The 288,358-nt window shown below is 38.9% G+C and overlaps 5 protein-coding genes and 1 long non-coding RNA gene across 9 annotated transcripts; 3 read left to right on the forward strand and 3 right to left on the reverse strand.

Annotated features, from left to right (window-relative positions):
* Nucleotides 1–7,117: 7,117 nt before the first annotated feature.
* Nucleotides 7,118–16,620, reverse strand: syt8 (synaptotagmin VIII). 2 transcript variants are annotated; one of them, XM_056252150.1, is made up of 9 exons: nucleotides 16,538–16,620; nucleotides 15,036–15,162; nucleotides 14,635–14,801; nucleotides 13,551–13,643; nucleotides 11,272–11,439; nucleotides 10,369–10,536; nucleotides 9,729–9,846; nucleotides 7,991–8,124; nucleotides 7,118–7,372 (listed from the first exon to the last, which is right to left on the reverse strand). In XM_056252150.1, exons 2-9 carry the CDS (start codon nucleotides 15,133–15,135, stop codon nucleotides 7,133–7,135), a joined length of 1,188 nt encoding a protein of 395 aa, XP_056108125.1. In that variant the 5' UTR covers nucleotides 15,136–15,162; nucleotides 16,538–16,620; the 3' UTR covers nucleotides 7,118–7,132. The 2 variants fall into 2 exon arrangements, with proteins under 2 accessions (XP_056108125.1, XP_056108123.1); XM_056252148.1 differs by lacking the exon at nucleotides 16,538–16,620 and having other exon boundaries at nucleotides 15,036–15,204.
* A 3,440-nt stretch (nucleotides 16,621–20,060) lies between these two features.
* LOC130086041 (cytosolic 5'-nucleotidase 1B) lies at nucleotides 20,061–22,261 on the forward strand. Its single transcript, XM_056252151.1, has 7 exons — nucleotides 20,061–20,090; nucleotides 20,236–20,275; nucleotides 20,383–20,502; nucleotides 20,584–20,716; nucleotides 21,393–21,515; nucleotides 21,616–21,779; nucleotides 21,909–22,261. The coding sequence occupies exons 2-7, from the start codon at nucleotides 20,261–20,263 to the stop codon at nucleotides 22,179–22,181; spliced, it is 828 nt and encodes a 275-aa protein (XP_056108126.1). The 5' UTR covers nucleotides 20,061–20,090; nucleotides 20,236–20,260; the 3' UTR covers nucleotides 22,182–22,261.
* A 1,020-nt stretch (nucleotides 22,262–23,281) lies between these two features.
* On the reverse strand, nucleotides 23,282–40,371 carry LOC130086038 (ras association domain-containing protein 8). Its single transcript, XM_056252146.1, has 4 exons — nucleotides 40,167–40,371; nucleotides 27,883–28,847; nucleotides 24,717–24,861; nucleotides 23,282–23,565 (listed from the first exon to the last, which is right to left on the reverse strand). The coding sequence occupies exons 1-4, from the start codon at nucleotides 40,267–40,269 to the stop codon at nucleotides 23,444–23,446; spliced, it is 1,335 nt and encodes a 444-aa protein (XP_056108121.1). The 5' UTR covers nucleotides 40,270–40,371; the 3' UTR covers nucleotides 23,282–23,443.
* Nucleotides 40,372–52,549: 12,178 nt separating this feature from the next.
* On the forward strand, nucleotides 52,550–62,136 carry kras (v-Ki-ras2 Kirsten rat sarcoma viral oncogene homolog). Of its 2 annotated transcripts, XM_056252152.1 has the most exons (6): nucleotides 52,550–52,923; nucleotides 55,176–55,293; nucleotides 56,474–56,652; nucleotides 56,761–56,920; nucleotides 60,081–60,205; nucleotides 61,258–61,365. In XM_056252152.1, the coding sequence occupies exons 2-5, from the start codon at nucleotides 55,183–55,185 to the stop codon at nucleotides 60,198–60,200; spliced, it is 570 nt and encodes a 189-aa protein (XP_056108127.1). In that variant the 5' UTR covers nucleotides 52,550–52,923; nucleotides 55,176–55,182; the 3' UTR covers nucleotides 60,201–60,205; nucleotides 61,258–61,365. The 2 variants fall into 2 exon arrangements, with proteins under 2 accessions (XP_056108127.1, XP_056108128.1); XM_056252153.1 differs by lacking the exon at nucleotides 60,081–60,205 and having other exon boundaries at nucleotides 52,552–52,923; nucleotides 61,258–62,136.
* Nucleotides 62,137–83,641: 21,505 nt separating this feature from the next.
* On the reverse strand, nucleotides 83,642–233,794 carry LOC130085980 (uncharacterized). The gene is made up of 6 exons (XM_056252057.1): nucleotides 233,741–233,794; nucleotides 177,302–177,475; nucleotides 115,912–127,077; nucleotides 99,837–100,292; nucleotides 97,891–99,344; nucleotides 83,642–83,777 (listed from the first exon to the last, which is right to left on the reverse strand). The coding sequence occupies exons 3-6, from the start codon at nucleotides 126,895–126,897 to the stop codon at nucleotides 83,642–83,644; spliced, it is 13,032 nt and encodes a 4,343-aa protein (XP_056108032.1). The 5' UTR covers nucleotides 126,898–127,077; nucleotides 177,302–177,475; nucleotides 233,741–233,794.
* Nucleotides 233,795–280,167: 46,373 nt separating this feature from the next.
* Nucleotides 280,168–282,416, forward strand: LOC130085969 (uncharacterized). 2 transcript variants are annotated; one of them, XR_008807189.1, is made up of 5 exons: nucleotides 280,168–280,487; nucleotides 281,181–281,246; nucleotides 281,343–281,400; nucleotides 281,645–281,689; nucleotides 281,792–282,416. It is a non-coding gene; the product is annotated as an uncharacterized LOC130085969 (long non-coding RNA). The 2 variants fall into 2 exon arrangements; XR_008807190.1 differs by having other exon boundaries at nucleotides 281,343–281,396.
* The last annotated feature ends 5,942 nt before the right edge of the window (nucleotides 282,417–288,358 follow it).

Consider the following 288,358-nt stretch of genomic DNA (forward strand, 5'->3'; position numbering starts at 1 on the left):
CGCCCTCTACTACGATACCGATGTCATCAGGACCCTCTGGCGTAGTAGGCTTGATGTTGTAGATTTTAATCCTTTGTACAGCAAGGTCCTGTGACACACTGTCTTTATCAGCGTCCTGAAAAAGCAACAACATTGGGTATTTCAGACTGCACCACCAAAGGAGAAGATTCTAATTCAACAACTCCCAAATTGTTTTCAACCCTTTGGACAAGAAAACCTGTGGCTATCATGGCTGTTGCACATGATTTACTTCAGTTACAGAAAAAAATCAGACATAATATACTTCCATAAGCATATTTTCATGCCAGGTAATTTAAAAAGGATCTAATCAGCTGACCACCACATGAAAACAATTCAATGACACCAGAGATGATGGTCTTAATTTAGTCACAGTTAAATCGGCTAAATTAAATCCATTCATTGCTACAGAAATGAATTTCTTCCCAGCACTTGTCTGTGCACTTTGTGATCTATTGCACACATATTATTCTACATTCACTGACACAGGCTGGTCACCTAGTGACCCTCTGGGAGTACTGTATACTGTAGTCTTTTTCCTGGTGCACATCTATGATGTTAAGTTAACCTTAGCCAGCCAAAGAGCAGCATCTTGGTAGATCTTGGTAGTACAAGCATGCTGCATGCATATTGGCTTGGCTGATGAGATTTACTCCTTATCAAATTTGGTACAGAATGACCAGGCACTTTTTAATACTTGTCGAAGCAATTTGGCTGTCGACACCCAGCCCTAGAGATGAGACAGATCACCTTCTTTATATTTTAACATGTTCGTCAACTTACATCATACTCCTTTAAGAGGTGATCTGTGGATTCCCCAAGATACACCATCAAACACCGAATGACAACATCTCTGGTCATGCTGATGCTAGGGTTGCTTGGAGCCTGAAATGACAAACATAAACATAATTCAAGTTCATGATGTAAAAATCATTTAATGACATAAAACATTCTTAAAGCTGCAACTTTTAACAATAGGTGGCTTACATTACTGCTAAACAAAATGTCTTAGGTGTCAACTAACAGTGCATATGAACTCCCATAAAACCACACAATTTTTACACCTTGGATTTTGTATGGATAAAACAAACAAGACATAACATGTCAATCGGTGAGCTTTATATGTGCTGGTAGGCAATTTTTTTGGACAGAGCCAGACTAGCCGTTCCTCAACGTATTCCTTTAAGCAGTAAGTACACAGAACTGAGTGATAACTGGCGCTAAACGAGTCTAATAGGTCTAATAATTAAATGATGGATCATGACATGTAAGAGATTGGACACCTTTGATTTCAGGTACATATGTTAAATATTAAGTTTTTGTCTGACATCTAATTTTTGCAATAAACCATTTTAAAGAAAATTTGCTTAATTAGTGTCAACGTAATAAAATTCCCTTAAATGGTAACTAGGATGTGAAAAAGTATGTACAAACAATGTGTTATCATAACTTAATTGTATGTCTATGAGACATGTTATCAGTATTTCTATTTTTTCTGCTGTTTAAATTTCAAATTTAAGTTGGAACTACAGGTTTTGGACATAATTGAAAAAAAAAACCTGCAGGTAATCTGCTTTTAACCAGGAAATGTTGATACAAGAAATAGTAATAATCAACATGTGAAATGTGGTATCACAGCTTTTTTTTGTTTTTCATACAAGTCAAAAACATACCTATTGATAAATTTCAGTCAAAGTTTCTTCATGCATCTGAAAAGAAATGATAAATGAGCTTAGATTTAATTTGAAATTGTATTTTACACATACATAAGAGGAAACATAAGGAGTAACTAAACAAACAGTAATTATTAAAGCTTAAGAACACTGAAACATGTAATATGCAAATAAGAATAAAGAGTGAACCTGACAAAGAAAATTCCTAATATACAGTGATAATTTGTCTTTTAAACCTACAAGGGTGTTATATTCTACAAGAAGGTCAATCGCCTAAATTAGTTATTTACTCTGTTTTGTGGAGACACGTTCATGACAGAATGAGTGACTTACACTACACTACACTACACTACAGTACACTACACTACACAACAGTACTGAGCATGAAATGCTAACATAATAGTGTTAAATGATAAATCTGTTGTTGCAAACAGACGGACGATGCCTCTCTCTGGCAGCACAAGTCCACATCATGCTCTAATTTAGTGACCTCAGACGTAGCTCGCCGGTGTAATCTGTCAGCACGTGCTGAAACCGGCTTTAATGCATACTCCGACAGAGAAAAACTTTTTGCCATCTCCCGTTGTGCCTCATTGTATGTTACCGTGAATTGCGACTTGAAACTGCGTGGCTAACATTACTTAACATGGAGCCTCTGTGAATTTGGGATTAGCACACCATCCAGGCGTGCGCAAAACAGACTAACGTTAGCTAGCTTGGGGTGGGGGAGGGGTGGAGATGCAGGCCGATGCCAGGAAAATTGGCAAAAGTAGATTAACATAGCTGGTATCTTAAAGGCCATTATCTATAACGTTATACTTTGAAAAAAAAATTGTGATATTTAAACGACTAGGTTACTTTTTCAGTCATTAATTACCACGCTTTTAGTCGAAACAGCAGGCAGAATCACTGTTACTTTACATTAAGTTAACATATCTTTATTTTTACTTTCAACCAATAAAGTTGGAATGTTGGATAACTTGCAGCAATGCAAAACAATGTTCAACTGCTAACTGTTACAGCAACTCCTTGTAAAATGATTATTAACTTATACAAGTCTTACCTTTGGGAAAATGGCAGCCAGTCTCTGAAATGTTGACGATCCATCATGTGGCTGAAAATAGCTGGACCGGAAGTGTGAGGTGATTAAATCCAAAGACCTCCCAATGAGTAACATTTACCAATTTTCTGCATCGTTGACTTTCCTGATAAAATATAATTAAATTCTACTTAACGATTCACAGCTGATTTTATTCAAACAAAACTGAGTAAAATGTTATTAATAAATAACTAGAATTTGTTGAAGTCAGCTCAGTGTGATTCCAAACTACAAATAGTCTTTTTTATTATGTATATGTTACTAATGTTTGATTATTAAATATTAATTGACGCCATTCCCAGTTTTTACAGTGAAGGCAAAAGTAAATACAGTAATAATTATTACAATTTAAAATAGCTGTTTTCTATTTGAATATATTTTAATTGAATGCTGAAGCTGCATTTTCAGCATCATTACCCCAGTCTTCAGTGTCACATGATCCTTCAGAAATCATGCTGATTTGCTGCTCAAGAAAAATTTCTGATTATTATCAATGTTGAAAACAGTTTTTGCTGCTTCATATTTTTGTGGAAACTTTTTTTAAGATTCTTTGAAAGATAGAAAGTTAAAAAGAACAGTGTTTATTTGAAACCGAAATCCTTTGTAACATTATAAATGTGTTTACTGTCGCTTTTGATCAATTTAAATACATTTTAAATAAATCTATAACTATAGATAATTGTTTACAATAAACCCTTTATTTTAAAATAAATAACAGTTTTTTATATTTATAATATAATACCCAGGGACCAGAATATTATTACTGATTTTTGACCTGGGCCAGTAAAAAAAAACATCTAGCAGCAATTCAGAACAACTTAGCAACTGCACAACAACACATAATGGGCTCACATTTTCTTCAGAATCTTTTTACATTTTTATTCTTGTGACATTGGATTTTTTTTTCAGTTTCATTCAGATAGAGATTTCAAAATACAACAAATTTTGGACATGTGGAAAAAGGTAAAAAAAAATGTTCCCTACCATTTTCCAGTGTACTTGTTGATGAGATAAAACAACGAATTCTGAGTGATGCATTTCAAAATGTACCTGAGTGTTCAAAACGTGACTGTGCAAAAGCAACTAATGAATTCTCCTGCCTTTAGCATTCTGTAAAGTTGCTCAAAGGAAGAAACCTAATTAAAATGCTGTAATTGGCCCACAAGTGTGCTGACAGCCTGATACTCACACCCTTATCTTGTGCTTACTGTATTCACAAGAGAAATCAACATGCGTGCGCGTGTGTGTGTGTGTGTGTGTGTGTGTGTGTGTGTGTGTGTGTGTGTGAACACGGCAAACCTGATACAACTGTCTCGCGTCTGTTTTCTAAACCTCAGCACTGAATACAAGGGTGTAGAATTTACCAGGGACACTAGGGACCCTACCAATATCCAGCGACTACTGAATCGTCTCTAGCATAAGTTTGATCAAACGATAAAAATATATTTATATGTAACCACTGTTGTGGGTCTTTCCATTGACATTACCTGAGAAGTCAAAGTAAATATGTTTAAAAACTCTCTAATGTGCATTTAATGCATGGAAAGAGTAGGAACATAAGGTAAGTGTTCAAAACACACATGCACAGTTCAGTTGAATGATAAAGTTGAACAACTTAATGTTGTTAAACCGAATGAAACAACTTTGAAATAAGAGAGTGCGGTTTGTCTGTTTGTATATCAACAGTAGCCTACACCCCAGTCAGATTTTATTTCAGACTCATCAATGGACATTCATTTTTAAAGTAATCTAGCATTATTAAAGTCACCATGAAATCCTTATTATATATATATATATACAGCTCTGGAAAAAATTAAGAGACCACTGCAAATTTTTCTTAAATGAGTATCTCTGCATGTATGGCGGCCATTCCATTCAAGCGTCTGTTGAATTCCAACACAGGCTGATTTGGTGATCACCTGAACCAAATCTTATTTAATGAGGAAAAGTATAAAAACCACTGGTCATAGGTCATCACTATCCTCTTGCAATAGTACCAGCTGGATGGCAAAAACAGCGCTAGTAGTACTTCAAAAGTAATTGGAATAAAAAAAATAACTATTGACCATTCCAAAAGAGTTGAAAAGGAAAGTATTGAGTGAGGAAAAGAAGGGTTCAATTCAAGAGGACGGTTCGAAACAGGCTCCAAGGGGCAGGGCTGAAGTCGTACAAAGCTAGAAAAAAGCCCTTCATCAATGAGAAGCAAAGAAGAGCCAGGCTGAGGTTTGCAAAAGACCATATAAGGATTGGACTGTAGAGGACTGGGGTAAGATCATCTTCTCTGATGAGTCCAATTTTCAGCTTTGTCCAACACCTGGTCGTCTAATGGTTAGACGGAGACCTGGAGAGGCCTACAAGCCACAGTGTCTCGCACCCACTGTGAAATTTGGTGGAGGATCGGTGATGATCTGGGGGTGCTTCAGCAAGGCTGGAATCGGGCAGATTTGTCTTTGTGAAGGACGCATGAATCGAGCCACATTCAAATAAAACTTGCTTCCTTCTGCTCTGACAATGTTTCCCAACTCTGAGGATTGTTTTTTCCAGCAGGACAATGCTCCATGTCACACAGCCAGGTCAATCAAGGTGTGGATGGAGGACCACCAGATCAAGACCCAAGACCCAATCTCCAGACCTGAACCCCATTGAAAACCTCTGGAATGTGATCAAGAGGAAGATGGATGGTGACAAGCCATCAAACAAAGATGTTGCTTGAATTTTTGCACCAGGCATTAAGTCAGCCAACATCAATGTGAAAGACTGGTGGAGAGCATGTCAAGACGGATGAAAGCTGTGATTGAAAATCAGGGTTATTCCACCAAATATTGATTTCTGAACTCTTCCTAAGTTAAAACATTAGTATTGTGTTTAAAATGAATAATAACTTATTTTCTTTCCATTATTCAAGATCTGACAACTGCATCTTTTTTGTTATTTTGACCAGTTGTCGTTTTCTGCAAATAAATGCTCTAAATGACAATATTTTTATTTGGAATTTGGGAGAAATGTTGTCAATAGTTTATAGAATAAAACAAAAATGTTAATTTTACCCAAACACATACCTTTAATAGTAAAACCAGATAAACTGGTAATTTTGCAGTGGTCTCTTAATTTTTTCCAGAGCTGTATATATAAATTCATTTTTTTTTATGGAATATTGCAGTGTTTAATAAGAAATGATTTATCTGTGCACATAATTATTTTATTCATGTGTCATTATTCAACCTGTCACTCACATGAGATCCACCAATAGCAAACCACAGCCATCCAGCCAATTAATAAATTCCCAGTTGACGAATTCAAGTCCCGCCCTACGTTTTGTTGAGAAGACGTTTCACTCTGATATAAGTCCCAATAGGGAAGAAAAGACTCAACTTCCATTTCATGCTGAATTTCATGACTCTAACCACCTGAAAAAGTGCTCTACATACACCGCTATAACATCACAGAATTGATTCATTGAAGTCAATGTAGACTAAAAACTTTCATTTCAGTCCCTGAATAACGTTTGTCTCTCAGTTATGAATGCATGCTTGTTTAGATATTCCAGCGTAAAGTACAGAAAGCAAAATTGTAATGTTGTTGTGTTGGTTTACATAATCAAAATGATGTTATGAGTTGGCAACAAAATCTACAAATAAAGGCTTTGAGATCATGAAATTAATGAGAACATAAAAATCACCAATGTCAAAATCAAACTTATGCTCTTGACTGTATGTATACTTTTTGTTTTTTTATCCCAAGCTTTAAAACATGAGAAGGGCTTTGCAGGGCTTTGATCTCAATTAGGGTTTTATTTATACAAATACATTTATGTTAAGACTAACTTGAAATACAGCAGCAATATAACTACAAAAAAAAGAGATATAAAATAGATAGCAGGGACACAAATGAATCGGCGAATCATTCTTTAAACCGCTTGATTTACATAAACCATCCATATGAAAGATTGACTAAATGTATTGGACTTCCAAACAACTACATATGTTGGATAAGACAAAATAGGAGACTGTGATTATTTTCTTGGCTCGCTACTGTAACTGTAAAGCTGTGTGGGTAATTATTACATTACTCCACCAAACTACAAAAAAAACCCCAGCTTTTTGTCATTAGCGGCTTGCTATTTTAAAATGTAGCATCACTACTTTTAGTTACTTCCCATGCTATTCTGGTACTTCCAAAAATCTGAAAATGAAGGAAATGAAATGTTCCACCTAAACATAATGAACTGTCATAAATAAATTAATAAGAATGGCAAGACATAAGATTTTTTTCTTATTGGTCCTTATTCTGGCCATAAAAAGCATACAGGTAGAGTCATACATGTCATGTTAGTAGAGGTTTCTCAAAAGTTTTTGTTTGTAAATGGGATCTTTAACGTGTACTTCAAGGCCAGCGTTGTGTCCACCTGTTCAGCAGAGAGTAATGTGTGCCATTGAGCCACAGGTTTGCGTGGGTTGGACAGCATATCCGCCCAGTGGCGCAACTGGTTTCCTGTAGCATCACAGCCCAGATAGATCTTGCCAATCGCATCATTTCTGCTAATTTTGTCATGATCCCACACTGAGATGACCAGCTGGACTTTCTGTATGAGGAATAATGAGTGAAAAAAATTACCTTTCACAAAGTGCCAATAAAATTTTTTAAATTTTAAATGGGGCGAAGTTGATTTACGTGGCTGAAATCACAATATAGGGATGATGTTGTGATATTACAACCTTAGTTGTTGTTTTTTTATTCACAGAAATGAATCAAACAAGAATGAATCAAGCTATAAAAACTGAGGGGGGTTTCACCTCAGTAGAAAACTCGCCATAAATTTGAGGACGAACATCACAATGGTACAAAGCTTCTAAAAGGACATGAAAATGGAAAATATATGAGATGGGGGGAAAATTTTCCATGCTTTTGCGTTCACTTTCAAAACTTTTCAAAAAACTTTACATTTGCTTGCAAGCGTTTTGCCTTACTCTGATAAACAAAGCTTGCAAAGAATACAAGAAGATTTGCGAGCAAACACAAAGTTCCTCTGTGGATCTCAAAAGTTTGCCAGCGAATGCAAACGCATTGAAATAAAATCCCCCCCCCCCATCTCTGTATGTCCCTTTAGGGGTCCCTACAATGAGTCCTGAAGATCTGTACAATGGATCCAGATTTTGAACCCTTGATTAATCTAAGCAAGCAGTCTCTAAGTATTACTCACCTGAATCTGTTCAAACGATACTTCGAAAGTGAAAGATTCATTAAAGTATGGATTCAATGTTCGCTTTTTCACTGATGTTTTCCTCTTCTTCCACTTCTTCTTATCCAGAACCAATTGAACTTTCACATAAGGGTCTACAGAACAAAAAACAGAACTATTAATCCATTTCTATGCTAAACCTACTCTATAGCTGCTTGAAAGCAAGGCTGTAACCATATCTTGAAAAAGGGTTTAAAGGGGATTTACTTATTCACTCTCTTTTGAATGTCTAATATGTCAAAAAAAAAAAAAGTTTATTGTCTCATCACAATCAGTTATGAATGATATAATTTAAATGATTTAATATTTTCAACTCAAAATGGCAAAATTATATTTAAAAAGTTGAGCAGTTTGTATCACCGTAAGTTACTGTGGGTCATACATATTAAATGTTTAGCTACTTATATCTTACCATGCACGCAGTTTTTCACTGTAAAAACTAAAAGCGTTGTGTTGGAATTCACACTCATCTTCAGTGAATATTAAGCCCCGGCTTCTTGATCTGATTGGCCATAATTTTGACATTGACGAGCGCTGTTAGACCGCTGAGGCAGACCAGCCTAAAAATTTACATTTTTGAACTGTCTGCCATCCTAACAACAAACGGAGTGGTGCATAATGGAAAGCAGCATTAAGAAATATCAAAAATATTATGGGGGACAATTTGGCCATTTTCAAATATTTGTAGGGGACCTTTCCCCTTTAATGCCTATGGTGGTTCCGGCCCTGCCTTAAAGAATGCAATGGCTTAAAAACTTGAGTATATGACACTTTTTCAACCCACTCTACGAAAAAATGGCACCTTCATTATCCAGCCCGATCTCACGGCAATTCGTACGAATATTACTAGGTGGCTAATTCGTAATAATTCATACGACCTCACTCTTACAAATTCGTACGATTTTTGCTAATTCGTACATATTTTACGAGTTACCAAATTCGTATGAATTCGTACGAATGACCTACCCCTGACCCCGCCCCTAAACCTACCCATCACGTGGGTTTAGACAAATCGTACGAATTCGTACGAGTGAGGTCGTATGAATTAGTACGAATTAGCCACCTTTTAATCACTTGTAAGAATTCGTACGAATTGGTCGTGAGATAGCGTTGCATTATCTTATAAGTGGTGGTAAAAGAGCGTTCAGCTTAATCAGAAACAAATGAACGTGAATTTGGCAATGTTTGTTACATTGGTTGTTGTACGTATCGCAGCAGTTCAGAAATAAAATGTCCAGTGAGAAGTGCTTAAAGATGTTATATCGCGTTTGAAAATAACTTACCACCTACACTAAACCCAAACCGATAATGTTAACCAAAGCAAATGCATAGATAAAAACACATTTGCTGAAGCAACCATGGCATTTAGTTTGCTTCTACAAGACTCCTTTATTCTGACATGCAAGTGCAATGCTGTACCAGGTAAGCTACCGAACAAGTTAACTAAATCAAAAACCCATACATATAGAGCTGATTATGTGATGCAGACCTGAAAATGTATTCGTTCACAAATCATGCACTATGGTAAAAGTGTTTTTTAGGTCATAACATAGTTTCCTACGAGAAGCCACGCAAAAATGAAGGTAGAGGCATGGTTTTCCAAAGAGTCTATGTTTTATATAGTGTTGAGATGCAATCGGGAGTGATTGCAGACAAGACTTTTGAGGATGTAGGACATTTAAGTATATGAGTGTCTCACCTGAAGAGCCTCCCTGGTCCATCTTCTTCAGGTTCTTGGCTTCCAGTATGATCACAGTGAGTTTACTACTAGTCGGGACATAACGAAGAGAAAAGCAGATCTCTCCCAGATTCTCTTGCTATTATATGGGCACAAGATGAAAGATGCCGTTAGCAGACACGTTATGCATAGAGAATGCTTTTAGCTCTAAACCTATTGACGTGTATGGGGTTAAATCCTAGACTTCATAGACAAATTTCAAATCGTAGATTTCCAGGGTGTCCTGACCCAACCAATCATTTAGTCTGGACAAGGGTTGACGCATAAGCTATCACCATTGTGCCGTTGAGTAGGACACTGAACATAAGGTTGCTCCAGGGAACTTGATGTAATTTTACATGATGTTCTATGGTGACGTGATGGAAACAAAATCCACCTGCTGTAGTCATTGTCAAAAGATTTGGTTCTTTCAATATTCAGTGTAAGCCATACCAAAGCAATAGAAAGAGAAGGGGTAAAACAACTCTCTGGGACCCCCAACTTATTTCCCTTTAGTAGAGGATGACACTTTGCCCTTCATATAAATATAATTGATGTGAACTAGCCACATGAAAAATAACATTGAACTTGACAACATGTGGATTGAAGTACTGAACTGAACCTCGTGTTTGGAAGCTTTGCTCAGATCTCTCCACTCCTCGATCACATGATTCCAGTCCACTGTGGACAGATTCAGTCTGATCTCACCGATGATGTCATGTTTGGAGAATTTGTTAAAGTCATAGACTTGCATCACCAATATCGACTCAATCAGCTCCTTCTGAGGGATCTAAAATAAAAGTGGTGAAAACAACATTTCAGTGTTACTCTAACTAGGCTGTAAATGTAACTCTTTCTCCGCCATTGATTGAAACTTTCTGTGTTTTCAGTGTTATATGGTAGGGGGCGCTAAGACATTTCTTCTGAAAGAGTATAATCTCCTGATCAAAACACAGGTGAAGAAGAAGCAGAAACAAGCGATAGCACATGTAAGCATATTCATATGTAAAATAACGCGATCACCATTTATAAATCAAAACTGCCTATGTTACTGAATGAAATGTCGAAGGAAAAGGAAAAGTTTACGACTGTGAAGCTTTGGGGATGTTGATGGACTTGATCTAATCCATCTATGTTTTGATCATCATTCTGAATCTGATCTGGATGACGTCGTTGATAAAAACCTGTTTTTATCAGCTTTTTGCTCAAAATTGAGCTTTTTTCATGAAACTTACCCACATTCAAATGTTGAGCATGAAGCTAGAATAAACAGGCTTTTTGTTTAAAAGCAGAGGCTCTTTCTTTTGATATATTGCATATTCAGATATTCAAGCAAAAAGTGTCTGGCAACTTTTTTTTTTTTTTTACTGGCGGAGAAAGAGTTAACAACCACATTTTAATGAGCTTGACCAAACATCAGGTCATTGTTCGAGCTGATAACAGAATCCTGATAACAGTTTTCCACCACATGAATATATGACCTTATGATAGTGAACGATTGTACTGTATATGCTTCATGGTTTACCTGATATTTGAAATTTTCATTGAACACGGGGTTAAGGGTTTTCCTGAAGACTTTCGTCTCAAATGTTTTGGACTTGTTGGGAAGGATGTAGATTTTCACATAAGGGTCAGATGTCCCTCCTAAATCCATCGCTTTCAAAGCGGCAGCTTCTTTTATTCCAACGCTCAGCTGATGAGAAATATGGTACATTATATAGGTTTAGGATCTTAAAAACAGTTTTATCTAAATGCTTATTCTTAAAGTCCACATGAATTCAAAACCCTATTTACTTTGTTAGTGCCCGAGTCTTGTGGTGAACAATTCATGCGATAATCCACACACAAAAATAAATGTTTGTCTTTGTAATATTTAGTCAAAATCTGTGGATGTCTTCCTCACTGAAATGGTGTTCCTGTAGCCCCACCCTTTATTTTTCATAATTCAATATTCTGTTTCACTCGGAAATACATCACAATACTGAAGTAAAGTTGGTCGCAACCTCCAGTTCAACCAGACTTTACAGTAAATACAATTAACAGGCCTACTGTCCTATTTTAGGGTCTATTGGAGACGTCAAATTGATGTTTTAGGGGCACCGAAAGATCACCACAGACACAGTACAATCTACATGGGATAATCTCACAGCATAACAAGCAGCTGTACAAAATATGATGCACCAGTGTTTTGCCAGTTTATCTTCTTTTCATAACTGCATCCACTATACGTCAAACTGATTGCACTGTATTCTTTCTTTTGATTATAAACTGAACTCAAATGGCACTGCACTAAGATTTGGGTAATAGAGAAACATAAATCACTTAATTGGGGAAATTGGGAGTTGAAACAATGCTAATGACATGGGTCTGGTGGAGTAGTGAGTTTGATGTGTCAACTAAACTCGAGGTTCTGTGGGGTCGGGTGCGGACTGGATCGACTCCATTCCTAGAGCTTTTCCTTTGGGTTTTTTGGGTGCGGACTGATGGGGCAGTGAACCCGAGGTCAGTCCAAGAGCTTTTAGGGATTTTAGGGAAAAATCGGGTCCATCTGAGACGTCCAATGGAATTCTTAGGCGCGCCGAATAAACACCACAGACACAGTGTCAGAGTAAAACTAGGCTATATGCAAAGTAAGATACACCGGTGTTTTACCAGATGAGAAGTTTATTCTATCATCTTTTTACTACTTTAGTTCATTTTACTTTAATTCATTTTATTTATTTATTTTGTGCTTATTTTCTATGCAAAGCACTTTGAATTGCCATAGTGTGATATTTTTATTCTTTTCAATGTAAAGCACTTTGAATTGCCATAGTGTATGAAATGTTCTATATAAATACTTGCCTTGACTTGCCTTACTGTATATACTGTCTATATATGGTTTTCTTTGCTAAACAAGTTTTAAATTAAGAGTTGGACTGGAAAAGTATCATTAGTTTAATTGATAGAGTGTCTTGAGCAAGCAGAGCAATACAAATTAATAATAATGAGTAATAATGGTGACTTAGAAAAATATAAAACATAGTTTTGAAAATTTGGTTTAATAATTTGGTTTAATACCTTTGGTCACTACATATTCACTTTCATAGATTCAGTGAAGATTTAAGTGTTGTTCGGGTTATTATGACAGAATATCAATGTAAATATCATACTTTCTACTACTGCTTTATAATATTCAAGACATAGCTATTTCTGTTAGTGCATTGTGCATACTTCTGATTATTTCCTAAAACTATTTGCATTTTGGAATGAACAGATGTATGAACTAGCGCTGAATCCGAAATCGCCCCCTATACCCTCAAATATGGCATTATTTGAGGGGACAGCCATTTGTAGTGGTGTCCGAAACCATAGTGGACTTTATTGAGTCCACTCATACAATCCCACATTGCACCGCAATAACGAGGGTAGGCCTACAACCGATGTGCGCTCAACGGCTGTCCCGAATTTGCTCACTCGTTTTCATTCACTCCTTCAAACTGTATTAGTGGACTAATGTAGGAAATAGTGATTGAGGGTTTAGGGGGGCAAAATCGGATTCAGCGGGTGTCCAATCCTGCTCCTGGAGGGCACCTGTCCTGCAGAGTCCAGCTCCAACCCCAATTAAACACACCTGAACCGCAAGGTCTAACTAGACATACTAGAAACTTCAAGACAGGTGTGTTTAGGTACTTGGAGCTAAACTCTGCGGGACAGTGGCCCTCAGGAACAGGTTTGGACACCCCTGAACTAGGTGAATGAAAGTTAATAAGTTCCTGCCAGTTGAGGGCACCACTGTAAAATCAGTGAAAGTGATGCATTTACCTCTGAAATGGATGCATTGAACTCCAGTGAATACTGCAGTTTTCCCCTCTGTTGGTCTGATCCATCCTCCACATCCTCTGTCTCAAGCTGGACCTGTCAGTAAACCAGAATCCCCTCAGTGAATGCCACCCAGAGGAATTATTTATTGCTCAAAGGTTGATTTTCACAAACTTAAAGGAGCTCTCAGATACGTTTCAGTTAACTCTTTCCATTGATGGTATTTTTGCGTAAATATGACACAACTTTATCCCGCCATTGACAGAAATTTCAAGCAATCCATGTTTTGACTGTTATAAAGTAGGGGGCGCTATTACACATCTTTTGAAAGAGTATAAAGAAAGCATGAAGCTATAAAAAAACTTTAAAAGTTTAACGTTTAAAAGCAGAGGCTCTTTTCTTTCTTCTTTTTTTTATATATAGCTATTGCATGTTCAGATATTCATACAACAAAATATTCAATTTGGGGGCCAAGAAAGTTTTCTGAAAATGATCAAAAATGCTGGCGGTTGCTGGCAACTTTTCTTTTTTTTAAACGGTCTGGGAAAGAGTTAAGTATCAGCTTTGACTCTAATTTTCCGCTTAATGGTGAAGTAATCCCTTTGGCATGAATGGGAATGCTAACAGATAGCGTTCCAAGGTATTATGCTGCATTATTATTGACCTTTTGATTAACCTCACATAGCAACAGTGACAGCCAATCGCGCTAGTTTGGAGGCGGGACTATGGTTTTTCAACCAATAGCAGATGATGGGAGTGTTTGAGGAAACCTGTTCAACAACAATTGTATTTTCTCTGCCGTCACGCCACAGAAATTACACACCTCACCTTTTAAAATCTCTCAGGAGAAATAAAAACAGACACAAATGATACATTGATATACTGTAAGATTATAGAGCAATGAAAGTAATGTTAAAAGCATGGAAGTATTTGAGGAGAACTATTTAAGTTCTCTTTGACTTTAAACAACTTTGGTTTGGCTTTGGTTACTTTTGCTCCATTTACTTTTGTCTCCATTTAAACGTATTGCTGACTAAAAGAAAAAAAATGATCCAGCATTTACAAGCATCTACGATCCATCTCTCACCAGTGCTGCGGTTGTAGATCCTGAGATCCCTTTCATACTGATCTTCTGCTCCAGCTTCTTCCTCTTCTTTTTCCCTTTGCAGCAGCATTTTACACAGCAGCATATCATGCAGATAAGAATGAGCAGGAGGATGGCGGCAAATATAGCATAGATGGCCCATCTTGGCACTGTTGTGACAAAAACAACAATTTTCCATCTTTCATCACGGTAGCAAAGCAGCGGTCCAGTATAGCACCATGAAACACATCTGAAGGATGAGGCGAGACCACGGCCAGGAGACTCAGGGCAAGTTAAACTTGTAGCAAGTGAAAATTGAGAACCAAGCAATGTGCGCAAGGCGTGGAATTAGATAGGGGCCCGTGGAGCAGGTGCTGAAAAGAGGATTCATATGATATACTCACAAGGAATCCTGTCCAGTAAAGAGGCCAGGAACCCCGGAGCAGCTGTTGTGGTGTTGGCATGATGTGTTTTAGTTGGTTTTAATGGCGGTCTTGGTGTCATGGTGAAATGAATGAGACCGGTGGATCACTGGAAATGCACATAGAAAAGAAAGTGGGTTGCTGGCAAGAGTTTTTTAAAAAGTTATGGTTTGAGTTAGTAACTTTGTTTTGTGACGCCCCCTACTGGTTAGAATGGTATTGCAACATTTTAGTCATCCTGAAAATAATAGTTGACTCAAAATTAAAGGGATAGTTCACCCAGAAATGGAAGTTCTGTCAGTATATCATTCCAAACCCATAGGAAATATAAAATTGAGCATAATCGGAAATGAAAATAAAAGAATAAAATGGAAAACAAAACAAAAAAACAAAAGAGGCCCTGTCTTTTGAAGCCATACGATAGCTGTCAACATTCTGCTCATATTCTCCTATTGTGTTCCACCAAAAAAAGAAAGGAAACTCTAAAGGTTTGAATAAATATGAGGATGAGTAAATAATGACAGAATTTTTACGTTTGGAGTGTGAACTATTCCTTTAATAAAATAAAATAGAGACGACTTGAAACAAGAGGGAAAATATCCCGTCGAAACACAAATGCTCTGGCGTAAGGTTTTAGTATACTAAGCATACTAGTGTGTGTGTGTACCTACTTAACTATATTTTGGGGACAAATTTGTACCCAGAAGTGACCAAAACCTGACAAAGTCTCCGAAAACCTCACTTTAGGGACGTCCTCATTTGTAAATCTGGTATAAAAATAAAGTAATTAATGTTTTTTTTTTAAATGTAAAAATGCAGAAAGTTTTGTGTGATGGGTACAGGGGTAGGGTTAGTGTAAGTAGAATTGTAATATACAGTTTGTACAGTAAAAACATTACGTCTATGGAATGTCCCCATTTAAATAACTAAGTAAACGTGTGTGTGTGCGTGTGTGTGTGTGTGTGTGTGTGTGTGTGTGTGTGTGTGTGTGTGTGTGTGTGTGTGTGTGTGTGTGTGTGTGTGTGTGTGTGTGTGTGTGTGTGTGTGTGTGTGTGTGTGTGTGTGTGTGTGTGTGTGCATATAGTAACTCATTCAACTCTCAGTTGCTTGACAAAAATAGTTTCGTCACCACCAAAGTTAAACAACCGCCCATTAAAACTGGGTGTACATAAAGTGTACAGATAACATTCTTTTTCAGTGAAACAGTAATAAAAATGAAACAATACTGCATTGAGATTAATACAATCAAAACACTTGCTGTCATATTTCAACATTTTCACAATCAAGACTGCTCCAACACCACAGCAAAGTAATAAAGTACGAGTTTCGAGATTCTTATCATGCCCTCAAAGAAATATGAGTAAATACTGAAGCAACAAAATACACTATATCTAAAAAATGACATAAACAAAACTAATTATATACACTGAGCATAAAGAAACCGTGAACCACAATATAAAAAAGAGCCTTACAGTGACACTCACTGTTGTAGACTGAGTTCAGATCTTGACTCCTCGGTTGTCGTATAAAACGTAAAGATTAATATTCTGAATGGTATGAACACATTCCTAAACTGAATGAGCGGTCCAGCCACGGAGAGGGGAAGGAAGTCACTGCCCACTGAAGCTGGACCGGCTCAGGAAAGAGCCATTACAATGAGCACTTTACTGATCAAAAGAAACAATGAGGTTTTAATCGTGTGGTCAAACGAAAGCCATGTTGTTAATCTCAGTTTAGTCTTCTGCTATTCATTCAATTCAGTATATTCAATATCCAACTTGATTGGGCCTTTTTTCTTTGAAGAGCAGCTGCCTATACTAACTTTTATGACATTTTTAATCTTTTTATGACAGTGATTAAAATATGAACAAGAGAGAGACTCTACAAAATAAGGAGGGGGAAAAGATGAAGAGGGAGAAAGTATAGGGGTAAAGATAGTCAGTACAAAATTAAATTTCACCAAAAGACAAGGGGAAAGAAGTGCAGCTGTAATATATTGTATCATCCATCCACCCGTTTTCCAAATCGCTTGCCCCATGTACAGGGATAAATAATACAGGACAATACCAAAATTGACTATGTCTACAAACTATAATGGAACTATAATTGAAAGTGGCACACAATAGCTACAAAGTGAGGATAAAGAGCATTCATTTACACTTGAAAATAATACAACAAAGTTTGTTTCTAGAAAAAGATTGCGTCATCGTCCACCTTAAGTAAAGCAGATGAATAATTTTGTTGAATATTAAAAGTCCCCAACTAAGCAAGCCAAAAGCCAATGCAAGAGTGGCAAACTCGTTGTAGTTTAAAACAAAGATTTAGTTTCCAAACCACTTGTTCTATGTATTGTCTCAGGGATGCTGGATCCTATCCCGTCTCAGGCCGTATGCAGGGAAACACCCTGGAAGTCCATCAGAACCCTTACAGAAAAACACATGAATTTCACATGTGCAAAAAGACAAGTGGCAACATGTACATGTGCAAAATTTTGCACTTGTGAAATTTAACATAAAAGTACATGTGAAATATGTGAAATATGTGGATCGCATGTGAAACATCTGTTTTGCACATGGGAATTGTGTGCTTTTGGATCATTTTTGTGTAAATGAAACCCATGAGATCACATGTAGAACATGTAAAATTCATGTAGGTTTTCTGTAAGGATTACACACAAATATTCACACAATTTAGTGTCTCCAATTCACAGATAACCTGAGGAAACCCAAACCAACACATAAAGCAGGAGTCAAACTTATCAAACTATATTATATTATATTATATTATATTATATTATATTATATTATATTATATTATATTATATTATATTATATTATATTATATTATATTATTTTAGAGTTCCCTCTTTTTGGTGAGCCTGTATCACATATTCTCTCATTCTACCTTGTCAAAAAAAAGTTTTGTTAAATGTCATCCAGTGTCATCGTGTGTTATAAGAAATACCCCCAACATTTGTTCTTCTTTTGTTCACAGAGTTCATTCTGGCTTACATGACAACTTCTGAACACAGACTCAACATTTAACTAGAACTAGTTAGACCCAGCTGAAACTTATCAAGAAAATATGATGAAATACACAATAATTGAACTTGCCTTTTTTACCCTCGACTCTCAGTTCCAATTCTCCAGTTCTGCGGTATTAAACAATTAAGTCATTGTCTTGTGCTGGAATGCAAAAAAATAGTTGGAAACCGAGGCCAGGCCACTTAGACAGCTCTCCTCGAAGTGTTCCTTCAGTATGGAGAGAAATGTTAGACTGCACCACACCTCAATAATACACAAAACTGTTTCTGCATATGCCCTAACACAACAAGCTGTACACCTAATGTGAAGACTGGTGGAGGAAGTCAAATATACATAAAGACAAATATAACATATTCAAATACAATCTTAAGGAATATCTAAATATCTGTTGTTTAAGTGCTAAACAGCTTCCTTCTTGCTCTTGAAATGCACTGTATGCTAGAAAACATATAGATCTGACTGGAAATTACAACAGAAACCAGTCCTGCCACACTACTGTTTATATATTATGGTAACCTGACACTTTGGAACATGTATTTATCCTTTTAAACTTCATTTATTTGTTTGTTGGAATCTTTGTTCGGTTATGTACAACATTTGATATATGCCTAGCCTATGTGTTTGAACAAAAGAATATATTTCATTTCATGCCAACTTTAATTAACAGTGTTAAATAGTTCAAATGATAAATCCTAGACTTAAGTTGAGGTTTATTTTTCTAAAAATCTTTGTTTATCTGAAGAAAGTCATATGCTTCTTGAATAGCTTAAGGGTGAGAAAAGAATGAGACATTTTTTTATTTTTTTATGGGTGGAGTGTAAATATCGGTCTGCCTCGCACGACTATAGCTTTATCTCCTGGACTGTTTAAAGGGACAGTTCAACCCAAAATGAAAATTCTGTCAGTAGTTACTCACCCTCATGTTTTTCCAACCCCGTAAGACTTTCGTTCATCTTTGGAACACAACTTAAGATATTTTTTATTAAATCTGCAGAGCTGGATCACTCCTCCATATAGGCTTCTATAGGGATCGAAACCTGATGGCCCAGAAAAGCTAAAGACATTGTTCAAATAGTCCAAGTGACTACAGTGGCTCTATCTTTAAGTTTACTTTTTGTGCGCAAAAAAACAAACAAAAATAACGACTTTATTCAACTATTCATTTCCTTCTCTGTGGGCCTTGAGATAGTTCACGTAGTGAAACTGCGCAAAGCTTCTGTGTTGTACACGTTGGCTAACTATTGGCCGACGCTGGTCATGTGTGTGATGCGTGTGACGTACAACCTAGAAGCGTTGCGCAGTTACACTACGTGAAATCTCGAGGCCCACAGAGAAGGAACCCCCCTAGAGAGACAGAGGTGCACTCACCACAGATTTCCCAAAATCCTGTGGGAAAAACCGGTATTGCTATCCCAATGCAGCTTATAGCTTGTTTTAGGATTCATCACTGTGGCGTATAGTTCAACTTAGCAGTTTTTCATCTGTTAACTCTTACTCACTCCTATTCACTTATGGCATTAGTGGTTTTAATATGAGTTGGTAGGCCTATACATAAGGGCGTGCAAAGTTCGGATCATGTAGTGGGCCAGTCTGGGCCAAAATGCCAGGGCCGATTTTTTGTCCCAGTGCAGCCCTGATTGCCAGATAAAAAGTCAAAAATATATTTTATTTAATTTAGTTTATTCCGTGGCGGAAACCCGCTTCCATATAGGCTGCATCATCATAGGTGTGGTTACTACTTACTGAATCAACATCTGACTCACTTGAAAGGCAATACTTCCGAAATGAAGTAAGTTTCTGCTCTTGCCAAATCGGTATCATTACTGGTTGTTTTAATAATGGGTATTTTAATAAAGCAAAAGCTGATCAGACTGATGTTGTGCCGCTCCGCAGCGCGAGGCGGCGGCGGGTGACACATAAACACAGTGAATGTTGACACTCGGCACTAGTTACTGGACAATGCAGCTGTGTGCTGCTGGCGGGAAGCACATAGGTATACTCACATTTCACTTTTTTTAATTACGTCATTTCAAACATTTTTTATAAGTGTCCATGTAATGTTAAGTTACGCGCAGGTTTGTTTTGTTTTTGTTGACGTTACAGTCGTAAGATTTTCACTTCCGCATCTGTTAATGTAGGCGAAGGACGGATGTTTTGAAGGGAATGGAGGATAACAAGGTAAAGTCAGAAGTTGCTAAGTTACACTGTCCGCTAGTGAGAGCTGTAGTAATCACCATAACTTCATATTGTACAGTACACCCATTCATGGCTTAATGTTTCTACAGATTTGCACAGGTCCTCTTATAATTGCGCTGCAATATAACGACCTATTTGACTTGGACAAACTCTCAACGTCCACAAACACAGATGCACTAACCAAAGGCATAGCATTCACGTTTATTAAGGTAGGAATACAGTTATTGGATACTGTACGCCATATTCAGATGAGATTTATCATGATTTTGAAATGTTTGCTGTAAATATAGGCTGTGCAAACAGTGAATGAGAGACTTGTGGACCAGAACAAGACTGAATCTTTGCTATTTGAAGTGATTCTCGTTGCAAAGGAGTGTTCAGAAGAATTCAAATTGAAGATAGTTGAGAGTGTAAAGCATTATGGTAAGTTCACTTTGGCGATTGTGCACTTAAAAATGTGTAATATTTAATATTTCTCAGCCTTGCTATTTGTACGGAGCCCCTAAAGGGACATTGGGAAGAAAAAAATATAAGATGAAAGAAAGAATTATTTGTCGATGCTTTTGCGTTCTCGCAAATGTTGTGCGTTCCCCTGAGAATTGAGAAACTGTTCGCTATCAAAATGTTTGTGAGGGAACGCAAAGTTTTCCTTGCAATCGCAAAGTTTGTCACCTTAGACTAGAGGATCCGTATATTTGTAATCCTGTTACAGATTTTTTTCAATACAGTTTTGACTTTTTAATTAATTGTTATTTTATAGATATTGTCTAATATTTTTGTAACAAGTGAAACATATTTAAAAGAAATAAGAGCCAGAATCACTTTTTCACATTATATCATAATGATATAGCCTACATTTAATGTTTACAATTATCACATTTTCATGCTATTTTTATGTTATGTAATTTATCGAAATATCTCAAATGTCTTATAGCACAAATCCCATGTTTTTATTATTATATCTCAAATGTCTTATAATAATAAAAACATGGGATTTGTGCTTTTAATACTTAAACAAAATATTTTGTGCCATTTTTGTTCAAATATATGCTTATTTCTGCTATATGCTTATATTGCTTTGCTTTTTTCCTATCACCAGGTCTAGAAATAGGCAAATTTTACTTTTGCAAAAAGGAAGAACTCATAAATACTCTTCAATCAAACAAAGTAAATCTGTTCGTCTCTACTGACAGGGACGCTGTCTACAATGCTCTGCATACTGGTAGATCGCCTCGTGATGCATGAACATTTAACACATTATTTTCAAAGTTATTGCGGAAATTTTTAAAAACTTTAAAAACTGCACATTGTGTTGAGTTTAGGAATTCCAGCTGCTTCGCTGTATGATCAGGCTGATCATCACATCCTCGATAAGCTGAAAGTCATTTTCTCAGGTGATGTTATCGGTTTCTCTGAGGATACTCTTGATAGTCTTTCAGATTTTGGATTCAATGAAACCCAAATAGAGACCTTCAAAGCAGCAAAGGTAAATCGTGTAATATTTGTATTTCTACAACTTAGTATTAAAGCAAAGGATATGACATATTATGTTTTTTTTTTGTTTTTGTTTTAATTAATAACCATTAGTCTTATTAACCTAGTTTTATGTTATCAGATCTGCATGAAGGAGTTTGCCGTTCTGATTGGTCAAATGAGGAGGAGGTTCGGGCATGAGAACAGCCCTCTCTGCACCTGTGTCTTAACCGTGAGGGGCTCTCGAAACATCTGTGCCACTGCCCTAAAAACTCTTCGTGAATGGGGTCTGGATGCGGACGAGGCGTTTTGTCTCGCTGGAGCTCCTTGCAGCCCTATTTTGGCTGTAGTCAAACCTCACATACTGTTGGACGGTGGCCTTCACAACATTCCTCCCATTCCTGAGAGCCAGTAGCACTAGGCTGGACACACAAATGTGGCTTACTTTTTTTATTTTAATCGGGTGCCAATTCTGTTCTCTTGCTGTTACACTTGACTTTGCATTTATTACTCAAAAGGATTATGTTGTAAATGAGCATTCATATGAGGTGATTTGGCTTTAATAGTGATTCACATCGCTATATATAGATGTTCAGTGGTTTATATGAACTGTTTACAAAAAATATATATAGTAAATGGTTGACAATTAGCAAACTCCACATACTGTAGGAATCAATTTCAAACAAGTTTAGATACCCCCAAACTCTACTGAAATCAAATGCAGCCATAAGTACAAGACAACATGTAAGCAAAATTTGAGCATTAAACATCATAACAGATTTATATATACATACACACACTGAAAATACCAAAATCTAATTCACAAAGTTAACATGCTTGCACCATCATTAAACTTGATCCTAACATGGCTTCGGTTGAATTTCAGTAAGGCACTACTGTCAGCTAAATAGCTGTGATTTCATTTTTGGCTGAAACAAATTATGTAAAACATATGTAATAATATTAAAGGGATAGTTGACTCAAAATGAAGTCTCAAAACACTGATATATTTTCTTTTTAAATGTCTCCTTTTGTGTTCGACAGAAGACAGAAAGTCATACAAGTTTGGAACGACACACGGGTGAGAATTTCCATTTTGGGGCGAACTATCCCTTTAAGAGTAAAAGTACATTTCAAGCAATAATACTTGTGTATTTGTCAATAGCAGTAACATTTTATGCATATATTGACAATTGGTTAAAGTAAAGCAAGGAGTATGATATTTTATAGTCATGCAGTAACATATTGCAACTAAAATAAGTGATTGTTCTTTGGCTCAACATTGTAAAACACTTACAGATTGATAAACATAAAAATCAACCACAGTATGAAATGTAACAAAAAAACAATAAACGTAAATATCACAGGTTTGAAATCATAGATTAATCTCTTCTACTTAACAGTAAACACAAATTGCGAAAGTTGCACATTCATACAAACGTTTTCAGAGGCTAAAATAATAATACAAAAATATATTTAAGCTTCCAAAGTAATTCATCCTTCATCTGATAGTTTTTGTGTGACAAGGTTACGGGTACCACTTTCAAATAGTAGACACTGCAATGATCAGAATACTTTTGTTTGTATTTGAAATGGTATACAGTTCTTTGTGGTCAAGTATTGAAAAACTACTAAAAATAATTCAGCCGAGAACGTATATGGAGAGGTTTTTGGTGCTCAAACGTAGATGCCTTCAGGATTCAAACCTGAGGAGATTGGACTATGTAGTCCACGGATGCTGCCAACCACAGGGTAAGATGAACCCGGGCGTTTCAGCGAGCCAGTTAATGCAGCGAAGTCTGGGAAATGAAAGAAAACAATTAAATTACATATTATTAAAGAACTTTGTCTAATATCTCATTTCACTAACAGGGATCTTAAGAATATTAAGTATAATCAAGGTCAAATGGGAAATTTGGAAAATGGACTCTAACTGAAAAAACATATTTGCATACATGTTGCTTGTTATGAATATCATACTACTATTTCTGCAGTATATATATACAATGCATAGTATGCCCCTTTTCTGAGTACATGGAATATGCAAATACAACAGGGGACACTGAGTGAAATACAGTACCCCACAATGCAATGCACTTGATGCATTTCCAGTGTGACAAATGACTCATTATTTGATCAGATAGCAAAAAGTAGTGTGCAGGCCAATATTCCATTCCTATGTAGCCAAACCAATGGTGTCCAGTCCTGTTCCTGGAGATCTACCTATCTGCAGAGTTCAGATCCAACTATATTTATCAAGTGCTCCTGGAAGTTTGCTGGTTCAGTAGTGTTCGATCAGGGCAGAAAGGTAACTCTACAGGAACAGGATTGGCCACCAAAACTGGCCATGACTGCAGGATTAACACTTACAATACCAACTCCAACCACAAGGGGTCACTTTGGATTAGTAATATAAACAAAACAAAAAGGAATTACTTTGAACTTGGTGACATCTACAAACAGAAAGCTTGCAACTGTAATGTTTTTTTTTACCCCCGTCCAGGATTGACGTCATTAAAGTTAAAAAGAAATAACAGATTTTTTGTACTAGACAGAGTAAATGGCAGAGGTAGGACTGTTGAGTCAATCATTGCAACTATAATCTGTCACGACACAACTCTCAGCAGTGCTTTTGAATCGCCCTCAGCCTTATACGGTTTACAGGGGGGGAAAAAACATTTAGCTGTCCTACCCACAAAACCCTTCTTTTTGCTTTTTTGCTTTTTAAAAAGCAGATACTACAAGGGCCTGCAGTTTTGGCACTGCACTAAATTGAAACCAGATGTGGTCTTGCTATTAATGACACTTGTAAAACGCACTCATTACTCATTATGGTTGAGGTCATTCATGCTGAAAGCTAACAGTATCCATTCTGTATGGAGCAATTCTGAACCACAGGCTATTTGGTTCTGATATGGGGATTTGGATATGTTGTCAGTAAAACAGATACCTTTATCATCTCTTGTGTTGCTAGAGTCCTCATCGCCAGGCTCCACGGGCAGAACCGTGACTTTGGTGCCTGTTTGTTGAATAAACTGCTGTAGGTTTACCTGCCTCAACTCTTTAGTCAGCTGCTCCAGCTCATAGTGACTCTCCTGGTGGAAAGAGGGAGGAGAGGGTACTAATGAAATGTTTGTGTAGGGTTGCAACTGGCATTCAGCCTGCAGCAATGCAATAACAACTGGCTAGTAACAATTCTCCAATGTACTTCCACAAAATTAGCTCAAGAATCCAAACACATGCGTCATTTTTGTATTTACAGCAATCCCAGTTTTAGACAGAACCCTGCTGATAAGAGCAGCTAAGACCAGCATGAATTTCTATGCTAGTTAGTGCCAGATTGGTGATAGTCTAGTTCACCATTTATTGAATCCGGTCAACCGGCATGAATATTTAGCTGGTTTAAGTACTTGAGAAGCCTGATGGGGACGCTAATAAGTCAAGGTTTGGCTGGTTAGCCTGGTCCAGTTAGTCCCTGCTGGTAGATGCAGATTTTTTTTTTGGATGGCTCTTAAAAGTGTTAAGTAGAAATGCTCTCTGCTGCCTTTGACATCACAGCTCAGGCTAGTCGCTAATGAAAGACTTTGCACGTTCTTGTGGAGCCTTCCGATAATGCTATTAAACACCATTGTCAACACGTTTAAAGGGTTATTTCACCCAAAATTGAAAATTCTGTCATCATTTACTCGCCCTCATGTCATTCCAAACCCGTAAGGATTTCGTTTATCGTCGGAACACAAATGAAGATATTCTTCATATTATATATGATTTTAAGAGATTTCTGTCCCTCCACTGACAGCTACGCAACTACCACTTTGACTCTTTAAAAAGTTCATAAAGAGATCGTAGAAATCATATATATGAGTTGAGCGATTTAGTCAAACTTTAATGCAGAGATACAATAGCTTATAAGATGAACAGATTAATTTTAGGCTTTTATTTACATATAACAGCGAACATAAACAGAAGCTCAACTGAACGTGCTGCGTAACGAGAATGAACCTCATTGGTTCTTACAAAAGCTCAAACGTGCTGCGTAACACGAGAATGAACCTCATTGGTTCTTACAAAAGCTCAAACGTGCTGCGTAACACGAGAATGAACCTCATTGGTTCTTACAAAAGCTCAAACGCACTGCGTAACACGAGAATGAACCTCATTGGTTCTTGCTGAAGCTCAAACTCACTGCGTAACACGAGAATGAACCTCATTGGGTCTCGCAGAAGCTCAAACTCACTGCGTAACACGAGAATGAACCTCATTGGTTCTTGCTGAAGCTCAAACTCACTGCGTAACACGAGAATGAACCTCATTGGTTCTTGCTGAAGCTCAAACTCACTGCGTAACACGAGAATGAACCTCATTGGTTCTTGCTGAAGCTCAAACGTGCTGCCTAACACGAGAATGAACCTCATTGGTTCTTGCTGAAGCTCAAACTCACTGCGTAACATGAGAATGAACCTCATTGGTTCTCGCTGAAGCTCAAACGTGCTGCGTAACACGAGAATGAACCTCATTGGTTCTTGCTGAAGCTCAAACTCACTGCGTAACACGAGAATGAACCTCATTGGGTCTCGCAGAAGCTCAAACTCACTGCGTAACACGAGAATGAACCTCACTGGTTCTCGCTGAAGCTCAAACTCACTGCGTAACACGAGAATGAACCTCATTGGGTCTCGCAGAAGCTCAAACTCACTGCGTAACACGAGAATGAACCTCATTGGTTCTCGCTGAAGCTCAAACTCACTGCGTAACACGAGAATGAACCTCATTGGTTCTCGCAGAAGCTCAAACTCACTACGTAACACGAGAATGAACCTCATTGGTTCTCGCAGAAGCTCAAACTCACTACGTAACACGAGAATGAACCTCATTGGTTCTTGCTGAAGCTCAAACTCACTACGTAACACGAGAATGAACCTCATTGGTTCTTGCTGAAGCTCAAACTCACTGCGTAACACGAGAATGAACCTCATTGGTTCTCGCAGAAGCTCAAACTCACTGCGTAACACGAGAATGAACATCATTGGTTCTCGCAGAAGCTCAAACTCACTGCGTAACACGAGAATGAACCTCATTGGTTCTCACAGCTTCCGTTTACTACAACTGATGTGCGAGTTGTTGAATGTTTATATGGGATAAAAAACCTAAATTCAATCTATTCATTATATAAGGCGATCGTTTCTCTTCAGAAAATTTGGACTAAGCAGCTCAATTCATATGAATTAGTTTTACTTACAAACTCTTTATGAACTTTTCGACCAATCAAAGTGGTAGTTGCATAGCTGTCAATGGAGGGAAAGAAATATCTCAGATTTCATAAAAAATATCTTCATTTGTGTTCCGAAGATGAACAAAAGTCTTACGGGTTTGAACAACATGAGGGCGAGTAAATTATGACAGAATTTTCGTTTTTCACTGAACTAACCCTTTAAGGCTACAATACATCACCTGACTTTTAAAAACAAGATTTTAAAATACAAGACATCATACACTTGCCGACTTTGTAAATGGTTACAGAGAAAAACTACACTAATAACACTAATAACTAACTCTCTAATACACTACACGAGATGAGATCACGCACTACCAGACTTTCGGGTCATTCCGAACACAACACACTCACACAGAAACATGCACTTCATTGCTAGGAGACGCATGATAAATGAAAAAAATGTGTTCTAAAATTGGCTCAAAACATGTTTGATATCCTCTGATTGGATGGATTCATAGTATGGAGCTAAAAAATCTGCAAAATCTGACATTCGGCAGCTAGTGTCGACTCGAAATTGAGGTAAAACTCTGGGCAAAAGTTGTGTAGTGTATTCCAGCTTTTGTGCCCATGAGCAAAGATGGCTGAATTAAAATTGCGTTCTTCTGGGGGATCCTGCCCCAGCTGAACAACTGCCACTAAGCTGAACGGAAATCGAAAATAGTTTAATCCGGGTATTGTAGACTTCATTGCAGCCAGAATGCAACGCACACTAATGAAAATCAATGCTTGTCTTTATAGCTGAAATCAGAACTACAAGACCATTGGTTAACATTGCGCTCTTCAAATTTATATTTAAAATTTCAAATGGATTACTCAATTTTTTGAGTTAACCCTTACGTACCTGCATTCTCTTGCACGACTCGGCCAGTGAGCGGTCCACAGCTCTTGAGCTGTTTTCAAGCTGGGCCGTGTGTTGAGCCTGAGCCTTGAGTTCTGCTTTCAGTCTCTGAAGTCTAGCCTTCACTTCCCCTTCACTGGCCTGCTGGGTCTCTCTGGTCTCCTTACGCTGCCTTTGAGCCTCTATCCCTGCCTGTACACCCTGCAGAGACACCAGCCGCTGATCCAGATCCCCCTCACAACTGCGCAGCCGACTGCTCAACTCCTGGATTCGTTCCTGCAGCTGCCTCTCGCTCTCCCGCTCAATCTGGAGCTCAGTTGCCCAGAACTCCTCTTCCTCGATCTCTACCTTGTTCCTTCGCACCTGCTTTTCCAACCTTGAAACCTCCTCTGTTATCTTCAAATACAGTTCATCATCCTGTAGTCCAACTCTTTTCTCAGTCAACATCCGAAGCTCTCCCTCGTATGCATCCATCCTGCTGTCTAGAACGGAAAGAGTCTCCCTTTGCAGCCTCACCAGTTGGGTAAGATCCTCCATCCGGTTGCCTGATAAGCGAGGGGACATTGACGGCGAATTGTGGGCACTTCTCACTAAAACCTCTCGTTGTTTGGCACTACTGTCGCCGAGCCTGCCTCCACTCAGGATGTCCCTCAGACTGCGGGGCACGCCGGTGAAGGTCAGAGATTTGCGCCGTGGCTCGCGGCGACGGAGGGAACGGTCACCTGGAGCTCGGAGCTTGGCCATCAGTGGAAGGCTCTGCCGATGCAAGCCTCGCTCTGGGCCCCGAGGAGTCAGACCTTCAGTTGGGGGGTACTCGTTGAGAGAGGGGCCTGTGCGGTGTAGGATAAACTGCACGTCACCGGCATACTGCCCCCAAGTGTTCAGAGAGGCCACCGGACTCTCGTGAGGAACAAGATGCCGCTCGGTGTCCCTCCATTTTTCAATCAGTGTGTAGCGTCCTGTCCGACCTATAAAAAAAGAATAAAGTTTGCATTGCTGAATAAGATTAAGATTGGAACCATAGATATGAAAGTTGCACTCAGTATTTGTTGCGCTGACTAATTTTATTATCTAGTGGTGTCAGTGTTGTTATTGTACAAAACAGTAACGTACTGTATAGCTGAAAAGTCGGAAAATTCCTCTTTATTTTAATCTATCTGCTGTCAGACATAATGAGACTTTGTTGCCATAATGCGTTGCTACAGATTTGCATCTTGCTTCAGGCTTGACTAATTAATCTGCTCACTGTAAAACTAAAATAGGCAACAAGGAGTTTATGTCAGTAGTTGCATATACAAAACTGTGACCACAGTCTGTTTACAAAAGCGATCGAGAACCGTGCAACCATATATGGCTCTCTCAGGGTTTGCTAGTGTGTCGATTCAATAAAAAATCCACATTTTACATATTATTTACAAATATTACATAATTCATTGATGCCCATTTGTCATGTATAATACACCAACCAATCGTGATGGGGAAAAACGATACTCGGTTACTAACGTAACCTCGGTTCTCTCTAGAGAGGGAACGAGTATTGCGTAAGTTTAGCTTACGCTACGGGAAAGATTCATCTTCTCGAGATATTGAAGCCAAAAAATTATCCTTAATTTTGTATTCATTGTCAACGCAGTGCAGCAGCTAGCAGCCCTAGAGCAGGCCATCTCGCGTGCTTATTGGCTGCCCTGCATGCATCTGCTGCAGCCTACCAGTGAGCCCCGCGTGACGTCACACCCAATGAAGGGCGCTCGCGCCTTCATAGCGTCATAGCCCGCCAGAATGGGCGTGGCTTAGCGTATATAAGAAGGGGCTCGTAGGCTGAATTCCCTGGTTTTTCGACAACTGAAGCGAAGTCGCTCGTGGCGCGAGCACGGCCGGTTACGCAATACTCGTTCCCTCTCTAGAGAGAACCGAGGTTACGTTAGTAACCGAGTATCGTTCTCTTACGAGAGGTTCTCTCGTATTGCGTAAGTTTAGCTTACGCTACGGGAACACTTTGTCAACGCCGTGCGCGCCAAGCATCCACCATGAGGCCCCGAACTTTCAGGGAACCCCTATGAGGTGGAGAATAAGGTGGCCAGCTACGCGGGCCATCACTTGTACATAAGCACACATAGGGAATACAGAGCAGCGCGCCGGTCTGTATAGGCACATGGCTCATACCCCACTTAGTGCAGCTCAACCAGGAGAGCTGGGTCATGTGAGAGTGATCTGAGCAGGAGGTCTGGGCAGAATACACCTCTCCTCTAAACCGACAACAGTTTAGCCTGCAAGGCAGGAACTTCCAGGTTATAAAACCTGACAAAGGTAGACGGGGAGCTCCAGCCCGCCGCCACACATATGTCATGGATAGAAATTCCACTGGACCATGCCCACGAAGAGGCCACGCCTCTCGTGGAATGAGCCCTGATGCCCAGAGGGCATTGCAGACCTTTTGACGCGTAAGCGGCTGCTATAGCGTCCACTATCCATCTGGACAGGCTCTGTTTCGAGGAGGCGAGACCTTTGGTGCGCCCACCGAACGAAACAAACAGCTGTTCCGAACGCCTGAATGAGGCGGAGCGCGTAATGTAAAACCTCAGCGCTCTGACAGGGCAGAGGAGGTTCACATCACTTTCGCTGTCAGATGCTGGGAGCGCTGACAACGAGATGACTTGCGCTCTGAACGGAGTGCCCATCACTTTCGGAACATAACCATGTCTAGGTCTGAGGATGACTTTAGAGTCATTCGGCCCGAACTCAAGACACGACGCGCTGACAGACAGCGCATGTAGGTCCCCCACACGCTTTACTGACGACAGTGCAGTCAGAAAGACGGTTTTTAGTGATAGATATTTCAACTCCACAGAATCCAGTGGTTCGAAGGGAAAAGCTTTCAGGGCCTCCAGGACCAGTGAAAGATCCCACATGGGAACCGACGGGGGGCGCGGCGGGTTCATCCTCCTAGCTCCTCTTAGGAAGCGGATGACCAACTCATGTCTTCCCAATGACTGGCCGTGCGTCGATTCTGCGAACGCTGCCACGGCCGCCACATACACTTTGAGCGTGGATGGGGACCTCCCCTTATCCAACAGCTCTTGTAGGAAGGAGAGCAGCTGCGCCACCCCGCATGTCCGCGGGTCCAGACCTCTGTCGGTGCACCATTCCGAGAACACCGACCATTTAGACGCGTAGAGCCTTCTTGTAGAAGGGGCTCTAGACTGCGTGATCGTGTTCATTACTCCTTCTGGCAGGGCAACGAGTACCCGTTGATCAACCATGCTTGCAGAGACCAGCGCTCTGGATGGGGATGCCAGATCGTGCCGCGAGCCTGAGAGAGGAGATCTGCCCTCACCGGAATCGGCCACGGAGCTGTATGTGACAGCCGTGCCAGCTCCGGGAACCAAATCTGATTCTCCCAACGCGGGGCTATGAGGAGCACCGAGTGGCGCGTTTCCCTGATTCTCTTGATTACCTGTGGTAACAGAGAGACCGGGGGAAAAGCATATAGCCGGAGGCTGGGCCAAACCTGGGCCAGCGCGTCCTCGTCCTTCGAGAAGAACGTTGGGCATTGAGCGTTGTCTTTTGACGCAAATAGGTCGACTTCCGCCCTGCCGAACAGGCGCCACAGTTTCTGGACCGTTTGGGGGTGCAGGGACCATTCCCCTGGGGGAACGTTGTCCCTGGACAGTTTGTCTGGGCCGTCGTTCAAATGGCCCGGCACATGCGCCGCCCTCAGCGAGCGCAGGTCCAACTGGGACCAAATAAGGAGGCGCTCCGTCAGATTGCAGAGATTTCTGGATCTGACACCGCCCTGACGGTTTACATAGGATACCACAGACATGTTGTCCGAGCGGACGAGAACATGTTGGTCCTGTATGAACGGGAGGAAGCACTTCAGCGCATTCTCGACCGCTATCATTTCCAGACAGTTTATGTGAAAACACCTCTCTTGGTCTGAGCACTGGCCGAAGACCGGTCTGCCCTCGAACAGCGCGCCCCAACCCCAGTTGGACGCATCTGTCGAAATTACTTTCCGATAAGAGACGGTTCCCATCGTCACTCCCAGCTGGTACCAGTCGGCCACTAACCAGGGCTGCAGAGCCGCTATGCAGGTCTGAGTCACTCTGATTTTCTGACCGCCAGAAACCCAAGCTCGGCGGGACGCGCGAGCATTCAGCCAGCGTTGGAGCGGGCGCATGCGCAGTAGGCCCAGCTGAAGCACCGCTGCAGCTGACGCCATACAGCCCAACATCCTCTGAAAAGTTTTCAAAGGGAGAAAGCTGTCCCTTTGGAAAGACGCGGCTAGGTGGCGAACACGGAGCGTGCGCTGTGCCGATAGACGAGCCGACATAGTCACCGAGTCCAGTTCCATTCCTAAAAAGGAAATTGACTGGCTGGGTAGTAATGAGCTCTTGGTCCAGTTGACCGTGAGACCCAAGCTTTCCAGGTGACTGAGAAGCACTGTTCTGTGAGACAGCAGCTCCGTCTCTGACTGTGCCAAAATCAGCCAATCGTCCAGATAGTTCATTATCCGCAGCCCCTGACTTCTCAGGGGGGCGAGCGCCGCGTCCATGCACTTCGTAAATGTACGGGGTGCCAGAGACAGGCCGAACGGCAGGACGGTGTATTGATACCTGACCGTCGAAGGCGAATCTCAAAAATCGCCTGTGACGGGGTATTATCTGAATCTGGAAATAGGCATCCTTCAGATCTAGAGAAATAAACCAGTCCCTCGGGCGAACGTGCGCGAGGATTTTCCTGGTCGTAAGCATTTTGAACGGTCTTTTCACAAGCACCCTGTTCAAATGTCTCAGATCTAGGATCGGTCTGAAGGTTCCGTCCTTCTTGGGTACGAGAAAATAACGGCTGTAAAAGCCTGACTCGCTCAGAGAAGGCGGCACCTTTTCTATAGCCCCTTTGCACAGCAGCTTTGCTATTTCTGCGTGAAGTAGGTGTGCTACTTCCGTATTCACTATCGTCGCGGTCCGTGCTCGAAAGCGCGGGGGACGGCGAATGAATTGAAGTGTATAGCCCTGCTTTATTGTGCTCAGCACCCATTCCGAAATCCCCGGGATAGATTCCCACGCAACTATGTGAGCCGCTAGGGGGCGAATGGCCTCCAGGTTCAGATCGCCGCCATTCGCGGGCTTGTGAAACTGAACCGGAGCTGAGAGCGCGGCGCGCGCGCTCTCTGTTCTGGGCAACGGCTGCTCGCTGAAAACCGAAACCGGCTGCTTTGTGTGAGATGTCCCAATCATAAGGGATGGGGAACCTTTTTTCCTCACTTTTTGACACGCGAGTGGCGCTTTGGGCGGAAAAGCGTTCTGTAAGCGTGAGCGCGTTTGCGCGGGCACGAGACTTACACATGTATTTGACGCCCCGATCAAAATGGATGGGGAGCGTTTTATTATCGCCCTGCGTTTCATGATAACACTTAAACGCGCGGGCGGCGCCCGGGGGGAGGTTTGTGTTAGCAAGCGTGAACGCTCTCTGGCGGGCACGGGACTTACATTCATAACCTGCTGTCTTGACCGTGTAACAGAGCGGGCAGATAGTGGGCACAACACTGTGGACACATTTCTTACATTCAACACTCGATCGGCTTTTCTGCGCTTTATGAGAGTGTGCTCTGTGGGTGACACGATATTTGATGTGCTTGTGTGTAGGGGTGAACACTGGGAGGTGGGCACTTTCACTACACTTAGAACACTGACGGCGTGAGCCGGACCAGACATAATACTCTTTTTGAGATTTCTCTGGGTCGCCGTGAAAACGGCGTTTGTGTGCAGGCGAGAGGGTGGACAAACCGGCTCGTTGGCTGCTAAATGAACCACTGCAGTAGCCTGACTGAAGGGGACTGACAGGGAAATAAGCTTCGACGGCGGTCCGGCCGCGGCGGGACACGCGCGTCTTTTCTCTCTCTTTGTTAGGAGGATTTCGCGTGCTCAGACTTCAGCGTGATCTTCTGCCGAGGCCCCCTGGGGGGCGGCGGTCTGTGACGGCTGTCTGAGCGCGACCTAGGGCGGCCGCCCTGACGTCGCTGCGAAGGCTGGGGTTGTGCTGGACGCTGGGTGTTAGCTCGTACAGGAGGCTGGCTTTGTTTCTCGCGAGAGCGGCCTGTAGCGGAGCTCGAGCGTCGCGGCAGGAAGAGATTCATGGCCTGCGTGGTCTTCTGCACTTCAGAGAAACGGTCAACGATCCCGTTAACCGCTGGGCCGAAGAGACCAGTGGGGGAGAGCGGCGCGTTCAGGAAGGTGGCTCGCTCAGTTTCCCTCATATCCGCGAGCGTCAACCAGAGATGCCTCTCTGTTACAGTCAACGCGGCCATGGCTCGTCCGATAGCCTGAGCTGCGGTTTTGGTGGCGCGGAGAGAGAGATCCGTCGCGCTTCTCAGATCTGTAACCGCAGCTGGATCCCGGCCCTTCTCATCCCATTCACGGAGGAGGTCGGCTTGCAGGATCTGTAACACAGCCATGGAGTGGAGAGCAGACGCGGCCTGGCCGGAGGCGGCATATGCGCGGCCGACCAAGGCGGACGTGGCTCTGCAGGCTTTAGACGGGAGGGCTGACCGAGACCGCCATCTCGCGGAGGGCGGGCAAAGGTGCGCTGCGACCGTCTCTTCCACAGGGGGAATAGCCGTGTATCCCTTCTCGGCGGCGCCGTCCACTTGGGAGAGCGACGCGGAGGCCTTGGACTGAAGTCTCGAGGAGAATGGTGCATTCCAGGACTTCGTTAGCTCCGTATGAAGTTCCGGCAGGAAAGGAGCGGGCCTGCTCGTTGTAGCTGCACGGCGGCGGCTTTGAAGGAAACAGCCGTCGAGCCTGTTCGGCGCGGGTTCCTTCGGCAGCGACCACTCGAGCCCGAGGCGGTCGACGGCCTGCGTCAGCAGGCGCATAAGCTCCGCGTCAGCTCCAACGCGGGAACGGCTGGATTCCTGGATCGACGAGGAGCCGGAGTGAAGCGACCATTCCTCGCTGTCCGATGCCAGGATGGAGCAGCAGTCTCTCGTGGCATGTTCCTCGGCCTCCTCCTCAGACGCGACGGCAGTGAGGCTCGTGAGCGGCAGCTGCGCGTCGGGGAGGGGAGGCGGGGAGGGCGAAAGCGAGGCTCGAGGGAGATCCTCCGGCGAGCGCGTCGCTGTGGCCACGGGCTCCGGCTGCCTCAGGGAACGGCGCTTCTTCCTGCGCGGTCCCCCGGAGGGCGGAGCGGCTGCATCCGGGTTAAAGACTTCGAGTCGAGCCCGTAGGGTCGACAGCGGAAGCGCTTCGCAGAACTCTGCATGTTCCAGGCCCAGGCAGAGAGCGCAGATCACGTGGCGGTCTCCAACACTGAGCGGGGCTCTGCACGAGCCGCAGGAAGTGCGAGGCATCTTTAAAAAGACGCTCGCGCTCTTTTAGAAATAGCTCTTTTAGAATGCAATGTAAAAAGGATACGTCGCCGGATAGCGTAGCTCGCACGGATGGCTGAAGGTGGCGAAGACGGCCGGCTTCCTCAGCGCTGTCCTAAGCTGGCTGTTTGCTGTTCGACGGCGGCGGTGGCTTCTCTCAGATCCAGCGATGCGGAGAGCTCGCTGAAGAGTCGAAAAATCAGGGAATTCAGCCTACGAGCCCCTTCTTATATACGCTAAGCCACGCCCATTCTGGCGGGCTATGACGCTATGAAGGCGCGAGCGCCCTTCATTGGGTGTGACGTCACACGGGGCTCACTGGTAGGCTGCAGCAGATGCATGCAGGGCAGCCAATAAGCACGCGAGATGGCCTGCTCTAGGTCTGCTAGCTGCTGCACTGCGTTGACAATGAATACAAAATTAAGGATAATTTTTTGGCTTCAATATCTCGAGAAGATGAATCTTTCCCGTAGCGTAAGCTAAACTTACGCAATACGAGAGAACCTCTCGTAAGAGAACAAGCTAAAGTTTCATTGGACAATACGAAGGGGAGTAATTTCTTGGTCTTATTCATAAATGAGTTAAAAACTGCATAGACACTGTCTTTTTTCAGGTTAAAAAAAAAAAAAACGATTGAGCCCTTTTTTCCGACGTTTTGCATTGGATGGTGGCGGGGCCAACTTCCCGCAGTGATTGACAGGGTGGGTTGGGTTCAAGGGGGTAATCCACCAGCCGGAAACTGAAGTCTCCCCGGGGGCCGCCATTGGCTAACAAGCCTTCACCTACTGTTAGCATCCCATTGACTCCCATTCATTTTTGCGTCACTTTGACAGCGAAAAACTTTACATCTGAGGTCGTTTAAAGACTCCATTTGTCCATTGTTTATTTCTAAAGAAACACGACAATGTATAAAAGGCTCCATTACCTTGTATCTTACGTTATGGCCCCGTAGAAGCCGTTTTTGTAAAAATAGGCTAACGATTGCGTCATAACACGCGACTCTCTGTCGCACAGTAGAGAAATTACCGTATAGACAGAAGTAGACGCTCGCGGGCAATCGGAGGGACGTGGAGGCATAAAGTCAAGGGAGAAGCCCATAGAGAGTCATAAAGTTGCTCCTGCTGCTAGCTCATGGACAGCTAATACTCACGCTCTCCGGCTCTGCAAGATTCGGAAGGGAATGATTCAGATTCCTCTTGGCACAGCTACTAGAAGACGTGCAAGTTGCTCACGTCAGATCTACGTCGTCAAGCTCAGTTTGAGCCTGCGCAGTTCGCTTGGCAATCAGGAAGTGAGTGCTTCTATTTGACTTCACTTTTCTCCGTTGAAGTCTATGGAGTCGCTGCGTCCATTTCTTTTACTGTCTATGGTTGGGTTGGGTGGGGGCGGGGCCAACTTCACGCAGTGATTGACAGGGTGGGAGGGGGCGGGGCCAACTTCACGCAGTGATTGACAGGGTGGGAGGGGGTGGGGCCAACTTCACACAGTGATTGACAAGGTGGGAGGGGGCGGGGCCAACTTCACGCAGTGATTGACTTCTTTTCAATTGTAAAATGGATGATGATTACTCAATCAACCTGGAAGCCAGATGGTTTCAGCATCACTGAGGATTGATGGCATCTGTGTCAGCAATATAGTCTTCCATTCCACTGTTGGGGAGTTGTTTTTTTTGGTAGTAAAAGCTTTTTAAAGGGGACATATCATGAAAATCTGACTTTTTCCGTGTTTAAGTGCTATAATCGGGTCCCCGGTGCATCTACCAACCCAGAAAATGTGACAAGTGACAACCCAGTAACTTTGTTTTGGTAAGCTTTTCTCTGCAAGCATGTAAAAAAAAATAAGCCGATCAGATTTTGCTCCCCTTCTGACGTAGGAAGGGGATCTTATTATAATATTACCGCCCCTTGGTCTGCACGTTGGCACCACCATGGTTTTGGCACGCCACAGCAGTGTAACCAGTTCTAACGCAATGGCAATAGTTCAAGCAAAGGATGCAAACTGTTCTGTCGTCGCCTGCACAGACGAGCACTGTCTTATAAAGACCTCAGGGTACTATGTCACCTTGTGTAAAAGTTAAACATGACGGGACATGCAAGTCGATGAGATGAATCAATGTAACTCCACAACTACATAAATATATCCACTAACCATTTAGAAACGTCAAGGAGCGGTCTAAAAGTTGCAACTTTTAGACAAGAAAGGAACTATTTGCATTTGTGCAGCAATCTGTCTCTGTTTACAATTAAATGACGTCACTTAAAAATCGGATATAAATTGACTACAAAGCACTTCGCAAAACCTTGCAGAACTGGACGTCGCATTTATTTTAACTAGTGTTCATTTACTCTTATTTATGTGCTGAATATTGATTTACTATTTGATGAAACTATCCTAGTTGGTTAAATTCAAGTCCAAGTGCCATCTACAGGCCTATTATGTGAAATGTAGGCCATTAGGTCAATAACTATGGAAGCATATGGGTAGCAATTTTCAATTTGGCAAATGTAAATTATATTTGAAATTTAAATTAATTTTTCATTTTCATTTTGAACCAACGTTGCACAACTGTAATGGAAAATGTAAATTTAAATACAGAAATGCATAGCCATTTTACAAATTTCATTGTCATTTTGCATATTACATTTCAAATTGAACATTGCTACCCATATGCTTCCATAATGAACGCACAAAATGGTGACGCGGAATATAATTATAGTGATAGATTCCCCTATTTACATTTGAGCCCCTGAACTCTCTGCACGTCTCTGCTCGTCTCTGCTCCACTACCATATCATTTGCTACTTGGCAAAACAACCAAATAATTATTCTTAACATGGTTAGAGCACTTTATCTGAAGATATACTGTGTTTGAAATAGTGAGCAATGCATTTTTGTACCATTTAACCTCTGTTAAATCATAGGCATTATTCCCAAAACTGTGAAAGAGGATCGAGGTGTTCTTAAGAGCTTTTTTCTTCCAGTAGAACGAGTCAGATTTTCCATGTCAGCGGGCACTTTGGTTGCGCCAGCGCATTTCACACTAATACAAGGGGCCCTTAGATTACACCAGTCTGAGTGCAGCTGAAAATAGAATCAAACGGTGACGTCGACAAGACAGGTTTAAATCAGAAACAAATTGCTTTGGGTCCCACTGGTGATGTAATTAACTGAAATCAGCATTTGTGCCTCTCCTTAAACTCCTTCGAATATGCCTGATGTCTTTAGACAAGCTGTTCAACTAGTCTCAAGCCAATACAAACTCTCCTATACTTAATCTTCTTTTCAATTATAAAATGGATGATGATTACTCAATCAACCTGGATGCCAGATGGTTTCAGCATCACTGAGGATTGATGGCATCTGTGTCAGCAATATAGTCTTCCACTCCACTGTTGGGGAGTCGTTTTTTGGTAGTAAAAGCTCTTTTCCAGTAAAGACCTATTTTTTCAACAGATATCAGTAGCATGTTAGAATTCTTTATCACTCTTTTAATGTCATATTGTGCTACTCCTTGTGTGTTGGGAAGCCTTATTCATTTTGGTGAATCAGTTTTTTCAGATAATTCATTTCATTGAACTATTCGTTTGAAGGCTTGTCCCAATTGGCACTCTAAGCCCTCACTTTAGTCCACACTTCAGTGATATAAGGCCGCTTTTGACTGTCAGGTAGACGTCTGCTTAGCAGAAGTGCGCAGACTTTCAAGTGTACTTATTTGTTGCAAAATAAATATTTAGTTAAATACTGCTACTTATAACTATAGCTGCATTTCCATTACCCTTCAAATTGCGCAAAATGAAATTATGAATTGAAGATAGCCCAGTGGAAACACGTCAATTTGGCAAAAACTCCCATATATCGCAAAGTTTTTACGCTCGCATGAGGTGGTTTTTCAAGCAATTTGAAAAAGGAATGTTTCGCAAAACTACAATGGAAACCGTTTTTTCCGCATTTGCAGGTCACCTGGCGTACGTAAAAGCCGATCATTCTTTAAAGATGACGCGGTATGTTTGGACGAGACGGAGTTCTTTATTAAACTCATTAAATACAAAAGAATTACGGGTATATTGGATTCTAAACAACAAAGAAATGCCACAATTTATCAAGACCTCGAAGCATATCGGCTCAATCTCTTCCATCTCAGATAGGGGTGGACCAGTACTACTTTATTTGATTTTTTATTCTAAACTGTTTTAATTATTCTTATTTGTTTTGATTATTTTAATTTCTTCTATGTAAAGCACTTTGAATTGCCATTGTGTATGAAATGTGCTATATAAATAAACTTGCCTTGCCTTGCCTTGCCTATCGGAGGGAGAAACACCCAGAAACACCTCATATGTGGCCGCTCCCAAGAGTAAGGGGCTTTAGTTGCCATTAATGGTTCGATAACACGCCTACGTCTCCATCGATTAAAAATAATGGCTAGTGCGGTGCCATGGTTTTTGGAATGACTTATCGCGAGAAGAAAAAGAATCGCATAACATCGGTTTCAGTCAATAGTTTTTTATCGACATTTAGAAAATAATCGCACAAGTTTTGTGCAAATCTGTAATGAAACCAGGCTTATGTTTCCAATCATGAATATCAATTCGGTTAAATCAGTTGTATTATTTGTTTCATGTAACTTTAAGTGTTCAAGTTTTATAATGTCCAGTTTGTTAAGCCATACAAGTTTGGAACGACAATGAGGGTGAATAAATAATGAAAGTTTTCAATCAATGAAACTATTGTCTTTTTTTTAGAGATTAGAGCAGATTTGAATTTTGTTTGCATCATTGATGATTATTTCCTGTTTATCACTGTAAAAGCGGCTTTGAAACAATACAGTAAAACGCGGTATATAAATAAAGGTGACGATTTGAATGTTCCATACAACATGACATATGAAAGACTATATTAAGCAATTGAGGCTCCTTACCAATGGCTTGAGCCAGAGCAATGACCACTTCCTGGCAGGTTGTGTTCTCTGTGACCCCACAGACCACGCGCTGAACTCCATCGACCCACACCTTCAGCTCCATCCCGGGTCAAACTCTGCAGGGCCTGGGGCTGCTGGTCTGCGACGTCATTCCGTTCTGCTCCAAGGGTCCAGCGCTACAGCCGTCGGCCCCTCGCGACAACTCTGCAAGTGTACAACAAGGGTCAGGAAACACCTGGTAAGATATGTACATATCTCACTGCCTTAGGGGCCGTTTACACGACACCGTTTTCAACCGGAAGACTTTTTATGCGTTTTGGTGGCCTGAAAACACAAACTTTTGAAAACGGGTTTCAAACTACAAGTTTTTGAAAACGACACCGTTATCATCTCCATGTAAACTACAAAAATGTGAATCTGTGAAAACAATGACATCATCCACATGCATATTACGTGTTTAGTCTATAGGCTTTTTTTTCTCCTTTTTTTGCAAATGGAAGTATACAGAAATTAACAGTAAGTTCATAAGAATTACACAAATCAACACAACATAACATTTTGTCATGAAACTTTAAAGGTTCTTTACAACAGACTCAAGGATGTGATATGTTTTCGAAGCCTTTGATATTTTCTTAAAGAAAGTAAAAAGGGACTTTATATCAGAGGAGGACATTCTAAAATTGGGATTGCAGTGAAGGGTTCTGGCTTTGCGAAGATGAAATCTGTTCATTTTCAAACAGGATCTATTATGCTTTTTTTTTTACATTTTCAACTTTCTTTAGTGTGTAATGTTGTTGTCTGCAAAAAGATCTGAAAAGTTACAAAGCACAAAGTCACTCCAAAGGGAGTTATTTTCCATATAAGTGCGCACTGTTTCTGAACTCCCTGAAACGCCTCCATTGTAATCTTGAGTTTTCTTCTGGGAACGAACGCATCACTATATTCCTCATAAATAATTCCCGCCCAAGGCATACACAAAAATGGAGGTGAGGCTTGGTTGAGTCGCGTTAGTAAGTGTGTTGAAACTTGTGGTTATGGTCAGGGGGGTGACATCATAGATATCATATAATAAAGGCTAGATGTCTTACGGCGGAGTCACTTCCAGCATCACCGTTCGGCCATCTTGTCACAGGCAGGCTCTGATGTAAGGTGAGTGATCAGCATGAACACAAATCCTCTTATCTCGCTGAAATCTTGACGGATTTACAAACGGTTTGGTTTCTTACAAACGTTATTAACATGGCTATAATTCTGAATGCTTGAACATATATGTTATAATTATTCATATGTATGCAGTGTCATAACTACATCTCTGACGTTTATAACAAACCAAACCGTTTGAAAATCGGTAGAAAATTGAGCAAGTTATGGTTTATTTAAAAGTACATGCACCATTAAAACACAATGTTACGAGTGAGCGAGCTGCCTGTGACAAGATGGCCGCCACGTGCGGATGTCGACCTCCATTGGCCAGCAGCGCGGACGAGACATCTAGCCTTTATTATATGATATCTATGGGTGACATTTCCCAAACACACTCAAAACACTTGACCAATCACAACACACTGATCCAGCCGACCAATCAGAGCGCATTGAGCTTTTCGGAAGAAGGGGCTTCATAGAGAACTAAAGAACTAAACGAAGCGTTACTGACAGACTGGGAAGTGAGGAACTGCAATAATGTAAAATGTGTGGAAAAATTATGTTTTTTTTTTAACATTCAAGCATTAAAACCTATTCTAGTAGACCCCAAAACAAAATCAAGACTTTGTAAAAGGGCACAATATGACCTCTTCAAGTCAAAGACACCATGTTGACTGGTATTTCATTTAGCAAGTCTGTTCATCACAAATCTTTTGTAAGGCACCAGAGTACTTGAAAAGCACAACACATATACTTATATAGTGTAATTTCTTTTAACTTACCAGCAAAAGAAAGTCAAATGGGTTTGGAACGACATGAGGGTACGTAAATGATGACAAAACAACCATTTTTGGGTGAGCTACCACTTTAACGCTATTCTTTTGCTGCTTTATTTTCTTTTACGACTGATTCCCAACAAGAGTTCAATACTCTCTGTTCTCAACCGAATGTTTACTTTTAATGAAATATCAAAGTGGCATTTGTGGTTAGAAAGCCATTAAAAGAACTTTCACAATTTTCTAACCTTTTTTGTTTACTAAAATATATGATATCCATTCACTTTCCAAATCTGAAAAGCATCTGGCTAGGAACAAAGACAAGTTTTATAAAGAGAGCCTTTCCTAATCAGGAAACCTTTGTAAAAGGAAACGACTGTGCTGTTAGCAGGAGACCTCTGTGCTTCCAGATGGACACATTTCCTTCCTCAGATTTTGGACTAGTTTTCGTCAGCTCTTCTTTTTAAAGAAAAACAAGAGACTGCTGTCTACAAAATGATTCAGTCTTTTTGAAACAACAACAACTCACACGTTCCTAAAATAGCATATTTTCCAAGAAATGAATTGGCCATGAATCCGCGTTTTTTGTGGAGGTGTGCCGAGGGTGCGAAAAGGAGGAGGAGGATAACATGAAAAACAGTTGGCCGCAGTGTGGACGTCCCGCTGGATACAGTGAGACCAGCTGGACGTGACATTATGTTCCTCCCACTTCTGCGAACAGGTACAATTTTAGGACGATGGATTGGCAAACATGCACGCCTGAGCAGATCTTCAGCTTTGCAGAGAAAATTCAGTTTATTTTCTTAGCAAAGAAAACGTTTCACATCTGGGACTGGCGTAAGATCCATTTGCAGATGTATTGAAGCATTGCTGTTAATAAGACAAGGCAAACAGTTAGAGGAATAACCAAAGTCGTTCAACATAAGTCAAGCTTCACAAATCAGAAAGGCATAAGACGAGTGGAATCAAAAGAGCCAATTGAGAGGACACACCAATAGTGCAATAACACAACTGCCCAATTTTGTCTTCAAAGCTTTTGTTGAGAATGTCACCGGTGACGTTCGAAGCCTCATTTGAGTGCTTTGAGAAGGGGTTCACTTTTGCTGGGACGCTTCGACTATAAGTTAGTTAGTTAGTTAGTTAGTTAGTTAGTTAGTTAAAACCTTTATTCATCCCCACAGGGGAAATTCAGATGTCCAGCAGCATATAATGTGTGTAGACTACCAACAAGCATTCTCACCGCAATACACTCATAAACACACAAATGATAACAGTTAAGAATAAAAAAAATAAAAAAAATCACAAAAACAAACTACTATCATTAGTAGTAAATAATGCACTTCACACAGATCCATTATACAGTCTTATGGCGGCCGGAACAAACCCCCTCTCGAACTCGAGGGTTGTCAGTAGTTGGGAGTGTTTGGTTTGCTATAGTTCTCAAACTACACTACAATAGTAGACATGGAACCAGCTAGAAAGAGAAGGTGTTCACCGGTTTGGGAGTTTTGTAATTGTTCTCTAAGGTGTGTGTTTGTAGGTTGATTTCTCTGTCATGTCACTAGCCTAATTACAGTGTTATGTGTTACTGTGAGATTATATTAAAAAAAAGAAAGAGGAATCGATTCAGCCCGATGACAGTGGAACAAATATCGTTTTAAAACACAAATTAAGGTTTTCCCTCTCGTGTTACACAAACACTCCCACTGCCCTCTATTCAGTCCACTTTCATCTTTTATCCAGTCTAAAGAACTTCATCTCGCCAGCACTACAACCACTACAGAACCACTACACCACTACTTCCTATAACCCAAGGATCCAAAGACCCAATATAGAATCAACCTTATTAGAATTGGAAAAAATATAAAAATATAATAAAATTCACCAGCTGTTTCATTTGGTTCCACTAGGTGCAGAAATACTTTTTTGCATTTAGTCTATTTGTTTGAAAAGCTGCTGCTTTGTTTTTTAACTCCCCTTATTAATATTAAACAAAAGCTGTAATACAGTTTAAGCAATTCTTTTGTTAACATGCCAAAATGACAAGATTACACGGTCTACTTTCAAACAATTATGTCTTTCGCTCTCCCTATTTCTTTGAAGAAGTTCTAAAATCAATAGAAATCTGTTTTTTTCATTCGTTCATTATGTTTATAGAGCTTTGAGTTTGGCTCCAGAGGAGGGACAGGGACGATTTGCAGACTCTATGGGGCACTGCGCTGGGAAAGTAAAGCACTGCAGTAGCCAAAAACCACAGTTTCAAGACAGAGCTCCTCTCTGAAGGAAATACTACACCCGTCCTGCACTAATAAAATCGGCAAGCACACAAAATTATTTTTTGCACACAAACTTAAGCCTTCAGTTGAAGATTCTTTGTAATTGAAAAATCGAAACTGTTTGTTTATAGTTTAACGCCATGCCAGCTACCCCGGCTATATTCATGGCGAGAAAGAGAATAATTTAAAAAAATGATTAAAATATTGTCAATATAATAAAATAAATTAATTTAATGGTTTGCAATTACGAGGTTAACAGTTTTTTTTTTAAGTAAGATCAATTTCTTTTTCTTGAGATTACTTGTTATTGGCCGGGTTATGTTTCTCCATGTCGTAAACTTCATAACCTGATATGACATTTATTAACGTACGATCATTCGTACAATGGGATTGGCAGCATACGAATGTTTCATGAATCACACGTGAACCTTGCCGTTAGGTGATTTCTGCACATTTAAATTGTTTTGGTTTAGTTCTGTTCCTGTTTCCCTATCCTTGTTTCTTTGTGCATTTAACCCCTTAGTTATCTTTGTTCAGTGTTCAGTCACTTCTATATTGAACACAGTTTTGTTATGCATCTCCTGAGTTTCTCCTACGTGTCATCTATTGGATTTATGATTAAGGAACTGCTTGTTTCTCTGAATCTCTATTATGACCAAACCTGACATTGACATAGACATTTTTTTAAAGGTTCGGATAACTTAATTCATAATTCATCTTAAAAATAGCTCATTTAGCTTGAGATTAAAAAACAAAACTGCTTTTATCCAAAGCAGCTTACAGTTTGTATCATCAGTATACATTTTATCACTACGTGTTTCCTAATCAAACCTATGACCTTGCTATCGCCATGCTCCACCATTTCTGCTACAGTAACCCGATCATTTACATACAAGATATAATAACCTTGTGTTACTTTGCATTATAATAATCAAGCCAATATTATATATGCACAAATACATGCACTACCCAACAAAAAAGTGCCTTCTCAAGTAAAAGAGGCAGTACATTGAATGTCTCTGGTTTAGTGAAGAGACATATGGTGCGGTGGAACCCCCATAAGAGCTCTTCTGTCTGAGCCAAAATGGAAAAAATATGGTTTATTACAACTGAAGCCTTGGGGTTCTTGCCAAATTTCTAATTTTTGATTTATACAGGGCTTGGAATAGTTCAGAATCCAGGCTGCCAAATGCGAGGACATTCAAATCACATTTTAAATTGGGCCATAAATTTATACAAAAATGTCCCAGTTGGAATTGTCATGTAGCATTTGCCATTTCTTCATCACTATTCAGGAGTGAGATACTCAACAAATGTCAAAGATGCGACATTTCTTGCATGCTGCATATAATTTTCCTTCCATTTTGCCCTTCGGTGAGCAGATAAGTACTTTGTCCTTCATTTTTACTACCCTTTAGCGTCAACGACAACAGATGGAGTCCTGCAGCCAATAGTCAGATGCATTGTGGGGCCATTTTGTATTCTTTTCCTGCTAATGTAAAAGTGGCCTGCAGCCCGCTGTATTTTGACATTTTTCCAGGAGCGATCACTGAGGCAAGGAAGCCCAGTTAACGGATGACTTCACGTCTGCTGCATATATGTTTGACTAAATTAGCCAAAATCACAAGGGAACCGAGGTGGTCAGTACAAGATGTGATATCAAAATGTGTATCATTTAAAAATTGACCTCTATAAACAATGACACCTCAGTAACAAAAAATGAGATCACAAGACCAAAGTATTTGTTGTCTTTTTCACAATACAAGAGCAGAATAAAAAGAAAAAGCCAAGAACCTGAAACACAGAGCTTGGTGAGGCTAAAAGAGCCACAGTCGTCCAATGAAGCATTCAAATATTCCACATCTTTTAACTGACATACAAATAAAACTGTAAATGTAAAGGTTTGTCTGTTAAAAGTGACAAATTGTGATTATTTATAACACAACCTCTACCCATATTAGGGGATGTCATGAAAGCACAAGCATATGTCTACGTCAAGTGTGGAAATTGAGAAGTACTGGAGCTACACTGGCCATTTTGAACTGTTTCGTTCAGGTCACCGATCTTAATCAGGAAGAGACTGTGTTCAATTTGATTGCCGCCCCACCACGAGCACTCCAGTCAAACATCTGCACATCATGCTGAGCACAAGTGATCACTTAGTCGGTCTAAAACGAGCCCTGCAGAAGTCAATCAAGCACCATTTGTGAATGTCGTAATGAAGCACTTGAGTAAACGACTGTCCATTTGGTGACGGCACTGCTGGATCCAACTCTGACTTCATCATGATGACATCCTCCCACATGAAGACTAAACTGAGTTTGACTGATACAATGCCAAAACAGCATATTTATAGTGTTAAATAGGACAAAGAATTGTGAATATCTCAGGATATCACATTAATAAACTTCTTATGTCTTTTTATTTAATCTATACTGTAGTTGCTTTCAGACCATTGGTATGGAGTGAGAAGGACAGGCTGTTGTTTGTAGACAGAAAACAGGTATAAATTCTACTGGCAGTGTTGTGTAGGGTCTCTAAGGCTAACTATTCAACTGCACATCTCGAATTAACTCAACTGAGTAATATCCTCTTATCATTGCTCATACTTTCAGGCATTTTCATATGATTCAGGCATTCACATTTTCCATAGGGAATCACTTAAGTAAGATACCCAATGTTTTCCTGCCAATTTACCTATAATCCTTGTCCAATTTTGTGTGTAAATATAAACAACACACTTCATTTCAACCTGCTTATTAAAAGCATTTGGCAAGCATTTTTCTCTTTAGCTTTGTCCATGATTTAGAGAATAATTTGAGGTGCTTGCTAAGAGAAACAGAATGTATTATAGCTCATGTGTTAGTGATTTGAACAAACTTGTAATCCAAAATTAAATTTAGGATTAGATATTTTGTACAGGAGCTCACATTTTCTTCTTCAACTGCATTAAGACTAATATAGAAATATACCCTCCAAGTATTCCTTCATATGGGAAGTTAACTTATGAAACCTTACTTTTGGTTGTTAAGAATCAATTGAGCTAAACCCTAAAGTCTGAGGAAAGGATCAAATTAAAAACAAGTGATACAAGATTCAAGCTTCAGCATTAGTGTCTCCAAAACCAGAGAGAATGAGCTAAATTCTGGAGGAATGATAGTGTGTCGCTTCTATTGCTGAGCTATTTTGATTTAACCTATTATTCTGCTTGTACTTGCATTAGCTGCCATGCTACATGTAATTACTAGCAATTTATGCACTCTCCCATAATTAGTTGCAGGCCTTGGCTGAAACCGTTCCAAGAGTGAAAACACTCAGAGAAAACACTGGAGAAAGAGAAGGATGGATGGATGGATGAAAGAGAAGAATTGCATGAGAAAGGAATGGATGGATGGCATGACAAAAGGATGGCTGGATGGATGGAATGAGAAAGGGATGTATGAATGGATGGATAGATGGATGGAAAAAGAGAAGGGATGAATGGCATAAGAAAGAGATGGATGGAAAAAGAGAAGGATGCATGGCATAAGAAAGAGATGGATGGATGGATGGATGGATGGCATGAGAAAGGGAGGGATGGATGGATGGATGGCACGAGAAAGGAATGGATGGATGGATAGATGGATGGATGGATGGCACGAGAAAGGAATGGATGGAAGGATGGATAGATGGATGGATGGATGGCACGAGAAATGAATGGATGGATGGATGGATAGATGGATGGATGGATAGATGGATGGCACGAGAAAGGAATGGATAGATGGATGGCACGAGAAAGGAATGGATGGATGGATGGATGGATGGATGGATGGATGGATGGATGGATGGCACGAGAAAGGAATGGATGGATGGATGGCATGAGAAAAGGATGGATGGGTGGCATGAGAAGGGGAAGATAGATAGATATATGAAAAACTAGATAAAAGTACATGCTACATAAAAGTAGCATGAAATTAATCCAGATTTGATACTCTAATTGTTCTGAAGTTACACAATCACTTAATATGATTGAACAGATCAAAATTGAATGTCAAACCTCAACGTCCGTGACCAAAGAAGACATTTAGGTATGAGGATGATCGATGTTTTGATTTGATGTTTGAGTGATTAAGGCCTTACATTTTGATCTGTTCTTCATAGAAAGTGATCATGTTGCTTCAGAATATCTCAGCCGAGTCCTTCGGATTACCTTCATTCTACCTTCGAGCCCTTATTGAAGCTTGGAGGTATTTTTGGGTCCAATTGACTTTCAGAATATGTACATAAACAGCTGAAACATTCTTCAAAATATCTTCCATTATGTTCCAGAGACGAATGAAAGTCATAGAGGGTTGGAATGACATGAGGTGAGTAAATAATGACAGAGTTTTCTATTTGTGCGTGAACAATCCCTTTAAGCGTCTAATACTGTATAGTGAAGTTACTAGAAAGATTAGTAAGTGACTAAGCCATTGTGGAGGATTGAAGGCATGCAGGCGGTTATCCGAAGACTTGGGCCTTGATTTGACACCATGGAAACTGATAAGAGTGAGGTTACACATTCCACACAGCTGGCCACTGAAGGAGATAAGACGTTTCTAGTTCCCTCTCGCTCTCTCTAAGCAAACACATGGAGTTATGTTCATAACTTATATGGCTAAGAAATGTTATTTAACTACATGTTTTGAAACTAAAGATATAGTTTTTTCCTGGTATTCTCTTATATGAGCTACTACAACAGAGTATGGATACATATTTAAACCTCGTGTTTTGAATCTTGTTGCTTCCCCGAGGGAAAATGAAGGTGCAAAAACAAACGCAAAGTGGAGAAACGACACAATCAAACTGAGCCTTGAAAGACCTCCCATCAGCCAAACACAGAGGAGAACTGTGTCCTCACCAACCGAGTCTCTCATCTGGGACGACGGAGGAAGAAAAACAAACCTTTTCCCCACCCCAGTAAAAACAATAACCTGAGGGGATTAGAAGAAAGTGAGCGAATTCACAGTGAAATCTCCAAATCTTGCTCCTAGATCCCTTGGGTGTCCTAAAATATACGTCGCTATGCTTGATTCCTTCATGCACATTTAGCCTGTAAGAGTAAAAACAATGAGGTGCTTTCATGGAAGGTAACAGGAAAACAAAGCTTTCGAAGGGAATAAACCGTGCCAGGTTCTAAAACAAAGTGCTTCTCTAAGGACATTAGATGGCGAGAAGAGTCCACCTACTGTGGTATTTAACTACAAACCAGCAAGAGTTTGTTGAGTCTCAGCTGAGACTGTGCTTTAATAAACTTGAGCATATCCATCGACCCCCCTCCCAAAACCCCCCTCCGCACCCACAGCTAGGACGTCGAGACTGGCAGAATCGCAAACATCTGGATGGCACGTTTAGCTGGATATAATACTGCCTTTGTTCTTTTGCCATGCTTGTGATCAGCGGGCTAGCTTTGAAGGACCAGCCAAAAACTGAGTTACGGGGGTACTGGATGAAGTGTCAACGTGACTAAGTGGTTTATTAATAATCTCTCATCGTACCACTTTCAATAAAGTAGTTACACACTGTGAAGCATTTGCATACTTGAGGGAAACATAAAAAGTGCACTAAAGGAACTAAATGAGTATTTTACGGTCGATATAAAAGACAAATAACCAAATGATGAATGAACCAATAAACTTTCAATTTACATACTAATTAATTTGTACAGATTTAAAGGATATTGCATGTTTAATTAGCTAGATTATAGGCTGATTTGGTCCAGAAATAATATTGTCAAATAAACAAGACGAAAGATTCCTACAAATATTGATGTTCTGAAGCAGACTGATTCTTCAAATATTAATAATCAAACATAATCATGTGGCAAAAAAGCTGAAAACAACAACAGTAGATAAATAATATGACCAGATGTATGTAGGTATACTGGTTAACAAACCACTGAAAATTCACAACTATTAACTCATAATGTAATCTCGCGTTTTGTGTTGATGTTAATTGATATGATGCTTTTGTATACAGAATACTAAAGACATGCTGTTTTAATACTGTTTTTAGTTAAATAACAACGAATTTACATTACAAGCCATAATCCGCTGATAAAACTTGAGATCAAATTCAAGACTTCAACTGTAACGTTACATTGTAAATATTTAAGGTTGTGATGCTGAATGCGCATGATGGACCTCGGAGTAGGCTAACTACTGTATTTACATTTACATTTATTAATATTAAATTGTTCCGCATACGAAATTTTCTTACCTTTTTTTTTTGTGCCTAAATGTAGAAAAATATTTATCCACTTTTTGTCCGAGACGATGTTACATTGACCAAAGTTTGTGCAACAATTTAAAGGACACTATCTATGATGTTCAGGTTTTTGACCTGTGTTAAATCTTACTATAAAGCTCTTGTCGCTAAATATAAATGAAATGCTCTTGTATTTTGTCTTTGTTCACAGCGCAAAAGTCTGAGAAAAAGAGCGGATTTCATCCGTTGGGATCGCCGCCCCACCGGAAAAAGTTTCCTCGCTGTGCTGCAGCTCCATCCGTGCTAGTATGTGGAAAACACGACCATCTGATCTCACTCGCCGTATTCTCTCAAGTCCCGCCCTCAGTTTGATCTTTGTTTGCTATGATTGGTACATCTTGCGAATGTCCCATTATCTGTCCAATCAGAGGCAGCTGTTGAGAGGCTCCTATTGGCTCATCCTGTCGCAGGAGGTGGGACTTGTGTGAATCCTGGTGGGCGGCGGCAGCTCTTCCTCAAGATTTAAACTTTTTTTTGTTTAATTGTATTTATTTGCATACTAAGAAGTATTGTAATTTACATAATTTAAATGGCAAGGATTCCAAACGAAAATAGAAATAGAAATCAACCCACGGAACCTCTATTTAATCACGCGGTGATTGGGCCATTCTGCAGCGCTGAGAAAAATTATTTGCACCACGTGACAATGACGTCAAGGAGTTTCTTTTTTTAACTCTTTTTTTTTGTTCATATATTTTTTTATTATTAATGCCATGAACCAGACCAATACAATGATACACAATCATTCAAAGTAAAAATACAAAGTAACTAAAGTAAAATAAAACAGTGCCAGAGGACAAGAACAAGATTATAACAAACAAAAGAAAAAGGGTGCTACTTTAAACAACATAATACCTGCTTACAATGCTACAAGCTCTAATTGCCTTTTTACTTGTGCAATTACACAAAACAGAACAATGACTCTTACTTTAAAAATGATTTCGAGCTTTAATGAGTTTCAGAAGCGGTTTGAATAATAATTTACAGCTTTTCTTTTTCTGTTGTTATTATTATTATTATTATTATTATTCCCTTTAATTTATTTTACTTTCATTATTTATTTTATATATCATACTGCATTATTCTCTTTTTCTACTTGTCTGAATTTGTTCAATATTTTAAACGACTGTTGTCATGTTCATTGTTTGTAATGTGACTGGCATTTAAATAAATAAATAAGTTATAATAATATTAATAATTTACAGCAGAATAATGAAACAAAATCTTTAATTTAAACGCTTGGATACAGCTAAAACAACTTTATACAAACAAACCCATAGATATACTGACCCCTTGTGTCTTTTGTGTTTTTAATTGTTTCACCTAAAATATAAATTCCTGCTTTTTTCCAAAGTTTTGACGTTATTTCTTTAAATATTTTGAAATATATTAATGTCTTTATTGTTCATGATGTTTTACTGATTTTTTTTTATGCGTTAGGCATAGTTTTTGGTTACTACAAAAATGATGATTTCAATTATGTCATTAAATCGTATTGCTGTGAAATAAAACATTTCTTTGTAAGCTGTAAATATACCAATATTTTGCTTTTCGCATTTTTTTTCATTATAAAAGAAGTGAACATTATACAATACGTGTTTTGTTGTTGGATTTCCCCCCATAATCTTCACTTTGAGTTTTTTTTTCCAATTTTGTGTATCAGTGGACTATATTTTCATTAAAGTAATTGAATAAGAAAAAAATGTATAGAATGAAGTATCGAGTCAAACAATAAATAGGCGGGTAATTTGTATTATTCGATAATCATAGACGATTGGCTCTTGCACACCGTATGCAAATGACCTAATTGTGACTGACAAGTGATGCATCCAATAAGAATGCAGATACGCGCTGACGTACGCACGTACACGTTCCGGTTATATTTAGGGCCTATATAAGCACCAAGCCAGTCCATACCAATACTGCCCTAGAGCTTGTTGTCAAAAGCCGGTTATTGCCTAGTATCGAATATGTGGTAGCACATTAACGTGTGCTATTACACTAAAATTAAAGTGCGTTATAGTCCGTCGTATAACCATATTCAGACTGGACTCGCCAGTGTTGATTATTGGCTAGTTATTGATCAAGCCCTACACAACATCTCACTGAAAGGACACCGATCTGGATTATTTGTATCTACAGATGTTTCGTCTACTATAATGCAAGATGCATGCTGGTGCTCGGAAAAGGCTGCTCGACTGCTTAATACTTGTCCTTTTAACCGCCTCCACCTACTGAAAATAACCGTAAACAGCTGAAAATCTTTGATATTTTGGGGTAAGTGATGATTTTGCAGGACGCAACAGTGTGTCCGCCCATATTTGTGTATAACCGCCTCTGAGCGCAGGCCATGTCGCCCAGAAAAAGCCAAATTTATCTGTTTTACGTGGGATATTGTTGGGTTTCAATCCTTTAAACACTTTGACGGGATTGTCAATGGATATATGAGGCTTTATACACGTTTTTTAAATGGATAATACCATTATGGCAAGGTCATGATAAACGCTTGAGTCAATAGAGGCTTTTCAGACGCGGAACTTACTGCAAACCCAGAGGTAAAAATTATTACAAAAACTGTTAACATGTATGTTTACCGTGGCGATTAATTGTGTAAAAGTAACTTACGTGAGCGAATTGGTTTAATGTGAGCTTTGTGTATTATTTTATTCCATTGTTGTATTATTGTCATATCACGCCCAAGTGAAATTCGGGCCCTGCGATATAATGGCGCTTAACTAACAGTTATACTTCTTAACACTGAACTTGTCTTAACTTGATTTAAAATCTAAATCACTTTGTTTTGTTGGGGGTAAGTCCTTTAACCTGAAATGTTGCGTTTAAGATTTAACGGATTCAAGTTCGTGGTAGCCTGGCTGTTGAATCGACTCGTCTTAAATTAAACGAACACGATAAAAAAAAAAAAAAAAAAGTTGTGTTTTTGTGGACCGTGTGTTGAAATATATTGTGCATTTAGTAATCACCTATTCACTATAACTTACACATATTGCTACAATGTCGAATGATGCCAAATAGTGGTATTCTAGTCAGTTTCAGGTAATCGGTTTTATCGAGTTATAAATACGACGACAAATAAGTTGATGTAAAAAGATTTGTAACATTTTAGATGGTACTACTATATAGATAAATAACTTCAAATTGTTACATTTGTGGACTCTGCTGTAGTGTAATGTCTAGTGAATTGATTGTTTACTGTAGATTAATCGGTTATGAGTTAAAGTAACGAAAAGTAATTCATAACTTCAAAATCGTGGTATTCTATAATCATTTAAATTAGTTTATTTAACTGGTTTCTTTGTTGTATTAAAGTGATTGAAAAATATATTGTAAAAAATAATACAGCATGAGGTAACATTAAAGATGAGACAGAGTGATAATATAGGCATGTAACTTCTATAGGCGTTAACAAATTATATAGCCTACTTCTCATATATACATTGCAAACTGTAGTGAATTGTGGTTTTATGTTGATTCAGTTACATATTATTGATTAAACTGTTTTAGTTATATTTTTTAGAAGTAAATGGTTCAGCTTTAGGGTTGTGTGCACGACACCGCTTTCAACTGGAAACGGAAGACTTTCTATGCGTTTTGACCATTCATTTCCACAACAACTGTTTGGGGGCCTGACAACGCAAACTTTTGAAAACGGGTTTCAAAGTGCATGTTTTTGAAAACGATGCCTTCTCCATGTAAACTACATAGGTCCTGTCCCAAATGGCACCCTAAAGTAAATACTCGCGGTCTTCCTACGAGTCTGCACTTTCGTGACGTAAAGCCGCTTTGACTGTCAGGAAGAAGTCCACTGCGGATGCGGGCATCGAGGGCGCATGTCGGCCACAAAGGGGGCGCTCGCAAGCAGCCTTCTGAAACCTAAAATGACAAGTGGGACACCCTACGGTCTAGTGGACTAAATGGACACGTGCACGAGGCAGCCATTGTAAGTCCACAAGATCGAAAGTGCATATGAAGTGTGCCATTTGGGATAGGGCCATAAAGGTGAATTGGTGACATGTTTCTTGAAAAAGAGACACTGCCAACTACTGGCCTGGTATGCATAATACAGCCTTTTTTGAGTCATTTTCCCATATCCGTGTGAATGGGGATTGCTTTGACAATGTTGTCGTCTGTTTTTAGTATGTCGTGTAAACCTACCCATAGTTATTAATATGGTAAAGCCAAAAGAGGAGTGTATAGATAAGCGTTCATAAATAGTGTTTAAATTCTCTTGTATTGAATGTTGGGTCAGTTGAGTAGACCTGGCATTTTAACTGTAAATGAGATGTAAACCTTTAGTCTTGCCTAATTGTATGATGTTGTAGTTTAAGGTTAAACAGAAAGGTTGTATCACTGTTGTGCCCTTGCGCAAGATTGTTAGACTAACACAGGGTAATTATATGAGCAAGCTATAGCAAGAAAGACATTTTTAGATAAATTATGTATCGAAAGTGGAATTAAAACAACATCTTGAACTGTTCATTGATTTTCGCCATGTTGTTTTTCTGCTGCAGGTGAAGAATGACAGAATATAAGCTTGTGGTGGTGGGTGCTGGAGGCGTGGGCAAGAGCGCTCTCACCATCCAACTCATCCAGAACCACTTTGTGGATGAATATGACCCAACCATAGAGGTGAGCCATGGGTACCGCTGTCAGGACGCTCACTTTCTACTGCCACACAAAGCTGTGACACTCACCCTTATGTAAATTTGCATCCACAAAAAAAGAAAAAGTACTGTTAAATGTTCCAGAGTGCTATCCGGTTATTCTGGTTTTAAAGAAGGTGGTTACCAGGTGGAATGCCTTTGTTTCTTCCCTTTCAGTTTTCTGCCATAGCGTCAATTTTAAACCTCTGGCCGAAAAGTGTAGTGTAACACTTTAAAGGGCCTTTACACGATACCGTTTTCGTAATTAACCCCACAGCGTTTGTCGTTTTTGTGTGAACGGGGATCGTTTTTACAAAGTTATCCTCTGTATAAAATACGAAAACGTTTTTCCATGTACATAGTAGTTGTGAAAACTTGCCCTAAAACTCGTACACACTTGTTTTTAGTGATTTCCATTTTATGGCTGTCAGATTTCAATAAAACCATTTTTGGGATATTTCAGGGTTCAGTATTTTTAGTCTCGAGACTCGAGACTGACGGCAGAAGGTCTGGGCTCTAAAGCAGGTTTCATTGGTGGCTTTACATGTCAGTCAGACGGACTCTGGGCGGTCCTTGGCCAATCACAGTTTGCTTTGTTTCAATTGATGTCCCCACAATAACAGTAGTGTGTGACACTACTTTTATTCAGTCTATGCTGTGAACTTCACATACTTTTGATAATCCAGCATTTAGTTGATCCTAATAAGCTCTCATTGTCGCAGTTGGAAACAGGACAGCATTCTTCCATGAGGGTGTTTGGCATCACAATGACTTTGAACGTGACACAATTTCACCCTGAAACCACACTAGTCACATGACATTAATAGATTTTAAATTAAGACAATCTATTTTGTCATTTAAAAGTCGAATTTCTTCCCCAAAGTCAATAACATTTTTAGAGCTTCCAGAAATAAGAAAAAAGATGCGGTCACAATTGTGACCGGTGGAAATCCTGTAGAATTCAACCAATCAGATAACTTCGAAACTCTTGAGTCATTTCCAATTGTACGTGTCATACGCATCAGACGTTCAGCTCAAGGTCCGTGGGCTCGACGTCTGAGTGAGCCTAGAGTATTGTCATACGGTGATTAATTGGCATTACAGGACCATTAGAGTTTGGCACGGTTATACTGCTCCACATGCTCAAGGTCATGTCACTTGTGCAGGACTCCTACAGGAAGCAGGTGGTGATTGACGGGGAGACGTGTCTTCTGGACATCTTGGACACTGCAGGTCAGGAGGAGTACAGTGCCATGAGGGACCAGTACATGAGGACAGGGGAGGGATTTCTTTGTGTCTTTGCCATCAATAACACCAAGTCCTTCGAGGACATTCACCACTACAGGTGAGCCAGAAACTGAGTACTGTGCAGATTCAGGTCTGTAAAACACTAAAACACCTCACGAAGTCAAATGAATTGTAGATGTGTAATATTCTCGGTGTGCTTTTGCAGAGAGCAGATAAAGCGAGTAAAGGACTCGGAGGACGTCCCGATGGTCCTGGTGGGGAATAAGTGTGATCTTCCTTCCCGCAGTGTGGACACCAAGCAGGCTCAGGATTTAGCACGTAGCTACGGCATTCCCTTCATAGAGACCTCAGCAAAAACGAGACAGGTATGGAAAACATGGGCGGACGTGTATTGAGTACAAGTGTGTTGGACAAATCAGTGAAAATAAAACCAGTTTTGACAGTGACTACGTTTACATGTGCACCAATAATGTGTTCTTTCAAATAATGCATTTTTCAATATTCTGAATATGTGCTAAGAATTGGTTATTTTTATCGCCATTATTCGCGCTCCCCAGTGCACAGCACAAATAATGAAATTGCATACAGTAGGTGTTACTGGCCACTTTGTTACAAATGCTAAATGCATTTCTATGGACGTATTGGATTTATTTATTTATTTTTTGGGTGACCCATCTAAAAATGTCTTTATTTCAACTATTTTGACCATCAATATACTGCATTATATTCACGTCATGCAACGTTGTCGATTTGCTAGGTTTTTTTTTTTTTTTTAGCACCCCATAAATGTAATGCTTTCTTTACCGCTATGTTTATGAAGCTGTGCATGACAAAGTCATCACCGATTAAAGTGTTTTCAATGCATGTTTATTGCGATGTAAATCTGCATATGCCACAGTTTACTACGATTATGAGCTTGATCGCATCAGTTTGATTTAGAGCTGCACGATTCTGGATAAAATGTAAATCACAACAACAACAAAAAATCAAAAATGGATCACGATTCTCCCACGATTCTGAACAGGAAACTAAACAAAATAACATGTAATTTACTAGACGTTCTGACAAAATTTATTGCAGACTATTTAAAATGTTTAATCTAATTGGGGGGGGGGGAACGTTTGAATGATTCAGTGACTCACTCACACATACTTCACTTGTTTCATTACTGGATGAATCAGTGTTTTTGAACGAATCACTTGAATGAGTGATTTGATGACAAAAATATTTTTTTTAACAATTACTTGTCGCCACAACGTAATCGATACAATCTTTTTTTTTTCTTTTTTTTTTTAAGATTTTGATCACTTCCGTAGACATCAGTGTTTATCAAACTATAAACTTCTATCCCAGATCTTCAGTTTTTTTATATTTTATTTTTTTATATGACACTGTTTTGGAAAGACTGTTTGTGAAGCAGTGTCGTACCTACACATGAGAACTGCTCTCTGGGTAAACGACAGCGGCAACACGGATAACAATGTTCTGGTGTGATTTTTGTTAAAGGTTTAATAGACCTTTGTGTCTAGTGACGTTTGTGAGACTTTTAGGAGATTGTGATCTTTTAACGATAATCGTGCAGCACTAGTGTGATTTAACTTTACCTCATGTAAACAATATTTCAATTGCAATATTGCCTAAATCTCATAATCGCATTATGAGGGTGCATGTAAACATGGCCATTGCAAGACTTTTATTTTTGACCGATTTAAAGCTGTTTTAAAGACAACATGAAATCAAAATCAACAAATGTCCATGATCATATAGTGAACCATTCATCATTTAAAAAAAAAAGTTTTTTATATAATCAATTTCCTCTTCTTTTCTCCACCTCTAATACAACCTTTATGCTGATGCAACCAAGGCCACAATAAAAACTAACCCATAATTTGACAGTACAACATTCTATTCAATCAAATTCCGATGGATAAAATTACCCATCCCTACATCTATATTATTTTGCTCAGAAATGCATCATGGAAGTTAAATGAGTTTTTTCATGTTGTCTTTGATACCATGTTAATATATTGTGGTGTCAAATGTGATTTGAAATCTCATTTATATTCAGTCGACCAAAAACATATAGAATGAATCTCCCTTTCAAGAACATGTCCGGGTCCCATTTCACCCACAGTTTTATTTTTTTAAGCACATTTAATGTACTTTAATTCAAATGCATTTAGATGTAGGCCTATACTGTAGATCATTGTAGCATTTCTTGTACTGGTTATTATTATTTTTTTTTTTTTTTAGGTAACTGTGACCTGGACTTTGTTTTGTTTTATTCACACACCAGAATTGCCGTTCGAATGTGTAGAATTGTAGGAAAGTTGTCCAGTTGCTTTACACTGGCTTCATGCATGAGTTTCTGACTAGCTTTATGAATAATTAATCAGGTGCACATCACTGAACACAACTGATCTGGCTCCGGGTTTGTGCCTGGTCTCTCGTGCATTTATTATCCTTTGTCTGTGTTTGATTTCACCTTAAGATAAATTAATCCTTTAATGACTAAGAATGCAGATTGGATTGATTTGATCAAGGGTTCAATCACTATAAATCAACTGGGGATCTTAAACTGCTCTATCTGTCATGTTTAAAAATCAGGGCAGACGCTCTGTGCCTCCCTCTGCAGTGCTCGAATCACAACTCCGTGTGGTGCTGGGGAATAATAAAGGCTTCTGAATTCATTTCTTTTCTCTGTTTCGAGCCACACATGCACTGCTGTCTTCAATACTCTGGCTGCAAGCTGAAATAAAGTGAATTTGAAATTAAACAAATACACTAATTCTTTTTTAAATCCAGTGGTGTTCAGGGACACAACTAAGGGTACGTTTACACGACGACAATGTACTAAAACCGTACTAAAGTTGTTGTTTTTTTGGTCTTTGCATTTATGAAGTTTCACGTATAGACGTCAACATCGTCAAAACGATCCCAGTTCACGTGGATCCGCGAGAACGACTGGTCGTTGTTATTCACATCAGGCCAATAGATGGCGATGTCACTGTAAAGAAACACTACCTGCCTATAGGCTGAACATGTAATACGCATGTCACGGTTTTCACAAATTTGCATCTTTGTAGTTTAAATGCAGACGATAAAGGTTTTGTTTTTAAAAACTTGCGATTTGAAACCCGTTTTCAAAGGATTGCTTTTTCAGGCCCCCAAATGCTGTTTTCATAACTGACCGGAAAAACGCATAGTGTTCCGGTTTCGTTGAAAACTGTCGTGTAAACGTCCCCTAATTGAGAAACTCTTCTATAATAGTGCAAAGATACTGCATGCCATCGAATAACCTGGCTTTTTTGTGAGGAAAGTTGATCTAAAAACTTAACTATGCCAGATTCCCTTTAAATTTCCAGAAATAAGGGGGTAAAAAAAACACCACTAATTATGCCAGCACTATGTGGGGGAACTTTTTAGAGTTTCAGTGGATTCCTGAAATCCAGTTGTGACCGTTGTCCCTTCTCAGTAATGATGTGCGTTCCTTAACACTGAAGGGAGTTGTGTTTTGCACTGCAGAGAGTGGAAGATGCCTTTTATACTCTGGTACGGGAGATCAGGCAATACCGGCTAAGAAAACTCTGTAAAGAAGAAAAGACGACACAATGCATCAAGCTTAAAAAATGTGTTTTGATGTGAGAGGGGTAAGTTTGAAGCGCTGCCCGTCTGCAGTCCAGGTGTTGGGTTCGACATCTGCTGTACACTTTTCACTTGTTCTTGGGTGAATCTCACGAAAACGGTCAAAGAAATAGCCGGGTCATATTTTACCCCAAAATTATACCATTGCATTTGGGGGGGGGGGAGGCCATTTTACTGTCATTACTTGCACTCGTCGTTCCAAACCCGCAAGTCTTTAGTTCATTTTCGAAACCCAAATTTTTATATATATATATATATAAAATCTGAGAAGATTTGTCCCTCCATTGACAGTCTATGCAACTACCACTTTGTTGCTTCTAAAAGTTCATAAAGAGATCGTAAAACTAATCCACATGAATTGAGTGGAAACTCACATTTATTGATTGATTGATTTGTAATTGTTGCACTGAATTCAATGCAAATTTTAATTAAATACATTTCCAAAATTTTTGTTGTCCTGAATTGAATTAAAATTGTCAGGAATTTATTAATTTGCATTCTTATTTATTTCTGTCCTGAATTTAATGCAAATTAACACATTCCCGACAATTTTCTCTCTATTTATTTACTTATAGTATTTTGTACTGAATTTAGTTCATTTGAATTTTTAAAATGTAATTATTCAGAGGGATTTCCGTTTTATTTATTCATTTATATTTCACTGATTAATTCATCCTAATTGTAATATTTATTTAAATGATCATTCGAGGGGAATGCGTGCTTGACTGACTATCATAAATGTCACAATGCAAAAAAAGAAAATCCTCTAAACATGTTTTATATCAAAATATAATGTTTGATTTTTGGGGTGAAATATGACCGTTTCTTTGAGATTCACACTCTTATTTAAAACCATCACTTAATTTCTTTTACTTTTCACTATATTCTTTCATAAAGGGTTTGGTGGACATGGTATTTCTAACACCATGATATGAGACCAGTTTTAATATTGAGTCTAATGTGTGGAATATGGCTGCAAAAAGTTGGGCATAGATCTGTGAAATATCTGTAATTCTTCACATAATCTGAAGTGCTTGTTTTCCCTTTTGTTTTGAAGGGGGTGGACGACGCGTTTTATACTTTAGTCCGAGAAATCCGGAAGCACAAGGAGAAGATGAGCAAAGAGGGCAAGAAGAAAAAGAAGAAATCCAAAACAAAATGTGTATTAATGTGAAACAAGCCTTTCCTGTCATTATAGACTCAAAAAGAAAGAAAAAAAAGCAAGTTCCACAACTGCATTTTGTACATTACACTAAATTATTAGCCTCTTCAGAATACAGAATGGATCCATATTCTACTTGCTTTCTTAAATGAAATAAGCTTTACTTCTCGTTCGGTGCCAGTTGCCCCTAAGTGTTGGTCCCTTGACACCTTGAATGGCTTATTTTATCGGGTGGGCTGTCAGAACTGGTTTTTATTTTGCAGTTGGTTTTTCTAGAGTAGTTTTCTAAAGGTGTGGATTTAAAAGCACCTGTTTTTTTTTTTGGTGTGCTGTACGAGAACTAGCCGTGTAGAGGTTTAGACAGGAACTTTGCATGTGAGTCGCTTGATTTTACAAGGAACTGAAACTTTGAGGAATTATTTTTGAGGACCAACACTTCCTGGGCGGTGTTTTGATACATTATCACTGTGTATGACCCTGCCTTTGGATGTCCCAGACTTCCAAAAAAAACCACCTGCATGTGAACTTCCATTGTAGTCGGATAAACGCCCTCTCTAAAGCCATGGTAATGTGTATATATGGTGAACTCTTAACCACGTTAACCTTATTTCCCTGTTTGCATGCTGTGTTCTGTTCTTTAAACTTCCAGGGAACGGTAATTCGTTGAATACTGTATAATAACCACTGTCGTGTAGAGAGGATTTTCTCAGCTGGTCCGAACTGGCCATTATTAATATTTCTGATATTTTCCATTCTTAAAATCTTCTCTTTTTTTTCTTTAAATAAAATAACCTCAGTTGGTTTCGAGGCCATGCGGTGATAGCAACTCAATCTAAAATCTACAATAATTTCTCATTTTGGTGCACATGATTGTGTTAAGGGATGATGTAAAGTAACAACAAAATGGTGATTAGGCTCTAGATGCAAAAATACGTAAGAAGAAAGAAATTACAGCAAAATAAGACATGAAATGTTTAATTGCGCTTTTTATCCATCACTACAGAAATGCAAAGCTGCAGTTGACCAATCAGAATCAAGTATTCCAGAGAGTGTGTAATAACGATTCGAAACTTTCTTTTCTGTAAAGATCTACACTAGTGAAAGCCTCACTTCTGCATTCAGAGGAGGATTTTTATTATGTATGAATATTTCCCTCTTGTGCCCAGCCAAACTGCGCCTTAGATAATTACATTGAAATGTTTTTTGCTGGGGGGGGGCGTTTACACGACACTTTTTATGCGTTTCGGACAACGACAGTGGCGTTTTGGGAACAAGTTTTTGAAAGCGATACCGTTATAGTCTCCGTGTAAACTACAAAAACGTCAAATCGGTGACGTCATTCGCATGCGTATTACGTGTTCAGTCTATAAGTGCGTGGTTTTTCTTTAGAGTGGCATCGCCATCTACTGGCCTGGCATGAGTAATACAGCGTTTTTAGTCGTATCGCGGATCCTTGTGAACGGCGATCGTTTTGACAACTTTTCTGCCTGTAAGAAAAAAACGTTTCTCTGTGTTACGTTGTCGTGTAAACGTACCCTAATTTGAGATTGGCGAACATCACTTCGTATTACCGTAGTTATTCGGATGCAAATGTAGGTGGAAAAAGGATTCAAACAAATGCCTTGTTGGTTTCTAATGCCATCAACCATCATTACTCTGTTGGTTCTACAAGCCCAGTTATATTTAATTCAAAGTGGCAGCCGTGATCCAGTATACCATGGTAAAATGTGGTTATAGGGCAACTTTTCAGCCATCACTCAAACCAAAGAGAGTGATATAAAGACGACTTTTGTGTGGCAATACTTGTGATGTCATGAGATGATGTCATTTATAGGAGATTTACAATACACAAGCAGAATCTTGCTTTAAAACCTTTTACCATGCGTCCTTAACCGTCACTAGTTTTGCTTTTCTGATCATTTGACTGTATGACTAATACCGAGAAATCGAAATGCTCAGTAAATCAGGATGTCCGCTCTTATGCAAAGTTTTAAAGGATTTTAAGTGATTTCTGTTCCCTTTAAGTCATTCATTTAATAGCAGCCTGTAACGCAAGTAGCAACGTCATTAGATATTTCTTTGAATCCTTTCTGAAATGTTCTCTGTCTGTTTGTGTGCCAATTGCAAATGTTGATAAAATGGTTCATGTATATACTGTATGGACCTTGTTTTAACAGCCTTTGTACGGTTGTGATAAAGATGAATATTTTGTAAATTGTGCTTATTTTTTTGGTTTAATGAATTGAATGACGCTTAATTGTAATTAAGGGTCACGTGTTAACGTCTGAGCAAGTGCCGGTCTAAGGTCATCTTCTGCCTCTCCTGTTTCGGTGAATGTGATTATTAGGGAGGAAAAAGCTGTTCTCAGATCAGCACGGTTTTATAAATACAAACCCAATCTTGTTTCCCCCATTAATCTTACCAGTCTTATTTAATGTGTAATTAAAAGAAGTACATCAAACCCACAGGAGAGTCTGTGTTTTTTTTTGTTGGTTCATAATTAATGCTTTGTAAAATGATACTGAATACTGTTATGCTAATAGTCTGAAATGGATTTAAAAGTTAATTTGGCTGTTTAACTTTATTCCTTTTTGGGGGCAAATCTCATAAAACCTCATTTAAACACGTCCACATAATATTTCACCACAAAATTAAATTTTGTTAGCAATTTTAGTGGTTTAATTTTATTTTGAGGTGACAGTACTTAAGCCTATTTTAGTAAATACAATGTAACTTGAGTGCTTACTATAGAGTTACGGTCAGGGTTTGGTTACTTGTAATTATGCATAATTTACTCACGTTACTACATGTAATTACTAGTAATAAAAGTCTTAATGCAATTTTTTTTAACATTTTCTTGCCAATTAATTTTTTTTTTTTTTACCCATATTCTCAGTATCGGTTGGATTATTATTTTTTAAATAAGCCTCTTATGCTCTCCAAACCGGCATTTATTTTATCAAAAAATACAGTAAAAATAGTAATGTGGTGAAATATTTTTACATTTTAAAATAACAGCTTTCTATTTGAATATATTTTTTAAAATGTGATTTATTCCTGTGATCAAAGCTGAATTTCCAGCATTATTCCTCCAGTGTCACATGATCCTTCAGAAATCATTCTAATATGATGTTTTGCTGCTCAAGAAACATTTATTATTATTAATGTATAAAACGGTTGCGCTGCTTAATGTTTTCCCAGGATTCTTTGATAAATCGAAAGTTAAAAGAACATCATTTATATGAAACCGAACCCTTTTCTAACATTGTAGATGTCTTTGTCACATTTGACCAATTTATTGCATGCTTGATGAGTAAAAGTATTAATTTCTTCCAAACATTTTACTGATGCTAAACCTTTGAACAATAGTGTATTTAGTTGAAGTATTCTTCATATAGCTCTGTGTGCATGTCTCTTCTGTGCCACAAAGTGGCAGTATTCTCTCATGCTACGATATAATAGTTTCTCAGAAGGTTCTTCTGTAATGTCATCCTAACAGAATTAAAATTACAGGCACTCTCAATAACTCCCTGATTTAATCCAGGGCACGATATCATTCGTTCGGCGTAATTACATTCACCACGTGAAATTAAATATCGAGCTTGCCGTGGATTTGTAACCTACCTTTGTGTCTGGTGCCAAGATGAATAGGTTGTTCCATATTAGTTTAGCTGCAGGCGAAAAGGACACGTTTCATAGGATAAGCCATTAATAATGCAATTTTTAAATGTGATTGCAGTGCTCGGATGTCATCTCTGGTGTCTTGGACACAGTTTTACAAGGAATACCAAAATATACATGAATGTGCCGAAAAACCATAGAAATCTCAATAAAACTGCATAGCTGGACCCTAAATTAATTTTGTTTTTTAAAATGTTGTTTTTGACCCTGTTAATCCTGTCAGTCACTGCACTTAAAGTCAAGGTTGAGCTTTTCTATGACCTTTTTTTCATTCATGATTAATAGATAATGATTTTTGGCAACGCTTTACTATTAGGTTTCATTTGTTAACATTAGTTAACTGTATTAGTATATTACACTGAACTAATAATATACATATTTTTACAGCATTTATTCATCTTAAATCAATGGTAATTGTAAATCCAAAGTTGTATTTGTACATGAACAAACAATTGTATTTTTTCTGATGTTAACAAAGATTAATAAATGCTTTAAAAATGTATTATGGCTCATTGTCAGTTCATGTTAGCTAATGCATTAAGGACTTTATTGTAAATGAGACTTTATTGTAAAGTGTTCCATTTGCATGTCAGGTACTATTATTTTGTATTCAGATATTTGAATAATTTTACTTATTAGTATGGAATTCCATTTCTGCCATATAAGAAAAAACAAAGTTAGTTCTTACATGAAAATTCAAGATTATGACATACTGTTGAAATTGTGAGGTCAAAATTATGACAATTTTCACTTTTTATGACATTATGAAATTGTGACTTTTATCTCAGTTCTGACTTAATGTCATAATTCTGACTTTTTATATCATAATTTTAACTTTTTATCTCATTATGACTCCTTATGTCATATTTCTTTTGTCATAATTTTGACTTTTAATCTCATAATTATGATTTAGTATGTCATTGATTGTCATCATTTTGCCTTTTAATCTCATATTTATGACTTTTGTCATTGATTTTGTCATAATTTTGACTTTTAATCTCATAATTATGATTTAGTGTGTCATTGCTTTTGTCATCATTTCGATTTATAATCTCATATTAATGATTCAGTATGTCATATTGCTTTTGTCATCATTTTGACTTTTAATCTCATAATTATGATTTAGTGTGTCATTGCTTTTGTCATGATTTTGACTTTTAATTTCATAATTATGATTTAGTGTGTGTCATTGCTTTTGTCATCATTTTGACTTTTTGTCTCATAATTGGTATCTCATAATCATGTCATAATTACAACTGTATCTTATGATTTACTAAAGCCTGATTTTTCTATTTGGCAGAAATGGGCTTGAAAATATTTGTGAACAAATGTCTCCAAAAAGGCCATTAAAGGATGGAATGATGTCATCCTGCTGACTGACAACACACACACTCACAGCTGATGAAATCTTTTTTCTTTATAGAAATTTTCACAAAGAGCAAAACCTTTAGTGAAAAGTGCTACGAATTGTATTGGCTTTGGATTTGCTAAAAGTAAAGACGCACGGGGACGGTGTATTAGTGTTTGTCCAATCGTATTCCAAATGTTTTGGGGCCAAAATGGCAGAGCCCAAGTAAATAATTCAGTCCACGGCTAAATGTTGATCGTCCCTCCCCTTCAACTCTGAACTAATCGTGTCCTAACTCTTGAAAAATGTGTCTGTGACCACAGTTGTTCATTTTACATCCTTGTCTTGTAGTGGACAAGTAGGTCACCTTAAAACTCAATCACTGTCTGGTTCTCAGGGTCCCAGAGACGTTTTTGAACCAAGGACTACTTTGTTTTCATTCAGTTCCAAACTCTCTCCGAAACCCAATTTATGTTTGTTAAGGGAAGAATACATCTTGTTAACCTTTAATATATGAACAACGATGGCACCACCACTCTAGCAAAGAGCACAAATAGTGAGAGAAAATGGGAGACTCCATTAAATTATGCAGAAGCGGGCTATTTCTACACCGTATCGTAGACTTGAGCCCTGACAGGAGGGAATGGAGGGGAAAATACTCGCTGAAGCAGTCACTGTAAATCCTCCTCTTGATTCTCCTGGGTGCACCTTAGGCCAGTTTCTGTCAGTCAAACCTCCTCCACGGCTGTAATCTCTGGCCAACAATGAGAGGCCTGTGTGTCTGATAAAACTGCTGAAACCGAGCGATCCTCATTCTCACTACCTCCGTCGGACTGAGAGGACAGTGAAATGGTGGATGTTCAAAAGTTGACAGATTCATAACTCCCTCACACATATCTGTAACCACCCCACCCCCAAACTGGGACAAAGATATCTGTTAACGTTGCGAAATGTTCCTGGATACAAAGTGAATTTTGAACAGTCTCTTCAGAAGTCGTTACCTTCTTGCATTGTTGAGTAGACAGTAATGAGTCCAGTAAGGAGATAGTAAGAATAGTAAGGACCGAAAATAATGCAAAATCAAACACACACACACAGACATGTTGGGTTTCCGTGTTTTATGGGGACTTTCCATATGGACGTAATGATTTTTATACTGTACAAACTATATTCTGTCCCCTAACCCTAAGCCTATAGTTACAGAAAACTTTCTGCATTTTTACATGTCCAGAAAATACCAATCTGTAAAATGTATTAGCTATTTTCTTAATGGGGACCAAAAAAATGTCTCCACAAGGTCAAAAATGACTGCTATTAGCCGACTGTTTGTGGACACGCACACACACACACACAATATAGGCTACTGTATAAATATATACCGCTAGTATTTTTTTAAAGACATTTTTTTATGATGTTTCTAGTATGTTATAGGCCTATGTTTGGCAACAGTTCTTCTAACCCTAACTGATGGAGTGTGTAGCTTTTCATTTCTTAAACAACCATGTAGTAAGAAATATCATGGCCATATGTCAAGATTTGTCAGGCTCAAATTGTAAAAGAATGGTTAGGAGGAGCATGAAGAATCCTTTTCACACATGAATTGGCACCTCTGAGTCCAGACCTTAAATTCATTGAACGTCTTTGGGATGTGCTGGAGGAGACTTTACAGAGTGCTGGACTCTTCCATTCTATCACAACTGAAATATCATCACAACATTGATTTCCATCAATAGGTGCATTACATTTTTTGGCCTATTATTAGTGAGCATAAGTATATATAGTATATGTTCTCGAGGGGACGTATGGAAGGTCAAAAATATGCTAGTAGTTTAGCTGTTAAACGACTAGAAGAGTAGTGGAGCAGAGTTGTGGGTAAGGGAAAGCATACATTTTATCATAGAGCATAAAGCAGCAGGACAGGGCAGTCATCCGAACAGGGTCCACAACAAAAACACCAGAGGTGGACAAAGTACACAACTCCATTATTTGAGCAAACGTATAGATACCCCTGCTGATTCGTATAAACCCAGCATTACTGGTCAGCAGCATATGGTATGTTTTGCATGCTGGTTTGCTGGTCCCCAACATGAGAAGCGGGTGTACTGGTGGACCAGGATACGGTATGTTTTTCACGCTGGGATGCTGGTGGACGAGCATATGTTTTCTTTTGGGTGCTGATATGATTCCAGCAAGACCACAACAAAACAGGTGTATGTGTTAAAAGTTGTTGAAGTCTGTTTGAAGTCATCATTATGGTGATTAGTGTTTCATTGAGTGACTTTCAGTTGAGCACTTGGCCCTTTACTCTGGTTGAATTCATTCTCTTTCAGCAATTGTTGAAACTGCATGTTATCACCATTGACTGCCATATTCTCTTGACTGCAAAGACATACCTTTTTTTATGTACACTTTTTGTGATCAGTGACCGACAGCTGGATTTTGACATGGGAGTTCCGAAATAACCATTAAAGTCTTTAAAAACAGCAGCTTTTTGAGCTTTCATTATCAATAGTTCTTTCTTAGCACAAGCTCTTCTCACAACTCCAGATATTGCTCAAATTGCTTATGATTATGATTTTCTTTGTTTTCATGTCTCTAAATGTTTATGTTTTGCAATGAACACAAGCTCTGATTTGAGTATATATCATTTGAAACATGAGACAAATCCTTTGATCCTTTGAAACGTTTCACCAGCTCCGTTTTGCTTGAGAACAGCATGAATATGTTGGACCAGCACCAACCAACATACAGTAAACCAGTCCAGACCAGCATGGAATTCATGCTGGTTTATGCTGGATTTTTCAGCAGGGACTACTGGTCAAATATTACTCAATTACAATTAGGGTTGGGTATCGTTTGGGTTTTATCCGATTCCAGTACCTACTCGGTATTTTTTAAACGGTTCCGGTGCTTAAACGGTTCTTAAATCGGTACTTAAGAAAATGAAACCGCACACACTTTATCAAAAAATAATACCCTTTAATTTACAGGGCCAAACTGGACACACTATTAACTTAAATCTTTAAACAATATAAATACAAGTAACATATGGTAATAATAAAACCAATATAAAATAAAAATTCATATTTACATAATATCAAATGAAACAATATTGTATCAAACAATGTAATACTGGAGATTAATAGAGATTACTAGCAGGCAGAGCTGCCAACTCTCACGCATTGACCGTGAGACTCACGCAAATGACCCTTTTCACACAGAAAAATCGCGGACAAAGAGGACACTGACAGACAAGACAGAGAAGGTTACTTTTGATATGGAACAAATCCACAGCTGTCAGATTCTGTCAATATTTTTACAAGATTCACACAATAAATAACGTTTTGGCTCTTTGAAATGTGACAGATTGCTGTAGCGCGTCAGTTCAAACGGCACGTGATACAGCAGCCTACAAATCCACTGCTTCTTAGCTACGCAGCGTTGAGTGAACCTATGAAAGAGAACATCTCTGGTTACTGGTGTAACATATCTCTCAATAGGGAACGGGACGCTGCCAAGCTCCTCGCGCTGCCGACCAGCTTCCTTTTTCGGCAGAGAAATCTGAGGAGCAGATGGCGCGCGCGCGCCAACATAGTATGACGACGTAAGTGCGTCGATGCGGCGCCCGCGCCATCAGCCAATGAATTGGCTTGATTCTATATGGGATTCAGACTATCGGCACACCCAGAGGGCGTTCTGACACGTAATTTTACACGTGAAATGCAGCCAAACCTTGTGAGAAAGAGCGCGCATGCGAGACAGAAGAAACTGTGCTCCAAACTGTGTAGCACACGCACGGCGGAGAGAGAGCGAGCGAGAGACCTTGTGTGTGTGTGTGTGTGTGTGTGTGTGCGCGCGTGTGTGCCTAATGAAGTTAGGCACCGAAATCAGGCACCGAAATTTTCGTTCTTATTCGGTCTGGTTACTACCGTTTACGTCGGAACCGGTTCCCTATTGGCACCGAGTTTCGGTACCCAACCCTAATTACAATTGAAAGTTGTAAAGAAAAAGTACAGAGTACTTGCTTTTAAAAGTAATTAAGTATTAAGAGTAAATCCTTTTTTATGTCAACGCATTGTTTTATTATTGTTGCATTGTTGTATGAATACACGCTGTGCCATCATGGTGGTTTAAACCAGTCAGTGATGCTTAATCTAACATGCTAGCATACGGCTACCTTGAACTCATTGCCCTTATAATGTTAGTATGTTTTTAAGATCAAAAATAGTCATAATTTAGAAATAAAAGGCATTTTTCCTAGCCTGATTTTAGCCTCTGATTTGAACGCTCTGTTTGAAGGGGCGTGTCTGCTGTGGGATTCATTGTAACGGCCACTGCTGTGATTGGCTGACATGCTTGCATATGAAATGGCTACGTATTACATGTGAAACTCTCTCGGATACTTTTACTACAGCTATTATACGTTTTTACTATTACAGCTATCGAGATTAATGAATCGTGAGAAGTTTTTAAGTATTTAGATCTATTCCCATCACATAAAATGTTAAAGATTATTTTCACCCTACTAAAATAAACGATGTGAAGTTGATATTTTAGTCACTGGCTTGACTTACTGATGCATAAACAGTATTGAACGATTTTGAGAGAAAAATTACCTGTCTGAACTTGAACAATTAGGCTACACATCAGAAATTGTTGCTTGGTAGCCCGATCGATTTATTTTCAGACGTTCATCGAGGCTAGCTCTGTATTGGCCCAAGTTGAGGAAACAGTCGTCGGTGAAATGTTTGGACCATACAAAACTTTGGGAAGTTGTGCCGGCGCTGTTGCATATAAAAAAAGACGCTGGACAAGAGGTTAATGCACACAACTCACTTTACTTTTAGAAAAAACGGGAACTCTCATTTCAGACCAAAACAGCTGCATACTCAACACATGCATCAAGGCGTTACCAAACGAACACAGACTAATTTGTCCTGAACGGACATAACATTTTCCCCTCTCTGGGGGGTTCAAATATGAAAGGTTGAAACATAGTCCTTCAGGTAATCAGGGCGTGCCCTCGCGCGCACTGGCCGTGGAGGACACACAGCTGAAGATGAGGCGAACAGTGGTGTGGAGGCTGGAGACAGGGGCAGCGGCGATGGTGATGGGGGTACTGGGTGTGACAACGAGGGAGTATCTTCAGGCTGTGCGGCTGATTGAGGTAAGAAGTCCTCCCGCTCTGCTCTGGGTGGCATTATGTCCCCGCTGTTCTGAGTTGAGGTTGCAGGAGGTGCTGGCACCTTCTGAAGGCAGCTGATGTGCCAGCGGGTGCCATCATCTAGGAGGTATGTGGCTGGTCCCAGTCGGCGGGACACTTGCTGTGGATTGGACCAAAATGATGCCATCTTGTTCTCCCTGTGCGGTCGGCGAGCTCTCACCCAGTCTGCCACAGTGATATCTGGTATCCTAACCCTCTTTTTCCTGTCAAACCACTGTTTCATCCGCTTCTGACGGCGGGTGACTGAGGCTTTGACTGGTGTGAGTGTGTTTTGGACTGCAGTGGGGCGGAGCCTGTCCAGTGGTAGGTGTAACTCCCTACCCAGCATGAGTGAGGCTGGGGAAACCTCTGTGGTTGAATGCTGGGTAGCACGGTAGTGTAGCAGTGTTAGACGTATGGCTTGTTTAAAGGAACAGCCCAGAGCCTGATGTGCTCTGATGCCATTCTTTAGTGATTGATGGAAGCGCTCCACCCCGCATTTGCCTGTGGGTGATACAGGGCTGTGCGGATGTGTCGAATGCCCCTGTTCTCCAGGTAAGAAGTAAACTCCAAAGATACAATCTGTGGACCATTGTCGGTGGTAATGGTCTGTGGAAGGCCCCAGCGGGAAAAGAGGGACTCCAGAAAGTCCACAATGACCTGGGAAGTGACAGAGCCGGTAGTGGTCAGCTCAGGCCATTTGGAGTGTAAGTCATACACTACGACCAAGAACCGCTGATAGTGGGGGGCACCGTGGATCTCACCGCATATGTCTAATTGCAGATGCTCCCATGGCTTTGACGGCCAGGCCAGAGGTTGCAGGGGTGGTGGGGGTCGGCGGCCGGTTTTTCCACACACGAGGCATGCTGGGCATTCTTTAACGAGAGCCTCAATGTCTTTGTCTATGCCTGGCCACCATACCAGGTCGCGGCATCTCTGTTTAAGCTTTACTATGCCCAGGTGGCCCTCATGTGCCATGGCCAGCACGCGGGCGCGAAGAGCCCGTGGAATCACAGTGCAAAGCCCACGTGCCACACATGTCTCATTCCAACAAGAGAGCTCCTGCTTGACCCGAGAAAAGGCCAACAGCTCCTCTGGTAGTTCTCTTGGCCATCCCTGACGAATGTAGGTGCAGAGCTGGGAGATGACTGGATCCTGTTCTGAGGCTGCCTTCAGTTCCTCTAGTGTGACCGTGGACTCGAGCGGAGTGTGTAGCGTGTGAATAATCTCACTTTCGATATGGTTGACGCTGGTGGGTGGGGTTAACTGACCGAGAGAGAAGGTCTGCAACGACATTATCCCGGCCCGGGGTAAACTGAAGAGTGTAGTTGTATTGGCGGAGGCGGTCATACCAACGATGCAGTCTCAGCGGCTTGTGACCGGTGCCTGTAGAGGAGAGCAGAGCTGTCAATGCCTGGTGGTCTGTTCTCAGCGTAAACTGGCGGCCATAAAGGTAGAGGTGCCATCTCTCGCAAGCCCACATGCAAGCGAGTGCCTCCCACTCCCCAACTGAGTATCTTTGTTCGGTTTGGTTCAGAGCACGGGAGGCAAATGCCACAGGCCTCTCCACGCCATTCTGTACTTGTGATAGTACGGCACCTATCGCCATGGCCGAGGCGTCACAGGTGACCAGGGTGTGACTAGATATGTCAAAATGCGCCAACACTGGAGGTGAGGTAATTTGAGCTTTAAGAGTTTGCACTGCCTTGGTGCATTCTAGAGACCATCTCTCCGAAGCAGCTGGCGCAGTGGGGCTGTTATGGCTGAATACTGGGGCATGAACTTCATGTAGTAGCCCGTCATGTCCAGAAATGAAGCGAGCTGGGAAGCCGAGGTTGGTTCGGGAATGGAGAGGATGGCCTCCACATTAGACTGAAGGGGAGAGATGCCCTCAGTGGAAAGTCGGAAGCCTACATATTCAATGGCCGGCACCGCAAAAACACATTTGCTGCCATTGAGGGTTAAACTGTGCTTGGCTAGGGCTTCGAACACACTTTGCAGCCGACTGTCATGGATAGCAGTAGTAGCACCATGTACCACCACATCATCAAGGTAAATAACCACACCTGGTATAACAGCCAGCACTGAGGTCATGACCTTTTGAAAGCAGGAGGGGGTGGAGCTAAGGCCAAATGGCATCCTCGTGTAGCGGAAAACACAGAGGTGTGTAACGAAGGCCGTAAGGTTTCTGCTTTCAGGGTGGAGGGGCACCTGGAGATAGCCCTCTCTAAGATACAGTTTTGAAAAGACAGTGGAGCCGTGAAATTGTGCTGTGAGCTCCTCAGACGTGGGCAACGGGTATCTGTCTGGGATGACTGCTTTGTTTACTGCACGGAGGTCCACACAGATGCGCAGAGCCCCTGTTTTCTTTCTAACCACAACCAAATTCGAAATCCATTGTGAAGCATCAACCGGCTCAATGATACCGGCATCCAGCAGCCGCTGCAGCTCAACGGACACTCCATCCCTCAGGGCCAGTGGAATACGGCGCAGTGGCTGGACGACTGGAGTCACAGAGGAGTCAATGAGGGGTTGATGCGCGAAGGCAGACAGACAGCCCATCCCTTCAAACAGTGATGACCACTTCTGATGCGGTCCGGCAGCGACAGTCATGATGGCAGCCCCACCTGTGTCAATGAGTGAAAATCCCAATGCCATGAACAGATCCAGCCCCATTAAATTCGCCCCTCGTCGGGCCACATTGAAAACAAAGGAGGGCAAGACCCTAGTGCCATAGCTAACAGTCACTGTGATGGACCCCAACAGGTCAATTTGTGAGTCACCATACCTGTCTAGGACAGCAGTGGGCGTAGACAGTGGACAGAAATGGAAGAACTTATGGTATGTACTGGCATTTAGGAGGGAGACACTTGCCCCTGTGTCTAACAGCAGGGGAATACACACTGTGTTAATATTCACTGTACATGACTTGAACTGCATGGGCCCCGATGTTACATGGCGAATTATGGTGGGTGAACCACGGGGAGTGTGTCCATCCGACCTGGAGGGGGCAGAGCGGCACATTTTTGCAAAGTGATTTTTTCGCCAATTGTTGCGTATAAAAAAAGACGCTGGACAAGAGGTTAATGCACACAACTCACTTTACTTTTAGGAAAAACGGGAACTCTCATTTCAGACCAAAACAGCTGCATACTCAACACATGCATCAAGGCGTTACCAAACGAACACAGATTAATTACAGGCGCATTTCCAGAGAAAATAAAATTAACCCATTGTTTCTTCAGAGGCTCGGATGAAGGAACTAAAAAATACTTTTGTGTTCATTTGTACATACAAACACTGATCAACTGCCATGCTTCGATCGTTTGCAAGCCATGATATCTCTCGAGGAAAAACTCAAATCGCGCTCGCGCGTCCGTACTTCCTAGCTCATTTTCTCATGGGCGAGCCAAATTCTCTGGCCGGGCAAAGCAGAGAAAGGGGAGGTAACCTTTCCTCCTTATGACGTCATACGGAGGAGATTCAAGATCAGCCCGTCTGAGCTTTCCTTTTCTCAAAGGCAGAGAAAGATAGCCAAAGCTCGGTTTACACCGATTGAAATTTCTAGCCACTGGGGGACCATATACAGGCTAGGGGAACTCATATTAATGTTAGCCTCAGAAAGTGAAAATTTCATCTCAGGGGAACTTTAAAAGTTACAAAGCTCTTTTCAAAGTTTAAAACATAAAAACAGTGGTTGCAGGTATAAGGTCACTTAGCATCACACTGGTTCCCTTGACAAAATCCCAATAGGATTTTTCCATAGGCTTTTGGATTATCACAAAAAAACAAGCCCTGTGATCAACAACAAAAGTTTATGATACTTACACGGTTTGTCCATCAAGATCATTTTCACAGATGAACGCAACTTTTATGAATTTTGAAGCCTAAAAAGTCACTAGAAGTAAAAAGCCTATAGGCTTTAAACGAACTACACCATGATCCCACGACTTCAACGGCACAATCCTTAAGCTTATGAAAACTCTTTAAGTTTTTAATCTAAAAAACTTTTTCTGTAAAATTGATGTATTTTATGTTGTAGAATAAAAAGTGAAAGTATATTGAGCTTGTGTTCACCAGAGACCTTATTTCAGCCATTTAACCAAAAACCCATTGACTTTGGGACAATGGAACCGGAAGAGCTAAAATGATAACTCGGCTCTGCGTTTTGGCCTACAAATTGCACCACTGATTTGCGATCGTGCTGTGCTTATTCCATTAATTCGTGTATCATATCGTACAATGTTTAAATTATTGAAATATATATATCAAATAGTATAGAACATGTGTATGATGTATTTTAGCTGATTTACTCTTGACAAGCTCTGATATCCCCTGGCTCACCAGAAAACACGACACACGGCTGTGTCAGCCGAAAATGTTTGATATTATTCTGCAATATTATTCGTTATTCGTTTTGAAGCCATTATCCGTGCCTTTCCAAGTAAGGTACCCATCTCACGGCAATTCGTACGAATTTTATGAGGTGGCTAATTTGTACGAATTCATACGACCTCTCTCGTACGAATTAGTATGATTTTTGCTAAATCGTACATATTTTACGAGTTGCCCAATTCGTATGAATTCGTACGAATGACCTACCCATCACGTGGGTTTAGACAAATCGTACAAATTCGAAAGAGGTTGTACGAATTAGCCACCTTTTAATCACTCGTACGAATTCATACGAATTGGTCGTGAGGTAGCGTTGGGTATTTGGCTTCAGGCACATCCCTAGAGCCTATCCCATGTTTCTTATGCCAGAGGAAGGGGAAAGCACCCTGGACAGATGGCCAGTCCATCACAGTAGCCTATTATATTATTTTCTGCAGTTGTATATTTGTAATGTTCTGTGCATGTTAACTGCCATACTCTCTTGGAGCTCTTGTTAATTGAATCCAGCTGATTATCCCTAATTGTCAATCTGCAAAGAAAAGGGTGAATGTTTGTTGTAATGTTAGCACTGAAGATAACAACGTGCTGAAACATCTGCGCGAGCTTGTCTAGTTTTTAATTCACGTTCACCTTGAACTTTTTGCACCAAGCAGTTTATAATATTAATTATTATTTTTTAATTGCTATAGACTTTGTGTTTGCAGAAATGTTTCTGTGTATACCCTCAGATAACAGGCCCTGCCACAATACATACTGTTACAAAGAATAGTATACAATAGATCTGTGCATGCTACAAATCTTTGAATTTGTGTGTATGACACCATATAGGCCTATTAGTATTTGTCTCTGCTTAGAAAGGCTACTTATGATGATCTTGGATCCATCATGTGGTTTTACCAACTGTAAACCACCTGTATTATGGTGATTATCAACATGCTGAATATCAATCCAGTCATCATCCAAATCATGCTTGATAGTCCAATTAAGTGCACTTTAAAGTCGGCATGAAACGGAAGTTGAGATTGTCATTGTTTCCTTGTTGTGACGTATATCCGAGTGAAACGGCTTCTGAAATTAGAAAAAAATGTAGGGCGGGGCTTGATTTCGTCCTTCGGGAATTGGAGGGGAGGGAAGGGTAATGTATTTGATTAAAGATTATAACGGTACAGGAATTAAAAAAATAATAATGAAGTGCACAGATAAATCATTTATAATAAACACTACAATATTACATATAAAAAGAAGATTAGTCAAATTTGATTTCATGCCGACTTTAAGAGGAAATTCCTGTTCAATTGAATTTTTAAAAACATTTTTCTTTTTCACTTCCAGAGATGTTTTTAGCACTAATGTATCATTACTGAGGCAAAGTGTTGTGTTATGTAATTAATGCAATTTCTGTGTAGGCTATTTTATATTTCGGAGAATGAGAATGATGGGAAATGTAGTTTGGTGGTGCACGTGAACCATCTCATAAAACAGCTAAACAGTTTACAGTTTGTGTCATGCTTTATCGTTAATCTATACATACAGTATCCTGAACAAATGCATACAAACTAAACTGTGCCGTCATACATTTTTAGCTTTAAAATGTTTTCGTCATGATTCTGCAAATTGACGCGCCCGCTTCCCGCCAATCACCATTCACACAATGCACGAGGCAGCCGCCCGCCAGAGGAAATTATACACACACACACACACACACACACACACACACACACACACACAAGCACCTTTGTGTTCATAAACAGCCAGTTTAATTTGCCATAAATAATGTAGGCTATATAACGGCGAATGAGTTCGTAAAAAGTAGTTTGACTGAGAAAAAAAAAAAATCTAGTTTTGGTAAGTTAAAACGCAAACACAAACTAAGGTGTTAACCGCTAATACTAACTGTTTTGGTCTTTTAATGCGACAATGTGCTGCATTTTACATTCTTTATAGATGGTATGTTTATAATTTAATACGCTGATTTTGTTGTGGATAAAAGAGAATAGCTAAGTTGTTGTTGCCTTTCATTCTGAAGAAGAGAATATGTGTGCATAATGCATATAGTAGAAATAAAAATGACATATCTATGAGAAATCGGTATTGAGAGTGTGATACCTGTATAATCAGTATTTCTGTTAATGTTATTGCCTGGTGATCCTGACCTGAGCAGCTTCTGTCTTATGAATGCAGGTCAGGTTTATGCTAACCCCATCCATTTTGAGAAGAAGTTATTCAGTTCACGGATGTTTTATTGATGTCGAGCCACCCAACTAAAGCCTGAAGATGCTTCACAAAGAGAAAAGAAGATTCATAGCTCTGGAATAACACCTGGATCTCAAGACCTGTGGTAAGGTAGGACTTTATCATCCTCACATTATGCAACATTTACGGCTGGTAAAGTGGATTTGAACTCTCTTGTTGTTTGTCTTGACAGATATAACGTTAAAGCTCTTGTGAAAAAGATAGCAACTTAGCATTTTTTCTATTTCTACAAGGCTTAAGCCTTGAGAGAGGGCAGAAAGATCACCAGTAGTTGATGGATTTTGAGCATTGTTTGAGTATTGCATATTGAGTATGGTTTTGCTGCCTATATTAATACCTTTCAGCTTTTTAAAGGCCTTTCACTTATTTGCTGACTTGTCAATATTGCAAAAACGGTGGCGTTGAAGTCTTGATTCTGACTGATTCACATTCAAAAATGGTGATTAATTTTTGTAACTGCAGTTTATATCACATTCACAATATCACTTTGTCATGTTCTTTTCTAATTGCTACAAAAGTTAAAATGAACTTCAAAGAGCCATGCAGTGGCCTATAGAAAAGAAACCAGACACTGGTCAAGCAAATCTGATCAAATTGACAAATTGGACAAAAGCTGAACTGTCTAGCCAAAAATTGAATGTACATATTTAATATGTACATATTTAATAACCTTCATCAGTGCATATGTGGATTGAATATAAGAACAGTCGGGGAGACTGGAGTTGGTTTGGAACAGGGTTAATTTCATGTTCATAATTGGATGCTGTCACAAAAATATGATTTTTTTTTGCCCTCTTCATCCACACTTACTGATTCTATCATGACATTAGTAGATTAAAACCTGTCAAGCCCAAGACAACTTTTCAAATTTGCAATTTCAAAACCAATATGAGCCCCCTCGGGTAAAAATCTTAGATAATGTGTGATATTTAAAATATGACTGTTTGTTGGAGATAGGAACCAGTGATAAGTGTGTCTGACATCATTTATAAATGATGTCTAATATATAAGACTATTCACATTAGCACAATATTCACTGTTTTTAAATATTATTTTTGGTCTTTAATGTGGAGAGAAATTCAACTGGAGAAGCAACAAATATCTGAAGTCTCCTTATTGGCTATTTAATGGAAAAAGTGCTAAAACATTATAAATATTCATTAGCATTGTATTTAAAAAAATACATTTTATTTATAGAATGTTTTTACTGTAATTTAATAAACATTTAATCTTTTTCCATTTGCTTTCCTTTTAAAATAAACCATTTTAACACTGCAACTGTGACATCCATCCTTGTTTTAGGGGTCCTTCAACTAGACAGTTGCACGTGACTTGCTATAGAGTAACATATTTTGCTTTTGTTATATTTCAATATGTCTGTTTTAAAGTAATAGTTCACTTAAAAAATGAAATAGTTGTGAAAATTATTAAATAATAAAACTATTCACTCCTCAAGAAGTTCCTAACCTGTGATGTGTATGAAACCTCTGTATGATTTTCAGTTTTTTTTTTCTGTGGGGGAAAAAAGGAAAAGTATTGCTGAACTTTTCCATACAAGGGCTGTCATGTTTCAGAAATGACAAAAAAGCTCCTTAAAAGTCTCCTGAAGTCAGATGCAATTAGTATTATTTATTTACTATTTTGTTTTTTATTAATATTTTTTATTTATTTATCATTTTTCATTTGAGTTTTAGTAATATTGTTGTTTTTTGTTTCTTTTATCATTTGTTTTAGGTTTATTTTGTAAATATTTATCTTTAATCCTTTTTTATTTCAGTTTTAGTAATTTTGATACTCAGCTTCAACTTATATTATATTTTAGTTTTTTACCAAGCAATATTTCTAATTGTCACTTACATTTGTTTTAAGTTAAAGTTTTGGTTTACAATAAGGTTTCATTAGGCTACTACTTTAGTTAACATAAACTGCACTTCTACAGCATTTATTAATCTTTGTTCATATTCATTTTAACATTTACTAATACATTATTAAAATCAAATGTTGTATTTGTTAACATTAATGCACTGTGAACTAACATGAACAAACAAGGAACAGCTGTTAACAAAGATGAACAAATACAGTAACAAATGTTAACAAATGAAAACGTATTGTAAGTGTTACCAAAGTTTTTAATCTCATACTTGCATTTTATTATGTCAGTTTTATATCAATCAACATAATTGTTTTGAGATATTTAATTTTATTCAACAATAGCAGATAATAGCTTTGTGTGAGAAACAGAATAATTTTAAATTATTCCTTTTTAATACTCTGCCACAGTACTCGTATCTCATTGATGTATATTTAAACACAACACATCGAGATGTGTCACAGCAGGCTTGACGGCAGCGATGCCAAACATCATTCAGTGTTTCCCCTAGGATTTTTTTTCAGGGGGGGGGGGGGGGGGACTGCTAGTGTTGCGGAGCGGCCGTGTTACGGATACGTGGTGTAAATTTTTTAGCAATCAAAAAGCATGTCTAATTAATTGAAATAGTGTATTATGAATCATTAAACGTATACATTTTTTTTTTAAATATGGAAAAAAAATTCACACTAATTCTGTGTTGTGTTTTTTCTGGTAATAAAATGAAGACATAAAACACAAATTTTATCATTTATCATCAATTTTAATCATATGAAATTAAATAAACTTTTTGTCAAATAACGTGCTGCACAATGAGCTTTACTGTTAAAATTAAAATATGGATTATTCCTTAAATTTCAGTTTTGATGATAATTTGGATTAGTGTTAGTGTATTATTACATTGGGACATATCTAAATTCTACTGTACAACGGTAATATATTTCTGTCAAGTTAAACCGAACTTTTATTTTGACGGGTTGCCGTGAAGAACTTTTGAGTTTGTGTGTTTATGTCATAATGATAGTTTTTCTCAAATGAAGTGACTTTCGGAGTGGATCGAGAGCCTGGAGAGGAAGTTTATGCATTTGTGTCTTCATATAGGCAAAAAAAACAGCGCAAGCGTCACACGTGCTTCAGTGTGTGTGTGTGTGTGTGTGTGGTAAATGAAACTGCGCGTCGGCGGCGGCACCATTCATTCACAGAGAACAAGCAGGATTCGTATTTAAATTGTCTTTGTGGTTTAATATCCACACACACTTGTCTACATCGCGAGGGGGGGGGGGGGGGGGGGGCAAACGATTCTGTTCAGTATCTGGATATTTTGCGCACACACTTATATCGATACAGTAGCGCAAAGTATTCCAATATTTAATTATAAAATGATCTGTTTTACTTTTGTGTTTTCTCCATTGGTTTTCTCAGAGTTTACTTCTGATAATTTACATTTGTGTATTCTATCCACAAGGTGGCGCTTGTTACGGTGCTTTGTTGTCGTCAATTGCAACCGGTTGTAGCTACACGACGCTCCGTCGTCTTTCAAATCGAAAGTGTGGGTAAATTTGGGTTTTAGGATTATTCTCAGGTTTATGTCACTCTATTATGTCTCCTTTATAGGTGTGTAACGGTTCACAAAATTCACGGTTCGGTTCGATACGATACACTTGTGTCACGGTTCGGTTCGGTACGATTCGGTACGTTTCCGATACAGCAAAAAGAAAGAAATGCCAGAGAAATTTCCTTGATTTAATTTTTTTAATTATATTTTTATTAAAACTAACGTCATAAAGTACGGTATGATATTTTTTTACTTTGAGCAATGATAGATGGAGCTATACTTGACTTTTCTTAGGAGCTTATAAAACAGCACAGCTCCTTGGTCAAAATGAAATGTAATATTGTAGTAGTTATAAACAAAGGTTTATTTTAGTTCAGATTAACATTTGAGGGCAGCAATTGTATTCATAATGTCAAAATAAAACCGACGTGATGTTACTTGAAGTTGAAAGCATTATAGCCTACTATTCCTGCCAAACTCCCATGGTTATAGTTAGTAGTGTTACTACAGTAAACCCATGGTGAATGTTGCTGATCTGTGGACACTGGATAGTTCATTCATGGCACAATGTTTCTTCCTGGTTTCCACGTCAGCGCTGTTTGATCCATTAATAACAGGGAAATGTGAATGCTTCTCACTAGATCTCGCAGCGATGTTATTACTTCAGTGGCGAATTCAAATGCTTTCTTTACTGGATTTCGCTGTGTAGTAACAGTGCTGATGATTAAGATCGGCTCGCGCTGCATTGGTCCAAACTGATAAACGGTCCGTTAACCACACAATAACGAGTGGTTTCGTTCCGCTTACATTACATTTGCCATTTGATGTTGGGCAATGTTGTGGTCACGCCAGCGTCTCTTACATTATGAGCGCGCTTGCCACGCGTGACGCGCCTACATTTGAAATAACGAAATTTTGGTTGGCAGGAAAAATGGTCCAACGAACCGTTCGGTTCAAAAATGCGTACCGAAAACCGAACCGAAAGCCTCATAACGAACGGTTCAATACGAATATGTGTATCGTTACACCCCTACTCCTTTATGTTACTCTATTGTATTTAAATAATTATAAGTTATGTGCTGGGAGCTCACCATTTATGTGAGAAGTCTTCTACTCTGAGAATAATTACGTCCTGTCCTGTGTCCTGAAGTTTTGCACTTCAGTTAATGTGTAGAAGATAATGTTTACAGAATTAAATGTGACATTTGACGTGAGTTGGGCTGTCTTATTTTGCTCATTTTTTGTAATGCCTTTGAATAATATTATGGAGGACATGAATCGCAATATATCGCAGAATCGAATCGCCATACTTGCTGTATCGCAGTATGTTAAGAATCGCAATAATATTGAATCGTGGCCCAAATATCGCAATACTATCGAATCGTCACATTTTTGCCGATTCCCACCCCAGTCACCATTCACTTTCATTGTATGGAAAAGTGCGCTGTTCGCACTCTAGCAAACATTTCCTTTTATGTTCCACAGAAGAAAGAAGAAAATCACACTTGCTTGGAAAACTGTGAGGGTGAATAAACGATGACATGAACCATTTCTTTACACGTTCATTTGGACTTTGTTGGGTTGTCATAATGTTTGTTCCACTAGAGAAGAATGAAAATTGTGCCAGCCAATTCCAGTCTCCCCTACAGATATTGCCTTAAAAATACAGCACTGCTTTCCCCCATGTTTGCCGTCTGTTTAGAGTAGTCAATCACGACTAATGTCAGAACACTTCAAAACAGCACCAACATAACTATAAGTCCCATCACCATCATTTCACTCAGACCAGAATGATGATTGTCTGGTAGTTGGTGTCTTCTCTTTTAAACCTCATTGTTTTGTATGATAGTTCTGCTCTGCTGCTTTGTGGAAGTCATGACGAGTTTGTGTGTGCGTTTCATTGTATTTGTGTGCCCGAGGGGGGAAGGGCTGGCCTCTGCATCTTTCTCTTGCTCCGTACAGCCTCATATGGGTGATTCATACTGGTTCCTGGCTGGTAACAGGAGTGACATCCAGCTCTTTAGTACCCTCATCCGTCACCATCAGTTCATCAATCCAAAGGCCGGCGACTCTGACCGGTGGCTGCTCGTCCTCAGTCCCTCGTCGCCCCTTTCTGCGATAAATGGGAAATTTATGCTGCCTTAGATGCACACAAACATGGAGGCAGAGGCCAGTCAGTCTCAAGACTGTGTCCGGGATGAGGTCCCTCGAGATTTGAGTGTGAAGATGCTGCCTGTTTTTTGCTCTCTCGTTTTCATTGTCCCTATTTCCTCCCACTTCAATTTGTTATCTTTTGGTTTAGTTTTAGAAGTATCACTGTTGCCAAATTGGAAACTTGAGTAATTTTGTACACCACTGCTTAGAAGTTTAGGGTCAGTAAGGTGTTTTTTTCTTAAAGAAAGTAATCATCGCGATATTAAAATGTGACGAGATTTCTCGTTGAGGTGAAAAGCTATTAGTGGTGCAACGGATCATCATTGATCCGTGATCCATTCGGATCAATATCTTCGGTTCGGCACACACGTGATCTGCAGATCGATTTATGAAAAAAAAAGTTGTGCGCATGTTCAGTCCACACACAGCGTGGTCATGGCGAACGGAGGAGCTTGAACGCCCTGCGTCATTTAAATCCCCTGTATGGGCGCATTTTGGCTTCCCTGTCAAATGATGAAGGAAAGAGGTTAGTGGATAAAACCGTGACGTGTGTAGTAGGGTGGCCATACGTCCGGCTAAAGTCCGGATTTTAGCCCCTGTCTTGAGCCCCCGCAGCCTCAAGCCGGACACTCATTTTGTCCTCCTTTTTGGAGTTGCGCTGAATTGGCATAAAAAAATTAATCTATAAAAATCCTGCATATTGATAGCAGCTCCCTGATGCCTGCAAATTAGTTCAAATCTCCCGGAATCTAGAGCGCGCATGCAAGACAGAACATACTGTGCTTCAAACCGTGTAGCGCGCGCACGGCAGAGAGGGAGAGAGCGAGAGACCTTGCGTGTGTGCGCATGTAAAATAGAGAGCATCCTGATTGGCCTGTTTCGGTAAGTCAACCAGTCAAATTTATTTTTGCTGATCCGAGAAACGATCCGAACCGTGAGTTTTTTGATCCGTTGCACCCCTAAAAGCTATCTCGCGATATCGCCATGAAGCTTGAGGGTGAAATTAGCATAGAATGTGCCACCGCTACATTTACATCCACTGTCGTTTTGCTTTTTTTTTTAAATAAATAAAAACAATTGATTTCATTTGGATAATGATTGTTTCTAGAGATGCACGATATTGGATTTTGGCCGATATTCGATATGCCGATATTTTCAAACTAATTTTGCCCGATACCGATATATTTGTATTTTTTTTAAGTGCAAAAAAAGCTTATTAAAGTTCTCAGTCAAGAGCAGTGAGTGATTTCCTCTGTGTTTTGTTGTTTTATTAACATTAAAGGGATAGTTCTCCCAAAAATTTTAATTAAAGAATGTGGCTAACCAAACAGTTGCTGTACTTCAGTGACTTCCATAGTATATTTAAGCACAAGAAAGAAATGAATACAGGTTTGGAACAACATTAGAGTGAGTAAATAATGACAGAATGTTTATTTCTGGGTGCAGTATCTCTTTAAGGACAAGCGGCAGCATATTATTACTGTCTCTTTAAGAACTGCACGCGACGCGTCTAATATACACGCATTTGACAAGCAGATTTTCTCTGTTTGCTTTCACTTTAGACATAACCAACTTTGTTTATGTAAACCTTGTGTGTATTTGACAGTATCAGCGCAATAAGACTCGAAAGATTAGTCCAGTATGCAGGCGCTGTGACAGGCTTTTAGTTCCTGTGAGCGTCGCGTGTACGCGCTCAGAAAAGCGCATGTTAGAACAGCGCATCAGCACGTGAATGACATGTTTAACTAGCAAGACTTTGACGCACATGCAAATAATGAACTTTTCTGGATTGCGGTGTCCTGGGAGTGTAACTCTACCTCTGCGTTTACATGTGATGTGATGTGATGTGAATGTACGTCGCGTTGTACAGTATGTTGAGATGAAGGCGCCAGAATTGAACTGATAGAATGCACGATACTATGATTTTTCTTCAAAAGCAGATCGTGGAGACATTTTAATCGTCCATGATCAAAAACCGCGTGAGACGCACACCCCTAGTTGGAAGTTTAAGTTGCTGGCGCTCATGCTTCGTTCACGGTCGTCACGTGCGCATAGGAAACACGCCAGCCTATCGGCAGAAATATTCATATCGGCCGATGCCGATGATGGTCATTTTAAGCTTTTATCGGCCGATACCGATGTTGTGCCGATATCATCGTGCATCCCTAATTGTTTCAGTTGTAAACTATTGTAACCGTCTGCTCATCCAGCACTAGCTGCAGAGTCGCACACAGTGCAGCAGGAATCACAGTTCACTGATCACGTGACGAGTTAAGTGAGAAGACCATGGCGGAGGATTCGTTGCGCAACATAGCCTAAGCTTGCGCAACATAGCCTAAGCTAAATGTCTTAACTTGTAGAACGTGCAATCGCGAATTCAAAGTAAAACGCGCTCTCCCTGATGGGCGCAAATTAGGCTACATACATAGCCCAAAAAATCAAACCTATCTTAGGCTGGGCTGTGTAGTTGTAACCACCTCTGGTTCTGGTCTCTGTTTGCACTTTGAATATTGAGAGAGTACTTTGATTATGGCTGCACTTATTGTTTGCTCTTAAGACTAATAAAAAATGGTTATTAACTGTTATTTATTTTTGTTATACTGTTTTTATTTCTATGTTCAATTTGTGGAAAGGAGTTCAGTTAGGATGTAACATATTCTGGAAGCTCATAAATCATGTGCAGTAAGTTCTGAAGAGACTCATGTGAAATCATACAGGAGAGAAGCCAGTCAGTTGAGTTTGTGGCAAAACCTTTTACAGTACTTTTATATTGTTGCCTTTCAATGCATATGATAATTCATACTCAAAGTAGAACTGACATGATATTCATTACAAGATGATTAGTTAAAACATTTCAAAATGCACCTGCAGACTATTTTTCCAGCCATGAATTTTGTCATTGAGGATTTCTTAAAAATACTGTGCAAAAATCTAGTCTCGTTCTTGTGAACCCAATCTCATGACTCATGCTTTATATAATGCTTTATATTTATCAAAAGTGACAGTAAAGACATTTATAATGTTACAAAATATTTCCATTTCAAATAAATACTGTTCTTTTGAACATTCTATTCATCTTCGAATATTGAAATAAAAGACAATTCACAAACATATTGATAATAATAAGAAATGTTTTTTGAGCAGCAAATCAGCATATTAGAATGATTTCTGAAGGATCATGTGACACTGAAGACTGAAGTAATGATGTTTAAAGTAAAAACCTTAAGAAAACAAATCAAACTGATCTGAAACTTGAATGCTATATGCAGTTGTTTTTAGAAACCCCCCATTTTACTTCCATATTGTGATGCATTTCTGAAGGAAACAGGATATTTATCAAGAAAATAATGGTAACTTTTTTTTATCCATCAGAATTTGCTGCACGATATTGGAAAAAACTGACATTGCAATATTTAGTTTTTCTGTGATATTGTGAAACCAATTTCACCAGATTACTTGAATAGCTCTATTTGGTAAGAATGAATCATTCTAGAACGATTGGGGTGGTTTTGTAGGGGAGTGAATCCGCATAGAAAATAATAAACAAATTACAAGCATAGATAATTACAATAGAAGAAAGTTACAAAAGAAATAAACAGTGCTTTGTTTTTTCAGGTAAGTTTAACAGTATTCAGGTACAGAAATTGAATAATCAAATGTAAAATAACACTGCATAGTCTTAACTGTATAAATTACATAATTAATCTTTGTTAAAGCTACAAACGTAATTTTCTCTTTGTATTTTGTTGTTTGATTTAGATTAATGACTCAGACAGCAGCAGGTTTATTAGGCTACTGTCACTTTAAGAGCGAATGCACGGATCCAATCTGATATGCATCCGTTTTCTTTCTCAATCATTCGCGTAAGCCATATGTGACTGTGCTTATGAGGATACTCACTGAGACGGGCATTTTATCATCATTGTAAGTGTATGTGCCAGTTCAAGCACAAATGGACGCGAAAGAGAACAGAATTTGATGTCCGCGTGCCGTTTCTGCTGCTCTGTGTGTGCGCGCAGAAAACTTGAATGTATAAAAACGGACAGAACCTAAAACACGTGCAATGATACAATTTTGCTCTATGATGGTTAAACTTTGCAATTAATCTGAGAATCACATGCTTTTCGAACAATTTTTATATCAGTGCATCCCTATTTTCTTATTTTTAGCCAGTTCAAGTTGTCAAGTTGAGATCTATAAATCTTTCCCATATGCCTCAGAGGAAAAGCAGTGTTTGCTTCATATGAGAGGATTCAATAATCTCACGAGAATGCCTGTCATTACTGATGTAGTCTCAATATGCCATACAAATACTAGGGCTGTGAATCGGCAAGAATCTGGTGATGCTATACGTACCACGATACAGGGGTTATGATTCTATACATTGTGATACTGTAAGAAAGGCGATATATTGCTTTTTCTTTAGGAAGAGAATCTAATTTTAGAAAAACTGTCATAAAGAACTCACGACCATATGCATATGGGATCTGCATTTGCATTTAAATCACTTATCACTATTTTGTGCAATCCAAGTAAAGGGAAAATAATGCTTGCAGGATTCTTTAGTATACCTAAACATGAGAGTGCTTTATATTTATAGGCGCTTCAAACAAAAGCATTAGCGTTACTGCACCTTGCACTGTCGTGCTTTGACAGATGGGTGTGCTATTTTAAGAGGTCCTATTGTGATTTTATTATGATATCAATTAATCGATTATTCATTAGCCTTAATACTGCAGTATGTGTCCACTGCAGTGGCATATAGACAACAGCATGACAGGGTGTGCAAATGCTGCTCAAAACGCATGTTCTTCACCAAATGAATGAAAAGGGTTTTTAGTCTAAATAAAGGGCTAGTAGGATTGTAAACTGAGGCAATGTGATTATTAAATAATTATTTAATTAAATGATCAATCAAATATAACGACAACGTGTCACCAATGCCGCCTCAGATGCGCACTCTTCAGAATGTGTGACTCCTGTTGTGTACGTGCCTGGCAAAAAAACCTGGCAACTAAACTAATTTATTCACAACAATTTATTACCATAGTGTTCTCTTTATAATGCTTTTCAAGACTCATCTGGATTAAAGCAGCCATCATTCAGTGTAAGAGTAAAAAAAAATGACAAAACATTATTTATAATAAGTTTATTTGATTCACAGCTGCTATAGTGTTTTGACCTCGACAACCCAACTGCATTTAACCGCAAACTTGCGACTAGTTAACTTTCTAAAGAAGGTGCAATCGCTTGTTTACTTAGAGTCGGGTCGGGACTCCAACATCAACACACTGACAACATTGTATTCAGAATATAAAATATTTTTATAGCACTTTTTAATGTGTGATTGTGTAAAGGTGTTCACGAGATACCAACCTTTCGTGAACTTGTGAATTTCGCCAGCCGTCTTCTCTGCACCAAATAGGCCAAGCTTCCACGCTTCCAGGGATGATCTCGTTTTCATGGAGACAGATGCGGTGTGCATGGATGGGAGGGGCTGTGTTTGACGTGAGTGACAGATAGACGGAGGGAGAGCAGGGAAAGGAAATGCAGCTGAACGAATACGCTGCGTGAAAAATTAATTAATAACGAAACACAATATGTGGCGGCCGGTGTTGATTCTGTGGCGCACCGCCACGACTTAGTCTGTAACACTGAATCAAAACTAGCTTTAGCTGGACAATAACTATATTCTAGAGTTGCTGTAAAGCCAAAACAATCTGTTACTGTAATTTTCTTATTATCACTGTAAAGCTGCTTTTAAACAATCTTGTTAAAAGCGCTTTATAAATGAAGGTGACTTGACTTAAATTAACACGTTATTACATTAAAGATGATTGTGAATACATGTAGGGTCAGTGCAAATGCATGTATAAACTAAGCTATCAGACTAATTGGGTATCTGTATGCTAAGATAGTACATAAGCTAACTAATACAGACATTAAAGAGTTTGTTCACCCAAAAATAAAATTTCTGTCATTAATTTCTCACCCTCATGTCGTTCCAAACCCGTAGGACGTTCGTTCATCTTCGGAACACAAATGAAGATATTTTTTCTTTCCACATAGGCTGCAACGTTATTACCACTTTCAAGGTCCAGAAAGATAGTATAGACATCTGTCTGGGCCATAAAAGTGGTGATTACATTGCAGTCTATGGGGGGGTCAGAAAGCTCAGATTTCATCATTTGTGTTCTGAAGATGAACGAAGGTCTTGCGGGTTTGGGCTTGTGACCATCCCTTTAATGGTCATTATAACACAGTTCAAACAGTATTTATAACAACATGATTTTGTAGGAATTGTAATCAGACGGTAACTTTACCGTAACTTCTCTTTAGAGAGTACCTATTAAACGTAATTTGAGCCAATGGGATAGCTTTGAGTCCTAACAGAGACCCAATTTCGAGGGAGAACCTGATTTGTCACCCCACCTGCATAATTCTACCGTCTTGTGAGCTGGGTTTGCTCATGCTAATGCTAAAGATGCACCCTTGCGCTACTCCGCGTCACAGTTTACGTTCTGAGGTAACACTGCCATCTAGCAGTCAGGTTTAAACCGAAGACAAAACCACTGGCACGAATCTCGGATGTCAACAAAGAAATAAATATCGATACAGTGTTTTTGAGAATCGATATTTACGTGCATCGATTTTTTTTCTTACACCCCTTACGAATACTGTAATTCATGATTTCAGATATATTTCCGTCAGCCAGTTTCTGAAACCACTGATGCAACTAATTATGCATTTGGTAAGACAAGAGCTAATAAGATAAATCAGCTGCAGTTACTGAGGTAAATACCTGAAGGACACCAAATCCTTGAGACAAATTAGTTCTTCACAAACATTTCCATCATCTTGTGACATTCTTGTGACCTGAGCTAAGTGACTGGAATAATAATGCAAATATTGTTTCTATAAAACCTGTTCTGTGTTAGAGAATCCAACACACAGCTCTGTTTTATTGGTTTCCTCCAGGTCAGTTTTAAGAAGTTCTGGTTTTCTCAAAACAATATGCACATTATTATAAATTGCATAGCCACAATGTTACATTTTTGCAATGCAAAAGTTGTCACAATGCAGGATATGGTAATGAGTTCCCACTACAGGTTCAGCCTCAAAAAAGGTTATTGGAAATATAATACACATTTATTTTAATGTGTAAATTGTGGATGGTGCTGCTGACTACTGCATAAATCCACATACAATTGTCACCTACAATGTATCAAGGACTTTAAAAACAAGTCTGAATTTGAACATTGAGCCAATCTCACCGGCTAAAGCGCATTGCAGGTATTCATTTCAGAAAAAGAAATTTTAAAGATCATGAAAACAATAGGCTAGTTTTTGTTTCGCCATTTTGTTTGTTGTCCCTCAAAATGCCAACAGGCTACTTAAAATTCACATAGATCCTTCATTTGTTTCTATTGCTTTCAACTGATTAACTCAAGTGAATACAAATTAAAGAGGTAAAATGAGGATACAAATCACGGGACCTAAAGTTTCAATCATTAGCTTCTGAATTTGTAATTCATAAGCTCCTATAAATGGATGGATTCTGCCACAGTTTTGCCACTAATTGTTCATGAGGGGATCTATCCATGGAGACCACCGTGTAGCAGTGCACTAGGCTGAATGTATAAATTAGTAGCTGCATCATGTTTACTCAACTGAAAGGCTAGTGGGGGCAGAGCCAGAGTGTGTATCCGCCAATGTTCCCTCATGAGGAAAAATTATGCTTTTAATACAAGTGACAGCGAGAGGAGAGTGTATTTGTGGGTACTGGTGGTTACCTTAGCGACAACACTGACTGCAAACACGCGTATAGACTATTGCTCAACTGTGGTCTAAAAGGTTGATTTTGGAAGAGCTATCAATTTAGTGTTCATTTAGTGCAATTCATTTACCATTTAAAAAGCAGGCTAAATTAACACATTTAGCCATGACCTATACACTATTACAGACAAAGCACACATACCGAGATCAGGCATCACATAATGAGTAGAGCTGTTCACACAAGATCGGTTTTAACAGTTGGACTGTTTTATAAAGACACACGTCTTAATGCTGCTGCGCCCATTATCAAGATGCTTGAAAAAAATGCGAAACGTCAATCTAGCTTAGAATACAGCGTTTTCCACAGGACTTTTGTTAAACTGTGGTGGGTGGTCCTCTGTCCTAGCCTGGTTAAAACCAGACCATTCTCAGTTGTAACTGAGTTATGGTCTGGCAAAGCGTCATAGACTAATCATTTCCAGAGGGGCGTCACCAACGGACGTCGCGGATAGACCTAAAGGGTAATTCCAGCGTTATGGATGTGACATTTGAACTCATAATGACAGGTGAAATGTCTCAGAAAAAAAAAACTTCTTACAATATTTAAATTGGAAATGCATATTCTCAGAGCACCCAATCTGGGGAATTGACAGGCAAAATATGTTTTTCTAAAATATATTTAAGCACCCCCAAAAAAGGAAAATATGCATGCGTTATGGATGTGACGGGAAATGACAGAGTTTTTGGTATACTGTTCGATTTCCTTTAAAGTCTGTGAACTTTTAAATCCAATGTATAAATATTGCTATCCACATGATGAAGGGGTCTTAGCTGAACATAAAAATATCAATGTTTAAAATATATATATTTTTATGAAGTGTATTATGAGGAAAAACCAGCGTTATGGATGTGACAAAACCCCTGTTATGGATGTGACGCGTCTGAAATACATAGAATCTGTTTGGAAAATCAACAATCAAACCATCATGGCACTTTTGTTGACGCATAATGGCTCTGTTTTCACATTAAGAAGACTGTCTGAAATGATTCTGAAGACCCCCCCCCCCCCCCCCCCCCAATTATGAATTAGTTATTTTTTTTAGCTTGGATCTTACTGTACATCTTAATTCAATATGTAAAATAATTGACAATAAGAGAAGATGAGGGTGAAGGTATTTATTTGATTTATGTATTTCATTCGTTCATGCTTAACACTTTCATCTTAATAATTAATAAAAAAATAAGCAGCCTAGTATTAGGTCCATTGGCATTTATAATTTTTATAAAATTATTTAACATATGTGTGTGTGTATATGTATGTATATGTATGTGTGAATATGTATGTTAAACCCCCCCCCCCCCCCTTGACTACTTTTTTCCACACAGTGCTATCAGGAATCGATAAGAGAATCGTTAAAGAATCGGATCGATAAGCAGAATCGTCAGTGGCATTGATATTGATAAAATCTTATGTTTCTTATGATAACTGAGATAATGCTGCTATATTTATTTATTTTTTTACCTTGAATGTCATTGCTCGAATTTATTTTTTATATTTTTCATATTTCATATTTTGTTCAAATGGTTAATATAGCCTATATGCTGTTCATATGTTCATTTATTAGTGTGTTATATGATTAGAATGTTGTCCCAGTTTTAAAATAAAGCACAGCAATGATATTTGAGTGTTTCTCCCTTTTCAGGAAAAGTATCGAAAAAGTATCGAAATCGCAATTCTTGACTTGGTATTGGTATCGAAACAATAATTTTGGTATCGTGACAACACTAGTGGAAACATAAAAAACATACTCCGTCATTTTGTTCAAATCATTAAACCTGCAAAGTGTTTACTTATATTTGTGTACACTCGCAATAAAACACAACATTGTGCACACTGTAAACTCTTGTCAAACTGTAACCTACAACTGTCACCCAACCAAAATCACACACACACACACACACACACACACACACACACACACACACACACACACACACACACACACACACACACACACACTGTTTTAAAAGCAAAACATATTTATCCAACTCCATTTCAAAACAGTCTGTGTGTTCCTTTTGGACATTCATCATATTGCATTGGTTTTCATTTCTTGTCCTCGGAGCACTAATCTTACACACTCTACATTGATTAAAAAAAGAAAATCGAATGTGTTTTTAATGGTAGTATTATTTTATACAGAAATCAATTATTTATAATTCAGAAGAGAATAATGTTACATTGTCAATTAATAATGTTAATTAAAATTAAGGAAAAACAAATATTTTGATCTGAGATATAGCAAAATAATTTTAAATTAATTCAGGTACAATTACCAAACATATCGCAAGGTCTTTTTGTCTTTTTATTAATTTAATTAATAAACTAATTATATAAACTATTGTTAGTGCACTACAAATAAACTGGTTCTATGCCTTTATTAATAAAACTTATTTAAAAAATACAATGCCTTCTGCATTTTTGTTTTGCTTTTCCCTCCATTGTACCGAAATCGTACCGAACCGTGATGTCTGAACCGAGGTATGAACCGAACCGTGACTTCTGTGTTCCGTTCCACCCCTACTACTAATATAATATTATTAATTCATATGACCATAATAGCCATGTATTGTAAAACAAATCCACTGAAAAATAAATTAAACTTTCATAATTCGTTTTGTTCTAATTTCTGTACATAAGGATATAGAAATGGGATAAACCTGTGATATTTTATTTTGGCGTAAAACAAGTTTACAAACGCGTCTCATTATAAATCTAGTAAAATGCTGTAATCGCCAACTATGCAAATGTGAAAATAATGCGTAACTGCGTTCCCAAATGCACACTAAACTCAGCACATGCACAGATGTAGTTCACTGCATTCATTCACTGTGAACTGAGACGCGGAGCTGATCATGTGCTGATGGCGTGAGTGAAATGCGCACTTCTCTTTACGCAGCGCAGAGTGAGAAGGACACAAAGCCTTATCGCGCTTTCGATTTTAGTTTGTTAGACAGCAATGGTGCAAAACATGACATTAAAGACCTTTTATGTTATTATGAGAAGTTTAAACATATTTTCGTGCCGCCACAGTCTAGTTAATGAATGTGAAGCACTGAAATCTATTTGTGGCGTACACTGGAATATTCACATTTTAGTAACACGTTAAATAAAGAATAACATATTCATGTTTTAAGAATAAATTCATAAGTTGTAGAATTAAGATTAAAGTTGTGAGGAAAGTTTCATTGTTTTGGCAGCAAATTGTGTTTATGACAAGAAATGTTAGGTTTGGTTCTTTCTTTTTTCACTTTCTTTTATTCTCGTAATTATAACTTTATTCTCAATCTTAGTCAAGTCTGAGGATGAAGTGTTGGGGGAAACAACTCTCTCCAATATTTAGAATTTGGACCGCAGTACCAATTTCAACCACTAGCTGTCAATATTATATACTGCACCTTTAATATGTGAATTATTTGTGACTACTTTGACAGATTATTCAGCAGATGTAATTCAATTATGTATGTATTTTTTTTGTCAATTTGACAGTCCTAGTGTTTGGGATTGTATTCTCATTTTTTTATGCCTTAAAAATGGGAGGATTGTATCCCCTTTTTTAGCCATACCAATGATATTTTGTGATTACCTAAAAAATTACTGCACATGTCTTTTGGTATGCAGTGCAGCCTCATTCTTAATGCAGGGAATAGTAATGGATTGTATTTCTCAAGTGTATTCCCACAGACTTCCCTCAACAACTGTACTATGGGCAATTTATTTTATTTCACGTGTGTAGTTTTTGTGTGTTCGTACCCGTGTATGTGCACAGCAATCTCTTCCTCATTCAAGTCATGTCACAGGCTAGACACTCCATTGTCAAAAGATGCTTTCATCTGTTGGCTTCAAATATGGCTGTCATCCAGTCCAATTATAACACAGAGAAATAGGTACCGTTACGCCTAAAGGATTGATTGAAGACAGAATAGAAAGGGAAGAATGAAATGCCGACATTGATTCAAGGACACACACAGCTAAGGTAAATCAAGTGCTCTACAAAACTCCTAATTTGTTTGGGAATTTAGGGCGTACTGCATTTCAGATAGCTGATATGATGATCAATTGAAGGACTTTACTCGGGCTAACTTCCAGGCATGTGAATGCAAGGAATCCACAGGCGTTACAGGTGACAATAAGCACTTGTGTAACTATGTTTGAAAGCAAATAGTGTGTACAGGGTCCGAAATTAACTTTTTGACTCACCTGCCACGGGGACTGGTAGATTAAAAAATCCACCAGCCAAGCATATTTTGTACCGGCCAAAATAATAAACAGCCTTTTTGTGTCACATATACATTAATTTATATATAGGCTATATTTAATTTTTTTTGTCATATTTCTGGTCTATTATTTTCCATTTTTACTTTTATTTACACACCCATTACACAATTTACACACATTAAAATAATATTTTTGTGGTGGTGCCTATGAAAATAGTTCTGTACAAATGAAATGTATTAATTGTATATTTAATAAAATATATGCAATAATAATATATTATAATTATTTAAAAAAAAAAATTTAGTTTTACTCTGCCTATTTTTTTTTTTTACTCCATTCACTCTGACTGATCCGATTAGTAACTGAAGGACTGGAAATATCAGTTGTTTTAACCATTCATTAAAATGAATCGGTTCAAAGGAGTCATTAGTTCGCGAATTGGACGTGTCATTGTCGGATGTTAATCATGCGTTGTGTGATTATCCCGGCAGCTGGACATCCCTCAAGATTTGTGTCAATACAGAAAACTTTTCATCACTGGATAGGTTTTTTTCGTTTATTTAAAGTGTGGTTTATGTCAGCTGAATGTGCGGAACGATTTTCAGAGAAGATAAGGTATTTTAGCACAATTCACACCCAGCAGTAATTCAGGAAAAAACATATCCGAATGCTCCACATGAAACTTTAGTCTCCTGACCTTTTACCATCGTGTCGATTTATTTTGATTAATATGTGACAAGGAGAGAGAGCAAGACAGCGCTTAGGACGGAGACGGTGAAGCCTTGTTTATACTTTCGCTTAGCTCCGAAGAGAAAAAGTGCGCGCGCGCGCGACCGGGGCTCTCTCTCTCTGCTCGTTCCTCAGTTGCGCCCTGTCACACGCACTACTGTCGTCTACATTACTCACCGATCAAATAAGACTATGGCGGGATAAAAATTCGCTTTGGAGCAGGAGCATCGATAAGAGGACTCGTTAACGTTAACTAATTACATTACTATTTTGGTATGAACATTCACCCGCCAGTGGGGCGGATAGCCTTTTGAGATATACTCGCCAAACGGAAAATCTACCCGCATTTGGCGCTTGGCGGGTGTTAATTTCGGACCCTGAGTGTGTAGTATGATTAGTATGTTATTACTGGACCACCTACTGCTTCATTTGCCAGAGTGTATTTTGTAGAGTACTGCATTTCACAATGAAAAGCTCTTAATTTTACCTTTATGACAGCTTACTTATTTAATCTTAAGAGACATTTTTACACAAAATAAATAAATGCAAAACCAAGATGACTTTATTCACTGAATTAAACATTACATTTAGTGATCGGCGGACATGTAACAACATTGTACTATACAGCAGTTTGAAACCTTTATCATTTTAAACTAGCTAGGGGTGGGTCAAGGCCGTAACCAGGGTTTGAAAATTAGTGAGGTCCGGGGTGAGGTGTAAAGCATTGTGCTATAATAACATCCACAAATGCAACTCATACACTCCATATAACCTAAACTTTAAAATAGACAGACATGTAGATGTTTGTGAAATATTTTTTTTATTCAATATAATGTTTTACATTTTACAGTCATGTTACAAACTATTTACAGGCTATTTGCTATAGCTTGTGTGTGTGTGTGTGTGTGTGTGTGTGTACTACTCTTCAATCCTTGGCTCACTGAAATGACAAAATAAAAAAGACAGATTCAGACTTCAGACATATAGTTTATAATCAGTGCAAAAGCAAAAGGGAAATGAATGTTGGATGACTATACTCTACATAACATGCATTACCTTTCCATTGAAGGCTAGCTGAATCCTCCTGTGGCCAGAGGCATCCCATCGTCTAAGGACTCTCTCCTTGTCCAGCTTAATTTTTTGATGAACATGCATCAACGCCAGTCCTGTGAGCCTTTCACTAGACATGGAAGATCTCAGCCATGTTTTGAGCCTTCGCATTGCAGAGAATGATCTTTCACATTCGCATGTTGTCACAGGAAGTGTAAGAAAAATTTTCAGCATGCACTGGATGTTGGGGAAGAAGGCCATCTGTGTGATTTTCAGAGTTTCCAATGCTGATGCAGGCAGCACCCCATCTACAGAGAGAAACTTGTGCCTCCAGCATTCTATTTCCTGCTCTGCTGTGTTTGGGTAAGGTAGGTCCTCATGGTACCACTTTACCAGTCTTTTCTCTCTTTCTTCTGTGAGCTTCTTCAAAGCGTTTGGTACCAGGTAAGCTGCTAGTAATGCAGGCTCATTACTTTCAGAGAATCTCTCATCCAGCTCACTGGTTATGTGATCTATGAAGGGATAGAAGAGATTCACCCGATAGTGGTGTTCCACTGACTCTGTGGATATGTTTGGTCTGTAATTCTGTTTTACAGACACTCTACGCTTTGCTGGGACCACATCAACTGAATTGGCCAATGCTGTGGCTTTTTGAAAACATGGACTGAATCCTTGCTCATTTCTTTGGTTGGCTATGACTTGCCGTACATTTCTTGCCTCCTCGTATGCTGTGATGATGTCCAAGTTGGTAGACTGCAGCTGTTTGGTTAGAGGTAGCATATAACCCAGCACTTTGTTGGCTATTACAGCTGTAATGATGGTCTCAAATGTCCCAATACTATGCCGGAGAGTACTGGCCTTTCCAGAGGTGGTAGTTACTTCTGCCTCCATGGTCTCCAACACAGAATGTATAGAAGTGAACTTCTCCACAAAAGCACTCAGTGTGTTTGCTCTGCTACCCCATCTAGTGTCTGACATAAGTGGGATCCCTGCTGTTCTTGGTTGCCCTTCTCTTGTACTCTCTGCCCGCAGGGCATCTTTCCTGGCCCCTGTGGCTGAGAAGAACACGGCAATTTTTTCTATGATGGACATTGTGTTTCTCACTAAAGGAAGATCAGAACAACCATGCACCACAACCAAATTAAGTGCATGGCTCCTACAATGGGTGTACACTGCCCTGGGGTACAGTTCCTTGATTCTCTTTTGTACCCCACTCACTTTGCCACTCATTGTAGAGGCCCCATCATAGCCCTGACCCCTTAGGAAAGTTGTCTGAAGACCCCACTTTGTCAGCTGATTGAGAATGGCTGAGGTTATTGTTGCTGCATCTTGTTTGGGCAAGGGACAGAAACCGAGAAAATCCTCCTTTATCTCTAGGTTTTCTTCCTCCTCATTGACGTAACGGACACATATGGACATCTGTTCAGTCCCACTTATATCCAAGGACTCATCGGCTAATACAGTGAAGTACCTGGCTGCCTGTATCCTTTTGATTAGGGTCCCTCTGATTTCCTCTGCACAACATTCAATAAGCTCATTCTGAATTGCGGGTGAAAGGTATATTGCATTTTTGGGTGCAGTCTGCATGTGTTGCTTTAAGGCCACATCAAATTGTGCTTTCCAGTTAATGAAGTGGTTAAAGTTTCCATTCTCACTGTCCCCTTCCCAGCTCCCGCGGAATGCAATATTTCGCTGGCCAAGACACACAATTATGTCAATAATAGATAGAAGACTGTTACGATTTGCAATGACCTTTTCTTCATACTTCTGGCTGATAATTGAACTAATATCCTTTCTCTTTTTTTGGATAACAGAAAGGAAGTTTTCTGCCTTTTCTGTGGATTTTCTGTGTCCTTCTGTTAAACAGTGTCTTGGGATGATTCCTCTCTTTTCACCCACAGCATTCTTCCAGTCAGTGAAGCCCTTCGTAAGAAAACTAAAGTTTGAGCCCTTTAACTTATTAAAGCTGAGGCAATGAGCACAATATGCTGAATCCTCAAATGGTGAGTAGCGAAGCCATTCGTACTTTTTCTCCCACTGGACATTGTATCTTAGTTGTTTTGCGCCAAATGTACGATAGGGATAGATATGTTGCTCTGGTGGTATCCATCTATTTTGGAGCAAACAGGCTTTATCTCCATCTGTGAGTCTCTCCTCCTTAATTATTTTATTCTTTATTCTCACAGGGTCAAAGGGATGTAGAGTCCCATCTTCAGTGTTCTCGCTGCCCTGTTCATCACTAATGTCATCCTCATCTAAGTTCCTCTGCTCTCTGTCCTCCTTCTCATCTCTATCCTCTTCCTCTCTGTTGCTCTCCTCCATCTTGTTTCGATCTCTATCTTCCTCTCTGTTGTTCTCTTTTGTCTCCTCATCTCTATACTCTTCCTCTCTGCTGCTCTCCTCCATCTTGTTTCGATCTCTATCTTCCTCTCTGTTGTTCTCTTTTGTCTCCTCATCTATATCCTCTTCCTCTCTGTTGCTCTCTTTTAGCTCCCTCTCATCTATATCCTCTTCCTCTCTGTTGCTCTCCTCCATCTCGTTTTGATCTCTATCCTCCTCTCTGTTGCTCTTTTTTGTCTCCTTCTGATCTCTATCCTCTTCCTCTCTTTTGCTCTTCTCTCTGTCCTCATATTCATCATCCTGATATTTCAATTTAGGCTTTTTTTTAAGAAAAACATCTAATGTATTTTGCCGGAACCTTTTTGCCATTCTACACTCTCTCTGTTCTGTCTGTTTTGGAGGATAAACATTGTCAAATTAGACCTTTATTGCATCACAATTTGTAATGTAACAATACTGCTTACTGTAATAGATTTCCATAATAAACATTGCTATAAGGATAAGTAATAATAACTTTGTCTGTGCTCTAACGCAGTGGTTCTCAAGTGGTTACGCGATTGGACCCACATTTCCCCATGGACATTAAGCTGCAACCCTTTTTTGCTTAAAAGAATTTGACATATATATATATATATATATATATATATATATATATACACATACTGTATATAATAATGACACATACTGATGAGTATGTACACTCTAAAAAATGCTGGGTTGTTTCAACCCAAATTTGGGTCAAATATGGACAAACCCAAATGTTGGGTTAAAATGTAATTTACAATTTTAACCCAACTTCAACTTTCACTTTCAACTGTAAAAATCTAAATTTTTTACCCAACATTTGGGTTTGTTCATATTTGACCCAAATTTGGGTTGAAAAACCCAGCATTTTTTAGAGTGTATGAGATATAAGGTATTTGGTAAGGCTAGTAATAGCAGTTCCAAAATAGTTTTGTTAATATGTTTTTTACATTTAGAAATATAGTAGGCCTACAAATACACGGTGACAAAAAAGTGGCATTTTGTAGTTAAACAAACAACTGTTACCATGGTAAATACACAATATTAACATGAGCTGTTGAACCTGACCACTGATCCTGATGAATAGCGCGAACATTGAATGAACACACCTGCATGTCATTCTAAGCGAATGCATGAAGTTAGATCATTTATTGGCACTTTTTGATTTTGTATTTTTAATGATTTACTATTTTACATCAAACTACGAATATGATGTTGCATCTGATCATGCTTGTAGTTTATTTTCTTTTCTTTTCTTTATAATGAAGTGACATACGCGCGCTCCCGCATATGCGCGTGTAATTGAAGAGTGCGCGCAACAAGCACAGTATGTCAGGACAAGAAAGTTCGGGTTTTTTAGGTGAGAGACTTTTTATTTTGTGACAAGTTATAAAAAATAACGTTAGAATAATTACACTAACATAAAACTTGACATTGAAAACATCTCATCTGACCGTAGGTACTAAATGAGGACGTTTTTCTCAGGCCCTGAAAGAACAGTCAACCGCTTTCACGTCTTTCACAAAAAAAGTCTACCGGCAGAAAAACAGAATTGCGTTTGTTGTTTCTTTGACTGCACACTCCGTGACCCACTCAAAACCTTTTTGCGACCCACCAGTTGAGAAACACTGCTTTAATTAATGTTTTTATGATGACTTTGTGAAAGGTTAACTAAACAGCTTCAGCCGTCTTCCTGCTGGCCAGTATTTGGCATATAAAATTCTGTAACATACAGATCATTGCTATTATTTTTGATAGGGTTATACATTATTAACAGATAATCACGATGATCATTGCCTTGTCTTACCGAATCTGGAATCTTCCTGTCAGCAATTACAGTTTGTTTGTAAGCTTTTTTTTTTATTAATGCCGGTAGTGAAATGTTGCCAGATATTGCTACGAAAAAGAAGCAAAAAAAGTAATAATAATAATAATCCGAAATAAGTTCAATGCTTGAGTTTTGGAATTAAGATTAATATATCACGAACACTAAAATGCAACTTTCCACTTTAATAACTTCCTAAAGTGTGACATTAAATCAGAAAAACAAGTCCAGAAGACAATACTGCCACCTTTCCATTAGGTGGATCTGGTAGGATCTGGCACCCGCGCCCTTACTCACAAGCATAGCTCACAACGCGCTCTCAAGCCCCGTTCACAGCGCGCTAGATTCTCGCAGCAAAATGAATTGCAAAAACTCATCTGAGGTGTTTTAAACAGCTAATTAATCACTCAGAGAGCTTAAAAAAAAAAAAAAAAAAAAATTGGAATGTAAAAAAATAACCGAGGTCCGGACCTCGGTGACCTCATAGCTGGCTACGGCCATGGGGTGGGTGATATACTGGTAAAGACGATAGACTAGTAGAAATTTGTCAACTGTTTGAGATTTTGGATTATTTTGCTCTATCGCAGTTATGTTTACGCAAATGCGTTTTTAAGCCTTGCAGTTTTAAAACAAGTGATTATAAAACCTTCAGTCACTTAGCATCTAAAGAGAACTCCTTTCGATACACACGCTGTCTGTACTCAGAGTACTGCTCATAGTACTGAATGAGCGCGAGTACTAAACAGTTCTTTTTGGTGTCTTATTGGGCTTGAACAGTCAAATACAAACACACTTATGTGCCAAAATGCCTGTCTGTGAGTATCCTCATAAACAGTCATTTATGTCTCTTAAGTGGATGTAAACAGTTGAGAAAGAAAACACGTGGAACAGTATATTAGATCTGTGCATTCGTCAGCGTCCTTATAATCCTGCTGTAGTCTGTAATGTTAAACAACAAAAGACAAAGAGAAAATCACAGGCTCTTGACTGAATAACTTTTGTAACTTTAATAAATTAAGACTATGACCAGATTTCAGCAACACACCAGCATGAGTTGAATTTCAATTCAAACACCCCCACACTTTGATTCCTAAATGAAAACGATTCGGCTGTCTATTTAACCTTTGACAAGTACAATCACAGTGAACATTCAAATATGCATTCGTCTTGCTGCTGAGAGAGTAGTTGGTATGAAACAGCTTGTCATTTCAACTACATGTATCATTTATCTTACACTAATTCAAACTCACAGAACTACTGGGAATACAACTTTATAGTTCAGATGAAAACACTGATAAAGTAATTTAACACCTCAAATAATAATTGTATTGATTTCATCGTTACTCCACAAGGTGGCTAGCCTGGCAAGCCAGACCTACATCAAGATGTTAGGTCTGGGAACTCACAATTGGCATTCCTCAATCCGAGGGGTGGGATAAACGGTTGTCTTTCAATATCCCTTGGCACGCAATTGGATAGCGCTACAACCAACCAGAGCAACGAACGGCTGTGGCTGAGTGAGTCCCATGCGTTTTTCCACCAGTGAACCAGCTAGTTGGTATATTAAACTTTTGCCGTATCCGGTCGTCAAAACTCTGAACACATCTTCCTTTTTTAGGAATGACTTAAGTGACGTTCTCTTAACTCCAAGTCATCCAGAGTTGCGGGCAAAGCCGATTCGAAAGACCGCTGTTCGCCAGCAGCATCTTCTTTGTTTTCAAGCAGAGGGAAATCACCTATGGAAATCACGCGGAACCGTCATAACTCTGCCGTCATTATGTTAAGCCCGCCCACCAACTCTACACGATCTGATTGGGCGGACCAGTTTTTGGTTTTTCCAGCTCAAAAGTCTATGGAGAGTTGCTAGACCACACTTTGCTGCAAACTAATTTTTGCTGCCGCTTGGGTGCGCCTAGATTTCTAGGCTACAAGGTGGCGACAAGTGACTGTTAAAAAATGTATTTGTCATTGAATCATTCATTAAAGAGATTTGTTTGAAAAAACACTGATTCATCCAGTAGTGAAAAAAGTGAAGTCTTTATGAGTCACTGAATCATTCATTCAAACTGGCTTTTTAAAATAGTAGACTGCAGCAATTAACATTTTGTCAGAACCTCGAATAAATTACCTTATTTTGTTTAGTTGTCTATTCAAAATCGTGATCTCTATTAAAAACAAAAAAACATAAACGTGATTATCAATTTATCCAGAATCATGCAGCTCTACTAGTATGAGGTAAAAAATAAGCTAGTATTCCTTTAAAAATTAACTAGCATTAATCAACCCATTATGCTTATGCTGGGTTAAATAAACAACCCAGCATGCTAGGTCAAAATAACCCACGTTAGGTTTGTCCATATGACCCAGCAGTTATTTTATTTTCAGCCCGAAGGTTTTTAGAGTGTTGGCTAGTACTTTTTTTTTCTTTTTCTTTTTGTGATATTGAAATTGAGAATTATGAAATGGTATAAAAAAATGTTGATATCATAAAAACATTTAAAGCAAAACAAACTATTGTGATATATATATATATATTGTTATCAATGCAAACAGACGGGAAATAAAATTACTCGTATTGTGATAAGATTTGGGTCATATCACCCACCATGATTCTAGCCTGGCTCCGCCCTCCTACATACTTCTGCTCAATTTTCATTTTCCTTCAGTACTACGTCTGGGATTGTGGTGTATTCTTTGGTTTCCTCCGGTCAATTTTTTACCGGTCCAATCAGCGAACAGAGGGAGTGGCTGAGAACGATGATGTGCGCTAGCTTGAGTGGTTTGAGTCGTCATACGTTACGACTTACGACCAAACTTCAGCGATTGGTTATGGCAGATCCAATAGTTTTAAACTTCAACAGAGTACCCGCCTACAAGGAAGTTAACGCTTGTCAATGCAGCGAGGCCAGACTCTCTGTACAAATGAAATGTACGAGAGTCTGGTGGGACCAGGCTACCATGATGCTAGCACTAGCTATGTTTGAAACCGAATACTGTAATTCTGCCCAGATATTTCTGTGGTAAAATTAAATAGTATGCATATTGTGCACGTAATGGGAAATTGTTGGATGACATTCTGCATTTCACGGAATACCGTATCCCGCAATGTCCTATTTGATGTGATGTGAAATTTTGTTGATTGGAATGTTAATAGATTTTTTCACCAAAGAGGAGATCAAACTGGACACCACTTGCTGAATTAAGCAATGTACAAAATCATCTTGCAATATTGTACAATACTTTTAATACTTACTTTACTTTTTTTGATACATTTAATGATGCATAATGTGTTGTTTCAAATACTATTGATTGTACATACTATGTCTACAGTATGTGCTGTGCAGTATTCAGCACGTAAATATACCCAGCTTTAGAGAGTGCCTTATGCTTAACTCTAAATGATTTGTAACAACATCTTTAGTTCAATGACACCAGAAGATACACTATACTCATCACTTGTGGCCATTTATAATCGTCACAGACATGTCACTCGCTGGATTTAGCGTGCAATTGGCATGAAACAAACCCATTTGAGATGATTTAGTGGCTTGGCATGAAAGGAGAAATCCATTCATAAAGTCTTCATCAAAACCCCAGTGTTTTTATCCCTGACATCCTTAGACCTTCTAGTTTGTCTTGCAGTGATTGAGTACTTCCACTAGTCTGGATAGCAGAAACTTTGGGGTTTGTAATAGGTTCGCATGTTCTGCTGAGATGTGCATTGATTGCAGAGGTGGGGGACTCGAGTTACAGTACGACTTGACTTGAGTTGCGAATTAAAGGACTTGTGACTTGATTGACTAAATAAAGAAAAATACTTCAGTACCAATGACTCGAGACTCGACTTGGACTTGAACTGCATGACTCGACAATGACTTCATAACTACAGTAATTATTATTATTTAAATCATTGCGACATCAGTTGATAAACAAAATGCCGGCCTCGGAACCACCGACACTGATCAGAGTCTGTGCGACTGCATGACAAACAAAAAAAATGCAGTGCGCCAAATACAGAAGTTGGAAGAGAATCTCCCAAGATCATTTCTTTTGGATATAAACCCTTCGAAATTGACCATATTCATAAAGGAATATTAAAGGGAATGTTCACCCAAAAATGAAAATTAGCCCATGATTTACTCAACCTCAAGTCATCCTAGGTGTTTATGACATTCTTCTTTCAGACGAATACAATCCGAGTTGTATTAAAAAATGTCCTGGCTCTTCCAAGCTTTATAATGGCAGTGAATGGCCGTTTCTGTTTGGAAGTCCATAAAAGTGCATCTATCCATGATAAAAGTGCATCTATCCATGATAAAAGTGCATCTATCCATGATAAAAGTGCATCTATCCATGATAAAAGTGCTCCACACGGCTCTGGCGGGTTAATAAAGGCCTTCTGAAGTGAAGCGATGCGTTTGTGTAAGAAAAATATCCACATTTAAAACTTTATAAAGTAAAATAACTAACTTCCAGCCAAACGTACATGGATTCCACTTAAGTCCAAAGCGCGAGTAATGCGAGGTAGGCTACTGCTGATATTTACGCTACGCCATGACACACTACTACGCTACTTCAACGTCACAAGTTTCGTAAGTTGCGCTTTAGGCGTAAGTAGACTGCGTATGACCGTTTGGCCAGAAGCTAGAATTTTACTTTGTAACATGTTAAATATATATATTTTTTTATTTCTTCTTTGCTTCAGAAGGCCTTTATTAACCCCCCGGAGCTGTGTGGAGCACTTTTATCATGGATAGACGCACTTTTATGGACTTCAAAACAGAAACGGCCATTCACTGCCATTATAAAGCTTGAAAGAGCCAGGACTTTTTTTTTTATATAATATAATATAACTCCGATTGTATTCGTCTGAAAGAAGAACGTCTTAAACACCTAGGATGACTTGAGGGTGAACTATCCCTTTAAATACAGCATCAGACATGACTGTCACAACTTCAAACTGCATTCACCAATTTAAAAAAGGAAAGGTTTATGTCTGTGCAAGAGGGAGAAATGTGCAAAACAGCTTGCTTCTTTAAACAAAATTATATTTTTTAAATGTTTAGCCATTTTGTGGACATCTCCTTATATACAGTATGTTGGCATTACATTGGCCATCGGCCATTCTGCTTTCTAGATATAGTCATTGGTGTTTAAGGTGCAAAATAGTAACAGCCAACAAAGACTACCGTTCCATTTGAATTGGATGTCAGATGTAACATGAGCCCAGGTTTTTACTTATTTTTTTAACTTTTAAGTTGTTTAGCAATGCATTTCCCCGCTCAGATCTTTATAGCACAGCACATTAATAATGAATTGAGTTTTACCCCCAGGCTTTACACTTTTCAGCTGATCTTTTTGTGAGAACAATTTAAGAGCTCATCATTAGACCTCCTTGTTTGACTGAGGTGATCGAGCACCTCCATCTACCACCCACTGGTCTGGGAAGCAGATAATAGGTTTGCAGTTTCCACTGAGAGAGGAAGTTGAAGCTACTCTGTGTGCTTTGTTTCTTTATACTACAGTATTTCATATTGTTTGGTGGATGGCGTTTAAAAGTGTGGATGGCGTTCCCTCTTTTTTTATTTTTTAGATGGCTTTTTTTCAGTCAGATTTTAATCATGCCGATTTTACAGGGTGATTTAATTATGCCCCAAGATGAAAAATAATAGTAACAACCTGTTAATGAACGGCGTTTAATTGTACACACAGTAATTAACACCAGCGAACGCTCCTCGCTGTGAAACGTCTATCCACGGCGACGCATAGTGCACATGCTTATACAAAGGAGGAAAAAGTGTCACTATGGAAACAAGAGAAGGAATTCTGAATGCAAGTCTCCTGAGAAACTGAAGTGGAGATAAAAACACAACCAAAAAAAAAAAAACAGGCCAAGCTTAGTAGTGTCTGCCACACTGGCAGTGTAATTTACAATGTCATCTTCATTTCTGGCTCTGTCTATGACATAAACAACTGGAGAAATCACACCTAACCGGCTGTCATGTTTTTCTCCATTTAATTCCTTTTCAGGGAATACTGATGCATCCATATGTTTATAGCACATGTGTCCATATTTACAGTATACAAATTCAGACAGCCATATATGCGGCTCTCAACGCAACCCGCATTATGGCGTTTTAGCAGAGGCAATCTATTTTAATAACAGCTGCCACAGTCTTACCTTACAATGATAAATGAAAATCTAAATGACTTGGGACAGGAAAATTCCAGTGGGAGGGAGAGGTGATAGAGATAAGTGCGTGTTCGCATGTGCTTGCGCATTGACAAACGTGGCTCTCGAGCGAGATCCTTTCTGTAAGAGTGTCTCCCGGTCGCCGGTCTCTAATAACCTGTGGCAGAAGCGTGGACAAGCACGCTCCCCAGTGCATGTGACCACCTCACACTTTGAGTTCTCAAACCTGTGGCTGCAGGAAATGCTAATGCTACTTGATCCCACAGCACACGCAGTGTTAGGAGACTTTGAATATAAAGCAGATTTTCTGCGCAAACAGCCGAGGCGGGCGAATTCGCTCCTTATTTTCTGTAACCAATGTATTTCGTTTTTATGAGGAAGGGCTCGGGGAAGTGGGGAGGGGGGGAGAGAGAGAAGAGAGAGAGAGAGAGAGACTACGGGAGGGGTAAACGTGCGCTCTTGTAAGGATGATGTCAGTTTCTGCAGCTGAGCCCCAATCTGTACCTCACTGAGCCGAAGACTCACCAACTCATTCCTCATCTCAGATGGAGAGAGAGAGAGAGGGGGGATGAAAGACAGAGGAAAGACACAGATGGAAGGCGAGTGGTGATGGTGGATGGCACAGGTGTGTATCAAAGGTCCCTTTTTTACTTCTCAGTGAGTTGATGCTGTAATGTAAATCAGTGACTAGATGTAATTCATGTTTTTTTTGTGTTGTCTATTCTGAATCATGAATGTCTGCAGGTGGTTGAGGTCCTCAATATTTATTTCAAAATATGAACAGGTTGTTTATTTCATTTTATTGCTAAATATACTCTATGTCTGTAGTTTCAGTGAGTTGTTGAGTGAGTAATGTATTTGTGCATGTGTGAAACTAAAAGTGATGTAATATGGTTTTGGTAAGTTTCTATGGCTGTTTTTGGTATAGTTAATAGTAAAATAGTGACATCTGATACTAATGGTTAAACAGAAAGGCCTGAGTTTATTAGGCAAGAGCTTATTATTATTATTATTATACAACTCTTGCATATATATGTAATGTAAATGCAATGCTATACACGCAAAACTGTTCATAGTCGGTCTCCAGGGATGTCCAGCAATGTCTTAAAGAATTGTGCACTCCAGTTATCTCACTGGAGTATAGAGACGAGATCAACACACACATAATGAATGTAATACATTGGTAACTGAGCTGGGTGTCACATTTCAATATTTTATATACAGCCTGTGACTGGCCCCAGCGTGCTAACAGGATTTAACATTTAAAATAAAAATAAATAAATATAACGCATACATGTTATTATATATATTTAATATCTTTAATAATATTTATACAATACATTTGAAATAAATATGTTATAATCTTCACATATATTCATGTATATTTTTAAGATTTATAATAAACTTGGTTTAAAACTGTGTATCATACGTATTATATATCTAATTGTTTATATATATTATTCATTTTTACATATTTACAATTTTTACATAATATATTTATGTTATATTATATATTTAAGTCTAGAAAAAGTGAAAAGATTGATGTGAATCAAACAGATGGATGTTGTTGTTGTTTTTTACCCCAGTTATGGACTGTTTATCTAGCATGTCGAATGTGTTGCTAATCTGAGCCGGTGGTGTTTGTTCATCAATAGCTGCTCATTCACTCTAAAATTCTCAATTTTGTAATTGATGTAAACAAAAATCAGCCTGTCTTCAGTAGTTTGGCGTGTACCCTGAATCACATCGCTAATCTGAGTGAGTCACAACCAGCACTGGGATTTACCATCAAATATGCCACCGCCCCGGCCCGTGTCACGTATGAGCTGCCTGGCAGTTGGATTCCCTGACATTTTAAGTGGTCTGTTAGTGGGCTATACCCTTGTCAATTGCGATCTCTCACACATGCACACACACACACACACACACACACACACGTTCACGCTCAGACACATGCAATGCTAGTGCAAACCGCTCTACAGCCATCCACACTGGGGGGGGGGGGGGGGGACGCCGCCTTAGGGGAATGACAGTTAAGGAGAGGATGTAGCAGTGTTGAAACATGAATAGTTGCACTGTTTCAGGCTATGTCTATTAAGAATTAATGAAGTATGACATATTACCTCTGGGAAGAGAATAAACCGCACTGCTAACAAGCCAAAAATGTCTGATGGCCCTAAACGGCCATTTTTCCAATTGCGAATTAATCTTGTGCCGCTGTAACTCGCACACCTTTCAAATTGAGTTTTTAATTGTATTCCAAATCACTGAAAACCGAAGCGGAGGTATTATTTTAGCTTTGAGGTGTTTAGCATTTCCCTTCGAGTCTTATCCTGTTCTTTATGACACACCACATTAATAATTAATTGAGTTTTACCCCCAGGCTTAAGACTTGTTTTCCACTGAACTTTTCACGGGAACAATTTGAGAGCTCATCAACTCGTACCTTGGCCAATCTAAATGCGCAACCGATGCTAGATGATGTGTCAGGGGCGGCAGCTCATTACAGAGACGGTGCTCGCTGTCTACTTTGCAGTCACCCCAATCTCAGAGGTCACGCGGCCTGATATACACCTGGTTTGTTTTGGGGGCAGCCGCAATCATTTTAAAATCTATGTAGAACTTTAAACCAAGACCCTGAGTGAACTGTGCGCCACTACATGGTCTCTTCAACTGCATGTTTTGAAGTGAAAGACATGCACTCAAGTTCTCTTGCTCTGCTTCGAGAAGATCAAGGACTCGGTTTACCTTGGTTTGTTGCAGCGAGTGCTGACAGCAGGTCTAATGCGACCTGCGAGACTACTCAAGATTGTGGCACCATTGTAGTTCAGATGTGCCTTTCAAAGCCCTGCCATGCATACGCAGCTTCTCAAAGCTTTAAGGAAACATTGAGGAGCAGTTTGACTGCGCAGGCTGTTGAGGGACCGTCACTTTTGTTGTCTTTACCACAGTCGTGTCTTTAAAGTGTTTTTCTCATGCTGACAGGTGAATCTAAAACTCATGAAGCACGGAGGATCAGTAGAGCTGTGACATGGAGCTTTGAAAACAATCTTTGGTCACACTTTCTATGAAGACTGCTTATGTTTTGAAGCATTATACTGTTTAAAGTCGAAATTATACTGTTTTCATTATACGGTATATAACTGTATTTTTATTTATGTTCACTTAATATACTGATAACTACCATAATAACAATTATGTATCCCATAATAGCAATTCATCGTCAGTGGCCTGTCAATAAAACATGGCCAATACTCGCATATAGATGGTGCACATGGTCAACTTAATGTACACAACCTTTCATTGTAAATTATATGGTAACATAAAATAAAAAATTTACTTGCAAAATCCATATAATGTTATAGTAGATGATTAAAAGTTTTACTGTAGCATTTTGTACAGTTTTAAAATTAGTTTGTAATTTTCCAAAAACAAATAATGTTATATTGAATTAACACATGAAGACTTTTTAATGATACTGACAGCTGTGTAATGTAAAATGCATTACCTACTACTAATTATGCACTACTTATGCACTAATTATAAGGGTCTGTTTTGAATTTTGAAGTGAGTATTGCATTAACATGTTATATTAGTTTTAGGAATTTTGTTTCACTTGCCATTAAATTATTAGATATAAATATTTATATTATACCATTATCCATTGGGAAAATATAATATGGGTTATATGTATTATAATGGAATATATCTGGGTTAATTTACCAGAACATGCAAATTATTAAGTACATTATTAGGCATTATAAAGCATTACGAATAGTTTTCTAATGCATTGTTATATATGCAGTCATCATAAAAAGTGTTATCCAATTATTTTTTGTTTCATATTCATTAAACAGTAATGGGTTGGAAATAAAACCAACTGAAGTAGGACTGATTTAGATTTGTAAGGCTGTCCTTTGTTTGGCATTGTGATGAAGTGCTGGGGGCTTGCGTAATGGCTTTTCATTCAGGTCCTTGATCCTGACAATTCACAATCATAACTCATGCTGGTTTACACATGGGCATCCTCCATTGAAGGCATTACCTGTGTTGCATTTCCTGTTTTCCAGCACTGGGAACCTTCTCATCAAATCACCTTTACTCGTAATGATGTAAATGGATGACAGCCTGGTATTATCCCCCAAATGAGTCATAAATTAACAGCAAAATGACTCACCCACACACACCACCACCACCACCACCCCTACCCCTGATTAAATATTGTGTTGTGGCATAGGGAGCTCGAAAGCTCTCCCCGAACCAAATAGTCACATTTATCATTTTTTCTCCCGCTGTCACTCTCCATCTCTGACATTGGGGCAATGTGATGGAATTCCTAGTAATTTTCCATCAATGCCAAAGCTGTGAGTGGCACTATACGCTGCTGAATGGGGACTGAGGGTTGCTGGGATTGAAAGGTGAGATTGAAGATGGCCTCTGTTCCCTTTAGACTCCATGTCATTACCGCTGACCAGTCGCCCATTTCTATCTGGCCCTGATCTCCAGCCCTCTGTGAGTGGCAGTATGGCGAAACTGATGCTATTTTCAGGGCCAGCCAGTGATAATGTCACTCCACTTCAAAGAGCAAAGCTGTGCTGTCTCCCAGGAGATTTTGCTCAAAGATGAAATGATCAGAACAGCCCTGACAAGATGTACAATTATTGCTTGGCACCAACAAACAGCACTCATGCATGAAAATGCAATGAAAAGTTTTTTTTTTCTTGAGTGATTGTCAATAATGCAAATCAGCTGCCCTGACCATTTGTGATGCTTTTTTTTTATTCTGCATATAAATTCACCCATTAGTAATCAGTTACTGTAGTTTAATGAGCACCTTCCATTGTGGTAAAATTTGCTCAGAATAATTGAACTAATCACTGTTTGCATAATTAAATTAACATTTAATCATGAGTTTCGCTGCAGTTTTGCTTAAACCCAAGAGTATAATCAGTGGCAATTACAAGATTCACGGCTACATAAGCTTTTTTGTGTGTATCACATGGTATGATTGATTAAGGCATTAGACCTCACTGAAATATAGCTGTCTTGGAAATGCCTCGCTCCTGACGCTTACTGTGACAGATTATGATTGCCTCTATGATAGCTAAGATCATAATATCAATTTCACACTATCATATCTATCTTTCTGCCTGTTTAGCTTTGTCATCTCCTTTTTAGTTATCAATCCTTTTTCTTCCTCTCTTTCTTCTACCAGGTGCCTCCAATACGGGCCCCTACGTCTTTGTTGAAAGCCAAGGAGTTCCCTCACTGCGGCGCTCCCATTACAGCTGTTGTGTCTTATGGCTTTTTATTCCTATGTGAAGGTGAATAGGCTCATGTAGGGATACAAGCCACTAAACACAAAGTGATAAATCAGCCTGAAAGGACTTGTCTGTTAGTCCTTTTCTGAACAACAAATAAGTGAAGTTAGTCAAACAGTTAGCCTAAACTTTATTTCCTGTTGTTTGTGATGTGCATTTGCTTAAACAGTAGAAGATCTTATTTGGGTAATTATTGTGCAATTGTGTATAAATGATTATGGAATGATGTGCCATTGTTTTTGAGCAAAGTCAGTACTGTTTACTCTAGACTTAGAATTAGAGTTATTGTCATTAGATCATAGTGTGGAGTTACTGGATGGAAAACTATTTAAAATGAATTAATAGATTTAGGAATTAAAATTTGCATAAACACAGTGGGGTTCAAAAGTCAGACCATACTGGATTAGGATTCAAAATCTAATTTAAACTTGGAAAAAAATCAAGGTTTAGTATTTTGAGATACTTTACAAAAAATGAGTGAAACAAATAAGCGAGTTTGTGACATTTGAGATACTATTTGGAACATTCTCAAATCATGCTGGATAACTTAATCATCAGGTTTTACACAACAAACTTACGCAGTTCATATAAGCTTGAGTTTTGCACTCTAATTGTTATGCTTATGGTATCATTTAAAAAAAAAAAAAAAAAAAAAAAAAAATACAAGCATTTTTACTAGTGGTCTTCGTTTTGGACCCCAATATCCACCTTATTTTTCAGGTAAGAGATTTGTTACACAATTGCTTTTGAAGATGTCATGTCTTTGTCCGGATCAAAGCTGTCATTCTCCCTACTAAAAACAGGTTGTCAACCCTTGATGGCTCTATGATCTTCACATTTTCATTGTGAATGTCAATTTAAGTGATCATTAAATGTGAATTCAAAGGATTCAGTGAAGTTCTTGACTGATTAAAAAAACCTTGTACTCTCCATTTCTTATTGCACACTTCGCACAGTTCATTCTTTCACATTGCATTGTGAGAAGTTTTAAGCACACTTTCATTTTGACAGATCCACAGCATGAAATAAGGAAACCACCAGAATGACAAAGAAACAAAAGACTTGATGCAAAAAAATTTAATAACCAAGTTTATATGATGCACTTTGTGATCCACTCATAAGCCTTAAGTAGGCTTTGTTTGTATTTTGCTTTCTTTTTTCTCTTCATCTTTTGCACATTATTAAAATAGAACTTTGACATTATGCATTGCACTGGAAATAATCAACCTACAATATTATACAATATAAGATACATATAAACATGACAAAGCACCTTTTGTTCTTGTAAATAGTAATTATTAAAGAACTGGGGGACATATAGATGATCATGTGTGGGGTTTGTGTATGGTAACATCTCAGTGCATGGGAAGAATTCATAAGGGTTTCATGCGCAATAATAGCACCTGAGTTCATATTATAGATGAAATCAAACTAAATACAGTTTTGGAAAAGGCTTTTCCCTTGCCCTCCTCTGAACAGATCAAATTAGGACACACATAAACCCTTTCTTTTTGATTGATCTTACACAGTATGTTTGTGTAATTTCCTCTAAAACTGAGTACCAGCAATGATTGAATGAGTGTAATTGCTACATGTTCCCTTCAGTTATAAGACATTGTGTTCACATTACACAAAAATAATAATTATAAAATAACATAGCACCAATTAGTGATGATGATACAAATGCTAATACTAATGAGTGTCTCCACAATACAGTAAAGTAAAAGAGTATGAAGGAGTAATTCTCTGAAGCATATAAAATAAAGCACATTGACATGATCCAGACTTAGGATGTGTTTTGGTCCTGTTGCTAGGAAAACATCTAAGAACATGTAATGTTAAAGTGTCATGCATTATTTGAAAAACAAATATTCTCAGTTCATTTTCAAGTAAATTCTTTCCCAAAAACCTTTCTTTGTTGTTGCTGAAATACAGTCTCTTAGAGATAATGCTTCACTATAAAATAGAGAAAATAAATTTGTAACCAACATATTCATCCTATATTCATACATTTTGTTGTTGGTCTTCACATATATGTAAATACACATTTACAAGAGGAATGCAATAAAGTGACTAAACAAGGAGTTAAATTATTTCACAGAGGAGGGCCATACAATCCAAGTATCATGAATACACTGCCTTAATCACATGCCTAGTGGATCACTTAATTACTTCCTCGTTAATAGCATTCATTTAATCCTTAATTGATTCAGAAGTGTCCTTCCTTAAAGGAATTTTAAAGCTAGTTAGTCTTTGGCCAAACAGCTGGCTGAGGAGGTTGTTCTGTGACTCTGCAGTACGGTATGAGTGAGTTTCTATGGATCTGACCCCTGGCTTGGACCGTGATTTGTTAAATGAATTGTTCATGGTGGAGATCCTGGAAGAAGGGGAATGGATGGGTCTCCTAGGAATGTTCTTTTTCCCTTTGCAATCTACGGTGAAGTGACGTACAATCTCAACCTTTTTTGGTGAGAAACTATCTACAGAACCTTTCTTCAGGTGAAGGCCCAGATTAGATGAACCTATTTTATGCTTGGAGATTATTTTGTTACTGACTGTGTCATCCTTTACTGATGTAAGCACTGGATAGTCATTGGGAAGTTCATTTTTCCTTTGTCCATCAATATTTTCAAACCTGCTGGGTCTGAACTTCTTTTTGGCCCTTGGGTCAATCCCCAAATTTTCCCTTGCAGTTGGAGATTGCGTTCTCTGAGAGCTGTGAGGTGTCTTAAGATCTTTCCTCTTCTTCTGTTGCTTGGTTGAATCCTTGTCTTCACATGTATTAGAGCTGTTGGTGTGATGTGCAGAATCAGTGGTACTAAGGTTATTTTCAAGACTTTGTTTCATAGTTTCCTCAGATTTGACCATAGTTATGTGCTTAGTCAGAGAAGTAGTCAGCTGTTCACTGTGATGAGTCAGAAAATCTTGTTTATTTTGATCCTGCTTCACAGATGAGAGTTCAAAGTCATTACAAGACCCTTGCATGCCTTGTTTTGGTATATTTATGTCTGTTTGACCACACAATTGAAAGGTGCATTGACTTGAGTGCCTTATTTCCCCTTGTTCACTTGCATTTTCAAGACTTAATGAAGGGTTTGTCTCCACCGTGTCTTCGTTAAGTTTGGTAATGCTCAAAATGTCAATCTCGGAAACTAACAATGTTGTTGGAATGGTGCAACTGTCATCTTCTATTTTAACATCACAAATCTCTGTCAGAGCTCCTTTGTCTGTTGCAATGACTTCCCTGGGATCATCTGCTTGCATTTCATAAGATGGAGAAGAGCTTTCATTTTCTTCCTTCGGCTCTGTTGATGGAAGACTCTGTTCCGCAGAATCTGTTTGCACTATACACTCAATAATATCCCTTGCAGGGAAGTCCTCAGCCTCATCTTCAATTTTCACACTGGTATTGTTTGTTTGCGTTGAATGTTCCTCAGTAATGTTCTTTACAGTGTTATCTATGATGGGCAACACTGATTTGATGCCTTGCATATGTGACACTGTGATGTCTAAGCTGCTCTCAGTTACTTTCCTTTTTTTGCTTGGTGGTGTGTCAGATTTATCATCTTTTGAATAAAAAGGCTTGCAAGGTCTCACAACTCCCCTGAACTTGAAGATCTTGTTCCCTCCAGTTAGGTGTTTCTCCATGTGACGATCAAACTGTTCCTTTTTTGAAAAAGTGTAGTTGCAGGTACTGCAGATGAACGACTTCTTGATTACATGCATGACATCAGCACAGAGTTCACAAGTATATAGTGTGGTGTGCTTTGAGTCTGGCTCATTCGTCTCGTCATGTTCATTTTTAAGGTGGTCTTTAAGCTCCTTTGTCTCTTGGTAGGATACTGGGCATTTGTGGCAAAGATAAATCTTTTGCAAGCTGTGGACCACTAAATGGCGCTGGAGCTTGAAAGGCTTTGGAAACTGCTTGCCACAGTGGTGACAGTCCCTTGAAGGGTCCTTGCAGTTAGGATGCATCTCAGCATTTTTAGAAGTCTCTGCTTTAGGTAGAACCTCAAGCGTTGTCAGTGCGCAGTGCTTATTTCCTCCCCCAATACTCGTTTTAGTCTTCAGAATTGTGGAAGACTCCTCTGGAACCTTTGGGTCTTGTCCATTAACATCAAAAGATGTTCTTCTCTCTTCCTTAGATGATGGTTTAACATTGTCTCTTGCAGGTCTGCTGTGCCGATGCTGCATTATTGAAGATATGAAGTTCTTCACAGCATTTTCTTGCATGAAACACCCAGGCATATCCAAGAGGGAACTCTGAGACTGCCCTCTTCGGGCAAACTGTGTGGCATGCTCACGCAAGTGTTCATTGTACATCCAGACATCTGAAATTTCTTTCAAACACATCCCACAAGTCCAAACACCTGCTTTGTTTTTGGCGTGTTTCTCCCTGAGATGGTCCCTAAGCTGTTCCCGGGAGGTAAACTTGCGCTGGACACACATATAGCAAGTTGGGGGAGGTGATGGATTGTGAGAGAGCTTGTGGAAGTCGAGCTCACCTAAGGTGAGAAACCATGTGAAACACACCTTGCATTTGTACTGCTTATCCTTTGGTTTGAGTCCCGGTTCTACGCGTTTCCTACACTTCCGCTCCATAGGCTTTTTGCAAGGTCTTACAGGGTCTTTCAGTTCTGTGCTTGCAATTGTCGCAACCAAAGGAATATCTTTCTCAGGCTCAAAAAAGGGTACAGGAATCTGAATTGTAGTGTCATGGTTTGGTATCTCAATGCTTGGTGAACAAGAGGCATTTTCTTGAACACAGACTAGTTGGAGTGGGCAAGCTGTATCAGGAACCTCTGGTTTACAATCTTCCTGAGGAACTGATGACACTGTATTTTCTGGCACAGCGCAATCATGTGCATCATCCTGGTGTTTTAAGGATTGTCTAATTGTGCCCTCATTCTCACATAAGAATTCTTTAATGCCAGTTTCTGCATTTTCCTCGTAACCAGCCTGGTGATCCATTAAGCCATCTTTTGAATGACAAGCGTTCTCTATAGAGCTGTTGACTAAGCTTTTGGGAGTCATCGCATGCATATTATCATTGTCGATTGATATGGTTTCATATTCACAAGGGTCATTTGCGCCGTTGGTGAACATGTGTCCCAACTTGTTTTCTTTAGACTCTACATACTTGTCAATAAAGGCACCAGTGCTAGGACAGTCTAAAACTAAACAGGACAGTTGTTTTTGCTTTTTGTTGCTTTTACCATAGACCCTTGCACATTTCTTTCTTTTCCTGTCATCATTTCTTGGGAATAACTGAGAAAAAGTATTTTCATCATCAAAGAAAGCCTTAAGATCAGGTCCCATTCCTAAAGTACCAGTAAGCATGTGACTGTCTTCTGTGGGAGAAGAGGTGTTCTCACGCTTAATATCCACAGAAGAATCACCAAGTGGATAGTGGATATCCTCTGTCTGAACATATTTTGGGTTTTCACAATGCTTTACAACATCGTCAATGTCATATGTGTCACCTTTCTTATGTAAATTCGAAGTCTCTGTGGTAGAAATTGTTTCTTCCTTTTGCTCTTCAGTGCTGATAGTTACCATGCTCTTCAGTTCCTCTCTCACATTGACTTCATGATAGCTGTTACTGCTACCCGGAATCTGTTTTTCAGGTGACTTAGGAGAGTTTTGTTGCACCATTGAGGGGGAATCTAGACATATAGCCTGCAAAATATCTGTTTTAAGAGTACTGAGTATTTCATCTGAAAAAGTGTCTTGCTTTGCCAATTTTGGAGAAAACATTTCACTGCGTGTGTCCATGGTATTGATACCGTTATTTTCCCTTTCATTAACAAGAGTTGTCTGATCAGTATCACAACTTTCTGGGATCTTTGGCATATCAGAATCACTTGGAATCCCTTCGAAGATCAAATGTGCATCTGTTTTCTGTCCTTGTCCATCTGAGATTTCATTTCTGTTTAAATGTGAAAGAACTGCTGGACCCATAACATCCATGCTATCTTTCAGTGCTTTTTCTGTTGGGTGTGACATATTATAAATGGGCTTAGACAATTGACTACTCATATTTACATGTTCAATGGGCGAAATCCCTTCAGTCTTTACTACATGCTTCATGGCTTTATGTCTTTTAAGTCCAGGATGTGTACGAAAGAACATTGCACATATTTCACACTGAAATTTTCCATGAATTGCATTCTGTGTACCACCCTTTTTAGGTGAGGATTTTGTCTCACTTGACCTTAGACTCTGTCCTTCATTTTGGACAGATGTGCATGCAAGACCCACAGATTCTGCTTTTTCACAAGGTATCAGAGGTTTAGATGTCTCCTTCACATCTAACATGGTGGACCTCTGCATTGCATCATGCTCATTGGTGATCATCTGATTGTCTATCTTCTCAGAATCTACTTTCTTGAGAAGTGTGAGTTGCAGATCCATGTAATCAACAGTTTCATGTGGAACATGAGTACCATTAACATGAGTACCATTCATGTAACTCTGGTTAAGGTTTGAGACTTGTTCAGAGTCAATTGTAGTGACATCCTCAACATAATTACTGCAGGAAGCTGATACATTTGAATGTTTTATATCATTTTGGATGTTTTCATTTATAGAGTTTTCGGCTATATCAAGTCCAATCAGATGGCCCTGGATATTTGGCTCTGGTTCATTTGCATTATACGGTAGGCTGGATGACAAAGGTTTATCAAGAGAGAAAGCACAGGCATTGAGAATGTAATTGTCTGCGGAGTTTGATTTTACATCAGACTGGTCATTTCCTTTGTTTAAACATTTAGAGGTGAAGTTGTAGTCATTGAAGCATGTTTCACTGTAATTCAGGGGGCTGAGTTTCAAATCATACAGTGCACCTGTATCCTGAGAGCCATCCAATGGCCTAGAATGCAGAGAAGTCTCACCAAAAATTTGTTTTGAGATGATGTCCTCCACAGCTAACAGTGTTCCAGAGTTAGAAATTTTACTCTCTGTGATTTTTACTAAATCCTGATGGGGAACAACTGATTCAGCAACACCAGAATTAGATAATTCATAAGTATCTACTGACCCGCCAATATTTTTGTGATCTAAGTTGTCATCTTCCAGGTCTTGTCTGTTTTTGCTCAGTGCAGGGGTAACTGTGCCTGGTAGTGAACCATTATCTCTCAGTTCACAAGGGCTTTGGATAGAGTTGTGAGAAAACTGTGGTGCTTGAGTCACAGTATAAAGTTGAGGACTTTGCTCAATGTTCTTCTGTTGATTTTCTTCACATTCTGATTGCACAGGAAATGTCATATCAGGCATGGCTCTCTCCACACACTCTGTACAGTCATGTTCATCTTGAACTACAGGAAGAAGTTTAGGAGAAGCCACCCTTTGTCTATTATTTAATTGTGAATGGATTGACAAATTGGCTTGACCAAGAGGAGACTTGATGTTTGAAAGGGGTGGTTGGATGTTTGTATCAGAAGGACAGTCTGTTGTTCCACCTGTTTTGTCAGATGCCTGCCTGTTGCCTTTAGAAATTAGTTCTGGCTGTGCAATTAGAGCTGAATCGTCATCACATTTCTGTGTTTTTTCAACACACAGCATGTTTTTGTCTTTTGGTATGGCTGGGTATGTTGAAAAGTGTGATATTTTGGAGAAGTCTGGACTATTGGTAATATACAATGAGTCTTTCAAGTCAAACTGTGTATCACACTCAGCATTCTCGGTTTGGCTGACAGATGACTCATGGTTGTGTTCATATCTAGAGACTGAAGACTTCACTGAGTCAATTTCATTTGAGTTCACACAGCATCCAGTTTGTGGACTCTTAAAGGAGCTCTCAGCAAGCTGTTGTTCATTAGCTATTAAATCTTCATCATGAAGTGTGTCATTACTAGTCTCATTTAGGCTGGCTTTGGTTTCATTTTCTGACTCTGAAATGCCACTGGTTTTCTCTTCTAGTTTATCTGAAAATGCATTTGTCTCCACTGAGAACTTTGTGAGCTCTGCTTCTGTGTTTCTAAATTCAACATATTCAGACTCAATGTCTTCTGAGTATTCATTGTCTTGTTTTTCATGTTCCTCAGGAACCACACACTCTTGATTAGGAGATGACTGAGGTGATGTAAAACCTGAAGACAAAGAATCTGAGATTACTTCCAGGCTCTTCATCAGATTTTCTGTGTAGATTTCATGTTCAAGCATCTCTTCTGACTTGTCCAAGCACTCATTATTTTCTGTTTTTATGTCTTCGTGCAGAGGTGAACTGTTTTCTGTGTTCAAATCAGTGAGCCCCATGCTGCCCTTTATATCCAAATGTTCATGTCCTGAATCAGTTGGCGTGTTGATAGTAGATGAATGTGTTGGTGTATGAAGACCTTGCTGTCCACACATCAATCCAAATGAGAGTGGACTAGACCATGGTAAGTCAGGTTCTGAGAACAGTGCTGAATTTGAGTCTACTGGTCTGGCAATATCCAGGTTCTCTGAGGAACAGTTTATCTGCAAGCTACTGCCCTCATCTTCACTTTCAGGGTCAAGTCTCAGTGGAGAGAATTTGCTCATGGTAAGCTGTTTTGTTAGCTCACTGTCTAATGGTGGAGGGCTGCTGAGCTTGGCTGTTTGCAGCTGACTCTCAAGCTCTGTAACAATTCTTTTTATTTCCAGATCATCAACTGACACGTTGTTGAGATTAGGAGTGTAGTCCGTTAATTTCTCTGACAAAGCAAATGGGACATAGTTAAAATTGGTCTTATTCTCATTTGAGTCAGAGTATTCTTTGTACTGAGAAATCTCATCTGGTAGCACAGGACTAACATTAACCATCTGATTCCAGTCTCTCTGTTCTGAGAATGACGACTCAAAAAGTTCCTTCTTATCTGTTGTGGTTTCCAGAGGACTGAAGCTCTCTTTAGCAAGCTGAATATCTGGATAAAGATTGTTCTCAAAACCTCCCACAGAAAGGTCACCAAACATTGACGTTGTGTCAAAAGAAAGAGGTGATTTTATAAGACTTTGATCATGTTCCGAAGGATAGGGAATGAGACATTGCACATCCTTTTGAGCTGCATCATGGACTTTTGAAGGTGATAAGCAGACTTTGTCCACAAGTGAAGGGCAAAAAGGTGGGGGTTCAGAGAATAGATAATTTGAGTTTCTGTTGGCTTCTTCACTTGATGTGTTGTTATTGATGGCTTTCTCAAAAATGGGTACTGAAAATTCAGAACTGTTTGTTCTCTTGTGGGATTTACCCTTTGATGCAACAGCATCTTTTGTGAGTGTAAAAACATGGTTAGAATCTTTATTGTTTGTCGTTTCCATTGGACTCAGTGTTATGCCTGACCCTCTTGGTGATGTGATATTTTTTGGGTAATCTTTTTTGAATGGCTCTTCCGTGGTTGCAAGAATTCCTGCCTCAAAACCATAGTGGTCCTCTTTTCCCTCTATTTCCACTGTGGTGGTTTTGAATCTTGCGAGGCTGACAGTACTTTTAGTCATTGTACGCTCAGATGCAGTCTCTTCAGTCTTACAGATAATGCTTGAACATTTTGAAGTAGTGAATTGGTCCTTTTGCTCAGTGAGTAGTATCTTATCAGTGCTGTACCTTTTTGTATTTTTTGTGAAGGTCAAAGCAAGTGATGTGCTAGACTCTTTCCGTATCCTTGGTGGGGATTCCCTGTACACATTCTGCTCAAGCGTGTCTTGATCTTTCCTCTGTACTTCTGTTCTTTTCTCAGAGTCTGAATCTGTATGATCAATACTTTTTGGGCTGCCAATGCTATCGCTACAAATACTTATTGATGTGCTGAGTTCACTGCTTGTGGAAGACCTACTGCTCCGTCTTCGTAGCCTTTTGTGACCACGGTTGTCTTTCATCAAGGATGGAGAGACATCAAAATCTTTCTTGGGATCAAAGGACTCATTTTTGTTTTGTTTCCATGAACTTTCCCGGCTCTTGTCAGCACAAATCCTCCCCTTACACTCTTTAGTGTATGTGTACTTGCAGCGAATGCTCTGGCTGAGACGTCCCTGACTGGCTATCTTTACGGGTTCACAGTCGTCATCTGAGTCAGAAACGTAATCATATTCCCTGAAAGTAGGGTTCTGCACTGTGGGAGTCACTCTCTCCATCACAAGTGAAAACTGCATGTTTTTAGTGCCCTTTACATGGAGTTTATGCAACTTGTTCTTTTGTTGAACAATTTTGTGAATAAGCTCTTTACTCCAGCTTCCACCACCTGTCCTTTTCCTTTTTCCTTCTGTTGCTATTGGTTTCTGAGCCGTTGGACTTTTGTTGGCACAGGTGGATCTGGGACATGTTGTTTTAACTAAAGCTGTGCTGCTTTGCAGGCTTTTAAGCCCACATCTTGCAGAAAAATTGCTTGATAAAAGAAACTTAGAACTGTAATCATTTTTGTGTTCTGTTTGTTCTGACTTTCTTGCTTCCCACTCCATTTGTGTGCAATTTGACTCCTGTGGCTGGGACTCGGTTGGAGAGGATTCTGCTTTAAGGCCTTCCTTTTGTATCAACTCGTGTTGGCTTTCTTTGTAAGGGATATCTGTGTGTTTGCTGTCTAAACTAAGGCCGTCTAAGTCTGAGTCAAAAGGATATTTGCAGTGAGCTTGAGATCTCTCACTAGATGTTGATTCATTGTTAGTTCTATCTTCAAATATCGTGGAGTCTTTGGTAGTCAAAGCCTGTCTTGTTGATGTACATTTAGTAGTGGTGAGGTCATCATCAACAAATGCATCAATAAAGCTGCTATCAATTTCTGCGTTGTCTGACTGATAGCCTAGTCCATTCAAAGCCTCTGTGATAAGGCTATCCAATTTGGGATCTTCCATTTCTAAATCTGGCAAGGGTGCAGATGGTAGCATCAGTTTCATTGAATCATCTTTTAAATCTCCTTTGGTTTCATTATCTGGCACTATTTCCCCATTCTTGTTCAGTCCAAGCAGAGACAGATGCAAATCTGAAGAACTTCGCAAAATTGCATAACTGGATCCAGATGACATGGCTTTTGTGTGGTCCGTCTGAAACTTCCTTATTTCTTCCACTTTTGGCACATCTTTTAAGTCATTTTGTACAAATGTATGCTGTCCACAGTATTGCTTATGGTCAAGAAAAGAGACAAGGTTATTAAAATTCTGATCACATTGCTTGCATGTCAGAAGCACATCCAGTTGGTCAAGGTTTGCTGAGACTAATGATGTGGCGAGTTGGTGGGCAGAGTATGGAGGTGGGGGATGGTTTTCTGTTCTGTAGGTCTCCAAACAACCTTTTCCATTGTCCATGTTGGACTTTGAATGCCTGTTATGTGGCATGAAACTTGCCGTGTTTTCTTTGGCTCTTTCTTGTTTATAGTGCAAGTCTCTGGAAGCATCTGAATGGTAGAGATGCTGGTTAGTGTTCATGTTATTAGATGATATCAATACTTTATCCTGTTGCTGCTGAAAAAACTGAGGGGATAGAACCTTTGAAATTTGGCTGTCATCAGAGTTACTGTTGACAGAGTTTGTAGAGGCTGGGGAGAGTGATGAACACGTACTGCTAGATGCTGGATTTTGAGTGGGTGAACGTGAAGGAGAGTCATATGGTGACACCATCTTCAGCCCTAAGGATGCTACATGTAATGGATTGTAGCTAAAGTTTCTTGATGTAACTGGCACTGGGTGGTTAATACCAAAGTATAATGACTTATTATTGCCATCACCCACCTGGCCTTGATTTGTATCCAGCTTATTTGTAAAATGACTCTGTGGAATTGTGTTGCAGCCTTGCTTGACACTGTCCTGCTTTTGGTTTGAGAAGCCATTATTTTTCTTTTTGTTGAGAAAGTTGTTAGAATCTTTATGGTTGATGTTTTTGTGTGGCTTATTGTCATCTTGCCAGTCTGATGGGCCTATCAAAAAAGTAAGCTGCTGATTGCTCAACTGCCTGGAGAGATCAATCCTATTTTGGTTAGGCATTGCAGTTGTGAAGCGTATCTGCTGCCAAGGCATACGGCCATTAATGCCAGTGTTTTGTCTTTGTTCTGGTGCAGGTTGGTACTGAAAGGGGTAAGGCGTGGGGGTCTGGTCTATGAGTGGTGGTGGAAATGTTTTGTTTGTGCCTTCCCATGAGTGTGATACCTTGCCGTGGTGTTTACTGGCACTTTGGTCAAGAGGCCCTGGGCTGATGTGAATACCATTATGTGGGGGGCTAATTACATGTACTTGTGAACTTGAACCTTGTGCAATATTTCTAATATGATGAACACTGCCTTGAATAAGAACTCTTTGGCTGGGAGTGCCATTTTTAAGATGGCAGCCTCTCTTGCCCACTATTGCAAAACCTGTGTCACTGCTGTCTATTGGACTAAAAGACTCAGATTTATCTGAAACACTCTTACTCTGCTCTGTTAGCAGAGTACTTGATGCTGAGCTCTCGTCATTGCTGGGAACAGAAGATGACATACCATGTGGTGTCTGCATGTACTGGGGTGGTTTATGGTGTAACTGGTATGATTGCCTGTCCTCTACCTGGTCATTACCAAACTGTGCACTAGTTTGCATGGCCTCATGGCCCTCTGAAGAGGATGGAAAGGAGAATGAATTATGGGAAACCTGGTTAGAAGCAAGAGAAATATCATTGTAGTCTTGAGGCTGTGTATTCCGATCACTGGGAAAGGAATCAGAGGATGACTCCTCTAACAATGGGTATCCATACTGAAATGGCATAGGCATAAAACTTCCATTGGTCTTGTTCAAGTCCCCAAGGTTGTTTGGCTTTTGTGAAGTAAGGGAAAAATTAGTGTTTCTGAAAGTCCTATCTGGAGACTGCCACGTGTCTGTTTTACTCAGCTGAAAGTCAGGGAATAAAGTTTCATTGGCAGGTTGTATACTGTTGCTCTCGATTGGGCTGGGCTTCTTTTGCGGAGTAGATGGTGGGTTCTGGTGAGCAGGTCCTACAGAGGTGGCACCAACAGCCTGTGAGGTATAACTTTGGGAAGTAAGGTTAGGTGAGCCCTCATGGAAGCACCTGAACTGTAGTTCTTCCTGTTGCAGTTCGGCCTCTCGCTCTGGAATATTTGGCACATAGAAGCGGTAGCTGCCTGAGACAGGACCTCTGTTGGACTCAAGCTTCTTTGGAGGTGAGACTTTCTGCTGGGGATAGGCTATCCCAATTGTGGGATTTGAGCGTGGATTAGTAATACTCAATCTGTACAACTGCTGTGGGTTGCCACGCTCTTTCCCTGGCTTTCTACTCTTGTCTCTATTGCGACTCTTTCCACTTGGCGACTGAGGGCTGTCCTTGCCGCTGGGCCATGTCCTGTTGCTATTGAACGAATGATTCTGCAGTGACTTAAAATCAATCTTTCCAGCCTGCTGTGGGCGAATTACAGCCTCACGTTGCTGCGTGTTGTCCCTCTCTTTTTCTGCAAACTTAGCAATATTGTTCACAGCCTGTGGCTCCAGACTCACATTTTGAAAGTGCTCAGGGGACTCTATTAAGCTTTTGTGCTCCACAGCCCCCTTATCCTGTTTTTTGGACTCATTATCCAGCTCTTTGGCAGCCAAGGACTGTTTAGTCTCTTCAGTCATGATGCCAATGTGGCTAGTTCAGCACACTGGTCCTTATCTGCACAGGCTGTGACATGGACACATTGTGTTTCAGTCAGAATCAACAGACCTGCAGGAACAGAAGCTTGATGTACAGGATTATTCCCTCTCTCTTATTTCTTCATTTCCCTGATGATGGAATGTTCATGTCATTTTTGTGATCTGAAAATAGAAGAGAAAGGATGAGAAAATGTTATTCTTACTTTAATTTTCACATTAGGTAATATATTGCTTTACTTAATGCTACAGAGAAATAATGTTATTAACAAAAACACTATACAATTCAATCATTATAAATAAATGTGAACTGTAATTGCATATGACTGCAGAAATTTCACTCAGGTGGTAAAATGTTTATTTTGTAGCATTGGGATATAAACTGAGACAAGCAATTTCACTTCTCACCTAAAGAGGGCAGAATTGCATCAGTTTTTGCATATACAGAAGGTCTACATCTCATTCACATATGTCAACAAGAATTGCAATTTAAAACATGAAACTGTAAACAAAATGTACTGCACTAGATACTACTTCATAAAATATTCAGTTAAAATACTTTTAATTGTGTATGACCTTCTTTGGGTGCTCCAGACATTCCTTATATTCAGGTTTACTTTGGCTAAGAGTGTTTTGGTTGTGGCCAGACTATAAGCAGCTGAGAGTTTGGCAGAAAATTATCATTTCTCTGGTCTGAAAATCTGTGCATTCTGTGCTTTTCAACTGGGCACTTTCAGCAGCTGACACTATATAAAAAAAAATTTGTTAGAAGTCCAGGGAGACTAGAAGTGCTTTTTGTATAAAGATCATTTGGGGATGGAGGAATAGATAATCACAGGTCATTACTTGGCTTTCTTTCCCTCGCTTAAACATATTCATAAAAGTAAAAGTAGTCAAAAATAAGATCTCAGATATGGCAATTGAGGAAAGTATGACTTTTTGCAGTTTTTTATTGGATTTTTTTTTCTTCTGTAATGTCCTAGAGAGGTAACCAATTCTGAAATAAAACCCACACCCTGATTGTTTGATTCTTTTCCCTGTGCACCCAGCATTCATTATTGCATGGTACAGGCTAGGGATGTCACGGTGAGGAAATTTCGCACCGGTATATCATGTTATATCACTTTTCACTTCCGCTGTTGAATTTGCTATCATGCCTACTCTGTCTATAGGCCTATAACTTGCGGACATCAGGGAGCCGCTATCTATATGCGGGTATTGAATCGCTTTTGAATGCACACTTGCTTTTCACTTTCGAATTCGTGATCACGAGTAATCTGTATATAGGGAGCAGCGGTACTGACCGCACATTTTACAAGATTTCAATGATGCTCTTGCTGTGCTGTATGGAGCAGAGCAGACAATTTCAGTTTATAATTGTAGCGTCCATTGTCCAACTGAACTAAATGGCTGAACTAACACCGACTACTGCAGCAAGCCTAGTACAGGCCCAAAATTAAAGGGCACAAACAATTAATCTGCATCATATACAAAGAAACCTCACCCTAACCTTTCATCTCCTTCATACATAACACACATAAGTGCACTGCTGTATGTAATTCAGAGATGGTTTGTATGAACATTTGCATGTGACAAAAAAGGCTTTAGGGAACTGTGTAATCCATCTTGACATCTATTTACTTCCATCATCTTAGATGTCAGTACATTAGCTTTAGCCTCTCACACAGAGTTCTTCCACAATCACTGTTTTTACTGTCAAATGTAATATGCTCTGCATATGCAGTGCAATCAACTCGTGTTTCCTTGACATGGCCACCACGGGCTACAGAGCTGGATTCATCTCTCATTAAAATGGCCAGGTGAGCTCTATCATGATTCGTTATAAAATGTGAATTACGCATCAGACTTCTTTTGAAGCAAATAGGGCATTTTGATAGACGGGCAATTCATAATTTTGAGTATAAAGTGAATACATCACTGGTAAAATATGATAGTATGACTGATAAGGGTGTGGCACAACATACCTGGACCAAGAACAAACCCCTGAGGCACTTTGTTAAAAAACAAAACAAAAAAAAACATATATATATATATGCATGCACATACACGCACACACCACACTTATTGACTCCCAAGAGCAACTGATCTTAGTATCCTGTTGGCAGAGAGCCCTGGTAATGACAGACCATGTAAACCAGTCAATCTCCACTGTTTCACCACTAAGAAAGGACATTTAGAGAAGGTTGCTCTTGTCTAAGGATATCAGTCTCTGACGTTGCATAAATAATAAGCCCGTTTAAGAATATTGAAGAAGGTAAAGAAGTGAAGCTTGTAACGAACACCTAATGTTACATACTGTTCATGACATGAATGTTGATGTGCCTGTAAGATGACTTCTTTTATGGTTTACGTTATTGTATGCATGCTGTTCTTTTCTTTTCCTGTTTTATTAGGGGTGCACGATTCAGAAAATGTCACGATTCGATTCGATACCGATTTTTTGTCTCAAGATTCGATTCAAAATCGATTCTCGATTCAAAAAACGATTTGCAGTATATAAATGTAGTTTACATTTTCCATGTGATTGATTGCAGTAGACACAATTTAAAAGAAAAAAAAACTCACAACAAATTAAATGTAGTTTGATATTACTTTATATGTTTTCATACAAAAATAAAAACTTTTGCAACTAAAAAGTGCAAAGTGCCAAGCTTTGGCCAGCTTTTAAATACATTTAATTCAAGTTTAAAATAAAACTTAAATAAAAAGCTTTTACATTTAGCTTTTAAGTGCTGTAGTCAGATCAAACAATGTGGTTTAAGGACTACTTCAGCTACCACGCTGACTGTTGAAATGTGAACTCGACTGGGCACATTGAACTTCCTAAAAATATATACTAATGTCATAGAACCCTTGCGAAATTATTTTAAAAAGCCACCGCTACTGGTAACATCTATGGTTAGATTGATTTGTTTAGATCCAGTGAAGTCGTTCATAGGCGTAATTTGCGGGTATCTCCAGTTAACTAGCAGAGCATTCATTAGTTCGCTATTAAATACGAGATCTGTTGTTTTTGAAATCAAGCTGCGCGCTCGTTTTCCGCTGCTATCAGTGTCACGGATACAGTGTTCTCTGTGGCTCGCGCAGTCTTCACTCGGACACGCGCTTCAATCTATCGCCGTTGTGGAGACTCCGGTGAAATCAGTTTTGATGAGAGAGAGAAAAAACTATACGAGTGCGGTTTGAAAAAACTATACGAGTGCGGTTTAGAACCCGTAACCTCTGAAAAGCTTGGCAAAAGATTTACAGAACTCAAACATAAGATCTGCGGTTCGATGCATTTATTCACGGGTTGAGCAGAGAGGCTGCAGTTTGACCAGCGGGCGGCAAGAACTTGCAATGTAACTATTTATCAGACCGGCCCTCGCGGCCTTGAAACACTACCGAACCACCGGTAAAAGTCCCGACTCACCCGATTGCCACTCCGCCCGTGCACGCCATTAAAAAAAAAAATATGAATCGATTTTTCGAATTCTATGAATCGATTCTGAATCGGTAAAGATTGAATCGCGATTCAAATGTGAATCGATTTTTTTGCACACCCCTATGTTTTATACTCTCTCTTTAACATGTATGTGAGGAGTTGAAAGTTGTCACCCACAACAGTTGAAAGAATGATTCTCTGAACTACTCATATGAACTATTCCTTTAAGGCTGCTGTTAACCTCAACCTCAACGTTTTCTTCAGTGAATCGCTCTGCATTCAGTGTCACGCTTCAAAAAGGCTTCATCTCTTCCATCTTGTCGTCCACCTGGCTCTGGTATTTAGCAGGTTGGTCTGGAGTCCAAGCCCTGCCTGGGTTTAGATAGGACTGTGAAAAGTCACATCCCCCCTTCAGCTCCTGTCATAGTCAAAGCTAGTGTGTCTGTTCGTTTCCCTGCAGCCTGAGGGATGACTCAACTCCACTCGACTGCTGGGAGCACCCTGCAGAGGCTAAGCTTGATCTGGCCGGGAGCCATACATCACGTCTCCCTTGGTGTTTGCCCAGGCCGGCCAGCCCCCTGGAACGGCCACAGAGGGAAACACAAGCTGACTGTGACAACAAAGACCACAGTTGCAGGAATCGCAGGGGCCTACTAGAAGTATCACCAAAGCCAGAGCTGTCAGTGTACAAAGAATGCAGGGTCATTTATATCCTCACAACTGTCAGTTTGACTTCCCAACCCTATCTCCATTATTCCTGTAGCCAGTCTTTGCCACACGCAGACCATGGATTAATGCCGTTATCCATATGCTATTTAAAGTGCATATTTAGTGACACTTTATCTCTCTGGTTAGCCAACTTTTTTTTTTTTTACTCATGAAAGATTAAAGTTTATGAGAACTTGGCCAGGAAAATAAAGTGTGCCCATCACACATTTTATTACAAACTATGACTTGATATGAAATCCTGTGAGAGTTGTCTGAAAATGGCTCCATAAAACAGCATTTTAGGCAGTTTTATAAGTCAATTAAGGCAAGCTTGTGTGTTCCACAGCCCTGGTGTCAAATCAGCCTGCCCACACACTACCAAAAGCTCCATATGGTTGAATCACATGCAGCTCAGGGCAGAGGGAGGGTTCTTTTTGCTTGTGCATCAAATTATATGCATAAATATTTCTTGGCACGTGAACACAATCTCAAATATTAACGTTTTGGTGTGTTTGGCTAAACAGGTTAAATGTCTGTGAGAGGACCTTCATTTCCTGGGATATCTTTTTTTCCTCCCATGCAGGATGTACTGGTCTAAGCCACAATAAAACACTCCATTTACACCTCTGAGAAAATATCCTGTCAGTTATCATCTCCAATTAAACCTCCATTAGTTCTCTTGTGTCTTTTTCCCCTGGCGATCCTTCTATTTATTACGGCATATGGCACCCAAGCAATTACCTGTCCATTACTTCAACGTAAATTAATTATAAATCATATTTATAACCTTGAAATGTGAACTCCTGGGACCTGGAATGATTTGTTTGTTACTAATGGTATTGATTTTACTCCTGTGTGTGTAACTTAAGACTAAATTCTGATAAATGTACACATGATTCACACCTGATTGCACCCTGATTTCCTAGCCAGCACTTATGAACAATATGTTACAGGAAGCCAAAACTATCATTTCCTTTCCACTGAGAAGGAAAACACTGGCTTTAGCTAAAGTCTCACACAAAAGACAAAGACACTGACATGTTAGACAAAATTAAAAGCTTGTAATAACAACGTCCATCTTTTATGCTGTCACACAATCACATTCTAGACTTATTTCTCCACATAAGTACCTCCACACACTCCATTCCAAAACCTAGCGTGCTGCCTACATAGATAGGTGTGACTGATTTGAAATGCTCTAAAAAGGTAGGAAATCTGTGCATCATACTTGACATAAATGGCTCTTCACGTGAAGCACATGATAGACTCAACACTGCTATGCTAATGATGCAGCACTTTAATAATTCAGCATGCCATTTCTTTCACTGAGCTCTGTGCACTGCATTATGGGATTGCTTTTATTCTGTGAAGGATATATAAGTGAATTTGACCAGGTGGTTGTGGCTACCTTCTGAAACAGCTTTTACAGTGGGAGTGTGCCCATGATGCCTTAAAATGCTCCCTATAGGTAGCTCCTTGGTTTTCACTCCAAGTATGTCTTTTTCCATTTACAGGGAGATCTACATGGGTTCAACTGGCATTTATAGGAATGGTGAGCAAGCTTCCAGACAAAGCTCCAAAAAAAAAAGAAGGGTCCATCTGGGACAGCTCTGCTAAAGACAGCACATCCTCTAGATCCCTGCACCTTAAAACACAAAGGCTCCTTGTATCTCCCTGTAAGCCAATAAGGAGTGTTGGTTGGCCTCCCTGACACTGTTGGGTTTTTCCAGATGCTCACTGTGGCAAAAGATCTTCTCAAAGACAAGAGAAGGGGAGAGACAAAGACAACAGAAAGAGAGAATCTGAAGGGCTTGGAGGATTATGACAGACCCTCATGGGATAATGGGACTGCCTCTCTTTTCTCAGGTAGCAGTTAAATCGCTTTAAAGGGCATATTGCAGGTTAGAGTACCCAGTGAGTCAATGTATATAAATATATATAAAAATTATATTATAAAACGCTATTAAGACTTCTAGAGTTGTTTTTGTGAGAAAATTTTACTTCCGCATCTGAAAACCGCCAAACCGGAAGTGACGTAACGGGAGGGAGTGCGGTCAAAGTAAACAATAGGAAAGCAATGGATCACAATGACAGTTCGGATGCTGAGGAAATTGTAAATGTTTACTCGTATGACAGACCTCAGCCATATAATTTAATAATGAGGCTGCTATGCAGCCAAGAGAACAGGGACAGGCCAGGATTAGACAGAACGGTCAGAGGAGACAAATTGAGTTGTGCGAGGAGAACAGGGCAGTTGTCTCGGTGAGAAACCAGTGTTAGCTTATAGATATATCCACGTTAGCCGACGATATGTATAACACTATGCTCAGATCACAATATTGTACAGATTATTATCATGTATCAGGCAATAGCAAAGTATTGGACCCTTACCTGCATGTGTTGTGTCACCCATTAGGAGACTTTATAAAGGCTTCGAATGGCCCCATTTTGGTGACAATGAATAAAAAAATAATCACAATCACAACTGTCTTACTGTATAAAAACGTTATATGTTGAAACAGCGAACAAAAACATTAAAGTGGTTTTGTACAGATTGAAAATGAATTATATAACTATTTATGATGATAATACGTTTCGGCTGCAGACTAATAACAAACATAAATGCATTACATTACAAGTTTATGTAGGATATGTTCATGAATAAAATTAAGACAAGGCACATTTTGTAAAACAGATGAGTGATCTCTGACGGATCCGTGACCATCGTGTTTTCGACTCCCTCTCGTGACGCAATGATGAAAAAAAACAAAACGTTTTTTCAACACGGTCAAGGAAACTGTCATGTTTTCTACTAAATTTGTGTCCTTATGTATTGCAAAACAATTTTAAATCCTGCATTAACTTTTCATATGGTATTTTCATACAAGTTTATATATTAATTTTGAAAAAACTACAACAACCCTGCAATATGCCCTTTAAGTCTGCACTGTTCACGCCAAAAAGACAGCGACTGGCTAACGGAGTGCCAGCTTTTACGCCCACACACCTGGTGTTCTGCCAGAGAAGGGGACTATTAGCCAGACCAACCTTCAAAAGAATCAGTTTTTTTTATATATTTTTTTGAAAATATCAATTATTTAAGCAATTTGCTTGAGTTTTTAGACACAATCAAAGAATCAACAATGAGAGACGGCACTTTTCAATGATGTGAATTAACCAGTATAATTTCTTTTGACACTTAAAAATAACTCCCATTTGATCAAATTGATGTGTTTAATATGCAGATATTAAAGAACGTTAATAGTAGCTTGGAAAGTAAACACAGCTGGAGTAGCTCGCAAACCCATTTATTTTTAGATTTTGCCATGCACGATAGCTAACAGATTTTGTTCAGCTCTCAATCAGGCAGGGTTTTTAAAGGTTATATTTCAGGATGCTACAAGATTGCTGACATTTGTGCTAGACGGTTACCTCATAACCGTCCTTTCCAGAAATGTGCTGAGCAGTGTGGAGAAGAATTTTAGATCGGATGCATTTGTGCATGTCTGTGTTGTGGGGGTAGACCAGAGCATAATACCAGAAGCTCCCCTATTGGCCCCTCCAAACTTTCCCTTTCCTCCCGAGACCAGACCATTTTTACTATGTAATTTCTGACCCAGTCTGTTTCCATATTGCTAACCACAGCATTCCATAAACATGATGGAATCTTTGTTGCAGGCAGTTAAAAAGAGATTTTCCCCATTTTTGACACAATTTCCCGAAGGCCTACAAGGATATGGAACATTACTCATGAGTCGTGCAGCAAGCTAGTGAGAAAATGTCTTGCGTGAACAATAGATGTTTAAACTAACGGGACATTAATAAGTTGAGAAGGGGGTCAGGCTCCTGTTCCGTTATGAACCTGTTAACCTTGAACATTATTAGCACTAATTAAGCTCTTTAAAATATCAACCTCCACTGCTCTTCGCTCTTCCAGACTGGAGGAGTTTGTCACTGTTCAGAATTGGCTTTATTTTATTAACCGTAAAATAAACTTTATCAAGGACAAAGGAAGAAAGTGATACATGATCGCCGCTAATGACCAAAATGTCCCCAAATGCTCTGAACTGGATACAACAACTTCACTTAGTTCAGTCACAAAGGTATAAAGGCATCCATTTGCGCCTTGCATGAGATTATATTTATTCATTAATATGTTACAGCTATTTCATTCATATATGATGTGTATATTCTCCACCTCTTCAACTCCACTTCTTAATAGACCTTTGTTTTCAGAGGAAATTCTCTTAATAGTTGATCATTTATTACACCGTAACCCTCTTCAAATAAAGCTAAAATCAGACTTCTCCATTGTGATGACTGGCTTTCAGCCTAAGATCTTGCTTAGAGAGATTGAGGTAAAACACTGGCCAATGGACATGACTCTAGAAGCTTCGCTGAAGCCAAAGATAAGTGAGTTCTAGAAGTTTGGCAACGATTGCCGTTTACTTCCACTTTTCTTTCATATCCTCTCAGCAGCTCTCAAAGACGTAGGACAGCCCAGCGCCACATGAGCTTAACTCCCTTATTCTTCGGCTCAGTGCCTGTATCAACTGAAACGCTGTATGTTCAACTGACGTTGAGGTTCAGTTAGGGCCAAACGGAGGGAGAGTGGCAGGGCAAATCACTCAGCGCCTAAAAGGGGAATTACCTTTCCCCAAATAAAACCACAATTATAAGCAGTCACATTACATCACTGTAAAGGATGTTTTTTTTTTTGTTTTTTTTTAAATCAGGCCCTTTATTTGGGCTTTTCTCTCTTTATTGGACAGGTTCTATTAGAGAAGAGTGGAGGAAGGGGATTGAAATGTCAACGGACAGATTTAAACCTGTATTTCCCACATGAACACCACAGCTCAACACATTAAGAGAAAATGTTAAATGCTACACTATGGCTTCAATAGTTTTTTTAGCACATATTTCAGCCTTACTTTCATGAGAGCAAGAACATATGATTGTCAAAGTTTACAACTGAGTTTTGTGGGTTGTTGCTTTGTGGTTGCTAAGGTGTTCTAAAGGGTTTTAACCTGTTGCTATGTAGGTGCTTATTGGGTTTTAACATTGTTATGAACTAGCTAATGCCGAGTTCAGACTGCACGATTTTAGCCCCGATTTTGGCTCGCCGACAGGTTTTGAGAAATCGCCGACAAATGCCCGAAATCACAGGCAAATCGGTGCTCGTTCACGCGAGTGACAATCACGCAGTGTGAATGAGCAAAGACGCGATCTGAGAGAATCGCCGACGAGTCGCCGACGCCCGTGAGATATTTGGCATGCTAAATATCTGGACCTGTCGGCGATTCACAATCCTGCTGTGTGAATGTGTTCTGACTGAAAACTACATCGGCAATGACCGACAGCCAACGAGAGAGCAAGATACAGGGAGGAGGAGGAGGAGTTATAGACCAGAATATCAGTATTTTAATAGATAGGCCTATATTTACAGTTATATCAAACAGAAACAAAGCACAAACATTTGCATGACCAGCAGCAACAGCAGGACATTTGCAAAATTATTTATTTACCCCCAACTCTCTTTGCAAAACACTGCTCCCCTCGTCTTCCCAACCATTTCCTGCATAAACTTTTTTTTTTTTTTTTTTTGTTGTTGCTACAAATCAGTGCACAGACAATTTGTAGGCTATCATTTTTAATAACAAATTCAGTGTCGCGCGAGAACTCCGGTTTCACGCACGCGTGATCTTCCGTTATTTCACTTCTCGCGTTTGTTTGGTTGTGAAACGTAGTTTGCGGACCAGGCAGAAGTTGTCGGCGATTCTTTCTTTTGTATAGTCATGCAGTGTGAAACCTCCTGTCGCCGATCCATCGTGCAGTGTGAACACAGCAGCAACTGAATGTTACCCCAGATAGTCATGCAGTGTGAAAACAACAGTGACCCGATTATTTAGAAAATCGTGCAGTCTGAACTCGGCATAAGGTGTTTGGGGTTGCTGCTGAAAGAAAAAAATGAATATTTTAATATTGTTAATATTGTAGTGTTATGTGCAAACTTGTATGCAATCACAAATGTATTGTATAGAGCAGGGGTAGGCAACGTCGGTCCTGGAAAGCCACTGTCCTGCAGAGTTTAGCTCCAACCCTAATCAAAACACCTGAACCAGCTAATCAGTGTCTTCATGATTACTAAGGCTACATGCAGGTTAATTTATTTTAGGGTTGGAGCTAAACTCTGCAGGACAGCACCTCTCCATGACCTGCCTACCCCTGGTATAGAGATATACGATAAAGGACTCCAGTGAAGAATGTAGAAATTTCGCTGTTCCAAACCCGTAAGACTTTCGTTTATCTTCAAACCGCAAATTAAGATATTTTAAATGAAATCTGAGAGATTTCTCTCTCAATTGACTACCATTTTGTAACATCAAAAAGTTCTGAAGAGACATGATCACTTTATATGATGAACAAACTGAATTTAGGCTTTTTATCACATAAACATTGATCAGCGAAAATAAACAGAAGCTCAACCGTACTTGTTTGACATGCAAGGTTCATTGGTTCTTGCAGAAGTGCTGCTTAACACGAGAATGAACCTCATTGGTTCTCGCTGTGTGCGTTGATCAATGTTTATATGTGAATAAAAGCCTAAATTCAATCTGTTCATCATATAAAGCGATCGTGTCTCTTCAGAAAACTGGGACAAAACCGCTCAATTCACATGGATTCGTTTTACGATCTCTACAACTTTTTGAAGCATCAAAGTAGTTGCGTAGCTGTCAATGGAGGGACAGATTTCATAAAATATATCTTCACTTTTGTTCCGAAGATGACCAAACGTCTTACAGGTTTAGAATGGTATGAGGGTGAGTAAAGGATCACAGAAATTACATTTTTGGGTGAACTAACTCCAGATAGTTAGACAGGACAGATGTCTAGTGTATGACTATCTGTAGTCTGTAATCTTCTCAATATCCGGCGCATCAGTGCATATATTTTTGTTGGAAAGAGTGTGAGCATGAGGTCTTTGTTCTCTGAGTTTTAATAGATGCATGTTTACAGTATTGGCTAAATTATTCTAATGCATAGGCCTATATGGCTTATTCCTTCACAATTGTTATTTAGTGAAGTCTGAAATTAAACACAACTCGACATATTACAATGCACATAACACAGCAGCTCCACAACACACATACAGTACACATGCATGTACACGCAGCATAATGAGTAATGCATTCAGATTCTATGCCTTTCCTATAGTACCTGAAAGGATTGATGAACAGGAAGTCAGACATTTCCTATAAAGTCAGCACCATCAACTCTGATTAATGATGTGGGAAGAGGGGACAGGTAGTGAAAAAAAGTATCTTTCAATAATCCTACAGTATACATAGTATTTCCATATTATGGCTTCTACTGAAAGCTACAATCCTTCATGTCAGCTATTGGCAACCTAAAAGAGTGCTACCTAATTACTGTACAACTTTGCTAAACACCATCTCTCCTTATCAGAATATTGGCTGATATTTTAAAGCCCAATTTACAAGCAACAAAAGTGTAAATACATTTTAATTAGCTCAGCAGTGGGTTTCTATTAAACTTTCATACATTTTTCATCTAAAAGCAGTAACTCTTACCCCAGGAGGTAGTATGCAGGTCCCAGAGGGAATACATGGAAAGATTTTGATTTTGCTGTGTTAATAACAATAGATTCAAACTAAAAAGACTAACCTTCTTTCTTTAAGTCAAGAAAACAAAATACATTTTATAAATTTGCATGGATGACAGTTGTGGCAAAATATATGTGGAATGTTTTATCTAAAATAAAATTTCAGCGACTTTAATTGTTAATCATAATGCTAATCAATATTGAATATAAATTTGAGTTTGTAGAAACACATTTCTACTAGTTTGTGTAGATGTAGGGGTTTGAGCCCTACTGATCGGGCCGTGGGAATGCAAAAAGGTTGTGAAATACTGATGAACTTTGTGAAAATAACACCACATGTTAGTTCTATGTGGATTGGCTACTTGTGTTTACTTTTAAATAAAGAATGGCACCTTTCAGGGCCTTTTGATTCAATTAAAATATTTCCCAGACTCACTAGATGTTACAAAAGGAATCCTTTCAAATTCTGTGAGAATTAGCTCAGTAAAGGCCCTTTCACACCGGACGCGTAACGAAAAAGCGAAACGAAAAAGTGAATAGTTCGCGTCAAAACCATTCACATCAGCCGCGACGCGAATTTGCGACGTTCAGAGCTTCAACATTCCAAAACATTCGCGCCGACTAGGGTGACCACCTGGCTATTGCTCTGTTGCAGGACAGCAGACCTGATTCAGTGACCAATCACTAAAAAGCACATTTCCGAATAAGCACATAAATTCCATTAGGAAAGACTAAAAATTAAATGCGTTCTTACCGGACTCAGTGCATCTTGAATTTATATTTTTTGTCTGATCTGGCAGCTTCGAGTAGGGCCTTCTCATTAATTATGGGACATTACATATTATGTCAGTAACTCCTGGCAGGTGTAGCTCACTTTCACCAGGAGTTCACTTTTTAAGAGGTCCACAGTTGCGCGGTTCCTTGTCTCTGTCCACGCAGCAGTCATCAGAGAAAACACCCTCTCCGCGAAGAGGAGTTTGTTTGTTTGTTTTCCCGCTATGGCTAGAACCAATAACGGCTGTGCTGCGCATGTTCTGTGCTTTCTTATTACATTTTTTTTTATTGTAGAATTGTAATTTAAAGGACAATTAAATAAAATGATGCAGATAAAATTTAAATGCGGGACACTGCTTATTATTTGCGGACGGGGACAAAGCTTCAAATTTCGGGACTGTCCCGCTGACAGCTGAGCAGACTGCTGAGAAAAAATGGACACTTCATCACCATCATCATCCAGTGAAGACGAGCTTTTCATTTTATTTAAAAGACAGAAAAGAAGGTTTGGGTGCACCCAATCTTAAAGAACAGAGAGTCTGAAGGGGAGTAGTATGCTAATCTTGTACCGGAGGTAAAACTTTATTAGGGCTGCAGCTATCGATTCTTTTTGTAATCGATTAATCTAGAACTTAATTGATCGATTAATCGAGTAATCGGGTAAAACATTTTTTTGTTTTTAAACAACCACAACAAATAATGCATAACGAAAATGATGTGGCTGTAAAATGATCAAGCATTTGGCTTTTATTTATCAAAAAAACAAACAAAAAAAACTGGTATTTATTCCAACTCCAACATTTGGCTCCAAAACTAAGCCTATTTATTGCAATTTTTTACCCATTTAGTATAAATGCCAACAATGTTCTATGCTCAATTACTTTGGTAGCCGATTAAAATGTCTTCCCCAAAAGTACGAGTGGATTTGGAGAAGCAGGCTGGGGAATTTCATTTTTTGTTGTTGTCTAACTATTTGGAAGACGTGACATACAAACAAGGTCTCGCAAAGACTGCAATACAATATTTGTTCCTCCATCACGTCGTGGTGTATACAGTGAATGCATGCTGAAATTATTGTTGCGTGGCTACATAAAAGTTTAGTGATGCATTGCCGCAACTGATCTGACTGGCGCGTGAGAGAGACGAGGGTGCGTGCGTGCGTGCGTGCGTGCGTGTGTGTGTGTGAAGGGGTTCTTTTTTTAGGATATCTCTCTTGCAATTGAATGTGAATACGTTTACTACTTAAAAACATCAAAGCTTAACATCATATCTAGTCAAACCGCATCACGACATCGCTACAAATACAGTATGGGATTAAAATCAGCGAACATCAATGTATCATGGGCTTATGGTGTGTTCACACCGAACGCAAATTTAATTATTTGCGCGAGTAGATTACATACAAAGTCAATGCAAAGACGCGAATAGACGCGAATTGGGCTACGCTATGCGTCTACTGCGCAAGTTGAAAAATTTGAACTCGAGCGAATGTTCAAGCGTCTAACTAGACGTGATAAACGCGTATTTGACGCTCTATCCGCGTTCGGCGTGAACACCATTAGTTTACCTTGTTTCAGCGACGCTTGGTGAGACAGCATGGAGTGGATGTTTTCGGTTCAGATGCTGAATCATTGAAGTCGTACTGTTGTGGTAGCCTATGCCAGGTCTACTTTGCAGTAGACACATTGCACCTTGTTCTCTTCCTTTTTAAGTATGTATAATGATCCCAAACTTTAGACATTCTCTGCCGTTTATGGACATCTTTACTCTCCGCCATTGCGCCAACTAAATTCAAAATGTATCACGCGCTATAGTATAGATCCCTGCGCGTCATAGGAATTTAACGAGGCTTCGAGGCAGAGTTTTTGCCTCGAGGAATTTTTGTAATCGAGTTAATCGAGTAACTCGATGAATTGTTTCAGCCCTAAAGTTTATCATGGCCGGTTCCACACTTACTTTCGGATGTATGTGGGACAATTTGAGGAGACAGTGGCACCGCATCTGACGAGACAAACCACAAACTTCAGGGATCTAACGTTAATTGATCCGGAGCAGCGTCTGGCAGTCTGCTTAAGGTGAGCTGTCCTCTTAAAATCATCAGGGGCTACGTTTACATGCAATCAAATAAACACTCCATTAGTAAATGGATTGAAGGCTCAAATGGACTGAAAAGCCTTCATGTAAACACCCAGTTGGGCTCAATCCGAATGAGGACAACGTCCCACCAGTCCTTGTTTCAGATTCTCATCCACAGATGACTCGACACACAAGCAATCAGAAGATCTGTCATTGTTGCTGTGACGTCAACTTTGTTTCCTTGTATGTGATTGGCTAAAGCCTTTTATATCGCCTCAAAAGTTAAATTTTTTTTACATCGAAGCGAAATAAATACGTCGTTTTTTCGCCGCAGCACATTCGCGTTCGGTGTGGAAGCACTCATTACACAAACAGCTGATCAAAAAATAAAACCATCGCGTAAATTATTTGTGTGTCAAAATCGCGTCCAGTGTGAAAAGACCTTAAGGTGGTCTTGAGAGTATGGGTCTTGGGAGGGGGAAGGGTGGGGCGTTTGTGGCTTTAGGCAGGTCAAGTTCATTATTACCACGCAGGACCGTTTAAGTACAATTCAGGATCAAAACTATGGCATGCAGCAATGTACTTGCAGTTAAAAGTTTAAATGGAAGGGGAAGGGAGTGAAGTTTAAGGTGAGGCCTGAAGGTGAATGCTTGAAAAAATGAGCCGTTAAGGAGAGGGATTTAATTTTGTAATTTTGTAAAAATTCCATGCCTGCCACTAAAGCAGCATCTGACTCAAAATAAAGGATGGGCGTCAGTGTGACGAGAGCCTCATTTAACCACTTGTCATTATTCAATTTTTTAGTCACATTCTATTTAAATTGTTCCTGCAGGCCAAAGACCAGTAGTTGACTAGCCAACAGTAGAAAGGAATTCCAGGCAGTGATAGGGTGAGTCAGTTTGTACCCACATTTTCCTTAAGCATACCTCCTTTAAATAGTCTAAAGGAAATGTCCAAATTACCTAATTACAGCTCAGCCTTTTCTAAGTATACCAGTCAGTGTGTGATGCTTTATTGGAAGAAGATGACAAAAAAGTGCTATGCAGCCACCTAATACAATTTATTCCAGTTTATTTTGGAACGACGGATCACTGAAAAGTTTATGAGTGCTTTTCTGTCTGAAACAGTGTCTTATAGTGGTAAAGGCTTTGACTTTTTGAAAGCTTTGGTGGTCTTTGAACTTTGAGAGCTGCTGAATTGAATAGCAAATCTCAATTTGGGCACAGACAAACATGTAATTTGTGAATATACGCTAGGGCTGGGCGGTATATCGAGTTTGTACGATTTATCGATATATTTTTTAGAAACGATATGGAATGAGGCAATACCATTAATATCGATAAAGTAGTTTGATACGAGCACATCGGAAAAATAGCGGAGGACACGGTGTGAGCTGCTCAGTGAAAGTAGGCTACATAGTACAATTTGTCCTAAACATGACACAAGCTTATATTAAGGGCTTCAAAATAACTGGTAAGATATAGTTAACAAGTTTAAAGCAGCTTGCCCTGTCAGATGCTCTGACAGATACTGTTGCTGACTGACAGAAAAAGGCTACTTGCGCTGTTTAATGCAATTGAGATGTGGTGCTTTCCTCAGTGCTTAACTTACATTTCACAGGTATATTCTCCATCTGTAATTGTTAGAAAGTCAAACAAATATGTCCATTTCACTGTCAGGAGAGGACGAGCTTCTGCAAGTGAATCTCCACTAAAATTCAAGCTTCTGTGAACGAGCGGGCCAAACAGACGGAGTACAATAGAATAGTAGCGCAATAATTCTGACTAAAATATACATATCGCTAAAACATTTGTTGTTGGAGACAATAAATGTGCCATATGTGGAATTTTAAACCAACAATTAAGTATATTTTTATGAAAGTTACCATAATAATGGGGCAATCAAATGCAGGCTAATATAATTAGTTTGTGCTTTTGTTTTTGTTTTCATTTTTAGTTTAGCCTTTAGTCAATTTAAAAACAAAAGCATTCTTTTTGTTTTTAGATTGTAATGTTACAATGTTAGAATGCAATGTGATTTAACCACCTTTGTGCAAATAATATATTGCATAGCCTACATTACATTCACTATATTTGTTTCCAATATATCCTTCAATATCAACATTGTTGGGCAGGATGTGAAATATATATATTTTTTAAATAAATACAGATTTTCTTTATCCAAATAGAAAAACGTAGAAAGTACCGAGATATATATTGTACATCGCCATTTAACCAAAAAATACTGAGATATGATTTTTTGGCCATATCGCCCAGCCCTCATATACGCACAAACCCACATGTACATATTTGATAAAAGAACCACAAAGTACCTCAGACGAATGTTGTTGGCCACTACTAGAAACAGTAACATGCTTTAAACGGCTCATTCATACTGAAACCATGGAATTTTGCAAAGTGTTGAGCTGGTGACCATTTTTATACATTCATTGCTGCACAGATGCTGTATAAATACAAACAGGCAATGGAGAAACACAGTTGTGAGACTTTCAAACCTATACGTCTAGTCTGAGTAAAAGACAGACATTCAGCTTGTGACAGAATGTCATTTCTTTCTCAAAAAAGTGGTAGTTAATAATAAATAATATTAATTTGTTACATTTTATATAGTGCTTTTCTGGGTACTCAAAGCGCTTAATATGGAAGGGGGAATCTCCTCAACCACCACCAATAGGCAGCATCCACCTGGATGATGCGACGGCAGCCATAGTGCGCCAGAACGCCCACCACACACCAGCTTACTGGTGGAGAGGAGACAGTGATGAAGCCAATCAGTATATGGGGATGATTACGAGGCCATAATGGACAGAGGGGTAAAGGGGCAAATTTGGCTTTTTAATGAGTCAGGACCTCGGTTTAACGTCTCATCCGAAGGACGGTGCTCTTTGACAGTATAGTGTCCCCGTCTCTATACTGGGGCGTTAGGACCCACACAGACCACAGGGTGAGCACCCCCTGCTGGCCTCACTAACACCTCTTCCAGCAGCAACCTGGTTTTCGCAGAAGGTCTCCCATCCAAGTACTAACCAGGCTCAGCCCTGCTTAGCTTCAGTGGGCAACCAGTCTTGGGCTACATGGTGATATGGCTGCTGCTAGTTATGCTGTATACTTTGGTGACTGAGTTTGCCAGCTCTACTGCTGAATGGCTCTCTCTCACATGTTAAGTCTTTTGAGGCTCGCGGTGGGGTGCTGGTGCATGCTGGGATGTCCCTGGTGTGAGCTGCTGTTTATGTGGCCTGAGGACTGCCTGATGTGTCGCTGCAATGGAGTGAGAGACCACTGTTGAAAAGAGTCTCTGTGCCGTGCTGCAAGATCACCTTACACAGCCACTTCCTGCTTCCGCCCCCTTTCCTCACAAGCAGCCCAGTGTACCCACTTGGCCAGTGAGAGGAAAAAAAAGTCAAAACAGAGGGGTTCAGTACGCCCGGCAGTGTAGCACAGGACCCCATTCATCTTCCTCCACTGCTCCAGGATGACTTTATTTTTCAAATTCACAAATATTTCCCTGTGAAAGCCCCTGAGGTTCAGGAGCAAGCATGTGCTTGACTTTCCTCTGTCTCTGATCTGAGGCCTCTGAGGCACTGCTTGGCTCCTCAGTGTGCGTGTTATAAAAAAATCCTGTCATGAGGGTGATGTGCAGTGTCAGTCACTGTGAGGGATCTTGAAGGGGCTATGAAGGTCTATCAAGATGTCTGGGGCAAGTCGAGGAGGATTGCCTTTCCCAACAAAGTGGATACTTGAATCAAGTCACTCCAGACCTGGTGGTCTTTTGGGGTGAATGGGTGGTCACTAAAAAGTGGGGGCGGTAGGATAGGTATGGTAACAGACTTTGGTAGAAGGGGTATTGCTATTTCTGGAATTACAGAGCACCATCTGGGCCCAACCACAGCTTTAGAGACAAGACTGTGATAGTGGGGCACACCTTATTCATGCAGAGGCCCTTGTCCAGTTGGAACAGGGAGTCAGGGGTGTTCGAGATTCCTGGGGAAATGGCAAAGTGGGTGAATAACTGGGAACACAAACAAACCTAGGGGCATTAATGACGAGGCTGTCGAGAGCCTGGATGTTTTTCCTTCTCTACTTAGCTCATCTAATGAGAGTAAGAGAGAAAGTGGGGGCTTTGAGAAAGAACCAATTTTTTTTCTCCTTCACTACAGTTGCCATACTTTCCGTCAATGGACACAGCTTAGATTTCTTAAAGCTTAAGACACATTTACACAAAACAGCACCCGATACGGCTGCTCCTGATGGGGGGGATAGGAAAATATTCACCCGGCACTGCTGGCTTCCTCCCTGGGCTACCCCTTGGATGTCAGCCCCACATCACTGAGAGAAGAATGACGCTCTGTACAGTGGCTGCATGGGGCCATTCATAGCTGTGAGTCTGGCCACAGACAGCATGTACGACCAACTGAGATCTTCTGGAACAGAACTGGTACTGATCCACCTTCTGTAGCACAGAACTGGTATTGATGGTCCACTCAACACAGACAGACCCAGTAGTCATTCTCACATGCTGGTCTAGGGTCAGCAGGGTCCACGTTTGCTGGCAGAGGCCTCATTCAGGTGGGCTGTGCTGGGGTCAGTCATGAGTGGACCTGTTTATTGACAGAGTGACTGGATTGATCAGATCCCATTAAAACTCCCATCATTCTCAGTTCTCTGTTTGGCTTAACCAAATATGTATCCCCATTATGATAACAGCATAAAGTACTATGAATATAAAAATACTCTCTTGTGGAGAAGGTAGCAATACTCTCATATAATGTGGAGATTTGTTGTGGTTCAAAAATGCAGCAAACAAAATAGATCAATGAATCAAAACAGAATTTTCAAATGCTACTCAAACTGTGAGTAATTTGAACCATTACACCCTAATACCTATTTAAACACACCTGCCTGCAATTTTCAAGTAATCCCTGACGACTTTGGTTAGATTGATTAGGTATGGAGCTAAACTCTAGAATAGTGGCCCTTCAGTTGCATCTTCCTGGGTTAGACACAATACAATGGGCTAGTTAAGCATATACGCTAATGCTCGAGACTAGTCAGCTGAAGGCTGCTGGGAGAAGTGAGACATGAGCTATAACCATGGGTCCTTGATCAAGACACTTCAGGGGAATGATCATTTTAATACGTTTACTGTATGTGGTTTCAGATAAAAGCTTCTTGTAAAGAGTTAGTCGCTAATCATGTCTAACTTCAAAGAAATGTCACACTAATTCACCAGATCTGTGTTACTTTTCCTTCTCATATTAGAACAACTTTCAGGCAGCATTACTTGTCCAAGCCTAGGTGCCCAGAGGTGAGCCTCTGTCTGTGCCCCCCCTCCTGCGTGGGCAGCTTTGGCTCATTTTAGGTATAGTGAGTATGAACCTGATGCCCAGCTGCAACAAGTGTCCTCTGTCTATTAGACCACTGTAGACTTTTGGTGGTTCAAGAGAAGCAGCCAAACCAAAGCAAGGCCTGGAGCTAGATTGAACGTAGAAATAGAGTTACTAATTCATAGTTTTCATGTTACGCATGCCACAAATAGTGCATAGTCTTAAGCATCACTCAACTTGTTTCATTTTGTGGTATGGTCTAGTGGTCTGTAAGGGTTGGAGAAAAAAAAATCGATTCTCCCTTCTCCGATGCATCGCAATCATAAAGTTTGAAAAGGTTGAAGCGAATTACAAGGGCAATCGTGGGCTTTATTGCAGTTTTCCAGTGTTTTCTTTTTTCAAATGCTCTACAAAGGCATAGTTTTTGCCGTTTGGAATGCAGTAACCCTATTTCTATACATGAAACTCACTTACTGACAGCTGCTTTTAAAAGCTCACATGCGCTTCGCGAAGAGTGCACGGCACGCGACATTTGGCTTTGTGCTCTGAGTAAATAGTTAAGTGAACTTGCATCTCAAAATGCTTTTATGATGATTAATTAATGTAAACAGAGTAAGGGATTAAACAGACAGGACAAAACATCTGAATTCAGCCTATTAGATCTGCCACTGTATATGATGTCATCACTAATAGTCAAACTACTCTTGACTGGAAAGTGTTTGTTTGTTTTGCACTCTTTGTTTATTGCTTGGAATATATTTCTTTGTTCTGCTTTATTATTTACTATTTGCTTGTCTGTTTAAAGCTATTTAGTCTGAAGCCAGGAAGCCATTTACAATTTAATTTTTAATTATTTTTTAAAAAGCGACTTAAAATGAGTAGTTAAATAAGAAAAGTACAGATAAATGTAACATTTAAAGTCTAATTAAACTAGTTCATAATCTATATATATATATGTATATATAGATAGATCAAGAATTGTTTTGGAATTGGATTGTGACTCGGAATCGGATTAGATCGCGAGGTGCTTAAAGATTCACACCCCTAATGGTCTGGGCTGGTAACTGAAAGTTACTGAAACCTCACAAAGTGCCATCTGGGAAATGTGCACTGGAGCAAGGCACTTTATTCCAGGTTTCTACAAAACTGTCCCTGTAATAGCTTACTGTAAATTGTAAAATAATTTGTGTATATTTGTGTTTAGTTGCTTCCCAAATACCCATACATATAGTCAACCATTACAAGGCATTATTTTTTAGCACAAAAGAGTATTCTTAATAAACACTGTGGCAGTATTAATCAATTAATCACAATTACAAAATCTACTTATTCGCAAGCCTGGAAGTAACATTTCGTTTCCATGCAAGAGTGAGTAGTAGTCCAGGCAGCTGTTTACTGATAAGGACTCTAGGGCCTCAGGTGAGAGTTAAGAGACCCTTCTTACAACAAAAAGACCTGCACAGCAGGTTGTAATCTTGTTCTACTGCACATTATTCATACTTTCCCTTTCTTTTTATGCCTGTTTTTATAGCTGGACACTACACTAATCTGTTCAAGCCCTTGACTCCAGTGGATATCAAGGGAGGTTTCATAACTTCCCATTTTCTTCCCTCATAGTCCAGACCAGCTGTGCACGATGACAAAATCAAAGTCACTCCTACCTACACCTACAGCTGGTTAAATGCTTCCATATATGGCAGTGTGAAAACAATCAGTCAATTTGGGGAAAAACCTCTACAACTCAAATAAAAATACAAGGTCATTTACAGCCAGGACTGATATGTTGATGAACTTTTGGATAAAGGTTGCCTGTCAGGCTGCCAAGCTCCTAGCCCTGCTCCAACCCCAAATCTTACCAGCTTGTATATTTCAAATCTATTAAAAGACATTTTATATAGAAAGTATCCTGTTAATCAACAACACATACTCATTTTTTTAATGTGGCATACTAGGAGCTAATGTTTATAATCAGGCAGTAGAATCCTTACATTCTTTCTCAATCTCTCCATCTACGGCATAGCACCAGAACAAAGGAAAAGAAAGATATAAGGAAAAGTGTGTTGAAAATGTTATCCGATGCAAAAGACGAACAGTCAGGATGAGGTCATAAGGTTAAAGGGCTGGCATAAAAAACACAAACAGACAACCCAGTAAAAAATGCTGTAAACATCAAAAAGACATATTGATCTCAGCAGGTTAGTTGACAATCTTTATTATTCTATTCATAAAATCATTATTGTAGCTAGTTATGGTCAGGATCAACTTTGTTATTCGAATTCTGCAATGTTCTTGCAAGTCTCATCGTTATGTTAAGGTTTATGTGCAGGTTCTTTACGAAATAAATCTTCTGAAAGACAAACAGATCGGCTATCCATCCAATCAAAAGTGAGAAGTGAGGAATGCAGGGCGTAAATTATGTATCACCTCTCCATGTGAGCAAAGCACGCAGCGATCGCACCCTGGAGGGCCGCTGATGAATAAACCATTTGCCTTGAGGGCCACTGAGGAAACGCTGTCACAGGCCATTACAGGGCTCAGCAGCAAGGACAAACTAGGGTCTGTGATTCCACTGCTCTCACTCTCCCTTCTTTCATTATGTGTATCCCTACACCTCTATATCCAGGTCAAGAAGTCACCCTTGTCCCACAGCTGCTTTTGTGCCTCTCTTTTTCGCTTCTACCCACGTTCTGCCAGTCCCCAAGTCTGCTATAGCATTGGCAGGATCGGAATCCCACGGCAATAAAGTTGTATACCAACTACAGTTAATTGGTTGAGGGTGGGGCCAGTGCTGGGCCAGCTAAAGGCCAACAGTCAGGCCCAAATCCAGAATAGATCCTTTTCATGTCTCTGCCCCTCAAATTTTCTACATTTTTCCTTACCTCAGTTGGACAAACAGCTTTAACTTCACACGCAAATATAGTTGCAGTCTGGGTACAGTAAGAAGTACACTAAACCTCTTGTTCAAAGCTAATTTGAAAACGTTTGTCTATTTTTGTACTCTTTAAGAAGGGAGTAATATGAGGGAAAAAAAGGCTTTTAAGAATCCAATTTCTAGGGGAGTGACCCAACTAAAGTCTCAGTTCTCTATCAGGCACTCTGACTCCAAATGGGAAGGTGATTAAAATGATATACTAGCTCGTAAAAGTTTTTGAGAGGTTTCTAAAATGTTAAAGTGTCCAGCAACCATGCAGTAAGAATAAGAGTACCTTCCCAAAGGCTCCTAAAAAGGGACAGGAAAAACTGCTTCACAAGATACTGGTATGAGCTTTTATCTCTGCTGTGGGGTTTGGGTGGTGTGCAGGGGGTTGTTTATATTCTGTAAAAATATTTCACTTTGGTTTGATGAATGTTACTACATATAGTCTTTTCAAAGCTGGGCCTGGATCAGTTCTCTGCAACTTTGTCAAGGAATTTGTGAAACCGCGTCTGAGCAAGTCATTCACTGCCAGTCAGCTCTGTAATTCCTCCCCACCTGTGATGCGGTTGATCCGTTCGGATGGTATTCCGTTTTGAAAAAAACCCTCCAAAAAAACAGATTCTTATGGTGGGAAGAATTACACTCCACCGTTATGAAAGTGCCACCTATGACCTGCGCGTCTGGAAGACAAGGAGTGTTAGCATAGCACACGTACTTTGCGTTAATGCCATTAAACACATTTATCAGCTAAGCAATGCTATGTTAGGCTAAGTCAGGCTATGCACGGTAATTGCATCCTCTGTAATCGAGTCCTTGGCAGGCGATGCACTGCTCTTTAAGTCTAAGCAGACGTCTGAGGCCAATGTAATTGCTGGCAATTGCAGCACCACACAGAGGACAGTGAGGAGGGGGGAGAGAGAGAGAGTGAGGAAATGAGGAGTCCTCACCTCAGCAGCTCCTGTTGAGGCTGGAATGTTGGGCTTGGTGCAAGAGAGGCTGCCAGCACTGCTATGCAGGTCAGTGGGAAGGAGAGGGAGGGAGAAACCTGGGTATATCCAGTGTTCCTTCTCTCAAAATTTCTTTCCACTCTCTGTCTTTCTCTGTGTCCCTCTCAACATAGAGTCAAAAAAGTTTTATTGGTGTATTGCTGGAATATAGTGCCAAGCCATTCAAGGTACTTATGAAGTACAAATTTACTATATGAAAAAAAAAAAAAAAAGTAAATGATGGGTATATTACAAAAATAAAGTTAATTTATTTGTATTTTTTTTTGTACATTTTCAAGAAAAAAATGTGTTTTGTGCTTCACCACAAATAGTTTTTGGATTGCTTAGTCTGTAAATGGTCATGGTTTGTCTTGCCCTGGTATTTCCAATTGTATTGAGATACTTTGCCAATTCATCTTCTCATTTTAGGCTCCAGCAGAACTTAAAATTTCTTTGGTTTCTTCTAGGTAGTTTCAGGGCTCCAGACTGTGACTAAATGGTATAGTATTAGCAACTTTTGTTATATTATTAATTTGGACGTGCATTAAATGTATCAAAATAGTAATGGAATATAATTACAGTATTTTGTGTTAAGCAATTTTTGTACATTTGTAGTCATACTACTTTTTTTCATAACAAATAAGAGAATATAGTCCATCTAGTTTTTACCATGGCAATGAGGTGCCATGCATGGTTTTACCTGTGGTTATCATGATCTACAAATGTATGATGCAATGGAAGACCAATTTTAATAAGCAATTTCATTAACAATTTTAATTTTGTTAATGAAAAGTAGTACATTAATATCCGCATCCCAGCTCAAGCTACTGATAGTGTAAATTTAAGTTACTGTAAAATGTGCATTTCCAAGAGACAAAACATGTTATATTATTAACAACTCTGCTACCCCGATGCTACCAAATCAGGTGCTGGTGTAACCATCTGTACAACACTCGTGCCACTGCTCCCAAATGTTGTTGACTTAAGGGTCTCTTTCTAGTCTCCCTAGTCTCTTTTCTTTTAGTTATTGATGGGTAATGGGAAATTGATTGAGCTCTGGCTGCTCTTACAGAGTATTCTGAGCAGCTTTAGTTTTTGTGTGATGTGGTCATGGTTTGAATTCAGGTCTTTCATGGGATCTGTGTAAATTGGTTTTCAAAGTGCCTTTTAAGATATCATTATTTTGGATCAACAAGTCTTGTACTGCATTTATGTCCCCTCCAGGCTTCTCTAACTAGCCTGACCAGAAGGACTTTCATAGTCAACCAGCTTCATAAGAAAGACAATGCTGGATGATCTTGGCTATTACAGCAGGATCAGCACCTAACCAGGACTAACTAGCCTAAACCAGCATGAGAATTAGTTTCTGTTTCACTTTACAGCTGATAGGTGAAGGTCTTCTCTCTTTTACTCACCACAATTCAATGTCACCATCTGTGCTTATAGTTTCTGGTTTTCTTCTGGAACTTTTCTCAGGACTTCTGAGTAGTTTGTTGACAGAGTCGGTCTCCCTCTATAATAGGGTTGCACGGTATACTGACACTATATAAAAAAAAAAGAAAAAAAAAAGGACTGTATCAACGTCAAAGGGTTGGTATCGATCCAACCCTACTCTAAATCATCTTTGAGCTACTGGACGAAAGTGGAGGTGGTGAGAAGTTTAGGCTTGGGGAAGAAGATCAGATTACCTTTCATTTTTTTGCCATTTATGTAGTGTGCAAAAAGAATATCTCTGGATTTGCAATTACATATTCATTATGCCTGCTTGCTCTTGCTGGAAACTCAACTTCCTGGAATTATTCTAACGCCCTGGTCGTAGTGGCAAAATGCTTTTTTCATGAGAGAATTTCAATGCATATGCTAGATAAAACTAGGCCCAACTAACCTAATTCATAACTTACAAATCCATAACTTAAAGAGGTTTTCTGGCTTATGCTGATGGTTGCTGCTAGTTATATTTTTTTCTTTTCTGTTGATAAGACTGTGCCGGCTTATCATGTAACCACTGTTCTAGCCGATATCCTGTTTCATTGCAAATACGTCATATTGTGGAAAAAATAACGCAAAGTTCGCAATTCAACAGAGATTCACAATAACCATACAGCTAATGAGTCAACTAATCATTTAGCCAACCCACTGACTAGTTGATTTTAAGTCTGAAGTCTATTATTGTGCTTCAATAAGCTACAATCAAGGTAGCACTTCATCTCACTTTACGGTCAAAATGTCATCCAGATCATTATCTTGTTGTCTGCTATTTTTCTTCTCCTGTCTCTGTTTTTCTTTCTATCTGTCTTTATCTTCCTCCAGATACTAGCCCTGGGGGCCGGCCATGTTTATGCCTGTACAGGGTCCTGAGCTTTTGGATGCGTGACCTCAGATTTTCACAATGGTCTATGAGCCAATTCAATGCTTAAAATGCTTGGCTAGAGGGCAGAAACAAAATGTAACATGTATTCCAAAGGTGTTCTTCAGTATCCTAAAAGCTGTGAAAATTGTTAGTGGGGAGTAAACAGGGGAGGAGAAAGAAAAGAGACACATGGCTTGTAGTAAATTAAACAGACGGAGGGAAAACCGAGTGGCCTAAGATTCATAGCTTCTTAGGGATGTAAGAAATGGCAGGTTGAGGGAGATAGAGAGAAAAATGGCTATGCCATTGGGTCTAATAAAACTGTGTCTGTTATTGCATGTTTCTAAGCACTAGGTGCTTTTACAAGAGTATTAAGACTCACAAAAAATAAGGTCAAAAGTAATGGTGTAATGGTGACTAATAATGATATTGGTTACAATCTATCAAGCTTTGACTCTACACTACCTGAAAAATGATCTTAATATTATTTGTATATTATAAAGAGATGAACATGATTATTGCATGCGGTAAATGTGTGGGAAAATAATGCAAAAATTGCTTGTTGGAGAAAGTAGCAATGCTACTAGAATAGGTAGACTGTTTTGAAAACAGCTGAGCTACTGTCATGCTAATGAAAAATGTTTAGTTGGCTTCTCCCCTACACTGGCACACAGACACCATACAGACGCTCAATCAGAGAGACCAGACTTTAATAGGCATGCCAGTGGGCAGCTGGCACAGAGCAGGGTGGCTATTTTTAGACTGAATGGAGATTAATTTACGTAAAAAAATAGCTTTCTTTCTTTTTCTCATTCACTCTGTCTGTTTCTGCCTTTGCGATCAGGGCCTCTGTGGTGGTTCTCACGTTTCCCTTTTTCTTTCTTTCTGCCTCTGTCTCTTATCCACTTTCTTTCCATATTTTCCACACATTCCTGTTTTCCTCCCTCTCTCTCCTTACTCAGCCGCATTAAATCTGATGTAATGCTTACCCCCAGATACCCTCATACTCCGCTCGGAGCGAACCAGCTGCCAAGACCCCTGCTTGCATCTGTCGAGTGATCTGTATCCCTTCGTCACTCATAACACGAACAAGAGAGAAAATAATCTCTAAGGTGGTCAGAATATGCATAATGTTCTGGCCAGTTGCCAGGGCATTGCTATGGTTTTCAGGGTGACTGCTAGGTGATTACTTGCTAACCCACACCACATTTCTACTCTATCGTTACCCTTAGGTAGGGGTGGGCAATATGACCCAAATTCTTATTTCACGATAATCATATATTTAACAATATAGTTATTTTTGCTTTAAATAAGGTTTTTATATCATACACATTTTTTAGATCATCAGGCTTGCTGCGTTGTTCAGCCGCAACACCGGTTACATATGTACACGGTCATTTTGATTTTTTTATAGTAATAAAAATAATTTAGTTCAGTTAGAGAACAGACACTACAACTGAACGTGTCTGCTCAATGCAGCGTGAGTCACAGCACAGATCAGTAGCAGGAGTCAGGTTTCATTTATCATTCATTTATATCAAAGCCAAATGTAATAATGCCTATTGGGCAATATATTGGATTTAAACCCAATGCTAATAGGGAACCTGCAAAAAAGTTGTTGTGTTTTTCATTAAGAATGACAATGAATCCACCATTCAAGCAATTGCCGCCCTCAATTGGCGCTAATTTGAAACGGTGCGTGTCCACTGGCACAGAGCATTTTCAGTTCATTCCTGGAAGCTCAACTTTCATAGTAATTAATTGAAAACGCTTGCTCTGCTGCGCACCGTTATGAATACCTGTGCTGCATATCAAATTAGCGATTATTGCATTTCAACGGTTTAAAATCACTTATTTTTAAACTGCAATGCTTAAAAAACACATGCAAATGATAAGATCACATGAGGGTAACCGCGGTAGAGGCAATAGTCAAATTTCTACCGGTTAATCGTGCCTACTGGTATATCGCGCTCAACCCCTATAATAATAATTATACATTTCTACTCTACTTTGGCCTCAAATTACCTATCGTAAAAAACATTGTACTAATCAAAACATACGGGACCCTGGTAACAGGGCCAGTACAATTTTAACACTATAGAACATTATACATTGTGTTTGTGCGAGCTTAGGCCTGCTCATATTGCCATTCGCCACACTAAGAACAGAGTGATGGCGAAGCTGCCTTCTGCATTCACACACACATCTCACAAAACTCCTGTCCCAGGTGCTGCAAAAGGGGAAACACGCTCCTTTGCCTTTTACAGGGCTCTTTCGCCCTGACCCGTGACACTTTATTGGGACACAGACTGCAGCTACTGTAGCAGTGCTTACTGGTTCAGGCTAGAGCTGAGCGAGCTGCCCTATGATTCACAACCGCCAACGATAACCTGCCAATCACAATCAACTTCTGCATGAAAAGTAGGGGTCTAAACTCAACTCAATGCAAATAATTGAAAGCACATGTTGTCAAATTTTTTTTTTCCCCACTGCAATTATTTGGGAATGAGCCGCAATATTTTGCTGAGTGCAACACACAGAGCTCCCCACTCCCCGGGAGAGAGTGGAAAACTCCGCCTCAGCAGTACCGGTGAATATCTCTTATAATGATAGGAGCAGGATAAAATAGACGACTGCTAGCATGCTATTTAATAATCAGAGGGAGGATAGAGTCAGGGGCGTAGCAGCCATTATAACGGCCCCCCACCCCCCACATTTTGGGAGATAATCATTACAGTTGAGTTTTGCTTTGCTGCAGTGCAAATAATAAACTAGGTGGCCACTTAAATGACAGCTTTAAGACTAAGCAGACGTCTGATACACCCAGACTGCATTGGCAGTCTATCAAGCGAACAATCAGTAAGCGAAAATTCTAATGGCCACTTACTTTGCCAACACTGGACAAAAGTTATTTCATCTAAATAATATTGTGCCATGCTGAGTAGTTTTATAATGTAATAATAATAATAATTCATTACATTTATATAGCGCTTTTCTCGGCACTCAAAGCGCTTTACATAGAAGGGGGAATCTCCTCAACCACCACCAATGTGCAGCATCCACCTGGATGATGCGACGGCAGACATATTGCGCCAGAAAGTCCACCACACACCAGCTTACTGGTGAAGAGGAGACAGAGTGATGAAGCCAATTGGTATATATTAGTGCTGTCAAACGATTAAAATATTTAATCGTGATTTAATCGCATTAATGTCATAGTTAACTCGCGATTAATCGCATTTAATCGCACATTTTTATCTATTCTAAATGTCTCTTGATTTCTTTTTGTCCCATTATTTTTTTCTCATTTTAATGCTCTTATCAACATGGAAAAGTGGATCGGCTTGCTTTGTGCAAATGTTTTTTATTGAAAACAATATTGGCATATACTGTTCAATTTCACACTAAAACATTTTCACTTGGAGCAAATAATCTCTCACACAATATAACACTGTCCATCAATAAAAGGGTGAAATAAATACTGAGAGGTCCTGATATTGACGAGGGGGCGGAGAATTCGCATCAGCTGTGTGTGTGTGTGTGTGTGTGTGTGTGTGTGTGTGTGTGTGTGTGTGTGTGCTTGGCCATCATCAAGTGGTGTTTCAGACTGGACGTGCTGCGATGATGATAGCTCAGTTCACAACGACAAAACACACAGATCACTTTGGTCTTGTCAATGGAACCATTTGGCAACTTTTTAAAAGTAAACTTTCCATTCAGAATCTTATTGGCATCCATTTCGGCGTCTCACGCTCGTCATCCACTCAAAACTGGACGTTTTGAACGTTCCTATAACATTCAGAAATAACGTTTTTATAACTTAATGGGACCGTTATGAAAACATTCTTATAACCTAAAATTGTTAGCTGGGGAAGAGGAGAGATTCGCGATTGCACTGAACACGTTTTAAGTGCAGGCATATTCTCTGAGTGAGCCCAGAGAAAATTCTTACAAGAGCAGCGTGTATCTGAGAGCGCGCGCGACTCGAGCAGAGAGATTCGTGCTCGGCACATTATATTCCGCGCGCGAGCAGAGAGATTCGCGCTCGCGCATCCGGCTCGCAAGCCCAAACAAGTGTGTGCGGCGTGCCTGTTGTTTTGTTTCCGGTCTAGCTAGATCCGCTTGCGCTTTCAAAACGTCCTCGCGCGCCGCAAGCCATTGAAATGAATGGGTTTCATAGCGCAGCGGCCCGCATGCCGTCCTGTTGCAAAAGCATGTGAAAAAAAACCTACAAAGTTTGCTAGGCCAAAAAGACCGTTAATCGCGCGATAAAAAAATTAACGCCGTTAAAATGGGTTTGCGTTAACGCCGTTAATAACGCGTTTAACTGACAGCCCTAGTATATATATATATATCCCCCCTACATAAAGTCTAATATGGGTTTCTGAAGCATGTTCTGAAGGAACTAGCTGTCATAGCAAGCAGCAGTAGAGAAACCAAAAAGGACCTTTTTTTTTCTGTCACCACCATCTTTTAGTCTGTCACAGAGACTGAGTATTGAAGTGGATGTGTGTGGATTCAAAGTAATGGAGGGCAGAAGAGACAGATAATTGGAGATCTCTCTGTGTAATGAATCCGATCTTCAAGCAAAATTAACTGGATGAATATATTAATGCTACCGATCCTGATCTGAATTTTAACTCACACCATGTTCGTTCGTTGGCCAGAGAAGAACTGCCCCCGATTGAGCCTGGGTTCTCCCAAGGTTTTTTTTTTCTCCATTCTGTCACCTGATGGAGTTTGGGTTCCTTGCCACTGTCGCCTCTGGCTTGCTTAGTTGGGGACTCTTAATATTCAACAATATTATTGATCTGGTGAGCTGGATGATTAATAATGGATGACATAATTTTTTGCAGAACTTCTTTATAGATTAAATAATTGATCTTTACAATGAAACTGAATCAACACTGAACTGACTTCAGCTGAAATGCATAATTTTCCATTTATCACTGTAAAGCTTTTTTGAAAAACATCTAACATACTCAGCGTGTGTAAGGGTATACTGTGTGCGTGTTAGATAAAACTGAAAAACCCACCCCTGATCAGGTGCATCATGGCAGCTGTCACACCACAAAACCTTTTAAGCATGCTTAAGCATTCCTATTAGAGGCATCACATATAGAGCCGTTTGTGAACAAAACAATTCCATTGTCGAGGGAACTATGTCTAAGGAGTTTCACCTTTCTGGCTGTTTTTAAAGCACTTATGTAGTTAGCATTCTTGGAGCTCTGTTTCACACATAGCATACATTACCTTGAAGTTTTGAGGACTTCTTGTATGCCATTTTTTCCCTTTGATGTAAATTGACAGATATAGCTGTAACTATAAACTAGCCTAAATTGCATTATACTTCTATGAATCCAGGAAAAATTCAAAGGCCAACAAATATATGATTATGCTGTTCAAATGAGATGATTTAATTATAGTAGGTAAACATCTTCCCTTCCTAGGGGCCCCGCAAACACACCAAATTCAACATAAGTTACCATAAATGGTCATCTTAGCAATGTGTCTTTGGGACTAATCTTAATGTCCCGTCTCAGAGAACAGCTAAAGGCAAACACACTCCACTCACATGGACACCCACATACACAAGATTGTGGGACAACCGCAATCATCAACTCATCACTTTGGACTGTCAAAAGACCAAAGTGTAGATTGATGTTTGATCAGATGTTGAGGGTTCACAAATTAAAGTGTTTATTCTGTGGCAGAAGCCTCTAGATAGCTATTAAGTTTTCATACCAACATCACATGATGGGGAAGTTTTGATGCCCATGTGTGTCCGGAAGAATCCCGTTCTTTTATCCTGAGCCATCTGTGTTGAGAAGTCACAGATGGTTCATATAACAAAGGCTTTCCCCCTCATATCCTTGGTTATTTAGAGCCACACATTTGATAGGAAATCAGACTTCTAAGGATTGTATGGAGATTGGACATTAAAAGGTCTTCCAAGATGATGCTAAATGTTAAAGATTTTCAATACAGATCACAGATAGAGTCTTGGTATGGGATGTACAAGAATGTACAGCCTAAAAATTATGGGAAGCCTAAAGCTTTAACTTTGAAAGTTTGAATGAATGTTGAGGCCAGAAAGATACTCTACACAATAGGCTTGCTACGGTAGTCGGTGTTACCGGTGTTACACGGTATTCAGGCGCAACACCGGTTTCATCACTAGTCCACCGCGACACCGAAAAAATTATAATATAGGCATATATTTATATATTTAACGCAATTACGCAGTATCCGTTTTTTTTCTGTCACCCGTTGACTACCGTTGTATGATCACGCTCTTATTAATGTGAATGATATTAAGCGCGACAAGACTAAAGAGACCGCGCTGTCCTGCCTACACACACACACGCGCGCGCGCGCACGCCCGACCCACAGAAAAGACGCGCGTCAGTATCGAGTTCTCTCTCGGGCTTGAACAAACCATAACACACACAAATTATGCCAAAATGTCAGTTTTGTCGAGTGTCCTCATAAGATCAGTCTTAAATGATTTAAATAAAGTCTTAAATTAACGTAGAGATTTGTGAGAAAATGGGACGCGTGTCGATCGCGTCTCTGTCAGCAGCTGGTCTTAAAGTGTCATTAAAGTTAATCAAAGAACAAAGGTAAGAGAGTAAATGACTCACTCAGACCCGGAGCCAGGAGGATTATTACACCGGCAGCCTTTAATAATCATGAATGCACACTGCTATCTTTAACACATCTCCGGCGAACGGCTTCTTCACGCTAAAGAAAAACTCTTAATGAAGCGCAGTGAAATTCAGCGACCTATGGCGTTTCCTGATAGATCGAGGTTGTTCGTTAACTTAATTTTATACGTGCGGCTCACGTAGCCATATGACACTGACAACGTACTGACAGACAGGACCGAAGCAGGTAATATTTAATGTGAAACAAAGTCTCAACTTTCAAATTTGGTCAGTCAAAGAAAATTAAACAATAGGCCTACCGTTTTGTGGCTCTAATGTGTCGTGAGAGATTGCCTCAGTTAAAGACAAGTTCAAATCCACCGATGCTAATGTATATAAGTGAAAGTGAAGTGCACACTGCTGCACCAGCTTTTTATAAGCAATGTAAAAAAAAATTGTTTCGTTTTCAAATGAGCGGCAATTCAGCGCACAATAACAAAACAGTGTTGCTCCGCACGACCACCCGTGCAAACGCGCGCATTTTACATGTACCTTTAAATTAGCGATTTAAAAGCCCTCGCCGGTGATACCGGTATTACCGCGGTGTTGTAACGCGCCGATTAACCGGTGTGAAAAAATCCTCACCGTCACATCCCGACTACACAAGTATGCAAAGTTCTTTGCCATGGCAATAGTTGACCTAAAAGCGAACTGACTGTAGAGAAATATGCCCACTATATCTCCACTTGCGGCAGAGCAGAGAATGTAATGTTTTTCTATGATTTTTGTACAATGTTATGGTTACATTGTATTCCAGAATGACCATCCTTAATAAGTCGCCTTGGAAAACAGAAACTGCCCCCTGATTGAAAGTAAACAGAAAAAAGCCCACAGAAACGGTGTTCATCTTATCTTCCCTATTGTGATGTACATCCAAGTTTAACGGATTTTGAACAAGACAAAAATGTACGGCGGCACTTGATTTTATCCATCGGGAATTGATTGGATTGTTGGACCATCATTTGCTAACTGCTGCGATCTCATGTGAGTGACAGGATAAAAGAAAGGGATTATTGTGTAACTGGCGAACACGTCATCAGAGAAGAGATGTTGCAGGGAGAAAGTTATTTTTATTAAAGTTTATGAGGGCATGTTTTTTTTTTAAACGATGATGTGCACAGCTAAATCATTTATAATAACCACTGCTGTATTCCTTAAAAAAATAAGAATTGTCCATTTTGATTTCAATGTGAGCAAGAGGTACTGTAGAAGAATCACACTCCTTGACCTCATGACCTGGTCAGTCTACCTCAAGACACTCCACATATGGGACTTTAATATGAGGGCTTTTCCAAAGAAGAACCTGTTAGTACTTGTCATAAAAGCATCTAGGGGTGCACATTAGCCTGAGGTAAAAGAGAAAGTGACACGTGTGGCCGACACTCCCTCCCTCTGCTGTTAACCTTCCCTTTTACAATTTCACCCCTCCCTTCCCTGGTATTCTACCCATCAGACCTGTTCACTTTATCCCTCTCCTCTTTTTTTCTCTTGCTCCCACCACCTGTTCCTCCTTTTCTACACCTGCAATGTCATAAAAACAGCTATGTAAACTCGTTTTCTTTCCATGCCTATTTCTTTCAGCTTGCACACAGCTGGAGCATCTCCAGTCGCATCTTCATGTCATTAATGTTCTTAACACATCCCAGATCCTGTCTCTGTTCCATCCATTGGGCAGCAAATACTGTTGACCAGTAACTGTTTTCTATAACCTCAAGTGTGTCCTTGGTGGCTTACAAATCCCAATCCCTCATTGAGCCGCATTCTGATTTCAGGATGTTTTGTGCTAATAGAAGACATTCATTTTGATTTAAATGTCAATATGTATAAGTAACTGACATACCTAAGAAAGAATATAGTAAGAAAGAAACTTCTTGCCATGAAATTGAAAATAAGCAATGAAGCTGCTGGAAGCAATTTCTGCAGCATTAGTGGGATGAACAGGTAATCCAACAACCTGAATCAAACAATTTAACCAGTTAATAAAAGTCTAAAGAATTACTGGAAAATTCCAGGCAGGTGTGTTGGAGCAGGATTGGTGTACAGCAACTCTCATGCATTCAGGTAGGACACACACAGGACAGGTGGATGCATGAATAAAAGTAGTGATGGACAGATGAAACAGCATTTAGATGGAGGTGCAAAAACAGAGTTGAATGGAGAGGGAAGTCCGGGATTGAGTCTTTCCCGCAAAATCATTGGCGCTGATGTATGAAGCATGCTACACTGACGCTCCAAATCTATCACCTAAGTTATAGACGCATGATTCACTTCAGCCAAGAATCTGCATTTATGAATGATTGAATTGTGTGCGACTGTTAGAATAGACCTCTTTGCATACTTGTATCTCAGAAAGCCTCTGATAGTCTGCTCTCATGTGAGTAACTCTTGTGTATTCAGATTTTGGACAATTAGCTTTAAGTGGGTAGTCCACTTTGCAGTGTATTCTGGCCAGGAAACACCTTCTTACACACTAAGTGACAATCACATTTAGTTGATTTCTGCAATATTTACTCTGGTATATCTGAAATTGGCAATTCCTCAAACAATCTGAATCTAGATTTGTGCTCAAGGACATCTCATTAACTTGCTACTGAATGTCTCGTATGACATTTGCACAACTCCGTGTCAAAATTCGGTGTAACTTGTCCTGCACATCAAACCATGTGGCTTGTCGAGGAGTCTGCAATTACTTTTCTAAGCAATCAAACTTACCATTTCAATCGGCAAACAATGTAATAGCAAAAAAAAATCTAGAGGAATATCAAAGACTTGTTTTGACTTGAGCAGGTAAGTAAAGCACCAAATATATACCCTAGCAACCACTCAGACCACCTTAGCAACTGCATAGCCCAACGCATGTGGCTGTGTTTTCTTTACAGGCAAATATCCCTGTTTTCTTCCAAAAATGTGAAAATCGAATTATTCTATAATATAGCTACTGACATTTGTAGACGTGAGGCACTGTATAATGCCTTTTACTCGCCTTTGATTCCTTGTGGGAAGAGGATTTTGTCTACACACAACCCCTTGCTTCCTCACGGACTGTGTGAATGTTTATGAATGAGAGCTGCTCGAGGGTGTGTACAGGATTTGCCAAAATGGCTATGTGGTGCACATTTGTCTCATTTGGTGTGTGCCAGTGTTTACACAGCCTCATAAACAAAGACGACCAGCCGGAAGTGCTCAGCATAGATACGCCTGACCTCTTCACCAGCTAACTAAGCCGTTAAGAGGCATATGCTATCTTTAACCCTACTGATGCCAGTGTGTGTGTGTGTGTGTGGCATTGATGCTGAGGAGATGGTAGTAAGTAAAAAAAAAAAAAAAAGTGCAGTGCCTCAGTCACAACCAGCTGTCTCAGCACCGGGAACATCAAGAAGACCACATACACACTGCACATCAGATAAACCAACATGTTTATCTAAACTAGACACACTCCATTTGCTTTTGACAGACAATATAAACAAACGTATTACAATTCTTGAGCACACTTTGAAAAAGATACGCAAATAGAAACTGATGACATAGCACTACTAGTACTGTGAAACCAGACATATTTGCTTTTTCTGATGCTCAAGGTCAAGAAGGTGACTTGGGCTTCTGGATCACAGACAGGAAGCTTACTAGCTATCAAAATTGTATCTCATTTAGCTAAAATGTTTAGATGTTTCTCACTAGATAACTGCCTTTTCCAAGCACTTTACAGTCCTTTGAATAACCATATTGATCTGTGCATAGAAAAAAGTCTCCCATTTCCCACGGATCACTCCTGAATAAGCCGTTTGAACCGGTTATGCTTACCCTGACCCAGCAAACATGCGTGTTTGAGGCACAAACACTGCAGCGTCTGGGCGCACCCATGGGGAATGTGACATCAGGGCCTGACTATAGCAGCTGGGCTCCATGCAGCATTTACAGGTAAAAACAGTGCCACAGTGGTTTCCCCACACATCTAAGAACTGCCCTGGTGGCACAGACAAGGCCAGATTCAGGTCATTGAACAGGACAAAGGCACTATAATGGATTCAAGTGTGGGTACATGCAAAACCTAGTGACCTGCCTTCTTTTTTATTGTCTACATAGGCAGCTTGCTTCTATATCACCATCTAAATGAAACCTCTTATGTCACTGATTTAAAAAGCCTCTTCATCGACAACAACTCATTCATCCAGAAATGAAAATTGTCATAATTTGTCATTGTTAACATGGAGGTATATTTAGGGCCCAAGCCCTGAAAGGGCGAAGGCCCTATTGTTTTCCTTAGGATACATTTTTAAAAAATGTTCTATCGACTATTCGGGCACTTTTGGGGGCCTTAACGTGCTCAAAAACTCTTGAAACTTTGCACACGGGTCAGAACCCGCGGCCATCAGGGCCGGGCTGAAGCTGGTAGCCGGGCGTGGCAGGGGGGCTCGACAGCGCCCCCTGGAACGTGGTCCGAAAACTTGGTCCATAAATCAAACACGCGTGCATGGAATAATATGAAACTCGGTACACATATAGATCTCATCGGTTCATATATACTTCATGCTCTGATTTTTTACCCCAGCCCAACAGGATGTCGGCTATTTAGGGTTGTTTGGAAAACCCATGCTCAGGAATTCGAAATACTCCTCCTAGAGAATTCAAACACACGGCACGAAACTCGGTCAGCATGAAGTCAAGACACTGAGGATGAAAAATTGCCAGGGGATTTTTGATATCTCGAACGGTTTGGCCGTGGCGAGGAAGCTAATTTCTGGCGAGAAACAAGAAACAGGAAGTGTGTTATAACTAGGGATGTCCCGATCAGGTTTTTTTGCCCTCGAGTCCGAGTCCGAGTCATTTGATTTTGAGTATCTACCGATATCGAGTCCCGATCCGATACTTATATAATACATAAAAAAAAGAATAAAGAAGAGAGAAAAAAACAGATCCAGGATGTTCTTTATTTTTTATTTAATTCCGCTTATTTTAACATTCAACAACTCTGTTAACAAACAGAGCACTTCTGTGAGGTAGCTTGAACAATCAAGTAATAAATAACATAAAATCTTCACTTTTGGACTTTAGTGCAACAGTAAATATAGAAAAAGTCTAATATAAAAACAAATATCACCTCAACTTAAAATACCCGGCAGGCATGTAAACAAAAAAAAAATGTTTTAAAAGTGTATAAAAAAAATAATGAGAATATATACATTAGGGGTGTGTAACAGTTCACAAAATTTGCGGTTCGGTTCGATACGATACAGCAAAAAGAAAGAAATGCCAGAGAAATTTCCTATTTATTAAAAGAAAAACTATTTTTAAATAAGTTTGAGTTTTCCTACATTTTGAAACTTTCAGGTTTATAAATGGGGGTAATCTTTGAAGGATGAACAAATAATGTTTTGGTAATCACATTAAAAATAACATTTAAATATATATTTATATAATATTTGAGTTTTGAAGTGCAACATTAAATCCATGTTCATTCACGGCATGTTCTCCTGGTTTCCACGTCAGCGCTGTTTGATCTAATAGAGATCTACGGTTACGGAGAAATGTGAATGCTTCTCACTAGATCTCGCAGCAATGTTATTACTTCAGTGGCGAATTCAAATGTTTTCTTCACTGGATCTCTTAGCACAGTGTCGCTTGATCTCGCGCTGCACAGATGTTGCTGGTCCGATTCGAACTGATAAATGGCCCGTTAAGCACAATATAATGAGTAGCGCAGTTTCGTTCCGCTTTCATTACGTTTGCCATTTGATGTTGCGCAACGTTGTGGTGATCGCGCTAGCGCGGATTTTGTCTGCAGGAAAAATGGTCCTAGGAATCGTTCGGTTTGTATGCGCACCGAACCGGAAGCCTCGTACCGAAACGGTTCAATAATTACGAATACATGTACCGTTACACCCCTAATTTACATATATCCGAGTCCTGATCGGGAGGTAACGTCCGATTCCGATCGAGTCTGAAACCACGTGATCGGGCCCGATTTCCGATCGCGTGATCGGATCGGGACATCCCTAGTTATAACTTCTGCATACATTGACTGATCTTGGTGAAACTTCAGCAGTGTGTTCGCTGTAAGAGACCGATCACATGGATGTGACTATTGTGAGTCAAAGCTATAGCGCCACCAACTGGCAGCAGGAAGTGTGTCACTTTCAAAATGCTTTGAAATAACCCTCTTATTTTTACCCGATTTGCTTCAAACTTTGTGTATAATGTAAACACACGGCAGATGTAGACCTGTGAAAGGATTATTTAATCTCTAAAATATTGTTGCCATGGCACTTTTTATGCTTTTGAGACTCTTAACATGCTTGAAATTGCATGAAACTCAGAAAGTTTCAGAAACGGTGGTGAGGGGCTCAGTAGCGCCACCTTTAGTCAAAAATGGGGAACCCATTAGTTAATTAGGGAACCCACAAAAACTAAAAACCCATTAGTTTTACCTACAGTAACAAAAATCGGTATGTATATTGTTCTCCTAGAGCTGGACAACTTTCTAATTAACAGTCATTAGCTCGGATCAACAGGAAGTCAGATTTTTTGGCAAAATCAGCCTCTGATTTTTTACCCACTCCTCTTAAGTGGTTTATTTAATTCCCACCAAACTTTTTCAACAATATGAAAATACATTAAAGAAGCTAAATTGTGAATGGCTATTGAATATCTCAAATTGTTTTGCTATGGCGAGGGATTAAAGGGATAGTTCGGCCAAAAATGATATTTAACACATGCATTACTCACCCTCAAGCCGTTCGAGATGCATATGTCAATCTTGTTTCAGACGAACACATTTTCAGTTATTTTAGAAAATGTCTTAGACCCTTCAGTGGATATAATGTGAAGCAATGGGGTCCACCTCCTTCAAGTCCCAAAATGTGCATACATCCTTCACAAAAGTAATCAATCCGGCTCCAGGGGGATAAACGAAGGCCTTCTGAGGGTAATCCGTGCGGTTTTGTCGTAAAAATATACATATTTAAAACTTTACAAATGAAAATATCTGACTTCCGGCAACGATCGACGCGCGTTCACAGGTGATGGAAGTCGGCGTACGAGGTAGGACGTAGCGTAGGAACCAAACCCGGTGGCACCGCCACCCCGGTGCCTTTAGGTAACTAAAGGCACCGGGGGTGGCGGTGTCACCGGCTTGGGCCCGTAATCGCTGCTCGCAGCTATATTTTCTTTTTTTGTGTGTGTGTGTGTTCCACAGAAGTCATTCAGGTTTGTAATGACATGAGGGTGAGTAAATGATGACAGTTTTCGTTTTTGGGAAGCATATTCCAGATAAATAGAACTTTTCAGCTGAAGGGCACAAAATTTTGATTTTAATAGAGTCTGATTTTAGCATGTTATTAACCCTCTGATGGTCTTCGGGGTCTATTGGACCCCAAATGACTTTTGCTCAAATTAAAAAAAATGTTCTCTTTGTCCAAATGGTTTGAAACTTTCTACGACTCTCAACACTTTCTAGATCTACAAACAAAAAAAAATTGAATGATATCTGTTTTTATGTTGGCGTGACAAAAATAGTCACACTCGTAGTCTTCGGGGTCTATTGGACCCCGCAATCAAAATAGACAAAATAACATCATCAAAATCAGAAACAACGTAGAACACATAGACAGAAATGACAGAAATAAAGTGGCACACTTCCAACAATGCAAAAAACATCCACAATCCAAAATTATCATGCTCACCACAGGCGCACACACACACACAAACACACACATAAAGAGGAATACATTTATACAGGAATACATACAGACTATAAAAACTGTTCTCTTATCATTTGTAAAATAAAATAATCTAAAATGCAGAACCACCAGAAAAATAAATTGGTAACACTTAGACGCATTGAAAATGTGCGCACACACACATACACACACACACACACAGACACACAAACACACACACACAGGAATACATTTGTAAGGCTATAAAAAGTCTTATAATTTGTCAAATAAAATCATACAAAATGAAGAACCACCACAAAAATAAATTGGTGACACTGTAAACATAAAAATAAAAATAAAATGTACACACACACAAACAACAACAACAGTGAAGTGCCAAACCTGCTCCAACTCTGTCTGCAGAAGTCATGCGGTTTACCATGCATAGTGTTTTTTCAGTACAAAAAATGCTAAATTTTGACAAAAATTATTTTATTTTTGTTATAATTGTGATTTTATAATATTTAGATATGAATCCAACTGAATCCAACTTTAGAAACTATATATTTCAGTAATTCAAATAGCAAATAGCATAGAATGGAGCTCTATAGCCATCTAGTGGTTAAAGTGATTTATTACCAATTTTAACCTGTATTTTCAAAAAAATGGGCAAAAATCTTACATTAAACCTTGTAAAATTATCCATGGTATCCCCAGGAATGAAAGTTAGAAATCTGGGTCTTTTATAAAGTTTATTTAACATAAAATGCTGTTTTTTTGTAAAAATCCTATTTAATTAAATATTTATTTATTTATTTATAGAAATTTTAAAAACATAAATTCTCCAAAAACTGCACAAATGTTGAGTAAAAACATTAATAAACAGAGTAAAATTATATTTGTTAAAAAAAAAATATATTGTTCGGTTACAAAATCAAATGTTGTTGTCTGGGGTCCAATAGACCCCGAAGACCACGAGTGTGACTTTTTTTTGAAGACCATCAGAGGGTTAAGTTAAGCACAAATATATAGCCCCGCAATATAAGGTGAAACATGAGAATAAAATGAGATTAGACGATTTTATATTAATACGTAATAGGGATATTTCCAAAGAATGTGAGCAATGGTGTCCCAAAAAGCCCTTCCACAAAGCTATTAGCAAAGTGTACAGATGATGGTCAATTTAAGCAAGTAATTTTGCCATCTTTAATCATATTATCCTGGGATATCTTTTCTCAAAATCTTAAGTGGGATTTTAAAACGTTTAATTGTACATCTAAGGAATATCAGCAGACACTATTCCTTAAATATGTATGTTCATTTTTTCCACACAGACAGTATGCAAGTTGAAATAAGTAGGGCTGATAGGTGATGCCCACCTTCATATGGAATTCGCCAAAGTGTGTTTTTTTTAAAAGTCAAAATTTAAAGCAGCATCACGAGACAAAAGTTAACTACAGCTAAGAGAGATGGATCTTAAAAAGCAGCTACAAACTATGAAGTAGGTAGCAAAAAAGAATGCCAAAGATTTTTTTTGACTAAATATAAATATACACTTCTATGCGTATATATGCATAGCTGATATACAATCTAACAAACAAGTGTTCTCCAAGAAATATGAAGGAATGTGCAAACAAATCATTGAATACTGAATTAAGTGTTTGCACAGTCTGTACAAACACAAACAAACACATCCATTCAAACTAAACCACATTCCTCTGCAGTGTGAGGTGTTGGGCTCAGTACAGTACAGTGGTTTGAGACAGGCAAAGTGACTCAAAGTACAGTTATTACAGTTACGATCCTTATGGAATAGCCGTATGTTAACTCTTTCCCCGCCATTGACGGAAATATCCGGCTTTCCGTGTTTTCACTGTTATATTGTAGGGGGCGCTATTACGCATCTTCTAAAAGATTACTGAATCTCCTGATCAAAAGACATATGAAGAAGAACCAGAAACAAGCGATAGCATACCGTATGTAAGCAGATGCATATGTAAAATAACACAATCATCAACATTAAACAGCAAAAGTGCCTAACGTTACCGAATGAAATGTCGACCCAGGACGAGGTATAGGACTGTGAAGCTTTGGGGGTGTTGATGGACTCGATCTACTCCATCTCCATCGTTCTTAATCTGATCTGGATATAGTCTTGACAAAACACGCTTTTCTCAGCTTTTTGCTCAAAATTTAGTTATGAAACTTACCCAAATTCAAGTGTTGATAAAATAAAGAATGCATTAAAGGATAATTCCGGTATTTAACACTTTGAGTCTATTTTCTAGTTTATTTTAGATGAACTAGAGTGGTGGACTTAGAAATGTTGACGATGGGTCCTGTCTCGACTTTTTGACTATTTTAGAATCGCCTCTGACCGCTTCAGAGTGGATGTCTATGGGCATGCTCAAACATGTCCTTAAAACAACCCTTAACGTTCGTTTTCAAAACTGTGCAACTCACCGAGTGGTTAGTGGTGTTCGTTGATGTTCCCAAACAAGTAGCGTAGCAAAATACAGTTTCTGTCGTGTTTTATTTGCCATTTTTTAAAATCGTATTGATGTCTCTTGGAGGACTCAGTGCTCGTTGATATTACTGCGCTACCGGAAACGGAAAGGGGTCTGTTTACATTTAGTTGTAGTCTTTTCGCTCGGTTCTCCGTCTCCCAGAAGGCTAGCGTGAGCTGAGCAACTGCGGCAAAGTGGTTGTCGCCATCAAGTGGCCGGGAGTGTGCTAATGCTTCAGACTCAAATATCGAGCGGAAGTTTATACGCGGTTGTGAGGTATCTGAAAAAATAGTTCCACTATAGCAAATAACATGGATTGAAAGCATACATTGCGCCGATATATTTGTTTTTAATCATCAACGAACACCACTAACCACTCGGTGAGTTGCACAGTTTTGAAAACCAACGTTAAGGGTTGTTTTAAGGACATGTTTGAGTATGCCCATAGACATCTACTCTGAAGCGCTCAGAGGCGATTCTAAAATAGTCAAAAAGTCGAGACAGGACCCATCGTCAACATTTCTAAGTCCACCACTCTAGTTCATCCAAAACAAACTAGAAAATAGACTCAAAGTGTTAAATACCGGAATTATCCTTTAAGCTAGAATAAGCTTAGAAGAATGGTCTTCTTTCTTTTGATATATTTTATGTTCAGATATTCATACAACTAAATAATTTGGGGGCTGTGAAAATGATCAAAAATGCTAGCGGATCGAAAATTTGAAAAGTTTTTAATGCAACTTAAAAAATACAAACCTGGCGGGCAAAGAGGCTCATGGATTGCCTCCTTTTGGGGTTGAATCTTTAACCTTCCAGTTACCAACTCAGATCTATTCCACATATTCATTTAGCTAATCAGAATTGCTCACCACCTATTTCCACAGGTCTGTTGGTCTTCAAAAAGAAAATCTGTTCCCCCCCCCCCCACAAAAGACATGACAGCGAGTCCTCTAAAGAGCTCATGGTGGTTTTCTTCTTTGAATAGAGCATGACATCAGCTTTGGGCAGGTCAGCTGTCTGCCTGAGCAAAACAAACGTGTCTAAACAATGCCACATCTGGAGATGGAGAAGGGTGATTGAGAGAGAGGAAAGAGTATGGAAAAGAAAAAAAAACAGGGGGAGGGAGAGAAAGTAGAGGAGGAATGTGGCGGAAGAGAGTGGAAATGAAAAAAAGGTGAAGCAGCCAGCTGTTTTGGACAAGTGCCAGAGTGTCGGGATGTTCAAAGCTCTAGTTTACGGGAGTATTCCCTCAAACGGACCTTTTCTAAACGTGTAAACCCCCAGCCATGTGCCTGAGAGAAAAAAATTGCATCTTGTCTACCTCACGCTCTTAGACATCAACACACTGCAAATACTAACACACACACACGCATATTACTAAACTACCTCAAACAGTTCAGATTTTGACAACCCACTATTCTGGTGCTTTTGTACAAATCTACCCAGTCGCACTTCATTTATCCATCTAAATAAATTATTTAATCCCAATCTGAATATTAAGGCACTATAATCTTTTTGCAAAGAAAACAAAATAGATTTTCTTAAGAATAACCTGTTGTCACAAGTTGCTAGCAGATCCTGAATGGTTGCTAGGGCATTGCTAGGTGGTTGAAAGTACACCTCCAAGTCTAGATATTGCTCAGGTCCAATTTTATTCTGTTTATGGAATTATTTTAACCATTTATCATTCACCATTTTGAATGCTTAGAAAAGTAATAAAACACTCCTAAATAAGCTACAACATTTTAAATGTAATTCATGTCTGTAGCACAAACTTTGTCTTAGCAAACACTACTAATTCATTAATAATTAGTCATGAAGCTGACACATGTTCAAAGCAGTCCTCTCTGACGTAAAAATGTAGTTGTGTGTTTGTATTTCTGCTTGGGTTTAAATGTGGTAGCATATGGAACTGTGTTTAACTGACTGCAGACACAATTCTCTCTCTCTCTCTCTCTCTCTCTCTCTCTCTCTCTCTCTCTCTCTCTCTCTCTCTCTCTCTCTCTCTCTCTCTCTCTCTCTCTCTCTCTCTCTCTCTCTCTCTCTCTCTCTCTCTCTCTCTCTCTCTCTCTCTCTCTGTGTGTAAACCCTACATTATGGGGACAAAATGTCCCCACAAAGATGGCAATATACAAAATACTTTTCCTTGTGGGGACATTTTTTGGTCCCAATGAGGAAAACAGCTTATAAATCATTCTAAGTGGTGTTTTTTGAAAATGTAAAAAAACAGAAAGTTTTCTGTGATGGGTAGGTTTAGTGTGTGTGAGTGTAATTGTGTGTGTGTGTGTGTGAGAGAGAGAGAGATTTGTGTGTATATCTTTGGCATAACTGACCAAAAGTAGTACCACAACTTTCACACGTCCACACATAAACACACTCAGCAAGAGGCCAAATCCCTAAACTGTCATTTCATGTGCACACTACTCTAAACACACATCCCTGATTATAATTCCCTGTTAAACATTTAGAAAACAGATTTCCCACAATGCTTTTCTACATGCTCTGCCATATCACTTGACCCTTGTAAAACTAGAAAATGCAGTATCCTCACAACTATGTTCCTTTTTTAGAAAGAAATGATATCTGCGAGGATTTTCAATCAGGATTCAGACCGTACCATAGTACCGAGACATCTCTCATTAGAGTCACAAATGAATCGCTATTGGTGTTACGCGATCTTAGTGCTGCATTTGACCACAACATTCTTTTAAATAGACTCGAAAATTATGTTGGCATCAGTGGAATTGCATTAGTATGGTTTAAATCATACATAGCTGACCGTTATCAGTTTGCAGCAGTAAATGAAGAGATGTCTTATCGATCACAAGTTCAGTATGGCGTACCCCCGTTGCGGTTTACTCTGTTCATGCAATCCTTGGGAGATATCATTAGGAAGCATGGAATTAGCTTTCACTGTAATGCTGATGATACTCAGCTCTATATTTCTTCACGCCCTGACGAAACTTACCAATTCACAAAATTAACGGAATACATAGCTGATATAAAAAATTGGATGACTAGTAATTTCCTACTACTTAATTCTGAAAAAACAGAGATTCTAATTATTGGACAAAAAACTTCCTCACGCAATAACTTAGAATACTGTCTAACACTTGATGGCTGCTCTGTCAAGTCTTCGTCATCGGTTAGGAACCTGGGTGTGCTCCTTGATAGCAATCTTTCATTTGAAAGTCACGTGAATATTATCTGTAAAACCGCATTTTTTTCATCTTAAAAATATATCTAAACTACGTCATATGCTCTCATTGACATGCGGAACAATTAGTTCATGCATTCATGACATCAAGGCTAGATTTTTGTAATGCTATTATGGGGGGTTGCCCTGCACGCTTAATAAACAAACTACAGCTGGTCCAAAACGCAGCAGCTCGAGTTCTTACCAGAACCAGGAAGTATGACCATATTAGCCCGGTTCTGTCAACACTGCATTGGCTCCCTATTAAACATCGCATCAATTTTAAAATATTGCTGATTACTTACAAAGCACTAAATGGTTTAGCTCCCCAGTACGCGAGCTCTTAACGCATTGTAGTCCTTCACGTCTATTGCGATCTCAACTTTTCGGCTAGTTGATAATACCTAGAATATCAAAATCGACTGCAGGCGGTAGATCCTTTTCCTATTTAGCACCAAAACTTTGAACAGTCTTCCTAACAATCTCCGGGAAGCAGACACACTCTGTCAGTTCAAATCTAGACTAAAACACATCTCTTTGACCTAGCATACACATAACACACTATAGACTTCTATAATTCAATTTAGGCTGCATAGATTAGGTCAGCCGGAACCGGGAACACTTCCCATAAATCCCGATGTACTCGTTACATCATAAGAAGAATGGCATCTACGCTAATATTAGTCTCTCTGTTTATCCCGAGGTTTACCGCAGTCCGCCGGATCCAGATCTGATGAAGGACCTGCTTCTGGACGAGACGACAATGCAGTCCTGAAGTGTCAACTAGTCCCTCCCCTGTGAAGGCCTCCTTCCCATCCCTTACCTCTCTACAGATGAAGCGTTGTCGGGATAGTTCCGGTACGCGTGGCTACGCCGAAGCGATAAAAATTCTGTATTATAAATTTTAAGGCCAGACAAGTAGTTTGTTGAGGGTTGTTTTTTTTAGGGAAGGACTACATGCCTGCGGAAATATATTCAAACGCGCATACCTGTGGAGTGGGCTCTTAATACGCGTGCGCGTGCCATCGGCGTTCTCACAAGGTTCGCGTTTTTGAAGTTTGCGTAGTGAGAACTTAAGAGTTTTCTGTTAAAACGGTGTCGTGTTAGCGGCCCCTACGTTAATAACTAATGATCGTTGCAACTGAAGTGAATCAATCAAAACTTGACCTGGAAAATTCTAGACCTTTATTCTAGAGCTGCTATAAAACCAAAACAATCTCTGTTACTTTGATTTCCTGTTATCACTGTGAAGCTGCTTTGGAACAATCCTTTGTTAAAAGCGCTATATGATGACAAGATGACTTGACTTAACAAATATCTTGGGACAAATCATCTGCAAAACAAAATACACTTCAAAGGCCTATATCTGGAATCAGTCAACTTCAGACATGTATCCAAGTAATACTCTTTCCTGTATAACCCTACATTTTCTTTATCACGACCCAATTTTACTGTCTCTCTGACATATTTGTCCTTGCTGAGCATATTGACATATTTTGTCCTTACTCAACATTACTTCAGTTGATTCTGAAGAAGTGGATTTCTCTCAGGCCACCCTCGAGTCTTTTGGATTATTTTGCTCACTTTATCATCTGCCATTTGAAAAGGATAAGTTTGATCACTTGAAAAAGTTACTTTGTGAAGCATAATGCTTAGAGTTAAGAATTTGTTCAAATCACTAACCGTAAGTTTGAACAATCGTAATGACAATAATGCTTACCTTCATGACACAAACCTAATCCGCAAATTGTTTCTTTGGAAGGTTTTCTAATCACATTAAATCAAGACCGGTTTAATAAGGCTCACCACTTGAGTTAATAGAGGATAAAATACTGTTAGTGCCTAATGTTTTCCAAATACTAATAGGGAGCATGCGATTTTTATTTGTTTTAAGGGAATGATGCATTGGTAACTGCTGATCTCCTGAGCAGTTAAAGTTAAGAGCTCTGCTGCTGGTTCCATTACGGCTCAGAGTTTGTATGTGTTTGCACGTGCACAAATGCAATGGCTTCAGGAATCCTCACAGGATAGGGTTAGAGTTACAAATCGTCAGGCAGTGGTCAAAAGGTCAGACTAGATTGTTACGCCCACCCAACTGTAGACCCCCGGTAACAGTGTTAACAAGGAATGTGTGAAACAAACAATCATATGCACCAGGAATACAGACAGAGAACAGTAGACACTGTTGGACAGGGGTCTCCCTAACCCCCCGTTTTTTTGTTTGGGATGATACTTTATATAGATTTCAACAAAACAGAACAGGAGACATAGAATCTCTGTTGGATGTAGCCCAAGAGACTGCTTGGCATTTTGCAGTTAAGATACCACAAATCCTATATAAGCCTATGGAAGACGGTGGACCATGTCTGGACAGGCTGGATTGACTCTGGTATGTTCTGCATTGCAGTGACCTGGCGTTTGGGGCCATTGGGAAGTCGGAAAGGCTTGATGGTTTGGATGGGCGGATTGACTCCAGAAAATTTTTACTACAGTTTTTACTGGTATCTAGTGGGGCTTAGTAACCAAATACCACTTCCTTCTCTACAGTGTTCTGGACAGGAACTTCTTTACTTGATGAAGACACATTTTCCAGACTGTAGTGAGTTTCTCTCAGCTGCTGTCAGTAATACAGTTAGGCAGGACACCCTGGGACAGGAAGAACCAGCTATGGTTAATGCTTTCATGCTGCATCCCTTGGTCCATATGTCCCTTTATCTCTCAGAATATTTGTCACTCTGTGCTTGAGTCCTTCTATTATGTCCATACATCCCTTTATCCTTGCATCTCTATGTCCCTGTCCATATGTCCCTGTGTCCCTCAAGTGAAACTACCAAAACTTTACCAGCCAAACACAACTATGAATCTCCCCCTCTCTCTCTCCACCTCCACTGCCAGCTCTGGAAAGTTCATTTGTGACAGTAGGTCCGTCTCCTTCGCTCTGCACGTGTTTTTTCAATTAGCCAAGGCTCCTGTACACTATTCAGAAGAACATTTGGGAAACCATAATTCTCATGGCCCTGCACAAAAACTAATGGAAACTCGCTTAAGATTTTTCCGGGGGAGGTTTCAAAAAGAGCCATTACCCCAAGAGGGGAGCGGGGGGTTTGTTGTATTCATCCCAGAGATGAAGGGATGAATTGGCCAGAAGATTAGACAGACGAACGGATGGGTGGAGTGATGGACGGATGCATTACGAGTGAGAGATCAAGCTGGCCTTTCTAAAGGTAAAAAGAAGTCAGACAGACAGACGTAGAGATACTCAGAATAGAGGTGAGTGGAGGAGGTGAACGAGTGCACGGATGGAGAGATTTTCCTCAGAATGCAGATGAAAGCTGGCCGGTCCGGATCTGGAGCGGGCCGCAGGGAGAAGGGACATGTCCAGAGGACTCAGATCAAAGGAGAAAGGCGGCTGAGAGACAGATGATGGGCCGTCCCCTCCCCTCATCCCAGAGTCTCTATTTACACAGATGAGTTTGAAAAGCCTTCAGCAAGATTCTGGCCTTCAGCACAGCAAATAAACACACACACACTCATATAAACATGCTAATGCAAATTCATTTACACACACCTGACGGTGTATCAATACTCACAAATGTTTACATGTGCACGTGTGTATATACACACACACATTAACATTCTCCACATTTTGTGTACACGCATACCTAAAATATACATATCATATATACATCTTTGAACTTCAAGTTCGCTAAAACTCCTACAATTGCACACTTAACATACTTCTGTCTACTAAAGTCCTTTACATAAAGTAAACCTCAGCATTGATACATGTAAATCAATTTATTCTCTAGGCTGTCACAACCATAAATAAAGTCATTAGTATTGCTCCTATTTTTATAGATCTTGACATAAAATGGTTTTGTAGGAAAATTTGTTTAAAAGGCTGCCTAAAAGTGCATATTTTGAGTCAGTGTGTGTGTGTGTGTGTGTGTGTGTGTTAGTATGTGTCAGTGTGTATGGACACAGACCCCCCATGCTGACAGACAACCAGACAGACAGCCAGACAGACAGCCAGACAGACAAATGGCTACTTTCAATAATAACATTAACATTGGCATTACAATGACAGGAGCAACTCTTACCTACATGCTTGTGAAGTCTGGGAAAGTGAGAGGTTCATATCTGCCGCTGCAGTTCCTGTGCTGGACGTTTAGACCCAGAGGACAGGGAGAGAGAGAGATAGGAGAGAGAAAAGGAGAGAGAGAAAGTGCAATGGAGCAGCGCAGCCCCCAGTCCCGGCACTCCAATTCTACGTTCTGAGGATGAAAAGAGAAGTCTTCATTACCAGCTGGAGACCACGCCTCCACCTCTCCCCTCTTCCCTCCCCGCCACTTCCCTCTCCCTCCTAGCCAGTAGCAGGACGCAAAGTTTGTCCCAGCCAAGAGAAGGCCAGTGATCTGCCAAAGCAAACCTTCAACCACAACCAACTGCCAGTACAGTGAGAGAGAAGGCTATGACAGATCCAGTCGAAGGGAGCACAGTAAAGGGGGTAGACGCACTTTTTGATCAGTGTTGTTGAACCCATTTTAATTAAGGCTTGCTGTAGGAAACGGGACATCAAACGGACTGTCGGTTTATGGAAAGGCACAGCTCGGAGCGCATACACATTTGTGCATCTGCCAATGTCCTCTTTCATGCAGCACCGGTGCAAAAAAGAGGATATTTTGCATTACTTATGAGTCAACTAAGTTTTCCCTCTCCCTCTTGTCATCTGTCTCTTGCTTTCCACTGTTGCCAAAGCGAATGTTATCCATGGCAGTCAAGAAAATCACTCTTTTTAGGAGAGCTGCATGCCGTCTGTAATTATAAGTGGGGTTGGGCATGAAGTCTGCCTACAATCCCAGCTCCGATGCCACAACACACACACATATACACGCCCTAATGGGAGTGTGAGCCAAACCAGGCCAGTGTGCTCACACTCCTCCACTCTGAGGCACAGCATGACAGTTTTGAGACTATATTTTTAGCATATCCAAAACCTTTTTTATTCATATTGAAATTTTCATAGGAGAAATTATGTTTGCCTTGAAAAGACACAATCAATGGAAGCATTCATGGCAAACGGAATAAAAAAACCCTCTTAGACGCTCCTTTTCCCAATTATTTCTGTGTGCATGCATTACTGGGCTATTTTGAAGTGAACGTTTAAACTTCTGGGATTGTCCAAATTGAGTTACCGGTATGTAAATTTAAGTCTGGTGTTGAAATGAAAGCTAATGTTCTGCTACCGTGATGTGTCAGTGCTGTGGCTGTGCCTTGCAAAACGCTCTTTTCATCCTAAATACACGCAACTGTTTGTTTGCATCGCTGTCATGGAAATGAAAATTAAATCAAGTCGTATAACTTTTTGGAACAAAAGAGAGACATGAATTCAGAGCCAATATGAAGGGAGAGATATAATTATGATGTATGTTCTGTTTTATTATCTGAAAGATTTGTCAATGTTCTGTTTATAGTTGTGACACATGCAGTGAAATTTGAATAGAGAAGAACAAAACCCGAGAATGGTGAGAAAACATGGAGAGAATTAAAGGAAAAGTTTAACTAAGCTTTACAATATAAACTTGTTCTTCACAAATAAGGCTTCAAGTGGAATCACATCTTATGTCTGTACTTCCTTTAATACAGCAATAATCCTGCATGTAATTCCTCTCCTCACCACAAGAGGCTTGAGCAGCTTGTGCATTTATAATACTGTAGGAAAGACTTTCAGTCAAACTGTTTGCAGTGCAAGTTTCAGGGATGGCAGTGAAAGATTAAACAAAGCGAATACACAAAAAGAATAAAGATTACCAAACCACCTTTGCCTTGAGGAAAAAACCTAAATATACTTATCACATTTATGTTTAATAGTTTATGTTTACATAATAAATACTGCAAAATAACTTGCAAAGATACAATTCTTCCAGGGATTGATGATTATTTTATACCAGTATCTGAATTTCTGATTCTGGCTGTAACTTAAGTGTGAAGTCTGGGGACGGTTGCATAAACTGCTAAAAAAAATAATAAAAATAATATAGCTGCGAGCAGCGATTACGGGCCCAAGCCAGTGGCACCGCAACCCCGGGGTGGCGGTGCCGCCGGCTTTGGCCCTTCATCGCTGCTCGCAGCTATATTTATATATATATATATATATATATATATATATATATATATATATATATATATATATATATATATATATATATATATATATATATATATATATAATATATATTATTTGCCTTGCCTGATTAGAACAATGAAAAAAATAAAAAAATGCTAGGGAATCACTAAACCGAGAGAATTATTCTGATTTGATGATACACTCTAAATATTCCACAAGCAATCCTTTAAATTTAATGATATTCAGAACAGAACAAGAATTAAAAAAAAAACTATAAACAAGAAATAACCGAAATAATTTAAAGCGAAAGTGAAAGTAAGTGGTGTTGGGCTCACGTAACTCTCTCATTAGAATCAAACTGTTTCAACATTTGCGATGTATTTGGATGCTAAACTATTCTTTATTATAGGCTTTGTACTTCACTCACGTTCCAATATTGTTTGTGTGTGTGCGTGTGTATGTGTGTGTGTGGGTGAGGTGCGGGTGCAATTGAACTGTTACACATAAAAACATACTCTGTCATTTTGTTCATAGAGGACATCATTCAAACTGCAAAGTGTTTACTTATATTTGTGTACACTCGCAATAAAACACAACAAAGTGCTTTTGTCAAACTATAAACTCTTGTCAAACTGTAACCTACAACTGTCCCCCAACCAAAATCTCACCCACACACACACACTGTTTAAAAGCAAAAAATATTTATCCAACCTCATTTAAAAACAGTCCGTCGGTGCCATCTTTTGGACATTCACCATATTGCATTGGTTTTCATTTCTTGTCCTCAGAGCCCTAATCTGTTTATTTTTCAATTACACATTCTACATTGATTAAAAAAGAAAAATCAAATGTGTTTTTATTTTATACAGGAATAAATTATTTATAATTCAGATGAGAATAAAGTTAGTGTTAGTTCAAATTTTAAGGAAAACAAATATATTGATCTGAAATATAGCACATTCATTTTAAATTCATTCAGGTTAAATTACCAAACATACAATCTTAATTTAATTTAAAGCAGACAATACATTTAAAATATATGGGTCGTATGCATATTTTGTAATAAAAAAAAATATATATATATATCCAAAAAGACAAGGCCTTAAACTTGAACAAGGGTTAAACTCTTGTCACTGTAACAGACACAATGATTCAGCATTTTGAACGAATCGGTTGACTCAAAGATTCAATGACAAATCCATAAACAACCTAGCTGCGTCCCAATGTGCATACTATGCCCTAAATAGTATTGAAAATTACTAATGTCACATACTATTTAGGATGGATAGTATGCACATTGGGACGCAGCTCCTGTCTCATTCATGAATGACGAATCGTTTGAACGAATGAATCAATGACTCGCTCATTAAGACGGTCGCCTGGCAACCCCTAATAACGGTTTAGTGTTGTTTAAAAGTATCATTCTTTCCAACGATTGTTAATTAACTCATATTTAAAACAATCTCATAACATTATTTAATGCATTGTTATTTTTCAGTGTAAACGATTTAATTTGATCACCCCTACCTAGAGTAACAGCCATATAGTGTCTTATTATTCTAAATAATTGAATTTATTGATCAAATTTACAAATAAAAATGAAAGATGAAGCATACATTTAATAAGACTAGACTAGGGGTGCCCTGCAGATATTACAATATGCAGATTTAAATATACCATGGCCCCACACCGTCAATTTGATGTGTGTGTGTGTATAATAAAATCATTTAGTCACTACAATTAAAACTTGAACGTGTTTGCTTACTAAATTGTGAGCAAAACGAAAGTTGCAGCAAAGATCAGCAACAGGAGTCAAAATTCATTAATCATGAGAGTGAAGAGCTGACTGAAAAAAATGATGACGGAATATTTTGTGTAAAAGCGCCTATTTAAGCGAATCTGTCATTTACTCATTTGTTGTTGTGTTTTCCCTGAAAACCGGAAGCAATCGGCCCCCGATATGGCGCTAATTTTAAAGTGACACTAAAAAGTATGCGGCTGCACTGGCATTCATAACTGTGCGCGTCCATGGCGACGAGCGAGCAGAACAGAGCGAACATTTTTTCATTTCTACTTCCATAGAAATTCATTCGAGCGCACTCCGAGCGCCACCACTATAAATGTCCGTGCGGACGTCCTTACTTTACTTTCCCTTTTATATTAGCGATTTAAAAGGCTTCGCTGGTGTCTAACATCGATTAATCGGTGGGAAAAGATCCTCACAGCCACAAACCTAATATATTTATATTTAATTACAATAGCCATACCTGATAAAAAGTTTTATGTACTGAGTTGATATCATTTTGGACACAAGAGGGCAGTATAGCCCTTTATATTGATGTATTTATTTTTTAACTGAATAGCACATTCTGGCTGTTTTTAAACTTGTACATTATTCTTAAATTGAAAACAAGAATAAAATGGGTTTAGTTCTGATATTTGTATAATTTTATCTAGAAATAAATGGTGTATAATTAATTTTTTAGAAGATATGAGGCTTTTAGTGTTTACTTTTTTGACATGACTTTAATCCCTCGCCATAGCAAAACAATTTGAGATATTCAATAGCCATTCACAATTTAGCTTCTTTAATGTATTTTCATCATGTTGAAAAAGTTTGGTGGGAATTAAATAAACCACTTAAGAGGAGTGGGTAAAAAATCAGAGGCTGATTTAGCCAAAAATCCACATTCAGACAAAAATATCTAAATTCCTGTTGATCCGAGCTAATTACGGTAAATTAGAAAGTTGTCCGGCTCGAAGAGTACAATATACATATCGAGTTTTGTTACTGTAGATAAAACTAACCCCCCCCCACTTTTGTCAAATGCATTTAGAAAGTGACACGCTTCCTGCTGCCAGTTGGTGGCGCTATAACTTTGACTCACAATAGTCACATCCATGTGATCGGCCTCTTACAGTGAACACACTGCTGAAGTTTCATCAAGATCAGTTAATGTATGCAGAAGTTATAACACACTTCCTGTTTCCATTATTCGCCATAAATTCGTTTCCTCGCCACGGCCAAACCGTTCGAGATATCAAAAATCCCCTGGCAATTTTTCATCCTCAGTGTCTTGACATCATGCTGACCGAGTTTCGTTGCGATTAGTTGAATTCTCTAGGAGGAGTATATCGAATTCCAGGGGCATACGCTTCCAAACAAACCATAATAGCCGACTTCCTGTTGGGCTGGGGTAAAAAGTAAAAGTACAAAGGATATATGAACCGATGAGATCTATATGTGTACCGAGTTTCATATTATTACATGCAAGCGTGTTTGATTTATGGACCAAGTTTTCGGACCCCGTTCCAGGGGGCGCTGTCGAGCCCCCCTGCCATGCCCGGGTACCATCTTCAGCCCGACCCTGATGGCCGCGGGTTCTGACCTGTGTGCAAAGTTTCAAGAGTTTTCGTGCACGTTAAGAGCCCCAAAAGTGCCCGAATAGTCGTTAGAATAATAATAATAATAATAAATATAGCTGCGAGCAGCGATTACGGGCCCAAGCCGGTGGCACCGCAACCCCGGTGCCTTTAGTTACCTAAAGGCACCGGAGTGGCGGTGCCGCCGGCTTTGGCCCTTCATCGCTGCTCGCAGCTATATTTATATATATATATATATATATATATATATATATATATATATATATATAAACAAGCCGGTGGCACCGCCACCCTGGTGCCTTAAGGGTTACTGTGCATGACGGGTAATAACTTAACCCCGCTTTGACTGTTGAGAAGATGTGTGCTGTAGAGCTTGCATTGGTGTGGGCTCTGCAAAAGTGTGCATTGAGGGCACATATCATATGCGTGAGCAAACTTCTGAATCCTAAAATGAAAAATGAGACACCCTACGGTCTCATGGACTTAATGGACACATGAAATAAGTACACAAGATTGAAAGTTATATGAAGTGTGCCAAGACAGAATATTACTTGCCTGATCTGATTAGAAAAATTGTTTGTGTGTGTGTGTGTGTGTGTGTGTGTGTGTGTGTGTGTGTGTGTGTGTGTGTGTGAGACGTGTTTGAACAATGTAGACATAAAAACATACTCCGTCCTTTTGTTCATACAGGACATTATTCAAACTGCAAACTGTTTACTTATATTTGTGTACAATCGCAATAAAACACAACATTGTGCTTTTGTCAAACTGTAAACTACAAATGTCACCCAACCAAAGTCTCTTACACACACACACACACACGTAGTTTAAAAGCAAAAAAAATCTTTTGGACATTCATCATATTGCATTGGTTTTCATTTCTTGTTCTCGAACAGAGCCCTAATCTGTTTATTTTTTCAGTTACACATTCTACATTGATTAAAAAAGAAAAATCAAATGTGTTTTTATTATATACAGAAATAAATAATCTATCATTCAGATGAGAATAAAGTTAGTGTTAGTTTAAATTTTAAGGAAAACAAATATATGATCTGATATATAGCACATTCATTTAAAATTCATTCAGGTTCAATTACCAAACATACAAATCTTAATGTAATTTAAAGCAAACAATACATTTAAAATATATGGGTTGTATGCCTATTTTTTTATATAAAAAGATATATATCCAAAAAGACAAGGCCTAAACTTTAACAAGGGTTAAACAATCACTGTAACAGACACAATCACACACACACACACACACACACAAGTCAAATCACTTACATTTTAGATGCAATATTGACTTTTTTCTGTTTCAGCAGCGAAAATAGTTAAACAAAGATCACAGCAGAACCATCGAGCATCTCACAGCAACGCGTTCTCATTACTGAATGATTCAGCATTTTGAACGAATCGGTTGACTCAAAGATTCAATGACCAATCCATAAACATGTCTCATTCATGAATGACTCAGCCGTTCGAACGAATTGTTTGAACGAATGAATCAATGACTCGCTCATTAAGACGGTCGCCTGGCGACACCTAATGACGGTTTAGTGTTATGTTTAAAAGTATCATTCTTCCCAACGATTTTTAATTGACTTATATTTAAAACAATCTCATAACATTATTTAATGCATTGTTATTTTTCAGTGTAAACGATTTAATTTGATCAGCCCTACCTAGGGTAAAAGCCATATAGTGTCTTATCATTCTAAATAATTGAATTTATTGATCAAATTTACAAATTAAAAATGAAAGATGAAGCATACATTTAATAAGACTGGACCGGGGTGCCCTGCATATATTACAATTTGCAGATTTAAATATACCATTGCCCCCCACCGTCAATTTGATGTGTGTGTTTGTGTGTGTGTGTGTGTTTAATAAAATCATTTAGTCACTACAATTAAAACCTGAACGGGTTTGCTTACTAAATTGTGAGCTGAACGAAAGTTGCAGCAAAGATCAGCAACCGGAGTCAAATTTCGTTAATCACGAGTTGAGAGTGAGCGTCTCTCTCTGCTGTGTTATGCTGCATCACACAGGCATTCATAACGCTGCGCGTCCACGACGATGAGCGAGCAGAACAGAGTGAACGTTTTTTAGTTCATTCCTACTTCCATAGGAATTCCCTCGAGCGCTCTGCACGCGCCACCATTATCAATGTCCGTGTGGACGTCCGCGATCGAACAGTGGAAACATTGGCTACTCCGTCATTTTATTCAAGAAGATCATTCAAACTGCAAAGTGTTTACTTATTTTTGGATACTCGCAATCAAACACAACATTGTGATTTTGTAAAATACATTCAAGAAATCCGCCCCCGAAATGGGGCTTCTTTTAAAATGAAACGAAAATGCTCACAGCTGCACGTCTTGTGGAGACGTCCGTTACTTTCGCTTTCAAGTTAGCGATTTTAAAGCCCCCAGCGGAGTCACGGTGGGAAAATATTCCCATAGTAGCATCCCTATAATTTAATACAATTGGCCTACCTGATTTTGAACACAAGAGGGCAGTAAAGCACTATGAATGATTTTTATTTTTTTATTTTTTTGGCTAAACAACCATTCTGGCTGTTTTTAAACTTAAAAATAAATCTTAAATTGAAAAAAAGGAATACAATGGGTTTAGTTCTAATATTAGTATAATTTTATAGAAAAATAAATGGTGTATAATTACATTTTAGAAAGATATGAGACATTTCCTGATTCTTTTTTTGACATAATCCCTCGCCATAGCAAAACCGTTTGAGATATTCAATATCCGTTCACAATTTAGCATCTTTAATGTATTTTCATCAAGTTGAAAAAGTTTTGTAACTGTAGATGAAACTAACCCCCCCCCCCCACACACACACTTTTGTCACAAAAGGTGGCGCTACTGAGCCCCTGCACCACGCCCGTTTCTGAAACTTTGCACATGTCTACTGGCTAATAAATGTGATCTGTCTGTCGAGTTTCATGCAATTTTAAGCAATTTCAGGCATGCTAAGAGTCTCAAAAGCATCCAAAAAGAATATTAAAGTTTGATGCATTGCCATGGCAACAGTATCTAAGATATCAATAATCCTTTCACAGGTCTACATCTGGCGAGTGTCTACATTATACACATCAAGTTTGAAGCAAATCGGGTAAAAATAAGAGGGTGATTTCAAAGCATTTTGAAAGTGACACACTTCCTGCTGCCAGTTGGTGGCGCTATAACTTTGACTCACAATAGTCACATCCATGTGATCGGCCTCTTACAGCGAACACACTGCTGAAGTTTCATCAAGATCAGTTAATGTATGCAGAAGTTATAACACACTTCCTGTTTCCATTATTCGCCATAAATTCGTTTCCTCTTCACGACCAAACCGTTCGAGATATCAGAAATCCCCTGGCAATTTTTCATCCTCAATGTCTTGACATCATGCTGACCGAGTTTCGTTGCGATTGCTTGAATTCTCTAGGAGGAGTATATCGAATTCCAGGGGCATACGCTTCCAAACAAACCATAATAGCCGACTTCCTGTTGGGCTGGGGTAAAAAGTAAAAGTACAAAGGATATATAAACCGATGAGATCTATATGTGTACCGAGTTTCATATTATTACATGCAAGCGTGTTTGATTTATGGACCAAGTTTTTGGACCCCGTTCCAGGGGGCGCTGTCAAGCCCCCCTGCCACGCCCAGGTACCAGCTTCAGCCCGGCCCTGATGGCCACGGGTTCTGACCTGTGTGCAAAGTTTCAAGAGTTTTCGTGCACGTTAACAGCCCCAAAAGTGCCCGGATAGTCGTTAGAATAATAATAATAATAATAAATATAGCTGCGAGCAGCGATTACGGGCCCAAGCCGGTGGCACCGCAACCCCGGTGCCTTTAGTTACCTAAAGGCACCGGGGTGGCGGTACCACCGGCTTTGGCCCTTCATCGCTGCTCGCAGCTATATTTATATATATATATATATATATATATATATATATATATATAAAGCCGGTGGCACCGCCACCCTGGTGCCTTTAGGGTTATTGTGCACGACGTGCAAAAACGTAACCCTGCTTTGACTGTCGAAAAGAAGTGTGCTGTAGAGCTTGTATCAGTGTGGGCTCTGCAAAAGTGTGCATTGAGGGCACATGTCAACCACAAAGTATGCGAGAGCAACCTTCTGAAAGGTCAGGTCTACATCCAGGTCTACATCTGCCGTGTGTTTACATCATAGTAGTGAAGTTTGAAGCAATCAGGTGATTTCAAAGCTTTTTGAAAGTGACAGACTTCCTGCTGCCAGTTGGTGGCGCTATAACCGGGGTGGCGGTGCCGCCGGCTTTGGCCCTTTCACGCTGCTCGCAGCTATATTTATATATATATATATACACACACACACACACATATATATATATATATATATATATATATATATATATATATATATATATATATATATATATATACATAAATATATATATATTGTTTTTTTAAGAGACAAGACAGAATATTACTTGCCTGATCTGATTAGAAAAATAGTGTTTGTGTGTGTGTGTGTGTGTGTGTGGCGTAATTGAACAATGTAGACATAAAGACATACTCCGTCCTTTTGTTCATACAGGACATTATTCAAACTGCAAAGTGTTTACTTATATTTGTGTACACTCGCAATAAAACACAACATTGTGCTTTTGTCAAACTATAAACTCTTCTCAAACTGTAAACTACAACTGTCACCCAACCAAAATCTCTTACACACACACACACACACACAGTTTAAAAGCAAAAAATATCAAACAATCCTATTTAAAAACAGTCTGTGGGAGCCATCTTTTGGACATTCATCATATCGCATTGGTTTTCATTTCTTGTCATCAAACAGAGCCCTAATCTGTTTATTTTTTCAGTTACACATTCTACATTGATTAAAAAAGAAAAATCAAAGGTGTTTTTATTTTATACAGAAATAAATAATCTATCATTCAGATGAGAATAAAGTTAGTGTTAGTTCAAATTTTAAGGAAAACAAATATATGATCTGAAATATAGCACATTCATGTAAAATTCATTTAGGTTCGATTACCAAACATACAATCTTAATGTAATTTAAAGCAAACAATACATTTAAAATATATGGGTTGTATGACTATTTTTTAATATAAAAAGATATATATCCAAAAAGACAAGGTCTAAAGTTTAACAAGGGTTAAACTCTTATCACTGTAACAGACACAATCACACACACAATCACACACACACACACACAAGTCAAATCACTTACATTTTAGATGCAATATTGACTTTTTTTCTGTTTCAGCAGCGAAAATAGTTAAACAAAGATCACAGCAGAACCATCGCGCATCTCACAGCAACGCGTTCTCATTACTGAATGATTCAGCATTTTGAACGAATCGGTTGACTCAAAGATTCAATGACCAATCAATCCATAAACATCTATCTCATAAGTGTTTACTTATATTTGTGAACAATCGCAATAAAACACAACATTGTGCTTTTGTCAAACTGTAAACTACAACTGTCACCCAACCAAAATCTCTTTTTTATTTTATACAGAAATAAATAATCTATCATTCAGATGAGAATAAAGGTAGTGTTAGGTCAAATTTTAAGGAAAACTCTGAAATATAGCACATTCATTTAAAATTCATTCAGGTTCAATTACCAAACATACAAATCTTAATGTAATTTAAAGCAAACAATACATTTAAAATATATGGGTTGTATGCCTATTTTTTTTTATATAAAAAGATATATATCCAAAAAGTAACAGACACAATCATACACACACACACACACACACACACACACACACACACACACACACACACACACACACACACACACACACACACAGACACACACACAAGTCAAATCACTTACATTTTATATGCAATATTGACTTTTTTCTGTTTCAGCAGTGAAACTAGTTAAACAAAGATCACAGCAGAACAATCGAGCATCTCACAGCAACGTGTTTTCTCATTACTGAATGATTCAGCATTTTGAACGAATCGGTTGACTCAAAGATTCAATGACCAATCCATAATCTGTCTCATTCATGAATGACTCAGCCGTTCGAACGAATCGTTCGAACAAATGAATCAATGACTCGCTCATTAAGACGGTCGCCTGGCGACACCTAATGACGGCTTAGTGATATGTTTAAAAGTATCATTCTTTCAAACGATTGTTAATTAACTCATATTTGAAACATAAGCTATATATATATATATACATACATATATACACACAAAAATAAAATAAAAACACATTTGAAGCGTGTTTGCTTACTAAATTGTGAGCAGAACGAAAGTTGCAGCAAATATCAGCAACAGGAGTCAAATTTCATTAATCACGAGAGTGAAGAGCTGACTGAAAAGATGATGACGGAATAGGCTATTTTATGTAAAAGCGCCTATTTAAGCGAATCTATCATTGTACTCTTTTGTTGTTGTGTTTTCCGTGAAAAATAATAGACTATTGAACTCACAATTCAAGCAATTGGCCCCCGATATTGCACTAATTTTAAAGTGACACTAAAAAGTATGCGGCTGCAGTGGCATTCATTACGGTGCGCGTCCATGGCGACGAGCGAGCAAAACAGAGCGAACGTTTTTTCATTTCTACTTCCATAGAAATTCATTCGAGCGCACTGTGAGCGCCACCACTATAAATGTCCTTACTTTACTTTCACTTTTAAGTTAGCGATATAAAAGCCCCCGGTGTTACACGTCAAATAACCGGTGAGAAAAAATTCTCGGAGTCACATAGCAGCTACCTATATTTAAATACAACAGGCCTACCTGATTTTGAACACAAGAGGGCAGTATAGCCCTATGTATTATTTGATATATTTATTTTTTAACTGAATAGTGCATCCTGGCTGTTTTTAAACTTGTACATTATTCTTAAATTGAAAACAAGAATAAAATGGGTTTAGTTCTGATATTTGTATAATTTTATCTAGAAATAAATGGTGTATAATTAAATTTTTAGAAGATATGAGGCTTTTAGTGTTTATTTTTTTTTACATGACTTTAATCCCTCGCCATAGCAAAACAATTAGAGATATTCAATAGATATTCACATTTATGCTTCTTTAATGTATTTTCATCATGTTGAAAAAGTTTGGTGGGAATAAAATAAACCACTTAAGAGGAGTGGGTAAAAATGTAGAGCCTGGTTTTGCAAAACATCCACATTAAGACCAAAATAGCCCACTTCCTGTTGGGCTGGCTTAAAGTTGTTTGGCCCGATGAGATCTATATGTGTACAGAGTTTCATAATATTACATGCAAGTGTGTTTGATTTATGGACCAAATTTTCTGACCAAGTTAATTTAATTAATAAACTAATTATATAAAACTATTTTCAATGCACTACAATTCAACTGGTTATATGCCTTTACTTATTAATACAACTTATTTAAAAAATACAAGGCGTAAGACATTTTTTTTTCTTTTTTAATGCAGGCCAAACCACACAGCAGTCAAATGGTTAATCTAGCCCCCCTCCCCCTCCCCACACTCACAGACACACACACACACACATAGACGTAGGCTCAGAGAGAGAGAGACATAAAATGACAATTTTCAAACCAAAATATCTGACTTCCTGTTGGTTGGAGCTATTGAGTGTAAATTAGAAAGTTGTCTGGCTGGAGGAGAACAATACACATACCGATTTTTATTACTGTAGATAAAATCAATCCCCCCACTTTTGACAAAAGGTGGCGCTACTGAGCCCCTCACCACGCCCGTTTCTGAAACTCTGCACATGTCTACTGTCTAATAAATGTGATGTGTCTGTCGGGTTTCATGCAATTTCAAGTATGTTAAGAGTCTCAAAAGCATCAAACAAGAATATTAAAGTTTGATGTGTTGCCACGGCAACAGTATCTAAGATATCAATAATCCTTTCACAGGTCTACATCTGGCGTGTGTTTACATTATACACATAAAGTTTGAAGCAAATCGGGTAAAAATAAGAGGGTGATTTCAAAGCATTTAGGAAGTGACACACTTCCTGCTGCCAGTTGGTGGCGCTATAATTTTGACTCACAATAGTCACATCCATGTGATCGGCCTCTTACAACGAACACACTGTTGAAGTTTCATCAAGATCAGTTAATGTATGCAGTAGTTATGACACACTTCCTGTTTCACGTTTCTCGCCATAATTTTGTTTCCTCGCCACGGCCAAACCGTTCGAGATATCAAAAATCCCCTCGCAAACTTTCATCCTCAATGTCTTGACTTCATGCTGACCGAGTTTCGTGCCGTTTGTTTGAATTCTCTAGGAGGAGTATTTCACATTCCATTGCGTGTGTTTTACCAACAACCCTAAATAGCCGACTTCCTGTTGGGCTGGGGTAAAAAGTAAGAGTGTGAAGTATATATGAAACGAGGAGATCTACATGTGTACCGAGTTTCATATTATTACATGCAAGCGTGTTTGATTTATGGACCATGTTTTCGGACCCCGTTCCAGGGGGCGCTGTCGAGCCCCCCTGCCACGCCCGGGTACCATCTTCAGCCCGGCCCTGATGGCCGCGGGTTCTGACATGTGTGCAAAGTTTCAGGAGTTTTTGAGCATGTTAAGGCCTCCAAAAGTGTCCAAAAGGTAGCAGAAAAATAATAAGAAGAATAATAAATAATCCTAAGGAAAACAATAGGGCCTTCGCCCTTTGGGCTTGGGCCCTAATAATAATAATAATAATAATCCTTAGGAAAACAATAGGGCCTTCGCCTTTTCAAGGCTTGGGCCCTAAATATAGCTGCGAGCAGCGATTACGGGCCCAAGCCGGTGGCACCGCAACCCCGGTAGTTACCTAAAGGCACCAGGGTGGCGGTGCCGCCGGCTTTGGCCCTTCATCGCTGCTCGCAGCTATATTTATATATATATATATATAAAGCCGGTGGTACCGCCACCCTGGTGCCTTTAGGGTTATTGTGCACGACGTGACACAAAATATCTGCTCGCTATCTGCCGAACGGCTCTGGTAGTTTCGCTTCAGCACTGATGATGTTGTAGAAATAGTGCTCTCTGGTTGGTCTGGATTATTCGGGATTTTTTATTTTATACAGAAATAAATTCTTTATAATTCAGATGAGAATAAAGTTAGTGTTGATTAAAATGAAGGAAAACAAATATATTGATCTGAAATATAGCACATTAATTTAAAATTTATTTAGGTTCAATTACCAAACATACAATCTTCATTTAATTTAAAGCAAACAATACATTTAAAATATATGGGTTGTATGCAAAAAAAAATTAATAAAAAAAAGATATATATCCAAAAAGACAAGGCCTTAAAGGGTTAAACTCTTGTCACTGTAACAGACACAATCTCTCTCACACACACACACGTCAAGTCACTTACATTTTAGATGCAATATTGAATAAGCAGAAAAATCGGATTTTCTGCTCTGAAAATATAAATAAGCATAAAAATTGAATAAGCACTAGTCGCTAATGAATAAGTACTAGTACTTAATGGAATAGATACTAGTATCTAAAAAATAAGTACTAGTAGCATGAAAATAGAGACTAGTAGGTTAAAATGATTAAATGTTAAAACGGCTTGCCATATTGGCTCAGAGAGAGAGAAAGAGAAAATGACCTTTTAGATACTAGTACCTATTAATAGATACTAGTATTTATTCAATAAATACTAGTACTAAGTCATTAGATACTAGTATCTATTAAATAGATACCAGTACTTATTCGTTAGCTACTAATACGTATTCAAAAGAATATCTAAAGAATAAGCACTAGTATCTAAAGAATAGGCACTAGTACTAAAGAATAAGCACTAGTCGCTAATGAATAAGTACTAGTAATTAACCTGTTAAGCTGCAAGCCCACTTTTGAAAAATCCCCAGAAATGGCATTCCCAAACTGAAAAAGATACAGTTCATGAACCCTTTGCACTAAAAGCACAAGTATGATCTCATTTGAAAGCTTACACCTGGTAGTTTATTGTAAATGTAGAATTAATTATTGTCATAATGAATTTTTTTTTTTAAATAGCTTCAAAGTTTTGTAAAGTTATTAGAAATGTATTTTTATGAAACATCTTCATGAAAATAAAATTGAGGTTGGCCCTGGAGCAATCTAGAAATGCACTGCAGCTAAAGCCATATGTGTGACCATTTTATATTTAAAATCTAAAAATGATAAGTCTAAAACTCTGTATTTAGTTAAATGTTTTTCAAGATCATGTCAAATTACTTTATTTTGATTAGACTGATTTAGTATCTTCAATGCAAACTGATGTTTAGTCATCTATTCAGTCTATTGTCTAGCTATTGTTTTGTGGTGCAAAACGAGCAACATTCAGTCTCAGTCTCCCCTGCACGCATTTACACCTCTCCAGACTAGTTATGGCTCTAAATATGCATTTCTTTTGTCTGCATTATAGCTACTAACGACTGGCTATTCACAGGCTATTCATAGGGTTTCAAACCCTAATTTCTTTTATCAAAGTTCTCACTAAATATTTGAAACTGGTATCAAATGCACTGAAACATTTCAGTAAGCATTCCTATTTAGAAAAAAATCATAAAACAATAACTGCTGGTATAGCAGGTGCACCTGGGCTAGCTAGCATGTTAGCTTAGCACACCATCAATACACGACCATTTATGAGATTAAAACCATGTCTGTTCTCCAAACTTACTTTATAACGCAAGTCGAGTGTTTTAAATAATCTTCTGTGATCTGATTTGGCTTCAGTTAAAAAAAAATCTGACAGAAAATGTATTATTTATAGTGTTCTGCACGATGATGAAATCTATATCGATTAGCATTACATTATAAATATAATCTATTATTATGAAATACCTGGCATGGCTTGAAGAACACAGGTAACTCAAATATCATTGCAATCATGTTTATTGTCTTCAAAACATCTTTATCTGCACTTTACAGCGATCTCTGGAAGCTTTGTTTTTGTGGCAGGACTTCCTGAATGTCACATGGTTATGCACTTCTTCGTGTGTTCCATATATGGACTTTACTGAACAAACAGCGCCCTCAGACTGCCAGTATGAATTGAAAACACAGTACATCAGAGTATACAGCGCTCATAATGATTACATCGACGCATTTGGGTATAAATTCAATAAACATTATTCCTGTCTATAGAAATCTGATGTAAACCTATGAGAATCTATCAATATTTCTCCAAATCTGCACATGTTTGAGCTAAAAGCCCTGAGGGACGTTGTTTTGTCAAGCGCTGTCATGACGATCGCACGGGAGTTTTTTTCTGAATGAGAGCAGCTGACGCTCATAATTCATATTAAAGGTAACGGCTCATTTTTTAATTTCATAACTCCTGACACAAATTAAGACATAACTGTCACTATAAGTTTCTCAGAATACAATAGTGGTCAAATACTGAAACTTGAGTCTTATATCTTTTTAATGATGTAAAGTTTGTCAAGTTAATAACATTAATTATGATAGTAACTTTGAACTATTTAAAGGGATACTCCACCGGTTTTTCATATTAAACTATGCTATTCCCTTAACTAAGATGAGTTGATACATACCTCTCTCGTCTCATAAGAGCTAATTCCTCCTCCGTGTACTCGGGTTCAAACAGATATGGCTCTGGGTCTGCTACAAAGAAGTCATAATCATCTACAAAGTCCGCCATTGCAAATGATCTGCAGTTTGCTAATAGCACAGGTAGTAAAAGTCACGTTGGTTGTATTGACGGAAATGAGAGGGAGGGGGAGAGGAAGCGGGAGCCGGTAAGAGGACTTTTCACGAGTGAAGATATTATTGCGCCAAGTCGAAGTGCTCAAAAGCACTTGTTATGGTATTCCGCCATACAATATAGTCATCAATTTTAAACGCTTAGAAAAGCGCAACGTTTTATTTTGTGTCACCAGCCTAGGTCGAGTTACACTACTCGAGTAACTGTGTTTAAATAGAGAAAACGAGGAAGTGTTTGGTCACTTCTCTTTTTGGCCCATATTTAATGCACTGGGCTAAGCTAAGTGCTAACATAGTTTTGTGGCAATACAGAGCGATATAGTGCACGCACTGAGACGAGAGAGGTATGTATCAACTCGTCTTAGTTAAGGGAATAACATAGTTTAATATGAAAAACCGGTGGAGTATCCCTTTAAAAAAAAAAAACGCTTCAGAGCGCCCACGCTCTGGTGAAGCTTAACAGGTTAATGGAATAGATACTAGTATCTAAAAAATAAGTACTAGTAGCATGAAAATAGAGACTAGTAGGTTAAAATGATTAAATGTTAAAACGGCTTGCCATATTGGCTCAGAGAGAGACAGAGAGAGGCTCACCATAAAACTTGACCGAGGGTAAGTTGTTCGGCCCGATGAGATCTATATGTGTACTGAGTTTCATATTAATTCATGCAAGCGTGTTTGATCTATGGACCAAGTTTTGGGGACCCCGTTCAAGGGGGCGCTGTTGAGCCCCCCCTGCCACGCCCGGGTACCAGCTTCAGTCCGGCCCTGATGGCCGTGGGCTCTGACCTGTGTGCAAAGTTTCAAGAGTTTTCAAGCACGTTAAGGGCCCCAAAAGCCCCTGAAACCTTGAACACCATTAAAATAATAGTCAAATTTCCCAAACCCCCCACACACAGAGACAGAGGGAGAGGGAGGGAGAAAATTCTCCTGAAAATCACATTCAAACCAAAATATACATACCTCTCTCGTCTCATAAGAGCTAATTCCTCCTCCGTGTACTCGGGTTCAAACAGATATGGCTCTGGGTCTGCTACAAAGAAGTCATAATCATCTACAAAGTCCGCCATTGCAAATGATCTGCAGTTTGCTAATAGCACAGGTAGTAAAAGTCACGTTGGTTGTATTGACGGAAATGAGAGGGAGGGGGAGAGGAAGCGGGAGCCGGTAAGAGGACTTTTCACGAGTGAAGATATTATTGCGCCAAGTCGAAGTGCTCAAAAGCACTTGTTATGGTATTCCGCCATACAATATAGTCATCAATTTTAAACGCTTAGAAAAGCGCAACGTTTTATTTTGTGTCACCAGCCTAGGTCGAGTTACACTACTCGAGTAACTGTGTTTAAATAGAGAAAACGAGGAAGTGTTTGGTCACTTCTCTTTTTGGCCCATATTTAATGCACTGGGCTAAGCTAAGTGCTAACATAGTTTTGTGGCAATACAGAGCGATATAGTGCACGCACTGAGACGAGAGAGGTATGTATCAACTCGTCTTAGTTAAGGGAATAACATAGTTTAATATGAAAAACCGGTGGAGTATCCCTTTAAAAAAAAAAAACGCTTCAGAGCGCCCACGCTCTGGTGAAGCTTAACAGGTTAATGGAATAGATACTAGTATCTAAAAAATAAGTACTAGTAGCATGAAAATAGAGACTAGTAGGTTAAAATGATTAAATGTTAAAACGGCTTGCCATATTGGCTCAGAGAGAGACAGAGAGAGGCTCACCATAAAACTTGACCGAGGGTAAGTTGTTCGGCCCGATGAGATCTATATGTGTACTGAGTTTCATATTAATTCATGCAAGCGTGTTTGATCTATGGACCAAGTTTTGGGGACCCCGTTCAAGGGGGCGCTGTTGAGCCCCCCCTGCCACGCCCGGGTACCAGCTTCAGTCCGGCCCTGATGGCCGTGGGCTCTGACCTGTGTGCAAAGTTTCAAGAGTTTTCAAGCACGTTAAGGGCTCCAAAAGCCCCTGAAACCTTGAACACCATTAAAATAATAGTCAAATTTCCCAAACCCCCCACACACAGAGACAGAGGGAGAGGGAGGGAGAAAATTCTCCTGAAAATCACATTCAAACCAAAATATCTGACTTTGTGTCGTTCGGAGCTAATGACTGTCAATTAGAAAGTTGTCCGGCTCGAGGAGACGAATATACATACCGCTTTTTGTTACTGTAGGTAAAACGAATACCCCATTTTTGACTAAAGGTGGCGCTACTGAGCCCCTCACCACGGCCGTTTCTGAAACTTTGCACGTGTCTACTAGCTAATAAATGAGATGTGTCTGTCGAGTTTCATGCAATTTCAAGCATGCTAAGAGTCTCAAAAGCATCAAAAAAGAATATTAAAGTTTGATGCGTTGCCATGGCAACATTATCTTAGATCAGTCAATGTATGCAGAAGTTATAACACACTTCCTGTTTCTTGTTTCTCGCCATAAATTCGTTTCCTTGCCACGGCCAAACCGTTCGAGATATCAAAAATCCCCTGGCAATTTTTCATCCTCAGTGTCTTGACTTCATGCTGACCGAGTTTCGTGCCATGTGTTTGAATTCTCTAGGAGGAGTATTTCGAATTCCTGAGCATGGGTTTTCCAAACAACCCTAAATAGCCGACTTCCTGTTAGGCTGGGGTAAAAAGTAAGAGCATGAAGTATATATGAACCGATGAGATCTATAAGTGTACCGAGTTTCATATTATTCCATGCAAGCGTGTTTGATTTATGGACGAAGTTTTCGGACCGCGTTCCAGGGGGCGCTGTCGAGCCCCCCTGCCACGCCCGGGTACCAGCTTCAGCCCGGCCCTGATGGCCCCGGGTTCTGACCCGTGTGCAAAGTTTCAAGAGTTTTTGAGCACGTTAAGGCCCCCAAAAGTGCCCAAAAGGTAGTAAAATAATAATAATAATAATAAATATAGCTGCGAGCAGCGATTACGGGCCCAAGCCGGTGGCACCGCTACCCCGGTGCCTTTAGTTACCTAAAGGCACCGGGGTGGCGGTGCCGCCGGCTTTGGCCCTTCATCGCAGCTATATTTATATATATATATATATATATAAAAAAGGCACCCTGGTGCCTTTAGGGTTATTGTGCACGACGTGACACAAAATATCTGCTCGCTATCTGCCGAACGGCTCTGGTAGTTCCGCTTCAGCACTGATGATGTTGTAGAAATAGTGCGCTCTGGTTGGTCTAGATTATTCGGGATTTTTTATTTTATACAGAAATAAGTAATTTATAATTCAGATGAGAATAAAGTTGGTGTTGATTAAAATGAAGGAAAACAAATATATTGATCTGAAATATAGCACATTAATTTAAAATGTATTTAGGTTCAATTACCAAACATACAATCTTAATTTAATTTAAAGCAAACAATACATTTAAAATATATGGGTTGTATGCACATTTTTTTAAATAAAAAAAAGATATATATCCAAAAAGACAAGGCCTTTAACTTTAAACACACACACACACACACACGTCAAGTCACTTACATTTTAGATGCAATATTGAATAAGCAGAAAAATCGGATTATTCTGCTCTGAAAATATAAATAAGCATAAAAATTGAATAAGCACTTTGAATATTCTAAACAGAATAAGCACTAGTCGCTAATGAATAAGTACTAGTACTTAATGGAATAGATACTAGTATCTAAAAAATAAGTACTAGTAGCATGAAAATAGAGACTAGTAGGTTAAAATGATTAAATGTTAAAATGGCTTGCCATATTGGCTCAGAGAGAGAGAGAGAGAGAGAGAAAATGACCTTTTAGATACTAGTACCTATTAATAGATACTAGTATTTATTCAATAAATACTAGTACTAAGTCATTAGATACTAGTACCTATTAAATAGATACCAGTACTTATTCATTAGCTAGTAATACGTATTCAAAAAAATATCTAAAGAATAAGCACTAGTATCTAAAGAATAGGCACTAGTACTAAAGAATAAGCACTAGTCGCTAATGAATAAGTACTAGTACTTAATGGAATAGATACTAGTATCTAAAAAATAAGTACTAGAAGCATGAAAATAGAGACTAGTAGGTTAAAATGATTAAATGTTAAAACGGCTTGCCATATTGGCTCAGAGAGAGAGAGAGAGAGAGGCTCACCATATTCAAAATATCTGACTTCCTTTTGGTCGTAGCTAATTACGGTAAATTAAAAAGTTGTCCGGGTCGAAGAGTACAATATACATATCGAGTTTTGTTACTGTAGATAAAACTATGGACCCTATGGACCCCGTTCAAGGGGGTGCTGTTGAGCCCCCCTGCCATGCCCGGGTACCAGCTTCAGCCCGGCCCTGATGGCTGTGGGCTCTGACCTGTGTGCAAAGTTTCAAGAGTTTTCGAGCACGTTAAGGGCCCCAAAAGTGCCCGAATAGTCGTAAAAAAATAAAATAAAAATAAATAATAAATAAATAATAATCCTAAGGAAAACAATAGGGCCTTCGCCCTTTCAAGGCTTGGGCCCTACAATTTTTTAAGACTGGACATAACTTTATGTCAGTCAGGTAGACATAAAAAAGTAGATTGGTCAAATTTCTTCTTCAGTTCTTAAGCCACTGTCTTAAAAGGTACAATATGTAAGATTTTTGGCAGTGGCTCAGTGGTTCATGTAGGTTGTCTACTAACCGGAAGGTTGGTAGTTCAATCCCCGGTTCCTGACCAAGTGGCAAGACACCTAACCCCAGCTGCTCCCGACGAGCTGGATGGCGCCTTGCATGGGTGACACCGCCGTCGGTGAGTGAATGGGTGAATGTGAGGCAAAATGTAAAGCGCTTTGGTGGCCATTGGGTCTGTGAAAGCGCTATATAAATGCAGTCCATTTACCATGATGAAATGTTAGAATATGATCAGTATGTTATTCTGATGTTGATCTAGCTTACTGCTAGTCTCATACAGCCAACAAACTAACACATAGAATAACATTATAACTTTCAACACACTCAAATACAGTTTAGTGTGATAGTGTAAAGTTAGACCAAGTGAAACAGCGCTGAGTTACATCACAAGTTTCATTCGTCTAATAAACTGACCTGTGTGAGTAGTAATTCAGCACTTGCGGGTAGTTCGGTAGAATGAAATGTCCTTATTTCCTTTATATAACTCACGTGTGGCGCTGATATCTGTCTCTTATTAGCAATCGCGCCCTGCTTCATACCACAGTCATGTTAAAAACATGTAAAAACATCAATGTATTCACTCATCCATAAACATTATTAGATCCATCAGCATGACAGCAAGTTCCATAATTCCGCTTATGCGTCATCAACCTACACCTTTGTGTAAGAGGTTAGCAGTGAAGAAAATACATATTGTAGCTTTAAAGGTGCATTGCTTACCTCTCTGAGTTTTTGCAGAACTATGCCCCCCTCTGGCGACAAGCGAAACTGCCTTACTGTTTTTGTCTTGTGTGGAGTTTGCGTTGGGGTTTATGAACTATAAGCCGGTCTCTTTGAATCCATCTTCTACTTTTGTCGAAAGTTGACTAGTTTAGTTTTGTCGCTCGAGTTGTCTTTGCTAATACGGAGAATGGCGGTGAATACACAAACCTGCCAGACATAGCCAGGTGAGCGTGAACGCGCATGACGTCACGCCCAGTCTCACGTTCCGGCCCGAATCCCTCTTATTTATTTTACTGTACAGGATTATAGAGGCAATCGCAGTGATCAGAGAAGGGCTCATTCAGCCCATCAGGCAATTGTTTAAGGGTTAGAAAAACGGGTATTTTTAACATGAAATGTTGCGCAATGCACCTTTAACATAATGGCTATGTTCATGCAACTGACCCCAGGTCTTCAAATTAATTGCCTTGATTTTGCTTGGATCTGCCTTTTTGAACATAATAATATGCTAACTGACAGTGTTGGGGGTAGTAATGCAGTTATGTAATCAGATTACTTTTTTTTTCACTAGTAAAGTAACAGATTTAAATTTACAGCCAAATATCTGAGATACTTTTTCAAATAAGTAACACAAGTTACTTAGTTTTCCCATTTATTGACCGACAGCTCTCCTGTCCCCATGTTGAGAGAAATGGGGAGTAAGTGCAGAGGCGTTGTGTGTGAACATGATGCTTATTGTAGTCCTAGACTAAATGTGAGCAGGCATTTACATCGCTTGCACAAAAGATTCAGTATTCCTCAAAATGAACAAAACAGTCAAATGCAAACTGAGAATATTACGCAAACCTGCAATAATTAAATGTTAAATTACACAAATATGCTTTATGCATTTAATCTCACTTTATTAACCAATGTCTTAGCTGCTGACCTTCGATGACAATTCAATCATACTAATAAGCTAAAAATGACTTTTGATAAACATCACATATGCGTTTCTTTCTTTTTTTATTGCTGATGTAAGCTGTCTTCTGCGATATAGAACAGCTGAAAGGTTTGTTTTGAGCTGTGCCATCTACTGTACAGGAGTGAATTTCCATTTCCTTCAGCCTGAGACTTATTCATTTCACTTTTAGTGTCAAAGGGCCTTCACATTTACCAAAATGGTTGTTGTTGTTTTTTTTATTAAAAACAAACAAGCAAGCCTAGCCAAGATTAGAAAAAGTAATGCAAAAGAAACATGTAACATTACTTTCAGTAAAATGTAACTAAGTAACACAATTAGTTATTTTTTAGGTAGTCATTTTTTAAAGTAACATTCCCCAGCACTGCTAACTGATATGAGAGCTGGAGTTATGGAATGTCTTTCTGAAACAGACGGATGTAGACACAAAAACTAGTGGTTGATTTATGCGGTTATAAACTGTGATTGAGGTGAATTGTGACATTTTTCCCTCTAACGCCACTGACTTTTAAGAGAATGATGATTTGACCATGTGTGCCGCATGACTCATGCCAGATCACTAGCAGCGTGCATGTGTGTATGGTGTGTAAAAGATAAAAGAAAAAAAAAAGATGTAGATAAGTCCAGCAAGGCTCACGTGTGGCAAAAAGCTATCAATACATTTGGAGTCGCAGTCTACACATTTCTGCAGTTTTATCAACATCTGGGCCATTTCTTCAAAGAAGGATAAGTGTGTGTGTCATGTGACTTATTTCCTGTGCATTATTATCAAAGGTCTGTTATAGTGTGTATAAACAGATGATAGTGAGTTATGGATGGTGTTGGAGGTATAGGGATTAAACTAAGGCCCTGTCCCAAAAGGCACACTTTATATGCACTTACGGTCTTGTGGACTTAAAATGGCCGCCGCGTGCGCGTAATTGTGAAGTCCACAAGATCGTAGGGTGTCCCATTTGTCATTTCAGGTTTCAAGACAAGTCACCTTTATTTATATAGCACTTTTTCCAATACAGATTGTTTCAAAGCAGCTTTACAGTGATGACAGGAAAATAATGCAACAAAGTTTGTTTCGGCTGTACAGATCTAGAAGAAAATAGTGTCATTGTCCAGCTTAAGTAAGTTCAGTGTTCCTCAAAATTGAGAAGGGTCGATATTCACCCTCGATGCGCACTTTTGCTGAGCCCGCACTCGAGCAAGCTTCGCAGCAGACTTCTGCGAACAGTCAAAGCGGCGCTACGTCACGTCACGAAAGTGCGGACTCGTAGGAAGACCGCTAGTGTTTAGGGTGCCATTTGGGACTGGGCCTAAGTGTTACGGTAGACTGAGCTATGCCCTGAGGAAAGCCATAACTAAGCTGTCATTTTTGAGTTTCAGAGTCAGGAAGGCCACTGGCCAAGTGGGGAATAGATTGCCCATTTCACCCAGTAGTCCCATTTCTGAACCCTGAGGGGATGTATTTTCCCACAAGCATGCTCAAAGGGTGGTATAATACATGCTAAGTGTGAAAAATCTGGGGAGTTGTGTCAAAACGAACATTTTAATTTGTTTTTCAGCTGATACTTTTATCCATGTAACCAAGTACAGTCACTCTGTAGGTTGGACACAAACTTTTAGTTACCAGCCATGATCTTTAACCACTAGCTTTCACCAAGATCAGTTATTAGCTTGAAGGGCACTTAGTTGACCTGGTCTTGAATGTAGCGAGCTGCAACTAGACTAACAACTAAATATGGTGAAAACTGCTGTGCATCACATTATAGAGACCTAGCAAAAGCAACGCTGAACACTGGGGGCAATACTAGAGCAAATTTGGCAGTTTCTGGAAAGGGACTGCAGACAAATGCTATACAAATATTTAAACATTTATAGTCTTTTAAGATTGTTGCTTGTTCACTGTGCGACATCAAGGATCTTTGACTATACGATTCACATCATAGCCTTGATTATGATCCCAATTTTCCTATTGAAATCTTGTAGGAGTCGTCACACTGCATGACTTCGACGGCACTAAAGGCCCAGGTATACTTTATTTTCCGTGTTTCACTCCATCTCGCACACCACCGCGGATGGACGTTTTTGACACATGCACAGTTGCTTTTTTTACTCTACCAGATGTCAGTGGGCAGCTCTGAGTTATGTCATTTACAAGACATTCACTAAGTAGTGGATCTGCCATTGCATGCAAAGTTTAGAACAAAAACACACTCTCTTTGACTACTGCGCACGCAGTACATCACACCTAGTCGTGGGTTTTAAAACCTGTCCTGGAAGACCCCCAGTATGTATTCCTCATCTAACACACCTGATTCAACTTATCAGTTGAGTCAACTCATTAGTAGAGACTGCAAGACCTGAGTTGGGTGTGTAAGATAGGGGAGACATACAAACTGTGCAGAGCTGGAGGTTCTCCAGGACAGGTTTGAAAACTCAAGACCTAGTAGACTCCTCTTTCTCAACATTAACCTTGCGCATGCATTGTTGTATGCGCATCGTCCACGAAACACAAATCGGCCTGTTGAAGGGCAAAATCTGCAGACATAGGCTGCGTTTACACTTGGCGTTAACATGCGACCTGTATCCTGATGTTGTCCACATACACATTGAAAAGACAAGTGTAAACACGCTTCTGATCGGGATGTTATCCGATCAGCGTGTCCAGCGTGTAGTCGAGGACGCATTGTGATCGGATCTCAGTGTAGTGTAGTGTCTGCATTCACAGGTGGAAGTCACACAAAACCCCGCCCACTGTCATTATTCCCCCTCCTCTCTCCAGGAATTGCTGCACGTAGCTGTGTGGTTTTGCAATACTGTCGAGTGCGAAGTACATCGCAAATATACTGAAATGTTTGCTTTCGCACCCTAGCAGAACCATTTATTTTCTGTAAAGAACATGCATTTTTCCCACCCCAACTGGCAACGTTCTCGGATACGTTTCTCTGTACCGTTTCCATTACGGCATCTATCCACATTATTAGTACTTGCCCCATTAGTACTCTTCATCCTCCTCATTTTGCGAGATTTGTAAAATGTACCCTGACTGAAAACTGTTTTTAGAAGAAAACCCACCACTTCAGGTCGACTTTGCCATCCTTTTTTTTTTCACGGGAATGCGAGATCCTATCTGTGATCCAGATACAGAAGCCACTTGATGTGGACAGGTGTAAACACACCGTGTCCTGATTGGCTTATGATCTGATCTGCTTGATCGGATCACGGTGATCGCATGTTAATGCCAAGTGTAAACGCAGCCTTAGTGTGACGTTCACCAACTGTTGCAATCAACATTTGCTATCAAATTATACTTTAGTTGTCCACATTCTGGAACAATCCACGTGCTGTCCGCGTGATGTAATTTTCGCCATCGGGAGGGTCTGTGGACGGTGTCTTTAATAAGGTAAGTTCTTAAGTGTTGCATTTGCATACTGAATCCACTGTTAAATGTGTTGCTATGCTTCTCAGAAGAATGCAGCACATTACGTGATTATTCCTTAATTGCCTTTAGTTTCTAGGCTTTGGAAAGTGAACAAAAGCTGTAGGGGATCCCAACAAACAAGCCCATGACCATTGTTAGTAGTAGGTACTTCTGTCTTGCAAGGGGAAAAATTATGATATTTGCCCAATACCCTCAAATCAATGCAAGTTGTAACCAGTATAATGTCAGGAGAAAAGAATCTCTCTCAGCAGGTCATTACTCACTGCGTGAATAAATCTAACGGGACGCTCATGACATCATCAGAGACACCCTGATGTGAGAGAGATTACGAGCACAATCAGTCAAGATCTTTTTCAGATAGCAGTGTGGCAGAAATGAACAAATTGCCAGGAGTCTCGGATACACTGTAACGCTTTGTTGGAGGATATTCTATTGAATTCTTGTATAAGCTAAAGTTCAAAATGTTATTTCACAAGTAAAATAGTGGAGCCCATTTTGATGACACTACACTGGCTGCCTATACAAGCTTGTATAAACGACAATTCTATTGCTAGCTTAACAAAACTCCAATGACCTAGTGTGACAACATCTGAAAGATTTCTCAACACTCTATTGTCCATAATATCATCTACCCCCATGGGATCCAAGTCTACTGTTCCAAGTACAAATTAGGGATGACAAACAATTTGAAACAAAATGAAGGAATTCCAATGAGCAGAAATCAGAAACACTTAAGCCAAATGAATAACTTTTCCTGCATTTGATTAATGTGACCCTTGCACAACGGTAATTACTCTCTACACTCAAAGACGAACAGCTGTATTAGTATCCAAAGAAACAAACTGTCAACCTGACCCTTACTCGAGGTTGTTAACCGTGTTATGGTGGGTTGCTATGGTCTCGGGGAGTTGCCCCCTGCCTCAAATATTTGCCGGCTTGACATAATTAGGTCTGCTGGAGTTGTCCTGGTGCGCGGCTGGAGACCCAAACTAATTAATTGTCTTGCAGTGTAATTACCCAAATATCTCATCAAATCTCCTCCCTTGCCTTTGGGAAACTTGCCCTTGAGGCCTATCCAACCTCACACAGCTGGCTGCGCCAGTAACATCAAGTGTGTTTGAGTTTACTTCTTTATGCCAGCACCCCACACATGGACTTTCTAGCTAGTTCACTCAATACTCGCACCATCTGTAGCTACCAAACTCCACACAAATAGATTAAATAGCAAATGGCCCGACAGAGTTATTCATACAATGAACTGTAAATAAACCCCAGATCCAATTACTTTATAACCAATGATCCCTAAACTAGCTATAATTAAAATGCAACAAATACTGAACACTCCACTACCTATTATACTTTTTGTGATTTTACCTATACTTTAGTGTGTGAAATAGCTGCTTGTGCATGTAAACAATATCTGGAAAGTTACAAAGCACAAAGACCATGCCAAAAGGGAGTGAATTGCTCCAACAGAGAACACTTGCCTGAGAAATGGCTGCCATTATTTCTGTGACGTAGCTAGGTCACCGTGTAACACATTTACACAGCCTAATGGCTGCCTGCTGGCTACTTTGGCTCGCCCTCAAACAAAGGTAATTATAAGGCAGGTCAGTGTGTTATTTAGATAGTTTTTGCAGTGGTATAAACTAGCTTGTTCGCTAAAACATTTGACTGGATCTTTTGTGAAACAAAATGACAATATCAGATTCCAAGAAATCATCCCTCCTAAAAAAAACAAATCCAGCATTGCTGGTCACCAGCATAAGGTATTTTTTTCATGCTGGGACCAGCATGGGATGCTTGTTTGTTGGTCCCCAGCATAGGAAATGGGAAAGCTGGTGGATTATCAAGCCAGCTCAGTTTTACTTTAGAACAGCATGACTGCTGTTAAACAAGCCTGGACCAACATGGCATTAATGCTGGTTTATGCCGTATTTTTCAGCATGGATATTCATATTGTAGATGATCATTACCCCAAATTGCTATTAATTTTTAAAAGTACATTACCACATAATACAGGTGACCTCCAGGCTAACCGACATGAGAGAAAAATATCTAATTTTGCTTTCCTGGTGTTTTTAAGAATACCTTAGAAATGATACTCACAGGCCTCATTAAATCCGAATGAGTAATAGTATAAGAAAAGGTGAAGCTTTATTGACATTCTAGAGGCTCTTCGTAGGCGTAAAAAAAAAAAAAAAAAAAATCAAAACAAGATTGAAGAGAGAATGATCCTGTGCATATACACATACTAATACTGAAATTCCACCTTAATCTCCAGCTAAAGTTTGAGAAGGTTTTACCTAACCCACTAAAACAAACAGTCCGCTAATGCACCACAACTACACAACACATGGAGTTTCTTTTGAAGCATTTCAGTTTTTTTCTAATGAAAATAAGAATTAAGAGCTGACATAGGATTCAATGATTATGCAGCTGAAGAGCAGCTACAAGAATTCTGCACATTTTACTTTCTCACACTAATGTAACTCTGACACTTCAGTTTAATTTCAATTTTGCTCAAATATAACACATTCAAGTGGAAAACCAGGACCTCTAATACACAGTAATGATTTGGTTTGGCCAGTGCCAAAACTGCCCAGCTTGTTTTGGCAAGAGTTGATGCAAACCAAATGCATTATTGATGCAGTCCAAGTAAAATCAATATTAAAGTTAATTAGCCATGAATTTTGCTTTATTATAGAGATTACTCTGGATTTTCATTTATTAGAGTATTAGAGGGTATAAACCACTGTACGTCTTGACATGCATCATTTAAACTTCCAGGGCATTTCCATTCCACAACAGTCCAGTGTTTTTTAGGGTAATTTACATGTTAGCATATTGTACAGAGTTGGTGAGATTGAGAAAGAGAGAGAGAGTTAGGAAAGGGTGTTGAGTCAACACTGCCCCCTCTAAAAGAGCCCATTCATGACAGACCATCTTGCATTCTGCTGCTATTTACAACAGTCCAGGGTTTCTCCTGTCTTCACTGGCGTTTTCATAGTAACCTCACCCGACAGCAAACTCACTCCAGAGCACACACACACACAGCACTATTTCCATACAGGATCAGTTTAGTCTCAGTAGTGTGGATATTAGACTTAACCAAACCATAATGTCAATAATGCTTAGAGGACACAGACCCACTCTCTTTACTACCCATAATTCCATCGCATTATTGGAAAGATTTCACTCAAGCGTGACTCAAATAGGAACACTCTGCATTCTGAAGGTTGCATTCACCAAGGTCTTGGTGATGGAAACTCTGTTCATGGCTAAACACTTAAGATTGATTAATTTTTTTTTTTTTTTACGTTACATAACGCAAATAGTTTGTCGTAGCTAGGAACCAAGATTTGCTAACTGCTACTACTAATCGGCAGCTGAGTTATTAGGTGGAGGGACATTTCATTCTTGGCAGCATTTGGTTGGACGGCAATTTGGACATACCCATGAGTGCAGAATGAGTCAACCTACCATTTAAAGGCATATAAATGCTAAAATACATTTCAAGTTTTAGGAGTACACTAGCATACAGACCTCAAAGCTTATACACATGGACAAAAACCCACAAAAGTCAATGCATTATACACACAGTACTTGCTCCAAAAAGTGCTTCCTATTTTCACTTGCAAATGAAAAGGACTATATGGGAAGGTGGATATAATTCATTGTCGAAATTCTGAAGGCATTTTCAAGCTTCCAATACCCCAAAAAGATCAAGGTACAGCAGTATCAACAGTGGCTCGCAGGTCAAGCATTGTAACGAATCATTCAGAGTTCAAATAAGTTCTACTTTGACCCAGTTGTTGCTATGCTGTGACCTTTCAAAGTGCAACCAATGATTACTGGGTAATTTACTAGATGTAACATTTTGTGAGCAGTAAATAATGGATTTTTATTTTTGGTTGAACTATTCCTTTAAGAATTGGATTATTTTCATTCATGCTGGTCTGTAACATTATATACATTTTTCTCCTTATGACAATGAAAAGAAACAACGATGCATTCTTTAACTTCTTCAGTCTCGTTTAGTGGAGTCTAGGCTGCATCATCTGTGTGAAACGATTACTACTTGAGATTTCAGGATAATTTTAAGCAGTTTGGTTCTTATTTTGGGCTTGTAAAAGCTGCTAATCTTAGCTCTGTAAACTGCAGATGTGTGTGTGGCCTAACATGCAAAGAGAAAGAATGGGATTTGCGAGCAATAAGCCAGGAGCGTGTTAACCTTTGGATCCGTTTCAAGTTTTCTTGGATTTATTAGAGCCCACGGAAATAATAGACACACAGTATGTCTTTGAATACCACCACACCCACTGCAGTCAAATCAAGAGGGTGCCTTCACAAGAGGAAAAAAATTCTGAATGACAGACAAGTACATACACACACCCAAATATACATACCCCAAAAAATTTATTGAGCCAATTTGCCATCTGCTGTAATCACAAGTCAGTGGGTGAAAAGAAACGGCCTGTTGTTGGGAGTGAGCTTATGGACAAGACAACAGAACCAATCAACAATTACACACTGAGTGGAGGAGCTGCAAATGTGTACTTAGGTCTGATATTTTTTATTGCAGAAAGATTGTTAAACATTTTTTAAACTTTAGATAAATATGTTCAACTTACTTAAAAAATAGTGAATTTGCTCCAAGTCTTGTCGACAATATGCGAGTAATACTGTGACATCACACCTGGTGATGTCAGAGTGATTGACAGATTCATTGTGACATCATGCTCCCGAAAAACTTCATAAAGTATATAGATGTGAATCCTACAGGATGTGTATGAACTCACACACCGCCTCCAGTAGGTCTGTGTGTGGGTATGTGGTAACAATGGTCTGTGGGTTACTGCCGGCAGCTTTACCTCGTCATCCATATAAACCTTTAATATGAGACCTTTAAGCTGCAATCTACCATCTGAAGTCACTGCACCCTGTAATTGACCTTAAAAATACTTTCTGAAGAGGTCGGAGGCAATGTCATTGGCCAAAGGCCCATGCAGTGGCTGCCTTGCCAGAGCCCAGAGGAGCCTGGGAAGGCATAGGAGTGTATATTTAGTGCCCTGTCCTTTGAATGGGAACAAGAGATGTACAAATAATGCCCGTTTGTGCATAAAACCGCCCGTGTTCTTCCTGAATTGTCCCGTATGAGACACACTTGTGTTTCTCCCAGGGGGCACCACGTCTGTAGAGTTAAATTCATCAAACTGTTGAAAATGGCCTTGAGTTATCATAAGTCAACCCTTCATTTCAGTAGACGACTATTCATTTCTCACGGGCACTGGAGGCAATGTAAAGGTCAGTTCAAGTCTCATATCTCTTTTGCGGCATGTGTGAACGAGACACCTCATATTTGTGAGAGACAAAAAGGTCTTTAACTTTCCATCGCGCAAGAAAGGCCTTAAACCGCACCTTAAATTCCACAGCTTCTCTGTCAGGCCGTTATATTATTCTCCATTACATAATTTGTGGAACAGCTTATAAATTTAAAATTGGAAGCACATCACTGTGTAAAAGTAGGATTTAATAACTGGGTGAATCTCACGAAACCTGTCAAGTAAGCAGGCCTGGGTCATATTTCACACCAAAATTAAATTCACACTTAAATATATTTTTTAAAGAAAATGAAGCCCCTTTACAGCCTCCAAGACAAGACACTACTGGCAAAACGGTAGCAGTTTATTTTACAGTCCTGTTCCCCATGTACATACTATGTACTTATAGTAATTACAATAAACTGTGTACTAACCCTGAACCTACCCCTATACCTAACCTGAACCCATGTAGTTAACTTATATTCCTCCGTACTTTCAAAGGGTGTGCACTGTAAGTACACATATTGTAAAATAAAGTGCAAACCGGCAAAACCATTGGGGGTTTTTCATGCTCTGGTCAATTTTGTGCCATTTTGCTTGTATAACATCTTTCAGACCTGTCTAAAGAAAACATTAAAAATACACATTTAAGTGTTTATTGATTTCTATTAGTTTAAATATTGCCCTATTCACCTGTGGTCCCACTTTATATGAAGTGTCTTTAACTACTATGTACAAAGATTGAATTTAAAAATTATTGTGTACATGCATGTTTTTATGTTGTGCTTATATTTAAAAAAAGCCTACATGTAATTACATGTCTAAGTAATTTCTGTAATGACATCTATAATTACACTGTTGACCCTTCCCTCAACCCCTCAACCTACCCTTAAAGGGTTAGTTCACCCAAAAAATTAAAATTCTGTCAGTAATTACTCACCCTCGTGTTGTTCCAACCCCGTGAGACTTTCGTTCATCTTCGGAACACAAATTAAGATATTTTTGATTAAATCTGAGAGCTGGATCACTCCTCCATAGGCTTCTATTGTAATTGAAACCTGCCGGCCCAGCAAGTTAGTAAAAACATTGTTAAAATAGTCCAAGTGACTAGTGGCTCAACCTTAAGTTTATCCAGCTAAGAGAATACTTTTTGTGCGCAAAAAACCCCCTAAAATAATGACTTTATTCAACTATTCGCTTTCTTCTATGTGGGCCTCTGAGTGAGTTCACGTAGTGTAACAGCGCAGCGATACGTCAGAACGTAGGCTCACTATTGGCCGACGCTGGTCATGAGTGTGATGCTGGCCAATAGTGAGCCTACGTTCTGACGTATCGCTGCGCTTTTACACTACGTGAACTCACTCAGAGTCCTTATTTTTGTTTGTTTTTTTGCGCACAAAAAGTATTCTCTTTTTGTGAACCACCAAACCACCAAACCTGTCTCTAAACTTACCCGTATCCCACCTTGATGGCAGAAAAGTGTTTTGCATTACAGCATGAAGACAATAAGTACATTGTACCTAACAATTGTTTTTATGGAAGTACATAGTTAAAGACATCTAATATAAAGTGTAACCTTTTTCATTACATTAAACATATTCCCACATTTGGTTCTCTTTATGTCAGGATAAACCAAACTCAAAGACAAAACAGTTGTTTATTGAACAGATGGATGAATGCCACAATTCAGGTGAGTAAATGGCACATAAACAGTTTCTGAATGAATGCTGGCGGATAACTTGCTTTTTTTCCCCGTTGTAGGTTGTGAACAGGGATGATGATGGGGGAACTGGATAAAGTGCACAACTCATTACGAGAGCAGTGAGTTTACAGGTAAACTAAATCCACAGCTTTCAGGCACGAAGACGAAGGAGATTATTGGAGAGATGAAAAGGAATCACAAAGGAATCAACAAAGGAGTTAATGGGATAGTTCAATTCTGTCATTTTTTACTCACCCGTAACTTGGTCCAAACCTGTATGAACTTCTTTCCTCTTTTGAACACAAAAGAAGATATTTTGAAGAATATGGGTAACCAAACAGTTGATGGACCCCATTGACTTCCATTTTTTTTCCATACTATGAAAGTCAATGGGGCACATAAACTGTTTGGTTACCGACATTCTTCAAAATATATTATTTTGTGTTCAGCACAATTATTACAATGAATCAGTGGCATTATAGTGTTTCTATAGTACTTCCTTTAATTCATGCTAATTTAATTTTTTTTTAAAAAGTTATTATTTTCATTTAGGGGGTGAAATGTGACATTTTTGTGAGATTCATCCACACATATTCTTCTCGGATGTCATAATAAATAACTGACATCATGTGTATTTACTTAGTCTGCTCATAACAACAATGCCATCATTTGATTGGGTTATAATAACGCCTCTAGTCAGGCAACATACAGAGTGATAGCAGATATGATTTACTTGCGAGAAACTTTGTGAAATCATCTGGAAGATGCCCAAGTTACACTACCCTTGAGGCCACGTGAAATAACAACAACAAAAACCTTCTTTTCTTTGACTTCGATCCTTTCCAAAGAGGGAAAGAATCCCACCATTTCCCAAAGCAGTGCTGCAGGTTTTCCACGCTCTCCGGCGACAGTTTTGGTGGACCGGCACATCCTTGCCCAGATGGCCCGAATGAGGCTGTCTGCCCGTTCGTAAAGGACACCAAGTTCAACTCTATAATTTGGTTCAGATGAGGTAAAGTAATATTTCTAGATTAATACAAGCCATATTCCTGTAGAAACTATTCCCTTTTTTCTCCCCTCTTCCCTGTTTTTTTCCCTCTTCTCCCCCTTCATCTTACATGTCCAAAGACTTTCTTTGGCTCAGGATGAAAGGGAGGACAGAGATTGCGACCAAGAGAGAAAGAAAAGAGATGAACACTGGTCTTTTTGATGGTTACACAACACATCCTGGTCACAACTATTACTGCTCTCATCAAAATACTCTAATCGTGATTATTCTAATATCTCAGTTGACAGCTAGCATTATGACAGCATGCATCAATGTTAAACCACTTAAATGCAAGCATGTTTTGCACCTTATCACTTTGCACTGCACCCTTGTGCGGTTATCACACAAGGAACCCATTATCTTCACTGTTTTACTCTACTAACCTGTTCTGTTTAGAGACTCCAATGCAATGTTCTTTCAGTAGCTCAAAAACATACATCACTGGAGTCACTGGCTCCTCAAACATAAGTGAAATTCATCAGCACATGAGGGTAAGTTAGCCTCATATTTGTAACTCACAGTTAACTTGTTTAATCTAGAGGCAGATGCTATTGATGTAGTTCAGAAACTATTTGTTATGGTTGACCTTACATTTGGCCTGTAATGAAAGTGTGAATGCGAGCAGTGTTGAGAATCAATTGGGCTGACTAAAGTAATAATTGAATCCACTGCTTAGCTTGACATGATCCTTCCTGACTGATACAGCATGTGAAGTTTTCTCAGATTGTGTGTCAATTATATCTGATGAATTATTGAAAGGACAAAAGACAGACAAAATATGCAACATAAATCATTTTTTGAGAATATAAGCTTGCATAATGCATAAGCTACAACACACTGAACTCATATGGGTCATGCGATTTTGAATAGTTCCCAGATCCTGCACCTTTCTACAAAGATTTGTCTCTTGTGTTGAAAAAATAACAGCAGTGGGGTTGGGAAAGACATGAGGGTGAGTAAATAACGACAGAATTTTCTCATTGGGTGATTTATTATCTTAAATGGCGTCCACTTTTTACCTATGAGGACAAAATAGCGCCTTGTTCCATGTTAAATAGTCCTTAAAAAAATGCATTTTCCCTGAAGATCTGCCATGTTGAGCCAACTGGCGAGAGCGTCTTTTCTTCTGCCCTGTCAGCACGGTCTCGGCCCAGACCCCGAACTGTCCATTCATCTGCCCGTGATAAACGAGTATAACAAGAATTTTCCTATTGCCCTTCATATTTTCACTAGTGCTCCATCAACTTGTAGCATTTTTTTTTGCAGATCCGTCCGACCCCATAGCAGGGCTGTGACGTCAGGTTTGGGTCTCCTCATTGGATAAGGTCTCTCACCCACAACTCGAACTGCAACCAAAAGAACTTTGTCTTTTAAACGGGAACATGAAATTAGAGGTGAATCAGCGCTGGCAACCATGTTATTATATACTTTTCTTCCCCCTTTTCACCAAAATGATTTCAATTGATCTACATTTCCATGAAATCAAACCAAAGTCTGGAATATATGGCTCCACATCTTAAAGACAGGATATCTAACTTACCATCTAACAAAATTTTAGGCCTCAGATTTTTTTCCCTCAGTCTGTCTCTCTTTGGTGGTAAAGCTGTAATTTTTCAGATGCACATCCCACAAAATTGCATGGAGAGATGTTCCCATTTTTTGGTCCGTTTGAGAGACATATTAAGCATTAGACTTCTAAAAACATCTTCTAAAAGACAGCCATAGTGTTCATGCTGACTTGTACATTAGATGTGAACTAGAAGATTTAACATTTGTCCACTTCGGCTTATACCAGCTGAGGTTTGAAAACAATAAAGCGTTTGTTCACGCTAAATTTGCGGAGCCCTATCATACTGTAGATAATATTTTACAGATGGCTAGCAGACTTGTTCATTCATCTGAACCTCATCTCCAGCCAAAACAACAATTGTGTTTCTGACTTAAACGTTCATAAGCTTTCAAAATTATTAAAAAAATATTTCAAGTTGAAGAACGTGATTTGTTGTGTCATTGACTTTCAGTTACTGCAAACAAACCATTGTTTTATAGTTTATTTCATTCGAATCCTCAATAGACATTGCCTAACTACAGACTCCAGATGGAAAATCTCTCCATGTCATTTAACTTGCAAACTTTGGGTATTAATGGTTTAAAAGTTGAATCTCAATGGCAGTTTCCTGGTTGGCACAGGACCTCAAAGAGGTATAAGAAATGAAATCTTCCATTTTTTATCATCAGAAGTTTTTGAATCAATCAACTAAATCAAAAATGCCATGTGACTAATCACTCCAGAAACACAGGAAAATTACTTCATGACATCTACCGATTCTCCAAAGAATGCCACAAATCCTTTACTACATCAACGGCCCCAATAAACTACATTTCACACTTTTAAGAGCCCTACACAAAAAGCAGGAGCTTGTAAATGTCTTTGATCATTAAATGAATTACTTGCGAACAGATAGAGATTTCTGAAAATCCATCAAAGGCATTTGCGTGGATCATTTTTGTGAATATGGTATATTATCAATGTACACCTGCTTCAACACAGAGACTATTGCACCGCAAAGGGTTTTCAGAATATAAAGAGTAAGAAAAGACCTGGAATGAATCAGACCCGTTAGGGGATAAAGGCAGCATCATTGGCATTAACTCATGTTAACTGTTGACTCAGTGTACTAACATAATGCTTTCACATAATCCTTGTTTAAACTCTATAATCGCTGCTTAATCTCATCAGGAATCAAACCCAGAAACTGCTTTGCTTCAGCTTGTTTGATTGTATCAGGTTTTATTACAAACATTGCATCAAACAATCTAGTTTTCTTTTCTTCTCTGCAAATGTCTGCAATTAATTCAGATGTTAATAAAGCGCTTAAAGTATATTCAAACTTGGTTTTGTAATCAAATTTCAGCATCACACCATGTACTAACCACTAGGGCAGGAAGCGATTCTTTGAGACGTCCAGGGGATTTAAAGGGCCGTTCACTGTTTTCAACTAAAAATGGAAACTTTTTATCAATTTTGGTCGTTCATTTACACAACAACAGCGTTTTGGGGGCGTGAAAATGGCAACTTTTGTAAATGAGTTTCAAAGTGATTTTCTTTAAAACGATACAGTTATTGTCTCTGTGTAAACAACAAAAAAGCGAATTTGTGAAAATGGTGACATCATTATAAGCATGCATGTGTGTTCAGTCTATAGGTGTGTAGTTTTTTTTTTTTTTTTTTAAAGTGACATCACCCATTACTGGCCTGGCAACATAATACAGTGTTTTGAAGTATAAGATCGCTATAACATACAGATAGAGACTTTTTGGAGACAGTGAACACACGATTGCGACAATGTATGGTTTATCTGTGTTTTTCATGCCATGTCGGGTATTTTTATAACAATAGTGTATATTATTAATGCGATGCTAATCGACATAGCCCTTATCAATGTGCAGGATATTATAAAATAATACATTTTCTGTCAGATTTTTTTAAGGTTATTTAAAAAACTCTACTTAGTAGAGTTTGTCTAATAAATTGTCGTGTATTGATGGTGTGCTAGGCTAACATGCTAGGTAGCCCTAAGATGCACCTGCCACATAGCTGAGCAAATATGTTATTTTTATGAATATTTTTGAATAGTAAAGCTTACTAAAATGTTTATTTTTTTCATGAAGGGCATTTGATACAGTTTCAAAGAAGTGAGAAGTTTGATTAAAGAAATGAGGGATTAAAATAGTGTGAATAGAAAGTCGTCAGTGATTATAATGAAGACAAAAGAAGAGAATAATTAGAGCTATAACCAGGCCGGAGAGGTGTGAATGTGTGCAGGGAAGACAAACTGTATGTGGACTGAATTTACACTACAAAACAATAGAGACAATTCACTGAACGGATGCTTAGAAGATTACAATAAACATCAGATAGCATTTTAGAGTCTTCTCAAAATAAAATCACATGACATGATCTTAAAAAAAACATTTCATAAAACTCAGAGTTTTAGACTTGTCATCTTCCGATTTGAAATATAACATGGTCAGGCATGTGACTTAAGCTGCAGTGCATTTCTTGATTAAAACAATGCCAACTTCAATTTTATTTTCATACAGATTTAAAAAAAAAAAATCTAATAACTTCACAAAGCTTTGAAGCTATTTATTAAAAAATAATTTATTATGACAATAATAATTCTCTACAATAAACTGCCATGTGTCTGCTTTCAAATGAGAAGGCTTTTGTGCTTTTAGTGCAAAGGATTCATAAACTGTCTTTGTTTTAGCTTGGCTATGCCATTTCTTGGGATTTTTTTTCAAAAGCTGGGGTGCAGACTAACAGGTTAAAAATCTTTAAAAACTATATACACTCACCTAAAGGATTATTAGGAACACCTGTTCAATTTATCACTAATGCAATTATCTAATCAACCAATCACGTGGCAGTTGCTTCGATGCATTTAGGGGTGTGGTCCTGGTCAAGACAATCTCCTGAACTCCAAACTGAAAGTCAGAATGGGAAAGAAAGGTGATTTAAGCAATTTTGAGCATGGCATGGTTGTTGGTGCCAGACGGGCCGGTCTGAGTATTTCACAATCTCCTCAGTTACTGGGATTTTCACTCACAACCATTTCTAGGGTTTACAAAGAATGGTGTGAAAAGGGAAAAACATCCAGTATGCGGCAGTCCTGTGGGCGAAAATGCCTTGTTGATGCTAGAGGTCAGAGGAGAATGGGCCGACTGATTCAAGGTGATAGAAGAGCAACTTTGACTGAAATAACCACTCGTTACAACCAAGGTATGCAGCAAAGCATTTGTGAAGCCACAACACGCACAACCTTGAGGCGGATGGGCTACAACAGCAGAAGACCCCACCGGGACCACTCATCTCCACTACAAATAGGAAAAAGAGGCTACAATTTGCAAGAGCTCACCAAAATTGGACAGTTGAAGACTGGAAAAATGTTGCCTGGTCTGATGAGTCTCGAATTCTGTTGAGACATTCAGATGGTAGAATCAGAATTTGGTGTAAACAGAATGAGAACATGGATCCATCATGCCTTGTTACCACTGTGCAGGCTGGTGGTGGTGGTGTAATGGTGTGGGGGATGTTTTCTTGGCACACTTTAGGCCCCTTAGTGCCAATTGGGCATCGTTTAAATGCCACGGCCTACCTGAGCATTGTTTCTGACCATGTCCATCCCTTTATGGCCACCATGTACCCATCCTCTGATGGCTACTTCCAGCAGGATAATGCACCATGTCACAAAGCTCGAATCATTTCAAATTGGTTTCTTGAACATGACAATGAGTTCACTGTACTAATATGCCCCCCACAGTCACAGTCATCCAGTGCCCTGGATGTGCATCCCACAAATCTCCATCAACTGCAAGATGCTATCCTATCAATATGGGCCAACATTTCTAAAGAATGCTTTCAGCACCTTGTTGAATCAATGCCACGTAGAATTAAGGCAGTTCTGAAGGCGAAAGGGGGTCAAACACAGTATTAGTATGGTGTTCCTAATAATCCTTTAGGTGAGTGTATTTCCTATGGTAAATTGCCTGTATTGGCTGTAAATGGTCTTTTCCTTCTAAGATTTAAGTGGTTACATGCTTATTAAATAAAATATAATATCCTTTTATGCATGTGCTTAAAGGCTTTAATACGCTTTAACCTCGATAATTGCTGCCCGCAGCTAGGCTATATTTATAATTGTCTCTGCATTATAAACTATAAGAAAAGCTATTCGAAAAACTTTAACACTGTTTTTTCCCCCCTCAGGAAAGAGTTGTTACCTTGGAAAGGAAAAGTTGCAGGATGTGGAACACGGCCAGTGTGTCTATTTCAATTCACCGATTACAATCACCAACACAGATCCGTCTTAAGATACAGATATCACCTAACCGTATACATAGAAGAGTTTTTCTGATACGGATCTACAATACAAAAGTAATGGGAAACCACAGCTCAGACGTGATTTGTGGCCTGCACGGCAGCAGACGGTTGACGCACAGACACATATGTGCGCACATGCTCGCAGGAATCCGCTGGCACGCTGTCATTATGGCTGGATATGTGTGTAAACATGTGGCAGCGGGGAGAGTGTCAGTACTGACAGAAACATCTGAGCTGTCAACAAAGGCTCCCGATCACTGAGAGCGAGATAGAGAGAGAAACAAAACAGCTGGCATTATTACGCCATTGTCAAAACAGAAGTGCAAGCGGGAGGACTGCCAGCAGCCATCAGTGCGCTGCAGGAAAACCCAAATCATCCGCACACACTCGCTGGAGGAAAGGGTGACGACCTTTTTGACCCCGGGGCTGGGTGTGTTGGGGAGGAGGAGGGTGTACAGTGTGACAGAGCAGCAGGGGGTTATGGGATACACCTCCAAAACAGTTTTGAGAATGTGAGTAAAAAAATAATACAAAAATTTCAATGTTTGATGTTCCACAAAGAACTTTTTATTCTCTAGTTTTTCAGAAATAGAAAATATTAGCTTTCAAGAAACCAGAGTCCAAAACACTGATCTGAAGAAACGATAATTTGACCTATAATAGACAACTACTAAACTGGACAAACAACAACGACAAAGAAAAAAATGACACTCAAGAACCCTACAAAATGTAATAAATAAAAATACTGATCATACTTTAAATGATTCCATGGTCTTTGTGCAGGAAAGCAAGACCAGTATGGCAAGCCGTTTTAATTTTTATTCATTTCCAGGATATGAATACTTGATATCAACAATTCAATTTTCACTAGTTAAAATTATAATTTTTGATATCAGGAATTACATTTTCACTAGTAACAATGCTAATTCTTGACATCAACATTTACATTTTCACTAGTTAAAATGATAATTCTTGATATCAACAATTGAATTGTAACTAGTAAAAACTATAATTCTTGATATCTGTAATTGTATTTTCACTAGTGAAATGTCACCATAGGCTGCCATTCAAAATCAATTCTTGATATCAAGAATTTATTTCTTACTAGTTGAAATTCCAATTTCACATATCAGAAATACAGTTCTTACTAGTAAAAACCTTTATTTTTGATATCAAGAATTAAATTGTCACTAGTTGAAATTGTCACTAGTTGTCACTAGTCTATTCTTGATATCAACAATTGAATTGCTACTAGTAACAATGTTCATTTTTGATATCAATAAATTCAATTTTCACTAGCGACAATGTTAATTTCTGATATCATGAATGTGATTGTTACTAGTAAGAGCCATTTTAGATATCTGAAATAATATTGATATCAGAAATACATTTTCAGATATCAAAAATGAAAATTTTTACTAGTAGCAATTCAGTTGTTGATATCAAGAATAGACATTTAGACTAGTGATAATTTAATTATTGATATCAGGAATTCACATTTTTACTAGTAACAATGTAATTATTGATATCAAAAATTATATTTCTACTAGAAAGAAATCAATTCTTGATATCAACAATTGATTTTGAATGGCAGTCTATGGTGACATTTCACTAGCGAAAATACAATTGTTGATATCAAGAATTACATTTTTGATATCAAGAATTCAATTGTTGATATCAAAAATGTAATTGTTGATATCAAAAAATGTAATTGTTGATATCAAAAATGTAATTGTTGATATCAACAATTCATATCCTGGAAATGAATAAAAGTTAAAACGGCTTGCCATAAGACCAGACTAGGGATGCAAACGATTAATCAACGATCGATCAATTTTCGATTATAATTTAATCGATAAAACGCATCGATCATCGATTAAGCAAGGTCATGCGCATGTGTGCTGCTCAACCCGGGAAACACCACTAAACCTTTTATTTAGACTAAAAACCCTTTTCATTAATTTGGTGAGGAACATTTGCACACCCTGTCTACAGTGTATACCACTGCAGTGGACACATATTGCAGTATTAAGGCTAACGATTAATTTATCGTACATTTAAACGACGATCGATCATGGGAATTTGTCTAAATTAACATCCCTAGACCAAATATACATAACCAAGACCAAATATAAATATAATCCATTCCATTTTTCCATTCAAAAGGTCGGGGTCAGTTACATTTTTTAAATGTTTTTGAAAGAAGTCTCTTCTGCTCACCAAGGCTGCATTTATTTGATCAAAACTACAGTAAAAGCAGTAATATTGTGAATGATATTAGAAATTAAATGAACTGTTTTCCATTTGAATATATTTTAAAATGTAATTTATTCCTGTGATTACTCCAGTCTTCAGTGTCACATGATCCTTCAGAAATAATTTTAATATGATTTGCTGCTCAAGAAACATTTATTAATATTATTAATGTTGAAAACTGTTTTTTAAGACCATTCGATGAATAGAAAGTTCAAAAGAACAGAATTTATTTAAAATATAAATATTTTGTGTCATTATAAAAGTATTTACTGTCTCTTTTGATCAATATCCTTGCTGAAAAATATTACTTTCTTTAAATAAATACAAATCTTAACTTTATATATTAATAGCAATCTACAATACAAAAGTAAAGGGGCATAACTTGTAGTTTACAGAGCACATAATATTATTTGATTGTCTGACTGATCGTATTGCATAATTGGGTATATTGGTAAACCTGAGCACGGTTTGAGACATTGAGATCTCTTCTGAAACACTAGAGGCATGTGTGAGATGACTCTTCTGAAACACTAGAGGCATGTGTGAGATGATTTGAGCATTTTCTCAGGAGAAAAATCTAAGTAGACGACTCCATTAAAGATCTAATTAGTGATGTTTCAGTGCTTTGAGTACAAACGAGTAAAGCACATTTGTGGTGAGGGATCCTCGCACGTTCAGACCAGCGGAATGTGACCTTGCGTTGTTGAGCGTATCTGAGATTTATGGATCTGCTGCAGGGGTTTGCATGTGGCAAACAGATGGGGGCATCGTGATCATCTTCTTTTCTCCTCTCTTTCTCACACGGTCTCTTCTTTTTGGCAACTGACTGATTCGAAGCCACCGGTTCACCTCCCCCAACAAAACATGTCACTCAGCTACAGTATCAACACACACACTTGATCCAGCACTCCTCACTCAACCCTCCTTTTGTCTATTAAACAGCACCTTCCATAAGCACTACCCTCAGTGAACTCTTCAAACAGTCCCTGTCCCCTTCTCGCTCTCCCGTGGCTCATCCAACCACGCCACACACTGTGTAACCTTTCAGTCAACCTCTCAAAGAAGTCAATTTCTCAATGATCCCTGCGTCGGTTTCCAGTTTTCTCGCCCCTTTCAAACAAACGATCTCTGATCTACAGAAAACAGCGTAAATTTGACGGCGACTGTCTAAAACGCTTCCTTCCTGTGCATGTCTCCCGTAATTGTCTGTGAAAGGGTTTGACATTTGTTTAACGACAAAAAGTGAGATGAGTCGTTTGTGGTCGTGCAAATCAGGGTGTTCAGGCTTCAATGCTTTTGGTTACTTAAATATCTGTTATCTTTACAGTGAGTCTAAGTGCTGAAGATGGACAGACCCACCCAAACGCATTCAGATCACCTTCTGATTCCAATTTAGCGCCGTTCTTTTCCCATTAGACACGGCGACCTAAAGGCTAAGACATGCGGCACGCACTCAGGCACGTATGCGCACACACACATTATTAAATGGTCCAGCATATTTACATTACTTTTATTAGTTTGGTCATTTCTCAAGATATTTCACTTGAAAATATTTTCAATTGTTTTTGGAACTGGGGGTTAACTGAAGGGTAAACCAAAATTACAATATGGTTTTAACATTAACATTTTAAAATCAATCAGAGACATGTATATGTTGAGCGAATCAATGGCCAATCAGAGGTGTTTAAGAATCTATTCAACAGCGCTCAAAATGCTAGAGGGAAATGCTGGTATCGTCACATTTTCAAATTTCAATACCGACTTGGTACCGAAGTCGGTACTTTTTGACAACTCTAAAGGCAGCCTTAAAAATAATTATTGTAATTATACAGTTGCTATTTTTTTCTCTCCGTTTTTTTATTTTTAGACTGAAATATTTTTTTTTATAATAATAATAATTATTATTGTTATTATTATTATTGATATATAATCACAAATTTTTTGGCCAAATTATGCACCAATACAAATAAGCATAACAATCCTGGACTTTTTTTTTTTCATGTTAAATTGCAATTTTACCAGAAAATTCACAATTAGGTTTTTTCCCCAAATAATTCAGCCCTAACACTCACGTATTTCAATTAAATGTATGGTTGTTATTGTCATTATTATTAATTTATATTTACATTTATATAGGTAATATTGATATATATTCACAAAAGTTTGGGCGAAATTGTGCAGCCCTACATCACGTTTAAAATTGCAGCTTATATCAGAAAAATCCCAATTTATGTTTTCCCCAAAATCATGCAGGCCTAACATAAAACACTGAGTTTAAAATGAAGTGCATTTTTGTGCCTCCGGTGGCACCAAACAGAACTGTAAAAATGATAATTGGTTGGTGCCTTTTTAAGCACAAACCCTAAAATGTTGCAGCTTGAGTAGAACTGCTCTTCTAGGTGATCAGATTTACAATTTTCAACTGCAAGGCAATAAAACGGCCAGAGAAAAACATTCCTTCATTCACACATTCAAGCCCCAGCTATATCTAGAGGTCAGAATGTCATGGGGACTGGCTTTTTTGTTGTGTACAGTAAGCACACACCCAGAACACCTTAGCGCTCACATTACCTTTAGAAAAGATAAAGATCTGGTTTGTTATTACTTAAAGGGGTCATATAATGCCATAGTATGTATATAAAGCTAGTATGATTCTTTAGGCTCTAAATTAAAAGTTTGTAATATACTTTAATTACATATTCTCATTGTTATTGTAAGAAAACACTTATTTTACTTGGTCAAAAACAGCTCTGTTTTCAGCACGCCGTTTCAGTGCATATGACTTTAAATGATAATGAGCTTTGCTCACCCCGCCTCTCTGTTCTGTGCGTACACCGTTTTTAACACAATAACCATAACGCGTTGTTCAGTATAAACGTGGGATTATGAATTATATTAAGAACATCATACATAGAAAACATGCCGTAATGTACCCTGAGTGTAAACCTTAGGGCGCGTCATTGTGAAACGCATTCATTGTGAAGCGTGCAGCTAGCGATTTGCAAAGATTAATATAAATATTAATATAAAGTTTAATAAAACGTTACACTTCAGTTGTTCTAGGTTCAGCAGGAACATGAATAGCTGGTACCGATCCTTTTTTCATGAGCAGCTTCTTAGCAAAACCAGCTTTATACTGACCCTCGTTTATAAAGCAGTCTGGTGAGAAATGATTCGCGCAAACATGAGAGCATTGGCGTTGCTCGTGGGGAATATTCCCTTCGAAAACAAACTCAGCCACTGCGTCTTCAGCGGTTCGGATTTAGGAACATTAAAATGACTGCTGTGTTCGTTATTACACCCAAGAACAGAACACCACAATCGCTTAGACGCCATTCTGCTCATAGACAGTGCTCCAGCATATCAACAATGACCGCGCCGGTCCGCGCAGACTATGATTGACAGCTCCCTCACGAGCGAGGGCGGGTCTGTGTTGAAATGCTGCTGTCAATCAACAATCGTGGGAGGGGCTTCCGAGCGTGTGACGTCACAATGTCGAACGGCTTGATTTGAGACAGGGGAAAACATACAAGGAGATTAAAACAAAAACCCTGGATGAATTTTTATCATTTTATGATGGTTGTGTACAGGCACTGCCAACACACATTGCAGTACAATCAACTTGTAAAAGTGGATGTACCATTATATGACCCCTTTAAAATTCACACACACATAGCCTATATTTAAACTAAATATGGTTTCAACCAGGGACTCTCAAACACATATACACAACGATTTTGAAAAAAGTAAGGATGAAGACAGACAAAACAGAGTCAAGTCAAGTCAAGTCATCTTCATTTATATAGCGCTTTTAACAATGAATTGTTTCAAAGCAGCTTTACAGAGATAAACATATAATTTAAGGTAACAGATTGTTTTGGCGTTATAGCGGTTCTTGAATAATGTTACTTCCAGCTAAAGTTAACTTTGATTGATTCACCTCCGTCGAAATGATCAGACTTTAAACGCGAACCTGTGATTAACGCTGACGGCGTTCACATGCTCATTCAGAGCACAGTATCTCCACCTGCGCACCAAGCATCACAGAATTACGGAGGGTCACTCAGGCCAGACCAGAATGGAAACAAGACCGGTACAGGCTGGAAAATATTACATTAGCCGTTCTCCATGGCGACCGCACTCAGCCGAGTGAAGCTGTCGGTCCATCAGAGGTAAAGTCTGGGATCAGGGTACAGTATTCTATACGTCTAAACCTCGCAGGTCCTTGACATGTTTACAAGCATGCAGATTCAATCTGGATTCAATTCAGATAAAGACACAATGTTCCTCATGAGCGCACATGGAAAGCACATCCCAGATGGAACCAGGAGCCATTTCCATTTTCTCTCATAACAAAAGTGTCAGGGAGGTTGGTGCGTAGTGGACCGTGGTGAAATAGGGTGGACCTCAATGCCTACTCTCAAATGTGGGATTTATTGTCAGCCAAAAGTTCCATGAAACCAACTAAATTCATTTAGAAATAAAATACGCAAAGGAACAGAATAAGCAAGCAACTTTTTCATAGCACATTTAAAAACAACAAACGTCGCCCCAAAGTGCTTTACGACAATGACGTCATTAAAACCAAGATGTAATATTACATGATACCTAGCAAACACAACTAATTCAAAAGCGAAATAAAATTTAATACATTTTTAAATAAGACTTAAAAGTGGCAATTGATGAAGCTGACCTCACGTGGAATGGGGTTTTGAGACCTACCACAGAAAAAACACAATCCTTTCGATTTAAAAGTACAGCGAGGGACATTTAAAAGCAGTTGATCCGAAGACCTGAGAGAAGGAGAGAGTAGGGAGGGGATCTAATAGTGCCTTGGAAACATACAGGAGAATTTTAAAATCAATCCTGAATTTAACGGGAAGCCAATGTAAGGATGCCAGTACAGGGGTAACTTTCTTTCTCCCGTTAAAAACCTTGCGGCTGCATTTTGCACCAACTGTAATGCAGTCTGGGGAGATCAATATATAAAGAATTACAGTAATCTATCCTTGATGAAATAAGGGAATGAACCACAATTTACAAATCCTCCCTGGAAAGAAAGTGCTTGACTTTAGCAATTGATCTCAAGTTAAAAAAAGCTACCTTTAATAATGGCAGTTAAGTGATGAGTCCATAATTACCCCTAATATATTACTCCTAACATGTTCTTCAAGCTTTAAGGTAGGTGACATGGGGGAAACCTACAATAAAAACCTAAGTTTTACTCTCTGGAGAAAGTTGTTAGAGAGCCAGAGCTTAATGTAACCGTAACATTCATGTACTTTGTCCAGAGAACATGTTTTATTGAGGAAAATAACAATCACATCATCGGCATAACAATGGTATAAAAACAACTATACTTAGCTCGGAGGAAGCACTATCATTCTTAGTGAATCCCCCTTAGTGTCTGGAATATGGGATGTGTGTGTGACACACTGGGCGTGCAGCCATGGGGAATCACCTTGGGGTGATGGAGGGGGAGACCTGCTCTGTCTGGATACATCACACCAGCACAGAAGACGTTTATGGCCGATTGCAGGACCATCACCGCCAAGCCTCTGCACCATGACATCTCATTTTCCATACTGTAATGCCTTCATTTAACAGACCTGAAATGTGCTTTGCATTTTCTATTCAAGTGGATTTAGAAATGGGAAAACTGGACTCTTGATTACAGTGAAAGGGCAAAGATTCGCTCATTATGCCTGATATGAGAATAACTGTTTGGCTGACCGTTTGAGTCATCTGGATGAAACCCAGATTAACTGTTCACATTAAAGCCTCTAAGAGCGAGTCATTAATCATTATTCTGGCTGTATTAATAGCAGTACTTGCTAAGTCAAGCAACATTATTATTGCTTATACTCTCGGGGGTTAGAGGTTTCATTCTAAATTATCTGAATTACAATGCTTTTGCGTGCAGGGTCCAATCATTTTGTTTGTATTTTTTATTTTGGAAAATATAAATATAGACATACAGTGATGCTTGAAGGTTAGAACTTTCAACAACGTACAAGTAAATGAACTTCCAAAGAGAAAAACTGGCACAAGAGGATCAGTGACTGTTGCGTCCAGCGGGTCATTCTTACTGTCGGTCTCAGTGCGAGGACATTAGGAAGAGGCGTGACGTAACTACATGTGTGTCTTTGTTGATGTTCTGCAATCTCCACCCTCAAAAACTACAAAGGTAATGCATAACTAGAAGTTCTTCCACCAAAAATAGCAGTCCCACCTCAAAAGGACGATTTAGTAAACTACAGCATACTACTCATTTTTAGTGATTCATGAATCAGCTTAACATAAATACAAGCTTCACATTTCTGCTTTTAATCCTTTTGGCCCATTTGCCTCCTAAGCTTCCATTATGAGTCTATTTACTGTAAACACGTCGCCTCTTCTGAGAGTAATCGGCAGCATGCCACAGATCCAGTACATACACATTGAGTTGATAAAACCCTGAGATATTTCTTCAACAACTTCAGGATTTTGGACCAAAAAGATAATTTCGAAAAGGCATTATTTTTCTTATAAAGTCTGTGATTTCTCCATTATAACCTCCCCAATACACAAACAAATGCTTACACACAGCTGCATTTAGGCCTAAAGCGTGTATATAAGTGTGTACGTAACAGTGTTCGAAGTTGTGCGTTTTTCACATGCCCTCCCGCTGCGCCTTATGATCTTGGCAGGAGGGCGTCTAATTTGGGTGAGGATGCAGTCTGGAGCCAATCTAGCAGCTCTCTCTTTCCTTATTTCTCCTTCCTCTCGCTCCCCTCGGAGCAGGGCGGGGCTCGTATAGTTTTACTGCTATCATAATAAACATACAATTGATACAGGAGGTGGGCCGGACGGAGCTTGATGCTGTAAAGTCAAGAGCCTACAGCAAGCAACAACCGTAGCAATCACAAAACCCCTCCATACCTCCCCCAACATCCTCATCTTCAACTGTCTGAGAGCACATAGACAAACCAGACGTGAGCTTTATGTTTATCACCCTCCCCCTTGAGCGGCCGGGGCAAAAAGGCGATTCAACATTTCCGGTATCAGCCAGGCGTGGCCAAACAAACCAACACGCAAACACTCACACATGTCACGAAACGTACACCTGCAGGCAACATGGAAACCAGATACACTCAAAGGGCGTCATTAACGAAACATGAGTAGGATTAATGTGCAAACTAATTAACCACTCTAGTATTGTGAAATACTACCATACCTCCATATGAGCAGAACAAATTTCGGAGCAAATTGTACGCAAAACAATTGTGCGCCAATTAACGTAAGGATGTTTTTGCGAAGAACTTATTCAGAAATTTGTTCTGCTCATATGGAGGTCCCAAATGGGAAAATTGGACGAATAGAACATACTGTAGTGTGTTGCTGGTGGTAACTGTATTGCTTGATAATTCGCCTTTGGCTAAGCCACACCCTAGAATGTAGATTGACCAATCACAGCGCAGCCAAGAACGAGCTCCCACAGAGGTCCGACACTTTTTCACAGCGCTCCATTGACTTTAACACAGTCATATTTTTGGTCTCGGCAGGCTATTACCGTCGTAGTTTTATCAAAAATATGGTTAAACGTTGTGCCTGGGGCATTTGTAACACAGATACGCGTTTCCCAGAGAGGTTGGAGGGGGGTGTCCGTTTTTTTCCCTTCCCAAAACCGAAGTCAAATCCTGACAAGTGTCGTCTAGCACACGCTAAAAAATACAACGTTATACTCGCGTAGTCCGTTTGCTTTGTAATAACGATTATAGAAGTGAATAGAGAACTTGAAGTGAATTGTATGAACAGTGTTGCTCCTTGATATTGTTAGTCCCAGCCTCCGTCTCGATTAGTAGGATATGCGGTGGTTCATTTTTTGACTGTGACCGGTATGCTTTTGCCTCTATTTGGATGCCTTGTTGTTCCTTGCGTTTCACCTGTATGTCGTGAATATAGCCTTCGAACGTATATTGCAGCTCCTTTTGCCTACTTCTATCGGACACTTTATTTGCTGCTTTATAAAAGTTTGATAAAATTTCAGCAGGAAGAGCTGTCACAGCATAAGCCATGTTGATACCAGAGCCCAGATGAAGTTTGTTTGTCGGACATAGCAACAGTAACTAAGGGGGGCGGGGCTTAGCCAAAGGCGAATTGTTACAAAAGTTGTTTAAGTATTTAATCTTGGGACACACTAGCTATGTTTCCATCCACCTTTTGTTATGCGTATTTTCATCATTCACAATAAAAACACTGTATGGAAACGAATTTTAAAAATAAATTCCAAAAATATGCATAAAAACGTATGCGCTCAATTGAGTCGGATCAACGGTTTATCCGATAAGAAAACATGCATAAACTAAGAAGGAAACACATTTACCAAATTAATTCCTCGATGCACAACAAAAAAGTCATCTGAAATGCTGTTTTGCTTGTTCTGAAATACTACACAGGTTGTTCTACACAGGTCGTGTAATTGTTCAAGTATGGTTTAAATCTATATACTGTAGTAGTAGTGGTCCACCACCTGGACGTCTTTGAAGTCTTGTTTTCAATGTACTACGATTTGGGACTCACATATCCTAATCTAATCCATACTATAGTGCAGAGAGTATGCAGGATTCAGCCTGGGTCTGGTAAAGCATTATGTAGGGTTTAAGCAATGGCTGATGCTAACATGCAAAACAAGAATGCAATCAATTTACCATCAACTGTACAATTACAAAGACAATCTCCAATATTCACAAAGGAAAGCAACAGGAAACTACAACAGTCCAGACACATGAATGACAGAAATATTTTACACTCAGACTAAAAACTTGACTATAATGGTCCATTCAGCTCTGTTACCACAACAAATCTAAAATTACTGGACTCCAACTGAGCGTGCATGTGCTTACTGTTGAGCTTTAAAACAAAAACATCCAAAAATAAAGTCTGTATATAGTCCATACAACACTGAAATATGAACCACATAAAAGAGAGCTCATAGACTGGCTGTCTTGGAAATAGTTTAAAGGATGGACGCCAAAAGCAAAAATATCAAAGCCCTGCTGATATTGAGCTTTGTTATTTATTAGGCTTTGTTACCTCAAAAAATCTGTGGACAAACGCTGAACTCTGGCATCATCTGTGTGCTAATTGACATGGGAAACTCATCTGGGTACAATTTAAGTGGTTTACGATGTTTGGTTGTTGGTGCAACATTGCAATCGGCGGGCCTTCCGATTCCCCTGAACGAACCACTTCCGATTCCCCTGAACGAATACAACTTTGTTCGAAACAATCTATCAGTCTAATTGCTGTGCTTATCATTGATGAAAAAAGGAATGCAATTGATGAGTGATGCAATTGACTACCCCTAAGCTCTTGTAGGGTCCCGCTAACGTTGAGCCAAGAAATCAGCTTTAGATGACCCAGAACTAGCGATGAAATCTCCCCAAAAACAATTTCTTTATTCCTGCTTATGTTGAGTCCTGAGGGAAGAATTAAAGTTTATTGGCCAATGTTAATTGATTAGTACGTATTGCCCCAATTTTCCATAAATAACATGTGACAAAGAGCAGACGGCTCTTCTTTGAAAGCCATTGAGTTCATTAACGTTCAAAAATGGAGCACAAAGAGTAAATAAATACATAATCCACGTTAAAAATGAAAACGAATCTGTACGCTCAAGTCAAATGAGGTGATAGCAGCATGTTAACCTTTGGAGGGGACGGTCTATAACAGATTATAAAAGAAGTTTGAACAACACAGCCTCTGCATGTCACACACCTCATTTATTTTGGTGGTACCTAAACGCCAAGTGGATTATCTTCACTACATGTTCTGACATCATGTGGATGGGCCATCAGCCATTTGCTTGACACAAAAATGTGCTAGGAAGCTTGGTTTTGCCTTGAGCCTCACTTCAGTCGTAGGCATGCTGATGGAAATCTCACCCCCACAAGACACATCATGCCAAGTTAAACATTGGTTGATGTGTCTTGATTGATCGCGACGCATTTCAATGTTTTTAAGTTACATATATGATGTACATTATATAAGAATGGGATTTGAGAGCTAGAATAAATGCCAACATTTCTGTGAATAACAGATTAAGTTGTTCTGTTCGTCACACAGAGCTACAGTATTGTATGGCTTCAAAATAGTTGGAATACAGCACATTAGTTATTAGGTTATTATAAGTTAGCATTTTTATGACGAAATGAAGTGAAGCTAAACAGTGTGATCACTATTTTCATTGTAGGAAAAAGAGCAGCTTCAACAATCTACTAAATATCTCCTTTTGTGTTTTATGAAAGAAAAAAAAATGGTGGTGCTTGCCCGTCTGAAAGTTGATTTTTAGAAATGCCAGGGTGTTGCTATGTGGTTTCTAAGGTGTTCTGGTTAGTCCATTGCTATGTTGTTGTTAGGGGTCACAGGCCCAAATTAAAAGAACGAAAATAATATTCCCGCTCTAAATATGGCTTGGGGTTCCTCCTTAAATATATACAAAAATGGGATTTGTAGCACATTTTATCACCCACCAGGAAAATATCACAAGACCCATCACTCCTTATACAAGCCGCATGATATCATTTCCGCAGAAAAAAAATATTTTTCAAAGTTGTAAATATTAAGATAAATACAATTAGTGTACTTTTTACAGGAAAATACTATTTCATACTTTGGGGCAGATTTACTAAACAGGGGCAAATTAGCGTGAGAGCGTAATGTGAAAGCGTCGATGTGAGTGGAAAGTTCGGCATACACGCAGTCAGATCATTTCCATAATGACCAACACAATCTACCAAGAGCAGCGCAAATTAGCGTTAGGTTTAAGACATGCTTTTTTGAGGCGTTAAATAATGGCGCAAACACCAGTAGATTGACTAGCGCAAACCTTAGTAAATCACCTTGCGTGATTCATTTAAATACTCTCCTCCCATAACATTTTGCGCCTGAAAGAGAAACTCCTATAAATGCATATGCAATAAGGTCAGCCGCAAAAATCATTGTGTGTTTGTGAGAGAGAGTTTAAAGGGACTGCAGTGAAGACAGAAAGCAAAAAATCTGAGAGAGCAGGTGACACGCTGTGATGAGTTCAGTCCAGAGCCGTTATTAGAGTAATGAGAACTACACAGGGGAAATATTGGCATGGACCCAGAGAGAGAGAGAGAGAGGGGGGAGAGCTGAGGTGAGAGGTTACATAAGGAAACAGGACTGTCTGGACACAGATTTCATTCCATATATTTAAAAGGCCATCTGGTGGCCACAATCTCAAACTCCTCTCCACATCTGCTCTTCATTCCCTATCCTCATTCTTTTATCCTTTCCTTCCTCATTTGTTCCTAAAGTACATTAAATACTCTTTACATAGTAGCAATCCAAATTATCAAATAATACTTGCAATATCCCAGCACCGCTATATCCTCGTTAAAACACGGCATAATCCTCAATCACACTTTATCAGTAATTAACTTCAGCCTCTGATGTGACGCTTCCAACTTTTATGCCATCAGATATTATTATAGGATGCGCTCCAAGACTCGTCTCAATCTGGATTTGTTTAGTAATGCCTATTTTTTTCTTTTATTCTACGTTCCATGGCTCAGAGAAGTTGTTTATATAAATCTGTTTACATATGCATAACCACTGTAGACAAGACACACAAACCATGTCACCTAAAAACATGTCTTTAATGGGATTTTCACTAGTATGATGTATGTGTAAACGCAAGCAAAAACGCATACATCCATATAAGTTCAAAATAGTCTACACGTTGGTGTGACTTTAAACATGGGAAAACATACAGACAAACTCTACAAGTGCTATGCTAGGTCTGAGAGTTGACGGCCTTGATGCTGGAAATTTATTACTCGTTTAAAGTTAAGCAATTAACTGCCTTCTATTTATGCAATTATGGATTACAGCAAAATATGTAATTATACACTACTGTACAACTTCTGCAGCCACAAAAGTCATTCATGTTTTGCAGGAGGGGTTTCAATATGCACCATCTGGTGTGATTAAAAAAAACTGCTTGAGAAAATATCCTACAATAACAGTTACTTTAATAAATCTTAGAGAAATATTTAACCCCTCATTTTAAGGCTGTGCATTATATAGAGGAAGGAATAAAACCTCTTAAATATTACATCAAGAATATTCCACATAACTCATGAAGTGAAATAACAGAGATGTCTAGATATACACACACAAGACCTCAGAGTTAAAAATCTGCCAGCTGCTGGTTAACAGTAGCCTTCCTAAAGAAACCCAGACACCGACAAACAAACACACAGTGTAACCTGGTTGTAACTGTACATGGTTGTAACCTGGCACTGCCAACTCTTTACTTTCCTGGAATATCCATACTAGCTTTCAGTGACAGGACTGAGCACGCATTAATGGAAATTGCCAAAGGGGAGAGCGGAGGAAAAGATGGGAGGTGTGGATGCAGGTTGCCAGCGAAGAATATCTGAGATTCCAGTACCTGACCTGACCTCTGTAAGTGACCTCCCAACGTGACTTACCTGGGAGGCTTCCTTTATGAGCAACCAGGGGACAGTAAATCTATGAATACAAGCTTAAAACTGGCTCAGTGTCATGTACAGGAATTATATATATATATAGTCTGTCAAACAATTTTCTTTTAAATGAGCGTTTTTATCAGGCTCCTATATTTAGGTTCAGTAATTTCACTTTATTAACTATGAAAAGGTTATTAGTCAGTTATTGAAATGCCGTATTTTCAAAAATGTCACTAAGAGTAAAAAAAAAGAAAAAGAAATGCTCATTTAAAAGAATATTTTATGTCTTTAAATACAGTATATATATATATATATATATATATATATATATATATATATATATATATATATATATATATATATATATAACATTAAAAATAAATGACAACTTTTTACCTAAATTTGGCAGTAAATTTTTTTTATAAAAAAAACCTTGCAAGGTTTGGTTACCAAATATAACAAAAAAAAAACAATACTGAAGCAGCAAGAAATTTCTCACACTTTTATGAAGTACCAATATAACCACCTGATATGCAAGTCAAACTATACTCTACTAGTGATATCATCCCATTACCACACTACAAAATAAAGAAACTTCACTTGCATATGTAACAGTACACACACACACTGTTTATTGCACTTCTTTCTGACAGCAAATGTCAGCCCTTTAATGATGAATGCATGGACAGAAGAGCTAACATCACATAAAATCTAGTTACAGCTGTACAGACATCTTCAGACACAACTGTAAGCTGTTTGTGTAAATTGTGATTAAGTACAACAGCCATGTCCACAATAATTCATGCACAGAAGCATCAAGTGGATAGATTGAACCCTCACCTTGCAAGCAGCGCTGAAACTCCCAGCAGCTCAGTGTGTGTGTGTGTGTTCCTGTCCCGCTCCTCTCACTCTCAAACTGACGCCTCTCATCCACAACTCAACGCACGGCTCTCATTACACTCATATGCAAGGAGAGGGCGAAAGAGAGAAGAGAACTAGTGAAGAGAGAGAGAGAACTTAGCCCAGCCCAAAAAGATAAGTGAAGCTGGAAAGACTGTCCCAAGCTTGAGAAACCTTTTTTGGGTTACTCATTTCTACCTTCATTTCAGACTCTCTGCTGACAATTCAATTAATTACTTTTTCCCTCCAAAGTCTCAAAACATCTAGTGCTTCCACCTCTCAATCTATCAGCTCTCTGGAGCAGCTTTTCCTCAGCAAACTTTTTTTTGTGTCTAGCCTTCACTCTCCACTCCTTTACACACGTTCTCTCTCTCTCTCTCAGCAGCTGGAAAAGGGAAACACACCTGCCCGATTCTTATTAAAGGAGGTGATGACTCCCTATGAGGAGAACTTGCTGAAATCCTCTTCCTTTTTTCCTTTTCTTTTCACGAAAACTGATGACAGATTCTCATTTGCTTGTACTGGGGAAAATTGTTCTCTCTATATCACTGTTGTTAATCTTCCTTTCCTCTCTGTAGTTTCTTTTTGGATTTTTATCACATTTAATTTGGGATTGGGAAACAAAGCAAACTGGATTTGAGGACTGTGCCTAAATGATTATCATCCTACAGATAAGCGTTACATTACCTGACAGTAGATATTACGAATCTTAAAACCATTTTAACTGACGCTTCCAAGATGAACACTTTTGCACTTTCAACAAATTCATCCATTTCATTCAACTAAAACGTTACCTTGGTGGCATATATCAGTAAACAGAATTTGCAGCAATGTTTATTACACCATAGCAAGTCAAATCTGTGTCAACAAGTCATAAAATCAATCTTTGTATGATCAACAAATGCAATATATGTAATGTAACAACTAAAGAGGGTCAAGAACTGAACCCTGGGGGACACCTTGATTTGGGGACCGGTAGATTTGTAATTCTGAATAAGGATAAATATATTCTGCCTATTAGCTAAGACGTAAACCAGGAGAGAGGTGTACCAGTGGTTCCAATAACAAAATAGAGCAGCATTGTACTACTAGAGGTACCAGAATACACAGAGAGGAGATCATTGACAACCAAGAGGAGAGCCATCTCAGTACTGTGCATTGGACTAGAAATAGGAGGAAGTGTATATATGAAGTAAAAACTATTTCCAGGGGGTATGACCAGGTGGGAGATATCATGTATTGGTCTATATTTACATAAATTGAATGGGTCTAAGTGTCATGATTCCTGTCTTGTGTTCTCCTTGTCTCGTGTGGACTTTTATTATTTCCTGTTCTGTGCCATGTTTTGTAGTCCTTTGTAGTTTTTCTCGTTTAGCACTCCCCTAGTGTTAGCTTCTCTACAGAGCCCATCCATTGACCTTAGTCTTGCCTTGTCCTTTGTTCTGATTCTTGATTGTTTCCTGGATTCACCCTTAGCTTAGCCCTTTGGACTCATTTGGATTTTTGCTGTTTACCTGGATTATCTCTCTTTGCCTTGCCCCCTGTTGGATATTGTTCGCCGATCATCTACCCATGCTTGGCCTAAGGATTACTCTGTGTCATGCCTCTGCCATACCTGTTTGCTGTTTGTTGACCTAGCCTGTATTAAGACCATGTTTTGGAATAAAGCCTTGCATATGGATCCGCACGTCTCTTGTCTTGTTCGGCCCGTTACAATAAGCCAGATTTCTTAAGAAATGCAATCATTTTTTTATTATACTGAAAGTGTAGCAAAAGCAAGACAGTTTATCAAGTGAAAAGTAATAACAGAAACTTCGACAGAAACAAAGCATTTGGAAAGAGATCTAATGTGAACAAACTTTTCAGAAAAGTTAGATATAATTCATTGAATTCGTAGAATTCAGAGGAAAAGAGTGTTCATACTTTTCAGAGGCAGATGTAGCATGAACAGGAGTCTGGGTGAGCCTATGGACATTAAGGCAACTGTAGGAGTATCCTGCAGATGTTTAATGACCAGAGGTTATCATGACTCAGATATTTCCATGCTGAATAGTAAGAGTATTGAGAGCATCCGAACTGACATCTGTACTGGAGATGGATAGATGGACGCTGTTGCAATAGGATTTTAGAGAATGGAGACTTACTGAACAACTGTACTGGATAGATGGTGAGCAGATAAGGTGAGCTAGATCCTTTGGCAATATGTAAAATCCAAGTCTGGCTAATGATTAGTTCCAGAAAATGTAATTATTCAAACCAACCAAGTAGAAGGTACAAATTCAAAAACAAAACACTATGCAAACCAACAGGACCATGTGAGCAGCAGCTGCAACTTCAGGATGCTCCAGGGATGAACTGGCATCACATCTCATCACATAAATGGGTGTTTCTTCAACTATCTTCAATGGACACATTTGGTCTTTTAGACTTTAAAATACTTTTCACAAATTTAATTTGTCCACCAACAATGATATTGATCTTTTTTTTTCCTGAAACATCATTAACATTTCTACCACATTGTAATTTACATCGTATTACAAGCCATGTTTAAAACCATTCTTAGATGGAAATTATGTTTTAAATGAGTTTGGAAGAAAACGTCCAACTCCTTTCTGCTAGAAAGGCTCATTTCATAGCTTAGAGGGGTGGAATCAGAAAGGACCATGAAGCGCAACCACACCATGCGTAAGGGCTCGTTCACACAGAACACATTTTTGCAAGGTCTTGAGTTTTTTCAAAAGTTAAACTTATTAAACTGGAGCGCCACGTTTTTAGAACGCTGTGTCATGCGCGAGGCGGTTATATGTGTCCGTCTAGCGTGTGTTTACATAGAAAAACAATGGAAAAGTAGCGCATTTGAATGGAAAACGTGTTCTGTGTGCAGCCCATGAGGCTACTACTCGAGCAAGACACTTACTTCATGTTGTAACTTCAAGTTCTTCATGGGAACAATAAGTTTGTTGTAAGTTGCTTTGAATGAAAGTGTCAGCTAAACTACAACTGGACGGGCTCATGCATTGGGGAGCAGGTCCAGAGGAGCAAGGCCAGCCGGTCATCATCCAGAGGTACACTCAGCTTCCTGGAACATGCATGTGTGATCCAGGTTAAGCAAGTGAGAGATGCAATGGTGGGCCCATGGCAGCGGTGACTGGTGTGCAATAAGCTCCATATGTGCCGAAGCATACGCTGCCAAAAGAGCTGTTTTCTCTCGGTCACATCCTGGGTAATTGGACGAGGGCCAATGATAAGAGGGACGGGGCTACAATAATTGAAATGTGCACATGCCCTCCCATCAGACAAAGAAGTGTTTAAAAAATGTTACTTTTTAGAAAAATATTTTGAATTGGTTATCACATACATTGGCAATGCACAAAGTGGTAAAATAAGTGTTTATAGACACTTTATGAGTGATCTCCGGGTCTGGGTAATAAAAAATGTTTATTTTAGCACATCATTGCCACATATGTAAATATGCTTTTGGGAAATGCTAACTTGAATAAAAAGTTTCTTTCATTTAACTCAAGTTGAACTTGTTTCGGGAACAGGGGGTCTGTTTTTGATCTCAATTTCGATCTCGATTTTTATCCAGTGTTTTTCTTATTTCATTCTTTCCAATGTTTTGAACTTTGTGGAGTGCTAAAACATAAATGGATGAGATATTGTCAAATGGCAGACACATGGCGCAGTTCTGGAAAACAAATTAACAAATGTTTTACAAATCCGAAGCCAGGTTGGTAAAACTCAATCATATGCAATTCTGCTTGGCTGCCCATAACAGATTTCTTGTTTAAATCCGTATAATCCAGTTTTAAGATCCATTACGGAGCCAGCTGTTATCAGTCGATTTCCACTCACTATCTTGACTATTTTTGCTGGAATCAAAGTAGCAGTGATTGTTCAAGAAACAAAGCCATGACATAAACTAAAGCAGGACTTGCAGTGGTTTTGGCTGTGAGACAGGCTTCATGATCACATTGCCATAAAATGTTAATAACAGGAATCTAGAAAACTTTTTACCGTTTCATTGTTGACACAATTTCAAGTTCATGAAATATACCAGATGATGAAGGTAACATTTACTTACAATATGTTCACCTATCTAGTTTTAATGTAAATATAATTAGGAGTATAACAGACTATATAGGAATATAGAAATGGTCAGCAAGTAATCTTTTCAGTAAAATCATGTTTACACACTGTTTACGTGGCTATAATATTGAAATAACTAATTGTGACTCTAGGCCTTCCTTCCTGCAAAACTGTGGTTCTCATGCATAGCTTGAAACTGCAGACTGACTGGATATGGTTGGATATAGAGTGATTAACCCTTTAGCAGGTGTACAGTAGAGGTTGCCCAACAATCTGAACTCAAGGAAGTGTTACGGAAGAAGAATCTGCTCAGATGCATAAGGAATGTGACAGATGAAGTCTGGTTTTCAGCTGTGATTGTGCAGCACTATTCTGTTCCCTGAGGACACTTGCCATGAATGCAGCATTATTTATTGTGTGAATCATCCTCTGATTGTGTTCACCATCAGTCAAAGCCGTCACTTATGGGAATGGACGTGATATGACAGGACGTGGAAAGATAGTCTTCTTTGGCCCTCAAATCCAGACATAATGCTTGAACACCTCAAAGTGCCTGCAGAGGTAGTTTAAGATGCATACAAGATGTGATTTGGCTAAATCTAAACGCATCTGGTTGTTCAGGCCAAATACAAAAACGTTACTCCCGCCAAGTGGAATTTTGTCAGCATACAGAAGTTTAGGAGTACAGAACTAAGCAAGCAACCACAGATGAGACACACGAACAAAGAAACCTCAAAAGCCAAAGACCAATTACCATATTGGATGGACAGATAGACGCAGAGTCAGATAGATAGATAGATAGATAGATAGATAGATAGATAGATAGATAGATAGATAGATAGATAGATAGATAGATAGATAGATAGATAGATAGATAGATAGATAGATAGATAGATAGATAGATAGATAGATAGATAGATAGATCGATCAAAAGCCAAACAATAATTACCATATTGGATGGACAGATAGACACAGAGTCAGATAGATAGAAAACTCAAAAGCCAAACACTAATTACCATATTGGATGGACAGATAGACACAGAGTCAGATAGATAGAAAAGACACCTAACCCCAGCTGCTCCCGACGAGCTGGATGGCGCCTTGCATGGCTGGCACCGCCGTCGGTGTATGAATGAGTGAGTGAATAGGTGAATGTGAGGCAAAAATGTAAAGCGCTTTGGTGGCCATTGGGTCTGTGAAAGCGCTATATAAATGCAGTCCATTTACCACTTAATTACCATATTGGATGGACAGATCGACGGGTAGACGGATGGATGGATGGATAAAAAAGCTCAAAAGCCAAACACTAATTACCATATGGGATGGACAGATAAACACAGTGAGTCAGATAGATAGAAAGATAGAGTATCTTTGCTAGTAAAAACAAAAGTGGCACAGTTTACCCCACTCTTCTCCACTTTATGCTCATTTCAGTAGCGGCGCCTTGAGTTATAACCAATTCATGATGCGACTGCTGTGGTTGGTAATCAAAGGCGAGATGGTCGTTATTGTTTATTAAGGCCTTTGACTTATGGACTGTGGCTTCATATGGTGGGTTCCTGCACAGTTCAGCTCTCACAATCAGTCTTGTGCCCCCAGTCCTCGACATCACCACAGATCCTAATTAAAAGCAGACAGAGGGCTGCATTGTCTGCTGTACAAAACAGTGGCTCTAGCACAAGACGTGAAGAGCGCGGTGGGGCCTTTATACTGTTTATTGCCCTTTATAGAGCTAAATATCTAGACTTATTCTCTCCTACACACTGGTTCTCTCTCTCTATCCTGAAGAAACATGTGCTGTCCATGTGCACACACACACAGCATACAGTCTGCTGTGCATTAGACAGGCAGATGGGACGGTTAGTCAGCCAGGTGGGTATTAAAGGTGTTTGTCGGAATGTCAGAGCGCATCAAAGCCCAGCACATTCCAGCAGTGCACATTAAACACAGACAGCGCTTATCTTCACTTACACGGGAATAGAAAAGGGCTAGGAATCCATCAGTGCAAAAAAAAGAAAAAAAAGAAAACATTTTGGGTTCTGCCCACTCTGAAAACATAATGAAAAGTAAAAGTGTAACGTTTAAAGATATCGTATCATGAGCAATCAAATCATTTGAAAGGAAAGATATTAACATTCTATGAAAACGTACTGTAACTTTCAGAGTAAATACCATCAATCTACACTCCATACACCTTAATGACGAAGCAAAAAACAGATTTGTGATAATTTAAAACAAATAAAAAAATGACATTGCATAAGTATTCATACCCTTTTCTGGGACACTTGAAATTTAGCTCAAGAGCATTCCAATCCCACTTGTAGATGTTACTACACTTCAAGTGGAGTGGCAAATTCAATTGAATGGGTTTGATTTGGAAAAGGCACACACCTCTCAATAAAAGGTCATGCATATCAAAAGAACTGCCTCAGAGACAGATTTATATCAAGACACAGATCTGGGGACGACTACAAAGAAAAGTCTGTTGTATTGTAGGTTAACAAAAGCATGTAGCCTCAATAATTTTTAATGGAAGAAGTTTGGAACAACCAATACTCTTCCTCCTGGCCAAACTGAGCAATCAATGGAGAAGGGCCTTGGTGAAAGCTGATGGTCACTCTGGTTGAGCTTCATGATCATATATGGGGATGGGAGAAATGTACAGAAGGAGAAACATCACTGCAACATTCCACAGATCTGGGCTTTATGGCAGAGTGGCCAGACTCAAGCCTCTCCTCAGTTAAGACACACGAAAACCCACTTGAAATTTGCACACAAAAAAAAGCATCTAAAGGACTCTCAGACTGGAAGAAACACTCTTCTCTGGTCTGATGAGCCTCAGTTCCAAGCATCATGAATGGAGGAAACCAGGCATTGCTCATCACCTGCACAATACCATCCCAACAGTAAAGTAGGGTGGTCGTGGCAGCATCATGCTGTGGGGTGTTTTTCAGAGAAAGGGACTGGGGGACTCGTCAGGGTAGAAGGAAAGTTTAACACAGCAAAAGATGGAGATAGCTGTTTTTTTTACTTCAGTTTCTTTTGAGAGAATTCTAGGACCGACGACTCGTTGGTGGGCGGGATTGCCCTAATGAAAACCAGCTGCACCTGTGGCAACCTATTTAAGACGCTCCTGGATTTTGTCTAGCTCTCTCTCATTTTTGTTTTGTGTCTTTGTTTGAAAAGTGGGTTCTTGAGTTTTTGTGTTCCCATATGATTCCCACGACTCCTTTCCAACCGTTTTTTGATTTGAGGTTGTATAAATATCTACTATTACCTTATGTTTTGACCCTAGACATTATTTGTTTAACTTTAAATAAACCTATATTTTCTTATATTGAGACCCATCTCGTGAATTTTTAGGACTTTGTGCCGTGTGTCGTAACAATAGCCTTGATGAAAACCTAGTCCAGAGCATTTGACCTCAGACTGGGCAGAAGGTCCACCTTCCAACAGGACAATGACACTAGAACACTAGACAAAATGTAAGATCCATGCCAAATAGGTAGGACAATGACTTCATGTTACAGCTTGAGCCATATATCAACTGTGTGGATAAAAAAGCTAAACTGACATGTCAAAATTCTATTAGTTATATGTGAAATTTTCAGCTTCATGTGTGTAGATTTCCCTTAAAAGAGCCCCATAATGTACGTTTGACTGACAGGTTGAAGATTAGCTCAGTGATTGGTTGAGAAGAGGGTTCTCCTAAGGGTCAATGTTTCAAATCACACCTGCTTCCCTTATATTTCTTGCTCTCGGCAAAAGCAAGCCAGTCCAGACAAGCAATAAATGAACCTGAATCGTTATTCACAGCCCTCTGCACATTCACAGAAAGACTTTTTTTAGGAAAGCCAAGACTTATTTATATTTTGCTCTATTCCTTTGAAAAAAAAAATGGTAGAGAAGAAAAAGAGAATTAAAAGGCTTCTAGTCCATATTGGCAAATAATTGCCAGGGTTTCCTTTCAAAGAAACGCAGCAATGTTAGACTTGCAATGAACATCCACGGCTGGTGTTTTTCAAGTACAGCAAGAGCTGACTTGGTTAACGTGTTGACTAATAGCTTTGTCCTTGATGCATATCGCGTTTTGACCTTTCTTTTAGGGGTTTTGCGGATCGGGAACTTGAAAATGGAGCACCAGGTGGGGTTGAGAGTGGAAAGCCATGCATGAATCTTCATTCTAATGTCACTCGTAGCATGCATCAGTTCATCAGTTCAACGCAGGTGTCACTTATGAGGTTACAGCATGCTTATGTAATGCAGGACAAAGTGCTTTAGATGCATTACGAATCCAGAGGTATTTGAATTTCATGTTTAAACCAGTTCTAGATGGGTCTTGACCTTTATCAGTCATATTGGCATATTTTAAGCAAAACAGCCAGAAAACAATTCAAAACATCTCTTTTTTTTTTTGCAGCTGTAGGGATTGAGTTTCAGGCAGATTATGGGTATCATCTGTCCTGACCTTTTGGCAACGGCAAAAAGGAAACAGGCTGTCGTTGGCTACTTTGGTTTGTTTGCAGTCTAAAATGAAACTTGCTATAATGAACTTCAGATGCCATTGGAAAGCTAGGTGTGCTTGGCACTGCCCGGATGCTGAGGTGGCGCTTTGAGTCAGAGCAACACATATATACTTACTGAATTATGCTTTCCACGGCCTGTTTGGGAAACCAGAGAGAAAAAACATCATCTGCATCTCAGTATGCCTCAGCATCAGACGCGACAAGAACAATAAAACAGAGACATGTGACCAATCTGCTTCCATTTAGAAGAGAGGATTTGGCCTGGAGATAAAGCACTCCCATATGACTTGTTCTCTTCTGCTTTAAAGTTATTAATTGGAAGCGAGTCAATTGATTGTGATGTTCCAAGCGCTGATGTTAGAGCGAGTGAGGAGAGGTCAGAACTGCTGTGCTAAGGCCTGCTGACACCTATTTTTCAGAATTTTCCACACACAAAAACAAGCACGTTAAGTTATTTAACAAAACAATGAGTTCTCACGGAGTCTGAAATATTTTACAATTATAATTAATCAAATATTTTAGACTTTTGTGTCATTTAAAAGACATATTTATTTACAATAATTAAGTTATCAATTATTTTTATAATAATTAGCGATTTACAAAAAGTGAGGCAATACTCAATGAGGCAATAACATGAGAAGTGCTAAATATTTGACAACAATTTGAAAAACAATGTGAACGGTTTTTGTTTACAAGAAAAAAATATATGTTTATATATATATATATAGGCTATATATATATTTTTTTTAATGTTTTTTTTTTATTCCATACATTTAAAATTTCAGATATGGGATTCAGCTGAAGAATTGTGTTATCGCAAACTTTTTTTTGTGTGCCTAACTTACATTTCCGTACTAAAAGGAGCAAAAATCGAATAATATTTGTTAAAAAATATTATAAAACAGATTCAGCTGACCAATTAATTGCGTTATATAAATGTCTTGGTTTTGTACCAAATTGTGCAAAAGTGTAATACTTTTGTCATTTAGTCATATGAGATTTGGTATACGAACAGGTCTTCAGGAGCACTACTAACTACCAAATGGAGCAGCAACAAATGAAAATAATAGAAATAATGAATATTGTTTGTTTAACTATATAGTCTAAAATGCCAAATAGGAATTCAGTCAAACAATTAAATCTGTTATTCAGAGAATGTCAAAAATATGCTGCTGTGGACGTCAATGTAGTTATCGTTAGAGTAACTGTTCTTGGAGTGAACGGGCCTTAAAACTTGATTTTAAAATACCTTTAGAATTGTAATTAGAATGTAAAACCCTAACCTTTACAAAATACAAGAAAAATAAATGTTGACAGGTTAACTGTACAGTCCAAAATGTCAGATAAACGATTCAGATTCTTAAAAAAAAGAAAGAAAAAAACAGCACAATAAATAATTCATAACATTTGTTCATTGCAATTCTTTTGAAAAGACACCACGACGCCTTGGCTTCACTTTTTCACACTCTCCTGCATAAATCACTTGATCTGGTCCCTTTCAGTGATCAGATGATCCATTCATCACACAGCTCAACTCCTGAAACACACACACCGCAGCGGCTGATTTATTATTTCCGTTAACCCCCCTTCAGTACATTAAATAATTCATGAATTAACCAACTTTGGAATATATTTTCCAGCTCTAATAGACATGGAAGATCCCAAGAAACCTACTGCAAATGAAACTAGAATTTAATTTAGCAGAATACACGGTATTATATTGGTAAAGTGTAATCAATTCTATAGGAATAGCGAAGGAGTGGGACAGATTTGGACAGTGGAGACAGTGCTCCTAAATGTGGATCCTGCCACATAGATACCCTGGCCACATAGAGACAGAGAATGGACCACAGACCACAGAAACATGCAATTATCCCAAACAAGGAGGACTGGCCAAGCTCTTCCCACTGTGATGGACAACAACAGCACATATACATGAGCATGAGTGCAAACACACTGAACATACAAGAGCAGCCACTTGACTCTAAATCATCACCTCTATAAATGCCTTTCATAATTATAAACAAACAAACGCACGTACGCGTTAAAACAGATTTGGGGTGGTGACCCAACACAGTACCAAAATTAACACCCAAAAGTACACAAAATCGTAAGCAATGAAAGGTATTTGAATACATACGTTTTATTCTGTAATTAATCACAATGAACTAAAATAATAAGACATTAAAATAGATTTTTTATTATTATTCCCATTTGATTGAACATAAATCTATCACTGACCTCTAGTCTACAACAATCATATTTGGCAATTGAGTTTGTCAATTTGAGAGACTTGAGTCTTTGACTCAAGATGGAATGTTAAAACCTAAACTGCTTCAATTAAAATCCCTCAAAATGTTCATACTGTCAGGTTTAAGATCAATAAAGATGAAGAAGGATCAAATAGCAATAGAATTATTTTATAAAACAAACTTGGGTAATTGCACAGGAGAGAAAGAAAACGAAACGGCGTGTAAGACACGAACAGTAAAGAACAAAGAACTGATCAAACTGAGGGACTTTCGTTTGTTTTCGTTTGAAACTGCATCTTTATCTCTCCGTTTTGGCCTTCTGTCCACACTGAGACGGCGTTTTTGTCCTTTCTGAACTTTTTGAAAGCGCTTTCCCAAGTGGATAAATTTTAAAACGCCGCTTTCGCTTTGTAGTGTGGACTCTGAAAATGATGATGCATGTTTAGTCATGTGACGCACATTGAACCGATAAGTATCTATGCTTATTCCACTATTGTGCCTGTTACGTGCTATTCACTTTCACACTGTTGCCAAAGATATGTTACTTTGTACACTCTTTATATCAGTCTTGCAAAGATGACAGAAAACTTACTCACGATTGCTGTCCTACGGCAAAACATGAGAGCAGTTGCGCTTTAGACCAAACATATAATGGTGACTGAGTGCGACCTGGACGCATCAGTGAATGAGAGATACTTTTGCTAAATAAAATTATCCTTAGCAAACGTCCCACTTCGGGAACACCTCCTGCAGCAGACATGCAGAAACTATCACTTGCAGACAGTTTTCTGGTCATCAGCCTGTGAGCATATGTAGTCATTCCTGACATACCTGCAGTGGTCACTGAATGTCTCTGTCACGTTTGCGCTCTGGCACGACACACTGTGGGCTTAGGTGCTGAGGATTACCAAGGTATGTTAACATAATAAAACCAAATTTAACTTTTTTAAGCCACTTTTACTACGTTATCACAGCTCTTCTCGCAAGGACACAGTGTCCTGAGCTCTGGTAGACAGCCAGTTCTGTCCAGAATCACAATTGCTCTACCATTTCTCAACTTTTTAATGAGAGACTTTAAAAGATATGACTTTCCTTCGAGGCATTCAATGTGTCTTCAATTACTTCAATTGACTTTGCCACAATCTTTGAGGAAAACAGTGTTAGAACATGCTGATGAGTGGAAGCAGAAACGTTTGGTTTCTGGTGACAGTTCATGCTATAATACTATAAAAGTTCAATTATCCACAAGGACTAAATACATTTTACTGGCACTCTAGTTATGTTTTATATAAAGTGTGTTGAACCAAAGTTGAACCATTGGTCAAAGTGTTGGCCATCTTTCATTTAAATGCAGTATAATCATCAGCAGACAATGAAAGTCAATAGACAGATCAGAAGTCTGCTTGTGGCGAGGAGGGAAGGGGCAGAGAGACGTGGGAATGGAACGAGTCGTGCAAGGGTTAATGAGCATCACCTGCGAGACACACGAGTCCCACAGAGGAGCTCCGGAGGAAAAAAGGAGGAGTTATGACAGTTGAAGATGAGAGAGGACCAGGCCTCGACCTTATGTTGTGGTTTTGTTTTAGTTTATGCGGCAGTCGTCAGTAAGGGGCTGCTCCTTTACTTTCGTTTTATTGTTTACGTTTAGTTTGTGTGAATAAAGTTGTGTTGTGAACTTTGCCGTTTCCCGCCTCCTTCTTCCCTGAGTCTTTAACTTTGTTACATTACTAAAATGAAAATTCAAGGACTAACAAAACAACCTAAAAATGTATGGATAGACTAATACATTTCATATTTTAATGTTTTGACATTTGTACTTTAGACATTTTCACAAATAAGTAACTTAATTGTCATGTTTTTCTAGAGAAAAAAAAATCTAACCCTAAATATGAGCCATTGTAAATAGATAAGCTTTAGTAAACACCATTTTTTATGTTTTGGGAAACAAGGGGCTGATGAGTGATTTGTTGTCATGGGAACTAATGCGGGTAACTATAGCGACAAACAAGGTAAAAGGCAAAACAGTTGCCAAACACAGGAAGTGAACACAGAAACAATGGGAACTGAGAATACACTTCAACATTAAAGTCCTTACAGAACACAAGACACAGCACAGGGATCGTGACATAGCCGCCGGCACCGAAGCAGATGAGCATCCCAGCGGAGCAGATTAGCATCCCAGCAGATCAGACGGGACTGAAGACCCCCACGGTGGAGCTGAAGTCCACCACAGTTGAGTAGACGGGACTAAAGACCCCTATGGCAGAGCAGACGACCACCACAACAGTGTAGACTACCAGAGAGAAGACCACCAAGGGGTAGCTGAGGGCCACCACGTTAGATTTGGTGGAACTGGAGACCACCATGGCTGATCAGGCGAAACTGAAACACAGAGCACAGAGAGGTTAACGTTGGCCTCAGGGGCTGTGTCAAAACAGGTTGGGAGCTCAAAGGAGTCCTCGATGGTCATAAAGGGACCAGCAGGGTATTTCAGGTTGACCTCTATGGTCATTTCAGGCAGTTTAGTTACGACCTCTGTGGTCATGTGGAGACAAACAGGAAGTTCAGGAACAGCCTCTGTGGTCGCATCAGGACAGACAGTAAACTCAGGGATGCCCTCAATGGTCGCGTCAAAGCAGACAGGAAGTTCAGAGCTGGAACCGACACGACCGGACTCTGGGGCAGAAACGGGCTCTGGAGCAGACTTATGGGCTGGAGCAGGGTCACGGGCTGAAGAGCAGTCTGTTGCCCAAACCCACACGATGGCTGCCACCATTACAGAGAGTACCGAGGACAGATGAACAACCTCTGGGACTGACAGCACAGATACCGGTGGGCTAGATGGTGCTGGTCTAGGGATGTCGGCTGCTTGCACCGACATCAGGGGTGTATCCCCCAAACAGGAAGACAATCTCCAATGCCTAGGAATCTCTTGGTATCTTCAAATACAACGTTCATAACAGCCGAAAAAACTGCCGTGGAATCTATGACGGCTGGAGACTCTGGCATGGCATCTATGACGGCTGGAGACTCTGGCGTGGCATCTATGACGGCTGGAGACTATGGCGTGGCAGCCATGACGGCTGGAGACTCTGGCGTTGCATCTATGACGGCTGGAGACTCTGGGGTGGCATCCATGACGGCTGGAGACTCTAGCGTGGCATCTATGACGGCTGGAGACTCTGGCGTGGCATCCATGATGGCTGGAGACTCTGGCGTGGCATCTATGACGGCTGGAAACTATGGTGTGGCAGCCATGACGGCTGGAGACTCTGGCGTGGCATCCATGGCGGCTGGAGACTCTGGCGTGGCATCTATGATGGTTGGAGACTCTGGCGTGGCATCTATGACGACTGGAGACTACGGTGTGGCAGCCATGACGGCTGGAGACTCTGGCGTGGCGTCCATGGCGGCTGGAGACTCTGGCGTGGCATCTATGATGGTTGGAGACTCTGGCGTGGCATCTATGACGACTGGAGACTACGGTGTGGCAGCCATGACGGCTGGAGACTCTGGCGTGGCGTCCATGGCGGCTGGAGACTCTGGCGTGGCATCTATGACGGTTGGAGACTCTGGCGTGGCATCTATGACGGCTGGAGACTATGGCGTGGCAGCCATGACGGCTGGAGACTCTGGCGTGGCAGCCATGACGGCTGGAGACTCTGGCGTGGCATCCATGACGGCTGGAGACTCTGGCGTGGCATCTATGACGGCTGGAGACTCTGGCGTGGCAGCCATGACGGCTGGAGACTCTGGCGTGGCATCTATGACGGCTGGAGACTCTGGCGTGGCGTCCATGGCGGCTGGAGACTCTGGCGTGGCATCTATGATGGTTGGAGACTCTGGTGTGGCATCTATGACGGCTGGAGACTCTGGCGTGGCAGCCATGACGGCTGGAGACTCTGGCGTGGCATCCATGACGGCTGGAGACTCTGGCGTGGCATCTATGACGGCTGGAGACTCTGGCGTGGCAGCCATGACGGCTGGAGACTCTGGCGTGGCATCTATGACGGCTGGAGACTCTGGCGTGGCAGCCATGACGGCTGGAGATTCTGGCGTGGCAGCCATGACGGCTGGAGACTCTGGCGTGGCATCCATGACGGCTGGAGATTCGGTGGCTCTGAATTGTCAAAACACCATTCAAACACCATTCAAACTGCTTGCTACGGATGCGGATGCTACGGATACCCGATTCGATTTTTTTTATGACGGACGAAAGTTTCGGAGGCAGTGTGCAAGCGAGATTGACATAACGTGAGGTCGTATTTATTTTTTAACGTGCAAAAATTTCGGACGCGAATTTCAGACTCAGTGTGCAAGGGCCTTTATGCGACTAAAATGTCATTCTCAAAAGTAATTCCGAAAATCATGTCAATAGATGGATGGTGGTAGGTTTACGCACTAGCCATTATTTTTATAGTTTTATAAAATTTTATATTTTATACTTGGAAGCAGCTGCGTATGAGGTGTTTCTGGGCGTTTCTCCCTCATATCTGCTTCAAGGTCTTGATAAATTGTGGCATTTCTTTGTTGTTTAGAATCCAGTATCCTCGTAATTATTTTGTCTATTATGAGTTTAATGAAGAACTGTCTCGCCTTCTGTACAAACATACCACGCCATCTATGTCAGGTGACCTGTAAATGCGCAAAAACTGTTTCCGTTGCAGTTTTGCAAAATATTCCTTTTTTTAATTGCCTGAAAAACACCACCTCATGCGAGCATAAAAACATTTTTGTGATATATGGGAGTTTTTGCGAAATTTACGTTTCCATTGGCCGTATTTTCAATTCGAAATTTCAATTTGTGCAATTTGAAGGGTAATGGAATTACCCTTCAAATTACCCTTGCAATTTGATGGCTTATGTCACCTTAAAATGAAGCATTACCAAATAAAATCTAACCGACCCCATTATTTTCCTCCTCAGCAGTTAATTTGGTATACAATATTTCAGATAAAGCCACCCTTGAATTAAAACAACAACAAAAAACTCTGATTGGTTGCATTACATGTCAGTAAAACAATCTTCCTGTCTAAATGGGTGGTTCTTTGTCAAAATATGCTAAAATTTGGACCAGACTTGATTCTGCTAGTCAAAGTCTCAATGCATGACAAAACTGTGCCAATAAAAACACCCTTTAGCACTGACTTTACTTAAAATAGAGCGCGTCCACCCTTAGCTTATCATGTAAATACGTACATTAGGTAAACTAACTGAAAACAGATAGGCCTAATTCTCTTACTGACAGAATCCATCAAACCTGAATAATACATACTAGCTGCAATGACAGACATAATCAGGTCACTGTCAGTTATTCCACTGATCTAATATCAGACCCTTTAGTTCTGCATGAATACCTATATTAAACAGCATGTCTGAAGTATATGAGTTTTCCGCTGACATTCTTCCTGTGGAATAATACAGAGTCATGTTTCAAGTGCTGCAAAAAAGCACCTCCTTCCATGGAGAACTAATGACACGATCTATCTGTCAGTAGATGCAATAACTGTAGGCTGTCACTCAATACTAGGGTCCCGCCCCCTCCATGCTCCTCCACTCACCCTGAAGCCTTCTAGACCTGTCAATAACCCTTAAGAAGGGGAGGAGGGGAGGGATTTTAAGAGGTGAAAGACAAACATCTCACTCAGCATGACATTGAGTGGTGGGGTTTCCCTCATGACTAGATAAAACCTCAAGACAGCATATTTAATGGAGGAGTCAATAACTACAGCGGCTCAGAATACAGGCCTCCAGGTGGTTGTCACAAATGCAAATAAACGCCTATGAGGCTGTTTATACAAGACTGGAATGATGAAGGTTAAAGTTCTGTTACTCGAACATGGTTGTGTGTCGATCAACCACTTAGGCATAAAGGACAAAGTGAGAATCAATTTAGAAAAGAGTCTGAGGTGCTTTAAAGCCTATATGAATTCATCCACCAGCCGAAAACCACAAAAACTTTTTCTGCATCATATACACTCACCGGCCACTTTATTAGGTACACCTGTCCAACTGCTCGTTAACACTTAATTTCTAAGCAGCCAATCACATGGCGGCAACTCAGTGCATTTAGGCATGTAGACATGGTCAAGACAATCTCCTGCAGTTCAAACCGAGCATCAGTATGGGGAAGAAAGTTGATTTGAGTGACTTTGAACGTGGCATGATTGTTGGTGCCAGAAGGGCTGGTCTGAGTATTTCAGAAACTGCTAATCTACTGGGATTTTCACGCACAACCATCTCTAGGGTTTACAGAGAATGGTCCGAAAAAGAAAAAACATCCAGTGAGCGGCAGTTCTGTGGGCGGAAATGCCTTGTTGATGCCAGAGGTCAGAGGAGAATGGCCAGACTGGTTCGAGCTGATAGAAGGGCAACAGTGACTGAAATAACCACTCGTTACAACCGAGGTATGCAGCAAAGCATTTGTGAAGCCACAACACGCACAACCTTGAGGCGGATGGGCTACAACAGCAGAAGACTCCACCGGGTACCACTCATCTCCACTACAAATAGGAAAAAGAGGCTACAATTTGCAAGAGCTCACCAAAATTGAACAGTTGAAGACTGGAAAAATGTTGCCTGGTCTGATGAGTCTCGATTTCTGTTGAGACATTCAGATGTTAGAGTCAGAATTTGGCGTAAACAGAATGAGAACATGGAACCATCATGCCTTGTTACCACTGTGCAGGCTGGTGGTGGTGGTGTAATGGTGTGGGGGATGTTTTCCTGGCACACTTTAGGCCCCTTAGTGCCAATTGGGCATCGTTTAAATGCCACGGCCTACCTGAGCATTGTTTCTGACCATGTCCATCCCTTTATGGCCACCATGTACCCATCCTCTGATGGCTACTTCCACCATGTCACAAAGCTCTAATCATTTCAAATTGGTTTCTTGAACATGACAATGAGTTCACTGTACTAAAATGGCCTCCACAGTCACCAGATCTCAACCCAATAGAGCATCTTTGGGATGTGGTGGAACGGGAGATTCGCATCATGGATGTGCAGCCGACAAATCTGCGGCAACTGTGTGATGCCATCATGTCAATATGGACCAAACTCCCTCAGGAATGCTTCCAGCACCTTGTTGAATCTATGCCACGAAGAATTGAGGCAGTTCTGAAGGCAAAAGGGGGTCCAACCCGTTACTAGCATGGGGTACCTAATAAAGTGGCCGGTGAGTGTATAGTCATTGATACCACAAAAAAACCCAGCACACGCAAATATGTGTTGATGATCATGGCGCCATTTTAAGTGAATTCACCTGAAGACTTCTCTCAAGTCCCATAGTACCAGCACAAATCTCTGCCCTTGAAGTTCCAATAATTTAACCTCTAACCCTCATTTAAAGATTTCTCAGACTGTCAACATGAATATACATGCTCTCCCAAGCCTCTTCACCTCCCCCAAAGCAGCACACATTTTATTTTCTTCCCAAGCCACAAGATTGCGTGAATGATGTGCCCAGCAGAAAGCCTGTTTTCTTAAGTTTGATGCTGATGTCCTGCTTTGAAGCCTGTTTTCTCACAGACAAGTCAGCGACACCCTAACTAGACATGACATATTTTTGCTGAAATAGGGTCCCCAACAGGGCACGGCTTATTAATAGACATTTTTCACTTCAGCCAGTGCATTCCTCAAACACAAAGCTTCACTTTGAAGAGAAGATGGATCGCAGCAGACATATCTGACATGTGGGAGACAGATTGTGCTTTAGGAGCGTGAAGATGTGAATGCAATTATTTGATTCCACATGATTTCAGTCGTATGTCTGATTAAGACCTACAAACATTCAATGGCACAACAAAAAGGTAATTTTTGCAGACAGTGATGTGTGATGTTAATACATAGTAACAATGCTGTAATAATACAGTAATAACAGTCCTGTCACTGACTGTCGCCGTCGGTCTGTCAGCAGAGTCTCTGCTAGTCGTGCATTTCAGATTAACCTTTGGCCTCGCTCTTTGATGAACTTACGAGGGTGTGTTCACAGTATCTCTCAACTACTCTTTATTAAGAACTACGGAAAATGTTTTACCTCAAGGCTTTTAAGGGGAAAAAAAGGTCGCCTATTTAAGGCTTAATCAACCCAAATTAAACTTTTTAGCATGTAAAATACAAACGACACAACTTTAAACTGAACCCTAAATATTGTTCTACAATAAAAAAAAATTAATAAAAAAGTGGATCTTTTATATGACACTTCACATAGGGCTTCTTTCATATGGAGAACTAGGAGTACCATTTAAAAATAAAATGAAAGAATTATCTATTTTAAAAAAACTGACAAAGCAACTGACATTCTTTTTAAATAATTAGTTGTTACATTTAAAAACATGAGATAAATATAGTTTAAAATGTATTTGACAATGTGTTTGGTTACATTTAGCTTAGCTTTTAGACATGAATTACATTTAAAGCAGTTTTAAATGTCTATTAATTTGTCAAATGATTCGCTATTATTTTACTGTTACATTGAACTAAACCTATTAAATTTTAGGGTTAGGGTTAAGTTAGTTATTTATTCCTTAATTATACTTTTAACCTGTTAACGGTCACCCCCCTTTTTTTTGCATAGACATAAAAATCACTATCCAAACTTAAATGGTTGTAATTCAGGAATGCTTTGGAATATAGACCTATGGCTGGTCTTGTATTAAAGAAGACATTTTCCAGATTATTGTAGAAGTCTAGAAATGAAAAAAAAAATGAAACAGAAAAAAAGTTATATAAGTTTGAGTTTATGAAATTGTGTAATGTAAAAATATAATTATTAATATTTTATATAAAATATATATATCACAAAATATATTTTACTCTAAAACTGCAAGAAAATCAAAGACAAAATCTGAACAAGTTGTATTCCAAATTTTAGGTTGATATCTAAAAAAATGAGCTTTCAGTAAGATTTTATTTGGGCGCAGTACCCAACTTTTTCACTAGACTCCATTACTACCCATATAAGGGCGCCTCCATTTTCATATATGTTTTGAGTGATCTGAACCATGTATTTCCATAATTTTCATACAATTTATGAAGTAGACATCCTATTCAGAAGTAGTATGGGTGGTTTGGCAGTATTTGATTTGAATTCAACCTCTAATAAATGCATAAAAAGACTACGTTATAGCTCGCAGCCAATCAGAAATCGAGAATCCATACATTTTCCTTTTTATATTTAAAACATTTTCAGAACTTTTTTTCTCATAAAATGGAATTGGTGTTATCTTTTGAACTCATGGCATGAAAACAAACTGAGGTTTCTACCAATCTTTCATGATTTTTCGTGTTTATTGTTATTTCAAAATAAAGGGCTAAATACTCCTAATGAATATGAAATATTCTTGTTGAAAATTGATAAATTACTGCTCCTCTGTAATTTATTTTAGATAACAGCCACCAAATATGAAAACTAGAGATTTTAAGCTTTCAAATGATATATAGTTTGGCAATATTACTTTAGGTTTTTACTAAGATATTATTGTTTTAAATATGAATGGCAAATGGTTAAGAGGTTAAGTGGAACACTTAGTTCTTCATACTGCTGAATTCCCCCAGAAGCCAAAAGAAACCCCTCCACCAATGTCCATAATATTGAGCTACATGCAGTACATTTCATGGCAGCAGCTTGAAGGGTTAATTTCTACAGTGGCTGCAGTCTGCATCATAAAATGAGATCCTTTGAACTTGCCATGGCCGGAACAAAATATGTAAATAAATGTAAAACACATCATCTTTATTTATCAGACCAATGCCAGACAGATGGATCGGCCCACCTGGGAATCCTGCCGGCTCTCCAGATGTACAGTCCGTTGCGATCTGCAGGCCAGATCCGAATGAAAAGGACCATGAGTGTCTCTCCTTAAAACACACACAAAAAAACCCCACCTAAATTAATATTTTCTTCCATTAATCAGTCAGACATTATAACAGCAGTGTGACAGATTGCCAAAAATGGAAAAGATTACAACTCTGATCTGTAAATCCTTGTTAGTATTTACAGATCAAAAACTCTATAGGCGCTTTTCCACCATTGGGCCACACTGGCCAAGCCGGTACAGATACGGTATCCTTTTCCTCTCTGGGGCTGATAAAAGCTCATTGCAATGTAATATAAATGCTTAAGTCGTTGCATTGGAAATGCAGTGTATAAAGCGCTATATAAATAAATGTGACTTGAATCATCCTTTATGAGACTATAAACAAAGATTTACGGAAGCTATTTCTAGACGCATCTGGACAATATGAAAATTATATTCATTGCTGTAACCTAGCGTTTTAAAGTTTCTTTTAGTATATTAAATACTTAGTTTGACGGTGACTGCTTAAACGGTGTTTACCCATTTAATATTTCCTTTATGTGCAAGCTGTTGTAGATTACGAAAGACAATAATGTTTTTACCTCATTCATTAATTAAAGTACAGTTTTAGACCGTATGTTATGCATTATGAAGCCAATGTTTGTCTTTTGCGCCATAATGTTTTGAAACAGTAGAAGTCAGAATGTCCTTTATGGCTCTGAAGTTTTTCAAAGTCCCTTTGTGGCTTCCAAACCCCATGTCTCTGGCCTATACTCACACTCTATTTATGCAGGAAAATGAAGTTGAACACTTGGCCCCTCCTAAATCTGTAAACTACAATTAAGCTAAATTCCAAGTTTATTTCCAAACGCCATCCTTGTTCCAGACCATGTGAGAGGCTCGAGTCTAAAATTATAACACTTTGGGTCAGGCAGGCTTTGGGTCAGCCAATTCCTCTACGTCTGTCTCGGAGCATGAGAAGTGGTTAAACACACTTGTGTCATCCGTCATGGGCAGACACATTCAAGAACTTGATTTAAAATATGTAGATACAGATGATGTGATTACGTCTGCCGTCAATCCATACCGTTTCCTTTTATCAGTACGTCTTCAGGGTTTTGATTGACAGGCATGCAATTGGAAATCAGTGTCACACCTTGTCATTTCACAGGATTGTTGTCTTTCTTACGGCGACCAATAGTCAAAAAGGAGAAAACTAAATTTACATCTGACAGGGGAGGAAGGGAGTGTGAGGCCTACACTATGCCTTCATTGCTGTGGTTGGAGAGGACAGTTGTGTAAAGATGAAGCGTAGATGTGCCGTCACACAGTCTGGCAAAGTAAATTATATGGATTTTAGCACACAATATTCTTGCAATTCTGGCTAAATTATATTTTATAATACATATATATTCTGGCTATATAATAAATACCTATTCAATATTTTCTTTTATTAATTATTTTATTTCACACATATATACAAAATAATATACACATACGGTATAGTATAATGTGTGTGTGTGTGTGTGTGTGTGTGTGTGTGTATATATACACTCACCTAAATGATTATTAGGAACACCTGTTCAATTTCTCATTAATGCAATTATCTAATCAACCAATCACGTGGCAGTTGCTTCAATGCATTTAGGGGTGTGGTCCTGGTCAAGACAATCTCCTGAACTCCAAACTGAATGTCAGAATGGGAAAGAAAGGTGATTTAAGCAATTTTGAGCGTGGCATGCTTGTTGGTGCCAGACGGTCTGAGTATTTCACAATCTGCTAAGTTACTGGGATTTTCACGCACAACCATTTCTAGGGTTTACAAAGAATGGTGTGAAAAGGGAAAAACATCCAGTATGCGGCAGTCCTGTGGGCGAAAATGCCTTGTTGATGCTAGAGGTCAGAGGAGAATGGGCCGACTGATTCAAGCTGATAGAAGAGCAACTTTGACTGAAATAACCACTCGTTACAACCGAGGTATGCAGGAAAGCATTTGTGAAGCCACAACACGCACAAACTTGAGGCGGATGGGCTACAACAGCAGAAGACCCGACCGGGTACCACTCATCTCCACTACAAATAGGAAAAAGGGGCTACAATTTGCAAGAGCTCACCAAAATTGGAGAGTTGAAGACTGGAAAAATGTTGCCTGGTCTGATGAGTCTCGATTTCTGTTGAGACATTCAGATGGTAGAGTCAGAATTTGGTGTAAACAGAATGAGAACATGGAACCATCATGCCTTGTTACCACTGTGCAGGCTGGTGGTGGTGGTGTAATGGTGTGGGGGATGTTTTCTTGGCACACTTTAGGCCCCTTAGTGCCAATTGGGCATCGTTTAAATGCCACGGCCTACCTGAGCATTGTTTCTGACCATGTCCATCCCTTTATGGCCACCATGTACCCATCCTCTGATGGCTACTTCCAGCAGGATAATGCACCATGTCACAAAGCTCGAATCATTTCAAATTGGTTTCTTGAACATGACAATGAGTTCACTGTACTAAAATGGCCCCCACAGTCACCAGATCTCAACCCAATAGAGCATCTTTGGGATGTGGTGGAACGGGAGCTTCGTGCCCTGGATGTGCATCCCTCAAATCTCCATCAACTGCAAGATGCTATCCTATCAATATGGGCCAACATTTCTAAAGAATGCTTTCAGCACCTTGTTGAATCAATGCCACGTAGAATTAAGGCAGTTCTGAAGGTGAAAGGGGGTCAAACACAGTATTAGTATGGTGTTCCTAATAATCCTTTAGGTGAGTGTGTATATATATATATATATATATATATATATAGTGTCTATATGCACAACAAGTGAACAACAAACAACTGCAAAAAATCTGATTCAGATATGTGATCTCATATCTAAATTTCAAAGAACTCCCGATTCAAAGGCTTTCGAGCAACAATAGAAAACACTTTTACACTTTTTGAGAATACCACAAAAGAGTGCAAGTTTTTACAAAGTTTCCATTCAATTGTGTAATTTTATTGCTTTATTCTTTCTTTTACGATGTTTACTGTTTATTCTGCATTGGCATTAAGGCTCTGAAAACAAGCTCTCTTACGCCTTCCGGAAGGAATTTACGAGACCAGAGGTTCACGTGAGGCACTGTCATTCCTACAGACGCGAGACTGGGACGGCAGTTGCCCTAGAGATTCATTATACCTAACCTGGCAATCCAAGAGGGCAAAACTTCATAGTGGAGGTCTGCTTCACTTGTGCTGAAATCAAAGAGCTCTGAGATAAAAAATGAGACACAATACTTCTATGTTTCGTGCTGTAATCCACATAGTACGCAGAAAGACATGCTTAATCCCAAGCAGGTTCATATGACGTAAGCCACATGTGGTGCAAACCTGCACAGATCTGATGTAGGCATGATGGAGAGGGATGGAGTGACATGTGAGACAGATAAAAGGACAGACAGACAAAAAGACAGAAAAGAGGAACAGAAAGCCAGAAAGATCGATAGACTGATATGTAGACAGACAAGTAGACAGACAGTTGGCCCGAAAAATAGACAGATGGACAGAAAGAAATACAGAGACAGAGCAGCAAAAGTACAGGAGAGGAACAGACAGAGAGATATGATAGAGCAATAGAGAGTGTCTGTCTATTTTTGTTTATCTGTCTGTTTTTTTTTTCAAAGGAAAAGAACAGAAACTGAGACGGACGGACGGATGGATGGATGAATAAAACAGACAGAAGAACAGCCAGACAGATAGAGATAAGGATAGGTAAGTAAATAGACAGACAGTTTCATCACAAACTGCTGGCTGGGAATTCCTGTCCTAAAATAGGACAGAAAACAAACGTATTGAAACATCCATTAGTCATGGACGTGTGGTACATGATTCTTTTGCAAAAAATAGAAAAAAAAAGAACAGATGATCAAGGGGCATATTTTTTCAATGTTAGGAACAATCTGAATCAAATTATCCAGCTAAGATGACTAGACAATTACTTGGACTGAAACAACCACTTCAAACAAAAGAGTGCAAACAGGTTACAGGTTTTCAGACGTGAATGATTTGAATCATTCATTCAGTCCTTTCCTGCCAAAAATGAACACCATGCATCTCTCATCGCTTTCTGCAGGCAATTCAAGCCACACAGATGCGGTTAGATAAACTCAGCTTAATAAAAAACATACAACTGAAATTGATTGGTCCTGATATATAACCTTGTGGTACTCCACTGACTGAAGGAACACGTGTGTCATGCTGTCTGGAATCACCCCCCTAACTGCCATGACTCACTGATGAGTCATTCCCAGAGTCATTCCCACAAACACAGATCGTGTGCAATACTGTGTGTGGGAGCATGAGAATTCCCAGAATTATTTTGTAATCTCATTGTTTTAGCTCGGTTTTCTTGTTCTGGTTTTTTTCCAATTTTGAACAAACTGACAGTGGCACATAGGCACATTCATGGACGGCGGGTTAAAAACCATGTTAGATATCATGTATACAACCTAATTAATATCCATGAGTCCACCACACAACACAATGACACCTATGGGGTGTAGAAAAAGAGAAAACACACTCAATAAACACACTAACTTGTGCCTTTCCATCCAGGAATATTCATATGCGTTGTTGTGCTTCTACTTGTGTCGAGTCAGCATCAAACAGCCTCATTCTATTCAGTCTGAATGAAAAGGCCGAGGCAGGAGACATGTGAAAGTAAACACAAACCTCTTGTGTTCAGCAGCGTTGTTACACAGTGAAGGTCTAATGGATCCACACAAAATCTAAACATATCCAAAGATAAACAGCTCAGTTCGGCAAACAATCACTGGGACGAGAAGAATCAACATATTTGTCAGGTCCTTGACATTTATATTATGGTCAATTTAATGCATATACATATTACGGCTGTCAAGAGATTAAAAGTTGTAATCTAATTATTACATGATGTGCCAATTAATAAATCGAACTAATCGCAAATTAATTGTACATCAAATTTGGCTGGAAATGACCCCCAAAAGATCATTTAAAGTCATTATTGTGTTAAATGAGAAAAAGCGTCAAATAGACATTACAAAAAGTAGCTTTAGAATGAAATATTTTATTTAATTCAACAGAATTTATCACACATAAAATTGCTAAAAAGGCCATTTTTTTTCTGAAATATTTACAGACCAGTTCCGCAAAAGAAAGAAAGTCACACAGGTTTGAAACGACACGAGGGTGAGTAAATGTAAATAAACACAATAAAAAATTTGGGGCAAACTTTCCCCAACTACTAAGTAAATGGGTCTCGTTATGAATGGGCCATTGAATCATTGGTTAATCCGATTGATTCACTCAAAACACAGATTCGGTCAGAAATGAAACGCTCTGAGACGCACATCAATTCTGCTCTGGGTTTACAGGTAATATTTTCATTGGCAAAATTGAGCCGGACAAAAAACGGACAATATTGTGTCTAAAATATAATACAATATTAACTTCTCATTTATTGAACTGTTGTATAAAATCATTATCACATTTGCACTTGTGCTAATCGGGACAAAACAGCACTAGTGTTATATTGCTTAACCATATCATATCATATAAATATGAGACAAGATCTCATACAGGGGCATTTTTGCCCTCATATGTTGAATTTTAGGGTCATTCTAACAGCATTCTATAGGCTTCATCACGTAGCGAGTTGTTGCCCTGCCTCATGATCTTCACCAATCAACTGTAAAAAATGTAACACTTGTTACACTATTTTAAGATGACAGTTACATTGTACTTATATAAGAAGTAAATGAGAAATAATACGAAGAAATGTTTCTTGAGCATCAAATCATCATATTAGAATTATTTCTGTAGGATCATGTGACACTGAAGACTGGAGTAATGATGCTGAAAATTAAAAAAATTAAATCCAACAAATGGAGCCGTGGTGAGCATAAGAGATTTCTTTTAAAAGCGTTTTTATTTTATTTTTTTTACTTACTAACTCTTTTACAAAGTGACCGTATATATAGGGGTTGTTATTTGACCAAACCATGACTTTACAGGTTTTACACTTTATAAATAGCAAATTCACTCAACCCTAGGGAGAAAATTGAATCATAAATGTCAAATGAAATACATGAATATAATAAAACATCCAGCGACAAATGCATAAAAGCACAAGTATGTGAGTGAATGCGCCTTTTTGAAAGCAAAAGAGTCACTGATGGATTGAACCAATGCTGATTCTTTAAAGAGGCTCTAGCATGTTTTAAACAGAAAAGACTGAATTACAGAGAGAGAGAATTACATTTTTGAGACAGAAACAAACAAAAAAAGGAGAAAGGAGATGAGAGGACTGGGAAACAGATGAATAAAAGATGTCTGAATCCCTTTTCGGCCACAGACATAAACAAACTGAGAATAGTTGACTGTTGCCATCCTCTCAGAGCCCCAGTTCGGTTAAACAAAGACCAAATCTACCTGGACAGCCATGCTTTCTCACCCCATGCTAACTCAGTAGAGAAATCCCTCATGATCTGTAGTTAGATGTTACTTACCGTACAATTACGATTCTGTACAGATCAAATAAGGCATCTGCAGATCTACTGACTCATTCCAAGTGTTTACAGATATGAGTAAGGCTTCAGACATCTCTGCTGATTCACTGTCTGAGAACATTGAGCTATCAAATCAAGCAACAGACTTTTTCCACCCGTTTGGTACTTTGTGTGTCAGTATGTCAGAGAAGGTTGGATAAAGACTGGGAAAAAAGTGCAGAACATCCAGTAAGAGATGACTGGAACAAAAACTAATAGTTGGCCAGCTTTCCAAATAGAGATCCATTATGGATTACGCTCGTATAAACATCTGTCTGGAAACGGAAAGGTCAGTTGAATAACTCCACATTGTACGAGTTGGATACAGCTTGTAAATTGTTGGTTACAAGAAGTGACACTTTGAAAAATGATACTTGCTTTTAAAAATCAACATACATTGCAGTTTGCAACCCATTTAACTTTCATAAATGCTCGCATTTGAATATTTTGTTTCACTCAACAAGAAAAAAAAAGTAGGTTAAGACTTGAATTTATACTTTGGGAATTCATTGGATTGAGGAAAGTGGGCGTTATGTAATGCAGCCAGGTGATTGGAAGGAAAAAGTTGGATCGGTGACATCAACTCGAAAAGGAAACAGGGTCAATTTCATGCTCCTGTTAAAACAAACTGCTGAAATTCTGTTTGAACCAACAGGGTGAATCTTTCAAGTTGCATAACGCAATTCTCAACAAAACCCGGTGAAAACAGTTGGAACGGGTTGTGAGTATCTGCATATTTTGGACACATTTCCTCCTGTACGTGGGCTGACAATCATACACCAAATCAAAAACGTCACACGCTGATTCTTTTCCAGATCATGCTTAAGGTCCATCCATCAGCGCAGCTTTTAGATGTGCCAATCATAAAGGCTGAGAAATGTTTCCACTTATTGTTTAAAGGACGGAGGATTTCGGAGGATTCCAGAAGGGTCTTAAATACCCTCTGAATTGCTTTGACTTCTTTAATCTCTCTTAACTCACTGCAGTGCCTCTGAACGCCATCATCCAGCCGTGTCACTTTGAGAGACCTGCTTTATCCCTCACGCTGTCAGTCGCTCAACCACTCAGCTTTCAGAGGCTTTTTCCAAGGTCATATCCCAGGAACTCAAACGTTTGCACTAAACCGTTTTGTTTATTCATGGTCCAAGGTCCCTAGATGAAGAACGGCAGGTTCGGTGGGGAACCTGAGATTGGTCAACATGATAATCTTGGACCTGGTTTTGATTAACAAGCTGCCTACAAAGGCATCTCGGGTCGTTTTTCATGTGCAAATGAAAACAACGCTTTGAGGGATAGATGTACAATAGCTTGTACTGTCTTAAGGCCCTACTTTTCACTGGAAAAAAGAATTTGCAATGTTGTGGGGGCTGAATGACCGACAACAAGGTAGATAACAATACAGGCCATTGAATGGACTGCATGTCTATGCCTCATTTCCTCACTCATTTGCATCTTTTATTAAATATACTGATTGAGGTTAATAGTCCTGTTCTCGACATGAACCCTGTTCCAAAAGTCTAGGCAGCAAAATGACGTTGCTTTCTAAAGGTGTGGCCACATTTACCATTGCTCTGTGAAACTTCAGTCATTTCAATCGGTGTGATTTCGCTTTGGTTTCAACATGTTGGCTTCATTCATTCTATGGCACCACTGAATGTTTCCTTCAAGCAGGAGGAACATTCAGAATGCATTGCAAAAAACACAGACATAAAGCCAAAATGGCCAAGAAGTCAAGAAAAATGTGTATTAAAAGGGTCAATAAGAGTGCTGCAAGGATGATGTATTTTTGAAGGCCAAAACCCAAAAAACAAGTTAGCATTTTAACTCTTTACCAGTCCAATCGTCCTGAAGTCAATGTGTGTGTGTGTTTGTTTTTTGAAGATTTGATCATGATGAACAAAACATTTAAGAATCATAAACTGTTGTTGGTCTCAAAGCTTATTCTTTTTCAGAATCAACAATCACAAATAATTTTTGTGTTTTTTTTTTTCAAGGGAACCAGGGTGATGCTACTTCTGGGTTCATTCACTGACATGATGTTCCCTTTTTTAAAAGATCAATAAGTCTTAAAATTGCAGATAATGTGACATTTTCATCACAAGAAGAGGTTAGTTCAGGTTGTAAAATGTCATGTGGTGCGCTTTCCCTAAAACTTGAATAAATTAATGAATAGACAATCATACTGTATGTATTCAAGGTTTAAGTATAATATATTATTAATTTTTACTTGATGGTTTGACCACATGACATTTTTAGCCATTAAACAAACTTTTCTTGATAATTGTATAAAGATGTTTCAAACCCACATTGGAAACAACAGAAATACAAAGAGGACATGTCTAAAAATTGGCATGTGTTTTAAAAGATTTTTCCTTTTCTTAATTTTTGTGATTCATAAAACATTGTTGACAAAAGTATGTCTAACATTGTAGGTCACATCACAAAGCCAATATGGCAGATTGTATTCATACTACACACCTGCATACTTCTAGAACGTACTTTTTTAACATCTGAGAAGCAAGTTCTTCAAATTTAGTGTGATTTTGGATGCAGCTACTCCATGTGTTCCACTAGGTTTTGGGACACCTCTTAAATCTGAGATTGCAGGAGAAATCAAGACAATTGCAGGAAGATCAATTGTAATTCACTGCAAGAGAGTCTATTCAGTAAATGACAGAAGAGAATACAAATCCTGATTAACAATGAAAAGAAACCTTTTTTTTAATGGCAGATCCTGTCTCGCTGACTATGCACTGGCCTGCTAGTCACTCAAAACTCTGTGACCCAGTTTCCCTGTTGTTGTCAAAATACTTCGTTCTCATGTAACTCCGCAAGACTGTGAGAAAGCCGGACATGTTCTAAAGGACAGCACACATCCGGAGACTCTCACACACTTTGTGTTTAAAAAACAGCTTCTTAATCTTGAGCCAAACAGACAGTCTGTCCAAAAATGTGCACAAGGGCAAAATTAAGCATCATTGCCAGGAACTAGGTCAGAAGAGCAGCATTTGTTTTGAATGAATGAGTGAATGAAGCAACTCCGCTGGGTAAAGACAGTCACAAAACACACACGACGTCCCCTGTGCCGGCTGACTCACACCATTAATGATAAAAACACATAGGCGTGACAGAATGTAGTACACACTGCGGTCTGAGGTCACCAATTACTGATCTACTCACACTTCCCTCTGGTGCTCTTCACGTGTCGGTCAAAAATGACAGAATTTTTTTTTTTTTTTCAATGAAATGAATGTACTATATTTTAGTTTGATAATGTTTTTTATTTAATATTTTGTATTTTTAGGAGGTTTTTTTTATACTAAATTATATTTACTCTGTATTTATAATCCATTTAGTCACTTTTTGAGCAGTTTTTTTAAAATTCAAGTGAAAAAAGTTTTTAAAAAGTAACTTAAAAAAAGTAACCGAATTTGACGTGTATTGTTATGAAAAAATGCACAAAAATACTATTTTCTATTTTTATATGATATATATGTTTTTTTTTTAAATCAGGTTTTACTCTTAAAATAAAATCAAAGCCATAAATCTACACAAGCTGGGTTCCAAATTTGGGCTTGATATCTCAAAAAATTAGCTTTCAGTAAGATTTTGATTGGCTGCAGTACCAAAGGTTTTCACTAAATTGCCGGGAAATTGCCAGGAAGTTTTTCTGTGTCTTAATCTTCTGTGTCAAGTCTTCTGTGTGAACGCAAACACGCGCGCTGTGTGAACAAAAGCCGTAACCAATGCCGTGTCGTAATGATGACGCTGAAGTGAAGTGAAAGCAGGCTAGTGAAACGGTACGTAATGCACTAGTTTATGATCGAATCAGAGAAAAAAATCCACAAGCGTGATTTCTCCAGAGAGAAATCACAGCTCATAAGCAAACTTTACACGCTGCTGAGACATTACATGTCACATCGATGTCACGTGTCTTTACTGGATTTTTACGGGTTGTGTGTGAACGCACTCTCGCATTCCCGGAAAATCACTGGCAGTGTGAATGAACCAAAATCGAACTAACCCGGGTCAAATCCCGGGTCGCTTTATCCGTGTATTTTCCGGAATCTCTGTGTGAAAGGGGCTTTAGAGTAGCCCAGGATTTGAAAATATATATATTTTATATAAAATATGAATAATAATACATTTTACATTGTACATTTTCATAAACTCAAACGTCTATAACTTTTTTCTGTTTCACTTTCCTTAATTGATTTAACTTCTACAAAAATCTGCCAAATGTCTTTAAAACGAGACCAATCTTACGTCTATATTCCAAAACATTCTTGAATTACAACCATTTAAGTTCGAAATGTGCATTTTAATGTATATAAAAAAAAAGGGGGCGGTGACACTTAAAAGGTTAAGCTTTTTACACATTTAATCCCTGGTGTATTCATGAAAAGGTTAGCTGTGTCAGTCGATTTGACCATGTCTCTTCAGAGTTAAAATATAGAATTAGTGAGTGTGACAGTAAAGTGAGAAGATCCACAGTATGAGCTCTTCCATTTAGATATAATTTTCTTATTAAAACACTGAACCATGAGCCAAAACAACTTACTGCCATTAGTTTTGGAAACAGCAAATTTCCACATCTAATTAATTCAAATTAATCATACATTCACACAAAACATGCAAAAAGTATGTAAATCTAAAAATGTCATATTTAATTGATTTTTTTTATAGTTAAGTCTGCAAATAATAAAAATAAATAAGGCATGGAGAAAAAGTTCCCAAAGGCTTTCAAAATAAAATAAATAAATAAGGTTAAATAAAAAAAGTTAATTTTAATGCAACTTAATTTATGAAGTAAAATTTCATTTAAAAGTTAGTTTTTAAGTTAAAGAAATATAATTTAGGTTTAATAAACAATAAAATAAAATGAATTCCTGGGACATTAGTGTCTAACACCTTTAAATTCAAATTTTCAAATGTTTTCAAAACTCAAATGTTCTTTTTCTCTCAGCAAGTTTAAGCAAGGATAGACAGACACTTCAGTGAGTGAAGGTGAATGGCACAAAAGTGCAGCCTCAGGATTAACCACAGGTTTGAATCAGCACCTCTCTGACACAGTCTCAACAAATACTGAGCGCCGTGGACATCACAAACCTGGAATTTTTTGGCGGGGATGTCCTTTGGAAACCGCCTGAATCCAAAGGCCAACCCGCAAAGATGTATCACCTGGTGCACGGAGAAGAAAACGTAGATCCCTGAGCAATGGAAAAAGTGATGCCGTCTAATGAGTCATCGCTCAGGCTATTTCCTTTCCTAGACAGGTTTGTGCTTGGAGACTTGCAAAGAATACCTTTGACATAAAATGTCTTTTGCCAGCTGTTGGCAGACTGAATTCAACCTCCTTTCTCTTTCAAAGTACCATGGCGTGATAACACACTCACTTCAAGTTCAAAACATAAATGACAAGCTTCCCGGTGCATAGAAGCTGCTGCAAGAAAAAGTGAGGCCTACTGTATTATTTAGTCCAAAGGGCACTTTAGACCGATCAGTGTATTGCACCAAAGTACCGCGAGCGTGATTAGAGAGCAGACGGCTCTGTATCCTTTCGAATCACTCTCACGGTACTTTGATGTAATACACAGATCGGTCTGCACTGCGTCGAACACACCGGTTGACTTAATTCCAGAATGAAGCAGCCATGTGAATGAATGAAATGAAACGAAACTAAATGAAACGTAATGAAATTCTCATTTTGTTGATAAAATCAGTTTTTTTAACCCGTACTCATCCTTGTGTCGTTTCAACCCTGTGTGACTCTCTTTCTTTTGCGCAATATAAAAGAAGATATGTTGAAGAATGTTGGTACTTGAACTGTTTTGGTCTGTAAATATATCTAAATACTAGGGCTGTCAGTTAAACGCGTTATTAACGGCGTTAACGCAAACCCATTTTAACGGCGTTCATTTTTTTATCGCGCGATTAACGGTCTTTTTGGCCTAGCAAACTTTGTAGTTTTTTTCACATGCTTTTGCAACAGGACACGGCATGCGCGGCGCTGCGCTATGAAACCCATTCATTTCAATGGCTTGCGGCGCGCGAGGACGTTTTGAAAGCGCAAGCGGATCTAGCTAGACCGGAAACAAAACAACAGGCACGCCGCACACACTTGTTTGGGCTTGCGAGCCGGCCAAATAGTAGGTTAACGTTACGTTTTGAGTGGATGACGAGCGCGAGACGCCGAAATGGATGCCAATAAGATTCTGAATGGAAAGTTTACTTTTAAAAAGTTGCCAAATGGTTTCATTGACAAGACCAAAGTGATCTGTGTGTTTTGTCGTTGTGAACTGAGCTATCATCATCGCAGCACGTCCAGTCTGAAATACCACTTGATGATGGCCAAGCACACACACACACACACACACAAAGCTGATGCGAATCCTCCGCCCCCTCAATATCAGGACCTCGTCAGCATTTCTTTCACCCTTTTATTGATGGACAGTGTTACATTGTGTGAGAGATTATTTGCTCCAAGTGAAAATGTTTTAGTGTGAAATTGAACACAGTATATGCCAATGTTGTTTTCACTAAAAAAACATTTGCACAAAGCAAGCCGATCCACTTTCCCATGTTGATAAGAGCATTAAAATGAGAAAAAAATAATGGGACAAAAAGAAATCAAGAGACATTTAGAATAGATACAAATGTGCGATTAATTGCGATTAATCGCTAGTTAACTATGGCATTAATGCGATTAATCACGATTAAATATTTTAATCGTTTGACAGCACTACTAAATACCAACTTATACATGCAGCTTCTGAAATTTTTTATCATTTAACGTAAAAATGACTTTAAATTATCTTTTGGGGTTAATTTGTGAGACAAATCTGAATTATTAATTAATCACCATTAATTAATGAATTGACACATGTAATTAATTCGATTTTTTTTAATACTGCTTGACAGCCCTAATACATATTTATCATGGCCCCCAGGATGAAAACCGCTCATGCATCATACTAAATGATGTTTGTTGGAAATATAAAAAGGCAGAAAGATTTCTGGGATGGGTAGGTTTAGGGTTATGGGATAGAAGTTAGAACACAGTTTGTACAGCATAAAAATCCTTATGTCTATGGAAAGTCCCCATAAACATGGAAACCCAAACATGTCTGTGCGTAGTACATGATGAACCACAATTTGTATATGTGAAACACACATACCAGTCAAGAGTTTGGAATAATTTAGATTTTTTTGAAAAAAGTCTCTTCTACTCACCAAGGCTGCATTTATTTGATAAAACATAGTAAAACGATAATATTTATTATTGTGAAATAATATTATAATTTAAAATAATGTTTTCAATGTTTATATTGTTTATTATTTATTTATTTTAAAGATGTAATTTAATGTCAAATGTAAGCTGAATTTATCACCATTACTCCAGTCTTCAGTGTCACATGATCCTTCAGAACTCATTCTAATATGCTGATTTGCTGCATAGAGACATCCTTTGTAACATTATACATCTAATTATTTTTCCCTGTAGTAAATATGTTTTTTTTATTTTAGCCCAAAATTTTGAATGATAAATAAATTATATTTCATAACTAATTGTGGCAGCAATCTTCGTGTAAATTCGATTTCATGATTATCATGTTTATAATAGTTCTCAGTGGCTCATTTCAGATCACCATATTACAATTTATGACCGTTGTTAAAGAAGATACTTACCAACCCAGAAATCCCTTGCAGTTACGTTGCTATGCGAGCGATGTGCAGCAGGCCTCACTGTTAGACTATGCACTGCCCAAACCCTGACTTGGAAATCCTGAAGCTCTACCATCCAGCTCTGCGCAGCACGAGCACTGTCTCTGCTTAAAGCCTCCGAGACTCTTTTATTCGGCTATCAACGCCTCAGAAGCTCTGACCTTTTCAAAAGAGTCTCCGCTTACACCCTAACCTCAAACACCATCAGGCCTTCAGAGTCTGGAGCGCTTTTTCTCAGTTGTCTGCACCTCTCGAGTAATGTCTGATAGTAGAAGATAGTAACAGGCTTAAATGAGTGTTAACAGTCTCACAGTTCAAGCACACTTCCCTGCAGACTTGCATCAGGGTCTGAGAGTTCGAACGAAAGTGTCCGGTGGAATGATATGCCTGCAGAGGTTAAGCTTGTTGGGGATTGTGAGAGTTCGAAAGAAAGTGTGTTTGTGATAGATTGACAAAGAAAGAGAAAAAGGGTAGAGAGAGAAAGTTGATTTGTGTATGCTTATGTAAAAACACAAGAGGCTATTGAGTTATTGTAACAGCACTCTGAACGAGTGAGTGTGGAAGCTTCACTAAAAGCTACACTCCTCATAATTTAAAGCAGTTAAACAAAGCTCCACTTTGATACGGTTTGCTACTTTGAAAACAAAACTACATATCAGATTATATATTTGTACAATCACAGCAACATTTACCAAGCACAAAAACTATTTACAAAAATTCTAAAAACTAAACAAAACACAAGAAACACACCTAAATCTTTTTGAGTGAATAAACCCTTCAAATTTGCCTATTCAGTGTGTGTTGTGTAGACGTCCGTTTTCGCCATATTAGGATTGTCCTAATGCTTTCAGCTCTGTGATTGGTGGACCAGCTATGAAATTACAGAGGGCCAAGCCATAGCCATTTCAAATGACCAATCATATCATCCCTTTTAATGGGTGGTGCTTGTTATCAATAAGTATGGCGTGTTTCGCCCGCTGTGAGAAAATCGATTATAAAAAAATGCTAATGAAATAGCTAGCACTTTCCGCTGTGGAAACCACAAGCAACATTAATGAGGACATCGTTGCGAATTTTTACTATCCACACCGTTTTCAAGATTAACTTTTAAAGAAAAGTTAGAGTTAATCGGCAAAGGAAAGACCTACACTAGAGCTTAATTTTGTGCAGAAAGCCAAAGCTTTTGAAAGCATTTCAACCCCAGCAATTATAAGTGATAGCCCTAGATGACAGCATCAATCAAGAAGCAGATCGGTTAGGTGACTGATTTTGTTCTGGCCACCGCTGCCACTGTTTTATATGTTAAGCTTGAGAAAACAGTTATTTTGCAGAATTACTAGTCAGTCTGTAAATGTAATAACTTCGCGACCATGCACATTTGCTGTAAATCTGCATAATAGTTACATTTTTCCCAAATCATAAGTTTAGGACGGTCTGATAAATATATTTAATCAGCTGCTGTGCCAGTCTAATGATATGATTTATTATCAACATATGCGGAAATGTCTGTAGCTAATGTGCTTTGGTCTGAGCGCTGTCATGATGCGTCGGCTTACATTAAATTATGTTTGTTTTGTGGCCAGTTGTCACCATATTCCGCTGAAATGACACAGTTTGTGTGATGATTTGCATTTTATAACTTTTAGTTTCATTTTGGTGATAACTCTCACGCTCACTCTGAAGTTTGCTTGTGGCATATTGGCAAAGGTAACATGCAGTATTATAGAAGAGGACACAATAAGCTAGGCTTACTCTTTTCCCAACGAGGGAAGGGGATGAGAGGGCCAAGGTTCAAGAGTCAAAATTGGTTTCAAAAAGCAACCGGCAATTTACTTTTACTAATTTATTTTGGTCCCTGAGTTTTCCAAAGTTGAGTAGTCCTGTTCTAAAACATTAAATTCTGCTTATATTAACAGGTTGTTTATTATTTCTATAGGTTATGTAACCAAAATTAGTCCAAAGTTCAGCATAAAACATAATGGAAGAGTTAGGCTCGGTCGCAGTCTTGTATGGCAACAGAGAAGGTCATAAAAAGGAAGAAAAATTAAAATGAATCAGGGATTTTCAGATCGATATCTCTGTGACATCCGATTGCCCTGGAATATTTGAGTTGACAGGGAAGTTCACGCCTCTCAAACTAAACACTGTTCTGCTGCTGACCCACGTCCTCATATTACCAATCTCACTCCAGACACACACACACACAGCTCCTCATTAATATTGGATCAACAGAAAGAAGTGTATTTCTGTTACACAAGAATGTGAGGCCAGACAAGGTGAAGGAAAATATAAGACCGAAGAAAAGATACTGGCACCGAAAATTGTGAATATTTATGTTACCAACAAACAAACAAGTAAGAATTAAGAGTCATTTTTACGTCTTCATTTTCAATGATGCTTTTATCAAAAGTGACAAAGCGCATTCAACTTGGCAGTTCATGTGCTCCCTGGGAATTGAACCCATGACCTTTGCAATTTGATAACACCATTCTCTATCAATTGAGATAAAAGTAGTAAGAACTAGAAAGAGAAAAAAAAACAAGCACCATGGAAATAACACAAATAAACCTTAAAAAACAATAGCGACTGTTTTCAACTTTACGCAGCTCAAGAGCTTATTTATTTTCAGCCAATTTGTTTTCCCTTTCTTTCAAAGATAAAATGACATTATTTACAAATTTTACAAATACAAATGTTTTGCATCAAAAGCAACCTGCGAAATAAAATAAAAAATTCAATGACTTAAGATGTTTGGATGTTTTCAAAACCATAACACTCATAAACAAAGACTGCTTTGATAAATGAGCTTTGATAAATCTTATTGGCTGGCCACAGCGAACTTTCAAATTCTTGTAGTCAAATTCTGCAGTTCAAAATGTTTTCAACTCAAATATAGAAATATTTGAGTCTAAACTTAAAAAAATATTTGTATATACTATTATTATTATTATTTTTTTTGCAAAAACAAAATACTGCTTTGATTACTCCAAATCTACTGCTTTAATGAAGATTGTTTTTGTTAGCTTGTAAAGCTAATTTTTAAAAAGAGTAACTTTACTGTTTAACTACTTTAAATGATGTGTAGCTAAGTAGCAATGCAAAGCTATGTTTTTAGGTTATTAGATATCACTGAGGCTGTGTACAGCTGTTTGCCAGTAAATATAAAGAATTGTATGTAATTATTGTGCAGTATGTACCTTGTAATGGATTTTTTAAATTAATCATAACTAACATTTCGTTTTTTGTTAACAATTATGTGCTTTTGAAACCTAAATGTCCCCAAACATTGAGCCAAAGTCAGTGTGTGTCTGAATCATGTCCGAATATAACAAAAGGAGAAATGAAACTAGACGGTTGTCTAAATATATAAACTCATGAAGTAATCAAGATATCTAGATTTGCTTTTACCCACTGTAGTAACAGAACGGTTTGCTGAATTATACATATGAAGATCCAATCACATTGTAGAAAATCACCATCGTGACCTTCGAATGTAATTGAGCATGTGTGAGAAATGTTGGTTAATGTGAGTATTAATGAATGTGTGGATGGCCGTGTGTGTGCCTGAGCTGAGTCCACAGTATAACTGAGCGTAGACAGCAGGCTACTTGTTATCATTTCAAATATTTTTCTTCCACATACCCAGGTCTAACTCAAACAAACGGCTATAAATTAGATTAAATGAGGCTAATGACATTGATAGCTCACGGACAAGAGGAGTCCAGCACTGGAAAAGTGTGAGGTCAAATATTTTATAACAGCACTGAGTCATCACATTTAATACAATATAATACCCTCAATAACATACAGAAACTCTAATAGTTATGAGGACTAGATTTGAACTCTGTCCTAATGGAAAAAGGACAGTATGCAGCGATGAATCATGCACAATATAATAACCCAGGCTCATTGGAAAAACATGCCTGTGGCGACATTTCAGCAAAATGATATTACGTTGCCTTTCATTTCGCAGCACTTTCAAAGCTAAATTTTCATTGAGTGGCGCTAAAAAGTGTTTTACTACGTTGGTAATTGTACGTATCACGGCAGTTTGGAAATGAAAGGTTAATAATCACGTACCAATTACACTAAACCGATTGTGTTAACAGAAGCAAACGTGAGATAAAAACACACGCTATTCTAGCTTTCTTCTACTAGTCTTTGAGCTCTTTATTGCAACTTGTGTTTAATGGGACTCATAACACAAGCAACTGCATCGCAAGTGCAATGCTGTACCAGGTGAGCTACCGAGCAAGTTTACCACATCAGAAGAGCCCTACATGTGGAGCTGATTATATGATGCAAACGCTTAAGATATATTAAAGGGGTCATGAACTGGCTTTTTAAATTGTTTTATATTGTTATCTGAGGTCAACGTATGACGTTCGCTTGGTTTTTACATTCAAAAACATCAAAATGAATAAGTAATAGGCTATTTTCTACCCTAGTTTTGAGCCTAGCTCAAAAACGCTCGGTTTTTATGGGCGTCTCGCATTGAAGACTTGGAAGTAAACGCCCACTGCTGTGAGTGGATAACAGTTTTGCATATTATAATGAGTTTGGTGTAATGCGCGAATCGGTGGGCGGGGCTAAACCGGCCGTGTTGAAGTAGGCGTTGATCTTCTTCTGCGGGGGTGGTGTTTTATCCTCTTTGTCGTCATAGTTCCCCACTTTGAAAAACGAGTCGTTTGCTGAGCCTGGTGTCAATAAAAGCTTTTATTGGACTAACAAGGACGTTTTCAGTTCTGAAACTTACAGGATATTCTTATAATTTGATGACCTCTTAGATGTCAAAAGCTCAAGGAAAATTTGATTTCTCAGTTCATCACCCCTTTAATTTATAAATCATGCACTATGGTAAAAGTGTTTTGTGGTCATATGTCTTTATTCATAAATAATCTGCCCTTCTGATCATCATTTGTGAGAAAAGGAATAAAAGTTGTTGGTGTTTTACTGCCTCTAGTGTTCATTTCAGCTGGAAACTGCAGTGATTTTTATGTATTGGTACGTACCGGACGATTTTGGCACGTTTGGCCAATGAGTCTATGTTGCAAAAAAACCAGGAGTTTCAAATAAAGTCTATCTTGATTCCATGTTGACTACTTGTTATTCAGCAACAGTTGTGAGTTAGGTTTGAATGTTACTCTGAGAAGATTGATAGAAGAAGGTGGACGGTGCAGGTGCAGGGGCCTCTCGGGCCCCATTACAACAGTGGTTTGTTTGTTTCTTTTTGGGACTACTGTATCTTTGCTCAGAATCTTGAAACACTGCGGGATGCTAGCAAAGAATGCAGTGGATAGCAACATGTTACGGTAATGGGGATAGTACAATTTTAGTGCACCAGACAACAGTCAAAAGAGACTTTGTCAGGCTTGACTGACAACTACAGCATCTGCATTGGATCTAAAAATGTTCATCTAAATTACTTGAAATTGTGATATGGCTTAGTGTAGTGCTCACCCTCCAGTGGTTTGAGACACAGTTGCAACTGAAGCAGACTAAAAGATTTGAGTCCATTTTAAAGTCCAGGTTTTGTGTGAATGAAAAGAGAACGTTCACTTCCATTTGTCAACATACTGTAGATATGTAGATATTCATCAAACATGCATATAAACACGCCTGCAGCCACCAGATTTCCACTATTCCAGTCTGAGGCCCTGGCTGAAAACTATGATCCACACACTGTTCATATTCTCAGTGCTGATTTCCCATCCATTAGTGAAGCCAAGACTAACCATCAAAAACACCAGTGCCTTTTGCAGCCTTTAAAATCAAGGATCACTTCAACAACAATAATCCGTGACACGTGGAACGGCATTCTTGATATAATTCCTCCCAAAGTCCCTGGCTCGGACGGCGTCCCCCGTCGTGTGCTCCAGAAACACTTACCATCTCGCATATGTTTTCACTGACAAATTCAGCGTTTTCCCGATCCAGGTTGTTGACCCAACGTGCTTTCAATCTACCTTCATTTTCCCCAAAATCTTCAAAAATGAACTTCAATGAATACCACACATATTCACTTTACCAAGTCAGTCACCATGAATTGCTTTTCGAGGTCAGTTATGGTTCATAAAGAGTCTTTCATTCCAGGATGGAACTCTATAACCAAGACGAACTTGGTCTTTGGTGAGGAGAATAACTAAAGAACTATATTTGATCACCATTTAAAGCTTATACGTGCATAAATAACAGGCATCATTTCCAACCAAATCAGCCCCATATGATCATCAAGTCTAATAGCATCTGACACGCACAGTAGCACACAAAACGAACATATTACGCCCTTGCAAATGAAAGGGTTAAACTTTCTCTTATTGAATTACTTCTACAGGATCATCTAATATCCCTGCAGAGAGAAAGAGGAACTCAGGAAGCTCAAGTTTTGAATTCAATAATGTGGCCTCAGAGCAAACGTGCCATAAAGTTTATACTTCTTACTAATAAAACGTCATCAGAGACTTTCCTGTTTTGTCTTCATGTCACTATTAGCGCAGACGTTCACTGTGACCGGCTCGGTTCCTCCCTATGTTTTCTTTACCGGGTAATAATGTGGAACATTTATTCTGTGCCCCTCAATTCTGTAAGTTTTTCATCGTGATAGGAAATACCAGGCATAAACTCTGACCCCACAGTCTGAATGTTAAATGCCAGCTACTATGAGTGAATTATGATGATGAACAGAAAGCAATTTCCACAGTTTTAGTCTTACTTGAACCAAACCCAACCAAAAGGAATTATTTTTTTAAACTCCTAACCGTAAGTATTAAACATAGAGACATTGTGCAATTACTTTAAAAAAACGTACAAATTTGACTTTTTCCTCAGATGACGAAAAAAACAAGCGCATGGCCATTTCTACAGACCACATATTTCAATAAGCCACATACACAGTCACACTGCAGCTAATTTCGGTTGTCAGTTCAGCTTTTAGTGCTCAATTTAGTTCAGTAATTTAGTTCAGTAATTTACGGGAGTGACAACCGCATTAAAACTGCAGGTAGTGACAAACACATTTACAAAAATTTTAAGCATTGTGTACGGAACCGAACTGAACAACTAGTTGTTAATGATGTACAACGAGAGATATGAGATATGACAAACAAGAAATACATCTCTGATGCACGTTAAAATCCGTATTTTAATTTGCATCATAGATTTATCTCTCGTCTGTATGTGAGGTGAAATCACAGGGAAAGCGGTAAGAGCCTTTAAAGGGTTAGTTCACACAAAAATTTAAATTACTCACCCTCATGTCGTTCCAAACCCGTTAGACTTTCGTTTATCTTCAGAACACAATGATATAAAGCGACCGTGTCTCTTCAGAAAATTTGGACTAAACCACTTAATTCAGGTGTATTCATTTTATGATCTATTTATGAACTTTTTGAAGCATCAAAGTGGTAGTTGCGTAGACTGTCAATGGAGGCACAGAAATCTCTCAGATTTCATATGAACGAAAGTCTTATGCGTTTGGAACGACATGAGGGTGAGTAAATGATGACAGAATTTACATTTTTGGGTGAAATAACCATTTCATTGACTCATTCCTGTTGCCAGATCTTGCTAGCAAATCAGCAAACAAGACCAAGCCCATAAAAACGAATAAATGAAAACAAGACAGAAATATCGCGACATGCACCTACTCACTTTAATAACTCCATAAACTCTATAGCCAAGCTTAAACAACACCACCAAAATTGCTTATAGTAAGTAGACATGGCATCACGGCAAGAGTTACCTTTATTAGTATTACCTAAACAACATAAGCAACCCAATTTATTTTCGCACAAAAACTGTGAAAAAGTTATTCATTTACACACACAAAAAAATTAAAAGAATCAAATTCCAATGCAGTCTAAATGAAGGGCCGGAAAAAAAATGAAAATTGAAACTGAAAACTTTGCAGGCCCGCACGCGCACTGCCACATGAGAAAGCAGGCGAGAGCAGAGGCCTCTTCAGGAAGATTAAAAGGCCTTTTTCCATTCTGCAATGGAGCGCAGGGGTAAGAAGGGCCACAGAGACGATCTCATTACAGACTAACACGCAGCAGCTGCCCTCCTCTCACCATTTCCTTTTATTTTCCAGACATTCTCAATGCTTGGTTAAAGTGTTTTAAATCAGACACTTCTCTGGAGGCAATATGATTTATTTTATTGTCCCTCAAGTGTTCCACTGACTGTCTGACCCTCGGTGACCTTTTCGGCTCCCCCGTTGCTAAGGCAACACTCTTTGTTCCTGGCCACTACCCTGGGTGTGTGATCCCGGGCGTATGGAGGACTGTTAATGTAACAACACAAAAACATCTGAGGGAAAATAGTATTAGCTGCTTCTATAAACAATTTTTTCCCATTCTTCGTCCCGTTTTTTTTTACTCTCGCGGATTCTTTCTAGGATAAACAACCTGGCTAGATAGAAGGAAGTACTTTGCGGCTGGTCCAATGAGATAATATATCATTTTTTTGGAAGGTGCTAGAGGTACAGATGAGATATGAGGCGTTAAAAGCTGCAGATATGCTGAATGGGTCAGGTATTTCTGTGTGGGAAACAGCAGCAGGCATTGCTTCATTCTCAGAGGGATGGACTGGGATACAGAGGGGATGAAAGTCTCTGCTGGTTGAGTTACTACTCGTGGTGGCATCCAAATAATTCCTGACACAAAATCAAAACTGATCCTATGTGCTTTCTTAATAAATGCCCCTAGTGAATGATTCAACAGTTACGCTAAAGAAAGAAAGAAAGAAAAAAAAAGGTGTGTTTCCATAGTCTAATGTGATAACTTCCTCTGCCTCTTTACTGTTCAGTCAGAAATTAAAATAGTTGCAAGCCATATTTATTTCCTTTCTTCCATGAAACACAAAATGAAAAGTTTCCATAAAACAAACAAAAAAAAGCACCATAAACATGATTTGCACACGACAAAAAAAAAAAAAATTATGTTTTGAAAAAAAGTATTGTAAAGTCACTAAACCGGTAATATTGGTAAAAACAATATCCGGCCCAAAAAAAAAGTTTCTGTTTGGATTACCAAATATTGATGCACCTCTTGATGTAAATAAATGTTGTGATGTTCTTTCCATCAAGAGGTGCATACTTTTTTGGTCAAGATCTTATATTGTAAAGTCCAAAGACTTTCAATGAATGTACGGTCTGGACTCAAAGGTGCCAAATTCATGTGTGAAAATGATTCTTCATGCTCCATCCCAACCATTCTTTCACAATTTGAGCTTGATGAATTTTGACATCCTGGAATATGGCCATGATGTGTCTTCATACATGGATGTTTAAGAAATAAAAAGCTAAACACTCCATCAGTTAGGGTTAGAAGAACTGTTGCCAAACATATAACATGATAGAAACATAATAATCACTGCAATAATGATCCAATCACAGACTGCATTTGACTATTTAAATCTAGTGTATTATCACAATTTAGCTGTTTTCTATTGTAATATATTTTAAATATACAGTGTCAGCAGTGTCACATGATCCTTCAAAAATCATTCTAATATGCTGATTTGCTGCTAAAGTAACATTTATTATCGTTATCAATGTTGGAAACAGTTGTGCTGCTTAATATTTTTGTAGAAACTGACAATTTCTTTTTCAATATTCTTTGAAAGTTCAAAAGAGCGGCATTTATTCGAAATAGAAATCTTTTGTAACATTATAAATGTATTTTACTGCAACGCATGATCAATTCAATGCATCCTTGCTGAATAAAAGTATTAATTCTTTTTAAAAAAAAATCTTACTGACCCCAAACTTTTGAACAATTGTTAGAGTATGTGTCCCAACCAGTCTGCCACCCAAAAAAAAAAAAATGGCTCCGAAACATGATTTTAAAACCAGTGATTTCTTAACAATTTCAAGGTGAAAAAAGTTGGAAGAAAGCTCTTTCATGGCGAATAAAGGAATCACATTTACTGTAAATGTCTTAAGCCCAGAAGCACATTTCTGTGCTAATGACTAAAGACTTAAAGACTTACTCACTGGTCAACATTTTCCTATTTTATTCACACAATGGAGTCTATTCAGTGAAATCAAAAATATAGGTACAATTCCAAATGATTTTCAACATGAATAAATACTGATGGCCGTGCTGAAATAAGCATATGAAGTTTCAACCCTCTAGTTAACCGGGAAGAGTCTTTGGAAAGGTCAAACTAATTTGCTGTAAGCTTCTGAATGTGTATTTTCAGCTACTGCGAAACAAAAATAGGCAGATTTTTTATAACTAGTTATTTCTTAAAAACACATTTTAAAGGTAAAAGTGTTCAAGAAGAGACTTTCATGTTGATGATATACTGATCAAACTGAAATGTGCTCAGTACAAAATCAGGGTTCCTTATTTTCAACCACTGTGTGCTAACGGAGAACTTGAATAACTCTTGGTCAATGACACAAAGTACACTTAAGAGTCTGGAAATTAGGAAATGGCCAGTATGACCTAAGACATGAAAGTATTCAAAGGAGCCAATGACGTACTGTCCCATAATACACAACACTTACTTTATACTGCTATTAATTACATGGAACATTCACTGCTTGACCCTTTGGGATTTCCCACTTGTTTTACATTTGGTCCATATTATGTTTGGATTTTAAGTAATTGATTGGACATTTTATCTAAAGTTTGAACCTACAACCTTTCGGTTACCAGCCCAGATCTATAACGGCTATGCCTGTTAACCATGATCTGCAGAAAACATGGCGAGGAAATTATACCAACTCCCGACAACTGACGCTAGTGGTTCCTGGTTCAACACCAGCTGGTTTAAGGGTCCAATTTTTCCAGCCTTGTCTTCGGTGGAAACATCCAGAATAAGCCCAGACTGGGCACTGCCTCCGGTACCATGCCGGTGGAAAGGGGGCACATTATTCATCAAGAATAGTTGGTTGAGTTAAGGAAGAAAAGAAATAGCATCCATGTTTAGTCCAATTAAAGGTACAGTTCACCCAAAAATGAATATTGTCATAATTTATTCACCCTCATGTCATTTCAAACCTGTATGACTTTCCTCCTTTTACAAAACACAAAAAGAAGATATTGTGAAGAATGTTTCAGCTGATGTTCAGTGGAAGTCAATTAGATCCAAAAGTTTCAAGCTCCAAAAAGGATATAGCGTAAAAGTAATCCAAGCTCGAATGGTTTAATTCAAGTTTTCTAAAATTAAATTAAAATCACTAATCATCAACTAATGTACACAGATCCCAAAACCAATATGATGACACCACAATAACATTAAACCTCACTTGTGTCACTTACTGTAACATTATGACACAAGAACCAATGAGGTTTGGCGTTATTGACATTTCACCATATTTGATTTGGTACTTGAGAGTGAATAAACACTTAAACCTCTGTACTGTTCACCAAAGTCATCATATCACTTATCAATCATAAGACTGCACTCAAAAAAATGATTCTTGGCACTAATTGAATTTAAGCAAACAATTTAAATAAAATATATTTAAAAATGTATAAAATAACCTTTATTGTTGCGAATTACTCGTACACAACATGAATGTAATGGATCCAAATCCAAACTGATCAAATTACATACACTGTACTTGATTTGCTGCCATAAGGGACAAATACAGAAGTTGCGCATGCGCACTAGAGTGGAAAAAGAAAAAAAGAAAAAAAAAATGAACAGAAGGCGGCAAGTCGAGTCGTTGGAGGTGCGATACAAGTCAGCCATTTGCGTGAACAGATGTGGAATATTCGACAAGGTAAGATATTTTCTATATTTATGAATGATTAAGACTTCAATATCAACTATTTTTATAATTAAATCGATCGGATTTAATAAATATCTTATTTTCGCTGTGACTGCACTTCAGACGAATTAACTTTTTCGGCTTTCCATTTATATAAAAGTAACATTTATTGTCGACTGACTATGTGCATCATTTTTGAATTTAGGCAGATTACCTAGCGTATGATTTTTGATAACGGCTCCGTGATGTCGATGTCCATCTTAACGTTACTTTGTAATATGCCAAAACGTTGCACAAACACAGTCAATCGAACGTACTGTAGGCCTATATGAAGGTTACCGTATATACAGGTACAATTGTATAGGATTTCTAGTTAAAAATAATATTTAAAAAAATATTTGAGATTTTGATCATTTTAAGATATAGGCCTACGGTCGACTGACTAAGTTGTATGTGCGTCATTTTTAGTAACAACTTGTCATCTCCACGTAAGTTAGGCCTACAGTTTAGGCCTACTTTGCTTGAAAAATACTTTGAATATGCCAAAACATTGCACAAACATACTTAATCGACCGCATATGAAAGTTATCTACATGCAAAGGTGTATAGGATTCCATGAAGTGGAACAAGTGCTTTCTTTTTTTCATGCTGAGTTGTAATTTCATTACCAAAAAAATAAAACTGGATGTCTTTGTTATTTCAGAGTCCTCACTTCGATCTGACACTATTTCAACATTTCTGGCTCTGGTCAGGCACAATCACTCAGTTACGGTAGGTGTATTTTTTTCTTTGTAATAAAGTTAAACTTGACTAATTTCTTTGCAAAACTGTGATGTCTGTTGTTTTCTCTCTCTTTTTGAATTTCAGATATGTGAGTTTTGGGAATGTGGCAATGTAAAGTGTGTGGCACAGAATTATCCAGTAGGTATGAGTTATTGAAACATTCTAAGCTTAAACATGGATATTTTGGGGCAAGGTTCAGGCATCCTTATACAGTAATTGTCCTTGCACTTTTAATTCATGGAATAACCTCCTAAGTCATATATACCGTGTCCACCGTGATCAGTCATTTCCAAAACAGGAACAGTTAGCCACCTTTTCATGTCAGCTGTGCGCGTGCATTGAGTCAAATGAAAGAGATGCTTATCCACTCTATGATTATATGGTAGGAGGAAGACGAATGGTAACCCTGAAGAGGCACATCCTCATCTAAGGTAAAGTGTTTATTAAGTGTTTTTTATTTATTTAATACAAGTAACAATGGTAAAAATTGTTTTAATGGTGTATTTTTTTTTCTGCTTTGTTTCCTCTTTTAGAAAAGTAGAGAAAAATGTCAAGTCCGGCCATTTTGAAGATTGTTTTTTTGGTGTGGATGACGATGCAAGAAAACTTGCACTTAAGACAGGAATCCCAAAGTCTGTGGATGACCTTGTCCTTGAAATAATGACTGTTTTTGGGGTGAAGCAAAAGTTCAGGCTCCCGTACAAAGATAAGGACTTTGGAAATGAATACATGCATCTCATGTCAACCAGTCAAATTGAAGACTGATACCCTGAAAATGATTTTTCTATCAACTGATGACTCTAGCATGCAAGAGACTGCACCTAATGCACCATTCCTGCTTTTGTAGCTCTGATACTCTTGACACGAGAGATGTTAGCCCTTGTGCTATTGTCTCAGTCCAGGAACTTATTTGATGACTCTTTTTGCAGCAGCGCAGAGACTGTTTTTATTAAAAAAAATTCTTGGCATCAGGTTTTTTTTGGTTCCTGTGTTCTGCTGAAATTCAGCTTCAGAGAGCTAACACAGAGTTCAGCAACAGTGTAATGCTCCATGGCAGCTGAGGCAGTGAGTAGACCACTTAGTTCTGGCCTAAATGTTGAAATGTGAAAACGTGTTATAACAAAAATGTTTTTGTTGAAACCCTGTTATGTAAAAAGTGTTGAAAACCTGTTATATGTATATAAAAAAAAAAGAATGTGTGTGTACTGTACATATATATATATATATATATATATATATATACACACACACACACACACACACAGTATAACACACACAGGTTTAAAACTAAGAAGTGTAACATGAGTGATAACCACAGAAAGTACAGTTTGGGAGGATGCATAAAACTAAAACAGGATTAATTTGTAAAGTGCTGTATTATGTCCTGCTTCGATTTTTTGGTTTCTTTTGTGAGACTGGATGTTTAAAGCAATTGCACACAATAAATGTTTGAAAATTTAACATGTTTTTGACTGTTTATTCAATAGAATTAAGGAAATGTAAGATAGTTATATAAAGCAAGTAACAACGATTTATTTGAAATGAGTAAAGTTTATTTAATAGACAATCTTAAATCACAGTTCATCGGTTCACATAACAATTATTTAATTCATTCACGTCACCTGAACAAGATGGTGAAGCTTAAATTTTTTTTTAACCTTTTACGTTGGATTTATGTGATTAAATTGGATGGAAAATTGACATCCAATTGAAATACATAAGTTTTAACTTTTGGGGTTAAATATTTTTTTGAGTGTGTATGTCCTTTTTGGAGTTCCCATCTGTTACCAACTTTTTCCCAAAATTACTTTTGGAAATGACATGAAGGTCAGTAAATAGTTATAGGATTATAGATAATAGATATATTACAGAGATAATTAGGCTACCCTTTTAAGACATTGTATAGCGACAGAAGCAACCCTGGAAAAGGGAAGCAAGCGTAATTCCACAAAATTCAAGAGCGTAGAGACATCATAAATATATGTAGGTTTACATGTTCTCTTTCCAGAAGCAGTAGTTCTGGAACATAAAGTGCTATGACTTCCCATGTCTTTTGTGATTTGTCAGGGTCTGCTGATTGCCTTTGGAAGAGCTTCCTGAGAATCCACCTTAAACTTTTCTTCTGGAACCGCTTTTTTCCATCAGGGGAAGAGTGAAGTCTTTGCAGTTTGTGTCATGGGTTATTTAGATTTCCATTGCCCCTCTATGTGATTTGAAGTAGAAAGCAGGGAACACGCAGCACCCCACACTGAAATTTAACGGCACACGGAGAGATGATGGTTTCTCCAGATGGAACATTCATTTGAGAACCTGTGAGAGATTTACACCGAAGTAAATCTAAACACTATTACAAATGACCAATACAGAAAGAGGGGTAACCCAATGCCGCTGCTTGCACCCAACACAGGAAAAGTGCTGGCGTGTTGTTAGATAATACATGGAAACATGTAGCTCACGATAAAATGTGGTTTTTCTGAAACAGACGAACCAGATATCTGTGCGCCTGTGATGAAAGCAATGCAAATTTTGACAGTATTACTGTGTTCTCAACCTTTCTAATGGCGGCTTTCCAAATCCAGCGCCAATGTTCCGGGGAAATAGGATTGGAGAAAGCATTTCACATTCGTCTGCGGCAAACGAACTCCAGCTGAACGGCAATCAGGGGGAGCGCGCAGACCCATCTTTAAAAGTCCAAGAGGGACAAGCCGTGCCATTTTTGCTCTGACCGCACAGAAATTGAGTGGGCAAGTTCGCCGACAGTGCGTCCAGCACTTAACACGCATGGTGTGTGGCGCGTTCCTTGTCCGCAGATGTGTTTGTGTTGGGCCTGAGACTTGCACTCTCTGGTTTGCCTTTCTTCAGCTGTGCCATTGTGTGATGGGGAAGCTCCAATGCGATGAGCTTACACATGGACTCTTCCAGGCATGTCTTACCGCAAAGCAATTGATCTGATACTCCCCGTGATGGCGGCTTTGGAGGCCATTTTGTTTTGGGGTTATTGTAACACCCTCTTCCCGGCAAAAATAGAATTGTGGGCCAATCGTTTGAGTCACTAGTTGATTATGGGAAGACCACTTCTGGTCATTCAGTTCCAGGAACCTGCCACTGCGATATGGACGTATTGGATTCACTGCAGAACGTTTGGAGCTTTCAATGCCAGGTCGTGTGATGCATTAAGGTCATAATGCTCTGCAAATTGTCCAACAGCCAGCCAATCAGTAAGGTTGTGAAGTTGCGGACAGCGTTCTTAGCTTTAGCTGTTACTTTTGTTAAAACCTTCTTGGAAAAATTGTATCTTTAAATTAATCTCCAAACTGATTTAAATGCTAAAGATGCACTGAAATTTCAGCTGCCAAAAAATGTCAAAAACTTTCACAAGAGGCCAAAAACCTTGGCTGAAAATGTGCACAGAAACTGTTTAACATCCAATAAAAGAATATTTGACATGGACAATAAGCAGTGTGCTCAGGAAATTATCCAGGGCTAATTGGATCTAATGTGAATGATTAGGATGATACATCCAAATCCAAACATCGTCTGCACATCACAGACATCTATTCTTTTGGGACAAGAGTTTGTTTAACAGGAATATTAAATTGAGCAACACATACAGACTACATATTGACTATTGGTAGTCAACTAGTGGGCCAGGGCCTATAGGGGGTCTCAAGAAACTCGTAAGCGGGCCTGAAGATAACTAATATAATTTAAAATAGGGCAAAATAAGCACTAAAATAAAAATATATCATTTAAATGTTATATATTTTTAATAATGAATATAGCTTTTATTTAGTTAAGCCAAGCTCTAAAATATTTTATTGGGCAAACATTTTTTTTTAAGAAATCCTTATTATACTTATCTAGTAAAATCACGGATGACTGAAAAAATAATTCATTGGTTAAAAAGAGTGGGAACCTTGAAGACTTTCAGCCCTAAAAACTTCAGAAATCCTAAAATTTAATTTACCGAAACTAAGAATAACCACAGATTAAAATAAGTTTTGAAAACAAAATATTGCCTTTGAATATTGTTGTGGACAATGAAGGACAATGGATTCAAAAAGGTTGAGAACCACTTAGAACCACTACGTTGTTGAAGTTTAGATATTCAACAAAGGATAATTATTTATCATAATATAAGTTTATTTTTACATAATTATTTTAAAGGTACAATATCTGAGAAATTTTGTATCAAAATATCAAAAAACCACTTGCACAGTGTTATATATTCCTTTCAATATGTACTTACTTTATCCTAAATGTTTCCAAGAATTTGTAAATTCAGATAAATTCACAATTTTAAATAGTGCCCGTCACTAGTCGTCTGTCAATGACGTAATATCCGCGTTATCCCTGGTTTCCGCTTGCACTGCCATAGTAACCATGGCGACAGATGTGGACAACTGCGTAATGTTTAGCGGCAAGCTGTTGTTGTTTTGTTCAAACATTATGGACCATTGCAAGCAGACTTTGGGACAAAAGGAGAAATAAAACGAGGATCAATATCAGTGGGGCGTTTTTGAGATGCTGAGTGCTCCACTTCCGCGACTAACTTCGATTTGACGAGACGCCACTCTTGCATGTACTTTATTAGACAGGTGAGCAAATGTACATAAAACTAATCAATAGTTATATTGCTCAACATGATGAAATGTTAGAATATGATCAGTATGTTATTCTGATGTTGATCTAGCTCACTGCTAGTCTCATACAGCCAACAAACTAACACATAGAATAACATTATAACTTTCAACACACTCAAATGCAGTTTAGTGTGATAGTGTAACGTTAGACCAAGTGAAACAGCGCTGAGTTACATCACAAGTTTAATTCGTCTAATAAACTGACCTGTGTGAGTATTATTCAGCACTTGGGGGTAGTCCGGTAGAATGAAATGTCCTTATTCCTTTATATCCACGGGACTCGCGTATGGCACTGATATATCTGTCTCTTATTAGCAATCGCGCCCTGCTTCATACCACTGTAATGTTAAAAAACATGAATGTTTTCACTCATCCATAAGCATTATTAGATCCATCGGCTTGACGACAAGTTCCATGATTCCGCTTATCACTGCGTCATCATTCTACGCCTTTGTTATTGTAAGAGGTTAGCGACCCCTAGCGGCGAAAAAAATGACATATTGTAGCTTTAACTTTAGTTTTCTAGTATATAAAATCAACTAACATATATTTTTGCTATTCCAAGACAATTAAAAATTAAATATACAAAATAATTTTTACAAGTAAAATATATTTTAAAATGGATTGTTATTATTTCAAACAAAAGCCATTTTAGAATTATATCTTCAGTGTTTGTTTGAGTGTGTCCATAATTTTCATTCCAAAAACTGCTTGCAAAATACGGCACTATGGCAAAACAAGTCCTTGATATTGAACAAGTATAGCAAACACTTACTGCATCCTGAAACTCACTAGAGAGACTAGATGCAACAAATATCACACAGTCCAGAACACATAATAAAGTACTATTCTCCAACAGGACAGAATGAAGAGAAGAGCAGGTGTGCACAATAAACAAGGGGAAAACACTTCCTGGAGTGCCGCCCATTCGGTAGTGGTCATCGTTACGACCTACTCTCTGGAAAGAGAAAACTCCTATAAGGACTCAGGGAATAGGCATCACGAATTGCTGTGGTTTGGCATCATCATCATCCAGATTTCCACAGAAGGAGTGAGATGAAATTTCACAATGTTTTTATTAGTATCCATTCACTTTTTTTTGCTTCATTGTTGTATAATTTATGTAAACAGTTCCTAGATCATAGTCTGTGAAGACAATCAAAGTTTGTTTGACTTTGGAAAAGTTTCCAGTGCCTTTACCATGCGGTAAATTCAAATTTGTCATTCAAATTAAAGTCAGGCACTATAAAAACATCTGCATCTTTATTTCACGGAAGTCAAAAGGTGTCAAATTGAATGGCCGATTGAGCTCTACAGGAAGGTCTATGAGAAGGTAATGCCATGGGATGCAAGAAAGGGTATGTGTGAGGGTTTAACCGGGTCTCTATCTGTATGGCCAGATGCCAGTGCGTGAGGTGACTGGCAGCAGGAGGAAGTTGGCGTATCTCCAGCCTATAACATGAACAGCTGGCTGTGCTCCAATACAGCTGGGAAGAAAAGTGAGTCAAATGGTACCGTAACCAGGGTCACCACTGGCCACTGCAACCTTCTGGAAGATTTATCAAAATGGCTTCCTGTTTGATACACATCACTTCCTTCTCTTAAATTCATGCCACTAGGCTCAAGTTTGCAAATCTTCTTTGCGCAATATAGAGTGCTGCTGTAATGATGTATTTGTTTGTGTTTTTGATACCCTGGATCCCTCAACAAAAACCCAATAGGATTTTTCTATTGGCTTTTGGATTATTGCAGAAAATAAGCTCTGTGACCAACAAAAGTTTATGATTTGTACACGTTTTGTTCATCATGAGGAGAGAGCGATTATAAACACAATGAGGCTGTAGAAACGGTCTAGTGAGTAGAAAGGTTTTCCTGATGACCATTTATTGTCCTCGGCAACCTATGTAGTTCCATTTAGTCACTTGATAGCAAACAACTTTTTTCAAGACAAATATATATATATTTTTTAAAAATAAAATCACAAGTAACTGTAAATATTACTATTTAGAACTACAGTGTAACCATGCCTTGATCATTTTTAATAAGATTTTTTTAAACCATGTTTATTTCTTAAGAAATTGTTTTGAATATATTTTGTTGCAGTGAAATGATGGTTGTAGGGAAACAAGACCCTTTTAAGCCATGAATACATAAATATTGGGAAATATATCAAATATTTAGTGATAACTGCACCATTCTACCTGCAATAAAATTCACAATTTAAAAATAAATCTATGGACCCTTTTCACAGACTATGATGATGTGTTTGCACAGATATTAACATTGTAAATTTAAAGTTTATAATGTTTTCATAAAATTTTTTTTTTTTTAAATGCAATTAACATTTATAACGCTATTCTTTGTGTTCTATTGCCTTGGCATTCGTTTTCAGAAAGCTGGTTAACGGTGCTGTGTGAGTGTTTCTAATACAACATCTCAACAAAATCTAACACAATA

This window comes from Rhinichthys klamathensis, unplaced genomic scaffold, assembly GCF_029890125.1.
Source record: "Rhinichthys klamathensis goyatoka isolate OS25496 unplaced genomic scaffold, OSU_Roscu_1.1 h1tg000092l_1, whole genome shotgun sequence".
NCBI lineage: Eukaryota > Metazoa > Chordata > Actinopteri > Cypriniformes > Leuciscidae > Rhinichthys > Rhinichthys klamathensis.

What these genes read in the sequence shown, in the direction of transcription:
- LOC130086038 (XM_056252146.1), bottom strand. Translation starts at nt 40,269, where the DNA reads ATGGAGCTGAAGGTGTGGGTCGATGGAGTTCAGCGCGTGGTCTGTGGG. An exon ending in TGCTCTGGCTCAAGCCATTG is followed by an intron (nt 28,848 to 40,166) that starts GTAAGGAGCCTC and finishes CTTTTTTTATAG; the next exon opens with GTCGGACAGGACGCTACACA. An exon ending in CAACACAAGAGATGATAAAG is followed by an intron (nt 23,566 to 24,716) that starts GTATCTGTTTTA and finishes TTCATTTCCCAG; the next exon opens with ACTTCGCTGCATTAACTGGC.
- syt8 (XM_056252150.1), bottom strand. Translation starts at nt 15,135, where the DNA reads ATGACACCAAGACCGCCATTAAAACCAACTAAAACACATCATGCCAAC. An exon ending in GCAAAGCTTCCAAACACGAG is followed by an intron (nt 9,847 to 10,368) that starts GTTCAGTTCAGT and finishes CCCATATAATAG; the next exon opens with CAAGAGAATCTGGGAGAGAT. An exon ending in GGACCAGGGAGGCTCTTCAG is followed by an intron (nt 8,125 to 9,728) that starts GTGAGACACTCA and finishes TTTGTTCTGTAG; the next exon opens with ACCCTTATGTGAAAGTTCAA.
- LOC130086041 (XM_056252151.1), top strand. An exon ending in TGAGAGTGTAAAGCATTATG is followed by an intron (nt 20,717 to 21,392) that starts GTAAGTTCACTT and finishes TCCTATCACCAG; the next exon opens with GTCTAGAAATAGGCAAATTT. An exon ending in AGACCTTCAAAGCAGCAAAG is followed by an intron (nt 21,780 to 21,908) that starts GTAAATCGTGTA and finishes TTATGTTATCAG; the next exon opens with ATCTGCATGAAGGAGTTTGC.
- LOC130085980 (XM_056252057.1), bottom strand. Translation starts at nt 126,897, where the DNA reads ATGACTGAAGAGACTAAACAGTCCTTGGCTGCCAAAGAGCTGGATAAT. An exon ending in CATCAGTAAAGGATGACACA is followed by an intron (nt 100,293 to 115,911) that starts GTCAGTAACAAA and finishes TTGAAATATCAG; the next exon opens with GATGATGAATATGAGGACAG. An exon ending in GCCTTCTTCCCCAACATCCA is followed by an intron (nt 83,778 to 97,890) that starts GTGCATGCTGAA and finishes CATTTATCGCAG; the next exon opens with AAAGGGGCGACGAGGGACTG.
- kras (XM_056252152.1), top strand. Translation starts at nt 55,183, where the DNA reads ATGACAGAATATAAGCTTGTGGTGGTGGGTGCTGGAGGCGTGGGCAAG. An exon ending in AATATGACCCAACCATAGAG is followed by an intron (nt 55,294 to 56,473) that starts GTGAGCCATGGG and finishes TCACTTGTGCAG; the next exon opens with GACTCCTACAGGAAGCAGGT. An exon ending in GAGGACATTCACCACTACAG is followed by an intron (nt 56,653 to 56,760) that starts GTGAGCCAGAAA and finishes GTGCTTTTGCAG; the next exon opens with AGAGCAGATAAAGCGAGTAA.